Here is a 214,993-nt window from a genome sequence, read left to right on the forward strand (position 1 = left end):
CCAAAAAGGTAATACCCCAGGTGACAAAATTACAGAACTGGTCTGTCATACATGCACATGAAATGAATGGATAGAAATAAATCGGGAGTACTAAAATATCACTCTGAATATCCACAGTTCTTAAGTGCACTGAATAATATGCTATGAACAAATATTAAACGCTGTGGGCCAGCACCGGGTATGGCACACATGTCCTGAAAACAAGTGAAGAAAAATCGTTTCGATCGCCCCCTGGTGGGTGGCTGAAGTATAGGTCATAAACCCCACCATCTCCATGTAAACAAATGGGACATGAGCCAAATGAAACAATCAAATTACACTTCAAATTCATTTTTTTTTTTCTGTCATTTTAGGTAGCTATTATCACGTTGATGTATGTTCAACTGTTTGTTTTTAAACATTCTGGTGTTAGTTCGCTATCTGAGAATGCTTTGACTTGCTACGGTGCATGATGCCTAACGTCTGCCAATTCCCCAACTGCTTAAAAACATCTGATCTGGGTAAATTAAGCTGACTTTTAACATTTAAAAAAAATCCAAAGCTTGTAGTACATTAATATTTGTCAGACTGACTGCAATTTTGCCAGTATCTCGCTTACTGTATGTACAGTACACAAATATTTCCATGAAAAAGTTACTGCAATTCACCAATACGTGTTAAAAGAAAACTTTGAGGAATTGCAGGGTTTTTTTTCTATTTCACCTGTACTAAATCATACTTTTAACTATAAACATACTACAACCTTTAGAACATGAAAACATGATTTACTGTAAATTTTTCAAAAAAAAAGTTGTATACTGTGTGTATGTATACTATGTGATAGAGTTGTCAAAAGTACCGGCTTCGGTACCACGTCGGTACTGAAATTTTAAAAATGTGACCCTTTGAGCATTGTTGAGCGGATTCATAAACACCTCTGATTGGCCATTTTGTTCACGCGCTCATCGGATGTGTCTGTGATTGGCTTCAGTGATCAATGGTTCAAAAACTTTGTAAATAGACTTCAGTGATGCTTTTCACCAAGCCCTTACAACAAATAAACACGGGAGTGTTTGAAAGCAGGCGTCTATCGCAGACCAGTCAAATGCTCCCGCTTTCAAATTCAAACGCTCCTGTGCGTTGATCTTTGTAGCCAATCACAGACATATCAGATGAGCGCGTCAACACAATGGCCAACATCAGAGGTTTTTACCGATTTTGACAACTCTTCTATGCGTCATTCCGTGTCAAATCAACCAGAGGTCCTGGCTCAAATTTTTGATTTTGTTAATTTTATTTTTTCTGTTGAAAGACAAACATAAATAATGATGAAAGCCAAAATATTAAATGTCACAGATGTATATTTACTGAGTAATCCATTATTTTGTAGAGGGGGTCTAAATGACCACTTTCACCTGAGATTTGGAGCTGATTTACAGGGGAGAAAAAATGACTTTATAAAGCTGGCAGAATCATTATTTTATTTTTACACAGAGATTGATAGGTCTATTAGTAAAATCTTTTGACTTTCGCAATCTTTGTTTCATTATATGCCATCACTATTTATGTTTGTCTTTCAACAGAAACAATATTAATAATATTTGAGCCGGGGACCTCTGGTTGATTTGACACGGAATGACCCCTATATTGTCATTTAAGTATCAATTGGCCAGTGGCAGCAGTGTTAATTTCCCTTCCTGTCCATCATCTCACCTTTATCTGAACTAGTTGTGCTTAAGAATGCGCTGCTCTATCTATTTGTTTGTAATTCATTTATTCTTAAACAGCTTCGATTCAGCATGAATCAGTCTTCAGCAGAGTCAGTCTTGTATCTAGATACGTACTATATCCTTTGGAACATGAAAAAACCCTTTTGGCGAATTACAGTAATTTTTTTCTAAAAATATTTGTGCACTGTATATACTGTAATGGAGGTATTGGCAAAATTTCACCTGTACTATGTCAGTCTGGTCACTAGGAATGTACAGCCTTTGAACATGGAAAAAAAACAAAAAAACCTTTTGTTTAATTTAACTTTTTCACGAAAATATTTGTGTACTGTATATACAGTAAGGGAGATATTGGCAAAATATCACCTGTAGTAACCAAGTCTTGTGTCTAGGAATGTACTACAACCTTTGGAACATGAAAACAAAACCACTTCAGTAAATTGCTGTACTTTTTTTTTTTTTTCTAAAAAAATGTGTGTTCTGTACGTACGTTAGGGGAGGTACTGTCTAAAGCAAGATACTGGCAAAATATAATAAATCAGTTTGCCCACACTAGGCATTTACTATTGCCCTGTAAACATTAATTTGAAAGAAATATTTGACTTAGTTTCGCAGTGAGGGGAATTTGCAGACCGTCCCTAAAGCAGCCTAGGCGAACATGCAGCGAATACAAAGAATATACACTAACAAGAAGCGACACTCAATAGAACGTTCCATTGAAACACCGGCGCCCAGCAGCGGCCCTGCGTTTCCGCCATTTTGGGGTGAAAGCGAGTCGGCAGTCCACTAGTTTCTATGGCAATATCAGCTGCTTTGATTAAAAAAACGTACATTAAAGCTGAAATCCAACCTGAATGATGACAACACAGAATAAAATACTATCACTAGTGATCATCAAATCCTTTTAACAGTTTATTTTACTCACTTTGTGTTTAAGTCTTCCACTTTTGATTTTGCAGTGTTGTCTAATGTCCATTAAAGCAAAAGTGTCCAAAAGTGTGAATTATGGGATAACGAACACAGCAATGCATCATGTATTTTAAGATCGTTATGTTTGTAGCGTGATCCATTAAAACGTACAATATAGCCTATTTCAATTCAGACCTAGATATTATTACTTCACTAGGTCTAAAATATATTGTTCACTGCAAACATGATGATCTCAAATGTATTAATTATTAATTTACTATTAATAAATGTATAAAGTTGCATAAAATGGAAATACTCAATAAAGTAGGCTAACTACGTTACCTCAGATGGTTGAATGGTTGGATTCCACAACTGGTAAAATAAAACATATATAACACAATACAACATTTACTGTAGGAGCCATACAATTTACTGGTGACTTAATTTAAAAAACTGTTTTATTGTGCTTCTGATTCGGCAGTGAAATTCGCCGATTTTGGGTGCGTAAGATGTGAAGGATTCTATGGTCCAGTTAGTATTTTCACCCCATAATGGCGGCCGCGCTACCGGACCGCCATCTAGTGGCTGTTACACAAAAAGTAACAGAGTGTCGCCTCTTGGGTTCTAAGCTCTTTGGCGAATATCAAACTCGTGCCCCTGTCCCTTTAATCGTGAATGTGCCCTTTTCGGTCGTGTCGCGGTTTGTTTATTTAATTTATTCGTACACAGCTCCCATTCAACAACAGAGCACCTACGTGTATTTAATAAAAGTGCAGGAGACTACAAATAGTGAAGGACAAGTTAAAAAAGGGGTGGCGAATGTCGGTCCTGGAGAGCCGAAGTCCTGCAGAGTTATCACAAATATATAAAAAAAACTCCCCTGCCCGTAGCTCCCCAGTAACCATTAAAACCTAGATTAGCTTGTTGAGATTTAATTTGAAGCTCTGCAGGACTCTGGCTTTCCAGGTCCATGTTGTCTCCGGTGTCAGAGTGAAACCGAAAGTAGTAAAAATGAACAGAAATCATGAACTTACCGCACATTAGTAGAAAAATCTGAAAGAATTTGAAATTGTTCTTCATTCTGTCGAAGATTCCAGCAAAATCTGATTTCGATGAATATCATTAATGTTCGCTGTTGTTTCTGAACCACACCCTCCCGACCGAAAACAAAACCCACTAAATACCAACAGAGAGATCTTAATAGCGACTGTAACTGATTGATTAATTTTCATTATAGTTTATATGCTGCTAAAGAAGAAGAACTTTAACGTTTCCAGATCTGAAAGACTGTATAGAAGCGCAGAAACTGTAAAGTCGAAGACTTAAGTAAAGTTGGCCGCATATTCACAGATTCGAATTTCTCGAGTCAATAACCTGAGCTAAACGCTGTTACTGCACAAATAACACCTCTTTTCTATCGTAGTAATGTAGAGAGGCAGCTACAACCCAATTTTCCTCAAAATCAGCTTTCCTCCGCGGTCTCTATGTGCGGACAACAGAGAGACAGATTCCAAGGGACCGTCTGCAAAGTGCAAAACCCGAAAAGCGAATACTACAAAAACAGTCAATAACTTCACTGTAATACATTGTACTGTCACCAAATTCAGCTCACGCATCACTGATATCCTGATAGTTATACTACAACACTTATTTGGGGAAAATGTCTTTTTGTATATTCTTTATGATTTTTTTAAATATGAAAATAATTCCATAACTTGATTATTGTGGAAATTAAATTCAATAACTTCACTGTAATACACTGTACTGTCACCAAATTCAGCTCACACATCACTGATGTCCTGATAGTTATACTACAACACTTATTTTGAGAAACCTTGCTTTTTGATTATTTTTATTGTTTGCATTATGAACAAGATACAACAATATACATTTCACTGTGATGTAAACTTCAATGTGTAAATCAGCTTTTGTCAAACATATGTAATCCTGCTGCTTATATAAGAGCTATTACAGATGTTGTTAAACTCTATGGTCTCTGTACTTGCTTTAGCTCAATGCACAATGCACAATACCAAGGGATATGTCCGCTCGGTATTTGTGCTTCTATCATCCCAAGGCATTTTATGTGGAACCATCTTGTGCAGGTTCCACACTGAATCTATAAGGGGGAAAATATGTAAATTATATCTATAAAATATTTGCTTTAGGAATCCTGTAATGCATAAACATATTGAAATATTTAATTACTTTAAATTTATCCATAGATAACTTCAACTTTCAAATTATCCACTACAATGTCTACTGTACAGTTTTAAACATAAATATATATATATATACACACATTTTTAAAGCACAGTTCAAAGCTGGGCATGATGTGAGGAGGCTTCGTGAAACACTGAAGCAGTTGAAGCAAATGTGCCGTAATGTGTCGAGACTTCGAAACAATCTGACACCGTCTCCACAGTGACCCCTAGTGGTCAGAACAGTGCAAATGCAACAAAACTCAGGCCAAACATGCATGAAAACACCTTTTACAAATGTATTGCAAAAGTTTTATTGAAAGTAAAATCTATCAAATGCAATTAACTAATCATTTAATAAGATTAAATATAGAGTGTCTGTATAATATGTGTTCTTTTATCAATTTTCAGGGCTTGTTTCTCTGTTCCATGGCTCAAGCTAAACAGGCCAATAAGAGATTAATAATTATTCATTTTAATTATTCTAATGTCTAATTAAAACATCTACAAATGTATAAAACCATAGGGTAAAGCCCATAGACACTTGTTCAACAGTTCTCAGTGAATCTGCATGATTCATGGGTTCACTTTATCATCGCCCTCTACCGGTGAACCATTGACATTGAAAACTGTTTTAAAAACGTTCAGAAACAGTGATGACGCAATGAAGCCTCGTTTTCTGAAATCACGTGACTTTGGCAGTTTGATACACGCTCCGAATCACTGATTCGACACAAAAGATTCATAAAGCTTCGGAGACGGAGCCTAATGAAGCAGTGTTTCGAAATCGGCCATCACTGGCTGTTCCTTCAGCTCTTCTGTCGCTTTATTACCAAATCTTCAACGTTTATGATCACATTTATGGCTTTTTGTTGTGTTTCAATGTAGCATTTAGAAACTTGGGAAATGAGGAACTGCTGTAATTTGAAACCGTTCACCGAAATGCCAAAAAATATACATATGAAATGGACAGTTTATTTTCTTCTGGTTGTTCTCCTGGAGTCTGGTGAGTATTTTTATGGCTACACTTCTCTTTATATTATCATTTGTCCACATACAATCTGATCTTTATTGTCTCCATCATTCATTTTGCCTCTAATATTGTCAAGTTTTATCAGACTAAACCTTCAGAAATACTTGAAAAACTCCAAATGTGGTGTTTGTGTTTGTGTTCAGGTGTGTTTGTTGCTGATGCAGTGAAGTCAGAGTCAGTGACTGAGGGAGAATCAGTCTCTCTGAACTCTAGTCTCACTCAAATACAGACACATGAAGAGATCGAGTGGAGGTTTGGTGACTTTCTCTTGGCTAAAGTAATTAACAAAGAGAGTGTGTTTTATAATAAAAGTGCTAATGGGAGATTCAGAGACAGACTGAAACTGGATCATCAGACTGGATCTCTGACCATCATCAACAGCAGAACCACAGACTCTGGACTTTATACAGTCTCCAGCAGCAGAGACACGATCAACACGATCAATCTCACTGTCTATGGTGAGGAGAGAATTACTGTCTGTTGACTAAATTCACCAGATAATGTTACTGAGAATATTATAAAATGATAGAGAATTCTGTGATGATGCTGATCATTTGTGCATTTTACAGTGATTTCTACTGAATCTGATTTATTCTGTCATGTTTTCAGCTCGTCTGCCTGTTCCTGTCATCAGCAGTAACTCTTCATCATCATCATCATCATGTTCATTGGTGTGTTCAGCTGTGAATGTGAGTCATGTGACTCTCTCCTGGTTCAAAGGAAACAGTGTATTCTCCAGCATCAGAGTGTCTGATCTCAGCAGCCGGTCTGATCTTCTTCTCCATCTGGAGTGTGTGGATGATTCCTACAGCTGTGTGCTGAACAATCCCATCAGAAACCAGACTCAACACCTCAACAACACTCAACTCTGTCACACATGTGCTGCAGGTACTTCACTGATGATATCTGGTGTTTCTGCACACATTGATCTGGGCTAATGACTGTCTCTTTCAGGTCCTCCAGTCTCTCTGACAGTGCTGATCTCTGCTGCTGCTGCTGCTGGATCTCTGTTGATTGTTGCTGCTGTCGGGATCTTCTGCATCTGCAGGAAACACAGAAACACACACAGAGAAGGCAAGTATTACCTGTATGTATATGTGTGTGTATATAATTCTCAAACATCATCTCTCTGAGTGTTTGTTTCTGTCATTATTGTTGAAACAGAGACTCGAGCAGAAGAGATCACTTACGCTGATCCCACATTCAACAGAAGAAACAGAAATAAATCGGTAAGATATTTGATTTCAGTGTATGGTGTGTCTCTGTGTTGTTTCAGTCTGATTTTACTGTGTGTGTGTGTGTGTGTGTGTTTAATGATTCACACACACAGCAGCAGCTCAACATATATTTATAAAGCAGTAGATGTGTTTGTGGATTTACACTGTAGACCATCATTTAGAGACACACAAACATTAGTCCGCTGACACACAACTTTAAAATACAGCAGTGAATCCTCTAAATCAGGCTTTTCACACTTTCAGAAGTGGATCCTGAAATAAGGACCACCATCCTGAAATTTAAAATGCATCTGCCCATTTAATATACTGGAATATGTAATATTATAAATCTTAAAATATCTTTGAAGTTACATTATTTTCTACTCACTATAATACTGATAAATGTATTATTTATTTATTTAAAAATAAATGTTATTTATATTAATCATCAATTTAATAGACTAATAACTAATAATTTTATTGTAATAACATTTTTTCTTTATTTATTTTAATCTAATTTATTGACTTATTTTTTTACAGTTTTCTCTAGATTTTAATCTTATTTGTTGCTTTAATTCTTTTAGTTTTTCTCTGAATTCTTACATTTTTATCATATATTATTTTAACATTTATCACTTTATTTACTTTTTTTAATCTAATGTATTTATTTATTGTTTTTTAACATTTTTTTATCATGTTAATTTAATGTTTAATGTTTTATTTCTTTATTTTTTTTAATTAATTAATTTTACATTATGGTTTTCTCTAGACTTTTCCATGTTTATTTTATATATTTTATATATTTAATATATAATATTTAAGTATTACATTTTATACATGAAATATACCTTTAACTGTACTTGAACTTTTCCCCGTCAGCATTTTTTTAAATAGTTGCCAGCCAGCAGTTTATCTTGTTGTACTTTTTCTTTATTTCTTCTATCATATTGTTCCTTTCTTGCTCATACTTCATAAATTCAAGAATCACATGATGTGTTTCTTCAAAATGACATTGTTCACATAATCCGTTTGGACATTTAACATTATTCTATTATAAATAACATCATCTTTCCTTGATTTATCTATACATTTAATCTTTTGATTTACTTCATTAATTATAAGCTGTAAAGAAATCTACCCTTTCCCCCATTATTATACTTTACTTGCCATTCTTCAATCACTATAAAATAAAACTTAATCTCTGACTTTAATAGAACTTGAATCTCTGGTTTCTCTCTGTAACGCTTGTTTTGCTAATTTATCCTCTTCTTCATTTCCCTTTATTCATATGTGTGCAGGAACCCATATAAAACTGAGATATTATTTTGAATACTTCTTGTATTTGTAAGATACTAAAGAGAATATCTTGGTGTCTGGATTCAAAAGATCTCAAACTCTTTAAGACTGATCCTGAGTCAGAACAAATTAAAACATTCCCAGGTTTATGTTCCTCTACCCACTGCAGTGCCAAGATAAATACTAATATACTTTTTCTGTCAGTTTCAGTCAAGTAAACTTTAATGTGATTTTAAGTTTATTTCTGAGAAGTACATACAAAGTAGATGAAGTTTAAAAGAAGTATACTAATAGCACACATGAATAAACTTCTTTTTTATAAGGATATCCTGCATTCTCCAAAACACTTGGGACCCGTTGTGAGGAAATTGCTGACAAAAGTATTTCTGCTGTATTTTCTGTGCTTGTGGAAAGAGGATTGATAGATGTGCCAATAATGTGATGAATACATTGATGAACGGTGCTTTTGTGTTTTCTTTCAGAGAGCTACAGAGGAGGATAATGTGGAGTACACAAGCGTGCCACACGAGTCCTGAAAAGTGAAGCCAAAGCGTCTCGATCGCCCCCAGGTGGCTGGAAGCAGTATAGGTCATAAACTCCGCCCTCTCCATGTATTCCAGTGGGACACGAGACAAACTAAACATTTAAATTACACTTCAAATATTTTTTTTCCAAAGACATTTTCTGTCATATTAGGCAGTTTTTATCACGCTGGTATTAGTTCAAGTCCTAATTCTTTAAATCAGTTTATTTTTAGTTAGTTATTTGGTGCTATAAAAACGGGGGTGAGACGTCATGATTGACAGCTGAGATTGACAGCTTCTCTGAGTGAAGCAGTCATTGAGACGCCAACTGACTTTTCTGGATCTTCGCGAGGTGACTGGAGCTTTAACTTTAATTTCTACATTTCCATAACTGTTTATTTCCCACCAAAATAATGGGTTGATAACACATTGATATCGCGGCTCCACTTCGCGCTCACCACTGCGCAGACTCGAGACTCCAGATGTCAGCGCCATATAGACACACTGGCGGCTTCAGTTACTACAATGTAACAGAGTGGAAGTGTGTCGTCTATCTTTTTTTACAGTCTATGGGTGTACACAGGACAGGAGTCTCAAGACGTTGATCAGATCTTGATCATTTGAAAGATTTCCCAATAAGTTTGTACATAAATTCCGGCCTGCATTTTTTAAGTGATAATTTTTTAAAGACGCAGGGTTAAGTAATTAATGAAATCACTTTGGCCAAACGAAAAAAAAAAAAAACGTTGTTGTGCTTTTATTTGTGTTTTGTTTAAAGTTTTTTTTGAAGGATTTTTGTCAGTTAAAGGATTAGTTCACTATAAAATGAAAATTAGCCCAAGCTTTACTCACCCTCAAGACATCCTAGGTGTGTATGACTTTCTCCTTCTGATGAACATATTCGCAGAAATATTAATAAATATCCTGATGCATCCGAGCTTTATAATGGCAGTGAACGGGATCAATGAGTATGAGCTGAAGAAAGAATCCATCCATCATGAACATACTCCACACGGCTCCGGGGGTTAATAAAGGCCTTCTGAAGCAAAGCGATGCGTTTGTGTAAGAAAAATATCCATATTTAGCAAGTTATGAAGTAAAATATCAAGCATCCCCCAGACCGCCTTCCGTATTCAAGTTATGCAGAAAGTGTAAATTGGTGTCGCGTCAGTTACACTTTTTCCGTAAGTTGAATAGGGAAGGCGTAGGACGTAGCGTAAGCTTTGTGAACTGCAAGAGTTTTACACTTTCTTCGTATGTTAAAAAGGGAAGCGGCTTGTGTGGAAGCTACATATTTTACTTCATAACTTGTTAAATATGGATATTTTTTTACACAAATGCATTGCTTCGCTTCAGAAGGTCTTTAACATCGTAATTACTGTAATTACCGTAAATTATAATTTGTAATTTTCTGAGAGCTCCAACTTCTTCCTGACTGCTGGAGATTCATTTTGGGATTAATAATGTTGTGACAGAAATGCATAATTCTGAATCTGATGACATGAACAAATAAAATCATGTGTTTCTTATCTCGTCATAACGGTAATCACGACATGGCGTGAACAAAACATGTTTTCAATAGATTTGTCAGTCTTGTTTGTCTCTGTTGAAGCACCAACTAATGTGTTATTTCACTAACAGCCTCCTTCTTGTCCTTTTCATATGCAATTCTACTCACTGTTTATTTGAATTTTACAAAATTATTCTGTTAGTCTTGAAAAATAAATACATGTAAACACAGTTAAAACTATTTCAGGTGTCTTGATTTAGCTTCACATGAGCACCAAGACTGATATAACCACTGAGAATAACAGATCCATACACAATATCCCACTGACAATAACATGCACTGCTTTTTAAGATATTAAACCACTTCGTTTTGTTTCTGGATTCTACATTTACTTACATTTAATCATTTAGCAGACACTTTTATCCATATAATAAATAACAGAGAAACTACCAGACCATTCAAAAGAAAAACTATTAGATGATGTGATGGAATTTTTTAATGAATCATAACTAACATTTCTTTTTCTTTGCAGGAATAACATTTATATGCTTTTGAAAACTAAATGTCCTCAAACCTTGGGCCTAAGTCAGTGTGTGTCTGAATCATGTCCAAAAATAAGAAAAGTGGAAATGACACTTAGGGACAGCTAGACAACCATCTAAATATAATAGCCCCATGATATTGAGTAACCAACGAACTAATAAACACATGATTTGGGCAGATCTTGCTTTACCTAGTAACATGAGGGTTTGACATATGAAGAGCCAATCATATTGTAGAATGCTTTACCATGCTCCTATCCTATATAAACTGTAGTATTCTTCTTGCTGGTGGGATTCTCTGTGATTGATACGAGGCCCTCCGGCCGTGAATAAAGCATATTCTAAGGCATAGTCTGGAGTCTGTCTGGTTATTGCTGCACAGCAAGTTAGGGTTAAAACTAGGGTTAAAAGGGTCAAGACGTTGACTGAAATATTATTGGGTGTCGATTAGGAGACGCCCCGGAAGATCAGGATTATTGAGTGTCGCCAGCAGACACTCGGGTGTCGATTAGGAGATGCTCCAGGTAAACAGGTAAACTTAAGTGTGTAGGGGAAAATCTACCACAATGAAAAGAATAAATTGGTGTAATATTCAGTGAATTCATATTTAAACTTTAAGATTATTTTAGCACATTGTTGCATTCATAGCTGCCAAAACCCATCAGGTTCCTGACACATACTGATCCACTGATGTTTGTCTTTCAGCTAAAATCATTTCTTGGGTTAGTCAGTGTTTTTCTGCTTTCCACAATCCATAATAAAACTCCACAGAGCAGCTTTATATATCAACATATATATAGAAGCGGTGGATCCTGGAATCCACTGCCACTTCAATATATATATATAATTTCGAGTGGTTTATCAAGTTGTTAATTTATTCTTCTAAACATTAAATCATTTTAATGACATCTCCAAATTTGTGAAGCTTAATAGAATTGCATTATCTTTTCACGTGAATGTGCTCTCTCCTTGGTTTTGAGGAAAGCACCCAACATATAATTAATCTTCTAGCTGATTATGACAGCTTAGGTCGCAAAGGTCAGTAGGGCCTCTCATCTTCAGGACAAATTTATAGTTATTTTTCATCTTTAAACATTAAAGAATAAGGTTGAATATTGCTTTCTCTGTGAAACTGCACTCATTATCTCTCTGTTGTGGGAAAAGTACCTGATAGGAGTGAGAGCCTAGCTGCTCATAAGAGTGATCTTTATGTTTGTGTGTTAGTATCTGTTTCAGGGAGGTTAGTACCAGAACAGAAGCTGCATCTGACATGGCATTTCTGTTTATTTACACATACTGTTTAATGCTGCTCATGTACATGTATTTATACTGCATAAGGAAAAACAATAACAGACAAAACAAGCTAAGAACCGTTAATGAATTTGTTGATTGCTTTTATGGATTAGAAAGAAAGACTTAACATTGAAATAATATTTCTGACTGCACTGACACTATTATATGCAGGGTTGGGGAGTAATGAAATACATGTAACTTAGTTACGTATTTAAAATACAAAATTTGAGTAACTGTATTTCATTACGGTTACATTTTAAAATGGTAATCAAATTACAGTTACATCTGAAAAGTATTTTAGATTACCAAAGTGATTACTTGGAATTTTAATGTCATTTATTTCATTTAAACATTAATGTAAACTGTGACGCATCTCACAATTCTGACTTTTTTTTTCTCAGAATTGTGAGATTTAAACTTACAATTGAGTTTTATAAAGTCAGAATTGGCAGATATAAACTCACAATTGCAAGTTATAAAGTTTTTCAAAGTTTATCTCACAATTCTGACTTCTTTTCTCACAATTCTGAATTTTTTATAGTTTATATCTCAGAATTCTGACTTTTATATTCTGACTTTATAACTCGAAATTGCAACTTTATATCACACAATTCTGAGAAAAATGTCAGAATTGTGAAATAAAAATACCTTTTTTTTGTGTTACGTACCAATTAGTATTCCAAAGTATTCTAAAGTATTGAGATTAAGTTACAAAACTTGTGTAATCTAACGAAATACATTACAAATTACAAATATGTGTTATTTGTGACAATAAGATGAAGAGTGTGTTAATTGGCCTGCTTGTGAACTCCAAACTTCTGTTTATTTCATTTAAAAAAACACTCCACTTTTTTTGAAAACCTCCAAACGGTTAAAAGGTCAAAATTACAGTTTCAGTGCAGCTTCAAAGGGCTTTAAACGATACCAGATGAGAAATAAGGGTCTTATGTAGAGAAACTATCGGTCATTTTCGAAAAAAAAAAAAAAAAAAAAAAAAATACAACTGTATATGCTTTATATAAACAAACGTTCGCCTTCTAAGTGCCTCCGCCAAAACCGCATTTCTGTATTCTTCAAAAAGCTTACGCTGTATGTCCTACGCCTTCCCTATTCAACTTACGGAACGAACGCAGCAGTTACATTTTTTCCGTAAGTAGAATGGGGAAGGTGTAGGACATCCAGCGTAAGCATTTTGGAGAATGCGGAAATGCGGTTTTGGCGGAGGCACGTTTTATATAAACGTTTGTTTATATAAAAACATATACAGTTGTATAAATTAGTAACTTAATTTTGTATTAAGTTTTTATATTATTTTATATTATGTGAGAAATAGCTGTATTTCAGTAGATCAGTTTTGTAGTCTTTTCTCATATATCGTGGCTCAGATAATCAGTTTCTAACAGCAAACACTCTGAATAAAGTGAGATGATCTGCTGATGATCTGAGTGTCTTGTTGAATTGATCACTTGCTACTATATTTGCACAAAAATGCATGTTTAGTCGATGTAAATCACTCAGATCGCTGCACTGAACTCATCTGTGGTTGTTTTTCTGTGAGTTGTTGACCGACACACCTGACGTCTGTGGTTTGGTTGAGTGTGGTTTGTGTGGACAGATCTCAACCAAACGACCAACTGAATCTGAGTTTAACAGCAGAAAGATGAATGTAGTGACACTTGATCAGGCCAAACATCTGTGGATTCAACCGACATATGTGAACAAATGTGCTCAAGTATATGTGATGAGAGATAAAGATCAAACTAAGCAGAGTGGAATATAAACTGAAGAAATTACTTGTTCACATATTTATTTTTTCCACCGCTTGGTCAGTTTATTTTTCTTCTCATTTCAGCCATGATGAGATCAATGTTCGTCAGCTTTTAAAGGATTTTTTTAAAGTTTAAATGTGAATTCACTGATTATTACACCAATTTATTCTTTTCATCTAATAGTTTTTCTTTTGAATGGCCTGGTAGTTTCTCTAGTATTTATTATATGGATAAAAGTGTCTGCTAAATGATTAAATGTAAGTAAATCTAGAAACAAAACGAAGTGGTTTAATATCTTGAAAAGCAGTGCATGTTATTGTCAGTGGGATATTGTGTATGGATCTGTTATTCTCAGTGGTTATATCAGTCTTGGTGCTCATGTGGTGCTCGGTGTTACACCGTGTCTACACCAGACGCGAATGGCGCAACGCGTCAAAAGACAATAGAACCCTTTATAATCAGCGATATTGTCTACATTGGGTGCGACGCGACACAACAAACTCCCAACAGTAAACGGATTCCCTTCTGGTGTAGTTATGGTGTTAAAGAGTTTGAGATCTTTCAAATTTAAAATAAAAATAAACTAAAAAAAGTTTTCTTAAATGACAACGTAGACGTTCATGAAGATGGCAGTCATCAGTGTTTGTTTTTGTAAATCTAGCCACGAAGATATTCTCTTTAGTATCTTATATTCAAGAATTGTTGAAAATAATATCTCAGTCAGTTTTATATGGGTTCCTGCACACATATAAATAAAGGGAAATGAAGAAGCAAAATAAATTTAGCAAAACAAGCATAACAGAGAGAAACCAAGAGATTCAAGTTGTAATAGTCAGAGATTAAGTTTTATTTGGAGTGATTGAAGAATGGCAAAGTAGCCCTATAATAATAGGGAAAAGGGTATATTTATTTACAGTTTATAATTAATAAAGTAAATCATAAGATAAAATGTATTGGTAAATCAAGGAAAGAAGATGTTATTTATAATAGAATAATGTTAGGTCATTCAAATTTAAATTGCACACTATAGGGAAACATCCAAACGGATTATGTGAACAATGTCATGTTGAAGAAACCGTATAATGTGATTCTTGAATGCATTAAAGTATGAACAAGAAAGGAACAATATGATGGAATGGAATTCAAGAATGACATTTTAAAGTTTTAATAAAATGGTCAAGTGAAATAAATGGTAAAGCTTTCTTTGATTTTATATTTGATTAGAATATAAATCTCTGTTCCACAATCCGGAGCAGAAGGTGACGGTAATGCACCTATTGCCAGCCGCAGTTAAAAAACCAAGAAGAAGAAGAAGAGCCCTACTTGAACTGCAGTGGAAAAGCAAACCGAAAGTAAAGCGAGCGGACTGCGGAGCCGAGCCGTGCACAACGCGGTGGAAAAGCGCCTTTTGTTTCTGGCTGGCGGAAATAAATTGACACCGGGGTTCGCATGTGAATTCGGTTGGATCTTTAGGACAGGTAGCCTGCGAGTTAATTCAAATCATTAAAGTGTTTTAATGCTTATATTTCAACTGTACAGAGCCCATTCGTTGCTCTTGTTTTATTTGAGTTTTTTTTTGTTTGTTTTTTTGTTTATGGGTTAGTTTAGCCCGCCCTGGCGCTTGAGCTGGTATTCGGGGCAAAAAAAAAAAAAAAAAAAAAAAAAAAAATTGTGTATTGTATATTTGTTCCCCCACTGTTTATTGCTGCAGCACGAGGACGCTACATGCTTAGTGTTTGAATAGAGTTGAGTTTTTTTTTTTTTTTTTTGGCATGTAATTTTGATAAACTGTGATATTCACGAGGTTTTGTTTAATGAATTCATTCCATGGGTTTATTTTGACTGATTTGATTTTTTTTTTTGCCTTTATATGGTTTAAAGTCTCCTCTTCTGTTAGGTAATTTGTGAGTTGTGTGAGAGAGATACTTTTTGTATTTCTTATGCTGATGTCTTCAGATCTCCTGTAAATTAAATGTTACTAGAAGTCACTGGTGTGGCCAAGAATCACAATGTAAGTGGGCTCAGAGAAAATCATGTGGGCCTAGCCTAAAATGCATCTGTTAGGACTAATGCAAAATTTTATGTGAATAAGGCTGTTGATCGATACAGTACACTCCCACACTAATCACACCATCAGTGAAGCTCCTCCCACATTAATCCCACTGTCAGTGAAGCTCCTCCCACATTAATCCCACTGTCAGTGAAGCTCCTCCCACATTAATCCCACTGTCAGTGAAGCTCCTCCCACTGCAATCACAAGAGGCTTGTTCGAGATGTGTTGGCGCTGCGGAGATCAATCGGCGTATGACATTAATATACCGTGAGAGCGAACAACTCCTTATGCTTTTGAAACGCTCTCGTGGTACTTTGTCATACGCCAATCGGTCTGCACAGCGCCGATGCATCTCGAACAAGCCTAATGTCAGTCAGTCTCCTCCCATATCAACCACACCATCAGTGAAGCTCCTCCCACATCAATCACACTGTCAGTGAAACTCCTCCCACATCAATCACACTGTTAGTCAAGCTCCTTCCACTATTGATGTTACATTTAATCAGTAAATTCAATTAGAATAAGATACTACAGGGTTGTTACCAATCAAATGAAATCAGTTTCAACAAAACCCGTCTTTGCACTGCAGAGAAACACAGAAGCTGCATCTGAAGTGGCATTTAGATGTATTTACTCAGACTATTTAATGCAGCTCAGAGGGACATGAATGCATTTAACCAGCAGTTACAACTGTTTTGATGTTTTAAAAAATAAAACGTTGATGATATATGAAATGATTTAAAATTTGAAACAATACTTCAAGTGTGAAACTAAAACCACCAGTAGGTGGCGTCAAGTCACTGTTAATGAGCGAATTATTGAGTCATTAATTCAACCGATACGTTCAAATGGCTGATCATTTCAGGAACGAAGCATTTGACTTTATTAATGAGTGAGTCGTTGAATCATTCATTCAACCGAAATGGAGCAAAACAGGCAATTTTGTGTCTAAAATGTAAGTCACTTAATATTAATGCCTTGTTGTATAAAAGCAATAGTGCATTTGCAATCATGCTGAAATTTGGGGAAAACACGACTCTCTTTGTGTGATTGCCTAACTATATCATATGATATAAATTTAGCCTAAAAGACAAATACTAAATACAGGGGCATTTTTACTGGATTTTAATAGTTAATCACGCAGCGAGAGCAGATGCTCTTAATGCAATTTAACGTAAAGTGAAAAGGCTACATCACACAGTGTATGCGTGGACTCTCTGGGTGTGTTTTTGTTTGGTTTTTACAAAGTAAGAGACATACTTGATACTGTCAGATTGAACATAGTTAAAATAACAATTACATATTATCACAGATGGTATATATTGCGCACCCCTACTTTGAATTATTTTGATGTACTGAAATTGAAATTATTTTTTTTCTTTCATTTCAGACCTGATGGAGGAGAGTGAAGAACTGAGTGGAGGAGGAACATCATGTCAAACCTGGAGAAAAACCTGTAGTGTCTGTTCAAAATTGGATCTGCCCGTCAAGTTAGAATCTTCAGAATGCTTTTAGCCTCCTGAACTGTGCATGTAAATCACGAATCGGCTCCGGCAAGTCCGGGACCAATTGCCCCATTGGCACCTTTGTTACCCCAGTAAAGAAAAACAGAACACATTCTCACCAGCCCCAGAGACTTCAAAGAGTCACCCTGGTGGGACTAAAGGTGATATGGTCACAGACACTGGCCACAACCCCAATACACACACACATACAGACACTCACAAACACGCATGGAGATTGTGAATGTACATTTATCCTCCAAATATGACTGTGCCAATATGTACCCGTCGCTGTATTTAAAGGTGCATGTATTTATCCCTAGTATATAAGCTTAGCTATGACTGTAGTTGTATTAGTTTTCTTCTAAACGATAAAACTCAAGTATAAACTGTATCTCACCTTTTATGTCTTTGCCATCTGACAAGTTTGGTCTCATTGTAAAGCTTTCGTTATGCTCTAATTGAAAATGTATGTCACATGACTGTAAAATGCATTCTTCTATTTTTAATGGTACTTTGAAGAAAATGTACTCAGATCGGACACTTCGCAAACCATGCAAATTAGGTCATAAATGGAGACAAAGAAAGAGTTTGCCCGCCAAAATCGCACCCTCATCATTGGCTGATGTATCCCAGGAGGCGTTCTGGCCTGTTGTCCTTAAAACACAACGACACGCATCTCTCATTGTCTCTCGATTGTCTCTCGCCATTTAACACACGTCTCTCCCGGACGTCTCGGCGACCGCGCTTCCATCACGCGCCCCCTCTCTTCGGGACGACCATCTTTTGGCAACAAGTTTCTTTGTCAAACCCTCTTCATCCGTCGCCCTAAGTCTTCACTCTTCATCGCCTAGGAGACGGACTCTTTTTCTTTCTTTTCCGGTTATCTTACTCTTAAGTTAAACCCTTGTTTGAAAATCCCGCCGAAGAACACCTTCTCGGAAAAGGACCAATCGCTTCAGCCGCACGCACCGAAACTCCTGCAGAAACACGAAACGACCACAGCACCTGAACCTATGCAAGTATAGAACCATTCTTTCCAAAGCGTTTTAAGCTCGATGTGTAAGCTGAGTTTCCTTGCTGGCTCTCAAAGGTTTTAACTGTTAGTAAGTTGCCATTCCTTTGATCACCTCTGTTTTCTTGACTTTACTTTCGCTTTCTATATATGTGTATTGTTTGTGTATGTTTAGTAGTATAGCCTCTGTATCCGTAGTTTCATATATTAAATACATTATATTCATGCTCGATTGTTTTTTTTTTGCTCATGCAACAAACCCAGGTCACTTTAACGTTTCGATCCAGTATCCTTGCTTTACGCATTGATGCTAGAATAGGAAGTCTTTCTCGTGGCCAGAGAAAAACCTTCCTTTTATAATCGGCTATGAGGAGCTAACGGTTTGCTGGACAAACTAATAGTTTCTCTAAATTATTATCAAACCAGAACTAATCATATATGTGATTGATTATAATTCGTTGTAATTAATTCACAATATATGTATAATTCCCTCTCGGGTCGGTATATGTATTATAATTAATCATAAAGCTTTATGATTTATTATATTCATATATTTCACCCATAAATTAATTAAATACCTGTACTGATTCGCTACAGATTATTTGGTGGAGAACGTGAGCAACGTTTTAAACTTGGTTTTGTGTATGAGCAACCTAGAATAATTTTGTGTGATTTAATGTGTATATGCGCGCCTTACTGAGTGAGCCGACAACGCGTCCCTCATTCTGAAAAAACGTTAACAAGCTATTTGTGCCTAAAAACACTGTAGTCAATTGTTGACCGTAAAGTAAACTGCAGTCCAATTAATATTTCAAACTCGTATCTGCAAAAGGCGACAATCTTTTTGCAATATACAGTTAATATTAATTTCCGCTTGAATAAACGAATTGAATCGTATTCAGCGTAGTTTTTTTTGAAAAGGAGCTGTGACGAGTTTCTCACAGACTCTTTCTGAAGGCCTCATAATTGTAGCGCTATTAAATTTGAATTACTGTGTCGTCCAATAATTCAAAATAGCGTCTCGCTCCCTGGGTAACGTCATTGGCATAGCTAACCAATCACGTTACCTCTTGCAAATCTAATCTGAAAACAGTTTATCTGAAATCCGATTGATGTGTAAAAATTGGGAGCCAGCCACGACCTGATCCAGCGTGACTCGTAACAGCAGCGAAGAAATCCTGCAAAAGTTACATATTCGTGTGCACTAAGTTTGCACAAACAGGGGTCCACTAATCCCCAAAATTGTGTACCCGTATTAAAGGGGTATATTAGTGTCCAGTAACCTGGCACCAAAGAATCCGCCGAGATTCTAAAGTTTGTAACCGTGATAGTGCAGTTAAATCAGCCGTAAGGGAATCAGAACCCCACAGACGCGCTAATTTAAAATATCACGAATTAAAGTAGGTGGATGCAGTACCTCTGACCAGACGCCAGAAGGCAATCTGTTCAGGTGTGCGGCACCCCTCCCTACTTCATTGTTGTGTGGACTCACTAACGCCATCGTGTGGACGTTCTGGGTTAACTCTGCTCTCCATACGTTGAGCTGAAGTGTTTCCAAATTCCTTTTGGCTACTTTAATCTAGCTTGCCGCTATAAATGTTTGTTGATGGTTATGCTTTTCAATCGTGTTTGGAATGTGGTTTACCGATTTAAATTTGATTTAAATACGTTTAAATTTTTAATTTAAATTAAGTTTCCCTTCCAACAAGAGAATTCACTTTCTGAAAGTGCTCCCCCTGGTGGACACTCCCACATAAGTTAGTTCCCGTCTCTGAGTATTTGTCCCCTTTCCTGCTGTTCCTGTGTTCACAGATTTTCTCTGCTCTATGTTATTTTATTATTCTACTTGATTTTCTTTCATTATACTCTCTTTCTCTCTTGAGTTTTTACTTTGGAAATTCCTTTCTTGTTATTACTTACTTTTATTTTTTATCCACTCTTAGGTCTGTGTCCTGTTTGTGATTTGCTGGTAACAGCATTCTCACATCCAAGTTTCCCTTATTTTATACACTTATTTTTAAATTTAATTAAACAACATTTAATTGAGATTTAAAATTAAGTAGTGTCAATCAGTTGGCATTTTGCTCAAGAAGCAATTCCCTTTAGGGAATTCTCCAATAGGGAAGACCTTCTCCTTTCTTTTTCCCATTCTGTTATTCTACGCACTTATTTAAATTCAATTGAACAGAGTTTAATTCAAATTTGAATCAAGTGCCTCTGAATTGTTTTTTTACTTTGCCTTATTTTTTTTTCTTTTCTGCTTTCAGCTAATTCATTCTGACTATCATTCTAGACCCCTATTCTTTCGTCCTACACACTTGATTATTTAAATTCAGTTTAAACAAGATTTAAATTAAGATTTAAATTTACAAGTAAGCTGTGTTTGCGTGACCACTTGTGTATTTGCAAATAGGGCCCTCTAGCGACCGGTGGTGAGTTGACGGTTGTTCCAGTGAGTTCCAGTGAGCGGAGTAAACTAGCCTGGCGGATCTCTCACTGGCTGTGGGTGAACCTCGGTCACTTCTGACCTCGTACCGCGGGCAACACGCAGGGACATCAGCAGGTTGGGTGTGTCAGGTGCAAGGAGGCAACGAGTCCAGGTTGGCAACAAAGGCAATTTTGTTTAATTTCCCTGTTTCTGCACGACAGAACCGCCCTTTGAGTAACTGCCTGCGGGGTCAGACTCTGGGGTTGGGAAAAATACAATTTTGGCCGCCAATCTGGCCGTTGGCGCAAACACCTTGCCCAAACACGCAATTGTGCTGAAAGTCCCTGTTTGAGAGGTTGCATCGCAGTGCAAGGTACAGGGTGCCGAGGAACACGGCAGCCAAGTGTTGGAACGTCTAGGAGAGGTTGCCCCCGCCACTGAGTTCTTGTCTGAGCAATCACAAATCACCCCAGGCCGAGATTAAGGACATACAGTCCCTTCGCTCAGTGAAAGCCACAGAATATTTGATATTCTCCAATCAGAAGTGTTGGCAAAACCCCTTTTGCTCTTAAGCCATACCATCCTTCTAGGTTTTATGACGCGACAGCGCCCTCGTCAGGCCCGGTCATAAACCCTTACTGTGGTAATAAGCTGAAGTTTCACTTCTCCCCTCTAGCCCTTCTTGTGGTATTTTATTGCTATTCTATTTTCATTCCTTCCTATTTGTTTACTGTTCTATTTCTCATAAATTGCAGCCATCCTGTTCTGTTCTGTTTTTCTACTGTTTGTCTCTTTTATTTCACATAAAGGCAGAGCCTGTGAGAGCCATCACGGAAGCTGAATAATAGATAGACGGCCGAGCAGCCAAAGTCATTAGTAGACTCGTAGAGCCTCCGCCTGTCAAGATCTTTATTTAAATCCAGCACTCGCCGACACAAATTAACCCACGTGGTCGTTCCTGGCCATCGACAATAAGTGTCTGGCCTATATTCCACTAACTGTCTGCACCAGTTAACTGGAATCACACACAAAGTTTAGCTAATTACGTATTACGTAACGCGCTAGTCCTGCGCGAGCTTGCATTGGTTCTTTTGTGCTGTCTTTCTCTCGTCAACAGTAAAGCCACTATGTCGCGAGCATCCAGCCCTGACACCCACTGGGATCATCTCGAGACCTGGTTGGGCGTCATGACCAACGCATTCCTGCCCAACGCCGCCGGTGACCTCCAGCACCTGAGCCGTGAGCAGTTGGACGGGGACCTAAATCGACTAATGGCCCACGATCCGACGCAGAGCTACAACCACAAAGAATGGGCCAAGCTCATTGGCGGACTTGCCCACAACCTCATTGCCCAAGTGAGGCTTAGCGAAAGGAGCAACGCTCTCCTGGAGCAGGAAGCAGCGGCGCTCAAGCTTCAGGCCGGGGAGGCCAGAAGAAATCAGGCCCAGACTCAACATCACCTCGATCAGCTACTCCTCGAGACCCAGGACCAGCGTGGGACAGCGGATGAATCCAACCCCGAGCTGCAAGAGGAGGTAGAGAGACTCCAAAAAGCCCTTGCAGAGCTCCACTTGGAGGCGGAGCGTAAAGAGCAGTTGGGAAAGGAATCCAGGGAGGAACTAACTGGAAAACTCCAACAAGGTGAAACTCTCCTAGCAAGAGCAGAGATCGAACTGAAAGAAAGGGACGCTAAGGCCCGGGCCTGCGAAAATCATCTTAAACAGGCCCGAAGTGAGATCCTTGCTTTGAAACAGCAAAGAGACTATTTAAGAGATGAATTGGACACTGTTCACAGAGAACTGAAACATTCTTATAAACTGCAAGGTGACTTGGGAGGGGAAGCACACTTCACAGAGTTTCTCCTGGCCAGTAGGCCCAGTCAACAATCCCTAGTTCAAAACGGGGTTGAAAGTCCACTGCCCAAGATGCCACCCGCGAGCGGCCAAGAACCTTTTTCAACAGTAAAAGGGTGGGAGCCTCTCCAGAAAACCCGTGCCACTAGCCACGGCATGGCTCCCAAAGATCTGGACAAGCTAGCAAAGAATATCCCCACTTTCACCCCAAACCCAGCAGGGGGCGTTGACGTGCACGCGTATTTGCAGGACATTGACTTTCTGCTGCAAAATGTGGCCAACGTGAATGCCTGGGACAGGTTGTACCTACTCCGAATCACGTCTAGCCGTGATGTGCGCAGTTTTCTAGATCGGCAGCCAGAAGCTGTCAAATCAGACTACCAGCAGCTGCGACAGGCTCTGATCAGAGAGTTTTCTGACCCTGAATCGGACCAAGGGCTCCTCGCAGCCATGGACCTTAAACAGGGCCGACTGGAAACCCCACAAGCGTACTACAACAGAATACGAAGGGCCTACTTCGGAGCACGTAACGAGCCAGGAATGGAGGAAGATTTCAACTTTAAGACTCTGTTTCTCCGAAATCTGCATCCTGCGGTGAGTCATCATCTGGGAGTCTTGGCCTGCCCACGGAGTATGTCTACTCAACAGCTGCGAGATTTAGCCCACAAGGCTTATTCTAAGCAAAAGGCTGCATCTGAAAAGACTGTTAAAAATCCAACCATTTACCCGGTCTCTAATCACTGTCCAGAACTGGCCCTAAAGGGCGCACACACGCACCACAGTGACAGACCGTTTCACAGAGAGTCAAGACAGTTCCCGGCCAACAGAGGGCAGCCTCACTATGAGGGTGTCCGTCCCAAGCACCAGACTGGGCGTTCTGAAAGAGTCTGGGACAAGTCCCGGTTACCCAGCAACCCAAAGGGCAGTGCCACATGGGAGGCCAGCCGGCGACCCAGAAATGGCAGATCTTCATCGGCCAGAACTTCAAGCCCCGACCGCCAAAGACAGAATGCCTCTCGACGTGCACCGAACAAGCCCAAGTCCGAGCGTTCACAGGAGCAGAACAGTGCAGCTATGTCTGAGTCTGCAGAGATCCTGAAGGCCCTAAAAGAGCTGATTCAGGAAAAGCACCGCAAGGAAGACCAGAAAGACAAGCCAGACTCCTTATGACTAGGACGGAAACCTACCCCCAACGTCTGCCCTGACAAACCTCCGACAGAACCTCACACCCAAATCACTGCTGACCAGCCACTAACCACAGAATCAGTTAACGCATCACTAAGTGACCGCGTCACCCAGCCACCTCAGCTGACAACTGCACATCCAGAGCCAACCAACTCACATCATCACACCGATGACCAAGACTCCAAGTTACCAGAAAGTGCTGTTCTGGTTGTCTGCCTCCCTAACGAACCACATGACACCAGCCCCACTTGCTTACCGGTCAGCACCCAAGCCCCGGTACCAAGACTCCTGGGGAACCTTATCGAAAAGGGGGTGGCCCGAAAGCTGTACATAGCCATCACTGTGGAAAATGATGTGAGAATTGAAGCGCTCGTAGACACCGGAGCAGATCTCACTTTGATGTCAACTAACCTCTTTGAAATACTCAGAGATAAAGCCAAGAGACAAAATCGAACTCTCAAACCACAAAGATGTGAGCTAAATGTGCAGTCGTACAGCCAAAATGAGGTCCAACTTGAACAAATAGCTCCCATTCATCTAACCATTGGGCCAATGAGCTTGGTACACCCCGTATACATTTCACCAATGGACACGTTTCCCTTGCTCATTGGCAAAGACTTGCTAGATCGCTTTGAGCCCTTATTGGACTTCAGACAGCTGAAAATTTGGGCTCAAGTACGAGAACCGTTGCCCTTCCAGTCACCCAGGTCACCTGAGCCAGACTGTCAGGTCACAGAGGTCACGGGAAATCTTGCAGCTAGCCGCGGGAACCCCGTCTCAGGGCAAAGTTCAAGTTCGCTACCCTGCACACGCAAACTCACCATAGACTTTAACTCCTTCTGTTCCAAGGTCACCACAGACTCACAGCTGAATGATGTGACTACAACAGACATTATTCGCACACTGTGGGCAGACAACTCAGCCTTCAGCCACACGCTGTTAAGTGCTCTTATTGAGGGAACACCGAACCTCCCATGTGTCAACAAGCACACACACTTCCCATTGGACTTTCGTCTGCCAACCATGACGACTGCCAAAAACATCTGCGTTTTGAACTTGAAATGGAATGACCTGCGTCTAACCCATCACTTCCTGGTCTTTCCGGACTCCCTGATGCACCCTAAGGCTCATATGGACAGTGCTAATGAGTTGGTGTGGGCTCCAATGACTTTACAGTCCCCTGTTGTTCCCGTCAACACTGCCAATTTCCTGTCAGACCAGACCATCCCAGAGGTCTGCATCCTGCTCAACATACAGGAAGCTGTAGTACCAGCTTACACCAAAGGGGGTGCTGTTCGGCTCAACATGAGACGTGGTCAAACCCTAAACAACACACCAGCTTTGACATTTGAGGTAGAAGTACCCCAACAACAACAACCAACCTGTCACAAGTACTTCGAAGAGAATGCGTGCCAAGGTATGCCCACGGCCTACGTCGATGGACATTCCTACAACCATGAGGGCATCCTACAGGCAGGTGCAGGGGTGCGATGGTTAAACAACCAACCCTGCCAACCACAGAACTTCAGGTGGGGTCCCCAGTCACGTCAGTATGTTGAAGTAGCAGCTACTCTCATAACCCTTCAAGTTGCCTCAGCCCATAACATCAAAGAACTCCTCATTTGCACAGACTCACGCAATGCCAGACCTAGTTTCACATGCCATCTTCCAGGCTGGAAACAAACTAATTTCAGGACTGAATACAACATGTCGGTGAAACATCAACACCTGTTCCAAACACGTGATGACATCACCCAAACACATGACATGATCGTTTACTGGGGAAAGGTGAACAGACATTCAAAACAACCAGGGCGTGGCAAAGGTGAAAACGGACCAAACTACTGCCCGTGCCAAGACTGGCACGCTGCATAACAATCTACGGTCACCCCCACCCCAGTCACCCACCCTTAGTGTGGCAGCAGCAACCTGCAGCCAGCGTTCTGTTCCTGCAACATTTCCCGCCTTACGGCCACTGCCACTGACAACCAAAATTACCAACACTTCCTTACGAACTATTTTAAACCACCACTCAAACCCCTCCAACCTCCCGATCACGGCATCTGGTCCCACGGCGACCCCTAGCCACAAACGGCTGCATGGGATCAACCACATGCTGCGTGTGGGACTAAACATCCTAAAACACGTCCTTGACGACCTCACGGCGCCAAAGCTTGTAATGCCACAAGGCCAAAAGGGGGGTGAACTGATATACGCCCACGACACACCATATGCCAGACACCATGGCACCAGAACCACTGATGAGACATTAAAACAAGTGGCGTACTGGCCCAGCATGCAGCAAGATGTGGCAGAGGATGTCAGAGGATGTCAGGTTTGCTGTCAAGTCCAAACTGCAAACACAAATCCCAGAACCCCACTGCAACGCAGAGGAGTCACATTCTCATGGTCAGTCAACCAGAAAGACTGGAATGTAAAACTTCCTCTGGGGTTCATAGCCACCATGGACACCACACTGGAGTCAACTCGGGTGTCCCCCACTGAACTAATGACGGCGCGGCAGGTGATGCTGCCGGTGCACCTGTACCAACCAGGAGACCCCAGCATCATCACAGCCTACTCCACTCACCAGCACCTCGACGAGCTCTGCCCACAGCTGAGAAAACAACTTGCAAAGCAGCGTCAAACCCTGCAAACCATCAGCAAATCCTGGGAAGGTATTGTGGTGGTTCTCTGTACTCACAGTTTCCTGCTGACCCAAACGGTGAACTCAATGAAGCAACTGTTTACAGTCTTCCAAAATGACTTTGCCCAAAGTCAGCTGGGTATAGCTCTGATAACATACCTGCTGCGAGAAGTTAGCTTCTCTATGGAGAGCGTGGCTGTAAATAGGATTCCTCAGTACCCTGTACAAACTATGCTGGACTTTGCTACTGGCAGACCCACCAAGACTGTTCCAGCCCACCTCGCTGACTCTCTGGGTGCTGCCATCCTACTGCGTGCCAAGCCAGAGCAGAATGAGGTGGGCGTCCTTCTCAATCCACCCATCGGTGAACCAGATAACATCTACAGACCCAAAGACAAGGTCAATGTCAGGTGGTGGCAAGGTAACATCCATCCCAAGATACATACCTCAGATGTGGTAGTCTACCACTACAGCGACCCACAGCTGTATCTGGCTCCCCATTTGAGCAGGTGCATTTTGACCACAGACATTCACTGCTTCGGCTCTAACAAGCCTTCCCTCAGAGAACACACTGAAGGAATCTGCCGGTTGCAGCCCGTGATCAGCGACACACGCTGCCCCGCCGAGGCCAAGCCTCACACCCCAGTCATCGGAACACAAGCCAAGATTGTGGGCGATCGACTGCTCGTCCACACCCCCACTCGCATCAACACCCTAACCTACAATCAGCACGACACGGCCACTCGTGTCAGCCTGTCCAATCAAAGTATGTGGATCCAGGTACCCCTGGGTTCCATCCTTCACCTCAACAATCTGGCAGTGTACCATCTCCCAAGCGAAGAGTACCAGTCAGAACTGGAAATCCCAGCCTTTTTCAAGAATCACAACCTCACCTTAGATCCAGAACTGGAACTGAGGATTGAGAAAGGGGGATCCCAGCTAATCGACATTACTCCTATCGATACAGCCCTCCAAGCACTGTCCCGACTGCCCATCCTGACCGGCTCACCTATAGCCCAGGCTTGGACTGCTGCCGACACGGCCCTTTGCTTCTCCCTGGCAATCGGGTACGCACTGACACTGGGCCTGGCCTTCATCCTGTTCAAGAGGCTCAAAGGGATGCGAGAATCCATGGACAAGTGCCTGCCTGCCCTTCCGCGAGGTTTCAAGAGAAAACCAAGGAGAGGAGGTACCAAGACGGAGAATATGCCAAACCTCATCGAGATGGACCCCTGTTCCGAGGAACCAAAGGCTGAAAATGAGTAGGAACCATCTGCTGCTTGACCATCATGATCCATTTGCCATCCGACTCTTGCTACCGTCCAACGAGGTCCACACGGGAACTTCGTCGGCCGAAAGGGGGACTGTAGTGTCTGTTCAAAATTGGATCTGCCCGTCAAGTTAGAATCTTCAGAATGCTTTTAGCCTCCTGAACTGTGCATGTAAATCACGAATCGGCTCCGGCAAGTCCGGGACCAATTGCCCCATTGGCACCTTTGTTACCCCAGTAAAGAAAAACAGAACACATTCTCACCAGCCCCAGAGACTTCAAAGAGTCACCCTGGTGGGACTAAAGGTGATATGGTCACAGACACTGGCCACAACCCCAATACACACACACATACAGACACTCACAAACACGCATGGAGATTGTGAATGTACATTTATCCTCCAAATATGACTGTGCCAATATGTACCCGTCGCTGTATTTAAAGGTGCATGTATTTATCCCTAGTATATAAGCTTAGCTATGACTGTAGTTGTATTAGTTTTCTTCTAAACGATAAAACTCAAGTATAAACTGTATCTCACCTTTTATGTCTTTGCCATCTGACAAGTTTGGTCTCATTGTAAAGCTTTCGTTATGCTCTAATTGAAAATGTATGTCACATGACTGTAAAATGCATTCTTCTATTTTTAATGGTACTTTGAAGAAAATGTACTCAGATCGGACACTTCGCAAACCATGCAAATTAGGTCATAAATGGAGACAAAGAAAGAGTTTGCCCGCCAAAATCGCACCCTCATCATTGGCTGATGTATCCCAGGAGGCGTTCTGGCCTGTTGTCCTTAAAACACAACGACACGCATCTCTCATTGTCTCTCGATTGTCTCTCGCCATTTAACACACGTCTCTCCCGGACGTCTCGGCGACCGCGCTTCCATCACGCGCCCCCTCTCTTCGGGACGACCATCTTTTGGCAACAAGTTTCTTTGTCAAACCCTCTTCATCCGTCGCCCTAAGTCTTCACTCTTCATCGCCTAGGAGACGGACTCTTTTTCTTTCTTTTCCGGTTATCTTACTCTTAAGTTAAACCCTTGTTTGAAAATCCCGCCGAAGAAAACCTTCTCGGAAAAGGACCAATCGCTTCAGCCGCACGCACCGAAACTCCTGCAGAAACACGAAACGACCACAGCACCTGAACCTATGCAAGTATAGAACCATTCTTTCCAAAGCGTTTTAAGCTCGATGTGTAAGCTGAGTTTCCTTGCTGGCTCTCAAAGGTTTTAACTGTTAGTAAGTTGCCATTCCTTTGATCACCTCTGTTTTCTTGACTTTACTTTCGCTTTCTATATATGTGTATTGTTTGTGTATGTTTAGTAGTATAGCCTCTGTATCCGTAGTTTCATATATTAAATACATTATATTCATGCTCGATTGTTTTTTTTTTTGCTCATGCAACAAACCCAGGTCACTTTAACGTTTCGATCCAGTATCCTTGCTTTACGCATTGATGCTAGAATAGGAAGTCTTTCTCGTGGCCAGAGAAAAACCTTCCTTTTATAATCGGCTATGAGGAGCTAACGGTTTGCTGGACAAACTAATAGTTTCTCTAAATTATTATCAAACCAGAACTAATCATATATGTGATTGATTATAATTCGTTGTAATTAATTCACAATATATGTATAATTCCCTCTCGGGTCGGTATATGTATTATAATTAATCATAAAGCTTTATGATTTATTATATTCATATATTTCACCCATAAATTAATTAAATACCTGTACTGATTCGCTACAAACCTTTGAGTCGCTCAAAGACTAAAAAGACATTTTTAAAGAAAAGAAGAGCCAAGAAATCTGCAACCTGCACTCAGTGTGGAAAGAGTTTCACAGACAAACAATATCTTAAGATTCACATGAGAGTTCATACTGGAGAGAAGCCGTTCACATGTGATCAGTGCGGGAAGAGTTTCACAAGATCAGAACACCTTAAGTTACACATGAAGATCCACACTGGAGAGAAGCCACACGCATGTGATCAGTGTGGGAAGAGATTCTTATGCGAACGTCATTTTAAGCGTCACATGAGAGTTCATTCTGGAGAGAAGTCCTTCATGTGTGATCAGTGTGGGATGAGCTTCACACGAAAAATATACCTTAAAGAACACATGACGATCCACACTGGAGGGAAGCCGCACGCATGCGATCAGTGTGGGAATAGTTTCACGCGATCAGAACACCTTAAAGTACACATGAGAGTTCACACAGGAGAGAAGCCGTACGCATGCGATCATTGTGAAAAGAGATTCTCAAGCAAACATTATCTTGAGACTCACATGAGAATTCATACTGGAGAGAAGCCGTACGCATGTGATCAGTGCGGGAAGAGCTTCATACGAAAAACACTTGTTATTCAACACATGAAAATCCACACTGGAGAAAAGCCGTACATGTGTGAACAGTGTGAAAAGAGATTCTCATGCAAAGGTAATCTTGAGATTCACATGAGAGTTCACACCGGAGAGAAGCCGTTCACATGTGATCAATGTGGAAAAACATTTCTTGTGGCATCAAACCTGAAGACACACCTGAGAGTTCATACGAAGGAGAAGCCACATTCATGTTCTGTGTGTGGAAAGAGTTTTTCAGTGCTGTGTAATTTAAAAGTACATCAGAAAACACATACTGGTGTGAGAGCTCACATGTGCTTTGAGTGTGAGAAGACTTTTATTTCATTGAACAGTTTAAAAGTGCACCAGAGGATTCACACTGGAGAAAAACCTTACAAGTGTTCACACTGTGACAAGAGATTCAGTCAGTCAGGAACACTGAAAACACATGAGAGGATCCACAGCAGAGAGAAGCTGCACACGTGTGATCAGTGTGGAAAGAGTAAAGTCACCTGAAGATACACATGAAGATCCATGCAGTGGAGAAACCACATCACCACAGTCAGAAATCACAGTAAGTAGTTCATCTTTATGTGATTGAGATTTTGATGCTGTGGATCAATCTCATGATCACTGCACAGAAATGGTTTTCTTCAGAGCGAGATGTCAGCAGCCATTTCAGGGATAGTTTGCATAAAATTTTCTATAGTGACTTTCTACAGGAATTGGAGATGCATCGTCCATCTTTGTTTACAATCTACAGTTTCAGACCAATGCAAAAAAAATAAAAATAAATAACAGTGGCAGAGCGTCTGAATGAAAATGCAAATTCACTCTCTGACAGTAGGTGGCGCTCATGGAAAAGCAGAAAATCAGAACAGATGTCACTGCCATGTTTGTGACCATCAGAGCAAAGCAATGGAGGTCAATACAAAAACACATGAACAGAGATGCAGAAAAAAGTGTTCATCAATGGATTTGATCCGTATCATTATACAGATCTCAAGTTAGCACAGACCTGACAAAATCTAACGTTCAATCCAAAATCCATCTCTGTATATAGCGTGTACAGAGATTGATCTAAGATTAAATATAAACCTGATATAGATCAAATTGTAAGATTATTTTCTTAGCATCTCTTTTCATGTGTTTTTGTTTATCTGCCATTATTTAGCTATGGAAGCCTGTTTCTGCCACAGTAAATCAGTATGTCATAATAACCATAAGTTTTTTCATAATTGAGTTTTGCTATACTATTAAGAAAATAAATCTCATAACAATTAGATACTTTCACGTAATAATGAGGTATTTGCTTGCAACAATAGGATAGTTTCTTAATAATAAGATGAATTCTCCTTATAATGACTTAACATTTTCTTCTTCCCAATATGACATAATACACTCATATTTTGATTGTTTAATAAAACCTGAAGTGTCATTAATATCAAATATTGTGCAAATACTCCACTTTTGGCCACTACTGTACATGATTAATCTTTAATCTGTTTGGTTGTTGATTATTTTCATAATCTATTTCATCAAGTAGTTGTTGTAGCTCTAGTTAATTTAAGTTTGTTTTGATCATCAGAAATAATTTCAGAAAAGTTGTGTTGCTGAGGCTTCGACAAAACCTGATGATTGTTATCTAGCGTGATTTGAAGATCTTGATTTACATGATCAGTGTCATTCATTTTATTTATTTATTTATTTTACATGCGATTAGTCTTTGTACTTGGTGCAGGGTCTGAAATATTTATTATTCATCTCACATCATGTCTTGTTTGTTTTTATGCAGAACTACCAGAAAGCATCTGGAAGGAGAGGACAGAGAGATCCAGTGATCCAGAACCTGCAGAATGAAACTCAGGGTTCCCACGGGTCATGGAATTTCTGGAATTTCATGGAATTTTAAAAGGTCTATTCCAGTCATGGAATATCAGGGAATTTTGTTTGTCACTTTAAATTTGAGTTTCCTTATCAAAATGTAATTTTTCTACCATTTTTTTTATTGTGTTGTTTCAAGCGTTTTACATATTAGGCTATTTTTCAGTGGCATTTTATTCCCTTCCCTTCCTTGAAGGTCAAAATTACAGTTTCAGTGCAGCTTCAAAGGGCTTTAAACGATACCAGAAGAGGAATAAGGGTCTTATCTAGTGAAAAATATCATGCAAAATGATATTCAAAGCTCAAACCATTTTAGTATTATGCAAAGCTCAAACAAGTGTATTTCATGACAAAGATTGCTGAGTATGTATTTTGAATAATGTTTTATGGTTTAATTTTGTTTAGTTTAATTCTGTTGGTTTTCGTGTTTAGCTGCGAACAGAGTCCGCCAACACACTGTTATCATTGGCAGTGATTTATGATTGATTTTGTCGTCTTGTAGCTTTGTCACATCTGGTTAGTACGGAGCCCGGCACGTCACCTATAGGAGAAAAAAAAAACAAAAAACAATCCGTTCCCTCAGTTTATAAACCGTGCTGACGAATTCTTAAACTGTTCCCTCGGTTTAACAAACCGTGCCCAAGGATTAATAAACCGTACCCACGAATTTCCAATCCGTGCGCTCAGATTTTGCAAATCGTACCCTCGGTTTTTAAATCCGTTCCCACAAATTCATAATCCGTGCGCACGCTTTCGCAAATCCGTTCCCACGGGTTTGTAAAAACTGTACTCACGGATTTGTGGCCCCGCCTCCAATCTTTGCCGGCATTCAACCAGCCACCTATTTAGGTGCGGGATGCATATTGTAAATAAATAAACTATTTTACAAAATGGAGAATTTCCTGAACTTCCATTCAGAATTCATTTGAGAATTTCCATTATTTTTATCTTGTAAAGTCCATTTTGGGCAAAAAGCTTATAATAAAATCACCAAAACAAGCCTTCATGTTAAGAATGAATAGCCTACACAAACATTTCTAAAACTGTAAAAAGTGTTTTTTTTTATTTTTATAAGGCATTCATTAATCATTTTATGATAAACATACTGTCTTAAGTGCACTCATTTATAGTCATCAATTAAAAATAATTGATAAAAAATACATTTAAAAAATAAATACAAAATAGTAATAATAGTTGTTGTTATTATTTTTATTAGTCTAGGCCTATTGTTGCGTTTAGGCTACATGCATTTAGAAGAAGAAAAGAGGAACAAAGAAATTAAAAGTCAGTCATAATACACAATGCCAGGTTTATTAGGCAATAATAATAAAGTGCTAAGATTATCACAAATAAACAAGATTTTGACTTCTTATTAAATCGTTGTATTCCGCTTCCTGTTGATAGAGAATCACTGCAGTTACTATAATTTGATGAATAATACACAATAAAACAATAAGATTCGTTAACACGTACCTGGCCCAGGTGAAAAAAAAATACTATAGTATTATAGTATAGTGTTTTTGAACCATAAAATACTTAAATTAATTTATTGTGGTAATTCTATAGTTGCTGTGATAATATAACAATAGTCATATAAACAAATTAATTTACCCAATATTGTACTACTACGTTTTCTACAACTTTAGGGTAGCTATATTATACTACAATATACACTACAGTTTACTGTAGTAAAAACTAAAGTATACTACAGTATTTATAACAGTTTATCAGTTCAATAGTTAATACTAACTACAATATGCTGTAGCATTCATTAATGAAGTGTTGTAAATACTATATTATACAGTATACTACAATTTACTATAGTATGGTTCAAAAACACTATAGTATTTACTATAGTATTTTTTCACCTGGGGGAGTTTGCTGTTCTTCTTCTAAAATAAACAGAAGAAGATTTGCGAAAGCGTGCGCACGGATTATGAATTTGTGGGAACGGATTTAAAAACCGAGGGTACGGTTTGCAAAATCTGAGCGCACGGGTTTGAATTTCGTGGGTACGGTTTATTAATCCTTGGGCACGGTTTGTTAAACCGAGGGAACGGATTGCAAAACCGTCGGCACGGATTGTTTTTTTTTTCTCCTATAGGTGACGTGCCGGGCTCCATAGTTTAGGACACGGTAAAAAAAAATAAAAAAAAATAAAAAGCACACTGTAAGCCTTCTTTTCACTGCACAGGACATTAGGATACGATTGTTGCATTTCACCCCCTAGTGGCAGTCGCACAGAATTTTCAAATTGGTCGTGTGTAGCACGGTCAGCAAAAACTAAATGTGAAGAAATTAAAAGACTGAATGGTGAACTTGATGACAAACAGAAAATCCTCTAGAGCGTTTAACCCCTGAAACCATAAACAGAATAATATCAATGTGCATTTAATGGGTAAAAGCACAAAAAAAGTAGTGTATTTAACTTAGTTTTGTACTAAAAACGTCTGTGCACAAGTAAATAAAGCTTGCAAATGGATGGATTTAAAATACTGTCTGTGGCTGATTTTTGTCTTCTCAGTGCTCAGCATAACAGCGGCCTTTTCATTATAGGTCATGGAAATTTAATGATTTAATGTTTCTTTTAGACCTGATGGACATGAACAAGAAAAGAAAAACAGAAGCTAAAAAATTTGTCAAAAAAACATTTCACATGTAAATCAAGGCCGAAGATTCACACGAGGATCCACCGCGGAGAGAAACCTTACACCTGTGATCAATGTGGGAAGAGTTTCTCCGTTCTGAAATCACATCTGTCTTCTCATTCTGAAGAAGAGACCAGAAAACTCACACTAGAGAAAAACCTTTCAATCGTTCAGGGAGATGAAGAAGAGACCAGAACACTTTTAACAGAGACATGAATCTGAATGAATCCCTGAACATGAATCACTTTTACTTACTTTTTGTGCTTTAAGAAATGATTGATTAAACTTGATTAATAATTGATTAAACTCATTACTCATTTTATCAACAGCTTATTGCTATTGTCCAATTTTATTTTCTGCTGATTCTTATTGCATCAGGAATAATTTTATAATTATATTGTTTATTAAATAAAATAATGTTCCCAGAATGTTGGAGGAAGGTGTTTGAATAGCCTAAATATAACGTTCCCTAATAGTTATTTTTAAATTTTATTTTTGCAACCATAAAATAATGTTCCCAGAACATTGCAGGGTAGTTATTTTTAAATAACATGAACATAGCTCATACAGGATGTTTCCTTATGGTTATTTTTAGGTTATTGTTTTTATAACCATGTAAACTAACCTTTCAATTAAAACGTTGTAGATGTTTTTGTATGATGACCTATACAGAGCTCTGAAATTAGTTTATGCAGCATTTAATAAAATGTAGCAATTAGATAAAAAAAAAAAAAAAAAAAAAAAAAAAAAGCACATTGTAATGTTAATGTGAAACTCACAGAAATGGTAAATTCTTGGGTTTGTTTCTATCTTCATGAACTGTGCTTCATGTGCCCTCGCTTTCTCTTGTCTTAAACAGAAAGCCGCCAACTCACGGAATTTAAAAATTCACATTTTGTTTTACTGGCTGACTAACATTTGTTTAATAAATAATAGTTCAACCCACACATGACTGACAAACGAATGAAATTACTGTCTGTCAACATTATTAACAGTTTCACCCTTGATATCCAGTATCATATATACATGTCAAAGAGTTTGTTCTAGTCAGTTTGATGTTCATTCAGTTTGATGATCTTCATGAAGTCAGAACAATGACTATGAACTTTAAACAACACACAATCTTTACTAAATAAACTGAAATGATTACTCATTTCACCACAGCTTTACACAACCAGCAGAAAGAGAGCAGCTGGAATAAAGATAAGCGACCTGTAACAGATTCACTGTTGCTGTCCATTGGTCACACCTTAATTTAGCAATTTCTAGTATTGCATTGGTATTGCGTCCTTCTCATGAGCATTTAATAATTTTTGACTTTTTTTAAGTGTGAGTTGAATCTCTTTTTATGGCCCATTTTAACTGTAAAATTAAACCTACTTAATAATTATGCACACCTGAAAATAAGGCATTTTTATTTTGTTTTACTTATAAATGATTAAATACAAAATTAATAGTAGTTATTAAGATTAATGTGGTTTGGAATTGGTAAAATGTGCTTGTAAAAATATCAACTTGCATAATTATTGTGCATGCACTGTAATACAGAGGAACAAATGATAAAGGTCGGGTTGCTGAATATATACGATCCCTTTCTTCAAAATCACTTATTGTAAATTATATGATTATAGATTATAACCTAGATGTGCTGTGTTTGGCAGAAACCTGGCTAAAACCAGACTTACATTACTTTAAATGAGTCTAAACCCCAAGATCACGAGCCTCATCTGAAAGGCAAAGGGGGAGGCGTTGCTGTAATTTATAGTAATATCTTCAGTATTACTCAAAAGTCTAGTTTCAAATATAATTCTTTTGAATTGATGGTGCTTTATGTCAGTGGTTCCCAACCACATTCCCAGAGACCCCCCAGTACTGCACATTTTGCATGTTTCCTCAATTAAACACACCTGATTCAGGTCATCAGCTCATTATAGCGACTTCAAGACCTGAAATGGGTGTGTCAGACAAAGGAGACTTGCAAAATGTGCACTGTTGAGGGGCCTCCAGGAACGTGGTTGGGAACCACTGCTTTATGTAACACTATCTAGTGTAAGTGATAAGTCCCATTTGACATTTGTGCTTGCTACTGTAGACAGGCCATCAGGACACCATACAGACTTTATCAAAGAATTTGCTGATTTTCTATCGGAGTTAGTACTGGCTGCAGATAAAGTTGTAATTGTTGGTGATTTTAATATCCATGTAGATAATGAAAAACATTCACTGGGATTTGCATTTTCAGACATTCTAAACTCTATTGGAGTTAGACAACACGTGTCAGGACCCACTCATTGTCATAATCATACTTTAGATCTAATATTGTCACATGGAATCGATATTGATGCCAAATTCTACAGCAGATCGATGACATCTCAGATAATTATCTAGTCTCGTGTATACTACATTTAGCCAAGGCTGCAAATCTGAGTCCCTCTTACAAATATAGTAGAACTATCACTGCTACCATTATAGATTGCTTTATAAATAATCTTCCTGATCAGTTTCATCTCCTCAGCATACCAGATAGCTTAGAAGAACTTGATGTTGCAACAGAAACTATTGACTCTCTCTTTTTCAGCACTTAAGACACAGTTGCTCCTTTGCACTTAAAGAAAATAAAAGCAAATAGTCCAACGCTGTGGCACAATGAGCAAGTCCAAATGCAGACCAGTGGTCCATTATCCTCTAACACCTTCTCTGGAGTGTCAGCTATTCCACTGTATGCTGCAGCTGACTGACAAAATCTTTCAGTGTACTCACTTACAGTTTCATCCTTCTTCTGTACACAACTAGTGATCTTTGACCAGTCCACCTTTGGTCCAACAAGGTTCTGTAACACTCTCAGAACTCCTTCTCTCAGTTCACCTTTGCTGGAATGCTGAAACTCAGAATTATTTACAGCACTTTCAAAATCACTGAATTCTGACTCTTTCAGGATTTGTGACATTAGCTGGGTGACTTCAGCTAGGGACATATCATAGAGCTTCATTTTCCTGGACAACTCTGTCCTAAACTCAGAAAAATTTCTCTGCACTGATGGCAAACTCTCAGCAAGTCTTTCTATGTCTTCAGGACCTAGAGTAGTACTGACTGCTTGTAACTGCAGTATGGGGGTTACAGATGTAACGGTGTCAACCCCTTTTACCCTACTCTGAGCCTTTTGTCTCGCTCCACACACTTCAACTGCATTTACATTTTTATCCATGAATCCAGTATTGCTATTGCCCTCTAGTCTACAGAAAGACTGTAAGTCAGGATAGCTTTCATCTGACTGTTGGTCTTTTGAGTCACATTTGGTTGAGGCTTTGTTAAGGCCCAACTTCTGCGTGAGACGAGACACTCGAGCGTGCAACTGTTTGTTCTGCTTTTCTAACTTAGCAATACGTTGGATTTGTTCTTGTGCAATTGTTACCGGCCTCAGACCTAGGGGATATCTGTGCCGGCAGCAAATGATACACAGGCAGTGTGCACTGTGGATCGGTGAATAAACTCTGTTAAAAACACGAGAGAACAGAAGTTACGTCTTTCCACAGCGGCAGTCAGTTTATTACTGCAATAATTTCTCTTTAAATCCTTTAACTTCTGAAAAAGATTCAACGTTTCAAAACTACAACACTCTCAAAGTGCATTTGGTGGAATACAATTAAACAAACAACAAATCCATTAAAACACTAGATAAGTGTATGCAAAATATACCTTTGTACATGATATTGTATATATTTATATATGAAAACATACATATAAGTTTATATGCCGGTATGCATTATATGCATTTAGAATCTTACATAGATTTATGATAATAATCAGATACTTTACAATGACAGTACCAAAGAGTGTCAAAAATGCACAACAAAACATTAATCAAGATACCAAAAGGTCTTCAAGACCAGATTTCAGAATAAAATACTTTAGATTTCATTACACTTGATATATTAGTTTGATAGAATTCATCTCTTATTCTTCTTAACTCATGCACATGCACACAACTGAAAAAATACACGTGCTGAACACTCAAAATGGCGATAGAAACGAGAATACAACATACACTCAGAAACGTAATTCTAAAACGCTTCCAAAACACTTTTTTTAGATTAGATACACTTCCAAACTTACTCAAACTCTTTGTATCACCCCTGTCGATTCACACAAGTACAATGAAATTAACCTTTTAGTGAAATATATTCATACCTGTTAAAAACACGAGAGAACAGAAGTTACATCTTTCCACAGCGGCAGTCAGTTTATTACTAAGCGCGCCGAACAGGGGGAAGTCAATCTCTCGCGTCTTTCATATGTGCGCAATGCGCCATCTAGTGGTATGGCGGCGTAGTGCCACAAAGATGTTTTACCTTAACACAAAAGTTCTCATTTTGGAAAGAAAAAAAAAAAAAAAGAAAACATGAGGAAATGTATACACATATTAATATAAATTACATTTTCTCAACCCATTACACAATGGATAGAGTAAATTCTCTGTGGCAGCAGATAATGCCCTTCATATTTTTCTTCCAAATACAAGCACCAAGTACCTTTTTGCATTCTTCAATAGACCAAACTTTTTCTGGATGAATCCCAAATTTCTTTGTCAAATCCAGTCTGACTGACTCAGTCACTATTGAGTCCATGTGCTTTCCTAACAATGATTTGAACTCACTATCTGTCCATAAAGAGGTAGCTGGTCTACCTTTCTCAGTTGTTGGAATTAGTCTAGCGTTCTACTAATACACTTCAACACTTCCCTGACAGAGCAGAGGTTAATCTAGTTAATACACATCGTAATGTATTCAACCTTCTCTGGTGAGCAGAGTAGAACCAACTTGCTTACACACTGTAACAGTTGTAACCTTCCCTGAATTAACAGAGGATGAACCTTCTTCTCTAGCAAAGTAGAGGATGACTATTCTGTTAACACACCACCTTCCCTGATTAAACAGAGGATAAACAACCTTCCCTTATAAAGCAGAGGATAAAACTTCCCTAACTTTACAGAGGATAAACCAATATTAGCACGTGATGCCAATCTTCCCTGCCTGAACAGAGGATACCAATATTAGCACGTAATGCTAATCTTCCCTGCCTGAACAGAGGATAAACTTAATCTCTAAAAGAACATTTTTAGAGGATAACTTAGTTAACCAAACCCTACAGCTGTCTGTTAACTCTTCTCTGACAGCGCAGAGGATAACAACTTTGTACTGGTCTTAATGGTTCTTTTGGATAGAGTATCACTCACCAACCTTTGGGTGTACAGGAAAATTCAAATTCAGCTTGGATCTTCTTTTGGATCAGATCTTTGTTGTGCTTGAAGTTTCAATCAGGATTGAGGTGAGAAGCTCTATCCGGGTCACGGCACCAAAACTGTAGGAAACTTTTTCCTCGTCAAAGCAGAGACCAGGAGACGTTGGGATATCTTTCAAGCAGAAGTTACTCTTTATTGAGAAACGCGCTGTGCGTCGCTGTAGTCATCCAAGTCTAACTAAGGCAGTGTACATTGTAGTTTATATACATTCAAGGGGGAGGGATACATAGAGTAGAGGTGGAGACAATCTAAACAAAGCATGCAAATGCAGTGCAGGAATCAGCCCATTCCCTACATTTCCCAGCCATGATCTAATCAGCATAACGGTATCATTCAAATGCATAGGTGCTAATCCACTCAGTCTGACAGTATCGCCCATACCTTTACATTATCATAGAGACAAAGGCACCGCTGTATCTTGAGCTTGTCTTGCCAAATGGTCAGGAAGTGCATGAAGACAAAAGGTTAATGTTACAGACACCTGGGCTGCTTGCCTTGATCTCCTTAAATTGTCATTATCTTTACCTCAAAATGTTAAATACAATATACTTCACCTTAATATTTCATGTGAGGTTATGTCAGGATGTAGGATCAGCAGATCTTCTTAAATTTGTAATCCTACAAGACTCAGACATTACGTTGACCTTAGTGGAATTGCATTGGAATGGTTCAAATCATACTTTTCTGACCGTTATCAGTTTGTAGTAGTAAATGAAAAGACATAAATGTCATATCAATCCAGTATGTCCAGTATGGAGTACCGCAAGGCTCAATTCTTGGACCGCTGCTTTTCACCCTGTATATGCCACCCTTGAGAAAAATTATTAGGAAGCATGACATTAGCTTTGTCACAGAACTGCAAGAGAGGACTAGGGATGCACCGATCTGCCTTTTTTGCTTCTGATACCGATTCCTATACCTATATTCATGTAATAATAAAAAACTGTATGCCTCGCTGTGTGGAAGAAACTGGGATCATTCTTTTGTGCAAGGTATCAGGATTGACTTAAACACTTTCCTAACTTTGTAAAACAAAATAGCAAACAGACACAAATGTAGTGAATTATTTATTAAATAATTGTGCATCAGTGCAACAACTGTAAATAAACCAATAGCTTTACTAACTTGGTAGACATTCAAAATAAACAGGAGTCCAGCTGACTCCTTCATCCATGACTCATGGCTTGTTTTTCATGAAATACATGACATACATGACATAAACTAAATATATTTATTTATAAATATAGGCTACTATAAAATTGAAAGACATTTCTTTTAAATGTATGGCAGATTTTTTTTTTTTAATGAGGCAGCAACATATGATAGATAGAACAGAACAAAAAATTCTATTAACAATTTTTCATTGCACAGAAGTATTATAATATGAACGGCTCGCATACAGAGCGGCACAAAGCGCTTATGCGCATCCCGTGTTCAGAATGAGCATCATGGAGTCACAGCGTGCAGCAGCAGCGCTCCACATTGAAAAGTTCAAAGTACAAAGTGAAGATTATCGATGCGTATTGTATTACCAGCATCTTTGTCTACAGATGAAGTTTTATAATAGGAACACTGAATCATCTTGGAGGGAGTTTCATTGTGTTGACTGTCGTAACCGAACGCGACACGCAGTTTGAATGCTGAATGGAGAATGACTGACAGCTGCAGCAGAGGGAGGCATTTACGAGAACTTTAATTTAAAGACTTAAATATTTATCTGTACCTCAAATGAAACTATGGAATGGCTTCAGAACACTTGGAATATAGTGCACGAAAACTTTATGGCGCTTTTTAATGTTTTTGTGCCTTTTGTGGAGCTTAACAATAACACAGCATAGTACACGCACAATGTTGGATTTGGATCGATCCCATCTGGCCGTATCAAAAATGGCAGTATCGGAACCGATATCCGATCTGAATATTGGATCGGTGCTTCCCTAGAGAGGACCCAGGTGCAGAATAACAGTTAAAGGAGATTTCTTAAACAGGACTCTACCACAACCAGGAGAATGACGTATAACAAAGTTCAGCAGGGCATATGACAATGACAGGCAGGACGGATAATAACTGAAATCAGTCCAGGAAGACCACAGGATTAAGGACTTAATTGGCAGCACCAGATGGGAGATGATGAAGATGAACAGGCAGGAACCCAAGGAACCAGAAGCTTGAATGATCTCCTAGAAGCAGCACCAATCTAGCTGCCAGACAGATCATCAGTGGCCAGGAATTCTCAGGATGCAGGTCAGGTTAGGGAAACAACACAATACTCACATTAACAAAACAAAACACAAAGCGAACAAAACAAGACTTGAATTCACCAGGGCTATAACTTAGGACTGAAATATAGTGTAATGCCTGTACAAAATCAGTCTTAGCCAACCAAATTTGGAATTTTCAGAATGCTTTTAGCCTCTTGAACTGTGCATGTAAATCACGAATCGGCTCCGGCTGGTCTAGGAGAGACTGGGACTTTGGCATCTTTGTGGCCCTATCAGAAGCTAACCAGAGAACCCCAGTCCCTAGCTCTGGGGACTTCAAAAGAATCACCCATATGAGTTAAGGGCCATGCCGCACATTCCAGACCTGCCAAAACCCAATACACACCACGCACACACACAGAGACACACACAAACACGCATTAAGAATGTATGTACAAAATACGACTGTGCCAAAGTGTACCCGTCGCTGTCTGTCAAGTGCTTATATGTATAAGCTTAGTTATGACTGTAGTTGCGTTAGTATCATTCTAAACGATAAAATCAGAGTATAAACTGTATCTCCACTTTTATGTTTTTGCCACCTGACAAGTTTGGTTTCTTTGTAAAGCTCTCTTTATGCCTTATTCAACAATGTATGTCACATTACTGTAAAATGCATTGTTCTATTTTTAATGGTACTTTGAAGAAAAATGTACTCTGATCTAACACTTCATAAATTATGCAAATCGAGCCGCAAGACAAGACAAAGAAAAAGTTTGCCCGCCAAGATTGCACACTTACCATTGGCTGTTTCAACCAAGGAGGCATGTTGGCTTGTTTGTCCATAAAAGACAAGCACAAACAGTTTTGCTTTGTCTCTCGATTCTCTAAAATTGTCCCTCGCCATCTCGTGCATGTCTCTCCCGGACGTCTCGGCGACCGCGCTTCCATCATGCGCTCTCCTCCTTCGGGACGACTATCTTCTTGGCACAAGTTTTACTTTTGTCAAGCCGCCGTCATCCTCCATCACCTAGGAGATGGACTCTTTTCTTTCCTTTCCAGTTATTTTACTCTTCAGTTATAACCTTGTTTGAAAAACCCACCGGAGAACACCCTCCTGAAAATGACCAATCGCTCCAAGCCAAGCGCGTTGAAACTCTACGAACTACAGCACACTGAACTCATGCAAGTAACAACCTTTTAAGATTTGTGTAAACTGAGTTTCCTTGCTGGCGCTCAAAGGTTAACTGTTTGTAATTTGCCACTCCTTTGATCACCTCAGTTTTCTTGGCTTTACTTTTGTTTTCCATATATGTGTATTCTTAGTGTATATTTAGCCTATGTATTCGTAGTTTCATATATTAAATACATTATATTCATGCTTGATTGTTTCTGCTGCTCATTCAGAAAACCAAGTCACTTCTACCTTTCACTTCTGCAACATTGCTTTACGCTTTGATGCTATAATAGGAATTTATTATCGTGGCCAGAGAATAAAATTTCTGTCATAATAGTCTGTGAGAAAACTAATGGTTTGCTGAACAAACTAGGATAGTTTTTCTAAACAACTATTAAAATAGAACTAATCATATATGTAATTGATTATAATCCGTTGTAATTAATTCACAATATAGGCCTATGTGCATAATTCTCTCTTGGGTTGATATATATATCATAATTAATCATAAGGCTTTATGATTTTATTATATATATATATATATATTTCACCCATGATTTGAGCTAATTGATTAAATACTTGTAATATCGCTAAAGACATTACAAAAGATAACTAACAAGACTAAGACTAGAATGAACGCAATAAACCAGCAATGACATGAGGGAAAGAGGCAATATATAAAGGGAACAGCACAAGGATAAGGTGGACACAATCACACTAACGAGGACTAAATCAGGGGGTGTGGTAACGAGAAACAAGGAGGCAGGACCAGTGGAGCACATGGCCAACACAAACAGAGACAGAGCCAAGTGTTCAGGCACAAGACAAACAAAGAAAGACTAAACAAAGACAAGACAGACAAGACTGTCTTTCTCTCAAGGTTTTTTTGTTCTCCATTTTTGTCACCTGAAGGAGTTTGGGTTCCTTGCCGTTGTTGCCTCTGGCTTGCTTACATAATTAACACATAATTACAGCAATCAGAAAAACTAATGTTAGGGTCAATGGTCTAGCTCTCAACTAAAGCAAACACAGATCACCATAATGGTAAATACAAACATTTTTATATTTAATAAGACATCAAAACCTGTTAATTCCCGCAAGAACTTCTGTACAGGTATGAAAGAAACATGTTTGTAAACTGGTTTCACACTCAGTGTGAAAGGGTCAAAAGGCTGTGGCTGTAAATCAGTTGTAGTTCTTATGTTTCTCTTTTTTCTGTTCTTGTTTCTCTGTCTTTCAGTGATTCTGCTTGTTAAGAGCAGGTGTTCATCAGTGTCTGGATTAACTCACTTCTTGTCATTCACTCTTATCAAGTGGAATATATTAGTAAACTAATGTAGGGAATAGTGAATGAGGGTATAGGGTGTGATTTGGGACACAGCCTCTGAGGGTCAACTTTGAGCTCTGTTAATTCACAGTATATTCCTGGAGGAAAAATGACAAATATTACCAGAATGCATTGTTTTCTATGGTATATTACTGTTTTAATGGAAAATTGTATGTTACTGTCAGAATTTGGCAGTTTTTTACAGCAAAGTTTAACAGTGAATATGAAAAACTTAAGACAGTTTATATAAGTTGCTCACTAATCTATTGCATGAAGTCTAGTTAAGCAATTAGCAATGACACGATAGATAACTATGTTAACGACTGATGTCATCTGGAGGTGCACATGCATAAATGCGTGACTGCATGTCTGTAGGCTACTGCGCATGCGTGAAGATGAGGCTTAATGTCTGAGAGTCAACAGTTTGCAGCCAGATCCTATTGTAATTAATTCACACCTGAGCGATTTTGTGTGCTTTTGTGTGTTTGTGTGATTGTTTCAATGATTGGAGTGAAAACTGTTACTGATTGTGAAGTCAAAAGTCAAAGTTTGAGATCTGTGAGGGGAATTGATGGGAATCGATCTCAAGTGTTGCTGCTGCCATTTTATTTCTACTCTTTGACATCTTTGTGTTATGGTGTTAGGTTGTGGAAGAGAAGAGGCGTTCACGGACTTCAACAAACACGGTATTTAATCAAACGAAGGAGAGAAAACAACCAAAACACACATAGCTTAACATTAGATCAGACAAGGAGTGCAGGGAGTGAGTCCATTATAAAGGGTGTGCAGATGATGAAGTCCAGGTGCAGGTGATGAGTGATGATGGGGAGATGACGAGGAAGTGAGTGCAGGTGATGAAACAAGGAGGATGATGGGTAATGGAGTCCGGGAACGAAGGGAACTGTGACACTTTGACAGATCAAATCTGGTTTTTTGAAAAGTTTATGAAAAAAACGTTTTATAGATAAAATACACTGGAACAGATATTGCTAAATACTTTACATTGAGCCTATACTGAACCATGTGAGACATTTTAAATCTATTCATAATAATATAGATATGAATACAGTTTGACACTGCAAACATGAAAGCTTTGGTGCTTTTAATTTTTGAAAGTTTTATAATCATAAAAAACTGTAACATGTTAATGATAAAATTACTTTATCACAGTGGATGTAGTCATTAGAAAAACAAACTATATTTAAATTCATATGTTGTAAGACTTGATTTTCCTGCTACGACAAAAGCTGAGATCAAGCGCCCTGCAATAAAGCAAAACTCATCTGGAGAAAAGATCTCAAAGAAATGGCAGGACAACGCCTTGCCCAAAACTCTCCTCACACATCTACAGTATACAACACAACACACACACACACACACACACACACACATCCTCCTTCCTTTCCTCCTGATTCAAGTCACTGAAAGTTCTCCAAATATTCTATGTATCTTGTGTATCAATTTTTTTTCCTTTCATGTTTGGTATCATTTTAAATGTCTCAGTGCGATTGGTAAAATGGTCTCAATTTCACAGCAGTCACTGGTATTATGAGGAAAATTGAAAACTAAGGAGAATTCTGTCCTCCTTTTGGGTGGTGTCTCTTCATGATATCTGATAAACCACTCCTCTCCCCCCAGAACAGGTGTTGGTGTAGTAAATATTTACAGTCCTTTTGTTCTGGTCTGGGTATTTAAGGGAAAGTGCAAAGCAGCCATGTGGGATCTTCTGTAGCCAGAAACCCCCATGCAGTGATGGGTGAGTGTCTTAAAAACACTAATCCAACACTGTGTGTATATGCAATTCTTAGTCTTAGAGTCATCTTTGAGCAACTGATGCTATGTATTTATGATTTCTGAATTGGCTTCTAATTGGTTATTTGTGTAATTGGCATGATACATTTTAACCTGACAAATAAATGTTACATTTCGATTTATTCTGGACTCTCCTGAAATCATTATGACTAGTAGATTATGGCTGATTTATACTTCTGCGTCGAGTGTAAGCCGTCGCTATGGCGTGAGTTCATGTGCTATTTACCTGTTGCAAACAAATGTTATTTGCTTGCTTTTAAGTTAAAACCATATAAAGATGTTTTAATGCTGCTTAGAAAGTACCTGCAATCCTTAAAATGGTGTTAATGTAGAAACAAATGTATTTGACTTGACTCAGCGTGAGATGAGCAAAAGTTGTGAAAGTTAGGTTCCTGAACTTAATGTTTTGTAACCAGAGCTTATCAAGAGGATACACGGGGTGAAGAAAACGTGTTGAAATCACCAGCGGAGATGAGATAGACGAAGACTACAGTGAGTGCTAAAAGAAGACAGAACATGGGTAAAAAAAATAATAACCCAACAAATTTTAGAGAGTTGACTGCATGTCATGTTTGCAATTAGTTCAAGCCACATTTACCTTCAGATCTTTATTTGTTAAAGAGACTGTCCATGTCCTGATCAATGGCTTGTTTAGTGTGACTCAAAATGAGAAATAACTGAATGATGTCTTTGTGTTTAATGCATGAATCTGGAGTAAAAGATTCACACTTGCATGATTAGAATCAGCTTTCTAACTTGTTTTCTGCTGATATCAACTGAGAATCAACATCCCAAATGGGACTGGTGTGGGTGGGAGTAGGATCTGTGGTCTGTAACAGATGTACTAACAGCTTTCACCAGCGCAAAACTTTCCAGTTTTTGGAATTGCATTTTCATGCTAATTTACCCTGTTTAGTATATCTGGCCCTATAGGTGATTAATGAATTAAGTAAAATGTGAATTGCTAATTATTAAAAGTGTCATCAGGTATAAATTCCTTAACAACATGTACTGATAGTGGACATTAATGTGTTAATGGGTCAAAGACATGTATTTCAGCTTCCAGCTCATTATTAAGTAATTTATCATTGTGGTTATGATTATGGTTGACAACCCTACTAATATTACTTATTACTTAACAATTAGTTAATAGTCATACGCCTCAACAAGTAAAATCATTACATAATTAGACAACTGAAAGATGAAAAACATGGCTTCGAACAATTGTGGTATTACTTCTGTGGTCTTTTTTCTGAGAGTCATGTGATTTAGAGAGATCAGACATCTCAGTAACATATAGATCCTTTCTGATTGGCTGACGTGCATCTTACGTAACATGAGTACACTTATTTAAGCCCACAATGTAGTGGAAAAAGAATACATCAAAAGAGTTCAAGAAAACAAGACACATCTCTTATATACTATCCAGCAGAAACACTCAGTTTGCTGTTCGGAACACAGATTTCCTGAGGTTTGACTTTTCTACATTTACATTTATTTCACTTTTAGCCAACTAAAACCCATTTAGTCATTTTTGATTCGTGGGGCATTCTGGGAATGTTAGTTCTGTTGGAACATTCCCAGAAAAGAGCTTAGTTTTTTTTTTTTTTTTTTTTTGGTTATTCATAATGTTGCTTATGTTTTATGTTGTTCGCTGAATTAATGATTCTAAAATGCTCAATGCGGAAGCGCTTAACATGTTTAATGCATTAGACAGTAGCTAATGTTGGAGGTTACACCTTATCGATGATGCAAACAGATGAGCCCAGAATGTGATTAAGTCATTTTGAAAAGTGATTATTTTTGGAAGACTTTTATTTTTGACGGGTGTTGAGGCTGTTGCACGTAGAAGTGTGTGTTGAGTCATGTTCGAGAAGGTTACCTCAATGGAAGATTATCGGGGCTTAAGTCGGTTAAAGGATGTAATCACTGTTTTTGTGAACTTTGACCCGTGTTTCAGTTTAAGAGTTTTTTTTTCTTCGTATTGCTTTTTCCCGTGGATTGCATTAGCTGCTGGAGTGACGCAGTAACACGAGAACTGTGAGTGCATATAAAGTACAAATTTGCTTGATTAGAGACAATTGAAAATATTTGTTACATTTTTTACAGACTTTTGTACTTCTTACGTTTTGATTTAGAAGCAGTTATGGATTAATTAGATGCACAGATTGCAATTATCTTGGCCGATTGCGATGTTTTTTTGTAAGTGTGATCTGCCAGCGCTGATTTTTGCCAATTATGATTTTCTTTCTAAGAACTATTATTGACAGCATAACAAAAATCTACTTTTCTTCAATGCAAAATTTAATTTTTATAAAATGTTATTAAACATTACAATGTTCTACAGTATGTGTGTTGTAAATCTGTTAATTATTCAAACGAGGGAACATTGTGCACACGATTTAGCGAATGATCATGTGCGGGGCTCCATACATTATTCCCTGTGTGAATGTATTCAATGTTATTATCTTTGAATCCGCGTTAGTTGAAGGAACGGTTTGATTATTTGCTCAAAGACAGTCCCAATGTAACTGCACTGAGTGACAGTCTCTCTAGAACACACAAAGACAAGCATTGCTGATACTGGAGAAATATCAGCAGAAAGCCTCTCGTCAAGTGAGATTCAAGGTTTGGAACTAACTGTTATACATAACAATAGCCTAATGAGCTTATTGTCAGGTTTATGTTCTGTTATTTTGACACTCTTTTCTGTTTACTTCATTTCCTGTTTCAATGCTCTGTTTAGTTTTTTTTTCATGCCACATCGTAACACTTATTATATAGTAATAAATAAGTATATAAATAATAAATGCAGATAATACAGCATATCACGCTATTGAGCCACTCAAAATTACCGCAAAGGTCGAGTTCTCGTTGGCCTGATTGTGTTCACCTGTTCCTCATGTGCTCTGCTCCCTTTATATTGTGCTTCCTTCCCTCGTGTTTTTGCTGGTTTGTTGAGTTCATTGTGTGCATGCGTTTCTCACAGATCTTGTCAGTCAGTGCTAGATTTAGTTCCCTGTGTAACAGAGTTGTACATATACATTGTGTGTCTCCACTTGCTGAATATAAATAATAAGAAGTTAAATAATCACACTGGAAGATCATTGGACAGAATAAGGGATAACAGGGCTTCCTATTGGCTGGCTGGTTCTTTTTACTGTGTGCGCCCTCTATTGCACTTATCAGTTTGTGTGTGTAAGGCCAGCGCGCCAGCACGAGTCGTCGTATATGCTGGAATGGGCCTATATGAACTCACTCTGTTACTTCTGTTTTCTCAGTAAATAAATTGATTGGGGCACTATAATTTGAAGAACGAGCTTTATTGAAACACAACGCAAGGAGGAAAAAGAGACCAGTTACACCTGCAAGGTTGTAGTCTTGTTTTATTTCTTTGTCTTTTTGAGTCTTGTTATGTGTGTGTGTGTCTTGTGTTGGTTCCTGCCCTGCGTCCTGTTCCACCCTCATTGACTCTCCTGTCCTGCAGTCACTCTAGTGCTGGTTTCATCTCACCAATGCCAAGCCTCTGGTTCCTTGAGCCGCTGTCAAGTTTCCACCGTTGGCATAGAGCCTGGAGTTGTCTCATTCCTGACCAGCCTGTTCTCCTGCCCTAATGTTTTGACTGTATTCTCACCTGTTTTGTGTTTTGTCTTTTGTTAAAAAATATCACCTGCGTCTGGGTCCTTCCTTCTCAGAATCCTGACAGAAACAGCCCTATGTATGGACAGGCAAATATGTTGGCTTGTAAATTATATATGTGTACAGATGATGTTAAAATAACTCTTTACTTCTCTTTCACCACTTACTTGTGGTGTAAATATAGTAACGCTAAAAAGAAAAAGCTCCAGTTGGCATGTAATGATGCTTTAAGAATTTTGCTTAAGCTCCCAATGTGGACAAGTACAAGCCAGATGTTTGTATCTAATAATATTCCTACTATGCATGCTTGTCTCTATGCGGCACTCTCTATAAAGACTCTCTTCTGCACTCCCTTGTCTGGTCCTGTCAATGTGTATCAGTATGTTTAGTGTACATCAACTTGTATGATAATCTTCACGACCCTACCTGTTACTCTAGCTAGTGATGGGCAGATCGAGACTTCGTGAAACACTGAAGCAGTTGAAGCAAATGTGTCGTAATGTGTCGAGGCTTCGAAACAATCTCACACCGTCTCCACAGTGACCCCTAGTGGTCAGAACAGTGCAAATGCAACAAAACTCAGGCCAAACATGCATGAAAACACCTTTTACAAATGTACTGCAAACGTTTTATTAAAAGTAAAATCTATCAAATGCAATTAACTAATAATCTAATAAGACTAAATATAGATTGTCTGTATAATATGTGTTCTTTTATCAATTATCAGGGCTTGTTTCTCTGTTCCATGGCTCAAGCTAAACAGGCCAATAATAGATTAATAACCACCATCATTCATTTTAATTATTCTGATGTCTAATTAAAACATCTACAAATGTATAAAACTGATCAGAGATCAGGTAAAGCCCACAGACACTTGTTCAATAGTTCTCTTTTCACTTTCACTTTCACTTTATCATCGCCCTCTACCGGTGAACCATTGAAATTTTGTTTTGAAACGTACAGTTATGACGTAATGAAGCCTCGTTTACTGAAATCACGTGACTTTGGCAGTTTGATACCCGCCCTGAATCACTGATTCGAAACAAAAGATTCATAAAGATTCGGAGCTTCATGAAGCAGTGTTTCGAAATCGGCCATAACTACTTAACAGTGATCCTGATTTATCTCCTGTCTTCTGTTCCTTGTGTTGTTTCCCTGATTCTCCACTCAGCCTGCATCACCGTCTTCACTGCAATACATGGACTGTACTACCACCAGCCAAGTTCACCATCTGCCATTCAGTGACTGTTTCCTCTTACCTGTTTATGTTTTGCCCAGTTCTATAATACCTCCAATAAAGCACTGTTTGTTTGCTGCTCACCTCATCTGCCCTCTTCTGTGTGCGTGACAATGCTGTGTTAAGGAATTATATGTATAATTTCATGTTGTCACAATACTGGAATTTCAAACTTTGATACTAATATTGATATTCAATACCATTCTCAATACCACAGGGAAAAAACTGCCACAACAATCAGGCCTTAAAATTGTAATTATCAAAAGATAAATATAACAAGGCTCGAACATGACAATAAGGTATATTTTTACACCACCTTGAGGTAGTGCACTTGTTCAAAAGCTTCTGAGATTATTGCCTTATGAAAGTATGACAAACTGCAAAAACAAACAAACAAAGAAACAAAAAAAACAGTACAACATTTTCTATTTTCAAGTAAATTTTTTTTTTTTTTTTTTACAAAGTGTGCGAACAGGTTTAGTTCACTTCAGAATGAAAATTTCCTGATAATTTACTCACCCCCTCGTCATCCAAGATGTTCATGTCCTTCTTTCTTCAGTTGAAAAGAAATTATAGTTTTTGAGGAAAACATTCCAGGATTTTTTTCCATATAGTGGACTTGAAGGTCCAAATTGCAGTTTAAATGCAGTTTCAAAGGGCTCTACATGATCCCAGATGAGGAATAAGTGTTTTATCCTGCAAAACGATTGCTCATTTCCTAAAAAACAAAAAAAAATTTCTTTAACCACAAATGCTTGTCTTGCACTGGCTCTGTGATCCACCAAGTACAAACTATATAAAAACATTGTTTGTACACATTGATCTACTGGTTCTTGTCACAAAAATACAAATCTTTGTAATAATTATTTATGTATAATTGTGTTTTAAAATGCAGAGTTCCTGTGTTCTTTGAGAAACGATGGCGGTCTGGACTGTCTACCTGTCTCTCTGTCTTCTGGTAGCTTTGAATGCTTCAGGTAAAACTATTATTCCACGTCTCACATCATAACTGTTATTTTAACATGAATTGAAGCACATCTGGGACTCTGTAACGACTGATCAGAATCAGAAATGATCTAATACAGTATGTGCACCTGAGTTTGTCTCTGAATTATTATGATGATATTAAGTCAATAAAACAACAACAATTATATCATTATATCAGCTAAAGTTGTTGATTCTTATGAATGATATTATATTATTAATTTTGACAATAATATACAACACCAAATATGCCTGTTAATTTGCAGTATATATTTATTAGTATTTATTAGTAGTTGTAGTAGCACTACTGCTAGCAGTTCTGTTTTAAAAATGTGTATTTCTTTCTTTTTAAGTGGAAACACGTCCTGTTGAAAGTAAACATTGTGGCAGTAAGTCTTCTCGTCTTCTACATCTCTTGTCAGTGTGTATGTATAGTACAGTAAAAAAAACAAACAAAAAAAAAACAGTGCATTTCTCCACCTTAACAAGTGTGTGTAACACCTGATGATCATATTCTCCAGCATGCTTTAAAAATGTTCTAAAGAGCATCTTGGAAGCAATTTTAAATCCTTGGTTTATTTAAGGTACACTATGTAGCTTTTTTGTTCAAAACAAAATTTAAATAATGAGTCTGTACATCATCAATCCTTCTTAAAAAACATGATTCACTGGTTCACTATGGTAAGTCTATTATAAGTGTTTAAATTTTAAACCTGTCAGAACAGTTTTCCGACATACATCACTCGCCTGTGCATGTCCGCAAATAGAGAAAAGTTGCTCCAGTCGATTCGACGCGTGTCTGGTGTGGGAGTGGCACAGCTTAGCTGTTACTTGAGCAAGAAAGGAAGAGATGGAGCTGTTCGATAGCAGGTTTTAAAAAGGTCGGACTGTATTAGGTGATGGTTAGAACACACTGAATCAGATCAGTTCCATGAAAAGAGGTTTAATGTTGACAGTTTGGGTGGTACACAACACAGCAGTACACAGGTTTTACAGGCTTTTGTGTGTATAAATTTGGATGTGGTCTACAAAGGAAATAAATATATATATATTAACAAACGTCTTGAGTATTATTACACTACATTACTTCAATTAACAGTCACAAATCTCTCAAAGAAGTTCAATTTAAATCTAGAATGTAGTAAAGAAATCAACATACAAGCAATAAATTATTATACAATACAAAAACGGCAAAACACTCAAAACGAAACTAATCGTGAAGTTATTCAAACGAGCAGCATGTAATCAGAAACATCACGACACAACTATAAATAGCAGATATATCAGCAACAAATGTGATGATAATACATCCACACATAGATATCAAACACTGGTTACAAGATACATCTTACGAATGGCAAGTAATATTGAACAAAATCAACACATTCATGGGCACTCGACAGCACGCGATAATGGCTTCAATATTGATAAATACTCGTTTGTTATAAACAGGAAACATTGTACTAATGCTGCACCTACTCCTTAACTAATGAACTTTATGAACTATTGATTAAGCAGGCAACTTACATTTGTTTATCAACGCACACGTTGCATACACACAGCGCCCTCGCACCTTCTGCTGAGTCACTCTCGGCCTTTCTAACAGGAGCAGTTGAATCTCCAACCTCTGGAGAATCGCCGTTTTAAACAAACACTGAACAGAATAGAGAGGAGAGTCTGCTAGAGAAAAGAGAACACAACAGAGCTCAAGCGACACGGTGATTAAGGAATTTTTGAGGTATTTAATTACAGGACCAGATAGACTGCCATATGTAGCTCTCTAACAGAGTTCACTGTACAGCATCTTTTGTGAAGCGTCACCTTCATCTCCACAGTCATGTGAAGCCAAAGCACAACCAAAACAATGTTGCATGCCTTTTTGTTTTTTAACCGGTAAAGGGCCAAAAGTTACATAGTGTACCTTTAAATGAAAGTTATTAATTTAATTTCATGAAAGGTCATTAAAGGTAACAACATAATAACAAACAAAACTTCCATTTAACAGCCTGTGAGACAGGATGGTCTGCCTTTGGATGCAGATGCTTCAAGTTTTTCAATGAGCGTGAAACATGGTCTGTAGCCGAGGTATGATACATTCAGCTTCTGATATGGCATACAAATCATATAAGAATATTTTTGGTTTAAGCTCTGTAAACATCTATGACACCTGTCAGTTATCATAGGAAAGTACTTTCAACTTGTTCCTCAGTTTAAAAACAATATATGTTGACAGTAAAGAAATTACAGTGGAGCTCCAGGATGTGAACATACATCCCTGTGATAATACTGAAACATCATAATTGTTTGAAAATACAGATATAACACATTTCATGTTATCATTAGAGGATCACTTAAAAACTTTAAACTTTTACTTTACTTTTATGTGAAGTTATATCTAATCTATATACAGTATAACCAGAACCTTTTCTAGAAAAGTAGTCCCACCTCAAATGGCAGATTTTGTATTTCACGGGTAAAATAATAAAAATAAAAGCTGCAAGCAGCGATGAAAGGGCCCTCGCATCCGGGCTCACTGCCACCCGTTGGCCTCAGGAAAACAGTGAACAGTGGGCGACATGCATGTAAGTGAGTAAATACAGGAGAATTATGGCCAAGTCATTTCAAAGTGCCACACTTCCTGCTGCCAACAGGTGGTGCTTTGACCGTAACCGAATATTGCGATATAGTGTGAAGTTTGGAGCAGATGGGACATTGTATGCCTGAGTTACAACAACTTCCTGTTTCATGGCATTAATCGCATACATTAACACTTGCCAAGTGTTGCATGTTTTAACATGTTTCTAGCATGTTTGGTACTTTGTAGCATATTGAAATGTGTTTCTGGTAGTGAATTACAGTGTAAAGCATGTCATTTCCTGTTGCCAGCAGGTGGCGCTATGACTAACTGAATATTGTCATATAGATGTCTTTAGGCCAGGACTCTTATCACACATGTGAAGTTTGGGGCAGATCGGACATAGTATGCCTGAGTTACAACAGCTTCCTCTTTCATGGCCGCCACAAAGACACCCTTCAGCGAAAAGTCAAGATCTTCGCAATTTAACGTCGCAAAGGTCTTTAGATTAGACGGACCAAATATGACATTGATCTGATTAAAGCTCTAGGAGGAGTTCATTAAAGTACAACATCTGGAAATGGCAAAAAATGGCAAGTTAATTCAAAATATCTGACTTCCTGTTCGGTTTCAGATTTTGCTCCAAGAGACTTTTTTGTAGGTATTGGGCTGTTAAATGTGTGTACCGAATTTCAAAATCTACGTGAAATGTAGCACGAGGGGCACTTCGTTAGGTGGTGCTATCGAGCCATTTTGCCACGCCTAATTCTGCAACCCATAACAGACGTAAATTTTCACCACTTTTGACACGTGTGCAAAGTTTCATGAGTTTTCGAGCACATTTAGGCCCTCAAAAAAGCAATTCACTTTGGAGAAGAATAATAATAAACGGAGCAATTCCAATAGGGTCCTCACACCATTGGTGCTCGGGCCCTAATTAAAGCTGCAAGCAGCGATGAAAGGGCCCTCGCACCTAGGCTTACCGCCACCCGTTGGCCTCAGGAAAACAGTGAACAGTGGGTGACATGCATGTAAGCGAGTAAATACAGGAGAATTATGGAAAAGTCATTTGAAAGGGCCAGAATTCCTGCTGCCAACAGGTGGCGCTTTGAGCGTAACTGAATATTGCCATGTTGATGTGTCCAGGCCAGGAATATTATTGAACAGGTGAAGTCTGGAGCAGATCGGACATCGTATGCCTGAGTTACATCAACTTCCTGTTTCGTGGCGTTAATTGCAAACGTTAGCACTTAGCCAAGTGTTGCATGTTTTAACATGTTTCTGGTATGTTTGCTACTTAGTGGCATATCGAAATGTGTTTTTAGGGAGTGAATTACAGTGTAAAGCATGCCATTTCCTGTTGCCAGCAGGTGGCGCTATGACTAACTGAATATTGGCAAATAGATGTCTTTAGGCCAGGACTCTTATCACACATGTGAAGTTTGGTGCTGATCAGACACTGTATGCTTGAGTTACAACAACTTCCTGTTTCATGACAATAATAGCATGCTTTAGCATTCAGCTAGGTGTTGCCAGCATGATTTAGAATATTTCTAGCATGTTTAGTACTCAATTGCATATTTTAGTATGTTGCTAATAGCGCATCATATTGTTAAAAACGTCACTTCCTGTTGCCAGTAGGTGGCGCTATTACTATAACCGAATATTGTCATGTAGATGTGTTCAGGGAAGGAATCTTATCAAATGTGTGAAGTTTGGGGTAGATTGGACATTGCATGCCAGAGTTACAGCAACTTCCTCTTTCACTGTATTAATAGCATGCTTTAGCACTTAGCTAAGTGTTTTGCTAACATATTTCTAGCATGTTGCTAGACTGTTAAGAACTTGCTGGCACATTTTAATATGCTGTCAGGAGTCCATAACAGTGTTAAACATGTCACTTCCTGTTGCCAGCAGGTGGCGCTATGACTATAACTGAATATGGGCATGGACATGTGTTCAGGACAGGACTTTTATCAAGTGTGTGAAGTTTGGGGCAGATCCGATATTGTTTGCCTTAGTTACAGCAACTTCCTGTTTCATAGCGAAACATCAAACTTTGTCAGGCTGCCAGGGACACGCCCTTTTACGAAAACTCAAGATCTTCGCAATTTAGCGTCGCACATACCTTATTATTACACAAACCAAATTTGAAGATGACTGGATTAAAACTGTAGGAGGAGTTCGTTAAAATACAAGGCCTGAAAATGGCAAAAACTGCAAAAAAAATCGCACAGGAAATTCAAAATAGCGGACTTCCTGTTGTGTTTAGGACTTAGCTCCAAGAGACTTTTTCGTAGGTAATGGGACAGTACACATATGTACCGAATTTCATACATGTACGTCGAACGTAGCCCGAGGCGCACACCGTTGAAGTTTTATGGGTGCTGCTATCGAGCCATTTTGCCCCACCCATTTCTGAAACCTATATCAGATGTCAATTTTCGCCAGTCCTGACGCGTGTGCAAAGTTTTGTGAGTTTTCGAGCATGTTTAGGCCCTCAAAAATGCGATAATGTTTGGAAAAGAATAATAAATATAGCTGCAATCAGCGATGGCGGGCCCAAGCCCGGTGGCACAGCCACCCGGGTGGCTTCACGGCAACTGTGCACGGCGGGCAATAGGCATTTAAAACAGTTAAACATAAAAGGACTATTTCAAATCCATTTGAATACACCACATTTACTGCAGCAGTTGGTGCCCATATGATCTCACACACACACACACACACACACACACACACACAGACAGAGACCCACACACACACACAGAGAGAGAGAGAGAGAGAGAGAGAGAGAGAGAGAGAGAGAGAGAGACTGAGGGGGGAGGGGGGTTGGACAGAGAGAGAGAGAGGGAGTGTGAAAAATCCACATTCAAACCAAAATATCTGACTTCCTGTTGGTCGGAGCTAATGACTGTAAATTAGAAAGTTGTTCGCCTTAATGAGAACAATATGTGTATTGAGTTTGGTGACTGTAGGTAAAAATAACCCCCCCACTTTTGTCAAAAGGTGGCGCTATAGAGGCCCAGCTTCCCGCCCGTTTCTACGGTTTTGCCCATGTCTACTGGTTGACATCTCTGATGTGTGTATTGAGTTTCATGCAATTTGAAGCATGTTAAGAGTCTCAAAAGCTTCCAAAACAAATATTAAAGTTTGATGGTAACGGTGTTTGAGATATTACAATTCTTTTCAAAGGTCTACATCTGCCATGTTTTGACATTATTCTGATAAAGTTTAAAGCAAATCGGGTAAAAATAAGAGGGTGATCTCAAAGCAAGTTGAAAGTGACACACTTCCTGCTGCCAGTTGGTGGCGCTATAACTTTGACTCACAATAGTCACATCCACGTGATCAGCCTTGTACAACGAACACACAGCTGACGTTTGATCAAAATCAATCAATGTATGCAGATATTATAACACATTTCCTGTTTACCTTTTCTCGCCATAAATTTGTTGCCTCGCCACAGCCAAACCGTTTGAGATATCAAAAATCCGCTGGCAATTTTTCATCATCAATGTCTTGACTTCATGCTGAACGAGTTTGGTGGTGATCGGATTAATCGTCTAGGAGGAGTATATCAAATTCCAGAGCATGCGTTTTTCAAACAACCCATAATAGCTGACTTCCTGTTGAGCTACCGTATAACTTAGAGCACGAAAGTTGTTAAGCCCGATGAGGTCTTTATGTGTACTGAGTTTCATACTAATACATGCAAGCGTGTTTGATATATGGCCAAGTTTTGGGATCCCATTCAAGGGGGCGCTGTAGAGCCCCCATGCCACGCCCAGGTCCCAGCCTCTGCGGCGTCCTAATGGCCGCAGATTCCAATGTGTGTGCCAATTTTCAAGAGTTTTTGAGCACGTTAAGGCCCCCAAAAAGCCCTGGAAGGTTGAATAAAAAAAAATTTAAAAAAAAATATAGCTGCAAGCAGCGATGGCGGGCCCAAGCCCGGTGGCACCGCCACCCCTGTGGCTTCAGGGCAACTCTGCACAGTGGGCAATAGGCATTTAAAATGGTTAAACATCAAAGGACTATGTCAAATTCACTCCACATTTACTGCACTTTAAGGTATATATACTTATATATATACTATAAAGCCCCTCCTCCCCTCCCGTTTCTAAGGCTTTGCCCATGTCTACTGGATAATCTGGATAATCCTGATATGTGTCGAGTTTCATGCAATTTGAAGCATGCTAAGAGTCTCAAAAGAAATTAAAATGAATATTAAAGTTTGATGCTTTGCCAAGGCAACAGTGTTTGAGATATCACGATTCTTTTCAAAGGTCTACATCTGCCATGTTTTTACATTATTCTGATGAAGTTTGAAGCAAATCGGGTAAAAATAAGTGATTTCAATAAGTGATCTCAAAGTACGTTGAAAGTGACACACTTCCTGCTGCCAGTTGGTGGCGCTATAACTTTGACTCACAATAGTCACATCCATGTGATCAGCCTTGTACAACGAACACACAGCCAAATTTCCATCAAAATCAATTAAAATATGCAGAAGAACTCTTTCTGTTTCCCTTTTCTTGCCATAAGTTCGTTCCCTTGCCACGGCCAAACCGTTTGAGATATACAACATCCGTTTGCAATTAAACAACTTCAATGTCTTAGCACCAAGTTAAAAAAGTTTGCTGTAGATTGTATTAAACCCTGTAGGAGAAGTAGTATAAAATCCCTTTTTTTTTTTTTTTTTTTTTTTAAATCCACATTCAAACCAAAATAGCTGACTTCCTGTTGGTCGGAGCTAATGAATGTATATATGTGTACCGAGTTTGGTGAGTGTAGGTAAAAATAACCCCCCCCACTTTTGTCAAAAGGTGGCGCTACTGAGCCCCTCCACCACGCCCATTTCTAAGGCTTTGTCCATGTCTACTGGTCGACAACATTGATGTGTGTGTCGAGTTTCATGCAATTTGAAGCATGTTAAAAGCCTCAAAAACACTAAAGAATATTATTAAAGTTTGACATGCTGCCATAAAAATCAATCAATGTATGCATAAGTTATAACACACTTCCTGATTCCCTTTTCTCACCATAAATTCGTTGCCTTGCCACGGCCAAAGCGTTCGAGATATCAAAAGTCCACTGGCAATTTTACATCCTCAGTGTCTTGACTTCATGCTGACCGAGTTTGGTGGTGTTCGGATTAATCGCCTAGGAGGAGTATATCAAATTCCGGAGCATGCGTTTTTCAAAAAAACCCGTAATAGTCGACTTCCGGTTGGGGTGGCGTATAACTTAGAGCATGAAAGTTGTTAGGCCTGATGAGGTCTATATGTGTACCGAGTTTCATACTAATATATGCAAGGGTGTTTGATATATGGACCAAGTTTTCGGACTTCATTCAAGGGGGCGCTGTCGAGCCCCCCTGCCATGCCTCTGCGGCGTCCTAATGGCCGCAGATTCCAATGTTTGTGCCAATTTTCAAGAGTTTTTGAGCATGTTAAGGCCCCCAAAAAGCCCCGGATGACGGACAAAAAAAAAAAAAAATAAAAAAAAAAAAATAATAATCCTTATAAAAACAATAGGGCCCTGTGCCTTAGTGGCTTGGGCCCTAATAATCCTAGAGAAAACAATAGCGCCTTCAGCTTTTGGCTTTGGCCCTAATAATAATCCTAAAGAAAACAATAGGGCCTTCAGCCTTTGGCTTTGGCCCTAATAATAATAATAATCCTTATAAAAACAATAGGGCCCTGCGACTTAGTGGCTTGGGCCCTAATAATCCTAAAGAAAACAATAGGGCCTTCAGCCTTTGGCTTTGGCCCTAATAATAATAATAATCCTCAGAAAAACAATAGGGCCCTGCACCTTAGTGGCTTGGGCCCTAAATAAACAGCACAGTGAGTAAACATTATTTCGATGGTAACTGAAGGCATGTCACAGATTTTGGCAGATTCATTTAAAATAACATGTTCTTTGTGTTTGCTCATGTCTCTGCCTCTACAGGATATGTGTTTGTACAAAAATGGGAACCTTGCTTCTGTACACAGCCATGAGGAGTACATTTTCATAAAGAACCTGGTTAGACGCACAACTCATGCATCAACACGTACCTGGATTGGAGGCCATAAAGTTTCTCAGGTATGCAATTTTTTTTTTCATCATACTTTCTGTGCTACTAGGCATTTACCATTACATTAAAACTCATTTAATACATTTTTCAAAACGCATGAACATAGATGTGTTTTTATTATTTATTGTTGGTCCTCAGAACAGTTAGTTTAGTGCATTAGCAGCCATAAGAGACACCGCTCACCATGATGATGTAATACTCGAGTGTTTGTATCGTGAAACTCGATGTGAAATAGTATGGCTGATAGAGATAACTGAATGATTTAGCCCTTTCTTACATAGTTTTCACATATTCTTTACTGATACCCTTTTTGTGAAATAATTTCTGTTCATTTCTGTTTAGATTTCTGACATGTTTAAAGTGGGGTTAGGGTTCATGAGGAATCATCTTTTAGATAAATAAAGATAAAACAAAGCCATGTAAAGCTGTGGACATAAACACAATGCTGTTTTTTCTCTTCTGTACACAGTATATTTATTGGTTCTGGAGTGATGGATCCCAAATGAACTATCAACTATGGTCGCCTGGAGAACCCAATAACCATGGATATGAGCGCTGTGTTGAGATGAACTCTGTCAGTAAGTAACTTCTGTTAATGCTCATGAAATAACATGATAAATGATCCATCAATCTGAATTGTGTTAGACCATACATCAGAAGATTAGCAGATACTGCTTCATGTCATACTGTATATCCAGAAGATAGAAAATAACTTTTTCATCACAGTTAAAAATGTTTCATCACAAAACATTGTTGCTGATTGTTTTCTAGACATCAAATACTAATATTTCTGTGTCTACCATACTAAATAAACATTATTTAGTTTTTTCATAATACACAAATGATAAAAACAACTATATTTTTTCTGTCTTTCAGCAAATGGCAACTGGAATAATGAGAACTGTGATGAAAAGAAGCCCTATGTGTGTGTGTACTGAACCAGCATGTGAAAAATCAATGTAGAAGAAGCAAGCTACTTTGATTCATTTCCATTAGAAATGTTCAATGGAGGCTAATAAATGTGTTAAAAAGGTTAATTTTGTTTGTTTGATTTTTATTTTTATTTATTTATTTGTGAATGATAAGTTAATTACTCAGTTACACCTGTTAAACATCATTATAATTATAATTATCACCCACTCTTTTCACACCAGGGGTATCGCACGTGCCCCAGAAAATGTTCCTGATAAATAATTTTTCTGATTAGGTAGATTACAGTAAACGTCTGAAAATAGGCTTTCTGATTCATATAACGTTATCATTTACATTAGTTTAATTATTTAAAATATGAAGGCTGTTTGCAACGCTGAAGCGAAAACATCCAGTGCATCCTCTCACGCCTCGCCCCCTCGCTGAGCTCCTCCTCCTACCTTTACTTTTCAGAATCCAGGACTTGTATGGAGGACCAAACCTGCAGAAATTAAAAATGAATAAATGAATAAAATGAATTAATAAATCAATAAGCAAATAAATGTGATAATAGAAAAATAAATAAATGAATAAACAACTTGATGAAATATGATTCATTTTTAATAAAATGATTTTTCCCCCTTAATTTATTTTCTGCTTTTGTTTTAATTATTTCTAATTTTATTTATTGATTCTTTTATTTATTTTTTCCATTTTATACTTATTTATGCATTCATTCATTTATTTTTTATATTTATTTATTCCAATAACTATTTTTTTCTAGATGTATTTATTTTAACATTTATTTATTTAAATCTATTTTCATATTTATTCTTACATTTCTCTGTCATGTATGATAATTAGGTGGGTTGGTCTTGCTTACCATTGGTTAATCGTTGATTGAAGCGCTTGCTCGATTACTCTGGCTTTGTAGTGACAGGTTGTAGCTCTCGCGTGTTATTCACCTTATTTTGTATTTATTTATTTTTGTTATTCACCTTATTTTCGCGACCACAAGGGTGACGCGTTCGTTTTGTCATCTTACTTCAGGCTGAGAGAGACCTAAGCTAGTCGCTAGCAGTAATCCTTTAGCTGTAATGGTAGATAATAACAGAAAGCAAATATGTCACGTATTATATGCAGTAGGGGCTGGCTGCAGCCGTAACTCTCCAATAGTATCCAGCTGCAGACCCGAGAAATGCCTCAATAATAATTCACACAAAAAACATGATTCACACATGCGTAGCCAATTTCACATGCGTGAAACCTAATTCACGTGCACGAAAAAAATTAAAAATTTTCAAAAAATTATATATTTTCATAAAATACACTTCACACACGCAAAAAACAATTCATAGATATACAACTGTGCACAAAAGTTTCGAATGTTTGAAACTCATGAGTTTATCCTCACATTCACGTGTGAATCAACTTGGATGTCAAGTCAAGTCAAGTCACCTTTATTTATATAGCGCTTTTTACAATGTAGATTGTGTCAAAGCAGCTTTACATTGATAACTGGTACATTATTTGGCTGCACAGCAGCTCTTAAAGAATAGTGTCAATGCAGGCAGATCAAAGCACTGTTGAATATCAAATGTCAAGTCAAATGTCAAGTGTCCCCAACTAAGCAAGCCAATGTGTGTGTGTGTTTCTGAGACTCCCCTGCATCTGATCGTTCGTACTCTTCAGCCAATCAGATTAAAGCTTATTAATTGACCAATCATTATCAGTCTTGTAGAGAGGTATGTACAGTTTGATCGTTTCAACTATGTTTACTGAAGTAAATTTAGAGTTAGAGATCAGTTGAAGCTATAGTTTATTAATTATTAACAGATATAAGCAACTGCTGTTGTAATCAGATTTTGTCCAAAATGAAGAGGAAATTATGCTTGTTTTGTTGTATTTTAGCTGCGGGTACAGAGTTGCAAATCAATCATCTGTGGTCAGTGTCCACCCTATAGCTCCCACTCAGCACTGGCCTCAGCTTTCATATTGTTTAAATAGTAACTAGGCCAAATTTTATGAGCACTCATTGTTTAGTGATGACCATATTTGTTCTTGACATTTGTGTACATTGTTAAATTATTACACTTATTGTTTCTCTGCATTTTTCAGGATTAAACATTGTTAGCTTGACATCAGGATATCAGTCACACACATCTTAATTCATTTAGCTTCTTTATGCTTTTACATGTTATGTATTAATATCTTAATATATACAATATTCATTTACTTATATGTTTTGTGCTGTATTGTCATCTCAAGGTTTTAATTTCACAGGAAGATGTTGTGAAGCAATAATTGGTAACACTTTAAAAAATGTTAACAAATGAAACCTTATTATAATGTGTTAACTAATATAAATTATGAAGGCATACTGATCAGAGATGCAATTAACATTATGCAACTAAGATTACTCAGTAAACTCTTTTCAATTATTTCACCATCACCTCTTGTCCTGGTGCTGACTGCTTTAAATATCAGACCAAACTCTGATATTTCCTGACAGACAGAGATGACTGGATTGAACACATCTATACGTGAATTTTTCACCTGATGTATTGCACTTATATTTCCCATTTGGCCATAAACAATCATCTACTTCAAAAGAAAAGAGGACTCTGACTGAAACACTACAATCATCCCTGACCGGTCATGCAGTGGAACTGTGGTTCCAGTAGAATGGTTCCAGTACTGAATGTTGTGCTCCTTCATACTTAAGATTGCCAGTTCATGATCTTCATATGTAACAGGTACAATATAATTTATCATGGTCATTTTATACAGATTTTATTTCCAAAGGATTCAGAAACTTTCAAATTAATAAAATGTTTTAATCAACTGTAGCAAATGATGCATCTTTTAATTCTGACATAAAACAAGAACATTAATAATGCATAGCAGGTAACAGAAATTATTTTTTTCCCCAATATGTTTATTTTCATTTTTACCTTTATAAATCCATTCTTTAAACCTAATTATACATGCATAATCTTTTTTCTGTCAATTTCATAAATGTAATCAAAATCATTTATAATAAGACACAAGTAGGACTGTGATGTCACCAATCAAATTAAATAAGTCCCAACAAAATTCATCTTTGCAATAGAGGAAACAGAAGCTGCATCTGAAGTGGCATTTAGATGCATTTACACCAACAGTTTAATACAGATCTGAGGTGTCAAATGAATAACCTGCAGTTACAAATGCATAATGTTTTGGTGTAAACATAAAACGTTGAATATTGACAATATATACGGTATGATTTTACCTCAAAATCCAACATTTTGACACAAAATGATTACTGCAAAACATGTTTCTCTGCCTGGAGTCCAGCTGTTTCTGTGAATTACAGTGACCTATTTGCTTCTTTGCGATTGACTACAAATAGCTTTGACACAAAATCTGAGGTATATATTTAAAGAGTGCCGAAAGCTACAGAAAAAAGGGTTTACTGCAATTCACAGAAACAACTGGACTCCAGGCAAAGAAACATGTTTTGCAGTTATCATTTTGTGTCAAATTGTTGGATTTTGAGGTAAAATCATACCGTATATATTGTATTGTTATATATTGTGTTGACAAATCATCAATGAAATATTTACCATCTTATATTCTGCATAATTGGGTGTTTTTAAATAAACACTGACAAAAACTATACGAGTTTTAGGGCTGGACAATATGACAATATATATAACATTGATAAAAGTGATTACTCTGATTTAAACCTACCTATATTGTAGTTATATAAAGTGTTCACAGGCAGATTTGCTTTACGCGTTTCCCCGGCGTCAAAATCAGGCACATATAAATGTCAGTAAAACACGATTCCTGGCTGCATGGTAATTGCCATTTATTTGACAAGTTGTAAGAAACACTTTCGAGCCCAACCTTTAGTGTAATTGTTTGATTTACTTGCATTTTCGCAGTTTCCTCTATTAAATCCAGTCATGAAGCAGGTTCTTTTGCCACTCAGTCCAGCTGAGGGAGCGCGTTCCGGCGGGAAAGTGAAGTCGATGCATACCCTCTATTATACAATCTCTGCCTCACGTGATAATGATTGGTCGATTAATAAGCTTCAGTCTGATTGGCTGAAGTGTACGAATGATCAGATGCAGTGGCAGCTCTCAGAAATACATACACACAAATCCAAGTTGATTCACACGCGAATCTGAGGAACATTCAAACATTCTAAAATTTTGTGCACAGTTGTATATATTTTATGAATATATCATTTTATTTTGCGCACGTGAATTGCTTTTTGTAAATGTAATTTTTTTTCGCGCACGTGAATTGTTTTTTTTTTTTTTGTGCACGTGAATTAGGTTTCACGCATGTGTGAATCATATTCTTTGCATGAATTATTATTGACACAAAATTCACTCCATAGTTTGGCCTGAGTTTTGTTGCATTTGCACTGTTCTGACCACTAGGGGTCACTGTGGAGACGGTGTCAGATTGTTTTGAAGCCTCGACACATTACCGAACATTTGCTTCAACTGCTTCAGTGTTTCACGAAGCCTCCATCTGGAAAAGGTGAATTCTTCCTTGCTGTCCAGATCCATCTGAAGAGTCTCTTTACCGGAGTACTGCACCATCCTCAAAACACAACGAACGTTCAGTGAATCTTGTGTTTTTTTGTGGCATTGGCCGACGGGCGTGTACGATGCAGACAGTAAATTGGACTCAAGTTTTGTCACTGCACCAGTAGTTGCTTCTTACAAATAAGGTTAAGGAAAATTCATACAAAATAATTCATAGTCTTCCCCAATTTATACACAGATTTAAAAGGGATATCACATAATGAAATAGATTATTCCAATAAAAAATAACAGGAGGAGTAGAAATATTCTCTTTTAAAAATAAAGATCTAATTTTATAATTGTTAGACTTTAACACAGAAAAGCAAATCATGCCAACTGGAGTATTTTCAGGTCTTGGAGGGCATACAGATACTGCAGATATAATACCAGGTGGAAACAGGGCCACAGACTAGACCATGTTGTGATTTGACAGCTCTGTTTTTGATTTATTTATCAATTAATTAAATCGCACATTTTATCTGCATCATGGAAATCATGGCCTTAACCTTAAGCTCGGGTCACACTTAAAGATCTTTAAAGATTTTCAAAATGTGAGAGACCACAAACAGGTATTATTTTTAAAAAGCATTCCTACTTCAGCAGGTATAGCCTTGGTAACCACATCGAATTCTTCTAGTGTAATAAGTATTTTGTATTTTGAGATCCCATTGTATTTTGAGGTCCCATCATTATTGAATAATTGGCTAATATCAGCCCACTCCTAAACCTATTGTGAAAAAATAAAGATTTATTCCTACACAAGATATTTCCATTATTCCAGATAAAAAAAAACTTTTGGGGAGAAAAGTTGTGTTTGTAGATAAGACTCCAAGCAGCAAGTGCTTGTTGATAAAATTTAGAGAGCTTAATTGGAAGTTTTTAAATTTTATAGTTGCACATTAAAAGGAATTCAATGCCACCCAAGTGAGAGAAAATATATCGGGGTATTACATTCCAGACAGACGATGGGTTTCGGAAATATTGTCTGAGCCAGTTTATTTTAAAAGTGTTATTTAGAGAGCCAAAGTCAATCGAATTTAGGCCACCTTTATCATATGAATTTAATATGACTGATTTCTTAATGTAATGAACTTTGTTTTTCCTTAAATATTTAGTCAACATACTGTCAATTAATTTACATGTGTGTTTGTCGACACTTAATGACTGGGCAGTATACGATAAACGAGAAATGCCTTCTGCTTTAATGAGCAGAACTCTGCCTCTGAGCGATAGATCTCTCTGCAACCAATTATTCAATACTTTATGTGTCTTATCAATAATTGGAGTAAAATTGGAGTGGCACCTAGTATTATTATCTTTAATAGTTTTAATCCCCAAATAGGTGACACTTTCACTTATAGGAATGTTGCAGACTGAGGACACCAAGCATTTACCCACTGGAAGCAACACATTTATTGATATTGAGCTGAAGGCCCGAGGCTTTGGAAAAGGGCTTGAGAGTTTCTAATGCTATAGCTACTTGAGAGACATCCTTCAGAAACAAGGCAGTATCATCAGCTAACTGACTTATTATCACTTCGGTGTCAGCAATGGTGATTGCTTTTAAAGGGCTTTTCCTAATATGTAAATTTAGAAGCTGTGTAGCTATCAGAAATAAATACGGAGAGATTGGGCATCCCTGTCTGACCCCGCGATTCAGAGCAAATCTAGGAGAGGTGCCACTGGCGAGTTTTATAGAGCTATTGCAGACTGGCATTCATGGAGGAAGCAACGCTCTATCAAGACTCTCAACAAAAACTTCAAACAAGACAAATCCAAGTTGATTCACATGCGAATGTGAGGATAAACTCGTGAGTTTCAAACATTCGAAACTTTTGTGCACAGTTGTATATCTATGAATTGTGTTTTGCATTTGTGAATTGTATTTTATGAATAAATAATTTTATTTTGCAAACGTGAATTGTTTTTTGTGCACGTAAATTAGGTTTCACGCATGTGAAATTGGCTATGCATATGTGCATCATGTTTTTTGCGTGAATTATTATTGAGTCATTTCTCGCTCCATACTGCTCCATTTGGAGCGGTTTAAAGTTTAAAATCATGTTAATGTCAAATATTTTAACTGAAATGATAGACAGATAGATAGATAGATAGATAGATAGAGCTTCATATATGTACGCACACAAACGTCATAAGGATATATATATATATATAATGTACATGTGTGTATTAAACCCCCTTGTAACCTTTTAAATATTTTTTAAAGTTAAAAGTTGTTTTGTCTTAAATGATTAACTGAATATAAATTAAACAAAGTTTAAACACTAAAATTAATACATTTATTTATTTGACATAAAATTTATATTTTACTCAAGCATTTCATGATGAATGAACCATTTTTCCATAGTACATAATACACATTACACAGTTGTACACTAGATTACATGAATTAGGAAAATTCAGATCCATTAAACCTAAAAACAAAACACAAATGTTATTTGATTTTAATAAAATGTATTTCCCCTCCAAGTAGCAAAAGCATCATATACTAGCTGTACTTTGATCTAAAACAATTAGAGTAAATTGAACAAATTATTGCACAGCAGGTACATGACAAATTAAATCTTTAAAAATCAAAAAACAAAAAAAACAAAAAACAAAATCAAATGGGAAGTGTATTTAACAATACTTTGTGTATTAGTCAGGATGTAGCATAGCATGTATAATAAAGTTTTGACATTCTGTTTTTCTCATGTTTATATATTGGAGGTATAAATCATACCCTGTCACTAATGTAATCAATCTTGTTCAGTTTAAATTTTTTAAAAAGGCTTAAAATGAACTTTAATCATCTTATGGTCAGGCAAATAACGACAAAAGTTATAGGGCTTCATGAGTTTACAGTGATGAGTGATTGACATTTCAGCACTTGAGCACATACGTGTTCATGTCAAGTGCATTTTTGAGACATGAAAGCAATGAAGCAGCAGCTAAATCAGTCAGCAGGACACCAGGGTTTTTCCTGACTGACTGCGGGCTGCAGGCTGTGGACACGTCAATGCCGTTTACATTCGGATCCAGTCGGGTTCGAAAATGGGTAAAAGTTGTCAAGTCGGACTCGGGTCTAATTTTATCGTGTCTGTCTTGGGTCAGGTTTTTCTTTTAAAAAAATAATTTATGCACGTCGGGTTGGGGTAAGAAGTGATTTGGGTCGATTCGGGTCGGGTACAGACTTTAGGACCCGAGAAGACTTCTAGTTCACAGGCGGGACTCTGTTAGTTGTGGTGTGCTTTCCTGGTCACATCTCGGCACTCCACACACCAGAGGAAGAAAACGGTTAAAACTATGATTTCTTATCGTCATGTCTGTGGTCTCTTACATTTTGAAAATCTTATAAGTCTTTAAAGATCTTTAAGTGTGACCCTAGCTTAAGGTTAAGGCCATGATTTCCATGATGCAGATAAAATGCGCTATTTAATTAACTGATAAATAAATCGAAAACAGAGCTGTCAAATCACAACATGGTCTAGTAGCGTCTGTGGCCCTGTTTCCACCTGCTATTAAAAGCAAATATTGTGCAAATACTCCACTTTTGGCCACTACAGTACATGATTAATCTTTAATCTGTTTGGTTGTTGATTATTTTCATAATCTATTTCATCAAGTAGTTGTTGTAGCTCTAGTTAATTTAAGTTTGTTTTGATCATCAGAAATAATTTAAGAAAAGTTGTGTTTCTGAGGCTTCGACAAAACCTGATGATCTGTTATCTAGCATGATTTGAAGATCTTGAGTTACATGATCAGTGTCATTCATTTTATTTATTTATTTTACATGTGATTAGTCTTTTTGCTTCTGACATATTTACTGTTCATCTCTCATCATGTCTGTTGGAAATGACACTTGTTTGTTTTTGTCAGAACTACCAGAAAGCATCTGGAAGGAGAGGACAGAGAGATCCAGTGATCCAGAACCTGCAGAATGAAACATTGTGATACTGAAGAACAAAGAGGTTGGAGTTTATTCTTCATTCCTCATTCATTCATCATGATACTGAAGAACATGCTGATGATCACCAGATTACAGGTTGAGAATAACAAATTAAAACACGCATAGGCCTATAAAAACCCAAGTGAACTGACATTCACACTGGGCTCCAGTATAATTACCTGCTAATAAAGCAATGATTTTTTCTTCAGAGATCTTTTTTCGTTAACCAGCTTACAGCAAACACTGAACCAAATTATTTAAATATTGAGCAAGCATCTCATTGGCTGTGGAAACAGCAGCAGCCAATCAGCTTGTGTTGTGTAGGAAATGATGTGATTGCTTACAGATTACATGTCAAGCCTGCGCCATCTAGAGTTTCATGACCAAACTAGTGATTTACAACACAAATCATTTTCATGACATTAAAATAGATCATAATCGTGACACAGCAGTTGTCGAGCAGATTTGATGGGATTAAAATGACTATTGAACTCATCAGTGATCTTGACTTTGGGCTTCACTTTTTATTTCACGTTTGTCTCTCATTTGAAATCTCACATGATTTAATGTTTCTTCTAGACCTGATGGACATGAACAAGAAAGAAAAAACAGAAGGCAAAAAATCTGTCACCTGCCCTCAGTGTAAAAAACACTTCACATGTAGATCAAAGCTGAAGATTCACACGAGGATCCACAGCGGAGAGAAACCTTACACCCGTGATCAATGTGGGAAGAGTTTCACTGTTCTGAAATCACATCTGCCTTATTCTGAAGAAGAGACCAGAAAACTCACACTGGAGAAAAACCTTTCAATCGTTCAGGGAGATGAAGAAGAGACCAGAACACTTTTAACAGAGACATGAATCTGAATGAAGCCCTGAACATGAATCACTTTTACTTACTTTTTGTGCTTTAAGAAATGATTGATTAAACTTGATTAATAATTGATTAAACTCATTACTCATTTTATCAACAACTTATTGTTATTGTCCAATTTTATTTTCTGCTGATTCTTCTTGCATCAGGATTAATTACATAATTATCGGTTATGAAAGCCGAGTATTGTTTGGTTAATTTTTTGGGGAACTAAATAATAATGTTCTAGGAATGTTCTTTATTAAATAAAATAATGTTCCCAGAATGTTGGAGGAAGGTTGTTTTTAAATAATCTAAACATATTTTATACAGAATGTTCCCTAATAGTTATTTTTAAATTTTATTTTTGCAACCATAAAATACTGTTCCCAGAACGTTGCAGGGTAGTTATTTTTAAATAACATAAACATAGCTCATACAGAATGTTCCCTAATGGTTATTTTTAGGTTATTGTTTTTATAACCATGTAAACTAACCTTTCAATTAAAACGTTGCAGATGTTTTTGCATAATGACCTATACAAAGCTCTGAAATTAGTTTAGTTCATGCAGCATTTAATAAAATGTAGAAATTAGATTAAAAAAAAACATTATAATGTTAATGTGAAACTCACAGAAATGATAAATCCTTGGGTTTGTTTCTATCTTCATGAACTGCGCTTCATGAAGCTTCATGTGCCCTCGCTTTCTCTTGTCTTAAACAGAAAGCCGCCAACTCACGGAATTTAAAAATTCACATTTTGTTTTACTGGCTGACTAACATTTGTTTAATAAATAATAGTTCACCCCACACATGACTGACAAATGAATGAGATTACTGTCTGTCAACATTATTAACAGTTTCACCCTTGATATCCAGTATCAGTTTGATGTTCATTCACACCATGAGCCTTCATGAGGTCAGAACAATGACTATGAACTTTGAACAACACACATTCTTTACTAAATAAACTGTAATGATTACTCATTTCACCACAGCTTTACACAACCAGCAGAAAGAGAGCAGCTGGAATAAAGATAAGCGATGTGTAACAGTTTCACTGTTGTTGTCCGTTGGTCACACCTTAATTTAGCAATTTCTAGTACTGCATTACTATTGCGTCCTTCTCATGAGCATTTAATAATTTTTGACATTTCAGCATGAGTTGAATCTCTTTTTATGGCCCATTTTACCTGTAAAATGAAACCTACTTTATAATTATGCACACCTGAATATAATATTACTTCCAGTTTTCCGTAACAGTTATATATCACTTATAAGTGATTAAATACAAAATTAATAGTAGTTATTAAGATTAATGTGGTTTGGAATTGGTAAAATGTGCTTGTATCAACTTGCATAATTATTGTGCATGCACTGTAATAGAGAGAAACAAATGATAAAGTTAAGGTTGCTGAATATATGATCCCTTTCTTCAAAATCACTCTTTGTAAATGATATGATTATAGATTATAACCTAGATGTGCTGTGTTTGGCAGAAACCTGGCTAAAACCAGATGATTACGTTACTTTAAATGAGTCCAAACCCCAAGATTAGTGTTACAAACACGAGCCTCGTCTGAAAGGCAAAAATTCTTGAAATTCTGCAGCAGATCGATGACATCTCAGATCAGGGGTGGACTGGGGCAAAAAAGTGGCCCTGGACTTTCCGACACAAAGCGGCCCATCACACGGTTGCAACACCTCACCATAAAACCTACCAATTTTTTTACACCACTTACTAACATAAAAATATAAATGCTATTTGTACAGAAATATAAATGCTATAAATGTTTTTTATTGAAATGCTTATCATTAACATTAATGAATGACTGGCATACTTCTTTACGTTATAATTTGTCTTGGTGCACATGGCAAATAGTAAATCATTTTGAAAAAATTTCAAATCTCTTTTCCATGCAGGGAAGTTTAATATCAGTCCATATATAACAATGCTCTGGTATGATCTATAAGACTTAGAATGTAGTGCAGAATTTGGACTGATTCATGGTGCCTTTCTAGTATTTGTTCTTTCAGGGGTTTGACAACTGTCATTTTATGGAATAGAGGTCCAGTTGTGGAAAAGAGTGTAAAAATTCTTATGTTTATGAAAAATACAGCATATTAGAATGATTTCTGAAGGATCACATGACTGAAGACTGGAGTAATGATGCTGAAAACTCAGCTGTGATCACAGGAATAAATTATATTTTACAATAAATTCACATAGAAAACATCTATTTGAAATTTTATTAATATTTTATAATGTTTTTTTACTGTAGCTTTGATAAAATAAATTCAGCCTTCCTCTTTTAAAAACATTAAGTCTTAATTCAAACTTTTGATTGCCAGTGTGTAAAATAATGCATGTAAACTAACTAGCAAATTATATTTTTATTTTAGACACTTTACTAACATGGCATAGGCTACTTGAATATGAAAGTTGCTGGTTTTGCATGTTTTAGTGTAAGATTGAGAATGATATTTTGAGTTTTATGAATCATTTTCAAATGATTGTGAAATTACTAAAGAAATCCTGACCACAGACTGACCACTGATATGCTGAAAACTGCTACATTAGCCTAATGTTTCTTTGTGTGTGTGACGAATAACGTAAATGGCATTAAAATATGAAAAATTCAAAAAGGCCAGAAGTAGTTAGCATCCCTGGAAATTAATGTCCGTCGTTTAACAGTATTTTTTTAAATCGTAAACAGTAGGCATATATTGCTGTGTATTGTCTCGTCATGTTCAGCTGCTTATCTTACCTTGGCTCGCATTCTCGAAGCATTAAAAATTGCAGTGCTGCTTGGTTTCTTTGGACAGTAAATCCCGCCTCCTTCGATTTGGTTGGATATCTCAAACATTTTGACATTGACGAGCACTTTTTTTTGCATCAAGTGGGCCGCGCCTGTGCGAATGATCGTCTGGGCCGACGGAAGGATATAGATTACGTAAATTTACTATACTTCATTCTTCATAAATATTTACTTTGCAACGGGCCGGCCCACATTGTCCAGCGGCCCACTGAGAAAACTCCCGGTACTCCCGATGGCCAGTCCGCCCTTGTCTCAGATAATTATCTAGTCTTGTGTATACTACATTTAGCCAAGTCTGCAAATCCTAGTCCCTGTTACAAATATAGTAGAACTATCACTTCTACCACTAAATACTGCTTTATAATAATCTTCCTGATCAGTTTCATCTCCTCAGCATACCAGATAGCTTAGAAGACCTCGATTTTGCAAGAGAAACTACTGACTCTCTCATTGACTCTCTCCTTTCCAGCACTTTAGATACAGTTGCTCCTTTGCACTTAAAGAAAATAAAATAAAATAGTCCAATGCTGTGGCACAACAAGCACACTAAGTCCCTCAAGAGAGCAGCCAGAAAAATGGAGTGCAGCTGGAAGAAAACAAAAGGTTTTTCACATTTTGTGGAAAGACAGGACTATTGCTTACAGAAAGACCTTAAAAACTGCTAGATCTGCTTATTTTTCAGCCCTCTTTGATACAGTGGCTAAAATAATGAGAAATAAAGCTTAATAATTAACCCCAGGCGTTTCAAAACAGCACAGCTGTTATGACTTTATGAACTTCTTTACTTGCAAGATTGATAATATTAGAGAAAATTATAATCATGAAGCCATCTACTGAAAAGGAAAAATTTGTCAATTACCTTTTTACAACCTTTTTTGTCAAAGATATTAGAAAAGGCAGTATCCTCACAACTATGTTCCTTTTTTTTTTTTTTTTTTTAGAAAGAAATGGTATCTGCAAGGACTTCCAGTCAGGATTTAGACCATATCATAGTACTGAGACGGCTCTCATTAGCGTTACAAATGATTTGCTCTTATCATCAGATCGTGGTTGTATCTCTCTATTAGAGTTACTAAATCTTAGTGCTGCATTTGAACTGTTGACCACAAAATTTTTTTGAATAGACTTGAAAATTATGCTGACCTTAGTGGAATTGCATTGGCATGGTTCAAATCATACTTACTGTATCTGACCATTATCAGTTTGTAGTAGTAAACGAAGAGATGTCATATCGATCCAGTATGTCCAGTATGGAGTACCGCAAGGCTCAGTTCTAGGACCATTGCTTTTCACCCATGCTACCCTTGAGAGAAATTATTAGGAAGCACGGCATTCGCTTTGCCACAGAAGAGAGGACCCAGGTGCAGAATAACAATTAAAGGAGATTTATTAACAAGGACTCTAGACAAGGCACAACCAGGAGAATGACGTATAACAAAGTTCAAACAGCAGGGCAGATGACAATGACAGGCAGGCAGGCTTTAGCATATCATTAACTATGACTGCTCTGAAGCTGGAACGTCTCAAGAGAAGCCAGGTTATCCAGGTAAATTTTCTGTTGATATGAAAAATTGTATAGATTTATCAATATAGCGAGTCTATTACGATGTTATGATGAACTATAAGCCTTTCTCCACCGACGTTCTGAGTTGTTCAAAGCTTTTGTAAGGATACTGATTGTTAGAAGGCAGCTGTCTGACTCTGACATGAAGAACAGGAACGGTGTGTGTAACATTAGCAACACATTATTAGCTGTTTGATAACGTAGTCAAGCAAAAGGCTAATCATATTAATACATATTAATTAATGACAGAACCGTCGCAAGGGCTGTGCCAAGTGTACGAGCGCATAGGGGCTCGTGCTAAAGTAAAGTGACAGCTGACTTGAAGTAAAGCCAATGAAGTTCATAATACATAGCTAAAACAATATTGCTCTGAGTGTGTGCGTGACCGCGATTCATATTCAGTCAGTGTGGAATCGCACGTCAAGTTCTGAGAGAGCTATTCAGTCCATTATAAATTCTGATTTTGGCCGCCTCTGGAATGGATCAAACCATAGATATTAGCCTACCTGATGAGTTCAAGCAAATACGCTGGAAATCTGCGCTCATTCAAGGATGCGCATTTATTTCATGTAGCCACAACACAAACAACAAATTGCCTCGTCGTCACTGCATCAACAGTAGACTCTCCGAGCTGGCGTGAGTGAGTGGAGGCGGGGCTAATTTGCATATTCATTGATCCGTGTATATTAAATGAGGCAAGGGTGTAGAGCTACATTGAAGTTTTTTTAAGGCATGAAGAAATTTTTTTCACTTTAATTTTTTTTTAAAATATGTAATTTTGGTGATCAAATATGAGTTTTAAGGGATAAAACAATTGACTACAGGGGGACTTTAAGGCCCGTTGACACCATGAACGATAACGATAAAGATATAGTTTTAAAAATCATTCTATTAAATTATTGTAGTTCACACCACAACTAACGATAAAACACAAAGAAACTATATTGTCGGAATCACTTTCAGAACAATTTTTTTCTATGAAATTACTTGCAATACTTAAAGTGGTGTTAATGTAGAAACAAATGTATTTAACTTTCTCTTTTTTGTAGAACAGCATGAGATGAGCAAAAGTTGTGAAAGTTAGGTTCCTGAACTTAATGTTTTGTAACCAACCACAGAGCTTATCAAGAGGATACAGGGGCTGAAGAGAATGTGTTGAAACCATCAGTGGAGATGAGATAGACGAAGACTGAAGAAGAGCAAGAGTGCTAGAAGAAGACAGAACATGAGTAAAAAAAAAATAACCCAGCAAATTTTAGAGAGTTGAAGGTACATATTAGTGCTTAAATGGTGCCGCAGCTGCTTCATTGACAGCTTGTGTACCTTCTTCTGAGACCTCAGTTTGTCCTACATAAAACCAAAAGCCTTAGTGTAGCCTCATCAGATGAGAAATACAATTTAGATGAACTTTATGCATCAGCATTATTTCAGTGACCGACATTCATGTGAACATTTACTTTATGGAACCACAAATGAATCTGAAATCTGATCATTTGCACCTCTTCTTTTGAACTTTGTGCAGTTTTAATCTGATTCACTTGCCATTTATCATTTTTACTAAAGTTTTAAGACTGTCCTCATGAAAACCCTCAAATGAAATTACTAGCAAGGACATGTACCAAACAGGAAGTGGGGCTGTTTTATAGCAACACCTTTGCATATTGACGTTGTAAGTGTCATTCCACAGTCAACTAAGAATACCATAAAAGTTTAATTATCATGTTATCAAAATCTCCTGGAGGTGTTAAAAACTGCATGTCATGTTTGCAATTGGTTCAAGCCACATTTACCTTCAGATCTTTATTTGTTAAAGAGACTGTCCATGTCCTGATCAATGGCTTGTTTAGTGCGACTCAAAATGAGAAATAACTGAATGATGTCTTTGTGTTTAATGCATGAATCTGGAGTAAAAGATTCACACTTGCATGATCAGAATCAGCTTTCTAACTTGTTTTCTGCTGATATCAACTGAGAATCAACATGGCCAAACAAGACCGGCATATAATATTATTATATTTTATATTAACAATTAGTTAATAGTCATATGCCTCAACAAGTAAAATCATTACATAATGATACTGTTGCAAATCATTAGATAATGATTAAAACAGACAACTGAAACATGAAATACATGGCTTTGAACAACTGTGGTAATTACTTCTGTGGTCTTTTTTTTCTGAGAGTCATGTGATTTAGAGAGATCAGATATCTCAGTAACATATAGATCCTTTCTGATTGGCTGACACGCCTCTTATGTAACATGAGTACACTTATTTAAGCCCACAATGTAGTGGAAAAAGAATACATCAAAAGAGATCAAGAAAACAAGACACATCTCTTATAAACTATCCAGCAGAAACACTCAGTTTGCTGTTCGGAACACAGATTTCCTGAGGTTTGACTTTTCTACATTTACATTTATTTCACTTTTAGCCGACTAAAATCCATTTAATCATTTTTGATTCATGGGACGTTCTGGGAATTTTAGTTCTGTTGGAACATTCCCAGAACAGAGCTTATATTTGTATTTATTTATTTATTTTTGGTTATTCAGAATGTTGCTTATGTTTTATGTTGTTAGGCCAATTAATGACTCTAAAATGCTCAATGCGGAAGTGCTTAACGTGTTTTAATGCATTAGACAGTAGCTAATGTTGGAGGATACACCTCATCGATCATGCAAGCAGATCAGCCCAGAACGTGATTAAGTCATTTTGAAAAGTGATTATTTTTGGGCAGCGGCTATTTGCACTAAGTGCAAATAACAATAGATGCTATTTACAGTGTTTACACATATTTTCTTAGCAACAGATATATTCTATTTACACTAAGTGACAATAGTGGCATTTTCTTAGCGATATGCTATTTACACTAGGTGAAAATAGCGATATATTCTATTTACACCATGTAAAAGCATCAGTTCTTTGCAATAAGAGTAAATAGTAATTAGATGCTATCTATACTTTATATTGGCAGATTTGCACCTCAGTATTTTTGTACATTAACTGGATGCAGTAATGTCATTGAGTGTACATGATTATATTTATTAAAAATGCACACTGCCTTATTGGGAGAATAAAAACCCACCCAACACCTTCTCCAAACCCTACCCAATAAATACTTTTAATATTATTAAACACTCTTTCACAATTTATTTCCACTTTTAGAACATTATTTTCATTTTTATTGAAAATAAATGCGAGCTCGTCAAAAAGACAGATTCGAACCAGAATTTGCTACATTTTTTCCAGAGTTTTGTATTTCTCAGGTTTGATTGAGAAGCAGATTTATGGATTAATTAGATGCACTGATTGCAAATCTTGGCCGTGTGACCTGCCAATGCTAATATTTGCCAATTCTGATTTTCTTTCTTAGAACTATTATTGACAACATAACAAAAATCTACTTTTCTTCAATGCAAAATTGAATTTTCATAATAAAATGCTATTAAACATGACAATTTTCTACAGTATGTGTGTTGTAAATCTGTTAATCATTCAAACGAGGGAACATTGTGCACACGATTTAGTGAATTATCATGTGCGGGTCTCCATACATACGTTATTGGCTGTGTCGCTGGCAACAAAACGGACTGGCTCAGCCAGTCTAACAGAACATGCAACACAACTCCTCGTCCAGGTCCTGGTCATTTCTAGGCTTGATTACTGCAATGTTCTTCTGGCTGGACTGCCATCATACGCAATCAAACCTCTACAAATGATTCAGAACGCTGCAGCACGTCTTGTCTTTAAGGAGCCCAAAAGGGCCCACGTCACGCCTCTTTTTTGTTCACTGTTCCTTGCTGGTGGAACGATCTCCCCGCCTTTATCCGGAATGCAGAATCCCTGGCAACACTGTAAAAAAAAATCCCCTTAAATTTTATGGTAAAAAAATGGCAGCTGTGGTTGCCAGAACTTTACCGCAAAAAATACGAAAGCAACGTTTTAGGTTTTACCCGACAGTACTTTGTTTACTGTCTATTTTACAGTTCAAAACCATATAATTTAAAGGTATATGCTGTAATAATTAGTTCATAATTATTTATTTTACACACTGTAAAAAAAAAAGTTAAATTTACAGTAAAAAAATAAATGTATATCATTAACTGATACAATGTTAATTTACCAACCTACTGAAGTACTAATATCTGTTTTGTACCTTTGTAATACACTGACAACCACCAATAACACAGTGGTGATGAGAGTCACATGATGAATCAAAGCTCATCACAAGCTGAGAAAGATAATACCAATATATAGAGGGTGCACACAGTGTCATTCACACAAACACTGAACACCATCATGGTAACACACATGACATTTAAAAAAATTACATTAATTGTACTGTTCGATCTATTACAGTTATTCACCGTATATAGTATAGAAACTTTCTGTGAACCAATTAACTGTTTTTCCCATAGCATTTTTTACAGTATTTTATTGTAAAAAGCATGGTCATTTTTTTTTTTTTTACAGTGAATATTCAAAAGACAGCTGAAAACTCATCTCTTTCATGAGCACTTAACCTCATCTTAAAAAAACAACAACTATTCTTTCATTTCCTTTAATCCCTCCCTATTCTAGCTTATCCTACTCTGAGCAATGTCTGAAACTTGTATGGTGAGCACTTCTTGTGTTTATTGACTCTTCATGATGACTCGCTTGTTGTATTCCTCACTTCTAAGTCGCTTTGGATAAAAGCGTCTGCCAAATGAATAAATGTATAAATGTATAACAGAAGAGGGTCAAGTACAAACTATAGTCAACATTTGAAGTGGATCAAAAACTTTCATCATAGTCCTAAAACCTTCTTAGGACAGCTTAGTTCTTAGGACAACTTTGATTAACTTTTTTGATCCACTTCAAATGTTGACTACTGTATTTAAAAACATTGTTTGTACAGGAAGTGAGAACATGAGCAGGTGCTGATAAACAAGCTCTCCTCCACTGTATAAAAAGAGAAATCAGGGCTCCACAACACAACGTCCAGACATTGACATTGATCTACTGAACTGGTTCATGTCACAAAAATACTAAATTAATTGTAATAATTATTTATGTATAATTGTGTTTTAAAATGCAGAGTTCCAGTGTTCTTTGAGAAACAATGGCGTTGTGGACTGTCTACCTGTCTCTCTGTCTTCTAGTAGCTTTGAATGCTTCAGGTAAGACCATTATTCCACATCATTTCACATCATAACTGTTATTTTAACATGAATTGAAGCACATCTGGGACTCTGTAACGACTGATCAGAAGCAGAAATGATCTAATACAGTATGTGCACCTGAGTTTGTCTCTGAATTATGATAATATTAAGACAATAAAAAACAATAATTATATCATATCAGCTAAAGTTATTGATTCTTATGAACGTATTTATATTATTTTGACAATAATATACAACACCAAATATGCCTGTTAATTTGCAGTAAATACAGTTGCAAGAAAAAGTACGTGAACCACTTGCAAAATCTGTGAAAATGTGAATAATTTTAACAAAATAAAGGAGAGAATACAAAATGCATGTTATTTTTTATTTAGTACTCTCCTGAGTAATATATTTTACATAAAAGATGTTTACATATAATCCACAAGACAAAAAATAGCTGAATTTATTAAAATAACCCAGTTCAAAAGTTTGTGAACCATTGATTCTTAACACTGTGTGTGGTTACCTGGATGATCTACGACTGTTTTTTTGTTGTGTGATGGTTGTTCATGAGTCTCTTGTTTGTTCTGATCAGTTAAACTGAGCTCTGTTCTTCAGAAAAATCCTCCAGGTCCTGCAGATTCTTCAGTTTTCCAGCATTTTTTGCATATTTGAACCCTTTCCCCCCCGTGGTGAAAATCAAGTTTTTATTGTTGTTTATATGTCTATGTAGTATTTTTAATATGCTTTAAGACAAACCATGTGCAAATTCATAAGTCAGCACCATTGCTGAGTATTTTATGTTTGAAACAGCAGTAAACCAAAAACCCGCGGTTTGAAATCGGTGGTGTTTGTGATGTCACAGACTACCTTGTAACCAATCACAACAACGTGCCGGCAGGCTTTAGCATATCATTAACTATGACTGCTCTGAAGCTGGAACGTCTCAAGAGAAGCCAGGTTATCCCAGTAAATTTTCTGTTGATATGAAAAATTGTATAGATTTATCAATATAGCGAGTCTATTGCGATGTTATGATGAACTATAAGCCTTTCTCCACCGACGTTCTGAGTTGTTCAAAGCGTTTGTAAGGATACTGATTGTTAGAAGGCAGCTGTCTGACTCTGACATGAAGAACAGGAACGGTGTGTGTAACATTAGCAACACATTATTAGCTGTTTGATAACGTAGTCAAGCAAAAGGCTAATCATATTAATACATATTAATGAATGACAGAACCGTCGCAAGGGCTGTGCCAAGTGTACGAGCGCATAGGGGCTCGCGTGTAAAGTGACGGCTGACTTGAAGTAGGCTAAAGCCAATAAAGTTCATGTTTTTGTCCTTCAAAATATTTTAATACTATAAAACATAGCTAAAACAATACTGCTCTGAGCGTGTGACCGTGATTCGTGTGCATGTTCTGTCAGTGTGGAATCGCACATCAAGTTCAGAGAGAGCTATTCAGTCCATTATAAATTTTAGCCTACCTGATAAGTTCAAGTACATATGATGGAAGTTCGCGCTCATTCAAGGATGTGCATTTGTTTCATGTACGGAGAAGACACGGGCGCCTGCAGGATTTCATCTGAATGTTTTTTTAAATCAGCTGAGCGAGTGGAGGCGGGGCTAATTTGCATATTCATAGATCCGTGTATATTAAATGAGCAAGGGTGTACAAGCTATTTTAAGGCATGAAGAAATTTTTTTCACTTGAATTTTTTTTTTTAAAACGTCATTTTGGTGATCAATGATGAGTTTAAAGGGGGAAAAAATTACTACAGGGGGACTTTAAATATAAATTTTTTTTCATTTAGTACTGCCCTTCAGAAGCAACAGAAGATACTTGCATGTCTCCCGGAAAAAAGATTAAATACAATTTACCTTGATCTTCAAATTCCAAATGTTTTCACCCCCTGTCTATTAATGCATCGTGTTTCCTTCTGGAGCATCAGTGAATATTTGAACCTTTTTTAATAGTTGTGTTTGAGTCCCTCAGTTGTCCTCAGTGTGAAAAGATGGATCTCAAAATCATTCAGTCACTGCTGGAAAGGGTTCAAATATGCAAAAAATGCTGGAAAACTGAAGAACCTGCAGGACCTGGAGGATTTTTCTGAAGAACAGAGCTCAGTTTAACTGATCAGAATAAACAAGGGACTCATGAACAACCATCACAAAACAACAACAACAAAAAAACAAAAAACAAAAAAACAGTTGTAGATCATCCAGGTACCCAGATCACCCATCACACACAGTATTAATAATCAGTGGTTCACAAACTTATGAATGGGGTTATTTTAATAAATTCAGCTATTTTTTTTTGTCTTGTGGATTATATGTAAACATCTTTTATGTAAAATATCTTAGTACTAAATAAAAAATAACATGTATTTTGTATTATCTCCTTTATTTTGTTAAAATTATTCACATTTTCACAGATTCTGCAAGTGGTTCACATACTTTTTCTTGCAACTGTATTTATTATTAGTATTTGTTGTAGCACTACTGCTACTAGCAGTTCTGTTTTAAAAATGTGTATTTCTTTCTTTTTAAGTGGAATCACGTCCTGTTGAAAATAAAAATACAATTTGTGGCGGTAAGGCTTCTCTTGTCTTCTACTCTTGTCAGTGTTTATGTCTAGTACAAAAGTCCACAAGAGTCCAAAACCAGTGCATTTCTCCACCATAACAAGTGTATGTAACACCTGATGATCATGTTCTCCAGTGTGCTTTAAAAATGTTCTAAAGAACATCTTTGAAGCAAGAAAATTTGACTGAAAAACAGGTTTGCATGATTAAAAAAAAAATAAAATAAAATTAAAAAGACTTATTTGATTAGTGACTAGTAAGAGTGTAAAATCTTAAATGTCTTTCTTTTCACATCATGATATTTCTTTTTTTAAAAGAAAAAATAAATCCTTTGTTTATTTAAGGTACACTATGTAGCTTTTTTAATAAATAAAATTTAAATAATGAGTCAATACATCATCAATCCTTCTTACAAAACGTGATTCACTGATTCACTATGGTAAGTCTATTATAAGTGTTTATATTTTAGACCTGTCAGAACAGTTTACTGACATACATCACTCGTCACATCCATAAATAGAGAAAAGTTGCTCCGGCCGCTTTGATGCATGTCTGGTGTGGGAGTGGGAGAGGTTAGCTGTCACAAGAGCAAGAAAGGAAGAGATGGAGCAGCTGAATCTCCAACCTCTGGGGAATCGCCCGTTTGAAACAAACACTGAACAGAGGAGAGTCTGCTATAGAAAAGAGGACACAACAGAGCTTGTAATAAAACAAGAACCAACATTAGCTCGGCTTTAGGAGCTGGCGAGAACTGAGAGATTTGAAATGTTGTAAAAGCGACGCGGTGATAAAGGAGTTTTTAATTACTCAACCGATGAGTGAGGTATTTAATTACAGGACCAGATAGACTGCCATATGTAGCTCTCTAACAGAGTTCACTGTACAGCATCTTTTGTGAAGCGTCGCCTTCATCTCCACAGTCATGCGAAGCCAAAGCACGACCAAAACAATGTTGCATGCCTTTTTGTTTTTTAATCGGTAAAGGGCCAAAAGTTACATAGTGTACCTTTAAATGAAAGTTATTAATTTAATTACATGAAAGGTCATTAACGGTTAAAACATAATAACAAACAAAACTTCCATTTAACAGTCTGTAAGGCAGGATGGTCTGCCTTTGGATGCAGATGCTACAAGTTTTTCAATTACCAATACATATGGACTAATGCTGAGGTATGATACATTTAGCTTCTAATATGACATAAAAATGAAAAGAATATTCTTGGATTAACTCTGTAAACATCTGTGACACCTGTCAGTTATCACAGGATAATAATTACAACTTGTTCCTCAGTTTAAAAACAATATATGTTAACAGTAAAGAAATTACAATGGAGCTCCAGGATGTGAACATACATCCCTGTGATAATACTGAAACATCATAATGGTTTGGAAATACAGACATAACACACTTCATGTTTTCATGAGGATCACTTAACTTTATCTATGTGAAGTTATATCTAATCTATATACAGTATAACCAGAACCTTTTCTAGAAAAGCAGTCCCACCTCAAATGGCAGATTTTATATTTCACAGGTAAAATAATAAACAAAAAATAAACAGCACAGTGAGTAAACATTATTTCGATGGTAACTGAAGGCATGTCACAGATTTTGGAATATTAATTTAAAATAACATGTTCTTTGTGTTTGCTCATGTCTCCGCCTCTACAGTATATGTGTTTGTACTATAATGGGAACCTTGCTTCTGTACACAGCCATGAGGAGTACATGTTTATACAGAAGCTGGTTAGACAGACAACTCATGCATCAACACCTACCTGGATCGGAGGCCATGATGCTATTCGTGTAAGCAATCATTTTTTTCATCATACTTTCTGTGCTACTGGGCATTTACCATTACATTTACATTAAAACTCATTTAATACATTTTTCAAAACGCATGAACATAGATGTGTTTTTATTATTTATTTTGGTCCTCAGAACAGTTAGTTTAGCGCATTGGCAGCCATGAGAGGCACCGCTCACCATGATGATGTAATACTCAAGTGTTTGTATCGTGAAACTCGATGTGAAATAGTATGGCTGATAGAGATAACTGAATGATTTAACCCTTTCTTACATAGTTTTCACATATTCTTTACTGATACCCTTTCTGTGAAATAATTTGTTCATCATTTCTGTTTAGATTTCTGACATGTTTAAATTGGGGTTACGGTTCATGAGGAATCATCTTTTAGATAAATAAAGATAAAACGAAGCCATGTAAAGCTGTGGACATAAACACAATGCTGTTTTTTCTCTTCTGTTCACAGTGGGGAAATTGGTTCTGGAGTGATGGATCCAGTTTTGGCTATCAACTATGGTCGCCTGGACAACCCAGTTACAGTACAAATGAGGACTGCATTGAGATGAACTCTGTCAGTAAGTAACTTCTGTTAATGCTCATGAAATAACATGATAAATGATCCATCAATCTGAATTGTGTTAGACCATACATCAGAAGATTAGCAGATACTGCTTCATGTCATACTGTATATCCAGAAGATAGAAAATAACTTTTTCATCACAATTAAAAATGTTTTGTGAACATTCATCACAAAAACATTGTTGCTGATTGTTCTGTGTCTACCATGTTAATAAACATTTAGTTTTTTTCATAATACACAAATGATAAAAACAACTATTTTTTTTTTTTTTATGTCTTTCAACAGATGGCAACTGGAATGATGTGAACTGTTATGAAAATAAGCCCTTTGTGTGTGCGTACTGAACCAGCATGTGAAAAATCAGTGTAGAAGAAACAAGCTACTTTGACTCATTTACTTTCCATTAGAAATGTTTAATGGAGGCTAATAAATGAATGAATTATGTTTGTTTGATTTTTTTTTTGTTTTTTTTTTGTTTTTTGTGAATGATAAGTTAATTACTCGGTTACACCTGTTAAACATCATTTTACAATTAGTAAAACGCTACGGAGAAAGTCGAACATGATCTAAAACAGCCACTAAAATTATTGATGAAAAGAGGGAAAACATCATCCTTCAAGCTTTTTAAACTTCTCATGAAGACCACATTTACTAGAATTTATTCTATTATATTTATTGTGGCAAATTTTGACTAGTTGTTATAATAGATATTAAGGAGTAGATTTTTCACTAAAGATTTATATTACAACTGTGGCATGTTGTAGCTATAGTTTCTAACTGTGTTGCTATTTTTCATAACAAATGTTATAAAAAGAAAGAAAGAAAAAATGGTCTTACCTGTAATTATATCCTTATTGTTACAAATGCTATAGTTAACAATTACAAGAACTATGTTATTTTAAAGCCGAGTACAAGTTAGAAAGAGCTTTAAAATATGGACCTTCTTGAACTTTTGACTAAACAATTGGTTTTGTTTAAGAATGTATGAATATGAATATTTGATTACTGTATTTTTCTATTACATTTACATTTGCATAATAAATCATCTGCTAGTGCTACATCCATGGGAGGTCTCTGACTAAATACTGATACCTAGTGGTCAAAAGCAACTGCAAATGTAATAGGTCATTATTAAATTGCAGACAAAGATTTTGAATTGCTAGGTTGACTTGTTTGTTTGGTGCAGAATGGGTAGGGGCCCCATGGTGAACCATTGAAATTTCGGACTGTTTTCCGAAACTTACTGAAATCATGTGACTTTGGCAGTTTGATACACGCTCCAAATCACTGATTCGAAACAAAAGATTCATAAAGCTTCAGAGCTTCATGAAGCAGTGTTTCGAAATCGGCCATAACTAGTTAACTGGCCTGCTTGTGAACTCCGAACTTCTGTTTATTTCATTTAAGACTTCTCATGCAACATCAATGCGCTGTATGCTGATCAGCCTTTTTGGTGCTGTTTTTCCCAGGTATGTGTTTTATTCGGTTTTCTCATGTTCTGTGTTAAAATAATATTAGCCCTATTTGAGTGTTAGCTATTAGCACATGTGCTCTATGCGCTTGCATGTGCTGAAGTGTGTACCTGCGCCATTTTAGGGCTGCATTCTTCTCTCTTTATTTCTTTTTATACAAAATATGTAAAATATTGGTCACTTGAGTTCATTGTTTCTGTATTTATGTGATTTAATGAGAGAAAGTGTTTTATATTTTATTTTATTTAATGTATGTTTTATTTAGAATTGTCCACTATATGTTCACAATCATTTTGTAAAAATGTGTAATCAGCAGAGCCACATATCTCGTGCTGCTGACTGTTCATGCAACATCGATGCACTGTATGCTGATCAGCCTTTTGGTGCTGTTTGTTCCAGTCTTGTCTCAGGCCCAGTAAAACTATGAGTGACCATCCTCCTGATCTCACTGCAAATTACTCCATCCAACACACACTGTCACATTGGTGCCGTGACCCAGATGGGAGTGAGGTTTAGGGGGGTGAGTGTATCTGAGGCCAGCTAGTAGTCGCTGTGCGAGTAAACCTCACTCCTCTGATCTCAAGTGATGCTTTAGCGACTGACTCTAGAGGTTGCAGCCTTTACCCTCCTTGTTAGAGCGTCCGACTCCCATGCCAGAAACCCAGGTTTGAGGCCCGCGCAGAGCGGGGCAAGTAGGACCTGGGTAGAGGGGTTACATATACAGCAAAATGAATCTCTTAAGTACATCTTTTCTGCATTTTGTTGTTTATGATGATAAGAGAGAATTCACGAGTTCAGATTCAGAATTCAGTCAGTAAGCGCGTGCAACCTTCATGACACCAGCATTTGCGCTGCGATGAATCAAAACGCCTCTGATTGGACATTGAATTCCTAAGCTCATCAGAAATGTGTGTGATTGATTAAAATTCGACACTGCAAACTACGCATAAACGAAATTGATGACTATAAATATGACATGAACAAAGCTACTGTAAATATCCAATGTTTAGAGTTTGTTTTGGCTCTGTGTTTCTGTTCATTGTTTGAGTCTACACTGGTTTTCTTGTACTGTTAATTCTGTCCTTTGCCTGTTTGTTTCCATGGTGTCTCATTTGATTAGAGTTTCAGTTCAGGTGTGTCCCGCTGTGTCTTGTTAATTAGATCCTCAGTTCACTGTGTGTTTAAGCCCTGTGTTTAGTTGAGTTCAGCTATCTGTTATTGTTGCGTTTAGGAGGTTGTTCTTTCCTGCTTTTTTATGTATCCTGAGTTCTTTGTTAAAATAAACTTAAAACTGCTTGCACTTACATCCTGCGTCTTACTTGATTTGCAACACGCTGTGACAGAATAAAAGACTGTTAGCAGTAAATCTGTACTTGGCTGGCCGTGATCTGACTGACTACCTCATGAATATCCTGACCGAGAGCAAAAACTCTTAAATTACTCTTAAGAAAGCTTACCGTCAGCTGGTGCAACCCTACCCTGGACACCATTCACTTACCTTACTCAAGTAAGAGATTTGACAAGAAACTTAGCCTGCAGATGGTCATCAGTTCAGCAGCTGTGTATATGTCACAAACACATGTTAATATTCTTAAATGTATACATTTATAACACACTTATGTTAACAAAACGTTAATAATAATAATAGTGTGTGTGATAGTCTTACCTTCCATAATATTGAGGCTGCGTGGCTACATGACCTTCTCAAACCAGTGATGCACGAACATCCAGTAGTCTCCACTGATGTCTGGTTACTAACTAGCACCCACGCAGAGTGGTTTGGACTGCTCGACTGGCTGGGGTGCACATTTGCTTTTAAAAAGACGAAATCACCCTCACAGGACAAAGTAGTTGAAAATGTCCCCATAGGTTACCTCTGGCCACTTCTTCATATCGTCTACCCATGTTAACAACGACGATGGATGGGACAATATAAGACCATCTGATCTTCGTATGATGTTTCTCCGTGCTCCCAATTTAAAACATTTACGGGATTAACTTTGTCATTTTGCTAAAGTAATAGCCAGCTATAAACAATCTTCTAACGACTGAACTAGCTACCGGATGTGCCGCGTCTGTTTAGCGGAAGTCGGATGATAAAATGCGGAAGAGCGAAGTATTAAAAGTGGGCGGAATAAGGTGAATATAAACAAACCTGAGCTGTGCTTCATCGTGCCTTATATTAACATATATCCTAAAGACTAATTATTACATGCCAATAGTTTATGTTTTCACCCCATTTCTCATGCTGATGTCTTCAGATCTGCTGTAAATTAAATGTTAAGTCACCCAGGTGGAATAAAGTACCCTAATGTACTTAAAGTGCTCTATTTTTTTGCACTAATTCTGTAATATGTTATATACTATATTTGTTAATATACTAAAAATTACCGCTCCTGCGCCGACTGTGTGTGTTGACTCGGCACTTGCCTCCATGTTGCTTCCATGCCGCTGACTGGACGGGGCGGAGTCACGTGACTACACACATGGTAGTATGTTTTTAAGGGGAAAGCATTAACAGGATTAAAAAAAAAAAAACGAAATAACTGACATCAGAAAATTACGTTGGTTAGAGGTTCTGAATTTCGGTTTTGATAACTTTTCGATTAATTGTCCAGCCCTGCTAAAAATTCCTCTTTAGTACTTAAGATAATATTAAGAACATTTAAGTGTACTCAACTGTGCTATTTTGAGATACCATGAAAGATGAACTAAAATGTGCTTTTAATGTACTATCTCTGTATTTAAAAACATGTATTTAGATACCACTTACAGTACACTTGAACCCATTTTGTACTACAAGCGGTAAGTAAATACATTTTTTTCACATGTATCATTTAATTTCATTTGGACTTCAATGGACTCCAAACGGTTGAAGGTCAAAATTAGTTTCAGTGCAGCTTCAAAGGATACGCATGTGATCATTGTGGGAAGAGTTTCAAAAGCAAACGCTGTCTTGTGACTCACATGAGAGTTCATACTGGAGAGAAGCCGTACGCATGTGATCAGTACGGGAAGAGCTTCACACAAAAAAACACTTGTTATTCAACACATGAAAATCCACACCAGAGAGAAGCCGTACATGTGTGAACAGTGTGAAAAGAGATTCTCATGCAAAGGTAATTTTGAGATTCACATGAGAGTTCACACTGGAGAGAAGCCGTTCACATGTGATCAATGTGGACAAACATTTCTCAGTGCATCAAACCTGAAGACACACCTGAGAGTTCATACGAAGGAGAAGCACATTCGTGTTCTGTGCGTGTGTGTGACCGGTCTGCACCTTCACTCTGCGTTGTGATGTTTATTTAAGAGACCGGAGAACAGAAATTCCTCAGACCACATGTTTTTTATTTCGAGAGAATAAAAAGGAAAATTCATTCAAAAGTCAATCCGTGGCCTTTTGGCATTGACCTTTCCCCAGCTGCGCTTACCGCGAACTGCACGTTATATTACAATTTTCAGATGAACTGCATATGATCAGATCAACAATATTTAGATTTAACATTAATATTTTTCTCACTATAAAACATTTTATATGAATTCAAGACAACAATATTAACAGAAACATGGATAAAAAACATACCTGAGAGAATAAAAAGGAAAATTCAATCAAAAGTCAATCCGTGGCCTTTTGGCATTGACCTGCCAGTCAAAACAGATAATTTTAGCCACAGATCTTGGTTAACAAACACTCAAAACGAATACATCATGTTCCAGAACCTTTCAATAAGTTTAGACTTCAATTTTAACACAAAAATAGATAGTTTCTTGTCATTTAATAACTCATTTAAAACTTTTTAGACAGAGCTTAAGCAGAACTCACCTTTCCCCAGCCGCGCTTACCGCGAACTGAAGGAAAGCAACCGGAACTCATTTCTTAAAGGGGCCACGTACCATTATTTAACAATTACAACAAACACTGAAGAAAATGAATGTATAAGCATAGAAAACAGCTCAAATAACAGAAATCAATATAAAAAGAATTTCCAAAATACAAAATAATTATGTAAATATAAAATAACTGAGATGGAGAGATTTTGTGTGAAATTAATACATTGATAACATCTGTTACATGTGGAACGAGTTTTTCAGTGCGGAGTAATTTAAAAGTACATCAGAAAAAACATACTGGTGTGAGAGCTCACATGTGCTTTGAGTGTGAGAAGATTTTTATTTCATCGAACAGTTTAAAAGTGCACCAGAGGATTCACACTGGAGAAAAACCTTACAAGTGTTCACGCTGTGACAAGAGATTCAGTCAGTCAGGAACACTGAAAACACATGAGAGGATCCACAGCAGAGAGAAGCCGCACACGTGTGATCAGTGTGGAAAGAGTTTCACTATTAAAAGTCACCTGAAGATACACATGAAGATCCATACAGTGGAGAAACCACATCACCACAATCTGAAATCATGATAAGTGGTTCATCTTTATGTGGTTTATGTGATTGAGATTTTGATGCTGTGGATCAATCTCATGATCATCACTGCACAGAATCAGGTTTCTTCAGAGCGAGATGTCAGCAGCCATTTCTGGGATATCATCATTTACTTGAAATAGTATCTTAAAAATGAGATGCTTTTCCATAATAATGGCTCACAGTAACATCTCATAATAAGATGAATTCTCCTTATAATGACTTAACATTTTTAATAATATGCTGGAGTTTGCCTTTCTTGCCAAATAATTTTGTCATTTTAATACTTTAGTTTATTCTTCTTCCCAATATGACTTAATATTCTCATATTTTGATTGTTTAATAAAACATAAGTTTAATTTAAAGCAAATATTGTGCAAATACTTCACTTTTGGCCACTACTGTACATGATTAATCTGTTTGGTTGTTGATTATTTTCATAATCTATTTCATCAAGTAGTTGTTGTAGCTCTAGTTAATTTCAGTTTGTTTTGATCATCAGAAATAATTTAAGAAAAGTTGAGTGTTGCTGAGGCTTCGACAAAACCTGATGATTGTTATCTAGCATGATTTGAAGATCTTGAGTTACATGATCAGTGTCATTCATTTTATTTATTTATTTTAAATGTGATTAGTCTTTGTACTTGGTGCACATATTTATGACATATTTCTTATTCATCTCACATCATGTCTGTTGGAAATGAAACGTGTTTGTTTTTGTCAGAACTACCAGAAAGCATCTGGAAGGAGAGGACAGAGAGATCCGGTGATCCAGAACCTGCAGAATGAAACATTGTGATACTGAAGAACAAAGAGGTTGGTGTTTATTCTTCATTCCTCATTCATTCATCATGATACTGAAGAACATGCTGATGCTCACCAGATTTACAGGTTGAGAATAACAAATTAAAGCACGCATAGGCCTATAAAAACCCAAGTGAACTGACATTCACACTGGCCTCCAGTATAATTACCTGCTAATAAAGCAATGATTTTTACCTCAGAGATCTTTTTTTCGTTAACCAGCTTACAGCAAACACTGAACCAAATTATTTAAATATTGAGCAAGCATCTCATTGGCTGTGGAAACAGCAGCAGCCAATCAGCTTGTGTCATGTATGTAATGTGATTGCTTACAGATTACATGTCAAGCCTGCTCCATCTAGAGTTTCATGACCAAACTAGTGATTTATAACACAAATCATCTTCATGACATTAAAATAGATCATAATCGTGACACAGCAGTTGTCGAGCAGATTTGATGGGATTAAAATGACTATTGAACTCATCAGTTTGTCATCAATTTTATAATTATTGGTTATGAAAGCCAAGTATTGTTTGGTTAATTTTTTGGGGAATTAAATATGATGTTCTAGGAATGTTCTTTATTAAATAAAATAATGTTCCCAGAATATTGGAGGAAGGTTGTTTTTAAATAACCTAAACGTATTTTATACAGAACGTTCCCTAATAGTTATTTTTAAATTTTATTTTTGCAACCATAAAATAATGTTCCCAGAATGTTGCAGGGTAGTTATTTTAAATAACATAAACATAGCTCATACAGAATGTTCCCTAATGGTTATTTTCAGGGCCCAAGCCGAAGGCGAAGGCCCCATTGTTTTCTTTAGGATAATTATTTTTTTTCGAATATTCAGGCATTTTTGGGGCCCTTAACATGCTCAAAAACTCTTGAAACTTTGCACACACATGGGAATCGTCGGCCATCAGGGCTGAGCAGAAGCTGGTACCCGGGCGTGGTAGGAGGGCTCGACAGCGCCCCCTTGAACGGTGTCTAAAAACTTGGTCCATATATCAAACACGCTTGCACGTATTTGTATGAAACTCGGTACACACATAGACCTCATCGGGCCGAACAACTTTCATGCTCTAAGTTATACGCCACCCCAACAGGAAGTCGACTATTATGGGTTGTTTGGAAAACACATGCTCTGGAATTTGATATACTCCTCCTAGGCGATTAATCCAATCACCACCATCAGGTCAGCTTGAAGGATTGAGAATGCTAAATTGCAAGCGGATTTTTGATATCTCGAATGGTTTGGCTGTGGCGAGGCAACGGATTTATGGCGAGAAAAGGGAAGCAGGAAATGTGTTATAATGTCTGCATATATTGAATGATTTTTATGAAACTTCACCTGTGTGCTCGTTATAGTAGGCTGATCACATGGATGTGACTATTGTGAGTCAAAGTTATAGCGCCACCAATTGGCAGCAGGAAGTGTGTCACTTTCAAAATGCTTTGAGATCACGCTCTTTTTTTTTTTTTACCCGATTTGTTTCAAACTTCATCAGTGTAATGTCAATACACAGCAGATATAGACCTGTAAAAAGAATCGTGATATCTCAAACATTGTTGCCATGGCAACACATCAAACTTTAATATTCGTTTTGGATGCTTTTGAGACGCTAAGCATGCTTCGAATTGCATGAAACTCGATACAAACGTCAGAGATGTCAACCAGTAGACATGGGCAAAACCATAGAAACAGGCGGGGAGGAGGGCTTCTATAGCGCCATCTTTTGACAAAAGTGGGGGGTTAGTTTAACCTACAGTCACCAAACTCGGTACACATATTTTTCTCATTAAAGGTGCCCTAGAATTAAAAATTTAATTTACCTCGGCATAGTTAAATAACAAGAGTTCAGTACATGGAAATGACATACAGTGAGTCTCAAACACCATTGTTTCCTCCTTCTTATGTAAATCTCATTTGTTTAAAAGACCTCCGAAGAACAGACGAATCTCAACATAACACCGACTGTTATGTAACAGTCGGGATCATTAATATGTACGCCCCAATATTTGCATATGCCAGCCCATGTTCAAGGCATTCGACAAGCCAGTATTAACGTCTGGATGTGCACAGCTGAATCATCAGACTAGGTAAGCAAGGACAACAGCGAAAAATGGCAGATGGAGCAATAATAACTGACATGATCCATGATATCATGATATTTTTAGTGATATTTGTAAATTTTCTTTCTAAATGTTTCGTTAGCATGTTGCTAATGTACTGTTAAATATGGTTAAAGTTACCATCGTTTCTTACTGTATTCACGGAGACAAGACTGTCGATATTTTCTTTTTTTAAACACTTGCAGTCTGTATAATTCATAAACACAACTTCATTCTTTATAAATCTCTCCAACAGTGTAGCATTAGCCGTTAGCCACGGAGCATAGCCTCAAACTCATTCAGAATCAAATGTAAACATCCAAATAAATACCATACTTACGCGATTAGACATGCTGCATGACGAACACTTTGTAAAGATCCATTTTGAGGGTTATATTAGCTGTGTGAACTTTGTTTATGCTGTTTAAGGCAGTCGAGAGCTCGGGGGCGGGGAGCATGAGAATTTAAAGGGGCCGCAGCCTGAATCGGCACATATTTAATTTACAGTCATTAGCTCCGACCAACAGGAAGTCAGATATTTTGGTTTGAATGTGGATTTTTCACACACACACACACACACACACACACACACACACACACACACACACACACAGACATAGACTCTCTCTCTGTCCAAACCCCCCCTCCTCCCCTACCCAGTAAATGTGGTGTATTCAAATGACTTTGACATAGTCCTTTTATGTTTACCCATTTTAAATGCCTTTTGCCCACAGTGCACAGTTGCCCTGAAGCCACCGGGGTGTCGGTGCCACCGGGCTTGGGCCCGTCATCGCTGCTTGCAGCTATATTTAGGTTATTGTTTTTATTACCATGTAAACTAACCTTTCAATTAAAACGTTGCAGATGTTTTTGTATAATGACCTATACAGAGCTCTGAAATTAGTTTCGTTTATGCAGCATTTAATCAAATTTAGCAATTAGATTAAAAAAAGCACATTATAATGTTAATGTGAAACTGTAACAATGGGAATTGAGACGACAGGGTGGTAGATCCAAAATGCAAGCTTTGTTAAAAGAGAGCATAGTTAAACAGACAGGAGGTCAAACACCAGCAAACAGGATCAGAGGAAGCAAGGCAAAGAGTAGTCCAAAAACAGGCAAAGGTCAAGGCAGGCAGCAAATAATCATCAACAAGGAATCAGTCCAGGGTCAAAAACACAGGCAAGGCAAGGAACAAGGAACATGGAGACAAGGTCGAATACAAGGCCCAATCAAAAGCTAAACAATACTCAGCAATGTGTGTGTGTCTGAGTGCAGCTTATAAAGAGTCACTGATGGGAAACAGGTGTGAGTGTGTGATTAGTGCCTAGCTGGGGAATTGTGGGAAATGTAGTCCAGAGTGAAGTGACTGCGTATGTGCAATGAAAGTCTTAATGGTGAACAGTAGACCTCTGGTGGGGAGTGGAAGGAAACAGCAGTGGGCGAAAACATGACAGAAACTCACAGAAATTATAAATTCTTGGGTTTGTTTCTATCTTCATGAACTGTGCTTCATGTGCCCTCGCTTTCTCTTGTCTTAAACAGAAAGCCGCAAACTCACGGAATTTAAAAATTAACATTTTGTTTTACTGGCTGACTAATATTTGTTTAATAAATAATAGGTCACCCCACACATGACTGACGAATGAAATTACTGTCTGTCAACATTATTAACAGTTTCACCCTTGATATCCAGTATCATATATACATGTCAAAGAGTTTGTTCTAGTTAGTTTGATGTTCATTCACACCATGAGCCTTCATGAGGCCAGAACAATTACTATGAAATTTAAACAACACACATTCTTTACTAAATAAACTGTAATGATTACTCATTTCACCACAGCATTACACAACCAGCAAAAAGAGAACAGCTGGAATAAAGATAAGCGATGTGTAGCAGTTTTTTTTCACTGTTGCTGTCCATTGGTCACACCTTAATTTAGCAATTTCTAGTATTGCATTAGTATTGCGTCCTTCTCATGAGCATTTAATAATTTTTGACATTTCAGTATGAGTTGAATCTCTTTTTATGGCCCATTTTACCTGTAAAATTAAACCTACTTAATAATTATGCACACCTGAATATAAGGCGTTTTTTTACTTCTAGCTTTCCTTAACAATTATATATCACTTATAAATGATTAAATACAAAATTAATAGTAGTTATTAAGATTAATGTGGTTTGGAATTGGTAAAATGTGCTTGTAAAAATATCAACTTGCATAATTATTATGCATGCACTGTAATACAGAGGAACAAATGATAAAATTCGGGTTGCTGAATATACGATCCCTTTCTTCAAAATCACTCTTTGTAAATTATATGATTATAGATTGTAACCTAGATGTGCTGTTTGGCAGAAACCTGGCTAAAACCAGACGATTACATTACTTTAAATAAGTCCAAACCCCAATATTAGTGTTACAAACACGGTGTTTCTGTAATTTATAGTAATATCTTCAGTATTACTCAAAAGTCTAGTTTCAAATATAATTCTTTTGAAGTGATGGTGCTTTATGTCAGTGGTTCCCAACCACATTCCCAGAGACCCCCCAGTACTGCACATTTTGCATGTTTCCTCAATTAAACACACCTGATTCAGGTCATCAGCTCATTATAGCGACTTCAAGACCTGAAATGGGTGTGTCAGACAAAGGAGACTTGCAAAATGTGCACTGTTGAGGGGCCTCCAGGAAAGTGGTTGGGAACCACTGCTTTATGTAACACTATCTAGTGTAAGTGATAAGTCCCATTTGACATTTGTGCTTGCTACTGTAGACAGGCCATCAGGACACCATACAGACTTTATCAAAGAATTTGCTGATTTTCTATCCAAGTTAGTACTGGCTGCAGATAAAGTTGTAATTGTTGGTGATTTTAACATCCATGTAGATAATGAAAAACATTCACTGGGATTGGCATTTTCAGACATTATAAACTCTATTGGAGTTAGACAACACGTGTCAGGACCCACTCATTGTCATAATCATACTTTAGATCTAATATTGTCACATGGAATCGACATTGATGCCGTTGAAATTCTGCAGCAGATCGATGAAATCTCAGGTCAGAGGTGGACTGGGGCAAAAAAGTGGCCCTGGACTTTCCGGCACAAAGCGGCCCATCACACAGTCCGCAACACCTCACCATAAAACCTACCAATTTTTTTTACACCACTTACTAAAATAAAAATATAAATGCTATTTGTACAGATATGCTATAAATGCTATTTTTTTTTTTTTATTATTGAAATGCTTATCATTAACATTAATGAATGACTGGCATACTTCTTTACGTTATAATTTGTCTTGGTGCACATGACAAATAGTAAATCATTTTGAAAAAATTTCAAATCTCTTTTCCATACAGGGAAGTTTAATATCAGTCCATATATAACAATGCTCTGGTATGATCTAGAAGACTTAGAATGTAGTGCAGAATTTGGACTGATTCATGGTGCCTTTCTAGTATTTGTCCTTTCAGGGGTTTGACAACTGTCATTTTATGGAATAGAGGTCCAGTTGTGGAAAAGAGTGTAAAAATACAGCATATTAGAATGATTTCTGAAGGATCACATGACTGAAGACTGGAGTAATGATGCTGAAAACTCAGTTGTGATCACAGGAATAAATTATATTTTACAATAAATTCACATAGAAAACATCTATTTTAAATTTTATTAATATTTTATAATATTTTTTTTTTACTGTATTTTTGATCAAATAAATTCAGCCTTCCTCTTTCAAAAACATTAAGTCTTAATTCAAACTTTTGATCGCCAGTGTGTAAAATAATGCATGTAAACTAACTAACAAATTATATTTTCCTAACATGGCATAGGCTACTTGAATATGAAAGTTGCCGGTTTTACATGTTTTAGTGTAAGATTGAGAATGATATTTTGAGTTTTATGAATCATTTTCAAATGATTGTGAAATTACTGAAGAAATCCTGACCACAGATAGGCTACACAAACATTCACTCTTATCTGATATGCTGAAAACTGCTACATTAGTCTAATGTTTCTTTGTGTGTGTGATGAATAACGTAAATGGCATTAAAATTTGAAAAATTCAAAAAGGCCAGAAGTAGTTAGCAGTAGTTAGCATCAAGTAGTTAGCATTTTTTTTTTTTTAAATCGTAAACAGTAGGCAAATATTGCTGTATATTGTCTCGTCATGTTCAGCTGCTTATCTTACCTCGGCTCGCATTCTTCAAGCATTAAAAAGTGCAGCGCTGCTTGGTTTCTTCGGAGAGTAAATCCCGCCTCCTTTGATTTGATTGGATATCTCAAACATTTTGAAATTGACGAGCACTTAGAGTTTTTGCATCAAGTGGGCTGCGCCCGCGCGAATGATTGTCTGGGCCGACGGAAGGATATAGACTACGTAAATTTACTATACTTCATTCTTCATAAATATTTACTTTGCAACGGGCCAGGCCATATTATCCAGCGGCCCACTGGGAAAACTCCCGGTACTCCCGATGGCCAGTCCGCCCCTGTCTCATATAATTATCTAGTCTTGTGTATACTACATTTAGCCAAGGCTGCAAATCCTAGTCCCTGTTACAAATATAGTAGGACTATCACTTCTACCGCTAAATACTGCTTTATAATAATCTTCCTGATCAGTTTCATCTCCTCAGCATACCAGACAGCTTAGAAGACCTCGATTTTGCAAGAGAAACTATTGACTCTCTCCTTTCCAGCACTTTAGACACAGTTGCTCCTTTGCACTTAAAGAAAATAAAATAGTCCAACACTGTGGCACAACTAGCCCCTCAAGAGAGCAGCCAGAAAAATGGAGTGCAGCTGGAAGAAAACAAAAGGTTTTTTACATTTTGTAGAAAGACATGACTATTGCTTACAGAAAGGCCATAAAAACTGCTAGATCTGCTTATTTTTCGACCCTCTTAGAAGAAAACAAACACAACCCTAGGAATTTATTTGATACAGTGGCTAAAATAATGAGAAATAAAGCTTAATAATTAACCCCAGATGTTTCAAAACAGCACAGCTGTAATGACTTTATGAACTTTACTTGCAAGATTGATAATATGAGAGAAAATTATAATCATGCAACCGTCTACTGAAAAGGCAATATCCTCACAACTATGGTCCTTTGTTTTTTTGTTTTTTTAGAAAGAAATAGGATATCTGCAAGGATTTCCAGTCAGGATTTAGACCATATCATAGTACTGAAATGGCTCTCATTAGAGAGTATAAGGTGTGTTTTGGGACACAGCCTCTGAGGGATAACTTTGAGCTCTGTTAATTTACAGTATATTCCTGGAGGCTACTTGCTCGAAAATGACAAATATTACCCAGAATGCATTGTTTGCTATGGTATATTACTGTTTTAATGGAAAATGGTATGTTATTGTCAGAATTTGGCAGTTTTTTACAGCAAGGTTTAACAGTGAATATGAAAAACTTAAGACAGTTTATATAAGTTGCTCACTAATCTCTTGCATGAAGTCTATTTCAGCTGTTAGCATTGTTAACGCATGATGCCATCTGGAGGTGCACATGCATAAATGTGTGACTGCATGTCTGTAGGCTACTGCGCATGCGTGAAGATGAGACTTAATGTCTGAGAGTCAATTGTGCATGTTTGCAGCCAGATCCTAGTGGAATTATTTCAGACCTGAGTGATTTTGTGTGCTTTTGTGTGTTTGTGTGATTGTTTCAATGATTGGAGTGAAAACTGTTACTGATTGTGAAGTCAAAAGTCAAAGTTTGAGATCTGTGAGGGGAATTGATAGGAACCGATCTCAAGTGTTGCTGCTGCCATTTTATTTCTACTCTTTGACATCTTTGACAGATCAAATCTGTTAATTACTTTACATAGATAAAATACACTGGAACAGATACTGCTGAATACTTTACATTGAGCCTATATTGAACCATGTGATACATTTTAAATCTGTTCATATTAATATAGATATGAATACAGTTTGACACTGGAAACACAAAAGCTTCAGTGCTTTTTATTTTTGAAAGTTTTATAATCATTGTCAGTTTCTGCACATATAAAAACTGTAACATGTTAATGATCAAATTACTTTATCACAGTGAATGTAATCATTAGAAAATCAAACTATATTTAGATTCATATGAATATATTATGCTGCTATAGTTATTTAGCTGTAGTGGTTGATAAAGATGAGTGTCATTAGTGTTTGTTTTTATGTTATTGATGTTTTATCCATGTCACATTGTGAGAAATAACAGTATTAAGGCCCGTTCACACCATGAACGATAACTATAAAGATAACAATAAAGATTTTAAAAATCATTCCATTAAAGTATAGCAGAGTTCACGCCACAACTATAACGATAAAGACACAAAGAAACGATATTGTTGGAATAATTTTCAGAACATTTTTTTCTATGGCTGATGAGTGTTTTTGATATTGATATTAATATTGCTATTTACATGTTGCAAAGAAATGTTATTTGCTTCCTTTTAAGTTAAAGCCATATAAAGATGCTTGAATGCTGCTTGGAAAGTACTTGCAATCCTTAAAATGGTGTTAATGTAGAAACAAATGTATTTGACTTCCTCTTTTTTGTAGAACAGCATGAGATGAGCAAAAGTTGTGAAAGTTCCTGAACTTAATGTTTTGTAACCAACCACAGAGCTTATCAAGAGGATACAGGGGCTGAAGAGAATGTGTTGAAACCATCAGTGGAGATGAGATAGATGAAGACTACACTGAATAAGAGCAAGAGTGCTAGAAGAAGACAGAACATGAGTAAAAAAAATAACCCAGCAAATTTTAGAGAGTTGAAGGTAGCCTAAATATTAGTGCTTAAATGGTGCCGCAGCTGCTTCATTGACAGCTTTTGTACCTTCTTCTGAGACCTCAGTTTGTAGCCTCATCAGATGAGAAATACAATTTAGATGAACTTTATGCATCAGCATTATTTCAGTGGCCGACATTCATGTGAACATTTACTTTATGGAACCACAAATGAATCTGAAATCTGATCATTTGCACCTCTTCTTTTGAACTTTGTGCAGTTTTAATCTGATTCACTTGCCATTTATCATTTTTACTAAAGTTTCAAGACTGTCCTCATGAAAACCCTCAAATGAAATTACTAGCAAGGGCATGTACTAAACATGAAGTGGGGCTGTTTTATAGCAACACCTTTGCATATTGACGTTGTAAGTGTCATTCCACAGTCAACTAAGAATACCATAAAAGTTTAATTATCATGTTATCAAAATCTCCTGGAGGTGTTAAAAACTGCATGTCATGTTTGCAATTGGTTCAAGCCACATTTACCTTCAGATCTTTATTTGTTAAAGAGACTGTCCATGTCCTGATCAATGGCTTGTTTAGTGTGACTCAAAATGAGAAATAACTGAATGATGTCTTTGTGTTTAATGCATGAATCTGGAGTAAAAGATTCACACTTGCATGATCAGAATCAGCTTTCTAACTTGTTTTCTGCTGATATTAACTGAGAATCAACATGGCCAAACAAGACCGGCATATAATATTATTATATTTTATATTAACAATTAGTTAATGGTCATTTGCCCCAACAAGTAAAATCATTACATAATGATACCTTTGCAAATCATTAGATGATTAATTAAAGCAGACAGCTGAAAGATGATGAAATAAATGACTTTGAACAATTGTGGTAATTCCTTCTGTGGTCTTTTTTCTGAGATCCTTTCTGATTGGCTGATGTGCATCTTATGTAACATGAGTACACTTATTTAAGCCCACAATGTAGTGGAAAAAGAACACATCAAAAGAATTCAGGAAAACAAGACACATCTCTTATATACTATCCAGCAGAAACACTCAGTTTGCTGTTCGGAACACAAATTTCCTGAGGTTTGACTTTTTTTTACATTTACATTTATTTCACTTTTAGCCGACTAAAACCCATTTAATCATTTTTGATTCATAGGACTTTCTGGGAATCAGGGCTTAAAAACGAAAAAAAAATTTTTAATCGTTTCACTCCGAGCAGAATCGGTATTTTAACGTTTCTGTTCCAGCGTTCCTTCTGTATTATTAACGCACCGAAACCGGTTTGTTTAGAAAAAATAACGGTTAATAACGTTATTTTTACTTTTTTTTTTTTTTTGCATGTAGCCTACTTATTAGCTATTATTATTATTATTATTATTAATACGTACAGCATTTTATTTATTAAAAAGCAAAGAGAGTATTTGCCGTCTTAGCCAATAGGCCTACAATTATCTTTTATAACAAGATTCTGTTCAAATCGGTTTATAAAGTATTTTTCAAGATATTTTAAAATGTTTGCTGCATGGTTAAAAATACCGACGCTATTCCTGAGAGGAAAAAAGATATGTCGCGTATACATCGCATTTTATTATTACATTCAGAAATAATGTAATTTATCGGTAAATAAAATAAAATGTTTACAAATTTTGTTTTGTACAAATGTTTTTTTTAAAAAAAAATCTCTTTTATTTTTTAACGTCATTCCAGCTTCTATTGCTAGCCTACATTCAAGGCGAGAAACAGGTTTATTTATTAGAAATAAAACTAAATAAGATGCTAAACGAATTAATTTAAAGTGAATCTGAAGCCTACCTTTCACATTCGGCACGGTTTCTATTTTCAAGACGAATGCTAAACTATTATTTACTGTAAGCTTTGTACTTCACTCGCATTATCGACATCATCCTTCACATAACAGCACAGTCAGGCGGTGGTCACGGGTGGTAAACGGCAGATTGTGTTACAGACTTGAATTGAGCAGTGTAGCGTTTTATATGTTTGTTTGGTTGATTGTATTTTATTTTAATTATTTAACAGGCTGCGATATCAAGTAAGCAATGCAAGAATTTGTGTGCGCACGCGTGAGGCGCCGGCGCGACCACTGGAATTTTTTTTCCCCTTCTAAGACAGTAAACTGCACTCCGTAATTTATGGTCATACAGGTAAAAGCAAGACATAACTCATACATTTACGAAAGACACTTAAATAACGAAAACAAGCAGTTTCCTTTCCTAGATCTTTGGAGTGCACCACAATGAACCACTTTCGTTTTGTTAATCTGTTAACCTAATTATATAGTGAAATATCGCGTAGCCTATAGGCCTAAATATTCCCTTTTATTGTATATGTGTTATGTAGGCCTATAGTTTTATTCTGTTTTCTGTGTTCACAGAAGCGCTGCATGTGCGTGATGTGAGGTTGTGTGAACTCATGTTCTACATATCCTGCAATTTTCGCTGGTTTCAAAACGCACAACAAGCTGCATATTAGCATACTTGACATTCATTTTCACTTGAATGTAGGCCTAATGCTTGACGGTTGGTGACATTATATCATCTCAATATATCATTAAATTTGATTTCGTTTCCGTTTCTGGTTACGTTCCGGTCAAAATTTCGTTCGTTTCCGGTTTTCGTTTTCGTTCCTTGAACCGGTTCAGAGCCCTGCTGGGAATATTAGTTTTGTTGGAACATTCTCAGAATAGAGCTTAGATTTTTTTTTTTCTTTTTCTTTTGGTTATTCAGAATGTATGTTTTATGTTTTTCTGCAAATTAATGATTCTTAAATGCTTAATGCGGAAGTGCTTAACGTGTTTTAATGCATTAGACAGTAGCTAATGTTGGAGGATACACCTCATCGATCATGCAAGCAGATCAGCCCAGAACGTGATTAAGTCATTTTGAAAAGTGATTATTTTTGGGCAGCGGCTATTTGCACTAAGTGCAAATAACAATAGATGCTATTTACAGTGTTTACACATATTTTCTTAGCAACAGATATATTCTATTTACACTAAGTGACAATAGTGGCATTTTCTTAGCGATATGCTATTTACACTAGGTGAAAATAGCGATATATTCTATTTACACCATGTAAAAGCATCAGTTCTTTGCAATAAGAGTAAATAGTAATTAGATGCTATCTATACTTTATATTGGCAGATTTGCACCTCAGTATTTTTGTACATTAACTGGATGCAGTAATGTCATTGAGTGTACATGATTATATTTATTAAAAATGCACACTGCCTTATTGGGAGAATAAAAACCCACCCAACACCTTCTCCAAACCCTACCCAATAAATACTTTTAATATTATTAAACACTCGTTCACAATTTATTTCCACTTTTAGAGCATTATTTTCATTTTTATTGAAAATAAATGCGAGCTCGTCAAAAAGACAGATTCGAACCAGAATTTGCTACATTTTTTCCAGAGTTTTGTATTTCTTAGGTTTGATTGAGAAGCAGATTTATGGATTAATTAGATGCACAGATTGCAATTATCTTGGCCGTGTGACCTGCCAATGCTAATTTTTGCCAATTCTGATTTTCTTTCTTAGAACTATTATTGACAACATAACAAAAATGTACTTTTCTTCAATGCAAAAATTAATTTTCATAATAAAATGCTATTAAACATGACAATTTTCTATAGTATGTGTGTTGTAAATCTGTTAATCATTCAAACGAGGGAACATTGTGCACACGATTTAGTGAATTATCATGTGCGGGTCTCCATACACACGTTATTGGCTGTGTCGCTGGCAACAAAACGGACTGGCTCAGCCAGTCTAACAGAACATGCAACACAACTCCTCGTCCAGGTCCTGGTCATTTCTAGGCTTGATTACTGCAATGTTCTTCTGGCTGGACTGCCATCATACGCAATCAAACCTCTACAAATGATTCAGAACGCTGCAGCACGTCTTGTCTTTAAGGAGCCCAAAAGGGCCCACGTCACGCCTCTTTTTTGTTCACTGTTCCTTGCTGGTGGAACGATCTCCCCGCCTTTATCCGGAATGCAGAATCCCTGGCAACACTGTAAAAAAAAATCCCCATAAATTTTATGGTAAAAAAAACGGCAGCTGTGGTTGCCAGAACTTTACCGCAAAAAATACGAAAGCAACGTTTTAGGTTTTTACACACTGTAAAAAAAATATGTTAAATTTACAGTAAAAAAATAAATGTATATCATTAACTGATACAATGTTAATTTACTAACCTACTGAAGTACTAATATCTGTTTTGTACCTTTGTAATACACTGACAACCACCAATAACACAGTGGTGATGAGAGTCACATGATGAATCAAAGCTCATCACAAGCTGAGAAGGATAATACCAATATATAGAGGGTGCACACAGTGTCATTCACACAAACACTGAACACCATCATGGTAACACACATGACATTTTAAAAAATTACATTAATTGTACTGTTCGATCTATTACAGTTATTCACCGTATATAGTACAGAAACTTTCTGTGAACCAATTAACTGTTTTTCCCCATAACATTTTTACAGTATTTTACTTTAAAAATCATGGTCATTTTTTTTTACAGTGAATATTCGAAAGACTCATCTCTTTCATGAGCACTTAACCTCATCTTAAAAAACAACAACTATTCTTTCATTTCCTTTAATCCCTCCCTATTCTAGCTTATCCTACTCTGAGCAATGTCTGAAACTTGTATGGTGAGCACTTCTTGTGTTTATTGACTCTTCATGATGACTCGCTTGTTGTATTCCTCACTTGTAAGTCGCTTTGGATAAAAGCGTCTGCTAAATGATTAAATGTATAAATGTATAACAGAAGAGGGTCAAGTACAAGCTATAGTGGATCAAAAACTTTCATCATAGTCCTAAAACCTTCTTCTTAGGACAGCTTAGTTCTTAGGACAACTTTGATTAACTTTTTTGATCCACTTCAAATGTTGACTACTGTATTTAAAAACATTGTTTGTACAGGAAGTGAGAACATGAGCAGGTGCTGATAAACAAGCTCTCCTCCACTGTATAAAAAGAGAAATCAGGGCTCCACAACACAACGTCCAGACATTGACATTGATCTACTGAACTGGTTCATGTCACAAAAATACAAAATTAATTGTAATAATTATTTATGTATAATTGTGTTTTAAAATGCAAAGTTCCAGTTTTCTCTGAGAAACAATGGCATTGTGGACTGTCTACCTGTCTCTCTGTCTTCTAGTAGCTTTGAATGCTTCAGGTAAAACTATTATTCCACGTCTCACATCATAACTGTTATTTTAACATGAATTGAAGCACATCTGGGACTCTGTAACGACTGATCAGAAGCAGAAATGATCTAATACAGTATGTGCACCTGAGTTTGTCTCTGAATTATGGTAATATTGAGACAATAAAACAACAATAATTATATCATTATATCAGCTAAAGTTGTTGATTCTTATGAATGTATTTATATTATTAATTTTGACAATAATATACAACACCAAATATGCCTGTTAATTTGCAGTATATATTTATTAGTAGTAGTAGTAGCACTACTGCTACTAGCAGTTCTGTTTTAAAATTGTGTATTTCTTTCTTTTTTTTTTCTTTTTTTTTTAAGTGGAAACGCGTCCTGTTGAAAATACAAGTACAATTTGTGGCAGTAAGGCTTCTCTTGTCTTCTACTCAGTGTGTATGTATACAAAAGTCAAAAAAAAAAAAAAAAAAAGTCCAAAACCAGTGTTTTTCTCCACCTTAACAAGTGTGTGTAACACCTGATGATCATGTTCTCCAGTATGCTTTAAAAACTGTTCTAAAGAACATCTTGGAAGCAAGAAAATTTGACTGAAAAACAGGTTTGCATGATTAATGTAAAAATAAAAAAAAAGACTTATTTGATTAGTGACTAGGAAGAGTGTAAAATCTTAAATGTCTTTCTTTTCACATCATGATAGTTCTTTTTTTAACCCTTTGACGCACAAGATCACACCGGTGTGATCAGTCTAGGCTGGTCCCAGGAGCGTACGATCACACCGGTGTGATTAGAATGTTCAGCGCATCACGTGATCAGCTGCCAAATTCAAATGTGCTTGCGCGCTAACCAGAGACGGACGCGCGCAGCGCTTTCATATATCACATATATGCAGTGTTTTCAACCAAATAATGTTTATTTTAGGTTTCAGACATTTAAATACACATGAGTACTAACAAAACAATACATTTAGAGTTTGTAAAATACACAATGATGCCTATAGAAGCGGAAATAACAACCCTTTCCATAATAAGACGACATGTTTTATTCATATCAGATACACATTGTGAAAGCAACTTTAAAGCTTACTCTATTCTTCCCTATTTCACCTACTCACTTACTTTCATGTATTTCGGAAAAAGTGGATGAATTCACGTGTTGTAAATCCAACAGATCCGATTCTCTGTGCGGCACAAACTAACATGGCGGCGCCCATTGCGCATGCAGCTCAACTAACGCGATCGTTATAAAGGTGTTTAAACAGCAAAACACATCCACTTGCACATATTTGACAATCAGAAGATCAGATATTTCATGCTATAGTTAACAAATTTGTGAATATTTTGAATAAAAAAGGAAAAATGAAATAAAAGCAGATCATCAGTCATACAGCGCTGCTGTGTGTTATGTGACAAGCAATGACGCATCACCATGGAAACAATAAAGTGATACGTTCTAAATAACATTGCCTTAAAAAACTCACGCTGGGGGCTCAGCCAGAATATTTTAAATTTACGTGCGAAAGGGTTAAAAGAAAAAATAAATCCTTTGTTTATTTAAGGTACACTATGTAGCTTTTTTGTTCAAAATAAATAAAATTAAAATAATGAGTCAATACATCATCAGTCCTTCTTACAAAATGTGATTCACTATGGTAAGTCTATTATAAGTGTTTATATTTTAGACCTGTCAGAATAGTTTTCCGACATACATCACTTGCCCGTGCGTGTCCCGTCACATCCGTAAATAGAGAAAAGTTGCTCCGGCCGCTTTGACGTGTGTCTGGTGTGGGAGTGGCACAGGTTAGCTGTCACAAGAGCAAGAAAGGAAGAGATGGAGCAGCTGAATCTCCAACCTCTGGAGAATCACCCGTTTTAAACAAACACCAAACAGAGGAGAGTCTGCTAGAGAAAAGAGAACGCAGCAGAGCTCGTAATAAAACAAGAACCAACATTAGCTCGGCTTTAGGAGCTGGCGAGAACTGAGGGATTTGAAATGTTGTAAAAGCGACGCGGTGATAAAGGAGTTTTTAATTACTCGACCGATGAGTGAGGTATTTAATTACAGGACCAGATAGACTGCCATATGTAGCTCTCTAACAGAGTTCACTGTACAGCATCTTTTGTGAAGCGTCGCCTTCATCTCCACAGTCATGCGAAGCCAAAGCACGACCAAAACAATCTTGCATGCCTTTTTGTTTTTTAATCGGTAAAGGGCCAAAAGTTAAAAGTTAGTGTAAAATTTAAATGAAAGGTATTAATTTAATTACATGAAAGGTCATTAAAGGTAACAACATAATAACAAACAAAACTTTTATTTAACAGCCTGTCAGTCAGGATGGACTGCCTTTGGATGCAGATGCTTCAAGTTTTTCAATTACCATAAAAGATGGATTGAAGCCGAGGTATGATACATTCAGCTTCTAATATGACATAAAAATGATATAAGAATATTTTTGGATTAACTCTGTAAACATCTGTGACACCTGTCAGTTATCACAGGACAGTAATTTCAACTTGTTCCTCAGTTTAAAAACAAAAAATATGTTGACAGTAAAGAAATTACAATGGAGCTCCAGGATGTGAACATACATCCCTGTGATAATACTGAAACATCATAATGGTCTGGAAATACAGACATAACACACTTCATGTTATGATGAGAGGATCACTTAACTTTATCTATGTGAAGTTATATCTAATCTATATACAGTATAACCAGAACCTTTTCTAGAAAAGCCGTCCCACCTCAAATGGCAGATTTTAGATTTCACAGGTAAAATAATAAACAAAAAATAAACAGCACAGTGAGTAAACATTATTTCGATGGTAACTGAAGGCATGTCACAGTGTGCGTACTGAACCAGCATGTGAAGAATCAGTGTAGAAGAAACAAGCTACTTTGATTCATTTACTTTCCATTGGAAATGTTTAATGGAGGCTAATAAATGTGTTAAAAAGGTTAATTGTCTTTGTTTGATTTTTATTTTTATTTATTTATTTTTGTGAATGATAAGTTAATTACTCAATTACACCTGTTAAACATCATTTTTTAATTATCACTCCACGGTCTCTCTCTTTTCACACCAGGGGCGTCGCTAGACCCTTTTTACTGGGGCACGCGCCCCAGTAAAATCTTCCTAATAAATAATTTTTCTGATTAGGTAGATTACAGTAACAACATCTGAAAATAGGCTTTCCGATTCATATAACGTTATCATTTACATTAGTTTCATTATTTAAAATATGAAGGCTGTTTGCAACTCTGAAGCGCAAACATCCTGCGCGTCCTCTCACGCCTCGCCCCCTCGCTGTGCTCCTCCTCCTACCTTTACTTTTCGCCGCGGAATCCAGGGGCACGTTCAAGCTCAAACCGGTGCGCAACGTTTTGCTACGGTTTCCGGGTTGAATGACATGTTTCCTGGAAACGATGTGCAACGGGTTTAAAATATGTTTTCTCTTGTTTGGTGGGTGTGTCAAAAATGTCAACCCAATCAGCAACAACATATAAACCACGCGGGATTAAAGAGACAGCTCGCACAATGGGTCCAAGTAAAGTGATTAATGTAACATAAAAATATTATACATATTTATATATTTTGCTATTGTATTTTGAAGTGACACTTTCATAAACTTTTCTATTCTCCTCTGATAATGGTAAATATTACAATATCATAGCACAACAATAGTGATCACTTAAATAATGAATTTTACTGTAAATTGTAAGTGTATTAGGCTACAAACCTTCTTATTAAATTGTTTTTATTAAGTTTCCTTTCTCAAAGCGGGATTATTCTATTATCAGTTTATAAACTCAATTGACGCACACCAGGGTTTGACATTAATGGGAGCTTGTGGCAAAAATGCCATAAAAATTAACAAACATGTCCCCAAAATTCAAGTTATGAGTTTAACCAACAGGTTCTTCTGGCATGGACTCTCATTTACAAGCATAACTTTTCTCCCCACCGGTGTTACATATGGAACAATAGAAATATTTTATAGAATAAATCTTTGTTCTATAATCAGAGGTTCAGTAACAGAATATTTCATGTTAGTCAGCTCTTTAACAACTGCAATATGGAATTTCTTTTAGAATATAATATCTCCTGCGGTCTCATATTGGAACAACCTTTTTGATAATTTAAATTGGAAAAATATACGGTCCATGCAACAAAGATTTTTCCTCACTAACAAAGTAAAATAAATAACTTTTAAATTACTCCATAATATTTACTCTGTCAAACATTTTCTTAAGAAAAAATTTGGATGTAATTTTGACACTAAATGTTCCTTTTGTCAGAATGATACTGAAACACTTCTTCATTTGTTTTGGTCGTGCAACTATACATTTCAGGTGTGGAAATACACTGTATTGCCAAAAGTATTGGGACACCCCTCCAAATAATTGAATTCAGGTGTTCCAATCACTTCCATGGCCACAGGTGTATAAAATCAAGCACCTAGGCATGCAGACTGCTTCTACAAACATTTGTGAAAGAATGGGTCGCTCTCAGGAGCTCAGTGAATTCAAGCGTGGTACCGTGATAGGTTGCCACCTGTGCAATAAGTCCATTCGTGAAATTTCCTCACTACTAAATATTCCACGGTCAACTGTTAGTGGTGTCATAACAAAGTGGAAGCAATTGGGAACAACAGCAACTCAGTCATGAAGTGGTATGCCACGTAAAATCACAGAGCGGGGGTCATCGCATGCTGAGGCGCACAGTGCGCAGAAGTCGCCAAATTTATGCAGAGTCAATATCTACAGACCTTCGTGTGGCCTTCAGATTAGCTCAAGAACAGTGCATAGAGAGCTTCATGGAATAGGTTTCCATGGCCGAGCAGCTGCATCTAAGCCTTACATCACCAAGTGCAATGCAAAGCGTCGGATGCAGTGGTGTAAGTTTCTTTGTGTTTTGTTTTTAATCGATCAAGTTTATTTGTTGTGTATTTAATCGATCGAACAGTTAACATGACTCTAATCTTTTTGTAAATGGGCTTTGCGATGAAGTCGCTTTTTCGCGTCTTTTGAAATTTTACACCTTCAGAAGTTTCTCACGTTGCGTGGTTATGTATTAATGGTTTGTGATTTTACTTTGTTGTTGGTGCACACCTTGAATGCACACCTTTAAATTCACACCAAAAAGGCTGTTGTCAATGTTTCTTTTATATTCTGAATTTAAAATGTTGCTCTTGCAATGCAGTAAATGGTAATTTTGACTTTAGAACAACAAAACTTTTCTCTCTTATGCAATTTTTATGGTTAATGGTTATACATTTAAGTTTTTCTGTTTTGATTTTGCAATGCAGTAAATTGACAAGCAGAATCACCCCAGGACAGTGGAAGCTGATCAAAAACATGGTTAGTTTTATAAGGCTTTCATAAACACATAAACTACTTATACAGATGGTGTGTTATATCTGTCACATCTTTTCAGGAATAACTTTCTGTATTCTGTTGTTTCAGAATGTTCCATCCACAACAGTTGGCCAGCTCTGTTGACTGTGGGATCATGTTAATGTTAAGTTCATGGTAAGAATAAGAAGGGAAAGTTAAAAGTTGTATGAACTTCTCTTTTCATTAGAATGAAAACAAAAATGAGGGCTTTTCACACTTGAAATAGTTAACCCTGGGTGAATGTAAACCCCGGGTAAACAGAATCCTGGGTTATATTGATTCACGTTTCACACTGATCATCATTTACCTGAGGTTAACAGTTAATTCTGAGTATTCATACACAGCGTTTCACACTGTACATTACTAAACCCTGGGTTAATGTCCTTATCGGCAGTGTCAGTGTCACTGATTGGATGAACGAAGCGCACAATATGTTTACATAAATGCTCAGGCATTACACATCCTCATATTACATATAGTCAACTTCACTGTCAAGTTTATCCTGAATGGACATTTCAGACTATAAAAAAATTAAACAGTATTTTCTATGCTGCAATTGTTGCATTTTCTGTTAGCATTTGTTGTTTTTTTTCTTTCAAACCCTGCATTTACTATATATATACAATGCACAGTGTTCTGTGACTGTCAAAAGCGTGTAAATATACAAGCGTGGAGCGTTACTTTACCCAAGTTTAAAAGTGGTGTTCAGAATGACGATAACCCAGGTTTAGTGCAGTGTGAATTTAATTGCTTGCCTTTTTAAAAATTTAAACTGAACATGATTGATTACATTAGTGACATGATTTATACCTCCAATATATAAACATGAGAAAAACAGAATGTCAAAACTTTATTATACATGCTATGCTACATCCTGACTACACAAAGTATTGTTAAATACACTTCCCATTGTTAAATACATATCCCATTTTTTTTGTACCCTTCTCTCATGAAGGAGCCACGGATCACAGAAGACCTCTGTGCTGCACAACAACCGAAAGTCTTCAGAGGTTTAGTGAAAGAGCTGTGCTTTCTGATTTTGAAAGAGGACGACCAGGGAAATGGTCCCTGGTACACACCTCACGCACTGGATGCTGTGCACATGCTCAAGGCAGTTGGACATAGTGGTGTATTAGAGGTAAAAAATGATATAAATACTGTTCGGTTTCTCGCACAAACCAATCGTTTCGTGTCTTAGGACATCAATGTGTCGTCACGAGCTGCAGGGTTTCATTTGAATTTGTCTGTGCATGTTTTTTTACTCTCATTTTACTATGAATAAAACTAAAAAAACATGGTTATTGTGGTTATTCCGTGGTAACCACAAAATAACCATAGTTTTATAAATAATTTGCAGATACATTATTTTTACACTCTGATAAAGATGCATTTCTTTTCTGCTAATCATTGGGACAGATGATCTGGTCAAATATTAATTTATAGAAATTTTAATGGTCTGCTTATTAATTTCCAGGTAATACATTTTTCTGTATGCTAAGGCCGACTGAATATGAGAGCTTTTTGTGAGGAACAGAGTTGAGTCACTGATTATTTGCAGAAAACCATTACTTTAAATATTGATGAGAAATAGATTAGGTTTTACATGACCTTTTCCGGATGTTTAAATTATTGATGAATATATTAAATTCATTAATTAAATATATTAATAATAAAATTTTAAAAATTAGAATTATATAGAATATATTATAAACATTGAAGCATTTCTTCTGTGATTTCAGATTCTTAATTTGAGTTGAATCATCAGTGTGTTGTGTGATTCAGAGATTCAGACAGCAGTGGGGTTTGTGTATGTGAAGTATAGAGTAAGTTTGGTCTTTTATATCACTGTATTAGTACATTATGCCATGTTAAACCCATTGCAGGGCACATAATCCTGGAGTATGTCGTATGAGGGAAACCCCAGTACTGCAGCACAGACGATATAAAGTTTAGGAAACTAAACAACCGAGAGCAATATATGTCTTCCAAATGTAAAATTTGATCTGTACTATAGCATCAGGGGGAATAACATTACAATCCCGATTGCGGTAGAGAAAGCTGCTTTCGTGTAGGCTATAGGGAAAGTAATTAAGACATTTAATTAAATGTAAACACAGCTTTATTGTCTTTTATCAGCTTTTACACATGCATACTGGCCCTGATGATCATCACACATACTTTTTGTTTGGTCCATATCTGTAAATCCATTTTTGTTCATGAATGACGCTAGGTCTACAGCCGCTAGCGGCACCTGCTGGTAAGGCAGATGAACAGCAGATGGATTTCATGCATCGGTGCTATACTGCTATTCCTGTCCAATGGTGAATTTTGTGTCGAATTTGAACCACTGAATTTGTGATTAAACTTTTTTTTTTTTTTTCCAATTACTGCAATTCAACAAGCATTTTTTTTTTTATTCAAAAAACATTTGGCATTAATTAACTCCCATACATGTCAATGTTATAAACAAAAATACAGTTAATTTGGAAAAAAAAAAAAAAAAATCTTTAAACAAATGGTGCATCATTCAGACACAGACATCAAGAATCAGCACAGAAATCTCAACAATGGTGACATGCTTCATACCGCAATGCATGCTGGGAGCCACCATATTATAAAACTCATGACTCCCAGCATGCACTGTGGCATTGTCACAGTCACCAGCTCAGTCACCTTCTCCGCACTACAACTCCCAGCATTCCTCCTGTTCTACACCTGCACTCACTCATCAATCACCGGCACCTGCAAACCCTTGTTAACACTCATCAGCACTCCCTATATAAGCAGTCACCATCCTCACCTCGTCCATGTCAAGCTCCATGACCCAGCCAGTTATGCTCACCAGAGATTCCTACCTGTGACCCGTTTTCTGTCTGCTACCATCCACCTGTCTTCATCCGTCATCTAGTCTGGCTCACCTGCAAAAGAGACAATTCATTGCCATTCAGCTAAGTCACCATTCAACGTGCTTTCAGCACAATACTCACCATACTTCACCTCTGTCCAGATCTATGCCTCTGAATCTAAATAAAGACTGGCAGGCATGAAGTACATCACCATTGTTGAGATTCATATGCCGATTCTGTATGTCTCTTTGTGTCTAAAATTACCACAGTGTAGTGAAGAATCTAAATTCAGAATGTCTGATCTGTGGCATCAAAATAGTGTTAGTGAAAATATATTAATATGAAATAGCTACTTTTGGTCAGTTATCAGAGTAGTAAATCATTTTTCTTTACAATAACTATCATCTGATAATCTCTGTTTATGGCTTAATTTGCAACAAATTATGTGTTTTTGTTAAACACCGTTACAAAGATCACAAACTGACATAAAATCCTCGTTCAGACTATCAATTCAAAATCTGATTACTTGTGTATCCGATTGGAATCTGATCTAAAAATGTTATTGTCCACACTGTGTATCACAAGTGTTCAGATCTGATTTGTGTGTCCGTGGCGCTTTTTCATTTTCCAGAATATCTGCATTGTTTTCTATAGCAATGACGTTGCGTTCGTAGGTATACCCCAAAAACAACAACAACAACCGCAACATGGAGGGGTTTGCAATACAGATGTTGTCTTATTTAAATCATGACAATGTGTAGCCGTCGGCGCTGGACTACTGCGTTATGATGAGGCAACGGCAGAAACATAGGAGGCTGGTATGAGCGGCTTTATTTAGTGCTGTCGTCTCCCCCGGTTTCAAAACATGTCTCAGTTAGCCTATTGCTAATTTCTGCTCGTCCGGCACTTTGCAACAACACAGCCTTGTTTCTGCAGCGACTTTCAGCATGTTTCCTATAACAACATCTGAAGTTTACGTTTTACTTTGCATGACAAAGTCACATAAACCACATAAAATCCGATCAGAGCGGTCAGACTGAAACGGATTTCCAGAAATGCGATTTGAATAGGATTCCAAACCACATATGAATGTGGCTCGAAACGGATTTGTAAAAATTGCATTTAATGTGGTTTTTGGACGTTCAGACTTGCTAAATCTGATCGGATTTCAATCGGATATGCGCAAAAATCAGATTTGGACTGGCAGTCTGAATGAGGCTAAAAAGTCAAGAGTCAAACTGGCCAACTAAAGAAAACACAGATCACCATAATGGTGACCAATGGTGGCGTAACTTTGTTTTTAAAAAGTGGGTGGGACAGGAATGTGTGTGGCGGGGTGGGGGTGTATTATAATTGTATTATTACAATAATAAATGCACAAAATGTATTGACATAGACCTCATGTTTAATATGATAGTTTCATCCTTACATATAGAGCAGGAGTGGGGAACGTTGATCCTAGAGGGCCATTTTCCTGCAGAGTTTAGCTCCAACCCTAATTAAACACATCTGAAGCTAATCAAGGTCTTCAGGATTACTAAAGTTACAGGCAGGTCAGTGTTTTTTTTTCAGGGTTGGAGCTAAACTCTGCAGGACAATTGGCCCTCCAGGATCAACGTTCCACACCCCTGATCTAGAGTATTTACATTAGTCAATAAATAGGTAGAAACTAATAATATTTGATTGTCATGATGGACTAGTGGTAGAACTTTTGTTTAGCATGCAAGAGGTTCTGGGTTCTAATCCACCCTATAATTGATTTTATTTTTTTTCTCAATAAAACTAAAGATATTCATCAGTGATTGTGTATCAAGAGCAGGGAGTCTCCGCAACAGCGTTAAGTGATAGATTGAAGCACATGTCCGTGTGAAGACTGCTCAGTGTGCACGAGCATCAAGAGAACACTTAACATGATTTCAAAAACAACTCATCCCAGTGCCAGATCGCCTATTATTTAACACAAACAAATACATTGCTAATCAACTAGAGTTGTTTCTTTTGTATTAGATACATACGTGCCGCAAGATGATTCAAAAAGCCTGACTTCCAGAAGATTCATGACATTATTTGATGATGCTTTTGAAGCTCCATTGTATGAACAGAAACCATCAGGACAAACTGTACCAAAATCACATCCTCAATGTCCTTTGGTCTTTGTCTAGATACTCTCGCTGGCTCTGGACTCACTGAGGATGAAGAGACCACAGCAACATTTGGGCCAGATGAGGCAGTAAGGGCAGGAGTGATGGAGGGTCTCATCCATTACACTGAACCATTTCCAGGATCTGCTGTGGCTCTCCATTCTCACTTCTCACACCAGTCTGAGGACATTTCACATCCTACAAAAATGCACAAACATCATACAAAAGCAGTCATTTTAACAGCACAATGTCATTTGTTCCCTGTATTAGAAATAACAAAATGATCTTACTTTCTATTTTTGGTGGTTAACAGTAACTCGTGAAAAACCAATCCCCATGTTGGGCGAACCTTTCGAACACATTATAGTTGACTGTGTGGGGCCTTTACCAAAGTCAAAATCTGGTAACCAGATTCTTACGATCATGTGCACCACTACCAGGTACCCAGAGGCTATTCCTCTGCGCAAAATTACAGCCAAAGCAGTTGTTAAAAATGTAACAAAGTTTTTCTCTACTTTTGGTTTATCAAAGTTTGAGTTATGGAGGACGCTTGACCTGGAGGGTTTTTTTGGAGTCTGATACACCATTATTATCTGCCAGGCTATCAAACTCTGAAACTCTTGTGAATTTGTCAAATTTTATAGCTCATCTTAGTACTGATCAAGGGCAGGATGTTGTTGAGCTGCTTAACAAATTTTCTTCCATCTTAGGCGATGCTCCCACACTAACAAATGTGCTACAACATGACATTAAAGTAAGTAATATACAGCCCATTAAAAAACACCAAAAGTTGGTCAATTTAGTGCTTGCTGATGTTCCCAACTGTAGTGCCTTTCTTGATGATTTGATTGTTTACTCACAGAGTTGGTCTGAACATGTATCGTTGCTAGAAACTGTGTTTAAGTGTCTAGAGAAAGCATCCTTGACCTTAAAAAAATGTGAGATTGGCAACTGAAAAGCAACAAAAGCAACTGTGACCTATTTAGGTAAACAAGTAGGACAAGGACAAGTATGACCAGTTACAGCAAAAATTACAGCAATAATTGAATTTCCAGGGCCAAAAACCAGACGCGAGTTGTGTAGGTTTCTGGGTATGGCTGGTTATTATCAGTGTTTTTGCCAGAATTTTTCTTCAGTGGCTGTTCTGTTAACCGCTCTACTTACCCCTTCGAAAGCTTTTGTATGGTCATCTGATTGTCAGACAGCATTTGATAACATTAAAATTTTGTTGTGTAGCGAGCCAGTGTTACCTGACCCAGACTTTTCCATGGCGTTCAAGTTGGAGGTCAGTGTAAGTGAAGTAGGAGCTGGTGCTGTACTTTTACAGGAGGATAAGGACGGGATCATCCTATTTGCTACTTCTCTAAAAAGTTCAATAAAAGCCAACATAACTATTCAACAATAGAGAATGTTGGTACTTCAACATATCGAAGTATATGTTGGTTCCTCTACTCTTCCTGTAGTTGTCTACAGAGATCATAACCCACTGACTTTTCTCCTATGCATGAATAACTAGAACCAGAGGTTGATGAAATGGTCCCTCATCATCCAAAATTATAACCTGGAAATAAAATATAAAAAAGGTGTGGATATGTGGTGGCAGATGCTCTATCCCGGGTTTAATGAGGTATGAGTTATTTGGTAACAGTTTGGTTCTTATATTAGGTATAGATGTTTGTTTTTAAGGGTGGGGGTGTTACGTCTGTGGTGTATTTTGGTTGTTTCTCTTGCTCCTTTATTTCATTCTTGATTGTCATAATTCTTAGGTTCACGATTGGTTAGCTATCATGTCAATCATCATTATTCAACATGTCTGTAAATATTTATTTCTTGATTTACTGTTGTCACGGCCAGCTCGTTCTTGACCGCCACATAAAGAGGATCACACAAACAAATGAGTTCTTTAAATTGCCATGTTGTTTATTACAAAATAATCTGTTCCAAACAAAATAGCACAATGTCTAGGGAATTAAATAAACAAAAGAAAATAAGAATCCAATGGGTAAGAAAGGTTGGGAAGAACAAAATGAAAACAAGTTGGAGCAAATGACTTCTCTGGAGAAACACGTTCTACCAGAGGAAGTACCGTTGAGTAGATCAGCCAGATATTTATACTCTCCACCCATAAATTATCCAATTTGACATTTACGTCACATCCAGGCGCCACACTGCCACCACCAGGTGACGAAGGAAAAGACAGTGTCGTAACACTGTTTTCCTGTAAAAACCACTGGGTGTATTATCTTTATGATAATGAAATACTAAAAAGCATTAATTACAATCTGTCTTTGCTTGATTCATCTCACCACACAAGTTATCATTAACTGAACTTGTTTCTTTTATTTTATTATTTTCTTTATTTATCTAAATGTATTAATTATTATTTACATACTTTTACATACTCTAGACAACATTAATAGGGAGATGTAACAGCAGGGTTAACACCTGAGCAGGGTTTCATAACCCCGGGTAAAAAGCAGTGCTAACCCCGCTTTTAAATTACAAGTGTTAAACATTATATTACCTGGGGTTAAAAGTGGTGTTTAGAACGATGACAACCCGGGGTTAAGCGCAGTGTGAAAAGCCCTTTGTTGTAGTAGCACTAATAGGGCTATTGACTCTGTGCCCACCCTTGCTCTGCACAAGACAACTGATAGTCTAAAGCACATTAAGAAGGCAAGAAATGTCACAAATCAAGTCCTGTCGAGACACACCTGTAACTGAAAACCATTGCTGATGACTACCTCGTGAATCTGATGAGGAAATGCCATGAGTGTGCCAAGCTGTCATCAAAGCTAAATGTAGCTAATTTGCACCATCTGAAATATAAAACATATTCTATGTTGTTTAACACTTTTTTTTTTTTTTTTTAGTTTACTACATAATTCCATATTTGTTCTTTCATAATTTGGATGTCTTCAGTATTACAGTTTTTCTTCATTGCTTAAACACATTTCTTGAAATTATGCCTCCTTTTCTTGAAACTCTAAACACAAAACCATAACTTCTCACACAATTCCCCAAACTTCCTATTTTCAGGTCAAAATAAAGCTCTCCACTCAAAACCATTCAATCTTGCTGAAAAACCTAACTTTGTTGTCAGACATCACACACAAGCCCTCAAAAACACACACACTACAACATAGTCTTACACTGGTGAGATAAATTCAAAACAATACTACGAAAACCAAAAACAAAAGCCAGTAATAAGTTATGTTGCTTGTGGTTCTCCCCTTCAAGAAACATTTCACATGATGAAGACAACAAGTGTATACATTTGTACATTTTTTTGTTCCTGTAATGTACACCAAACAACAAAACATATTCTGCCCCAACATCCCATCTTTGGTCTGGGACAGGCCAGAGAATCTTGTCAAGGCTATATTGGCCCCAGCCATGGCCAAATAGCACTAAAAGTGGTTCATTGGCTCGTAATCATAGGGGAACCATTTTAAGTGCTATATAGCACTTCAACCAGCCCAAAGAACCGCTGAAGAACCAATTTTTTTGTGTGTGCATGCAGCAGGGGTAAAATCCTCTTGCATGCCTGATCCACCAACTGAAATGTTTAGTCAGACTTCTTCCATTCCATCGTCTCTGTGTCCTACAGAGATAGAAGTACTGATCACTGTAACTGTAACACAAGCTTTTTACAAAATGGAAGCAGACAGAAACTCTGTATTTATATGTGAGGCAATTTGATGCATCTCTTTTCATTACAGTAGTATAGTGCAACAGCTACAGTACATGTATGCGTTGTAACAGAGTACAGCACTCAAAAGTAACTGTAGAGTACACTGAGGTACAGCTACCTATTTTCCTCCCTGAAGATTTTTATGATCGAGGCGACGGTGAAGCAACTGAATTTTTGCTGAACTCATTGCCCAGCCTCCCTCGTAGTCATACCATGAACAAGGACATGGTCAACTAGTGGCACGAATTTCATCTGAGACTCCTTGTCTCCTTAGCCCTCATCCTCGACTCCTCGTCGTCCTCTTCTTCCTCTTCCTTCACCTCTTCCTCCACTCCTTACTGCTCTTGCTCACCCTTATCCTCCTCCTCTCTGGTGTCCTCGACCTTTTCAATCACGTCTCTCTGGATCCATTGTTCCAAAACTGAATCAACTATCTCGAGCTCTTTTATTGAAGGTTCTGATTGGTGTGTGATAAATTTTGACTCTTAGTGTTTCCACGTGGGTAACTGTGTGCTAACTGAGCTCAAGCTATGCTGACTTGAGTGAACAATATTGAATGCTAGTGCTTTCTAAATGACAACATGGTGTAGGCAATGAGAAATGAAGGGATTTGTGTGTAGAGTTTTGCAGTGACAGTTCAACAAATCTGATTCATGTGTCAAAAAGGGGAATAGTGTTTATAGTTTAGGGAAATGGGTGTGCTTTTTGATAAATGGCGTTATGATTTTGAAATTTTAGTTCAAAAGCCTGGTTATAGTGTTTAAGCAATCGAGAAAAACTGTAATTTCCAGGCAATACATTTGTCTGTATGCTAAAGTCTAAACAGCCGAGAGCAATATATCCTGTCTTCCAAATGTAATATTTGATCTGTACTATAGCATCAGAGGGAACAACGTTATAATCCCGATTGCAGTAGAGAAAGCTGCTTTCGTGTAGGCTATAGGGAAAGTAATCGTTAAGACATTTAATTAAATGTAAACACAGCTTTATTGTCTTTTATCAGCTTTTACTCATATATACTGGCTCTGATAATCATCACACATACTTTTTGTTTGGTCCATATCTGTAAATCCATTTTTGTTAATGAATGACTCTCTCTACCCGTTAGTCTAGTGTTCATCTACAAACGCTAGCGGCACCTGCTGGTAAGGCAGATGGAGATCATGCGTCAGTGCTCTACTGCTATTCCTGCAGTTCCCGGATGTCCAATGATGAATTTTCTGTCGAATTTGAACCACTAAATTTGTGGTTAAACTTTTTTTTCAATTAGTGCAATTCAACAAGCTTTTTTATTTCAAAAACATTTGGCATTAATTAACTTCCATATGTCAATGTTATAAACAAAAATTCAGTTAATTTAAAAAAAAACAAAAAACAAAGATACCTCTTTAAACAAATGGTGCTTTATTCAGACACAGACATCAAGAATCAGCACACGAATCTCAACAATGGTGACATGCTTCATACCGCAATGCATGCTGGGAGCCACCATATTATAAAACTCATGGCTCCCAGCATGCACTGTGGCATAATTACCACAATGTAGTGAAAAATCTAAATTCAGAATGTCTGATCTGTGGCATCAAAATAGTGTTAGTGAAAATATATTAATATGAAATTACTACTTTTAGTCAGTTATCAGATTAATCAATAATTTTTCTTTATAATAACTGTCATCTGATAATCTCTCTTTATGGCTTCTTTTGCAACAAATTATGTTTTGTTAAACACTGCTACAAAGATCACAAACTGACATAAAAAGTCAAGAGTCAAACTGGCCAACTAAAGAAAACACAGATCACCATAATGGTGACCAACCATCTAAACCTAATTATTTAACCTAGTTAATTCTCAAGAAAAACTGTAGACGAATTACAGAAATAAAGTCAGTCTGGTTTGTAACAAGAGAGATTTAATGTCTTTTCAGTTGATTTCATCTAAGGCCAGGGCCAGCCCGCCGCATAGGCAGAATAGGGAAATGCTAGGGGTGCCACTCATCCATAGGGGCACCAAAATTATTATTTATTTATTTTAATAATAATACTGTTAATAATACTATTTAAAGCTGCAGTCTGTAACTTTTTTAGGTTAAAAATGATCCAAAATAAATTTTTGAGCAAGTACAAAACCAGCCAGTTTTCAAAACAATCTCCTTATCTTAGCCTGATTCACAACGGTGAGCTTGTAATAATGTTTTATAATTAAATCAGTACTGGTGGATTTTCACTGGAAATTCGAGCATGCAGCCGTTCGTCTTTGCGTCATTACGCCACGTCTGAAAACAGAAAGAACGAGTCTCAGCTAGTAGGCTATTTGTGAGGATGCTGCTGGTAGTGGATCATTTATAGCCTTCTCTCACAGCAGTTGAAATAATTAAACATATCATTTTGAAGGCGGATTGTAATCCTGAAAGGTCCAAATGACAATCATCAGTGACAACTGGAGATTCACCTGTAGTCAAAAGCAAAAGGTTTCGGACTGCAGAGTGGCTACAGAAATTGAAATCTACAGGTAACACTAATACACACTAAATACACATAGTCACGCAATGCTGATGTTAACATTAACGTTATGTTTTTTTCTCTGTTTGTCAGAACAAAAGTGGCAGATTTGTTACTTACTTCCTCAGATGACATTTTCATGTGAAAATTTTTATTTTGGTCATACTTCCAAGTCGTAGAATCTGTGATTCTGAAGTACAGTATCCACCGGTATGGTGACTGACAGCAAACATTAGATTCATCTGCGCTGAGGAGCCGTGCCGATGCACAACCTACATAAAGATGATAATTCCACAAATAACTGCAATTGCAGGTTTCAAACAGAGATGGCGACAAAGAGGCAAAACTTACGGACTGCAGCTTTAAATACAATTAATTCGAAATATTTTAAAAAGCACCATAAAAACTTAACTTATTCACCCGAATATCCCAGTCGCACCAATCTTCCCCGCTGAGTAAGTGTAGACATGGGGGAAGTTACATGATTGTGACGGATGACTGAATTCACATGATCCATGATAAATTAACATTAGGGCCTATAGTCGTTTAGATATGTCAAAAAGACTGAAGCCCTCTGATGCAGGGATGAAAAAGAAGAGGAAGTAAACGATAAAGAAAGAGGTAAATTGATGTGATGTACTGAATGAATGGTTTATCTAATTGTGTAAAAGGCCTAGTAGTAACGTTCACTAATAAATGCTAAGTTCACAATTTTTTTTTTTTTCCTTAAACGTTATGCAAACAGCTGTTCGCTTAAAGGTACAATTTGTAGGATTTCTGTCCGCTAGAGGTCTATTCAAAACAAAGGCGTATCTTGATGGCGCCAAGTTTGAGCGCGGAATCTTGGGACATGTGGGACATGTTTACCTCAACGGCCGGTGGAAAAGAATAGGGATAGGACTCGGGAAAAAATCATGTTCATGGATGCGATTATTAACGTTACTGTAGTATGAAGCAGAGCAGGACCGAGTGTTGTGGGAGCTGAACAAGGCCGCTGGAGCGATTGCGCAACACACGCCTCACGAGCAGCGGAACTTTTATTATGACACAGTCGCCGGCGCCACTTCTGCTTTTCCGGTCATGAGTATGAGGTAACACAGCTCTGTTTATCATATATATTTGAGTGTGCCGAAAATGATGTTATAACGTTACTCTGTCTGTTCGCTCGGTGGCTGCTGTGAGACACTTGTTTGAGACACACTGCAGAAAGATAGATCGATTTTAGAATATCATGTTAAATACTGGATGGCTTGTGTTGATAAATCGTGTTGTATGATGGTATAAATTCTGTATTACTGTTACTAAAAATAAAGCTGCATCTGATTATACTATGTTAGCTACTTGACAAAATAGTGTTCTTCTCTGAGGCGTGGTAAAGCATGGTACTCGCAAAACATCAAGAAAATTAGATTTAAACAATAAGACTAAACGTGTTGAGCTATATAACAACAATTAGTTTTCTGTCTATAAATATATCAAAACAGTTGTTCCATTGTCTATTAAAAAACGTCTTTGGTGTTTCCATGGTTTCTACAAAATAAACCCGGAAACCGAGGGTAACGCGGGTATGACGCAATTGACAGGCGACTCCTCACACGTCCCGCAGCCTTGGTTAAAATTGCAATTTTCTCATGATTTACAAATAGTTGCAAAGATTTGGGATATTGTAAGTACTCAAGTGAACAAAATATATAACACTGGCCTAGTGGTTTTTGGATATTTTACTGCAAAAATATTACATATTGTACCTTTAAGGTCATGTCAGTTTTTTAATCGCTTGTAATATCACTTTTTTATTAATGTTTTTACTCTACAGTTGTGCAGTTTTGAGGGGCATTTATGGTATTTTAAAAATTGTACTAAATTAGTAATGATATTTATATATGGGGTCATTTAAAATTGCAACCTTTTATGTAAAATTCACTTAAAAGAAGATCTACATTTCTCAGGTTCATTTATGCTGAAAACATGCAACGTGCCATAATTTAGTGGAAAGTTCTTGCCAGTACTCAGTTTGTGCATGAATGCTTGATGTAGTTTTCTGTTTCAGAACAGCTGAATTCAGTTAGTTCAATCGACTCTGAGTATGTTAACTCTGAGTTAAGCACGTGCACCACGACTATGAAAAGCCATGATCAATGGAGCTCCGATATTACGATTCACCATGGCAACAGCACCTGACAAAAAGATGTCCGCATACTTCAGAGTCAATACAAGTTTAATTCTTATCACTGTTATAATATCAGAGGTGAAAACTGGCAGAACGGTAAGTTATTGAACTAATATTCATTTTCATGGTATCCACAAAAAGAAAAAAAAAAAGCCTAAAAAATAATAAAAATTTAAGTGAATTTTTCTTATTTTGCAAATTATCTGCCAATGGGGTAAGAAATAGCATACTTTCTTCTACTTTTCTTCTAGATTCTATTTACACAATTGAAAATAGTGATATATTCCATTTACCATGTGAAAGTAGCAGTTCTTTGCAATAAGTAAATAGTAATTAGATGCTATTTATACTTTATACTGGCAGATACATACTATTTGCCTCAGTATTGTTGTAAATTAACAGAATGCAATAAAAACAGTGTAAATTATTTATAAAAATTATAAATAGGTCTACTTTTATCATTATTAAACTCTTGTTAGGCACTTTACTTCCACTTTTAGAACATTTTCTTCATTTTTGTTGAAAACATCTTTCTGATGTGATATGTGATGGGAAAAGGGAGAAGAGTGAGCTCATCAAAAGGCGGATTCAAACCTGTGTCAATCGCGTCACAAGGTAATTCTACACGCCTTACGCGCGACTGCCTACACCACTGATGTTAGTGAATCACACACTTCATTTTTTGATCATTTTTATTACCACACTGGCAGATAATTTTACTTAAGTAAAATGCACTTAATTTAGATTCACCCCAGGAAACAAAACTAAATATCTTATATTATTGCATCTAGATTTAAAGTCCCCTAGAAATGGAAGTTGTAAACGACTTTTCTCCAGTGTTGTGACGTATTTCCAAGTGAAAGGGAATATTGAATAGAGAGCAGGGTTCTCCGCTCCTCCTCTCCATCTCTCGCTCATATCAGACTAACGGTTGGAGGGGAGTGGTTTAAGCGTTTTCAACCCAAGCTGTCAAACTGATGTCATCAGAGAAGGAACGCCATTTTCAGATTTTGATTAAAGATTACCACGACAAACAACTTTTTTTCTGTGTATTAACTTGTACGGATTAATTGTTCACCACAATACTAGTAATATAAACAAAGTAAATACGGTCAATTTTGATTTCATGATGACTTTAAGAATTTTTAGATATTTGTACTTGAAATAAGACAAAAATACTCAGTAAGAAAAGCATTTTTGCAGCGTGAATGAATGAATAAAGTATTTAAACATCGTTTGCGTTTTAAAAAGAGGGAGGAGACTGAAAGAAACTCTGGGTTTACCAAAGAAAACCTGCTCCTGACCACGTTAGGTTCAGGTATAGGTTACCTCCCTTTCAGAAATGGGCTTGACTTACCCTGCTTACTCGGGTTTGATATATCTCCATTTCTGCAGCAGAAAACCCAGAGTTTCCCTCATTTCAGGGTTAACATACTCAGAGTTTTCACTTAACCTCCTTTCTGAAACGGGCCCCTGGTGTTTCTCTTTCCTGCTCGTTATCATCAGGTGTTTTCAACAATCTATCAATCATCACTCAATTAATCACTCAAGTATCTAATTAATTCTAACCCTGCTTCAGTGTTACTTCTTACACCTTGTTGGTGGCTCCCATTTGAACACCGTGCGGTGTTAACACTGGGAAATTCAATCTGTCGATTCGATTTAAACCTATTTTGGGTAAAAGCAAATAACACTCCCCCTAAAAATGAGAATAAACAATATTTTTTGTTAATTGGTATTTACAGACTGTTGGTGTGCAGGACACAGCTTTACTGACTACAGAAATTGTTGTGTTTTTTCTTTTCATTTGTATATCTAACTGAAAATATGATTCATATTTTAGAGGCCTTTAAAGTTGTCTTTATTCATAATTTATAAACTAAAAACAACAACAAAATCATACACAAATTGTTAAAACATTAACATTGTCTTTTATGAAAGGAAAATGTATTGATTAAATATGACATGGTCTAAATAATCTATTTACTTTATACAAATGTGTTTGTCTTTGGAACATATTTCTATCAAAATCAAAATTTAAGGTTTGAACTAAACCATAAAAATAATTTAAGAAAAACTAATACATTTGGCAATAGCAAAAGATGGTCCAAAGGTTACTGGTTATTGCAAGACTCCATAAAGTTCAATTCAATTCAATTCACATTTATTTGTATAGCGCTTTTCACAATACATATCGTTTCAAAGCAGCTTTACAGAGAATGCATGTCAACATTACAATTTGGAGACTGCAGTTAGCTAATAATGTAATAATTTAGGCGATTAATATACAATCACTGTTAGCAATTTAATTGAAGGTTCAGGTGTTTGTATTTCACTGGCTGTATCATTTTCCTGCAGTGAGGAGAATGATAACTTGCCCTGACCTGATTCTGATCTTATTCCATGTTTTTAATTCAGAGATGTCAGAGATCTGCTCCAGTCCAGATGATCCAGAGATCCGGATTCTTCTGATGGGCAGATTTGGTTCTGGGGCAAGCTCATCTGGAAACACTATAGTGGGGGACAAGAGCTTTAAAATTAAGAAGCATGAGTCTGAAGTTTGTGAGGGCAAAACACAGATTGGAGAGAAGCAGGTGCATGTGATTATTTCCCCAGATCCACTGGATCCAGATCTGTCTGAAGAGCAGCTGGAGATGATGAAAGATCAGCTGGTCAAACGATGTTCAGCAGGTCTCAGTGCAGTTCTGCTCACCGTTCCTCTAGAGCAACACGTGAAAAATGAGGAAGAGATTCTGGATCATATTAAAAGTTTATTTGGTCCTGAAGTTCAGAAATATGTGATGGTCCTTTTCACACGTGGAGATGAACTGGAGGAAATGGATGAGCCATTGACAATTGAGGAATATCTACAAAGCAAAGATCATGCAGATCTCCAGGGACTGGTGACTAAATGTGAAGGAAAGTTTCACTGTTTCAATAACAAGAGTAAATCAGACAGTCAGGTACAAGAACTACTGAAGAAGATTGAACGGATGATCAGAGGGAAGAACAGAGGGAAACTTACCATGAAACAAATGAAAAGGCGTGACAGCAAAAGAGGTTATCCAGTCAATTGTAAGTTCTAGTGTGTGTGTGTGTGTGTGTGTATATATATATATATATATATATATATATATATATCTCAATCATAACATTATGAGCACTGACAGGTGAAGTGAATAACACTGATTATCTCTTCATCACAGCAACTGTTAGTGGGTGGATATATTAGGCAGAAAGTGAACATTTTGTCCTCAAAGTTGATGTGTTAGAAGCAGGAAAAATGGACAAGCGTAAGGATTTGAGCGAGTTTGACAAGGGTCAAATTGTGATGGCTAGACGACTGGGCCAGAGCATCTCCAAAACTGCAGCTCTTGTGGGGTGTTCCCGGTCTGCAGTGGTCAGTATCTATCAAAAGTGCTCCAAGGAAGGAACAGTGGTGAACCGGCGACAGGGTCATGGGCGGACAAGGCTCACTGATGCACGTGGGGAGCGAAGGCTGGCCCGTGTGGTCCGATCCAACAGACGAGCTACTGTAGCTCAAATTGCTCAAGGAGTTAATGCTGGTTCTGATAGAAAGGTGTCAGAATACACAGTGCATCACAGATTGTTGCGTATGGGGCTGCATAGCCGCAGACCAGTCAGGGTGCCCATGCTGACCCCTGTCCACCGCCGAAAGAGCCAACAGTGGACACGTGAGCATCAGAACTGGACCACGGAGCAATAGAAGAAGGTGGCCTGGTCTGATGAATCATATATATATATAATTTTTTTTTTTTTTTTTTTTTTACAAAGGTTGTGGGTGTAAATCTATTGGTCTTTTTAAATTGAAGTTAAAATCTTTTTTTAAAATCGTATCAACTTTGTAAACATTGACATGGTTGCTGTTAAATTGACTTTGAATTGATTTTTTTTTTTTTTTTTTGGTCCTGATAGTATGTGTATGTATGGTTTATTGTATGTAGTGTGTGTTATTTTATTGTTTATGTTGACCTGCCAGGGGACTGCGGGTGAAAATTAGCTTTTAGCTAAATCCAGTACAATGCATGGAATGGAAACATTTGTTAAAAATTGTACATGGTCCCTTTATAAATAAATAAAGTAAAGTAAGTAAAGTATTTTTTAGCAAACTATTTTAACACGAATATTTCAAAGGACGTTTTGGATTTCTTCATGAGAGTTGAGTGAAATAATTGTTTCATTGTCTTGTGATTGTGTGAGAAAAAAAAAAAAAAAAACACTAAAACCAGCCTGAGACGGTTAGCAGGTCTTGGTTTGTTTTTGGTCTGGCCTAGCTGGTGTTCAGCTGGTTGGTCAGCTGGTCAGTGGTCACAGCCTGACCAGTTAAACAAAAAGAGTGGTCAAAACCCCTCAAAACCAGCCTGCTAGACCAGCTATGACCAGCCTGGAAGATAGCAGCCTCATCTGATCCTCCAGACTCTAGCAATCCTGTTCAGCTCCAGCAGAGTTACATTGGGGTCAGTGTGTGTGTTCAGTGAGGTTTTGGCAGCCACTAGATGGCGCCCTGGCAGTGTCAGACATCTGAAATTATGTTTATCATTTCTAAAGCACTGAGAACTACAGTGAATAGAAGTTAGTGTGCGTGTTTGGAGATGGGTCTGTGTTCCAGTCAGTAAATTTCAAGTTTTGAAATGAATATGGAAAGTACGTATATAAAGGGGTCTGCAGATGGTTAAATGTTCTAATAGACCAATATCATTATTACAAACCCGATTCCAAAAAAGTTGGGACACTGTACAAATTGTGAATAAAAAAGGAATGCAATAATTTACAAATCTCATAAACTTATATTTCATTCACAATAGAATATAGATAACATATCAAATGTTGAAAGTGAGACATTTTGAAATGTCATGCCAAATATTGGCTCATTTTGGATTTCATGAGAGCTACACATTCCAAAAAAGTTGGGACAGGTAGCAACAAGAGGCTGGAAAAGTTAAATGTACAGCTGGAGGACCAATTTGCAACTTATTAGGTCAGTTGGCAACATGATTGGGTATAAAAAGAGTCTCTCAGAGTGGCAGTGTCTCTCAGAAGTCAAGATGGGCAGAGGATCACCAATTCCCCCAATGCTGCGGCGAAAAAACGCATACGCGTTCACGTCAAGTGCATTTTTGAGACATGAAAGTAATGAAGCAGCAGGCAGGACACCAGGGTTTTTCCTGACTGACTGCGGGCTGCAGGCTGTGGACACGTCAATGCCGTTTACATTCGGATCCAGTCGGGTTAAAGTTGTCGGGTCGGACTCGGATCAGGTTTATTCTTTTAAAAAAAAAATAATTTATGCACGTCGGGTTCGGGTAAGAAGTGATTCGGGTCGGGTACAGACTTTAGGACCCGAGAAGACTTCTAGTTCACAGGCGGGACTCTGTTAGTGTGTGGTGTGCTTTCCTGGTCACATCTCGGCACTCCACACACCAGAGGAAGAAAACGGTTAAAACTATGATTTCTTATCGTCATATTTGTGGTCTCTCACATTTTGAAAATCTTATAAGTCTTTAAAGATCTTTAAGTGTGACCCTAGCTTAAGGTTAAGGCTATAATTTCCATGATGCAGATAAACTGCGCGATTTAATTAACTGATAAATAAATCGAAAACAGAGCTGTCAAATCACAACATGGTCTAGTAGCGTCTGTGGCCCTGTTTCCACCTGCTATTAAAAGCAAATATTGTGCAAATACTCCACTTTTGGCCACTACTGTACATGATTAATCTTTAATCTGTTTGGTTGTTGATTATTTTCATAATCTATTTAATCAAGTAGTTGTTGTAGCTCTAGTTAATTTAAGTTTGTTTTGATCATCAGAAATAATTTCAGAAAAGTTGCTGAGTGTTGCTGAGGCTTCGACAAAACCTGATGATCTGTTATCTAGAAGTATCTAAAACTAGAAGTATTTCGCATTTCGTGGAGAGAGAGAATGATTGAGTACAGAAAGGCCTTAAAATCTGCTAGATCTGCTTATTTTTCAAAACTTTTAGAAGAAAATAAACAGGTATTTATTTGATACAGTGGCTAAATTAACAAGAAATAAAGCTTCAACTTCTGATGTTTCCAAAGAGCACAGCAGTAATGACTTTATGAACTTCTTTACTTGCAAGATTGATAATATTAGAGAAAAAATTATAACCATGCAACCGTCTATTACAGTATCGCGTCAGATAGTGCATTGTAGTGTCCCCGAGGAAAAATTGAATTCATTTACTGCTTTAGGAGAGGAAGAATTGTCTAAACTTAAACTTAAATCATCAAAATCAACAACATGTATGTTAGACCCTATACCGACTAAGCTATTGTAAGAGACGCTTCCAGAGGTCATAGATCCTCTTCTTAATATCGTCAATTCATCTTTATCACTAGGACACGTACCAAAAACTTTTAAGCTGGCTATTATTAAACCTCTTATTAAAAAACCACAACTTGATCCTAGAGAATTAGTCAATTGCAGGCCGATCTCAAATCTCACTTTTCTGTCAAAAATACTAGAAAAGGCAGTATCATCACAACTATGTTCCTTTTTAGAAAGAAATAGTATCTGTGAGGATTTCCAGTCAGGATTTAGACCGTACCATAGTACTGAGACTGCTCTCATTAGAGTTACTAATGATTTGCTCTTATCATCAGATCGTGGTTGTATCTCTCTATTAGTGTTACTGGATCTTAGTGCTGCATTTGACACTATTGATCACAATATTCTTTTAAATAGACTCGAAAATTATGTTGGCATTAGTGGAATTGCATTGTCATGGTTCAAATCATACTTATCTGACCGTTATCAGTTTGTAGTAGTAAACGAAGAGATGTCATATCGATCACAAGTTCAATATGGAGTACCGCAAGGCTCAGTACTAGGACCGTTGCTGTTCACTCTGTACATGCTACCCTTGGGAGATATCATTAGGAAGCATGGCGTTAGTTTTCACTGTTACTCTGATGATACTCAGCTCTATATTTCTTCACGCCCTGACGAAACTTACCAATTCACAAAATTAACAGAATGCATAGCTGATATAAAAAATTGGATGACCAGTAATTTCCTACTACTAAATTCAGAAAAAAACAGAGATTCTAATTTTTGGACCAAAAACGTCTTCACGTAATAACCTAGAATACTGTCTAACACTTGATGGCTGTTCTATTAAGTCTTCGTCGTCACTTAGGAACCTGGGTGTGCTCTTTGATACCAATCTTTCATTTGAAGGCCATGTTACTAGCATCTGTAAAACCGCATTCTTCCATCTTAAAAATATATCTAAACTACGACATATGCTCTCAATGACAAATGCAGAACAGTTAGTTCATGCGTTCATGACCTCAAGGCTAGATTACTGTAACGCTACACTGGGTGGTTGTTCTGCTCGCCTGATAAATAAATTACAGCTCGTACAAAATGCAGCAGCTAGAGTTCTTACTAGAACTAGGAAGTATGACCATATTAGCCCAGTTCTGCCAACACTGCATTGGCTTCCTGTTAAACATCGTATAGATTTTAAAATCTTGCTAATTACTTACAAAGCACTAAATGGTTTAGCTCCCCAGTACCTGAGCGAGCTCCTAATTCATTATAGTCCTTCACGTCTATTGCGATCTCAGAATTCAGGCCAGCTGATAATACCTAGAATATCAAAATCAACCGCAGGCGGTAGATCCTTCTCCTATTTGGCACCTAAACTCTGGAACAATCTTCCTAGCATTGTTCAGGAAGCAGACACACTCTGTCAGTTTAAATCTAGACTAAAAACGCATTTCTTTAACCTGGCATACACATAACACATTATCAATTTATATTTTCAAATCCGTTAAAGGATTATTAGGCTGCATAAATTAGGTCAGCCGGAACCGGGAACACTTCCTATAACACCAGATGTACTCGTTACATCAGAAGAAGAATGGCATCTACGCTAATATTAGTCTTTCTGGTTATCCCGAGGTTCACCGTAGTCAACCAGATCCGGGCCGTATCCAGGTGAGACCAAGGACCTGCGCCTTGACACGACCACAACGCAGCCCTGAAGTGTCAGCAGAGATTGAGTCAACTAGATCATCCACTGTGAGGGCCTCATCGACACGACAGCCACGACACAGTTCCTCAACAAACCGTCTATACCGCCGTGATGAATACGATCCTCAATTGGATGGAACTGGAATAAATACTTTGAATGTTGCGATCCTGTCGGATTTATGATAGCTACCTGAATCGTAACAAAGCACTGTTGGCCAGAGGAGAACTGGCCCCCCGACTAAGCCTGGTTTCTCCCAAGGTTTTTTTCTCCATTTAAACACCTATTTGCCACTTGTCTGCCACCTAATGTCACCTGATGGAGTTTGGGTTCCTTGCCGCTGTCGCCTTTGGCTTGCTTAGTTGGGGACACTTGACATTTGACTTGACATTTGATATTCAACAGTGCTTTGATCTGCCTGCATTGACACTATTCTTTTAAGAGCTGCTGTGCAGCCAAATAATGTACCAGTTATCAATGTAAAGCTGCTTTGACACAATCTACATTGTAAAAAGCGCTATATAAATAAAGGTGACTTGACTTATCTAGCATGATTTGAAGATCTTGAGTTACATGATCAGTGTCATTCATTTTATTTATTTACTTTACATGTGATTAGTCTTTTTGCTTCTGACATATTTATTATTCATCTCACATCATGTCTGTTGTAAAATGAAACGTGTTTGTTTTTGTCAGAACTACCAGAAAGCATCTGGAAGGAGAGGACAGAGAGATCCAGTGATCCAGAACCTGCAGAATGAAACATTGTGATACTGAAGAACAAAGAGGTTGGAGTTTATTCTTCATTCCTCATTCATTCATCATGATACTGAAGAACATGCTGATGCTCACTAGATTACAGGTTGAGAATAACAAATTAAAGCATGCATAGGCCTATAAAAACCCAAGTGAACTGACATTCACACTGGCCTCCAGTATAATTACCTGCTAATAAAGCAATGATTTTTTCTTCAGAGATCTTTTTTAGTTAACCAGCTTACAGCAAACACTGAACCAAATTATTTAAATATTGAGCAAGCATCTCATTGGCTGTGGAAACAGCAGCAGCCAATCAGCTTGTGTTGTGTAGGAAATTGTGATTGATTACAGATTACATGTCAAGCCTGCTCTATCTAGAGTTTCATGACCAAACTAGTGATTTATAACACAAATCATCTTCATGACATTAAAATAGATCATAATCGTGACACAGCAGTTGTCGAGCAGATTTGATGGGATTAAAATGACTATTGAACTCATCAGTGATCTTGAATTTGAGCTTCACTTTTCATTTCATGTTTGTCTCTCATTTGAAATCTCACATGATTTAATGTTTCTTCTAGACCTGATGGACATGAACAAGAAAGGAAAAACAGAAGGCAAAAAATTTGTCACCTGCCCTCAGTGTAAAAAAAGATTCACATGTAAATCAAGGCTGAAGATTCACACGAGGATCCACAGCGGAGAGAAACCTTACACCTGTGATCAATGCGGGAAGAGTTTCACTCGGGCCTCCGTTCTGAAATCACATCTGTCTTCTCATTCTGAAGAAGAGACCAGAAAACTCACACTAGAGAAAAACCTTTCAATCGTTCAGGGAGATGAAGAAGAGACCAGAACACTTTTAACAGAGACATGAATCTGAATGAATCCCTGAACATGAATCACTTTTACTTACTTTTTGTGCTTTAAGAAATAATTGATTAAACTTGATTAATAATTGATTAAACTCATTACTCATTTTATCAACAACTTATTGTTATTGTCCAATTTTATTTTCTGCTGATTCTTCTTGCATCAGGAATAATTTCATTATTATCAGTTATGAAAGCCAAGTATTATGTTTGGTTTGGTTAATTTTTTGGGGAACTAAATAATAATGTTCTAGGAATGTTCTTTATTAAATAAAATAATGTTCCCAGAATGTTGGAGGAAAGTTGTTTTTAAATAAACTAAACGTATTTTATACAGAACGTTCCCTAATAGTTATTTTTAAATTTTATTTTTGCAACCATAAAATAATGTTCCCAGAACGTTGCAGGGTAGTTATTTTTAAATAACATGAACATAGCTCATACAGAATGTTCCCTAATGGTTATTTTTAGGTTATTGTTTTTATAACCATGTAAACTAACCTTTCAATTAAAATGTTGCAGATGTTTTTGCATAATGACCTATACAGATCTCTGAAATTAGTTTAGTTCATGCAGCATTTAATAAAATGTAGAAATTAGATTAAAAAAAGCACATTATAATGTTAATGTTAAACTCACAGAAATTATAAATTCTTGGGTTTGTTTCTATCTTCATGAACTGTGCTTCATGTGCCCTCGCTTTCTCTTGCCTTAAACAAAAAGCCGCAAACTCACGTGATTTAAAAAATAACATTTTGTTTTACTGGCTGACTAACATTTGTTTAATAAATAATAGTTCAACCCACACATGACTGACAAACGAATGAAATTACTGTCTGTCAACATTATTAACAGTTTCACCCTTGATATCCAGTATCATATATACATGTCAAAGAGTTTGTTCTAGTTAGTTTGATGTTCATTCACACCACGAGGCTTCATGAAGTCATAACAATTACTATGAACTTTAAACAACACACAATCTTTACTAAATAAACTGTAATGATTACACATTTCACCACAGCTTTACACAACCAGCAGAAAGAGAGCAGCTGGAATAAAGATAAGCGATATGTAACGGTTTCACTGTTGCTGTCCATTGGTCACACCTTAATTTAGCAATATCTAATATTGCATTAGTATTGCGTCCTTCTCATGAGCATTTAATAATTTTTGACTTTTCAGTATGAGATTAATCTCTTTTTATGGCCCATTTTACCTTTAAAATTAAACCTACTTAATAATTATGCACACCTGAATATAAGGCGTTTTTTACTTCCAGCTTTCCTTAACAGTTATATATCACTTATAAATGATTAAATACAAAATTAATAGTAGTTATTAAGATTAATGTGGTTTGGAATTGGTAAAATGTGCTTGTAAAAATATCAACTTGCATAATTATTGTGCATGCACTGTAATACAGAGGAACAAATGATAAAATTCGGGTTGCTGAATATACGATCCCTTTCTTCAAAATCACTCTTTGTAAATGATATGATTATAGATTGTAACCTAGATGTGCTGTGTTTGGCAGAAACCTGGCTAAAACCAGACGATTACATTACTTTAAATGAGTCTAAACCCCAAGTGTCACGGTCACCGTCATGTTTAGTTTGTTTGTTTTCATCTGTCATGTGCTCCTTTGTTCCGCCACAATCTGTCACCATGGACACTAATCTCATCATCACAGCTGTTAGTCATTTTAGTTAATCGTCTGTGTATATTAGTTCAGTTCTGTTGGTGTGTCTTTGTCGGGTCTCGTATCCACTTGTGTTGTGTTGTGTTCCTGCCTGGATTCTGTATTCTCCCTTTGGATTATCAAGTAAAGACTTCCTTGTGAATTATCTTCTTCGTCGTGTGATATTTATACAACCAGCGCGTTACACCAAGATTAGTGTTACAAACACGAGCCTCATCTAAAGGGCAAAGGGGGAGGCGTTGCTGTAATTTATAGTAATATCTTCAGTATTACTCAAAAGTCTAGTTTCAAATATAATTCTTTTGAAGTGATGGTGCTTTATGTCAGTGATTCCCAACCACATTCCCAGAGGCCCCCAGTACTGCACATTTTGCATGTTTCCTCAATTAAACACACCTGATTCAGGTCATCAGCTCATTATAGCGACTTCAAGACCTAAAATGGGTGTGTCAGACAAAGGAGACTTGCAAAATGTGCACTGTTGAGGGGCCTCCAGGAAAGTGGTTGGGAACCACTGCTTTCCTTTTTTCCTTTTTTTCCAGTCAGGATTTAGACCATATCATAGTACTGAGACGGCTCTCATTAGAAATACAAATGATCTGCTCTTATCATCAGATCGTGGTTGTATCTCTCTATTAGAGTTACTGAATCTTAGTGCTGCATTTGAAACTGTTGACCACAACATTCTTTTGAATAGACTCGGAAATTATGTTGACCTTAGTAGAATTGCATTGGCATGGTTCAAATCACACTTATCTGACCGTTATCAGTTTGTAGTATTAAATGAAGAGATGTCATATCTGTCCAGTATGGAGTACCGCAAGGCTCAGTTCTAGGACTGTTGCTTTTCACCCTGTACATGCTACCCTTGAGAGAAATTATAAGGAAGCATGGCATTAGCTTTGACACAGAACTGCAAGAGAGGACCCAGGTGCAGAATAACAGTTAAAGGAGATTTATTAAACAGGACTCTAGACAAGGCGCAACCAGGAGAATGACGTATAACAAAGTTCAAACAACAGGGCAGATGACAATGACAGGCAGGAAGGATAATAACTGAAATCAGTCCAGGGAGACCACAGGATTCAGGACTTAATTGGCAGCACCAGATGGGAGATGTTGAAGACGAACAGGCAGGAACCCAAGGAACCAGAAGCTTGAATGATCTCTTAGAAGTAGCACCAATCTAGCTGCCAGGCAGATCGTCAGTGGCCAGGAATTCTCAGGATGCAGGTCAGGTTAGGGAAACAACACAAGACTCACATTAACAAAACAAAACACAAAGAGAACAAAGTAATACTTGAATTCACCAGGGCTATAACTTAGGACTGAAATAAAGATAACTAACAAGACTAAGACTAGAGCAAGGAAAACAGCAGTAACATAAAAACCCTGCAATGAACGCAATAAACCAGCAATGACATGAGGGAAAGAGGCAATATATAAAGGGAACAGCACAAGGATAAGGTGGACGCAATCACACTAATGAGGACTAAACCAGGGGCTGTGGTAACGAGAAACAAGGAGGCAGGACCAGTGGAGCACATGGCCAACACAAACAGAAACAGAGCCAAGTGTTCAGGCACAAGACAAACAAAGAAAGACTAAACAAAGACAAGACAGACAAGACTGTCTTTCTCTCAAGGTTTTTTTCTCCATTTTTGTAACCTGATGGAGTTTGGGTTCCTTGCCGCTGTTGCCTCTGGCTTGCTTACATAATTAACACATAATTACAGCAATCAGAAAAACTAATGTTAGGGTCAAGGGTATAGCTGTCAACTAAAGCAAACAGTGATCACCATAATGGTAAATACAAACATTTTTATTTTTAATAAAACATTTAAACCTGTTAATTCCCAGCAAGAACCTCTGTACAGGTATGAAAGAAACATGTTTGTATTTGTAAACTGGTTTCACACTCAGTGTGAAAGGGTCAAAAGGCTGTGGCTGTAAATCAGTTGTAGTTCTTATGTTTCTCTTTTTTCTGTTGTTGTTTCTCTGTCTTTCAGTGATTCTGCTTGTTAAGAGCAGGTGTTCATCAGTGTCTGGATTAATTAACTTCTTTTCATTCACTCTATCAAGTGGACTATATTAGTAAACTAATGTAGGGAATAGTGAATGAGGGTATAGGGTGTGATTTGGGACACAGCCTCTGAGGGTTGACTTTGAGCTCTGTTAATTCACAGTATATTCCTGGAGGCTACTTTCTCGAAAATGACAAATATTACCCAGAATGCACTGTTTGCTGTGGTATATTACTGTTTTAATGGAAAATGGTATGTTATTGTAAGAATTTGGCAGTTTTTTTACAGCAAGGTTTAACAGTGAATATGAAAAACTTAAGACAGTTTATATCAGTTGCTCACTAATCTCTTGCATGAAGTCTATTTCAGCTGTTAGCAATGAAGCGCTAGATAGAATTGTTAACGAATGATGCCATCTGGAGGTGCACATGCATAAATGCGTGATTGCATGTCTGTAGGCTACTGCGCATGCGTGAAGATGAGACTTAATGTCTGAGAGTCAATTGTGCATGTTTGCAGCCAGATCCTATTGGAATTAATTCAGACCTGAGTGATTTTGTGTGCTTTTGTGTGTTTGTGTGATTGTTTCAATGATTGGAGTGAAAGCTGTTACTGATTGTGAAGTCAAAAGTTAAAGTTTGAGATCTGTGAGGGGAATTCATGGGAACCGATCTCAAGTGTTGCTGCTGCCATTTTATTTCTACTCTTTGACATCTTTGACAGATCAAATCTGTTAGTTACTTTACATAGATAAAATACACTGGAACAGATACTGCTGAATACTTTACATTGAGCCTATAATGAACCATGTGAGACATTTTAAATCTATTCATAATAATATAGACATGAATACAGTTTGACACTGGAAAAATGAAAGCTTTGGTGCTTTTTATTTTTGAAAGTTTTATAATCATTGTCAGTTTCTGCACATATAAAAACTGTAACATGTTAATGATAAAATTACTTTATCACAGCGAATGTAGTCATTAGAAAATCAAACTGTATTTAGATTCGTATGGATATATTATGCTGCTATAGTTATTTAGCTGTAGTGGTTGATAAAGATGAGTGTCATTAGTGTTTGATTTTATGTTATTTTATCCATGTCATATTGTGAGAAATAACAGTATTAAGGCCCATTCACACCATGAACGATGACTATAAAGATATTGATAAAGATATAGTTTTAAAAATCATTCTAACTATTAAAGTATAGTAGTTCACACCACAACTATAACGATAAAACACAAAGAAACAATATTGTCAGAATCACTTTCAGAACATTTTTTCTCTGGCTGATTTGTGTTTTTGATATTGATATTAATATTGCTATTTACCTGTTGCAAAGAAATGTTATTTGCTTGCTTTTACGTTAAAGCCATATAAAGATGCTTGAAATCTGCTTGGAAAGTACCTGCAATACTTAAAGTGGTGTTAATGTAGAAACAAATGTATTTGACTTCCTCTTTTTTTGTAGAACAGCATGAGATGAGCAAAAGTTGTGAAAGTTAGGTTCCTGAACTTTTTTTTGTAACTAACCACAGAGTTTATCGAGAGGATACAGGGGCTGAAGAGAATGTCTTGAAACCACCAGCAGAGATGAGATAAAAGATGAAGATTAGTGCTTAAATGGTGCTACGACTGCTTTATTGACAGCTTTTGTACCTTCTTCTGAGACCTTAGTTTGTCCTACATAAAACCAAAAGCCTTAGTGTAGCCTCATCAGATGAGAAACACAATTTAGATTAACTTTATGCATCAGCATTATTTCAGTGGCCGACATTCATGTGAACATTTACTTTATGGAACCACAAATGAATCTGAAATCTGACCATTTGCACCTCTTCTTTTGAACCTTGTGCAGTTTTAATCTGATTCACTTGCCATTTATCATTTTTACTAAAGTTTCAAGACTGTCCTCATGAAAACCGTCAAATGAAATTACTAGCAAGGGCATGTACCAAACAGGAAGTGGGGCTGTTTTATAGCAACACCTTTGCATATTGACGTTGTAAGTGTCAATGCCACAGTCAACTAAGAATACCATAAAAGTTTAATTATCATGTTATCAAAATCTCCTGGAGGTGTTAAAAACTCACATTTACCTTCAGATTTTTATTTGTTAAAGAGACTGTCCATGTCCTGATCAATGGCTTGTTTAGTGCGACTCAAAATGAGAAATAACTGAATGATGTCTTTGTGTTTAATGCATGAATCTGGAGTAAAAGATTCACACTTGCATGATCAGAATCAGCTTTCTAACTTGTTTTCTGCTGATATTAACTGAGAATCAACATGGCCAAGCAGGACCGGCGTGGGTGGGAGTAGGATCCGTGGTCTGTAACAGATGTACTAACAGCTTTCACCAGCGCAAAACTTTCCAATTTTTTGGAATTGCATTCTCATGCTAATTTATTTAGTATATCTGGCCCTTTTGGTGATTAATGAATTAAGTAAAATGTGAATTGCTATTAATTGAAAGTGTCATCAGGTATTAATTCCTTAACAACATGTACTGATAGTGGACATTAATGTGTTAATGGGTCAAAGACATGTATTTCAGCTTCCAGCTCATTATTAAGTAATATATCATTGTGGTTATGATTATTGTTGACAACCCTACTAATATTACTTATTACTTAACAATTAGTTAATAGTCATACGCCTCAACAAGTAAAATCATTACATAATGATACTGTTGCAAATCATTAGATAATGATTAATTAAAACAGACAACTGAAAGATGAAAAACATGGCTTCGAACAATTGTGGTATTACTTCTGTGGTGTTTTTTCTGAGAGTCATGTGATTTAGAGAGATCAGACATCTCAGTAACATATAGATCCTTTCTGATTGGCTGACATGCATCTTACGTAACATGAGTACACTTATTTAAGCCCACAATGTAGTGGAAAAAGAACACATCAAAAGAATTCAAGAAAACAAGACACATCTCTTATATACTATCCAGCAGAAACACTCAGTTTGCTGTTCGGAACACAGATTTCCTGAGGTTTGACTTTTCTACATTTACATTTATTTCACTTTTAGCCAACTAAAACCCATTTAATAATTTTTGATTCATGGGGCATTCTGGGAATGTTAGTTCTGTTGGAACATTCCCAGAACAGAGCTTAGTTTTTTTTGTTTTTTTTTGTTATTCAGAATGTAGCCTATGTTTTATGTTGTTCGGTGAATTAATGATTCTAAAATGCTCAATGCGGAAGCGCTTAACATGTTTAATGCATTAGACAGTAGCTAATGTTGGAGGATACACCTTATCGATGATGCAAGCAGATGAGCCCAGAATGTGATTAAGTCATTTTGAAAAGTGATTATTTTTGGAAGACTTTTATTTTTGACGGGTGTTGAGGCTGTTGCACGTAGACGTGTGTGTTCAGTCATGTTCGAGAAGGTTACCTCAATGGAAGATTATCGGGGCTTAAGTCGGTTAAAGGATGTAATCACTGTTTTTGTGAACTTTGACCCGTGTTTCAGTTTAAGAGGTTTTTTTTTCTTCGTATTGCTTTTTCCCGTGGATTGCATTAGCTGCTGGAGTGACGCAGTAACACGAGAACTGTTAGTGCATATAAAGTACAAATTTGCTTGATTAGAGACAATTGAAAATATTTGTTACATTTTTTACAGACTTTTGTACTTCTTACGTTTTGATTGAGAAGCAGAGTTATGGATTAATTAGATGCACCTATTACAATTATTTAGGCCGATTACAAATTTTTTTTTTTTTTTTGTAAGTGTGACCTGCCAGCGCTGATTTTTGCCAATTCTGATTTTCTTTCCAACATGTTCTCCAACCAATACGACCATATAGGTCGTTTGTCACTTTCCCGAAATACGACCAGAGGCGCGTTTACTAAAGTTGCGCCCCTGTCGACAACAGGACACTTTTATTTTAATGCATTGTTCCCTTTTATCTGTGTCAGTTTTCGGGCTTCGCGTAGCTCAATTGGCAGAACATTGCAATATGCAATCATGTGATCATGCAATCGTGGGTTCGATCCCAGGGAACGTATGTGCTCATAAAGAGTGTATCCACTATAAATCACTAAGGGTAGGTTTAGGGATGGGATGGGTGTAGTCGTTAATAATAATAATAAAAAAAAAAATCAGTTTTGCTAAATTGAAATGGTGTAAAAACTCCACACATTGCATTTAAATGATCCCACATTTTGATTGGTAACGACAGTCGTACGTCATTTCATGACGACAGACGTAACACGACACTGTAATTATTTTTACGCCGGCTAGAGGGCGCATGACTTTAAAACGTAAATATAGGTCGTAATAAGGTGCTTGAAAAACGACCTATAGGGTTTTGGAGGACTGTTTCTTTCTTTCTAAGAACTTTTATTGACAGCATAACAAAAATCTACTTTTCTTCAATGCAAAATTTAATTTTCATAAAATGTTATTAAACATTACAATGTTCTACAGTATGTGCATTGTAAATCTGTTAATCATTCAAACGGTTCCTTGAGCCGCTGTTAAGTTTCCACCGTTGGCATAGAGCCTGGAGTTGTCTCATTCCTGACCAGCCTGTTCTCCTGCCCTAATGTTTGGACCGTGTTCTCACCTGTCTTGTGTTTTGTCTTTTGTTAAAAATATCACCCCCCTGCTCATTCTGCGTCTGGGTCCTTCCTTCTTAGGGCTGTCTCTGTCAGGATTCTATGTATGGACAGGCAAATATGTTGGCTTGTAAATTATACACTACCGGTCAAAAGTTTGGAAACATTACTATTTTTAATGTTTAATAAAGTCTCTTATGCTCATTAAGGCTGCATTTATTTAATAATAAATACAGAAAAAATTATATTGTGAAATATTATTACAATTTAAAATTATGGTTTTCTATTTTAATATACTTTAAAATATAATTTATTTCTGTGATGCAAAGATGAATTTTCAGCATCATTACTCCAGTCTTCAGTGTCACATGATCCTTCAGAAATCATTGTAATATGCTGATTTATTATCAATGTTGGAAACCGTTGTGCTGCTTAATATTATTTTATAACCTGTGATTGTAATGATTAGGTCAACAGAGTGAGGATCCATCTGCAGCTTTTATTGAATTTAAGTTGACAGACACAATAATAGTAAGGATGAGCCAGTGGCAGAAACAGTGACAGGCAGTGATCTGGGTAGGCAGCAAACAATCAGATTCCCAAGGCAGGCAGAGATCAGGGCAGGCAGAAAACATACACAATCCAGGAACAGGCAAGGGTCAAGGCAGGCAGCAGAGAATCAGAAACGCGTAACAGTCCAAGGTCAAACACAAGAATACAAAATCCAGGGGAAATGCTCAGAAATGTCAGATAGGGCTAAACAAGACTTCGCATGAAGGTGTGGATGCAAGTGTCTTTAATGTGTGTGTGTGTGTGTGAGTGAGTGATTATATAATGGGTAGCAGGTGCAGGGTGATCAGTCCAAGGTATGAGGGTAGATGGGAAATGGAGTCCAAATGATGTGTGTAGTCCAGGGTGGAGTGCCCTCTGGTGGCAATGATGGGCACTCTCACTGGTGATCGTGACAGTGATACTTTTTCAGGATTCTTTGATGAATAAAAAGTTAAAAAATATCAGCATTTATTTAAAATAGAAATCTTTTGTAACAATACACTGAAAATTCAGCTTTGCATCACAGAAATAAATTATATTTTAAAGTATATTAAAATAGAAAACCATTGTTTTAAATTGTAATAATATTTCACAATATTATTGTTTTTTCTGTATTTATTATGAAATAAATGCAGCCTTAATGAGCATAAGAGACTTTGTTCAAAAACATTAAAAATAGTAATGTTTCCAAACTTTTGACTGGTAGTGTATATGTGTACAGATGATGTTCAAATAACACTTTTTAGAGCTTACTGTACTTCTCTTTCACCACTTACTTGTGGTGTAAATATAGTAACACTAAAATGAAAAAGCTCCAGTTGGCATGTAATGATGCTTTAAGAATTTTGCTTAAGCTCCCAATGTGGATATGTGCAAGCCAGATGTTTGTATCTAATAATATTCCTACTATGCATGCTTGTCAGCCACCAGCTCAGTCACCTTCCCCGCACTACATTTCCCAGCATCCCTCCTGATCCACACCTGCACCCAGTCAGCTCATCATCTCATTACATGGATTCCTGATTTATCTCCTGTCTTCTGTTCCTTGTGTCGTTTCCCTGGATTCTCCACTCAGCCTGCATCACCGTCTTCACTGCAATACATGGACTGTATTACCACCAGCCAAGTTCACCATCTGCCATTCAGTGACTGTTTCCTCTTACCTGTTTATGTTTTGCCCAGTTCTATAATACCTCCAATAAAGCACTGTTTGTTTGCTGCTCACCTCATCTGCCCTCTTCTGTGTGCGTGACAATGCTGTGTTAAGGAATTATATGTATAACTTCATGTGTTGTCAATACTGGAATTTCTAACTTTACGATACGATACCTACGGTACTAATATTGATATTTGATACCATTCTCAATACCACAGGGGAAAAAACTGCCACAACAATCAGGCCTTAAAATTGTGATTATCAAAAGATAAATATATAACAAGGCTAGAACATGACAATGAGGTATATTTTTACATGAACAAAACCACCTTGAGGTAGTGCACTTGTCATACATAAGGCAATAAAATGCAAAAACAAAAGTACAACCTTTTCTATTTTCAAGTAAAAAAAAAAAATAAATAATTTATACAAAGTGTGCGAACAATCCTTAAAGGATTAGTTCACTTCATAATTTCCTGATATTTTACTCACCTCCAAAAACTTTTTAACCACACATGCTCGTCTTGCACTGGCTCTGTGATCCACCAAGTACTATATAAAAACATTGTTTGTACACATTGATCTACTGGTTCTTGTCACAAAAATACAAAACTTTGTAATTATTTATGTATAATTGTGTTTTAAAATCTATGCAGAGTTCCAGTGTTCTTTGAGAAACGATGGCGGTCTGGACTGTCTACCTGTCTCTCTGTCTTCTGGTCGCTTTGAATGCTTCAGGTAAAACTATTATTCCACGTCTCACATCATAACTGTTATTTTAACATGAATTGAAGCACATCTGGGACTCTGTAACGACTGATCAGAAGCAGAAATGATCTAATACAGTATGTGCACCTGAGTTTGTCTCTGAATTATTATGATAATATTCAGACAATAAAACAACAATAATTATCATTGATAATTATCTGATCATTATATCAGCTAAAGTTGTTGATTCATATGAATGTTTTTTTTTTATATTATTAATTTTGACAATAAAATATGCCTGTTAATTTGCAGTGTATATGTATTATTATTAGTAGTAGCACTACTGCTACTAGCAGTTCTGTTTTAAAAATGTGTATTTCTTTCTTTTTAAGTGGAAACCCGTCCTGTTGAAAGTAAACATTGTGGCGGTAAGTCTTCTCTTGTCTTCTACTTCTCTTGTCAGTGTGTATGTATAGTACAGTAAAAAACAAAAAACAAAAAAAAAAACAGTGCATTTCTCCACCTTAACAAGTGTGTGTAACACCTGATGATCATGTTCTCCAGTGTGCTTTAAAAATGTTTTAAAGAGCATCTTAGAAGCTATTTTAAATCCTTTGTTTATTTAAGGTACACTATGTAGCTTTTTTGTTCAAAATAAACAAAATTTAAATAACGAGTCAATACATCATCAATCCTTCTTACAAAACGTGATTCACTGATTCACTATGGTAAGTCTATTATAAGTGTTTATATTTTAGACCTGTCTAAACAGTTTTCTGACATACATCGCTCACCTGTGCATGTTTCGTCACATCCGTAAACAGAGAAAAGTTGCTCCGGCCGCTTTGACACGTGTCTGGTGTGGGAGTGGCACAGGTTAGCTGTCACAAGAGCAAGAAAGGAAGAGATGAAGCAGCTGAATCTCCAACCTCTGGGAAATCGCCTGTTTTAAACAAACACTGAACAGAGGAGAGTCTGCTAGAGAAAAGAGGACACAACAGAGCTTGTAATAAAACAAGAACCAACATTAGCTCGGCTTTAGGAGCTGGCGAGAACTGAGGGATCTGAAATGTTGTAAAAGTGATGTGGTGATGATGGAGTTTTTATTACTCAACCGATGAGTGAGGTATTTTATTACAGGACCAGATAAACTGCCATATGTAGCTCTCTAACAGAGTTCACTGTACAGCATCTTTTGTGAAGCGTCGCCTTCATCTCCACAGTCATGCGAAGCCAAAGCACGACCAAAACAATGTTGCATGCCTTTTTGTTTTTTAACCGGTAAAGGGCAAAAAGTTACATAGTGTACCTTTAAATGAAAGTTATTAATTTAATTACATGAAAGGTCATTAACAGTAATAACATAATAACAAACAAAACTTCCATTTAACAGTCTGTAAGGAAGGATGGTCTGCCTTTGGATGCAGATGCTTCAGGTTTTTCAGTTCCCATTACACGTGGGCTGGAGCCGAGGTATGATACATTCAGCTTCTAATATGACATACAAATCATATAAGAATATTCTTGGATTAACTCTGTAAACATCTATGACACCTGTCAGTTATCACAGGAAAGTAATTTCAACTTGTTCCTCAGTTTAAAAACAAAAAATATGTTGACAGTAAAGAAATTACAATGGAGCTCCAGGATGTGAACATACATCCCTGTGATAATACTGAAACATCATAATGGTTTAGAAATACAGACATAACACACTTCATGTTATCATGAGAGGATCACTTAACTTTATCTATGTGAAGTTATATCTAATCTATATACAGTATAACCAGAACCTTTTCTAGAAAAGTAGTCCCACCTCAAATGGCAGATTTTATATTTCACGGGTAAAATAATAAACCAAAAATAAACAGCACAGTGAGTAAACATTATTTCGACGGTAACTGAAGGAATGTCACAGATTTTGGAATGTTAATTTAAAATAACATGTTCTTTGTGTTTGCTCATGTCTCCGCCTCTACAGAAATACTGTTTGTACTATAATGGGAACCTTGCTTCTGTACACAGCCATGAGGAGTACATGTTTATACAGAAGCTGGTTAGACAGGCAACTCATGCCACAACACGTGCCTGGATCGGAGGCAGTGATGCCGCTGAGGTAAGCAATTATTTTTTGATCATACTTTCTGTGCTACTGGGCATTTATAATTACATTTACATTAATACTCAAAAACATTTTTCAAAATGCACAAACATAGACGTGTTTTTATTATTTATTTTTGGTCCTCAGTGAAAAAATTTATAAGGAATTTGTTAACACATCCTCATTGGAACATATTGCTGGTTTAAAACCCGCCACAGGGTGTCCGGTAAGAGACTTGGTCAAAGATGGTTGAAATATAGGAGTGACCCGTTTATTTGTCCCCACAACAACTTTTAGCAAAGGTTGAACAGTTGTTTTAGTTGGGTGTATTCAGTATGTGTGTATAAAACAGAAAATACAGAGTAAATATATACATGATAATAACATTATATGTTCTAAACAGAAATACACATGATGAATATTTTAGGGATGTAACGGTATTATCAATATCGTGGTATTGCGATAGCAAAACTGTCTTGATATCATCGTGGTCACACCAGAGATTGTATATTATAGGGAGTTGAGAGGGTCTGTATCCAAAGCCACTGGAAGGCAAGCCTGCAACCTTTAGCCAAAATAGCGTAAACAGCTTTTGTGGGGAAATAGCTAATCATTTAATTAATCGACAGCCTGTTTGCTAATCTTCAGAATGTTTTACGCTAAACAATACTTTTGTTGGGAACTATATGTAGATTTCAGCTTGATAAAAATGTTTTTTTTCAAGAGAAGGCAGACTAGGGAATGTTCCCAGATAGCACACATACGTCTGCAAGACGTCTGTTAAAGATCACTTAATCTGGAAAGCATCTGCTGTTTACAAACATCTGATAGACGTCTTGAAGATGTCAGTTTTACATACATTCTAAATCATAAACATCTTAAAGACATCTTCTAAACGTCTATTTGACATCTGACAGGAAATGTCCTATGGACGTATTGAAGATGAGCAAACACTCAAAAAAATACGTCTTCCAGACGTAAAAACACACATCAAATAGACGTCTCCGAGATGTACGTGTGCTATCAGGGTTGCGACTGATGTCACTGCCATTACACGATAAGCTGAGAGGTGCCGCACATGATTAAGTTAGCCGTTACGCTTTCTCCAATGGTAAGAGATACAGACCCTCTCATCTCCCTATTATATACAATCTCTGCTGTATCTTTTACCATTGGAGAAAGCGTAACATCTAACTTAACACATATCTAACCCAGACGACCCAGCTATTTTTGGACTGTTTCATGTAATAAATCAGTTTGTGCTATGAAAAGCGTATAAAACAATGTAAATTATTATTACTATACATAAAAAAAGTCTTTCACGTGTCATTTTACTTACACAATTTGAATTAATGAGTCTGAATAAATTTTGGGGGGAAAAATAGGCAAGCTTGGGCATATATTATTAAAATAAATTATTGTCATAGAATGAAGTATGAACTGAGAATACATACAAACTGAACACATGTAAATATTTATTCGTATAATGACATATTCTTTTGCTGAAAAGCAAATGACACTTCACATCTGCGCAAGGGTTCACGTTATGTGAATCAGAATACGAAGCAGTCACGTGGTTGTGTGCAAAAACGAAGCTTCGGACTTCACCGATCACGTGGTTATGGCAAAACGAATAAAGCTCCGATACAGTGCTTCACTGTGAGATGTTTCGTTTTTTTGATACAAGCTTTGAAGCCTCGGTGTCAAATGTCACATCACTACTGAAAAGCCCTCGCGCTACTCTTACCATGTGTTCACACCACCGAGAGTGGCGAGAGTGGCACGGCGTGTCTTGGATGTTGAGAGCGTCAAGGAGAGTTGAAGTCAGGTCAACTTTATGGTAATGAGCTATGTTCAGCGGCAACCAATCGGAATGTAGAGGTCCTCGCTTGAGAGGATTCTGATTGGTTGCCACAACTTGTCATTTACTTTGACCCTCCCGCCGGCGACGGTTTGTATGCACAGTATGTACTGTACAGCGTTGTTGGCAGGGCAGCCAGGACGAATTTTGATGCTCTCGCCAGCGGCGGTGTGAACGCACAGTTATGCGTCAATGCATTCCTAAATGACAACGATTCGCCCTTGTAGGCTATATTAAACCTTTGACAAAAAAAAAATCGCGACATTCAAATCTGCGTTCGTGCTGCCGTTGATCTAGAGAGCAGTTGTTGTGTATAGATAGATATAAACAGCTTATCAAACAATCTTGTCAAACACACAGTATCATTATTTCTGTTACAAATATTCCAATTATCACAGAAGTATACAAAAGTTTATTATTCAGATAAATGTTGATGTCTACGTTACCGATCAAAACAGAATAAATCACCTTTTGAAAGTGCTTCAAATAGGCTAATATATCAATTGCATTGTTACGCCACTAGGTGGCAATAAATTACTGTTAAAACTGTATCACTGTCGGCGCCGATGGCCTCATGGGCAGCGCGCCGACATGTAGCGCCAATGCGCTTCGGGCGACCCGCGTTCCAGTCCGGCTCGTGGTCCTTTCCCGATCCCGTCCCCCCCTTCTCCCACTTCGCTTCCTGTCTAATCACTGTCCTATCATAATAAAGGCAAAAAATGCCAAAAAAAAAAAAAAAAAAACTGTATCACTGAATCATTCTTTCAGAAACAGTGACTTCTTTATGAATGAACAACGCATTTGTTAATGTTAGTTAATAAAAATACAGCTGTTCATATTGTAAATGTTGAAATTAACGTTAAAGATTAATGAATGCTGTAGAAATGCAGTTCATTATTAGTTAATTAATGTAGTTAACTAATGTTAACTAATGAACCTTTTTGTGAAGTGTTAGTGAATTTGTTGAGATTAGCAGTCTGTTAAACTCGTTTTACAAGTATAATAAACACAAAAGGAGTTGAGTATTGTGCATTCCCCCAATGCACAACACCCGAACAATGAATAAAACTACATGCAACGGAAAAGTTCAGCATCCGCGTCAGCGCTCCGGTGGAGTCGCTTTCAGCTTTGCGCGCTGTGAGCGCTGATTGGCTGCTGTGCTGGATGCTGCGTGTCAATCAATCTCGGTAAAACAGAGAGAGATTTAAATCAAAAGGCATATTATTCTTATGAATATAATGGCCTTTTTTAACACTCAGAATAGTTTAGAACCTGTCCTGGAGTACTGGATGTCTCTCTCATCTAACACACCTGATTCAGCTCATCAGCTCATTAGTAGAGACTGCAAGACCTGAAGTAGGTGTGTCAGATAAGGGAGACATACAAAATGTGCAGTGCTGGGGGTCCTTCAGGACAGGTTTGGGAACCACTGGTTTAGTGCATTGGCAGCCAAGAGATGGGCACCACTGAACCACTCACCATGATTATGTCATGCTCGAGTGTTTGTATTGTGAAACTTGATGTGAAATAGAGATAGTTGAGCAATTTAGCCCTTTCTTAAATATTTTCACATATTCTTTACTGATACCCCTTTCTGTGAAATAATTTCTGTTCATTTCTGTTTAGATTTCTGACATGTTTAAAGTGTTACGGTTCATGAGGAATCATCTTTTAGATAATTAAAATTAAGCTATGTAAGCTGTGGACATAAACACAATGTCGTTTTTTTTTTCTCTTCTGTTCACAGGAGGGAGTTTGGCTCTGGAGTGATGGAACCAAAATGATCTATCAAATATGGTCGCCTGGAAATCCCAGTAATTATCTTGGAAAAGAGCACTGCCTTGAGATGAACTATGGCAGTAAGTAACTTCTGTTAATGCTCATGAAATAACATGATAAATGTTCCATCAATCTGAATTGTGTTAGACCATACATCAGAAGATTAGCAGATATCATATTGTATTTCCAGAAGCTACAAAATAAAAATATCATCACAATGAAAAATGTTTTGTGAATATTTATTGCAAAACATTGTTGCTGACATCAAATACTATTTTTTCTGTCTACCATACTAAATAAACTTAATAAACATTTAGTTTTATTTTTTCAGAATACACAAATGATTAAAAACAACTATTTTTTCTGTCTTGCAACAGATGGCAACTGGAATGATGACAACTGTATTTACAAGAAGCCCTTTGTGTGTGCGTACTGAACCAGCATGTGAAAAAAATCAATGTAGAAGAAACAATCTACTTTGACTCATTTACATTCCATTAGAAATGTTTAATGGAGGCTAATAAATGTTAGAAAAAATGTTAATCTTGTGTGATTGTTTTTTGTGAATAATAAGTAAATAACTCAGTGACACCTGTTAAACAATTTTATAATTTGGGTATCACTCCACAGAATTACTTCCTAATTCTCCCAGCTCTTTCAACCAGACAGCAAGATTTAAAATGCATTAAAACAGTCAGAAATAAAAAGATGATACATAAAAGATTGATATAAAATGCAATTAAAATTTGAAATAAAAACAAGAAAAAATTAAAAGAATAAAAATATGATACATATAAAAAAAAAGTGCAATCAGTTCGGACATAGCACAGTGCTCAATCAGTAAATGCACAGCTAAACAGAAGTGTTTTGAGTCTGGATTTGAATGTGAATACTGTTGGAGCACATCTGATCTCTTCTGGAAGCTGGTTCAGCTGCGGCTGGCGTAACAGCTAAAAGCAGACTCTCCTTGCTTTGAGTGAACCCTTGGTATTTCTAAGTGACTTGATCCTGATGATCTGAATGATCTGTTAGGTCTAAATTCTATGAGCATATCTGCAATGTATTGAGGTCCTAGGCCATTGAGTGATTCATAAACAAGTAACAGTACTTTAAAATCAATTCTAAATGCACCTGGAAGCCAGTGCTTTAGGACCTGAGGACTGGTGTGATGTGTTCATATTTTCTGGTTCTGCTCAGAATCCTGGCAACAGCGTTCTGTACGAGCTGCAGCTGTCTTATGGTGTTTTTGGGAAGGCCAGTGAGGAGTCCATTACAATAATCCACCCTGCTGGTAATGAAAGCATGAACAAGTTTCTCTAAGTCTTGACTGGAGACAAAGCATCCAGTTCTTGCAATATTTTTGAGATGATAATATGCTGATTTAGTTATTGTCTTTACATGGCTACTGAAACTCAGGTCTGACTCCAGAATCACACCAAGATTCCTGACTTGATTTTTAGTTGTTTGACCTCTAGAGTGAAGGTATGTGTTCACTTTGAGAACTTCATCTTTGTTTCCAAACGCAATGACTTCAGTTTTGTCTTTGTTTAACTAAAGGAAGTTTTGGCACATCCAATTTTTAATTTCATTAATGCAAACAAGTAAAATTAAAATGTGAAAAAGTTAGTCACCAAATATATTAATAGCATTCTTATTTTGTGTCTCACCACCAGATCATTATTCAATAAATGTCAAGTATTTACTTTCTCCTAAACCAAGTAGTCTATATGATATTTTTTCATATGCTGCAACTTTCCCCAATTCTGTAACAGGGGTGAAACTATGATGTAACCACAGTTTTGCTACAAAATCCATAGTTTAACTATGGTATTTTTGTGGTTATATAAAATACACCAAAAAACGGTGGATTTATGCTTTGTTTCATCATCACTGTCAATTATGTTAACCAGAGAGGCGCGCGCTGTGCCATGCTGTATAGCCAAGTCTCACAGAAAGTGTTTCATGGGAACAATGCGAAATATTACACCTCAAAAAGGAATAGTTTTAGAAATAATTTACAGATACATTATTTTACACTCTGATGAAGTCACATTTCTTTTCTGCTAATCATTGGGAGAGAATATTTTGGTCAAATATTAATTTATATACATTTTAATGGTGTGTAGTGTTAATAGGGGTACCCATGTTTTATGTGTGATAAAATTAGTGTTAAATGTATTATTTTGTAAAAGTGTAAGTGTAATGTAAGTGTAATGTAAAAGTGTTAAATGTATTATTTTTGTAATGAATGTTTTTATTTGTGGTTTATGTGTGGAGTTTGTGTTTAATGTTAATTAAATGTATAGGAATGAGTGGAAATGGGTTAAGTAATGAGTTTATACCTGCTATACATACCTGGTTTGAGGAGTCCCATGGTAGGGGCGGGGTGGAGTCTGGCCTATATAAGAGCAGGCCAGACTCAAACTAATTGCTTGTTTTACCGAGTCGAAGTGAGAGTGCAACTGCGGTGCCTCGAACGAACCTCCAATCACCTGTATATTGTGGATACTTACCTGTATATATTTTTGCTTGGATTATTTCCTCTTTATTTTGCTGTTTGTTGTTTTTTTGGTACTTTGGGTTTTTGTTTTTTCCCCTCTTTTTTCCATCGTTGTTATGCACCTGTATATATATATTTCACCGTTGGACTGTGTATATTTTTGGCACTGTAAATAAATCACACTTGCACAAAAGTGCTATTGCGGGCTGAGCAATCATTTTTAACATCTTTTACAGACATTCACTTCGTCCCCAAGTGAGTGGTGGTTCTCGCTTTATCACAATCCCTGTTCATCACAAGTGCCATTTGTGGACTGAATGTGCATAGAGCACCCTCAGGCTGCCAGTATGAATTGAAAACACAGTGCATCAGAGTAACCAGCTCTCATAATGATTACATTGATGCATTTTGGGTAAAAAAAATTTGAATAAATATTATACTTCTCTATAGAAATCTGACGTAAATGCATTAGAGTCTATCAATATTTTTCCAAATCTGCACAATTTTAAGCTAAAAGCCCTAAGGAACATTGTTTTGTCAAGCATTTTCATGACGACCGTACAGGCGTTTTGAAACACAATTTATTTTTATTGGTCAAGTATTATTGTGATAATTGCAGCAGAATTAACTCATTAGGCCACCTTTCAGGCCCACCTGCAAGTACATTTATTTCTGTATTCATGCGTTCAACTGTTTTTCTCACCCTTATTTATATTTGCAAGAATTCACATTACATTATTTATAATCGTTTCTATATTTCTAGATATCTGCCTGTAAAAAGAATGTGAATTAGCATCAGTTACTTTACGATAGGAGGGATCACCTCCTCCCACATCTATCATATCATCAGTGAAGCTCCTCCCACATCAATCACACTGTTAGTGAAGCTCCTTCCACTATTGATGTTACATTTTATCAATAAATTCAATTAGAATAAGATACTACAGGGTTGTTACCAATCAAATGAAATCAGTATCAACAAAACCCGTCTTTGCACTGCAGAGAAACACAGAAGCTGCATCTGAAGTGGCATTTAGATGTATTTACTCAGACCGTTTATGTTTTGATGTTTTAAAAAATAAAACGTTGATGATATATGAAATGATTTTAAATTTGAAACAATACTTTAAGTATGAAACTAAAACCACCAGTAGGTGCCGTCAAGTCACTGTTAATGAGCGAATTATTGAGTCATTAATTCAACTGATACGTTCAAATGGCTGATCATTTCAGTCATTGAATCATTCATTCACCCGAAATGGAGCAAAACAGGCAATTTTGTGTCTAAAATGCAAGTCAAATGTAAGTAATGTTGTGTTGTATAAAAGCAATAGTGCATTTGCAATCATGCTGAAATTTGGGGAAAACACGACTCTCTTTGTGTGATTGCCTAACTATATCATATGATATAAATTTAAAAGACAAATACTAAATACAGGGGCATTTTTACTGAATTTTAATAGAGGAATACCACGTTCCAGGCAACCCGTAACCCCTGTTTTTCCAACCTTCTACCCATGAAAGTGCACTGGAACGGCAGTCATACCCGTGACTTCCCACCTGTGAACCCGTACTAGATCGATATACTCGTTCCGCGCTCTGACGTAACATAGCCAGCGAAACAGCAATGGCAGCCCCTACGGATGTGGTGTTTATGCAAGTGGTACACAGTGAGAAATAGACTTTAGGACAATATAACGTTGCAATCAAATTAATAATAATAGAACACACGATTATGTATTACAATGTTATGTGTCTGAAACAATAGAAATGATTGTAAATGAGCATAAGCCCCGTACGTCCACCATGCTGGTTTGTTTACATCTAGCTACCACAATTCCTTGAGCTCAGGCAGTTTGGCATGACTTGCCTGGAACGCTACAAAGTCATGAGTCGTGGTTTGAAGTTGTGACTTACGGGCTCAAAAACCTGCCTGGAACGCAGCGTAAGTCATGCAGTGAGAGCAGACTCTCTTAATGCAATTTAACGTAAAGTGAAAAGGCTACATAACACAGTGTAGACTTTCTAGGTGCGTTTTTGTTTGATTTTTGCAAAGTAAGAGACTTGATACTGTCAGATTGAACATAGTTAAAACAACAATTACATATTATCATAGATGGTATATACATTGTGCATCCCTACTTTGAATTTTTTAAATGTACTGAAATTTAATTTTTTTCCCCCCTCTCATTTCAGACCTGATGGAAGAGAGTGAGGAGAGCGAAGAACTGAGTGAAGTGGAGGAGAAACATCATGTCAAACCTGGAGAAAAACATTGGAGTCGCTCAAAGACTAAAAAGACATTTTTAAAGAAAACAAGAGCCAAGAAATCTTTCACCTGTGGAAAGAATCTTGAGCGTCACATGAGAGTTCACACAGTAGAGAAGCCGTTCACATGTGATCAGTGTTGTAAAACATTTCTTAGGGCATCACACCTGAAGACACACCTGAGAGTTCAGACGAAGGAGAAGCCACATTCATGTTCTGTGTGTGGAGTTTTTCACTGCTGTGTAATTTAAAATAACATCAGAAAATTCACACTGGTGTGAGAGAGTACATGTGATTTGAGTGTGGGAAGACATTGAGCAGTTTAAAAGTGCACCAGAGAATTCACACTGGAGAAAAACCTTACAAGTGTTCACACTGTGACAAGAGATTCAGTCAGTCAGGAACACTGAAAACACATGAGAGGATCCACAGCAGAGAGAAGCTGCACACGTGTGATCAGTGTGGAAAGAGTTTCACTATTAAAAGTCACCTGAAGATACACATGAAGATCCATGCAGTGGAGAAACCACATCATCATGTAGGAAACGATGTGATATCTTACAGATTACATGTCAAGCCTGCTCCATCTAGAGTTTCATGACCAAACTAGTGATTTATAACACAAATCATCTTCATGACATTAAAATAGATCATAATCGTGACACAGCAGTTGTCGAGCAGATTTGATGGGATTAAAATGACTATTGAACTCATCAGTGATCTTGACTTTGAGCTTCACTTTTTATTTCATGTTTGTCTCTCATTTGAAATCTCACATGATTTAATGTTTCTTTTAGACCTGATGGATGTTAACAAGAGAGAAAAAACAGAAGCTAAAAATCTGTCAAAAAACATTTAATGTAAATCAAAGCTGAAGAATCACACGAGGATCCACAGCGGAGAGAAACCTTACACCTGTGATCAATGCGGGAAGAGCTTCTCAGTTCTGAAATCACATCTGTCTTCTCATTCTGAAGAAGAGACCAGAAAACTCACACTGGAGAAAAACCTTTCAATCGTTCAGGAGCTGAAGAAGAGGCCAGAACACTTGAATCTGAAATTAATTTTAACCTGTTCTTCATTGTTTTTCACAGATCTGTCTCGTTTGTTTTCACTTTTACTTAATTTTTTGTACTTCAAGAAATGATTGATTAAACTCATTACTCATTTTATCAACAACTTATTGTTATTGTCCAATTTTATTTTCTGTTGATTCTTCTTGCATCAGGAATAATTTCATAATTATCGGTTATGAAAGCCAAGTATTTCACCACAGCTTTACACAACCAGCAGAAAGAGAGCAGCTGGAATAAAGATAAGCAATGTGTAACACCTTAATTTAGCAATTTCTAGTATTGCATTACTATTGCGTCCTTCTCATGAGCATTTAATAATTTTTGACTTTTTAGTGTGAGTTGAATCTCATTTTTAGCCCATTTTACCTGTAAAATTAAACCTACTTAATAATTATGCACACCTGAATATAAGGCGTTTTTTACTTCCAGCTTTCCTTAACAATTATATATCACTTATAAATGATTAAATACAAAATTAATAGTAGTTATTAAGATTAATGTGGTTTGGAATTGGTAAAATGTGCTTGTAAAAAAAAAAAAAAAAAAATCAAAATATAAACTTGCATAATTATTGTGCATGCACTGTAATACAGATGAACAATGATAAAGTTCGGGTTGCTGAATATATGATCCCTTTTTTCAAAAGCACTTACTGTAAATTATATGATTATAGATTGTAACCTAGATGTGCTGTGTTTGGCAGAAACCTGGCTAAAACCAGACGATTACATTACTTTAAATAAGTCCAAACCCCAATATTAGTGTTACAAACACAAGCCTCATCTGAAAGGCAAAGGGGGAGGTGTTTCTGTAATTTATAGTAATATCTTCAGTATTACTCAGAGGAGATTCAAATATAATTCTTTTGAAGTGATGGTTCTTTATGTCAGTGGTTCCCAACCACATTCCCAGAGACCCCCCAGTACTGCACATTTTGCATGTTTCCTCAATTAAACACACCTGATTCAGGTCATCAGCTCATTATAGCGACTTCAAGACCTAAAATGGGTGTGTCAGACAAAGGAGACTTGCAAAATGTGCACTGTTGAGGGGCCTCCAGGAAGGTGGTTGGGCACCACTGCTTTATGTAACACTATCTAGTGTAAGTGATAAGTCCCATTTGACATTTGTGCTTGCTACTGTAGACAGGCCATCAGGACACCATACAGACTTTATCAAAGGATTTGCTGATTTTCTATCCAAGTTAGTACTGGCTGCAGATAAAGTTGTAATTGTTGGTGATTTTAATATCCATGTAGATAATGAAAAAGACGCATTGGGATTGGCATTTAGAGACATTCTAAACTCTATTGGAGTTAGACAACACGTGTCAGGACCCACTCATTGTTGTAATCATACTTTAGATCTAATATTGTCACATGGAATTGATGTTGTTGTTGTTGAAATTCTGCAGCAGAGCGACAACATCTCAGATCATTATCACGTCACATGTACTGTATACTTCATTTAGCCAAGGCTGCAAATCATCTGCAAATCATCTACTTGGCATATTGGCAGATCCTCTTAGAAGAAAACAAACACAACCCTAGGTATTTATTTGATACAGTGGCTAAAATAATGAGAAATAAAGCTCAATAATTAACCCCAGATGTTTCAAAACAGCACAGCTGTAATAACTTTATGAACTTCTTTACTTGCAAGATTGATAACATTAGAGATAAAATTATAACCATGCAACCGTCTACTACAGTATCGCATCAGACCAGAATTAGTTAAATACAGACAGATCTCACATCTATCTTTTTTGGATCCTTCAAATGTTTAATAAATTTTAAATTATGGCTAATATGCCCTTACTAGCCTATATGTTAAGTTAATCATTAATTAAATAGTGTGTTTGTGCCTAACACATGCATAATTGTGGACCCTTAAAGTATCATTTCCATCTCTTGTTTCTTGTTCCTTGACAGACCTAAAGGAAAAGGATTCCCAAACCACATAGAAATGAATGACTGTTGATGAGTATCAAGCACAACCTTGACAGAGACTCAGAAGAAGCTGAAAGAATTGGAGGAGGAAATCAAAAAATTGAGAAATTAGTTATTTTACTGTTGTGGTGAATCAGCAGCCAGCTATCAAACTGTTTGGTGGTTTACTTAGTTTTTACTGTCTTTGCACTTCAAACTGCATTATCATCAACATACACAGTGAATTACACGGAAACAAGTGTTACAACTAACAGTAAACAAATAATAAACTGGTAGACTTTATATCCGTAAATAAACTCAGATGAACTGTAATAAAGTGCTCTCACATTTATTACTGCGGTATCCAGTATCACTCTGGAGACTGTAAGCTGGATCATAAACAGTTTACTGATCTATCCTTGAATAACAACTTTTTAGCACAACCTCTGTTTTGTATTGTCCCTTTGTATTGACATTGGTTCACAAAGCAGTCTGGTGTGAAATGATTCGCGCAGACATAAACGAATTTCGGTAGAGTTGAGGGAGTATTTTCTAAACTTGCGTCACGTCAGTTACACTTTCCGTAAGTTGAACAGGGAAGGAGTAGGATGTGGCGTAAGCTTTGAGAACTGCAAGAGTTTTACACTTTCTTTGTACACTGAATATGGAAGGTGGAAGCTAGATATTTTACTTTATAACTTGTTTAAATATGAATATTTTTTACACAAATACATCACTTTACTTCAGAAGGCCTTTATTAACCCCCCAGAGCTGTGTGAAATATGTTTATGATGGATAGATGTGGATGGAGACACTTTCTTCAGCTCATACTCGTTGATCCCGTTCACTGCTATTGTAAAGCTCAGATGTGGCAGAATAACTTATTAATATTTCTCAGATTGTGTTCATCAGAAAGAAGAAAGTCATATACACCTAGGATGTCTTGAGAGTGAGTAAAGCTTGGGCTAGTTTTCATTTCAAAGTGAACTAATCCTTTAAGTGTCTTGCTCAGGGCCACAATAGTGGCAATTCCTGTCAAACTCACAACTTTCTGGTTCCATTTGGAAACCCAGATCCCCAAACACTAGACCACCCCATGCTGCTGTTGATTTGTCTAACAGCAATGTTTTGCCATTATTTGTTTGTCTCACAGGAGCAACGTTGCAAAAAGTTTCCTCATGTGGTGCCCACCAGCATTGGTTCAGCCATAAGTGCCAAACTTACTGAAATTAGAGAGAAGAAGAAAACACAAAAACATCCGGAAACCTTAATGCTCTTTGATGATTGATAGCCATGAGAAGTGTGTTCGAGGTATTTTGTTGTTGTGTTGTTGTTTTTTTTGTTGTTTTTTTGTGTTTGTGTGCATTTTGTCTTATCAAAGTTCAATTTGATATCAAGTTGGAATTCTAAGTTACTCTTGTGCAGTATAATTTGATTGTGTCTCTTTGATTGTGTTGAAATAAAAGTATTTCTGATGCAAATTTGTGCAAGTAATTGACTGAAATCATATATGATTTGTATATGTAGGGATATTGTAATATTGACTGAAATCATATAAGATAATTATATGTAGAGATATAATAATATTATTGTTGTAATATGAAGAATTAGGTGGAAACATATAAAGCTTGAAGAACAGGCACACAATTTCCCTATTAAAAACATAAAATCTATAAAAATTCATATAAACAAATTATGCAAAATTTAAATAAATCCTATATGGCTAGCATATGATTCAATCTAAGAACTTTAAATGATTTGTATAGGAAATAACTGATATTCATACACATTTTCTACTAAAACCATACACCATTGCATACTGTTGTCATGTAAAACTCATATAAGACTTTTAAAGTATTCATATATGACCTAAAAATCCCCTACAAGTTGGATGTGTGATTTTTAGTATCAAAGTGGCCATAATCGGTCTGATTTTGTATATGACATGTATTGGACTTACATGAAACGCATAAGGTAATTCTGGCCAGTTTAAGTAAGGAAGATATATGGTTGCTGTATATGAAACAGGTTTTTTTCATATGGGCGATCCTTTCTGATTGGCTGACATGCATCTTACGTAACATGAGTACACTTATTTAAGCCCACAACGTAGTGGCAAAAGAATACATCAAAAGAATTCAAGAAAACAAGACACTTCTCTTATATACTATCCAGCAGAAACACTCAGTTTGCTGTTTGGAACACAGATTTCCTGAGGTTTGACTTTTTTTTACATTTACATTTATTTCACTTTTAGCTGACTAAAACCCATTTAATAATTTTTGATTTATGGGATGTTCTGGGAATGTTAGTTCTGTTGGAACATTCCCAGAACAGAGCTTAGTTTTTTTTTTTTTTTTTTTTTCTTTTTTTTGGTTATTCAGAATGTTGCTTATGTTTTATGTTGTTAGACGAATTAATGATTCCAAAATGCTCAATGCGGAAGCGCTTAGCATGTTTAATGCATTAGACAGTAGCTAATGTTGGAGGATACACCTTATCGATGATGCAAGCAGATGAGCCCAGAACGTGATTAAGTCATTTTGAAAAGTGATTATTTTTGGAAGACTTTTATTTTTGACGGGTGTTGAGGCTGTTGCACGTAGACGTGTGTGTTCAGTCATGTTCGATAAGGTTACCTCAATGGAAGTTTATCAGGGCTTAAGTCGGTTAAAGGATGTAATCACTGTTTTTGTGAACTTTGACCCGTGTTTCAGTTTAAGAGTTTTTTTTCTTCGTATTGCTTTTTCCCATGGATTGCATTAGCTGCTGGAGTGACGCAGTAACACGAGAACTGTGAGTGCATATAAAGTACAAATTTGCTTGATTAGAGACAATTTAAAATATTTGTTACATTTTTTACAGAGTTTTGTACTTCTTACATTTTGATTGAGAAGCAGACTTCTTTTTTTTTTTTTGTAAGTGTGACCTGCCAATGCTGATTTTTGCAAATTCTGATTTTCTTTCTATAAGAACTATTATTGACAGCATAACAAAAATCGTCTCGGTTACAAAGGTAACCCTCGTTCCCTGAAGGAGGGAACGGAGACGTACGTCGGACAGACCGACGAATAGGAATCTCGCTAGAGAGGCCAATCTACTTCGAGTGTAACTACAACGAGCCAATGCACATTGGCATGCAATCATATGCATCAGCTGCTCGCCTCGCAGCGCGGGTATATAACGAGCAGCAGGTGCGTTGCATCTTCAGGTTTTCGCTGAGGAGCCGAACCGGATAGGCGGCAGCATCAGCGGGGTACAGCAACTGTGGCGACGGGACGTACGTCTCCGTTCCCTCCTTCAGGGAACGAGGGTTACCTTTGTAACCGAGACGTTCCCATTCAGTCGGTCACGTTCGACGTACGTCGGACAGACCGACGAATAGGAATCCCTACCAAAGCGCCACAGGGGCTGCCCTCTTCCAGCGCTCTGTTGTAAGCCACCTGAACCCCCTTGCCTACGGACGGTGGGACAGGGCTAACACAGAGAGTGTCAATCACTGCTGTTCCCCAAAACCCATTCAGTGAAACTATTGGATAACGCTGGGAAAGCGTACCCTTCCGCTGGGAAAGGAACGCTGCGGAAGCCACATCCTTCCCGAAGGAGTTAAGTGGAGAAGTACATATGGACTAACCCGTAGGCTGTACTACATATGGAAGAACTGGGGTGACTCCAACTCGATGAGAGGTGGGTTCTCCCAGAGGGAAAGACACGGGCTTCGTTTAGGAGCAACCGTGGAACTAGACATATGGGATCCCAGTAGGGTCACACATATGGTACCCAGCCTAAACCCGGTTCTCAAGGATACAACGGAGTATAGGCCTAGCGCCAGACGCTCCGCCACGTCGGCTGCCGAAGGGAGATCGGAGGACTCAACAGGGTCTGCCTTGTAGGGACTCTCTGGAGAAAAAAGCACATGTAAGCGCAGCAAGCCGACACTAAGCCGGGGCCTCTCCGTGCCTCTGACCTGAGGTGAGAACACGGGAGGAGACCGGCTCGACACGAAGGCTATAGAACCTAGCGAACGTGTTAGGTGTCGCCCAGCCCGCAGCTCTACAGATGTCTGTTAGCGAGGCGCCACGAGCCAGCGCCCAGGAAGATGCGACGCCTCTCGTGGAGTGCGCATGCAACCTGAGCGGGCAGGGCACGCCCTGAGCTTGGTAAGCCAGGGCGATGGCATCCACTATCCAGTGGGCCATCCTCTGCTTGGAGACAGCCTTTCCCTTCTGCTGGCCTCCATAACAGACAAAGAGCTGGTCTGAGGTCCTGAAGCTTTGAGTTCTGTCTATGTACAGTCGCAAAGCGCGAACTGGACAGAGCAAAGCCAGGGCTGGGTCTGCCTCCTCCGAGGGCAGCGCTTGCAGGCTCACTACCTGGTCCCTGAAGGGAGTGGTAGGAACCTTGGGCACATAGCCAGGCCGGGGTCTCAGTACCACATGGCCGTCACCCGGCCCGAACTCCAGGCACGATTCGTCGACCGAAAAAGACTGCAGGTCCCCTACCCTCTTGATGGAGGCCAATGCAACCAGCAGCAAAGTCTTCATAGACAGAATCTTTAAGTCTGCTGATTGCAAGGGCTCAAAGGGAGCAATCTGAAGTGCTCTCAGCACCAGAGCAAGGTCCCAAGAGGGTATGGAGGGAGGACGAGGAGGATTTAACCGCCTCGCACCCCTAAGGAACCTGACGACCAGGTCGTGCTGACCAACAGATTTGCCATCTATGTGGTCATGATATGCGGAGATAGCAGCAGTATGGACTTTGAGGGTGGAGGGGGACAGCCTACGCTCCAACCCCTGCTGCAAGAAGGAAAGCACGACACCGATCGAGCATCTTCGGGGGTCCTCTCGACGAGAAGAACACCACTCGACGAACAGGTTCCACTTCAAGGCGTAAGCCCGTCTCGTAGACGGAGCACGTGCCGAAGTGATGGTGTTAAGTACCTCGGGGGGTAAGTCACCTAGAACCTCCGCATCCCGTCCAGGGACCAGACATGGAGTTTCCAGAGGTCTGGACGCGGGTGCCAGAGAGTGCCCCGTCTCTGAGAAAGAAGGTCCTTCCTCAGAGGAATGGGCCAGGGAGGGGCTGTCGCGAGGAGTGAGAGTTCTGGGAACCAGGTCCGGTTGGGCCAATAGGGCGCAACTAGCAGAACCTGCTCCTCGTCCTCCCTGACTTTGCACAGGGTCTGTGCAAGTAGGCTCACTGGGGGAAACGCATATTTGCGAAGGCCCCGGGGCCAGCTGAGCGCCAGTGCGTCTGTTCCGAGTGTTCCCCGGACAGGGAGTAAAACAACCGGCAATGGGAGGTTTCTGGTGAGGCAAACAGGTCTACCTGAGCCTCTCCGAACTCTCTCCAAATCAGCTGGACCACCTGGGGGTGGAGTCGCCGCTCTCCTGGCCGCGCAGCTTGTGATAGCTCGTCGGCCACACGGTTGAGCACACCGGGAATATGAATGGCACGAAGCGACCTCAGATGCTTCTGACTCCAGAGGAGGAGATGGCGGGAGAGTTGCGACATGCGACGGGAGCGTAGACCACCTTGACGGTTGATGTACGCAACGGTCGCAGTGTTGTCCGTCCGGACCAGTAGATGCTTGCCCCGTAGCGGCCCTTTGAGGCGACTCAGGGCAAGGCGTACCGCTAGCAACTCGAGGCAGTTGATGTGCCAATGCAGATGGGGGCCCGTCCAACCCCTGACACTGCATGCCCGTTGTACGTGGCACCCCAGCCTGTGGCAGAGGCATCTGTGAATACCACAGCATGCCGGGACACCTTCTCTAGGGGTACTCCAGCCCGAAGAAACAAGGGGTCCGACCACGGGCTGAAGGTTTGGCGGTACTCCTGAGTGATTGCCACCCGGAACGTGCCGCGTTGCCACGCCCATCTCGGGACCCGGCCGTGGAGCCAGTGTTGAAGCGGTCTCATATGAAGCAGACCGAGCGGGGTTACTGCCGCTGCGGCTGCCATATGCCCCAGGAGCCTCTGAAAAAATTTCAGTGGAACCGCTGTCCTGCCGTTGAACGTATTCAGGCAGTTCAACACCGACTGAGCACGTTCCTCTGTGAGGCGTGCTATCTGTTCGACCGAATCCAACTCCATACCGAGAAAAGAGATCCTCTGCACCGGGGCGAGTTCGCTCTTTTCCCAGTTGACCTGAAGACCCAACTGGCTGAGGTGTCTGAGCACCAAAACCCTGTGTTCACACCACTGATCCCGGGACTGTGCCAGAATGAGCCAGTCGTCGAGATAGTTAAGGATGCGAACACCCTGTTCTCTCATGGGAACAAGGGCTCCCTCCACGACCTTCGTGAAGACGCGGGGAGACAGGGCCAGCCCGAAGGGTAAGACTCTGTACTGATATGCTCGACCTTCGAACGCAAAAACGCCGGAATGGCCTGTGTCGCGGAAGAATCGAACATGAAAGTACACGTCCTTCAGGTCGATCGCTGCAAACCAATCCTGGGGACGGATGCACTCGAAAATGCATTTCTGCGTGGGCATTTTGAACGGTAGCTTGTGAAGGCTCCGATTCAAAACTCGCAGATCCAGGATCGGTCGTAACCCACCGCTTTTCTTGGGTACAATGAAGTAGGGACTGTAGAACCCTGACCTCATATCGGCTGGAGGGACCGGCTCTATCGCGTCCTTCGCCAGTAGGACCGCGATCTCCGCACGCAAGACACGGGCATCGACAGCCTTCACTGCAGTGAGGTGGACACCCCTGAACTTGGGGGGACGCCGGGCGAACTGAATCGCATAGCCGAGCCCGATGGTCCGAATGAGCCAGCGAGACGGACTGGGGAGCGCTAACCAGGCTCACAGAGACCGTACAGGCGGGATCAAAGGGACCGCAGGCGTACCCGCAGTGAGGCAGCGAGGTGGAACACAGGGACGCAGCTCGGGAGGCTCTCTCTGCGAGGCGGCCCGAAGCGGGGTCAGAGTGTGCTGTGCAACACCTACCTGGTTCCACGGTTGGGCAGGGGGCGCAGGAGAGGCTTTGCTGCCTTCTCGACTGCACGCTGCTGCCCTCTGGCGAAGGAAGAGGGGGATGAGAGTGGTGAGGCTTTTCTCCTCCCACTGCTCTCCGAGCCCTCTTCAGACCCAGAGATGGAGGAACTGCTCTCTTTTTGAAAATTTGGGTACCGCTGGCTGTTGGACCGGCGGGAGAACAGAAACAAACCCAACCAACAGGATTTACCACCCGGCCCTCCTCCGGGGGGGGGGGAGAGCAGCCCCACCCGTCTCTGGGTCACCCGTCTCAGGGGTGATTTTTCACTAACCACTTAAACAGTAGCAGAGACGGGAGGTGTCATCTTCCTGCAGCGGACACAGTAGAGCAGACTGGGCCGGAGTTTTTTTTTTTATTCTGCAGGGGACGACACCCTTGGCGACGAGCAGACTGAGGGCCCACGAGGAACTCAATGGTTTGTCGGGGGAGGCTCCCCGGTCTGCCACTAACTGAGGAGAACTGCTGGGCTCAGTCCCCGACAGTGTCACCGAAAAGGCCACCTTGTGAGATGGGAGTGTCGAGAAAGCGTTTAGCTTGACGACCTCTTGCACCTCAGCAAGGTAAGCCAGGGGGGCGCTTCTGGACCACTGAGGTGGACATCGTCTGGCCGAAGGCCTGCGCCGTGACTTTGATCACGGTTAGTCAACAAGCGCAGCTCAACCCCGGCTCAGAACTACCCTCATGCATAAAGAGTGCCTTGGCCTCACATGCAGGGTGGGTGTGGTCTGTGAACAGCCACCCCACCCATAAGGGTAGTGAGAGAGTAAAAACTTATGCAGATTTTGGCACTTTTGGCATTCCATATTTATGGCACCAATATAGCTCCATACTGCCAAGTTTTTCATGCACATCCGGAACACCCGGGAAAGCATGGCTGTAAACTCTGAATCTGAGTCAGCATAAGCACACACCATTACAGTGGGCAGCGTCACCCTCATTTCCAGAGCATAACAGCCCTCTCTCCAATGCTGCAATCGACATCTGACCCTCAGCTGGAGCCCTAAATGGAATGCTAGGTTCCCCTATGAAGAGGACCAGCAATCCAATCCAGAAGCTGCACAGCATGTAATGCGCTAGAGGGAGGGGCCCTAGGGGGTTGGTTCCCCGAAGGAACCCCTCAACCTCAAGACACCCAAGCCATTTCACCAAAGTAGACCTCTTCTGGTGCACCAGAGAGTGCGCTACAATGGAGATTAGGCAAGGAGACCGCGCATCTAGAGTGCCGAGCGAGCGCTGGGTTGCCGTGACAACCCGCGCTGCAGCCCGACAGCTCGACGGCACACGACACGCAGAGGAGCGAGAGGTTTGCTCTCGCTGATCTCCGCGGTCTCCCAGAGTGTCGGGCAGACCCGCGGCTGTGCTTTTACACACAAGCGGCAGCTGGCCAACAACAGAGGGGACTCAAGCTTCCCGGAGAAAGAAGAGTCACGACCGGCGTGTCGACGTGATCATGTTCTCATACGAAAACATGAACCACCCACGAGCATCGTTTCAGCACGCGCCCAGACATGTGAAACAGTGATCGTGGCCGTCAGTGAGGACAGGAAACGACCGCATCCAGAAACACACAAATAGAATGTCATCTTTAAAAAGACGCAAGCTCTATTTGTGTAAGCTCTTTTAGGGACTTTACTCTTTTAGAGTGCTGAAGCACGCAGGGGAACGGCCGCCGCAACACAGACAGGGATTGTGTGCAGCCTGTCGTGTGCTCTTTCTCTCTTTGAAGGCGCTCACTCTTACCAGCCGTAAAAACGGCTTTCAGCACTCGAAGCGCACCGTACCGGCCGTGAGAACAGCCTTCTGACGCTGTCAAAACAGCTATTTGCTCTATAACGGCAAACGAAACAAAAAACAGAAAATAAAGAGAGGACTTCGACCCCGCTGCTGTGCTGTTCGCCCGCACTCGAAAAAAAAAAAGAGAAGTTCAACCAAAAAGCTTGACTCGTCTTCTAGCAGACACTTGCTTGCAGAGAACAGGAACAAACACCGTTCGGCTCCGAAGCGAAAAGCTGAAGATGCAACGCACCTGCTGCTCGTTATATACCTGCGCTGCGAGGCGAGCAGCTGATGCATATGATTGCATGCCAATGTGCATTGGCTCGTTGTAGTTACACTCGAAGTAGATTGGCCTCTCTAGCGAGATTCCTATTCGTCGGTCTGTCCGACGTACGTCGAACGTGACCGACTGAATGGGAACTACTTTTCTTCAATGCTAAATTTAATTTTCATAAAATGTTATTAAACGGAAAAGCGTAGTGCCAGATCACAGTCCAAATCAATGCTTATACATACAGTTTCTGGTGGTGCGTAGATCAAAAGATAAATCCAAGATCAAAAAGAATGAAAGATCAGCACACGAGAATGAAGTCAATAAAGCTCCACCGAATTTATTGTCCAGAGGCCATAAAATGTGCAAAAGTGCAAGTGCAAGTGCAAAGTGCAAAACGTTCATGAAGGGTTGGTCCCGAAAACGTTTTGCACTTTGTATGCGTATATGCATGATTCCAAGCATACACCTGTATCCATTTAATAAGCTTATTACTGTAATCATTATAGAAAACAGGACCTCCAATGAACGCCATAAAGGTAAATAGATATACTCATAATCAAAGTTATACAACACTTTTAAAAAAACATTTCTCAAAAAAATATATAGGCTATTACTTTTCATATTTTCGAAATATCCTATCAATATACATTGTAATACTTAATTCTCACCAAAAAATACTACATATGAAGATCACAATTGCAAATTGAAATACATGATCTCGAAAAACGTACAAATAGAAAAATACACATCCACATGATTGATAACTGAAATACATAATCACGACATGATTTTGAAGCAAAGATGTATGTATGTATAAAATTACCAAAGAAAAATAAAAATTTAGAAAAAACAATTGAGAATCAGTTCTTCGTTCATACCTAAAGGATGTAAGCATTTAAGATCAAAAATCCATTTGCACTCTCTCTGTAAAAGTTTCCGCTCTATATTACCACCTCTGCGCGACAATGTAATGTGCTCAATTACCACAAAATCTAGATCCGAAACTGAATGCGACATATCATTAAAATGACTGGCAACTGGAGATTTCTGGTCATTTCTTCTGATTGCACTCATATGTTCAATGATATGTGTCCTAACTTTTCTGTTCGTCTTGCCTATATATTGTTTCTCGCATGGACATGTCAACAGATATATTACATTAGTAGAAGCACATGTCACAAATTGTTTAATCTTATACATACGATTCGTTATACTACTCTGAAAAGAAAAACATCGTCTACGAACGTTCCTACATGCCGCACACCTAAGGCAAGGAAAAAACCCAATGTCCTTATCTATATGTACCTGAGAATTAGTCTTAATGAAAGTAAGTAGTAAATATTCTACGGCACCTGTGAAAATTTGATGGATGACCTTTTGACCTTTATGACGTGACCTTATGAACTTTATGACCTTTGATATTAGCACTCGGGATATTTCCCCTCCCCCAAGGTTGACCTTTGACATGGGTTATGAATATGTCTATTGATTCCCGGCATTTTTGAAATACCTATGTTGTTGACCTGCGGGTCATTTGTAGTGTGGAAAGAATTTATAATTTTTGAACTTTGACCATACAAATTGGAAGTCCTGAGGGTAATTTAAAAGGCTGAGGGTCACGCTTGTGTTGGACAGATGTGGGGTAGCATCCGCATTCCAGCTCATACTCTATATATATAAAAAGACAGCAATGTATTCTGCAGAAAAGAAGTGTGAAACATGGCTAGTTTAAACTCACCTAAAACCCCCGAGACAGAATGGGATGAAGAAGAGATGACAGAAAGCCTGACTTTGGCTCCGAGAAAACCACACGGCTATGTCTATTTGACAAAGTTTCTCCATGACAGTAAGGATTGTGTGAGAGCAGAATTTGTAATGAATAGCAACCGCGTATTTGGTTACATATTCAATAAGGAGTCCCAAGTTGTTACGCTCTACACTGCCGACAGTACCGGGGAATTTATACCTGGAGAAGACCCCTGTCTAATATTTCCTGTTAAAGACTGGACTTTATTTTACAGTCGTGTCTGGAAAGATCTGAATGACTGTGGAGAAGAACCTTTGTACATTACTGACTGGGATGGGATAACTTCGAATGTTCGCTATCGCGTGGTCGGTGATCACTCTAATAAGAAACAGGACGAGTGCGTCTACATATTCTGCTGCAAAGACAAGACAAAGCTCAGTGACCGCAGCGGGGTCATCCTGCATGGTAAACATCATGATATGTACGAGATGCGATTTTTGTTCAAGTGGTGTGATCTGGCTATGTTGAGTTCCCATTTCGCAATCATAAACAAAATGTTCAAGTGGTGTGAAATGCGTGATGGATACAATAAAGTTAGAGTGCAGCTATTCAACACAATGAGATGCGCACGCAGCAGCATGTATGCTATGCCATCCCCGCCCATTCACTACAATCATTTATAAGCAACAGCAAGTCACACCCATATCCTCAGAATGGCTTTATAAGCCATGGCTCAACACGATACTTCAGAGCTCGCTCACATCTGCAGCTGCGGAGTCTCTTTTGACTACGGATTTGACCCCCCTGATGACGATGCTACTGACCATATTCTGACAGACAAACCCGGGACATCTGACACCAATAAACAATGGTTAGATAAATTCTGCACTGAGCTTGGACAACGCAACCTGAGTTTCCTGACTGATCAGGGTGAAAGTACATCTACACTGACTGATAAGGTTTTCGACGCCCCAGACGGCTGCTTCACCGCTGTAGGATTCAAAATCGTAAAAGCTATGATCATAGTGCTACTGCAACACCTCATCGACATTAAGCAGAAGGAGGATTGCGAAGGTTGTGTGATAAATCATCCGAGCCAACTACAACATTCCTGCCTGTTTGAGCCCCCCACATACTTCTTCGACACACACTTTGACGAGCTGACCCGCAGACTGTTTAAACCCAATCTCTGAACCATCATAGCCTATGCGCTACGTCGGTGTGGGTTAAAGTCTCATCCTCAGCGAATTCAAGGAGCTGCCGGAGCTATTCTGCATGAATTAAAAGACGAGCCATTCATCACCGCTAAGCTACAAGAAATCAGGGACAAATTTCTGGACAAATCCTGCGAGAAAGTCGTCAGCGAGACCGTTAATCTCTGGGAGGGTTTCTCTGTTGTGAATGGAGAGTAAGCAAGGCGTCATCATCATGGGTGTTGCATGGCCGTCTTCAAAACCCAATATCTCGAGAAAGATACGTTAGCTCTGACGCATAATGACGCTTACATCCGACAGAGTAAGACTTACTCGAACGCGTCGATCGAATGGCTCGAGTATGTAAAAAAGACTCGAAACGTTGACATTCACCACGCTGTAAACCATGGCGAGGTGTCAATCGGTCGTTACTTTTTAGACGGGTTCTACGAGGAGGGAGAGTCGAGATATGGATTAGAGTTTAACGGTTGCGTCCATCATGGGCATTCGTGCCGCTTTGAACCCCATCAGCGACATCCTATGTCATTGGTACCTTATGGGGATCTCAGGAGACAGTTTGACGAAAAGGTCGAAATTCTACAGAATACCTACGGTTTGCAAATCGAGGTTCTTTGGGAATGTGAATCAGAGGAAATGAAGCGGTCCGATCCTTCTGTGAAGGAATTTATGAGTACTTATCCAACGCCCGAGAGACTGAAACCGAGAGAGGCGCTGTTTGGGGGCCGTACTAACGCTTATAAACTGTATCACAAAACGGTTGAGGGCGAGAGAATAAGTTACGTAGATTTTACCAGCTCATATCCGTTCTGTCAGGCTAGGAAGCGCTATCCGATCGGACACCCGCAAATTATTTTCAAAGATTTTGAACCGATCGAAAATTATTATGGTATTATCAAAGCCAGAGTTTATCCACCTCGTAAATTGCTACACCCAGTTCTCCCATACAGATGTGGTGGTAAACTTATGTTTCCGTTATGCCGTAAATGTGCACATGCTCAAAACCAGACAACGGACTGTACCCACACAGATGAAGAGAGAGCGCTCACAGAGTGTTGGGTCAGTATCAAGCTTTTGAAAGCGATCGCGAAGGGTTACGTTATTGCTACAATCAATGAGGTTTGGCATTTTCCGCAACGGTCAGACACATTATTTTGTGATTACGTAAAGACGTAATCACGCGTCTGGTTACCCGCCAAACGTTGTCACTGATGCTGACAAAGAGTAATATACACGAATATTATGAAAAAGAGGGTATTTGCCTTGATCCCGAAAAGATCAGTCACAACCCCGCGCAGAGGGCTATCAATAAGCTATTGCTGAATAGCTTATGGGGAAGGTTCTCTATGAGGGAATCGTTAGCTCAAACTGGGCTTGTGAACGACCCTGAAGATTTCACCAGAATTGTTTTTGGCAGAACCGACACTCTGACTTATTTTACTTTTGTCTCAGACAACGTGGCTCTTGTCCAACATAGACCCCCAAAAGGGGAAGTTCGCCAGACTCGTGACATTAACGTGTTTGTAGGAGCTTTTACAACGGCGCACGCACGGCTTGAGTTGTACGAACTCATGGAGAAACTCGGCGACCGCTTGTTATACTCCGACACCGACAGCGTTATTTTTGTCTCTAGGGAGGGTGACTGGGACCCCCCTCTGGGAGATAATTTGGGGGAGCTGACGAATGAAATAGATGACAGAGATTATATTACAGAATTTTGCTCTAGCGGTCCGAAATCTTACGGATATAGCACAGCCAAAGGTAAAGCATGCATGCAAGGCTAAAGGTATAACGTTAAACGCAAAAAATTCCCAAGCTATTCTTATTGGTCTGGTTAACAACTATGTGACGTCACGCGACAGTTCGCAATGCATCCTAGCCCATACTGAAAACATTGTGAGAAATAAAAAGACTCTCACACTGCACAACAAATCAGTCATTAAAAGGTTTAAGGTGGTGTATAATAAACGCAGATTTTTGCCCGATTTCACCACGCTTCCTTATGGCTACTGATTCGACGATGCACAGGGGGGTCCGGGATGCTTCTGATTTTGATTTCAGACTTCAGCATCCATTTTCAGCGGTAATTAGTGGACCTTCTAATTCGGGGAAAAGTTATTTTGTAAAAAGTCTGTTGGAAAATGGCATGAATTTGATTTCTAAAAAATTGAAAACATTGTATACATTTACAGTTGTTGGCAGCCTCTGTATGATGAATTACTTAAAATGTATGACATTAATTTTGTGGAAGGAATACCCCAGAGTCTCAATGATGATGATTTATTACCCGTCAACAAAACAAATCTTCTGATTCTGGATGACCTGATGAACGAAGCGGGTGGAAACAATCAGGTCGAAAAGGTTTTCACTCAATTTGTACATCATCGTAATCTCAGTGCTATTTATATTGTGCAAAATTTATTCGCCCCAAGGTAAATCCAGTAGAACCATCAGCTTGAACACAAATTATATGATTTTGTTTAAAAACCCCCGGGATGCTAATCAAGTAGCGGTACTAGGATGTCAAATGTATCCTGGAAACACAAAATACTTTATGGAGTGCTATCAAGATGCTACCAGTCGACCTTACGGTTATTTAATGATAGACTATAAAGCAAAAACTCCTGAGCAATTCTGTCTCAGAACAGGATTGCTTTCCAACCATCAAGTGGTTTATCTCCAGAAAAAATGAAGAACGTGATCAGTCGTCATGTCTGCAAGACTTTGTAAACATCTACCATTGCTGAAACTGATACATAAAGCGACTCCTAAACAACGACGCCTTATTTTACAATCGGCGTCCGATGAACTCCTTTTAACATTGTGCGAAGTGGCTCTTAACATACTCTACGGTACGATTCCTATCAATCGACAGCAGTACCAAAAACTGAGAAGGAGAAAAAAGGAAATTAAATTTGTCATCAATAAAAAAATTGGTATATCTGCCAAGAAGCGAGTCTTTAATCAGACTGGAGGATTTCTTCTACCGCTCCTTAGCATAGCAGTATCCTTTATTTCCAGCTTAATATCATCTCGACGTGGTAGAGGATGGAGTATGCTGAGAAAATGTATTTAGTGCCACAACATCAACTGGAAAAGCTGAAAAATGAGAATGTTCGCGAAAATATTCAGCAGGTTGTAGAGAACGATCTGGATACATTCATAAGAAAAATCTTACTCAGGTCTGATTTGAATCAGTATGAAAAAGCCAAACTCTACACGAACATCCTGAGCAGGTTTTTGACGATCGTTAAACAAGGCGATCGGGATAGTAACGTTTTAACGTTGTCGCTACCCAATTCTGAACCCGACCGTAAAGACGAACAACCCCACACTGCTGTTGAAGACGACGGAGGTACGGATGACGTTGTGAGTGAAGTTCTGAAGAATGTACCGTCAAGAAGCGTGAAAAACAGCCGGTACATATTAGACAAAATGTCTAAAGCTAAAGGACAGTGCATGGAACGAGTCGGGGGAGTTTGTGTTCAGGGGAAAAGCCATACCTGCACATGGTCGATTTGATAAGAAATGTCACAGCACCACAAAAGGTGCGCAATGACAGAAGACCCCCAGGATGGTCGGAGTTTATTCACGCCTTTGCAGAGTTAAACATCCCGTTTTCTACCGTACCGAATCATAATGTTAGACAGGCAATTAATTCTTTAAAGAGACCTGATACTGCTACAGCAGAATATGAAAGTCCTTCTGATATCGTTACAGCCGAACGTAAAAGGATTTCTAAAAAAACAAAAAGAAAAAAAGTGCGTAGGTCAACTGCTTCAGAAGATCCCATGTTCAAATCGCCGTCTATCGATCGAAGTCAATGGTTAGAATTTTAAAATGTTTTGTTTGTTAATATTTGATTCATGAAATGTTGTGTATATGTTCTGTCTGCTTAAAATTTGAAATAAAAACACAATAAAAAGATTTCAGTTTTAAGTCTTTTTTTATAATCAATGCAAATTGAAAACTCAAACATGGTTCATATGAGTATTACACGTTTGCACGCACTGAATACATGAAAATTTTTCATTACACTCATTCGGTTTTAATCTTTTCACAAAGTACGCTACCATTTTATCATTTTTAATATAATCGTCACTATACAACTTCAACACATCGTTATAGCCACATCCGTTGATCAAATGATACAGAAAAAACACACAGTGTTGCCTGCAAGTATCTGATGTGAAATCCTGCACACGTCTGGATGAATATACTACTTCAGACGAGTTGGTTAGCAGAAAGTTTTTGATGGCTCCTGGAAAGCAGTCGCTGTCAGGGTGATTTCCAAAACTGTCAAAAAAATACCCGGTACCGCCGCTATGTAAATAAACAGCCAACCAGTGTTCACCTGGCTGCAGTGCGGGGTGAGTGTTAATTATTGCGGTGGATGGTGAGTTCCTTAATGGCGTTTCAGGTAATTGATCGCTCGGGAGCACCCCGAGAAAATGAACGTTGCATGAAATTTTGTCCATGATACCGGTGAGCTGTACAGTGTTCATTTCAATAGTAATTGACCAGGACCTGTCTGCGGTTAGAGACCTCAATGATACTGTCGAATACAGCATAGACTAATAAATTAATAGTATGTGGCAATGGCTGTCTGAAGCGGCCCTCGAGTCTGATGTTGCCTGACTTGATGAACGATATGTGCTGACCGCACTCTTCATCAGGAGTGAGGTTGAAGGCAGAAAGGGTGTATCCATTCAGAAAGTCATGCCCGTCGATAGAGAGCGCTTGGTTTTTAAGATGTCTTCCAGATGCCATAGCCAGCTGATAAAATTCTCGTACCACCGCTCCCAATTCAAAATTCGGTTGTAGCGGCTTGGCGGGAAATTGCTGCCCGTCGACGTAGACTGCTAGGAACTCCAAATTGTAATGTTTGAACGCGAAAGGGTTTTTATTGTAGGCTCCTGTGAATGCGTCGTTATTGACCATAGCCAGAACGATCGATTTTGGTAGTGTTCCTAAAAACAAATTTTCTTGATTTGAAACACAGGAAATTTTTTAGACAAACTCGGTCTGTCGGGTACTTTGCAGTAGTCGATAGCAAAGCCTGGGCATGCCCCAGTCTCACAGGGGGTGATACAGAGACTTTCTTGACAAATAGGCTCGCTGACATAATATTTAATTTGTACGCTGCATCGCCGTCCCACATCAGACAGAATTCGTCTTTGGCTCTGATCATCCGCAGTTTAATGTCAACACCATTCAACATCAATTTTAATACTGTGAATAGGAGCCAACAGTTCCACCACTCTGCTGTTCGCTGTGTAGGAGGCCCTCTTTGTCAGCCCCCGGTTATGTCCGCCGGGGTCAGTTGCGTCCATATGACCGGCTGTGTCTTTGTAAAACAAGCCGGCAGAGAAAAGCAATTCCAGCACATCTTTACTGTAGTTGATCAGACTCTTGAAGATACATCGATAAGGATACGTGCTCGAACTCTGAGATATCAAACGATCACCCAGGCTCACATCGACTTGTGAAAATATAGTAGCTCCGGGGTAATTTATCAGGCCGACCTTGGCGTCGTCTGGTAAATCGGCACCATTAGGTCTTGTGATTTTAAGACGTAGATACAGTAGCGTGTTATTTAGGTCAACATAATCGTTGCCATTCCCTGCTATAAAAAACTCCAAAGGTGAAGTGTCCGATATAGCCGATAAATGAGGTACTTCTAAATATCCGTTTTTCTCAATCACCGTCTGCGTTAGAGGAAGCGTAAATAAGTCCAACTCAGACTTGATGCACTCTCCTGACATGCGGTGGAGTAATGCCATGTTAGAATATGGTTCTTTTAACCGATACGTTTCGCTTTACAGTCTTCTTACGCTTTCTGCGCACAACTGAATGTTTCTTGGATCTAGGCTTTGTTTTCTTCTTTATCGAATGACCACGCCTCCTTATACACGGTGGTTTAGACATTCTCTTACGAGCCATGACCATCAAACAACGCGTTTGAGACAACGTCGGATACTATACCATCCCGTGGGGGTTGTAATACGTCATTTTTTAAAAATGTATTGTTCCGATGGTTTAAAGTGTAGTTTTACGATGACTTTGCCGTAAGAAAATGGTATTTCGTGGTTTTGGTCGTCCTTCAGTTCGATGGTAATATCTGTGATGAGCTCCTTGTTGACCGATGTGTAATGCGGTTTGTCGTATCTAACACTGACGGTGTCGTTGTTTTCACCCGTTATATGTACACATCTCAAAAGGGGGACATACGAATCACCGACCGATTGATATTGGATAATGTCGGTGTAAACATACATAGTATAGAAACCCGCGTTGATATCGGCTTGATGAGGAGCGTATGTAGTTTGACTCATCGTAAAATTAGCATCTTTATGGTAGGCCGAACGGCCGATAGCATCATCCGGATTCATTCCTAAAATAGTGGCGAGTTTCCCAGAGAAGGTTACTGAGACGTTAGGTCTCGCAACCAGATACACTTTGTTTTTTAAAGGATCGTGAGTCAATACAGCCATCGGTACGAGAACATTAGTTATCGCACGGGCCACGTCACGAACGTTTGCGTAGTACCCACCGTCTATTTGTACCTTCCTCGATACAGAAAACCCTGATAATTCTTTAAATGGTGTGACGTCAGGTCTAGGTTGTGTATGTTTCGGGACTGGTGCGGGGGAGGTGTTTAGGGCGAAAATTCCATCATCATCATTAAAGGAATACCAACTTCTAGGATATTCAATTTCAACGAGTGTGACCTCCCATTTACCTTTCAAGTTGATAGGACTCGCTAACCTTGTTCTGTAACTAGAGATACGATTTTCTGGATAAATCGACAAAGAAGCGTTGCACGGCAGCGTAACGTAGAATCCGTTGTCGCCCATGGTACCCCGTTTACTCAAATGATCTAATCCTGTATGCGTTCAAATGTTTTAAGGCGATTGCAAGTCCACCAGAGCTTTTTTGTCAACATAACTATTAAGTTTTGACGGCCATCCTAACCATTTCACTAAGACAAGCGTAGATCTCCCCTGTTTTTTTACCCCTATAATCTTTTCCACCTTAAATGCTTTGTTTTTGCTCACGATTATTTTTTGTAACTCTTTTTCATAAAAATCTCTGTCGATGACCTCCCCGTCATAATCAGACAGTCTGTAAACAGGCGGCTGGCGCGGAATACATGAGGATATTGTGAAAAATTCTTCTGTGTAGTTCTGTTTATATCCTTTGGTGAACTGACCTCTCACTTTAGAAATTCGAACAACGTCTCCGACTTTATATTTAAAAATGGCTTTTCCATTCTTCTTTATATCTCCGTACAGATTTTGAAACACCACACCCTCATTTTCTTTGTTGACATCTACCGGTCTCATCCTAATACTACGATGATAACTGGTGTTGTAGCCCTGCATAATATCTTGTAAAACATCCACGTAACGTCGGGAATTCGTAGCCGTTAAAAATCGCCACATTCTACTTTTTAGTGTTCTATTAAATCGTTCCACGATGCTGGCTTTCAAATCAGTAGCTGTTGTGAAATGATTAATGTCATGCTTTTTCATCACATCTTGAAAATGTTTGTTAAAAAATTCCTTCCCCTGGTCCGTCTGCAATTTCTGCGGCACACGTCCATCTCCGAGTATAGACTCAAACGCTTTAGTCACCTCAACCCCACTCTTATTCTTTAACGCTCGAGCCCATGCGTACTTGCTAAATACATCGATGCACGTTTGCAAATATTTATTATTATCATTATCCTTGGAATAGGCAGACATGTCCATGAGATCCGCTTGGAACTGGGTATCCACTCCGTATACTACGACTCTATTACGTTTGTATTTTATGGGGGCTGTTCTGTGTAATGTGTATGCATCTTCCCCGGCTAACCATTCCGAAACCTCTTTATTGGTTAGACGTACTCCACTATCCTTTAAGACAGAGTCTTTTAATCAATTTTTACCACCTAAAGAACCAGGGTTAGACGGTGTGTAATAAACTTTTTTCATGAGCTCCGACATGTTGTCGTTTCAACACGAGTGCAAAAATAAGTCAAACACTTCAATCTTTTATTAAAAATATTAAAAACAGGATACATAATGACAACATACCATAGGTGATAAAAGAATAAATTGAATTGCGATTACATAATGACAGCATGCTCTAATAAGAATAAAAGAATACATTGAAATGGGTTACAAACTAAGTAAAACGATATAATGACATAAGATGTAGTCTAGCCAGAAAGATACATAATGACAACGTGATCAAAGTAAAAAGTAATAAATGAATTAAATGAAATAGTATCGCGTACTAAGTAAAATGAGACAAATGTTATAAGGAGAACAGCTGTAGTCTAGCCATAAAGATACATTAGTTGTGCTCTAGCCAGAAAAGAAAATCTCTGCAACCCTTAAAATCATGGTCTAGGATATGGTTGACTGTTGTTTCGATAATATCGTTAATGATAAAAGCTTCTACGTTGCGTTTTGAACGCAATGAGACACATATGTCCATTACATATGTCCAGATACAGAGGATGTCGACAGTACGGAACCCGCTACCTGTTTCATAAATCACATCCAAAACTTTTTGTATCGTCACGGTGTATGGCTCCGTCCCTTCAATGCAAATGTCTATCAATTCATCCCATGAATCAGCTACACCTCTTATAAGATACGTGTTTTTCTTGAGATTTCTTAGACTTGTGTGTTCATCGTCGTCATCATCATCAACCTCGGGGTTGGATGCATCATCGACGATCTTTTTCAGCAATCCGATCAGCTGCCTTTTGTAATGACCTTTAAACAAAAATTCTATGATAAACTTTTTGGGGCATACACCACCCATGATGATGACGCCTTGCTTACTCTCCATTCACAACAGAGAAACCCTCCCAGAGATCAACGGTCTCGCTGACAACTTTCTCGCAGGATTTGTCCAGAAGTTTGTCCCTGATTTCTTGTAGCTTAGCGGTGATGAATGGCTCGTCTTTTAATTCATGCAGAACAGCTCCGGCAGCTCCTTGAATTCACTGAGGATGAGACTTTAACCCACACCGACGTAGAGCATAGGCTATGATGGTTCGGAGATTGGGTTTAAACAGTCTGTGGGTCAGCTCGTCAAAGTGTGTGTCGAAGAAGTATGTGGGGGGCTCAAACAGGCAGGAATGTTGTAGTTGGCTCGGATGATTTATCACACAACCTTCGCAGTCCTCCTTCTGCTTAATGTCAATGAGGTGTTGCAGTAGCACTACGATCGTAGCTTTTACGATTTTGAATCCTACAGTGGTGAAGCAGCCGTCTGGGGCGTCGAAAGCCTTATCAGTCAGTGTAGATGTACTTTCACCCTGATCAGTCAGAAAACTCATGTGGTCTTCATGAGAAGTTTAAAAAGCTTGAAGGATAATGTTTTCCCTCTTTTCATCAGTCATTTTAGTGGCTGTTTTAGATCATGTTCGCCTTTCTCCGTAGCGTTTTACTATCCTCAATAAAATCCAAATGGGTCGCACATTTTATCATAGGAATGGCTCGTGCAAATCTTAACACTTTTGGAGCGCGCTGGTGAACGCGCTTACGGTGATTCGCACGCCACTTTTTGGTTCCGCGCATAATTTTTGGTTCCAAATTTTTATCAGTTTTACTGGTAGTCCACTGTATGAAGAATTTTTGGGTATAATTTGTCACAGTTTACTTTATTTTGCTATCCTCACTAACATAAATGAACTATAGTGTCCTGCACCCACTAGTAAAAATATATCAAAAATTATATCTAGTGTCTGAATATTTTTTGGTTTGACTGTAATTATTATACAAACCCGATTCCAAAAAAGTTGGGACACTGTACAAATTGTAAATAAAAAAGGAATGCAATGACACCCACAACAAAATTACAACAATCATATCATATATGAGCATGTAGATACACATGCACAATCATCTAATCAACATAAAAGAACTTAAAAACATACACAAGCCATTTTAAGATGGGAAAATAGAAATGACCTAAAGCAATAAAATGAAGTAATGAAGTAAAATGAAGTTGTTCCAATCAGAAGGGGCTTTATGCATAAAAGACCTTCGTCCGGTTTTACTAAAAATTCTGAGGGACAAAAAAGAAAGGAAATTGTTCATATCTTAGTGAATAAGATGATCCATATGGATCTATATGTGTTGCTGGACTGGCTCAGAATTGGAAAGACACGAGACTGACCGACCGAGCATGCGTAAAATCAGATACTGTTTCAGATATGAAGGACAATCAAAATAAACACATTTAAAAAGAAACAGAAGCCAATGAAATTGTCTTCTTGAATTTAGGGTGTAACCAATTAAGCATTTCATACATATGACAGTGATGAGTATGATATGGACATCTTAACACAAATCTACACAAAGAATTATAAACCACGTTAAGAGGCTTCAATTAAGTATCAGAGGTATTTTGATATATGATATCAGCATAATCTATAAGAGGTAATAATACCTGAGAAATAATTATTTTCCTAACTTGGCATTTAAGACAATTGATTAAACGATAAAGTAAATGCAAACAACTGTATATTCTATTAACAATATAATCAATATGAGGCTTAAAAGTAAGTTCAGGATCAACCCAAAGACCAAGATATTTAAATGAATCAACATTTTCAATAAGTAATCCATCGTCAAAAGTAATATTCAAAACAAAAGGAAACGAACGACACCGTCGTATACCAAATAACATACAGCAAGACTTCTTCTTATTCAATATAAGCATATTATTATGAAACCATTTTTGGACCAAATTAAAATCAGATTGCAAAGAGTTCTGGATTTGCAACAAATCAGAATTAGTGGTGTAAATAACAGTATAATCGGCATAGAGATGTATAGAGCAATTTAAGCATATTTGAGATAGCTCATTAATAAAAATAGAAAAAAGTAATGGTCCCAAAGGGGAACCTTGCAGAACACCTCTATCAACAATCAAACAATCGGACTGAAAACCTTGCAATGCAACATACTGACGCCTGTTATGCAAATAAGCATTAAACCAAAGAAGGGCATTTCTAGTTAAACCAATAGAAGACAATTTATCAAGAAGATAATGATTAACCATATCAAAAGCCTTTGAAAGATCAATGAAAATAGCACCAGTAGCTTGGCCTTTGTCAAATGATGAGAACACATCATTTGTAAATTTTAAAAGAGCAATAGTAGTAGAATAATTTGGTCTGAAACCAGACTGAAATGGTGATAGAATATTCAGTGAACTCATATAGGATGATAATTGATTAAACATAAGTTTCTCCAAAATTTTCATAAAAGAACAAATAATAGAAATTGGATGGTAATTGTTCATATCAGATGATTCACCACCTTTGAACAAAGGAGTAACTCTAGCACATTTCCATATAGAAGGAACAGAACAAGTTGACAAAGACAAATTAAATAAATCAGCAAGAGGATACATAAGTACATGAGCAGCAGATATAACAAAATTGGCTTCCAAGCCATCAGGACCCACAGAACTATTAGCATTTAGATCACATATAGCATAGTAAACATCAACAGGCATTTTTTTTTTTTTAAAGGAAAATGAACCAAAATAAGTAGTGGGATTTAAAGAACAGGTAATACTATTAAAGTCGAAACACTGAGAACCGCAGATAGAGGAAAAATACTGATTAAAAGCTTGAGAAATAAGTAAAGGATCAGAAATAGAATCATTATTCAGTTGAATATTTTTAATTACATTTTTATTAGATTTATTAAAGAGTTTCAACTGATCCCAAAACTGTTTAGATTTATGAAAATCATGCAAGAAACGATCCTTAAAATAATTAGCTTTAATAAAGCTTTTAATAAACCCACATAAAACGTCAATAATAAAAAAAGAATAGAATCATAAGATTATATTCATAATAGTAAAATTGTGTATTTCCATGCAGCGAGAGTGATAGGGAATGCGTTATACTCGCATCTCAGCAGTGGCTGGCTGGACTGAGCGTCAGTAGCAACCAGTTGAGATCACGGTCATTTGACTGCTTTAATTGGGATAAACCCACCTAAAACGTCAATCATACAAAAGAATAGAGTCTTAAGATTATAATCATAATAATAAAAGTGTATTTCCATGCAGTGAGAGTGATAGGGAATGCGTTATACTCTGCCAGCCACCAGACCGAGTGGCAGCTGCCACCAGCCACTGACAGGTCACGTGACCTGTCAGTGGCTGCTCCTGCCAGCCAGTTGAAGATTGAACCCCCTCTCACTTTTGCACTTTTTATGGCCTCTGGACAATAAATTCGGTGGAGCTTTTTTGACTTCATTCTCATGTGCGGATCTTTCATTCTTTTTGATCATAAAATGTTATTAAACATTACAATGTTCTACAGTATGTGCGTTGTAAATCTGTTAATCATTCAAACGAGGGAACATTGTGCACACGATTTAGCGAATTATCATGTGCAGAGCTCCACACGTTATTGCCTGTGTTGCTGGACTGGCTCAGAATTGGAAAGACATGAGACTGACCAACCGAGCATGCGTAAAATCGGTTGATTCCAGTCCCTGGCTGGTTGATCAATGCATCTACTTTTAATGTTTAACATTATTTTCCATGAATGGCATCAGCGTTGGTCAGTGCAGTGAATCAATGCCATTGAAACTGTTAATAATACTGGTCAGCTGACCCTTGTAAAGTAGAGATGAAAGTTAAAATAATCAACATCTATCTTTGAATGAATCCGCGTTCATTGAAGGAACGGTTTGATGATTTGCTCAAAGACAGTCCCAATGTAACTGCACTGAGTGACAGTCTCTCTAGAACACACAAAGACAAGCATTGCTGATACTGGAGAAATATCAGCAGAAAGCCTCTCGTCAAGTGAGATTCAAGGTTTGGAACTAACTGTTATACATAACAATAGCCTAATGAGCTTATTGTCAGGTTTATGTTGTTATTTGGACCGTTATTTTGACATTCTTTTCTGTTTACTTCACTTCCTGTTTCAATGCTCTGTTTAGTTTTGGTTTCATTTGTTAGTGTATATGTCCTTGTTTTCATGCCCGCTGACCACATCGTAACACCTATTCATATAAGTAAATAAATAATAAATGCCGATAATACAGCACATCACGCTATTGAGCCACTCAAAATTACTGCAAGGGTAATTATCGCCCTGACAGTCTTGTCCGTTTTGTCTCTGTTCAATGTTTCCAAGTTTTGTCTTGTGCCTGAGCACATGGCTTTGTCTTTGTTTGTGTTGGACATGTGCTCCTCTTGTCCCGCCTCCTTGTTTTCAGTTACCACTCCCCATTGTTTAGTCCTTGTCAAGTTCTAGTTGGCCTGATTGTGTTCACCTGTTCCTCATGTGCTCTGCTCCCTTTATATTGTGCTTCCTTCCCTCATGTCTTTGCTGGTTTGTTGAGTTCATTTTGTTTCTCACAGATCTTGTCAGTCAGTGCTAGATTTAGTTCCCTGCAAGGTTGCAGGGAACTATTGTTTGTAAAACTATTGTTTTATTTCTTTGTCTTTTGAATCTTGTCGTGTGTGTGTGTGTCTTGTGTTGGTTCCTGCCCTGCGTCCTGTTCCACCCTCATTGACTCTCCTGTCCTGCAGTCACTCTAGTGCTGGTTTCATCTCACCAATGCCAAGCCTCTGGTTCCTTGAGCCGCTGTCAAGTTTCCACCATTGGCATAGAGCCTGGAGTTGTCTCATCCCTGACCAGCCTGTTCTCCTGCCCTAATGTTTGGACTGTGTTCCTGCCTCACCTGTCTTGTGTTTTGTCTTTTGTTAAAAAATATCACCTGCTCATTCTGCGTCTGGGTCCTTCCTTCTCAGAATCCTGACAGAAACAGCCCTATGTATGGACAGGCAAATATGATGGCTTGTAAATTATATATGTGTACAGATTATGTTAAAATAGCTCTTTTTTAGAGCTTACTGTACTTCTCTTTCACCACTTACTTGTGTAAATATAGTAACGCTAAAATGAAAAAGCTCCAGTTGGCATGTAATGATGCTTTAAGAATTTTGCTTAAGCTCCCAATGTGGATATGTGCAAGCCAGATGTTTGTATCTAATAATATTCCTACTATGCATGCTTGTCAGCCACCAGCTCAGTCACCTTCCCCGCACTACATTTCCCAGCATCCCTCCTGATCCACACCTGCACCCAGTCAGCTCATCATCTCATTACATGGATTCCCTGTACCTGCCCATCATTACCTACACACTCTATAAAGACTCTCTTCTCCTGCACTCTCTTGTCTGGTATTGTTGATATGTATCACTACGTCTAGTGTACGTCAACTTGTACGACAATCTCCACGACCCTACCCGTAACTTTAGCTACTTACCAGTGATCTTGATTTATCTCCTGTCTTCTGTTCCTTGTGTTGTTTCCCTGATTCTCCACTCAGCCTGCATCACCGTCTTCACTGCACCTTCAATACATGGACTGTATTACCACCAGCTAAGTTCACCATCTGCCATTCAGTGACTGTTTCCTCTTACCTGTTTATGTTTTGCCCAATTCTATACTACCTCCAATAAAGCACTGTTTGTTTGCTGCTCACCTCATCTGCCCTCTTCTGTGTGCGTGACAATGCTGTGTTAAGGAATTATATGTATAATTTCATATGTATAATTTCAATACTGGAATTTCTAACTTTGATCTGATACCTTAAAAAAAATATCGATATTTGATACCATTCTCAATACCCCAGGGAAAAAACTACCACAACAATCAGGCCTTAAAATTGTAATTATCTAAAGATAAAGGCTAGAGCATGACAATGAGGTATATTTTCACATGAACAAAACCACCTTGAGGTAGTGCACTTGTCATACATAAGGCAATAAAATGCGAAAAAAAAAAAAAAAAAAAAAAAAAAAAAAAAACAGGACAACCTTTTCTATTTTCACAAAGTGTGCGAACAGTCCTTAAAGCAATGTCTGGCCCGTTTCCGCAGCCAGATTATTTTGGCCACGTTCACACTGTCAGTTTCTGGGATTGACAACCACATTTACTTACAGGTGTGAGTCTTGAAATGTCCCGTTCACATCAGTAACCCTTTATAAGCTACACACACACACACACACACACACACACACACTCACACACTGCTGAGTATTGTTTCTGCCTTGTTCCCGTGTATTTCCATCTGTTCCTTGTTCTGCCTAGCCTAGCCTGTGTTTTTGACCCTGGACTGATTCCTTGTTGATGATCGTTTGCTGCCTGCCTTGTCCATTGCCTGTGTTTGGATTACTCTTTTGCCTTGCCTTCTTGTTACTGTTTGCTGGTGTTTGACCTACTGCCTGTACGACTACGCTCTTCTTATGATTAAAGCCTGCACATTGAGCTCCAACTCCGTTGTCCCGCTCCATACATTACAGAATACTCAGCCATACCAAGATCCAGCGGCTTTTATGAGCGTTTCCAGTCCAACCATGGATCCAGTCACCCAGCTACTATGCCTTCGGCAAAGAGACTTATCCATTGAGGAATATGTTCACCAATTCTGTGAGTTATCGTTTCAAGTTCCATTTGACGATGTGGCTTTGAAAGACATTTTCCGTTTTGGACTAAATGAGCCCATAAAATCCTGGTTTCCTGAAGGGAAGTTCAATTGCAGTCTAAGAGACTTTTTGGACTATGCCCTAATTTTATGTGGTTCATCTTTCACCGTGGGGAAAACAGAACTTTAAGAACCCAAAGAATTTTTTGGGGGAGGGCAGCGGAGCTTGTATCGTTGCAAAGTTCTATGCCTTCCACCTTGATTATCGCAACCCTGATACTCTCTGCACTTCCAAATCCAGTAATTTCCTCACCAGAGCCTGTTCACGTGATGGCTGCATCGGATTCTGTTCCTGTATTTGCAGCCATTCCTGAGCCTCGTCACGGTCTCAGCAGATCTTCTAGAGCCTCGTCATGTCTCAGCAGGTCTTCCAGAGCCTCGTTATTTCTCAGCAGATCTTCCAGAGCTTCGTCACATTCCAGCAGATCTTCTAGAGACTCGTCACGTCTCAGTAGATCTTCGGAGACTGCAGCGCTGGCCATTATGGCCACATCGAATCCAATCCATGAATCCGCTCCAGAGCCCGCTCCAGTCCATGAATCCGCTCCAGAGCCCGCTCCAGTCCATGAATCCGCTCCAGAGCCCGCTCCAGTCCATGAATCCGCTCCAGTCCATGAATCCGCTCCAGAGCCCGCTCCAGTCCATGAATCCGCTCCAGTCCATGAATCCGCTCCAGAGCCCGCTCCAGTCCATGAATCCTCTCTAGAGACTGTTTCAGTCCATGAATCCGCTCCAGAGCCCGCTCCAGTCCATGGGTTCACTCCTGAGCCAGCCCATGGGTTCACTCCTGAGCCTACTTCAACCTATGAGTCCAGTCCAGTGTCTGTCCCAGTCCTAGAATCTAGCCTCGTGGTCGTCCTTGAGTTTCCTGTCTGTCTTGACACGACCACAGAGGTCATCCCTGAGTTTCCTGTCTGCCTTGACACGACCACAGAGGTCGTCCCTGAGTTCCCTGTCTCCATTGGGGAATTGTGGGACTCCATTTCCCACAATTCCCCACCTAGGAACCAATAATGCACTCACACCTGTTTCCCATCAGTGACCTTTTATAAGCTGCACTCACACACACATTGCTGAGTATTGTTTCTGCCTTGTTCACGTGTATTTCTGTCTGTTCCTTGTTCTGCCTAGCCTAGCGTGTGTTTTTGACCCTGGACTGATTCCTTGTTGATGATCGTTTGCTGCCTGCCTTGACCATTGCCTGTGTTTGGATTACTCTTTTGCCTTGCCTTCTTGTTACTGTTTGCTAGCGTTTGACCTACTGCCTGTACGACTACGCTCTTCTTATGATTAAAGCCTGCACGTGGATCTCCAACTCCGTTGTCCCGCTCCCCTACATTACAGTAATAGTCTGTCACAGGCAATTCTAGTTGCATTTTTCATCAATTAGCCTAAATTCTAAAAAAAATATCCTTTGACTATGTTCTGGCCCGCCATCTAGTGGCAATTTTTTATTATTATTTTTTTATTAATTTTTTTTTTTCTTGGCCCGCTGCCAAACTTAATTGCCGTCTCCTGTCTTAAAGGATTAGTTCACTTCAGAATTAAAATTTCCTGATCATTTACTCACCCCCATGTCATCCAAGATGTTCATGTCCTTCTTTCTTCAGTCAAAAAGAAATTATACTTTTTGAGGAAAACATTCCAGGATTTTTCTCCATATATTGGACTTCACTGAGGTTCAACTTGTTGAAGGTCCAAGTTGGTTTAAATGCAGTTTCAAAGGGCTCTACACAATCCCAGAAGAGGAATAAGGGTCTTATCTAGCGAAACTATTGCTCATTTTCTAAAAAAACAACAAAAAAAAACTACTTTTTAACCACACATGCTCGTTTTGCACTGGCTCTGTGATCCACCAAGTACAAACTATATAAAAACATTGTTTGTACACATTGATCTACTGAACTGGTTCTTGTCACAAAAATACAAAACTTTGTAAATTATTTATGTATAATTCTGTTTTAAAATCTATGCAGAGTTCCAGTGTTCTCTGAGAAACAATGGTGGTCTGGACTGTCTATCTGTCTCTCTGTCTTCTGGTAGCTTTGAATGCTTCAGGTAAGACCATTATTCCACACATCACATCATAACTTATTTCAACATGAATTGAAGCACATCTGGGACTCTGTAATGACTGATCAGAATCCAGTAATGGAATGATTTAATACAGTATGTGCACCTGAGTTTGTCTCTGAATTATTATGATAATATTAAGACAATAAAACAACAATAATTATCATTGATAATTATCTGATCATTATATCAGCTAAAGTTGATTCATATGAATGATTTTTTATATTATTTATTTTGACAATAAAATATGCCTGTTATAATTTGCAGTGTATATTTATTAGTAGTTGTAGTAGCACTACTGCTACTAGCAGTTCTGTTTTAAAAATGTGTATTTCTTTCTTTTTAAGTGGAAACACGTCCTGTTGGAGGTAAAGAATGTGGCGGTAAGTCTTCTCTTGTCTTCTACTTCTCTTGTCAGTGTGTATGTATAGTACAGTAAAAAAGTCCAAAACCTGTGCATTTCTCCACCTTAACAAGTGTGTGTAACACCTGATGATCATGTTCTCCAGCATGCTTTAAAAATGTTTTAAAGAGCATCTTAGAAGCTATTTTAAATCCTTTGTTTATTTAAGGTACACTATGTAGCTTTTTTGTTCAAAATAAATAAAATTAAAATGAGTCAATACATCATCAGTCCTTCTTACAAAATGTGATTCACTGATTCACTATGGTAAGTCTATTATAAGTGTTTATATCTTAGACCTGTTGGAATGGTTTTCCGACATACATCACTCGTGTGTGCGTGTCTCGTCACATCCGTAAATAGAGAAAAGTTGCTCCAGCCGCTTTGACGTGTGTCTGGTGTGGGAGTGGCACAGGTTAGCTGTCACAAGAGCAAGAAAGGAAGAGATGAAGCAGCTGAATCTCCAACCTCTGGGGAATTGCCCATTTTAAACAAACAGTGAACAGAGGAGAGTCTGCTAGAGAAAAGAGGACACAACAGAGGGGGGGCAATGCGACCGCAAAGGACACTTTCACTTCCGCGATCAAAGGGGCAGGGGCTCAAACCACACCCCACCCCCCCGTGCACGCCACTGATGTGAAGCCAAAGCACGACCAAAACAATGTTGCATGACTTTTTGTTTTTTAACCGGTAAAGGGCCAAATGTTACATTGTGTACCTTTAAATGAAAGTTATTAATTTAATTACATGAAAGGTCATTAACAGTAATAACATAATAACAAACAAAACTTCCATTTAACAGCCTGTCAGGCAGGATGGTCTGCCTTTGGATGCAGATGCTTCAAGTTTTTCAATTCCCATTACACGTGGGCTGGAGCCGAGGTATGATACATTCAGCTTCTAATATGACATACAAATCATATAAGAATATTCTTGGATTAACTCTGTAAACATCCGTGACACCTGTCAGTTATCACAGGAAAGTAATTTCAACTTGTTCCTCAGTTTAAAAACAAAAAATATGTTGACAGTAAAGAAATTACAATGGAGCTCCAGGATGTGAACATACATCCCTGTGATAATACTGAAACATCATAATGGTCTGGAAATACAGACATAACACACTTCATGTTATGATGAGAGGATCACTTAACTTTATCCATGTGAAGTTATATCTAATCTATATACAGTATAACCAGAACCTTTTCTAGAAAAGTAGTCCCACCTCAAATGGCAGATTTTATATTTCACGGGTAAAATAATAAACAAAAAATAAACAGCACAGTGAGTAAACATTATTTCGATGGTAACTGAAGGCATGTCACAGATTTTGGAATGTTAATTTAAAATAACATGTTCTTTGTGTTTGCTCATGTCTCCGCCTCTACAGAAATTATGTTTGGCCAATCATGGGAACCTTGCTTCTGTACACAGCCATGAGGAGTACATTTTCATAAAGAACCTGGTTAGACGCACAACTCATGCCACAACACGTGCCTGGATCGGAGGCAGTGATGCTGCTGAGGTAACATTTTTCAAAATGCACAAACATAGACGTGTTTTTATTATTTATTTTTGGTCCTCAGTGAAAAAATGATTAAGTTATTGGTAGCACATCCTCATTGGAGTATATTGCTGGTTTGAAACCCGCCACAGGGTGTCCGGTAAGAGACTTGGTCAAAGATGGTTGAAATATAGGAGTGACCTGTTTATTTGTCCCCACAACAACTCAGTTATTAGCAAAGGTTGAACAGTTGTCTTAGTTGGGTGTATTCAGTATGTGTGTTTTTTCTATAAAACAGAAAATACAGAGTAAATATATACATGATAATAACATTATATGTTCTAAACAGAAATACACATGATGAATATTTAGTGAAATACAGAATTAAAAAGAGTAATTGTAAGAAAAAACAAATTAGGTATGCCATAAACATTAAGTTAAATGGTAAATAGCTTAATTTGTTCTATGTATCAGCGGTGCTCGGTCTGGACATGTTCTGCGCGCATGCGTAATAAGTTGTTTACAACTCGAAAACGAGCACTTAGACAAGTAAACTGCACCCAAATACAAACAAAATATACAAAAACAACATCAGTATAAGCAAGTATGAATAAAGGTAACATATATACAGCATAACATCATGTTAAAGACACAATAATCTCTTATCATTGGCCATAATAAACTGACGCACATTATGACAGCAAATAGAATAGACATCTAGGTCAAGCATAACACACAAGCGATCGCTACAGAGATCAGATATAATACACTTACTGTGAACAGACGCACAACACCCGAACAATGATAATAAACAATAATAAAACTATGTATGATATGCAATGGAAAAGTGCAGCATCTGAGCTGATTGGCTGCTGTGCTAACAGAGGGAGATTTAAATTAAGATGCATATTATTCTTATGAATATAATGGCCTTTTAACACTCAGAATAGTTAGTTTAGTGCAGTGGCAACCATGAGATGGGCACCACTGATGTAATACTTGAGTGTTTGTATCGTGAAACTCGATGTGAAATAGTATGGCTGATAGAGATAACTGAATGATTTAGCCCTTTCTTACATAGTTTTCACATATTCTTTACTGATACCCCTTTCTGTGAAATAATTTCTGTTCATTTCTGTTTAGATTTCTGACATGTTTAAAGTGTTACGGTTACGGTTCATGAGGAATCATCTTTTAGATAATTAAAATTAAGCTATGTAAGCTGTGGACATAAACACAATGTCGTTTTTTCTCTTCTGTTCACAGGAGGGAGTTTGGCTCTGGAGTGATGGAACCCAAATGATCTATCAAATATGGTCGCCTGGAAATCCCAATAATTATCTTGGAAAAGAGCACTGCCTTGAGATGAACTATGGCAGTAAGTGACTGCTGTTAATGCTCATGAAATAACCAATGTTGAGATGTCATACTGTATATCCAGAAGCTAGAAAAAACATTTTCATCACAATGAAAAATATTTTGTGAACATTCATCACAAAACATTGTTGCTGATTGTTTTCTAGACATCAAATACTAATATTTCTGTGTCTAGCATACTAAATAAACTTAATAAACATTATTTAGTTTTTTATAATACACAAATGATAAAAACAACTATTTTTTTCTGTCTTGCAACAGATGGCAACTGGAATGATGACAACTGTTCTGTAAAGAAGCCCTTTGTGTGTGCGTACTGAACCAGCATGTGAAGAATCAATGTAGAAGAAACAAGATACTTTGATTCATTTCCATTAGAAATGTTCAATGGAGGCTAATAAATGTTAAAGGTTATTTTTTTTTTTTTTTTTTTTTTTTTTTTTTGTGAAAGAAGTTAAACATCATTTTATAATCATCACTCAACGGTCTCTCTTTTCACACAAACACAACTTAGTAAATGGCTACCAACAGTAAAACAACAACCACAAACAAAAAAACATGCAGATTAGAAATAAATAATTAATTAAAAAAGTAAAATGATTATGTGAAAAAGTTATATTAATGGCACTCTTATTTTGTGTCTCACCACCAGATCATTATCCTGTACCTTCATTAAGTGTCAAGCATTTACCCCACTTTCTCCTAAACCAAATAGTCTATATGATATTTTTTCATATGCTGCAACTTTCCCCAATTCTGTAACAGGGGCGGAGCTATGATTGACAGCTTGCCCACCCTGTCAGATCCAGGGAAATAATTTTTTTTTTTTTTTTAATATAACAATTTTCTAACGTTTAATATTTCTTCAGTTATTTTAAATGTGATTTGTCATGCATAAGAACTCTATTCTAATATTAATAAGAATATGCTAATTCTTTTTTTTTTTTTTTTTACACTTAAGTGGGATTTTATTGAACTAATGATAAAAACTAAAATTATCTCTCACAGCCTCATTTTCATTCACATCATCTTAAATGGGCAACGGTAAATGGCACGAGGAATACTGCTAGAGAGGAAGGGTTATTTTTTTTTAATTCAAAGAACCATAACATACAGTGTTGTATCAAGGATCAATATCAAAAAGGAAAAAGATAAAAAGACAAATTACAACAAATAGGGGGAAGTAAGTTTAAGTAAGTATAACGCAAAAATTGAAAATATATATATATTATATATATATTATATATATACATATATATATATACATACATAGATAAAAAAATCTATCAATCTGATGCCTTGGAAAGAATGGTGGGGAGACCATTTTTGGTGTTGCAAAATTTGTCTTAATGTGTAACTATGATACCCAAAAACTCCCTGTCAAGCTCTCTAACTTTCACCAAAAGGTTCTTCTGGCACGGACTCTTATTTACAAACATAACTTTTCTCCCCACCGGTGTTACATATGGAACAATAGGAATATTTTATTTAAGAATAAATCTTTGTTCTATAATCAGTGGTTCAGTAACGGAATATTTCATGTTAGTCAGCTCTTTAACAAGGATGGTCTGCTTTTTAGGTATGCAGAATTTCTTTTAGAATATAATATACCTGTAACTCCTAAAGAGTTTGCAGCTGTTATGGATGCTATTCCATCTGGCATATGCATTCTTTTCAAAAATATCACTCTATCTTTAGGAACAGTTCCCTTTCCTGAACCTGTCAACACACCTATTGGTGAAATATGTTTCATGGGGAAAAAAGGAAGTAATTATAAAATAAGAACTTTATTTCTTGAGAACAGTGTCTGTGCCCCCCCTGCAGTCTCATATTGGAACAACCTTTTTGATAATTTAAATTAGAAAAATACATGGTCCATTCAACAAAGATTTTTCCTCACTAACAAAATAAAAGAAATAACTATTAAATTACTCCATAATATTTACTCTGTCATTTTCTTGAGAAAAAAATTGGATGTGATTTTGACACTCAATGTTCCTTTTTGTCAGATGATGCTGAAAACCTTTTTCATTTGTTTTGGTCGTGCAACTATACTTTTCAGCTCTGGAAAGATTTTAGTTCTTTTATTTCAAGTACTATCCTTACAAGGTTTTTTAATGAATCCTAAATCTGTTATTTTTATTTATTTATTTATTTATTTATTTATTTTTAAGCGGATTCAAATGTTTGCTTTATTATAAACCTAATTCTCTTTCTATGTAGATTTTATATTCATAAATGTAAATTTTTGAATTAAAAACCTATTTTTGTAGATAAAAAGTAAAACATTATTTACTTACAATTTCACTCTCGCTTAACAAAAAAAGCTCTCAAAATGTGCAATTTGCATGGCCTACAAATTCTTTACTGTATTTAATGTGTAATTTTTATTAATTTGTGTAAGACCCTGTTTTTTTTTCTTTTTTCCCCTTTCCTTTTTCTTTTTCTGCTTTGAACTATGGTATTGGTTGTTCATGTTTTTTTTATTATTATTCTATTGGTGTTACTCTAATTATTGTTATGTTCTAATTTTGGTTAATTTAAGTTGTTATATTTTTAACTCTACTAATCTGATGCACAGTTTTATCTTTAAAGATATTATTTTTTATTACGAAAACCCAAACTGTGATCTTTTGAATATGTTGTTAATTTCTTTATTTTAAATGCAAAAATTTTCATCCACAAGCAAAAGTGGCTTAAATCTCCTTTATGTTTTCCTTTTTTTCTTGTTGAATTTAACTCTCGTTTCATCCCTCAGGCTTATAAATAACAAATAAATAAATAAAATAAAAATAAATAAATTTTTGATGCATTATGATGAACTATTCAAATATATGTTCAAATATATATATTCAAATCCATGATATTTGTTTTTGTTGTTGTTGTTGTCATTATTATTGTTCATTGTTAAAGATACAACCATGGTATTTTCCCTGATCTTGTATGCAATTATAAGTTCTGCAATAAAAAGATATGAGTGACAGGTGCACTAACACCTCACAGCACCAGTAACTCCACAACCCTACCTAGTGCGGTTTTCCTCAGTGTTAGTAATGTCTGCACAGAGGAGATGTCGGAGAGCTGCTCGAAGATCTCATCTTTGGAGAAGACTGTTGATTTTATACTCGAAAAATGTAAGTATCACTACTTACCCCAGAATGAATTGCATTGCTAGCACACCCCAACAGAATAATAATGATAAATTCTGACCAATACTTAATTATATTACTTTTTTACTGAAAATTATGTTTTAGTAAAACAAGCAAAATGCAATTTGTTTTGTCATTTGTCACAGCTATGCATGAACACACACTAGACAAAAGGGGTTTTCCCAAGGGGAAAACATCTCAATTTACAGTCAAGCAATGAATTAATGCATGAATTAATGAAATGATTATATAATTTATTTTGATGAAGCAGCTGACCACCATGAACACCTTCGCCTGTCTTTGCCGTCCATCATGTCCCTCATTGCTGCTCTTCTCAATGGGGACATCATTGATCCAGAGGATGAGGAAGACCATGATGAACCCCACAACCCTGAAGCAAGAGTGGGAGAAGATGTGCGGGACAATCTGGCTGCTGCTGTGTCTGCTCCAAACATTAATAAATATGTAAATATTTATTTCTTGATTTACTGTTTTCCTGTAAAAACCACTGGGTGTATTATCTTTACGATAATGAAATACTAAAAAGCATTAATTACAATCTGTCTTTGCTTGATTCATCTCACCACGCAAGTTATCAGTAACTGAACTTGTTTCTTTTATTTTATTATTTTCCATATTTATCTAAATTTATTACTTATTATTTACATACTTTTACATACTCTAGACAACATTAATAGGGAGATGTAACAGCAGGGTTAACACCTGAGCAGGGTTTCATAACCCCGGGTAAAAAGCAGTGCTAACCCCGCTTTTAAATTACAAGTGTTAAACATTATATTACATTGGGGTTAAAAGTGGTGTTTAGAACGATGACAACCCGGGGTTAAGCGCAGTGTGAAAAGCCCTTTGTTGTAGTAGCACTAATAGGGCTATTGACTCTGTGCCCACCCTTGCTCTGCACAAGACAACTGATAGTCTAAAGCACATTAAGAAGGCAAGAAATGTCACAAATCAAGTCCTGTCGAGACACACCTGTAACTGAAAACCATTGCTGATGACTACCTCGTGAATCTGATGAGGAAATGCCATGAGTGTGCCAAGCTGTCATCAAAGCTAAATGTAGCTAATTTGCACCATCTGAAATATAAAACATATTCTATGTTGTTTAACACTTTTTTTTTTTTTTTTTTTTTAGTTTACTACATAATTCCATATTTGTTCTTTCATAATTTGGATGTCTTCAGTATTAATGTACAATGTTAAAAATAATAAAGAAAGAAAACCGTTGAAGGATAAGGTACCTTTCTGAAAATTAACCATGGTTTTACTACGAATAAAACCCAAAATACGTGGTTATTGTAGTTATTCCATGGAAAGCACAAAATAACCATAGTTTTGCTACAAAATCCATAGTTTAAATATGGTATTTTTGTGGTTATATAAAATACACCAAAAAACCATGGATTTATGCTTTGTTTCATCATCACTGTCAATTATGTTAACCAGAGAGGCGCGCGCTGTGCCATGCTGTATAGCCAAGTCTCACGGAGAGTGTTTCAAATATTACACCTCAAAAAGGAATAGTTTTAGAAATAATTTACAGATACATTATTTTACACTCTGATGAAGATGCATTTCTTTTCTGCTAATCATTGGGAGAGATGATCTGGTCAAATATTAATTTATATCAGTTTTAATGGTCAGCTTATTAATTTCCAGGTAATACATTTGTCTGTATGCTAAAGTCGACTGAAATATGAGAGCTTTTTGTGAGGAACAGAGTTGAGTCACTGAAGTTGTAAGTCATTAATTGCAGAAAACCATTACATTAAATATTGTGATGAGAAATAGATTAGGTTTTACATGACCTTTTCCAGATGTTTAAATTATTGTTGAATATATTAAATGTATTAATTAAATAATATATTATATATAATGCAAGCATTTTTTCTGTGATTTCAGATTCTTCATTTGAGTTGAATCATGTCTAACATCAGTGTGTCGTGTGATTCAGAGATTCAGACAGCAGTGGGGTTTGTGTATGTGAAGTATAGTGTGAGTTTGGTCTTTTATATCACTGTATTTGTACATTAAGCCATGTTAAGTGTTTTATATGTCCCCACGGTGGGGCACATAATCCTGGAGTATGTTGTATGAGGGAAACCCCAGTACTGCAGCACAGACGATATAAAGTTTAGGAAACTAAACAGCCGAGAGCAATATATCCTGTCTTTCAAATGTAATATTTGATCTGTACTATAGCATCAGAGGGAACAACGTTACAATCCCGATTGCAGTAGAGAAAGCTGCTTTCGTGTAGGCTATAGGGAAAGTAATCGTTAAGACATTTAATTAAATGTAAACACAGCTTTATTGTCTTTTATCAGCTTTTACTCATATATACTGGCTCTGATAATCATCACACATACTTTTTGTTTGGTCCATATCTGTAAATCCATTTTTGTTAATGAATGACTCTCTCTACCCGTTAGTCTAGTGTTCATCTACAGACGCTAGCGGCACCTGCTGGTAAGGCAGATGGAGATCATGCGTCAGTGCTCTACTGCTATTCCTGCAGTTCCCGGATGTCCAATGATGAATTTTCTGTCGAATTTGAACCACTAAATTTGTGGTTAAACTTTTTTTTTCAATTAGTGCAATTCAACAAGCTTTTTTATTTCAAAAACATTTGGCATTAATTAACTTCCATATGTCAATGTTATAAACAAAAATTCAGTTAATTTAAAAAAAAAAAAAACAAAGATACCTCTTTAAACAAATGGTGCTTTATTCAGACACAGACATCAAGAATCAGCACACGAATCTCAACAATGGTGACATGCTTCATACCGCAATGCATGCTGGGAGCCACCATATTATAAAACTCATGGCTCCCAGCATGCACTGTGGCATAATTACCACAATGTAGTGAAAAATCTAAATTCAGAATGTCTGATCTGTGGCATCAAAATAGTGTTAGTGAAAATATATTAATATGAAATTACTACTTTTAGTCAGTTATCAGATTAATCAATAATTTTTCTTTATAATAACTGTCATCTGATAATCTCTCTTTATGGCTTCTTTTGCAACAAATTATGTTTTGTTAAACACTGCTACAAAGATCACAAACTGACATAAAAAGTCAAGAGTCAAACTGGCCAACTAAACAAACACAGATCACCATAATGGTGACCAAAGATTTTCAATAAAACATTAGCATCTAAACCTAATTATTTAACCTAGTTAATTCTCAAGAAAAACTGTAGACGAATTACAGAAATAAAGTCAGTCTGGTTTGTAACAAGAGAGATTTAATGTCTTTTCAGTTGATTTCATCTAAGGCCAGGGCCAGCCCGCCGCATAGGCAGAATAGGGAAATGCTAGGGGTGCCACTCATCCATAGGGGCACCAAAATTATTATTTATTTATTTTAATAATAATACTGTTAATAATACTATTTAAAGCTGCAGTCTGTAACTTTTTTGGGTTAAAAATGATCTAAAATAAATTTTTGAGCAAGTACAAAACCAGCCAGTTTTCAAAACAATCTCCTTATCTTAGCCTGATTCACAACGGTGAGCTTGTAATAATGTTTTATAATTAAATCAGTACTGGTGGATTTTCACGGGAAATTCGAGCATGCAGCCGTTCGTCTTTGCGTCATTACGCCACGTCTGAAAACAGAAAGAACGAGTCTCAGCTAGTAGGCTATTTGTGAGGATGCTGCTGGTAGTGGATCATTTATAGCCTTCTCTCACAGCAGCTGAAATAATTAAACATATCATTTTGAAGGCGGATTGTAATCCTGAAAGGTCCAAATGACAATCATCAGTGACAACTGGAGATTCACCTGTAGTCAACCAATCTTCACCCATCTTCCCCGCCGAGTAAGTGTAGACACGGGGGAAGTTACATGATTGTGACGGATGACTGAATTCACATGATCCATGATAAATTAGCATTAGGGCCTATAGTCGTATAGATATGTCAAAAAGACTGAAGCCCTTTGATGCAGGGATGAAAAAGAAGAGGAAGTAAACGATAAAGAAAGAGGTAAATTGATGTGATGTACTGAATGAATGGTTTATCTAATTGTGTAAAAGGCCTAGTAGTAACGTTCACTAATAAATGCTAAGTTCACAATTTTTTTTTTTTTTTTTTCCTTAAACCTTATGCAAACAGCTGTTCGCTTAAAGGTACAATTTGTAGGATTTCTGTCCGCTAGAGGTCTATTCAAAACAAAGGCGTATCTTGATGGCGCCAAGTTTGAGCGTGGAATCTTGGGACATGTGGGACATGTTTACCTCAACGGCCGGTGGAAAAGAATAGGGATAGGACTCGGGAAAAAATCATGTTCATGGATGCGATTATTAACGTTACTGTAGTATGAAGCAGAGCAGGACCGAGTGTTGTGGGAGCTGAACAAGGCCGCTGGAGCGATTGCGCAACACACGCCTCACGAGCAGCGGAACTTTTATTATGACACAGTCGCCAGCGCCACTTCCGCTTTTCCGGTCATGAGTATGAGGTAACACAGCTCTGTTTATCATATATATTTGAGTGTGCCGAAAATGATGTTATAACGTTACTCTGTGTGTTCGCTCGGTGGCTGCTGTGAGACACTTGTTTGAGACACACTGCAGAAAGATAGATCGATTTTAGAATATCATGTTAAATACTGGATGGCTTGTGTTGATAAATCGTGTTGTATGATGGAGTAAATTCTGTATTACTGTTACTAAAAATAAAGCTGCATCTGATTATGCTATGTTAGCTACCTGACAAAATAGTGTTTTTCTCTGAGGCATGGTAAAGTATGGTACTCGCAAAACATCAAGAAAATTAGATTTAAACAATAAGACTAAACGTGTTGAGCTATATAACAACAATTAGTTTTCTGTCTATAAATATATCAAAACAGTTGTTCCATTGTCTATTAAAAAACGTCTTTGGTGTTTCCATGGTTTCTACAAAATAAACCCGGAAACCGAGGGTAACGTGGGTATGGCGCAATTGACAGGCGACTCCTCACACGTCCCGCAGCCTTGGTTAAAATTGCAATTTTCTCATGATTTACAAATAGTTGCAAAGATTTGGGATATTGTAAGTACTCAAGTGAACAAAATATATAACACTGGCCTAGTGGTTTTTGGATATTTTACTGCAAAAATAATACATATTGCACCTTTAAGGTCATGTCAGTTTTTTAATCGCTTGTAATATCACTTTTTTATTAATGTTTTTACTCTACAGTTGTGCAGTTTTGAGGGGCATTTATGGTATTTTAAAAATTGTACTAAATTAGTAATGATATTTATATATGGGGTCATTTAAAATTGCAATCTTTTATGTAAAATTCACTTAAAAGAAGATCTACATTTCTCAGGTTCATTTATGCTGAAAACATGCAACGTGCCATAATTTAGTGGAAAGTTCTTGCCAGTACTCAGTTTGTGCATGAATGCTTGATATAGTTTTCTGTTTCAGAACAGCTGAATTCAGTTAGTTCAATCGACTCTGAGTATGTTAACTCTGAGTTAAGCACGTGCACCACGACTATGAAAAGCCATGATCAATGGAGCTCCGATATTACGATTCACCATGGCAACAGCACCTGACAAAAAGATGTCCGCATACTTCTGAGTCAATACAAGTTTAATTCTTATCACTGTTATAATATCAGAGGTGAAAACTGGCAGAACGGTAAGTTATTGAACTACTATTAATTTTCATGGTATCCACAAAAAGAAAAAAAAAAAGCCTAAAAAATAATAAAAATTTAAGTGAATTTTTCTTATTTTGCAAATTATCTGCCAATCGGGTAAGAAATAGCATACTTTCTTCTACTTTTCTTCTAGATGCTATTTACACAATTGAAAATAGTGATATATTCCATTTACCATGTGAAAGTAGCAGTTCTTTGCAATAATAGTAATTAGATGCTATTTATACTTTATACTGGCAGATACATACTATTTGCACCTCAATATTGTTGTAAATTAACAGAATGCAATAAAAACAGTGTAAATTATTTATTAAAATTATAAATAGGTCTACTTTTATCATTATTAAACTCTTGTTAGGCGCTTTACTTCCACTTTTAGAACATTTTCTTCATTTTTATTGAAAACATCTTTCTGATGTGATATGTGATGGGAAAAGGGAGAAGAGTGAGCTCATCAAAAGGCGGATTCAAACCTGTGTCAATCGCGTCACAAGGTAATTCTACACGCCTTACGCGCGACTGCCTACACCACTGATGTTAGTGAATCACACACTTCATTTTTTGATAATTTTTATTAGCACACTGGCAGATAATTTTACTTAAGTAAAATGCACTTAATTTAGATTCACCCCAGGAAACAAGACTAAATATCTTATATTATTGCATCTAGATTTAAAGTCCCCTAGAAATGGAAGTTGTAAACGACTTTTCTCCAGTGTTGTGACGTATTTCCAAGTGAAAGGGAATATTGAATAGAGAGCAGGGTTCTCCGCTCCTCCTCTCCATCTCTCGCTCATATCAGACTAACGGTTGGAGGGGAGTGGTTTAAGCGTTTTCAACCCAAGCCGTCAAACTGACGTCATCAGAGAAGGAACGCCATTTTCAGATTTTGATTAAAGATTATCACGACAAACAACTTTTTTTCTGTGTATTAACTTGTACGGATTAATTGTTCACCACAAGACTAGCAATATATGTCTAACAAAGTAAATACGGTCAATTTTGATTTCATGATGACTTTAAGAATTTTTAGATATTTGTACTTGAAATAAGACAAAAATACTCAGTAAGAAAAGCATTTTTGCAGCGTGAATGAATGAATAAAGTATTTAAACATCCTTTGCGTTTTAAAAAGAGGGAGGAGACTGAAAGAAACTCTGGGTTTACCAAAGAAAACCTGCTCCTGACCACGTTAGGTTCAGGTATAGGTTACCTCCCTTTCAGAAATGGGCTTGACTTACCCTGCTTACTCGGGTTTGATATACCTCCATTTCTGCAGCAGAAAACCCAGAGTTTCCCTCATTTCAGGGTTAACATACTCAGAGTTTTTCCTTTCTGAAACGGGCCCCTGGTGTTTCTCTTTCCTGCTTGTTATCATCAGGTGTTTTCAACAATCAAACAATCATCACTCAATTAATCACTCAAGTATCTAATTAATTCTAACACTGCTTCAGTGTTACTTCTTACACCTTGTTGGTGGCTCCCATTTGAACGCCGTACGGTGTTCACACCAGGGAATTCAATCTGTTCATGTGACTGTTATTGAAATAAGTCTGTACAGCATCAGTGTAAGGTAATCATTAGCTCATGCGAGTCATCGGTCAGTGTCTGATCATGTTTATTGAGTGTCAGACTCCTCCTCTCACAGGTAACAGAAAGAACAGGTAACTGACTGCAGGAGGAGCATTTACCTGACAGTAAAAATAAACGCTGCTGCTGCTCTCTCTGTTTTTCTTTTGACCAAATCCTCGGCATGTTTCATTCAAAGAGTGTGCTTTATTAACGTTTTGTGCTCTTTTTGTTTTCTAAGAAACTTTATTTGTGTGATCTGTCTGGAGTTGCATTCACTAAAGTTCGATCTTCGACCTCCGACTAAAGTTCAACCTTTGCACCTGCAGGTAAGAAATCTCTCCACACGACTCAAAGACTGTGTTTGTTGTTACCAAACCCATTTTTTTTAATGTTTTCCTGAAGTAGAGTTTAATTAACTAATTTCTGTGGTAGAAATTTAATCATTGTACTCTAAAAAGAGAGTGAAAAAACGTATTCATTTTTATAAGTCTAATTGAAAAACATGCTTTCGATTTAAACCTATTTTGGGTAAAAGCAAATAACACTCCCCCTAAAAATGAGAATAAACAATATTTTGTTAATTGGTACTTACAGACTGTTGGTGTGCAGGACACAGCTTTACTGACTACAGAAATTGTTGTGTTTTTTTGTTTTTCATTTTATGTTCTTTTTTTTTTTTTTTCAATTGTATACCTAACTGAAAATATGATTCATATTTTAGAGGCCTTTAAAGTTGTCTTTATTTATAATTTATAAACTAAAAACAACAACAAAATCATACACAAATTGTTAAAACATTAACAATTTGTCTTTTATGAAAGGAAAATGTATTGATTAAATATGACATGGTCTAAATAATCTATTTACTTTATACAAATGTGTTTGTCTTTGGAACATATTTCTATCAAAATCAAAATTTAAGGTTTGAAATAAACCATAAATATAATTTAAGAAAAACTAATAAATTTGGCAATAGCAAAAGATGGTCCAAAGGTTACTGGTTATTGCAAGACTCCATAAAGTTTAGTGTTTGTATTTCACTGGCTGTATCATTTTCCTGCAGTGAGAAGAATGATAACTTGCCCTGACCTGATTCTGATCTTATTCCATGTTTTTAATTCAGAGATGTCAGAGATCTGCTCCAGTCCAGATGATCCAGAGATCCGGATTCTTCTGATGGGCAGATTTGGTTCTGGGGCAAGCTCATCTGGAAACACTATAGTGGGGGACAAGAGGTTTAAAATAAAGAAGCATGAGTCTGAAGTTTGTGAGGGCAAAACACAGATTGGAGAGAAGCAGGTGCATGTGATTATTTCTCCAGATCCACTGGATCCAGATCTGTCTGAAGAGCAGCTGGAGATGATGAAAGATCAGCTGGTCAAACGATGTTCAGCAGGTCTCAGTGCAGTTCTGCTCACTGTTCCTCTAGAGCAACACGTGAAAAATGAGGAAGAGATCCTGGATCAAATTAAAAGTTTATTTGGTCCTGAAGTTCAGAAATATGTGATGGTCCTTTTCACACGTGGAGATGAACTGGAGGAAATGGATGAGCCATTGACAATTGAGGAATATCTACAAAGCAAAGATCATGCAGATCTCCAGGGACTGGTGACTAAATGTGAAGGAAAGTTTCACTGTTTCAATAACAAGAGTAAATCAGACATTCAGGTACAAGAACTACTGAAGAAGATTGAACGGATGATCATGAAGAACAGAGGGAAACTTACCATGAAACAAATGAAAAGGCGTGACAGCAAAAGAGGTTATCCAGTCAATTGTAAGTTCTAGTGTGTGTGTGTGTGTGTGTATATATATATCTCAATCATAACATTATGAGCACTGACAGGTGAAGTGAATAACACTGATTATCTCTTCATCACGGCACCTGTTAGTGGGTGGATATATTAGGCAGCAAGTGAACATTTTGTCCTCAAAGTTGATGTGTTAGAAGCAGGAAAAATGTGCAAGCTTTAGAATTTGAGCGAGTTTGACAAAGGCCAAATTGTGACGGCTAGACGACTGGGTCAGAGCATCTCCAAAACTGCAGCTCTTGTGGGGTGTTCCCAGTCTGCAGTGGTCAGTATCTATCAAAGTGGTCCAAGGAAGGAACAGTGGTGAACCGGTGACAGGGTCATGGGTGGCCAAGGCCCATTGATGAAGGCTGGCCCGTGTGGTCCGATCCAACAGAAGAGCTACTGTAGCTCAAATTGCTCAAGAAGTTAATGCTGGTTCTGATAGAAAGGTGTCAGAATACACAGTGCATCACAGTTTGTTGCGTATGGAGCTGCATAGCCGCAGACCAGTCAGGGTGCCCATGCTGACCCCTGTCCACCCCTGAAAGCGCCAACAGTGGACACGTGAGCATCAGAACTGGACCACGGAGCAATGGAAGAAGGTGGCCTGGTCTGATGAATCACATTTTCTTTTACATCACGTGGATGGCCGGGTGCGTGTGCGTCTCTTACCTGGGGAACACATGGCACCAGGATGCACTATGGGAAGAAGGCGAGCTGGCGGATGCAGTGTGATGCTTTGGGCAATGTTCTCCTGGGAAACCTTGGGTCCTGCCATCCATGTGGATGTTACTTTGACACGTACCACCTACCTAAGCATTGTTGCAGACCATGTACAGCCTTTCATGGAAACGGTATTCCCTGGAGGCTGTGTCCTCTTTCAGCAGGATAATGCGCTCTGCCACAAAGCCAAAATGGTTCAGGAATGGTTTGAGGAGCACAACAATGAGTTTGAGGTTTTGACTTGGCCTCCAAATTCCCCAGATCTCAATCCAATCGAGCATCTGTGGGATGTGCTGAACAAACAAGTCCAAATCTTAGGGCTCCAACTAATGATTATTTTGATAATCGATTAGTTGGCCGATTATTTATTTATTTATTTATTCGATTAATTGGATAAAAATCCTAATTTTATTTTTTATATCTTATTGACAAAAAACACTATTGCACATCCTGCCCAATGTACTTCAAACAAATAAGCCAATTGAATGCATACAGTGCAAACATACAGTGCTTAATTTATTAGACTACCTGTCATAATAAAGATAGAACACAAATATTTTAGAAATCTATCAAAAACTTGTTTAAAACTAAAAATATTATTGCCATTTATTAGGCAAATAACAAACTGAATCAACTAAATAGTCATTAATAACATTCTCTGTTGTTATTGACTGTAATTGGGCATCTGAAAAAAACAACTATAAAGAGCTTTACTTTTTTAAGCCTTTCTTGTAAAACAGTAAAATCTAAAATTTATGGATAGCAATAATTATATTGTAGCATTAGAAATACTGCTGTGACTAAAGAGCTTACACATACTAGTGGATTAACCATTACAGAAACATGAAACATGATTTTAGTAATCACCAATACTGACAGTTTAGGGTAGCTGTGGCACAAACCTTACATTGGGTGGCAGAGGTCTAAAAAATTTGTTAAGCACTGTATATAGTGAACATTTTGGAAGCCCGTTTCGGCTCAGAATTCTGACTTTTTTTCTTACAATTCTGATTTTATAACTCGCAATTGTGAGAAAAAAGTCTGAATTCTGAGATATAAACTCGCAATTGCGTGATATAAAATCACAATTCTGACTTTTTTTTTTTTTTGCAAGTTTATATCTCAGAATTGTGACTTCATATCATGCAATTGCGAGTTTATATATCGCAATTCTGACTATATCACGCATTTGCAAGTTTATATCAGAGTTGTGACTTTATAACTCGCAGTTGTGAGAAAAAAAGTCAGAATTGTGAGAAAAAAAGTCAGAATTGTGAGAGATAAACTCGCGATTGCGAGATAAAAAGTCAGAATTCTGAGATAAAAAGTCGCAATTACTGTTTTTATTTTTTTTATTTAGTGGCGGAAACGGGCTTCCATAGAATATAGTTTAAATATCTACATTAAAAATTAAGATAGTAATAAAGATAATAAAGAAAAACAAAAACAAACTCAGTGTTAACCAACAGGATAAATAAGATAAATGTTCTGCAGGAACACACACATTCATTCTAGACACAATCACCTCTTACTGTAATTTCTTTATCCTGTAAATAGGCTATAAGAAACGTCTTACATTTATATTCAATTACGTGTTGTTATCCCTTTACAGGTACTACTCTCATAAAATACTTGAATGACATGTTGACTTTTAAATATAAAATTTAACTTTAAAAAACAGATATTTCAGCAAAATGAATATTTTTGCGCTGAATATTAATTGTCTCCCTCTCTCCCGCGTTCCATCTGTCTGGCGCAGGTGCACGCGCTGGTGCTCATTCAGTAAAGTTTGAAGTTTAACACAGACTGTCAGGACGAACATTTATGCAAAATTGAAATGCTCGCATGAATTAATAATATTTACAGATAAGGATATAACTGTAGAATTAATGTTTTGCGCTGGGGACGCACATACATCTGTCAAAGCGCCTGACAGGGCAAGCCATTATGCTAATGCATTAGCTTGAAGCTTAAAATAAAGAATTTTCATGTTTTGGGCAGCTTGGATCATGTACCTTTACTGCAGCAGTTCACTCTGTTTCCTCCACTATTTTTAAATGCATTTTGTCCATAAAAATGGGTTATTCAGTGCTGTAATTTGACGCGACTGGCAGAAGTTTTCCATGCACGGTGGGCAGACCCGATTAATCGATAATGAGAATCGTTTCAATGATTTTCATTATCTATTATTATCAATTCTATCGAATAGTTGTTGCAGCCCTAATATATCTAGATATAAACTAATGACTTCAGAGTAAAGATATAAAGTGATTTGTTCACTAAGTGTACGTCACTAGTTTATTGCAATATTCATATGGGAAGAATTTTTGGAGTGTGTTTTATTACTGATTTGATTTGATCTATAGTTTCAGGAAAGTCTCCAGCTCAAGATCCAGATGAGCTTCATATGATTCCTGAGAAGATAGACCAGATCAGGCTGGTTCTGCTGGGAAAAACTGGATCTGGGAAAAGTGCCACTGGAAACACCATCATCGGAAAAAATGTGTTCAAATCTTCAGCCAGTTCAAAGTCTCAAACGAAACAGTGTCAGCTAGAAACTAAAGAGAGGATGGGTAAAGAGATCTCAGTGATTGACACACCTGGACTTTATGATCCTGAACTCAGTGAAGAGGAAATTAAATCTGAAATAGTGAAATGTGTAACATACGCTTCTCCTGGACCACATGTTTTTATTATCATCATTAGAGTGGGTCGATTCACTGAAGAGGAGAAAAACACAGTGCAACATCTCAAAGAAGTGTTTGGAGAACAGATACTAAAATACACCATGATCCTCTTCACTTACAAAGATCAGTTGGAGAAACAAAATAAAACCATTGAGCAGTATCTAGAGGAAGGTGAACCAGATCTCAAAAAACTTGTTGACAGTTGTGGAAACCGATTCTTCTGTCTGGACAATGAGTCTGCCAGTTTCCCACAGTTCAAAGATCTGATCAGTAAAATAGAGACGATGATAGAAGAGAACAGAGGGACACACTTTACAAGTGATATGTTTGAGGGTACAGAGAAACACATTCAGGAGATTCAGAAGCAGAAGTTATATGAGAAAATGAAGCAGTACAAACAGGAGCACAAACGGCTCACTAAAACCGAATGGAAGAAAATATACTTGCATTTAGTTGAGGAGTCACGACGAGAAGCTGAGCAATCTTTTTCTGATAGAAATCTGCAACTCCTGGGGAAGACAGTGACCAGTGAGGAGGGAGCGAGTGACACAAAGGAATCTGAGCACAAAGTAACCGGTCGTTTTAGGGCAGTTATACTTGCATTCACAGAGAGGATGTGTGTGATTCAGTGAAAAACCACAATGATCAGACAATAAATCTCAAGTGGTCTAGTGGAAGTTACTTGACCATTTTTTTTAGCTTTACCTTTATGCATTGGCATTGCAAACCAAATATAATTTTTTTATATATATATATACTTGGTTTAACCATATCTTTGTGTTATTGTTTTTTTTTTTTCACCTTTATTTCTATAGTGTTTTATACAATACAGATCGTTTCAAAGACATATTGAAAGTGAAAATCAAATCAGACAAATTTAGATTCTACTGTAAAGCAACTCAGAAGACAATAAAATAGCTGTTCTGATCAATTCAGTTCAGTGTTAATTCAGTTCAGTTCAATAACTGTATAAAGTTCATCAATTATGAAACAAAACTGATTCAACGATAAAGCAGACAACAATAGAGTCATCATTCAGCTCGATTCAGTTCAAGTTTTGCTCTAATCTGAAAGTGTCAGTGCAGTCAAATCAATTTTATTACTGAATATTAAACCCCAACTAATCAAGCCAAAGGCAACAGTGACATGAAACAAACTCTATCAGGTGACAGAAATGGAGAAAAAAAAATCCTTGGAAGAAACCAGTTCTGCTCTCACTAATCCTGGTGAACCACAAACATGAACATTGAACATTTACACAAACATCAATTTCTCAGTTCAGGATAGTTGTAGCTCCTTATCTTTAAAGCACATGATCTTTCAAGCAATCAACTTTACAATAAGTGGACTACTTGTGATGGACTGACCCTTGAGAGAAATGATGGATCTTAATCCTGATTCACTTTAGTGTATCCAGCTGTGCTAAAGTGAGCTGAACATATAAAACAGCTTCAATCTGAGCTGAACTGAAACTGTAACAAGTGCCCTCAACCGTAGGTTGGAGCAATGGACAAGTTTCAAAGTTAATGGAGAACAGAATTAACACTGGCAGTAAATGAATCACAAAGTCATACAAGGAAAATACTCAAAAAAATATATATTGTAATTGAGCAGTCACATAAATAACATGAAACAGAATTGGAAACAACAACAACAATAAAACAATAAAATGATACACAAAATATGAATTCTCTGTGTTGTCTTTGGTTTTCTTCTCTTATTCTTTTAAGATTTGATTTCCCTTTTTTTCGTCAAACAATTTAATCTAAGTTATCTACTTCATCTCTGTGTACATAGATTTTAGTAAGACATTTATTTGATTTAGTTGTATTTTGGACAGCTCTTAAGCTTCACTGTCTTTTTATTTTTTGAGTTTAGGATTCTTATTCTATTTTGCTTTTAGTGCTTGAACTTCCTATACCATTTTAAACAAACCAAATAAACCCTTAAACAAGGTACAATGTCATATAACCACAATTCAACCAAACTGGAACTTCTTATCACAACTGAAATGTTCAAATAAAAAGAAAACCAAATCCAAAATCACTCAACATTTTAAAATAAATCATATTAACATTCAGAAGATATGCAAACAATCTTTACAGCGTGCATAATGATATGCATAGAAACATATCTTCCAAAGTAAATAAAATACAGATAAACTCACCAAATCCCGAGTTTCACAGTTTGTTAAACATCAGCTTCATATACAGAGGAGCTTCACAATCAGCTAGCATCCACGCTTAAATCAGAAATCATCATTCTAAAATGATTTATTATCCTCAACCACAAAGTATTATAAAACCATTTTAACATTTTTTATAGGATTTTATGTCAAAATATACAACAACAACAACAACAACAAAAAACTATTGCAACAAAAAGAAACATAACAATACACAATACTTTCCCTGTAGCATCTGGGCCAATCAGACACACACACATTATTTAATAAAAACTGTAACAAATGCAGCTAACACCAAGCCTTTGGTTACAGGACACATGGAAGAATGATAAGGTTTATGACCCAAAGGAATTTAGAGAGTATTATTACTTTTCTATGTATTAATTTTGGATTAATGTTTCAGAATTGCCTACCATGGTTAACTAAGATCACATGGGTCGCATGTTTGGTATCTATGAACTCCAATCTTCGTTCTCGATTTGTTAATTTACATTACATGTTAGTAACTCTGTGACACATTAGTATTACAATAATCTAGAAGGTTCTTCTCTCAAACACCCAAGCCAATGTCGTATGCTAATATCCTGCTAAAGGACAAAGAGTCGTAAAAGTTCCCTCCAAAGGAACAACTCCTTATTGACTCAGTCACCTCCAGAGGGTGTGGCATCTTCACACTTTACAAATCACTGATCACAAGATCACAGCGGTTCCTTTACTGATAAACGCTGATGTGAAGATGATGCTGAACTATAAAATGTCTTGTGCCAGGCTGCAGCCTTGTCTTTCCATTCACCAAAGATCCTCTGACTCCAACTGGTTCTCTCTCATCAAAGATCAATGGGAGCCTCCACAAATTACATCAGGACAGTTTAATTCAAATGGGCGAGACATGCAAGTATCAAACTTAGTCTCATTATTTGATTCATTAAGTATCCTTACCCCTTTTAAAGAAGGGTGTGTTAGAACTAAACTGATGGTTTGCTCAAGGCTGTTGATCTGCTGAATTTCAAACAATGCTGTAACTTCTTGCTTTCCTGTATTCTGCTTCAACTCTCTCTTTCCCTTGATAAACTGTATGCATGTATGTGTGTTTAAGTGTTTAGTCTAGTTAATAAAGTCTTGTTCATGTCAAACGTAAAGTTGTCCATGTTTCATGCTCATATACTGGAGTCCCTAATCATGCAGATTCTGACTACAGGCTCTGAGTAGTGCTGTACAGTAAGATTGTTATTTCCCATGACCATTTGAAATGAACATTTCTTAGAATTAATAAACAATTAACCAAGTGTTCACAGGACAAACAGGTTAATTGATTGTAATATTAATTTTGCTACATTAAGTTAATTCTATTAACTGATCCAAATATTTATAATTAATTATTCATACACTGTAAACCCGAATAAGTATCTGTGTGGAGAGAAAGCGTCTGAGTACACGTTCAGCGATGACGTCACATTTTGGTAATAAATCACCACTAGAGGGTGTATGTTTGACATTCAAATATTTGATTATGGTTGAATCTATTTTTTCAAGTTCCCTGAACTCTAAACTTTAGCGGAGTTGTAAAAACTAAAAATATATATATATATATTTAGTGTTAACTTAAATGCAAGCAAGTGTCATTTGGTGATTACTTGTCTTTTGAATATCTAGGTATTGTGTTAAAAGTTGCTCCTCGCATTCTACTTATAGTTATTTACAGGCCTCCAAAATACTCCCCAGCCTTTGTTGAGCACTTTACTGAACTGTTATCAGCAATTTCCTCAGAGTTTGACTGTTTTGCTATTACTGGGGACTTTAACATCCACATAGATAATGCAGAAATCAATAAGGCAAAAGAAATCCTAACTGTTTTGAATACGTTTGATCTGACTCAGCATGTTCATGGACCCACACACAATCGTGGACACACTCTAGATTTACTTATCAGTAAGGGTCTAAACATTTCATCCATTGTCATTAAGGATGTAGCGCTATCTGATCATGTCTATATTTTTCTTTGATCTCTCCTACCGTTGAAGCTAGATCAATATCTGTCAAAAAGCGATGCTTAAATGAGAATACCAGTGCACTGTTTATGAAGGCTATATCTTTAACACCAAGCATATCTGCAGACTCTTGATTTTCTCCTTGATTCTTTTAACTCAAAAGTAAAGAATGTTATTGATGACATTGCTCCTGTGAAAGTCAGGAAGAAGAGTGACAGACAAAAATTGCCTTGGAGAAACTCAACAGCAGCGCAAAATATGAAAAGACAATGCAGAAAAGCTGAGCGCATGTGGCGTAAGACAAAATTTGAAATCCAATATAACAACTATAAAGATAACCTTCATGCTTTCAGTGTGGAACTAGGCAAAGCTAGACAGACCTTCTTCCCAAATATTATAAACAGCAACTTAAACAACACCCGCACTCTTTTTGCTACTGTAGAGAGACTAACAAACCCCCCAAGTCAGATTCCCAGTGAAATGCTCTCAGACAGCAAATGCTGTGAGTTAGCTTCCTTCTTCTCTGAGAAAATCAATAATATCAGAAAGGCGATCAGCACATCCTTGAGCTGCATTGGGGTTAAACAGATCAGATCACAAAATTTTGGAAGAAACAGTACAGATCATCATTACTCAAAACTCACTTGTTTTCTGAATGTTAAGTCTCTGAATTGATGGATTGATTTATTGATTATTTAACTAATAATACTCTGAATGTTATGTTATGTCTCTTAATTTCTGTTTTGTATTTTCTTGTGCTTGATTGTTCGATCCTTCTGTATGCTGCCCTGTCCGTATAATGATCCTTTACTGTATCTTCTAACTATTATTTGTCATCATTGTCTACTCTACTTGTATTATCTCTTCCTTGTTAAATGTACATTGTAAAGCGTCCTTGAGCCCTGGAAAAGCGCTATATAAATAAAACTTATTATTACTATTATTATTATTACAGCACCTTAAAACCTCAACCTGCGCCCTTGACACAAGTGGTAAACGCCTCACTTCTCTCTGGGACTTTTCCAAAATCCCTGAAAACTGCAGTTGTTAAGCCCCTCCTGAAAAAGAGCAATCTGGATAACACCATATTGAGCAACTACAGACCAATCTCAAATCTTCCTTTCATAGGCAAGATCATTGAAAAAGTTGTTTTCAATCAGCTGAACAAGTTCTTAAGCTTGAATGGATACTTTGACAAATTTCAATCTGGTTTCCGACCGCATCACAGCACAGAGACAGCGCTCATAAAGATAATAAATGATATTTGCTTAAATCAGGGGTGGGGAACGTTGATCCTGGAGGGCCATTGTCCTGCAGAGTTTAGCTCCAGCCCTGAAAAAAATACTCACCTGCCTGTAACTTTAGTAATCCTGAAGACCTTTATTAGCTTCTGGTGTGTTTAAGGTTGGAGCTAAACTCTGCAGGACAATGGCACTCCAGGATCAACGTTCCCCACCCCTGGCTTAAATACAGATACAGGGAAATTATTAGTGCTGGTACTACTTGATCTCAGTGCTGCATTTGACACTGCACAACATACTTCTTGACAGGCTGGAAAACTGGGTTGGGCTTTCTGGGATGTTCCTCAAATGGTTCAGGTCATACTTAGAAGGGAGAAGTTATTATGTGAGTATTGGTGACCACAAGTCTGAGTGGGACTTGCGGAGTCCCTCAAGGTTCAATACTTGCACCACTCCTGTTTAATCTATATATGCTGCCACTGAGCCAAATAATGAGAAAGAACCAAATTGCATATCACAGCTATGCAGATGACACCCACATTTACCTTGCCCTATCACCTAACAACTACAGCCCCATTGACTCCCTGTGCCAATGCATTGATGAAATTAACAATTGGATGTGCCTAAACTTCCTTCAATTAAACAAAGACAAAACTGAAGTCATTGCATTTAGAAACAAAGATGAAGCTCTCAAAGTGAATGCATACCTTCACTCTAGGGGTCAAAGACCTAAAAATCAAGTCAGGAATCTTGGTGTGATTTTGGAGTCAGACCTGAGTTTCAGTAGCCATGTAAAGACAATAACTAAAGACTTAGAGAAACTTGTTCATGCTTTCATCACCAGCAGGGTGGATTATTGTAATGGACTCCTCACTGGCCTTCCCAAAAAGACCATAAGACAGCTGCAGCTCGTACAGAACGCTGCTGCCAGGATTCTGAGCAGAAGCAGAAAATATGAACACATCACACCAGTCCTCAGGTCCTAAAGTACTGTTACTTGTTTATAAATCACTCAATGGCCTAGGACCTCAATACATTGCATATATGCTCATAGAATATAAACCTAGCAGATCAATCAGAGCAATAACTCAGATCACTCAGAGCAATAGGATCACATCAGTATCTCCGCTACAAATGTTAGGGCCATCCATCAGTTCTGCAATTCTCCCTAATGCCAGCTGGTGGGGCTGTCCATAGTGCTCAGTCAGTGATTGCATGGTGTATGTATAGGGATAATGGGAGTTACTATAGGAGTCTGCAATTAGAAGAGCCTCCTCAATTTTCAGATGCTCTATCAGAATCTGGTATTTGAACTGTTCCGTGGCATCACGTGGCAACAATTTCTCGAGAGATATCTTCAGCCTAGCAAACAGTTTTTAAAGTCTCTGGGTGGATGATAAGGCCTTGTGGTGTAGTCTGGCTGTTCTCTAAAACAGGTGAGGGGGAACGATAAGGCAGCTGTTGCTGATGTGGGGCACGGTTCGTATAGACTTCTGGGCTGCCTGCTGGGTATGACAAGCGCTGTGACTGAGAATGGCTAGGGGAAGTTGAGAGCTAGGGGGCAGGCTTGTCCTCTGGTGGTGACTTGAGACTCATTCTACACAGGTCATC

The 214,993-nt window shown here is 37.6% G+C and overlaps 6 protein-coding genes and 3 long non-coding RNA genes across 28 annotated transcripts in view; 8 read left to right on the forward strand and 1 right to left on the reverse strand.

Annotated features, from left to right (window-relative positions):
- Window positions 1-4,126, reverse strand: part of LOC127508050 (uncharacterized) — a 383,187-nt gene extending 379,061 nt beyond the window's left edge. For 5 of the 16 annotated variants that reach the window (XM_051885600.1, XM_051885607.1, XM_051885599.1 and 2 more), the window contains exon 1: window positions 3,653-4,123. In XM_051885600.1, the coding sequence (XP_051741560.1) occupies window positions 3,653-3,698 (46 nt within the window). In that variant the 5' untranslated portion in view covers window positions 3,699-4,123. Of the gene's footprint in view, window positions 1-3,652 lie in introns of all 16 variants that reach the window. The other 11 variants (XM_051885601.1, XM_051885608.1, XM_051885598.1 and 8 more) reach the window with 5 other exon arrangements.
- The window catches only part of LOC127508061 (hepatocyte cell adhesion molecule-like), a 62,444-nt gene extending 51,815 nt beyond the window's left edge, over window positions 1-10,629 (forward strand). The window contains exons 1-6 of one of the 4 annotated variants that reach the window (XM_051885647.1): window positions 5,555-5,825; window positions 5,996-6,310; window positions 6,462-6,740; window positions 6,816-6,926; window positions 7,017-7,081; window positions 8,848-10,629. In XM_051885647.1, the coding sequence (XP_051741607.1) occupies window positions 5,726-5,825; window positions 5,996-6,310; window positions 6,462-6,740; window positions 6,816-6,926; window positions 7,017-7,081; window positions 8,848-8,901 (924 nt within the window). In that variant the 5' untranslated portion in view covers window positions 5,555-5,725 and the 3' untranslated portion in view covers window positions 8,902-10,629. Of the gene's footprint in view, window positions 1-5,554; window positions 5,826-5,995; window positions 6,311-6,461; window positions 6,741-6,806; window positions 6,927-7,016; window positions 7,082-8,847 lie in introns of those variants that run through there. The other 3 variants (XM_051885646.1, XM_051885649.1, XM_051885648.1) reach the window with 3 other exon arrangements.
- A 4,720-nt stretch (window positions 10,630-15,349) lies between these two features.
- On the forward strand, window positions 15,350-24,024 carry LOC127508053 (uncharacterized). The gene is made up of 2 exons (XM_051885617.1): window positions 15,350-15,481; window positions 17,447-24,024. Exon 2 carries the CDS (start codon window positions 22,129-22,131, stop codon window positions 24,022-24,024), a length of 1,896 nt encoding a protein of 631 aa, XP_051741577.1. The 5' UTR covers window positions 15,350-15,481; window positions 17,447-22,128.
- A 5,693-nt stretch (window positions 24,025-29,717) lies between these two features.
- Window positions 29,718-35,791, forward strand: LOC127508058 (gastrula zinc finger protein XlCGF8.2DB-like). The gene is made up of 3 exons (XM_051885633.1): window positions 29,718-30,877; window positions 32,099-32,218; window positions 34,779-35,791. The coding sequence occupies exon 1, from the start codon at window positions 29,830-29,832 to the stop codon at window positions 30,817-30,819; it is 990 nt and encodes a 329-aa protein (XP_051741593.1). The 5' UTR covers window positions 29,718-29,829; the 3' UTR covers window positions 30,820-30,877; window positions 32,099-32,218; window positions 34,779-35,791.
- Window positions 35,792-48,030: 12,239 nt separating this feature from the next.
- On the forward strand, window positions 48,031-192,690 carry LOC127510237 (macrophage mannose receptor 1-like). The gene is made up of 14 exons (XM_051889811.1): window positions 48,031-48,122; window positions 52,423-52,504; window positions 146,329-146,364; window positions 147,330-147,409; window positions 147,918-148,052; window positions 151,646-151,757; window positions 152,055-152,078; window positions 157,540-157,548; window positions 188,994-189,056; window positions 189,419-189,454; window positions 190,277-190,356; window positions 190,865-190,999; window positions 192,245-192,356; window positions 192,617-192,690. Exons 2-14 carry the CDS (start codon window positions 52,447-52,449, stop codon window positions 192,673-192,675), a joined length of 939 nt encoding a protein of 312 aa, XP_051745771.1. The 5' UTR covers window positions 48,031-48,122; window positions 52,423-52,446; the 3' UTR covers window positions 192,676-192,690.
- On the forward strand, window positions 78,145-86,416 carry LOC127508073 (uncharacterized). The gene is made up of 7 exons (XR_007928670.1): window positions 78,145-78,245; window positions 80,933-81,014; window positions 83,551-83,592; window positions 84,675-84,754; window positions 85,257-85,391; window positions 85,859-85,967; window positions 86,258-86,416. It is a non-coding gene; the product is annotated as an uncharacterized LOC127508073 (long non-coding RNA).
- On the forward strand, window positions 107,164-120,310 carry LOC127508079 (uncharacterized). 2 transcript variants are annotated; one of them, XR_007928684.1, is made up of 5 exons: window positions 107,164-107,210; window positions 112,112-112,163; window positions 112,269-112,334; window positions 113,155-113,337; window positions 117,208-120,310. It is a non-coding gene; the product is annotated as an uncharacterized LOC127508079 (long non-coding RNA). The 2 variants fall into 2 exon arrangements; XR_007928683.1 differs by lacking the exon at window positions 107,164-107,210 and adding an exon at window positions 109,123-109,203.
- Window positions 141,857-145,296, forward strand: LOC127508078 (uncharacterized). The gene is made up of 2 exons (XR_007928682.1): window positions 141,857-141,947; window positions 144,996-145,296. It is a non-coding gene; the product is annotated as an uncharacterized LOC127508078 (long non-coding RNA).
- A 10,164-nt stretch (window positions 192,691-202,854) lies between the features above and the next one.
- Window positions 202,855-212,862, forward strand: LOC127508057 (GTPase IMAP family member 8-like). Its single transcript, XM_051885632.1, has 3 exons — window positions 202,855-203,091; window positions 203,889-204,542; window positions 207,648-212,862. Exons 2-3 carry the CDS (start codon window positions 203,891-203,893, stop codon window positions 208,598-208,600), a joined length of 1,605 nt encoding a protein of 534 aa, XP_051741592.1. The 5' UTR covers window positions 202,855-203,091; window positions 203,889-203,890; the 3' UTR covers window positions 208,601-212,862.
- Window positions 212,863-214,993: the final 2,131 nt, after the last annotated feature.

This window comes from Ctenopharyngodon idella, chromosome 3 (assembly GCF_019924925.1).
Source record: "Ctenopharyngodon idella isolate HZGC_01 chromosome 3, HZGC01, whole genome shotgun sequence".
Lineage (NCBI taxonomy): Eukaryota > Metazoa > Chordata > Actinopteri > Cypriniformes > Xenocyprididae > Ctenopharyngodon > Ctenopharyngodon idella.

Bases quoted from the DNA above. Each gene is read 5' to 3' on its own strand.
- LOC127510237 (XM_051889811.1), top strand. From the start codon at position 52,447: ATGGCGGTCTGGACTGTCTACCTGTCTCTCTGTCTTCTGGTAGCTTTG. The intron at 151,758-152,054 runs GTAAGTAACTTC...GTCTTGCAACAG, and splicing joins CCTTGAGATGAACTATGGCA to ATGGCAACTGGAATGATGAC. The intron at 189,455-190,276 runs GTAAGTCTTCTC...TCCATTTAACAG, and splicing joins TGGAGGTAAAGAATGTGGCG to CCTGTCAGGCAGGATGGTCT.
- LOC127508057 (XM_051885632.1), top strand. From the start codon at position 203,891: ATGTCAGAGATCTGCTCCAGTCCAGATGATCCAGAGATCCGGATTCTT. The intron at 204,543-207,647 runs GTAAGTTCTAGT...TTTGATCTATAG, and splicing joins AAGAGGTTATCCAGTCAATT to TTTCAGGAAAGTCTCCAGCT.
- LOC127508058 (XM_051885633.1), top strand. From the start codon at position 29,830: ATGAGAGTTCATACTGGAGAGAAGCCGTTCACATGTGATCAGTGCGGG.
- LOC127508053 (XM_051885617.1), top strand. From the start codon at position 22,129: ATGTCGCGAGCATCCAGCCCTGACACCCACTGGGATCATCTCGAGACC.